Here is a 288,358-nt window from a genome sequence, read left to right on the forward strand (position 1 = left end):
TAAGTTTTCCCATTCAACTATTTAAAAAAATGTTATGAATAAATGAATTTGCCGCACCTACACGAAGAATTAACTCATGCACATAAGTTACCTGTCAGTGGTGCTAGGTAAATTGTTACTGTATTTGGAGCATTTTTTCCATATTTTCTCTTCCAATTTATAAAGCTTTGTAGCTTTCATTTTCTCGTGTAAGTGTGAATTACACAGACAAGTTCTTATCCACAGAAGTGGAAGAATAAACCAACCTTAGTTTTGCCTGGTTTTCATTCACGGCAGGCTATCTACTTAAGTTCAAATAACGACTCAGCTGAGCTATTGTACAGTCTTAAGGCATTTAGTTCTTGTTTCATTGTTTTGTTTTGATACGGAAACAATGTATTAGGATTAAACTAAATCAGTTGAACTTTTACATGATTTCTAATAATTTATCAAAATATTTCACATTTTATATTACTTATAGTATATAAATAAAAGTTTGTCACCAGAGTGAAATGACTCCAGGGTCCCTTCTAGTTGATATCCCATGGACTTAAACTTTGTGACATGTATCAGAACTTAATTCTGTTTATGCTTTAACATCAAAAGCTTCTCCCCCTTTATTATGTGAATCAGAATATTACTATTTATTTTTTTAGAGAAATTTTTAAAGATTTTTGACCTATTTTACTAACATAACCAGATCTTGTATTTTTCAGACTCAAAAGTTTCACTTCTTGGGGTGCCTGGGTGGCTTGGTTGGTTAAGTGGCTGCCTTGGGCTCGGGTCATGATCCCAGGGTCCTGGGATTGAGTCCCGCACTGGGCTCCCAGCTCAGCGGAGGGCCTGCTTCTCCCTCTCCCTCTGTTGTTTCCCCTGCTTGTGCACTTTCTCTCTCTTTCAAATAAATAAATAAAAATCTTAAAAAAAAAAAAAGTTTCACTTCTTTTTAACTACTGCTGAGAAGTCAGAATTTACCAACATCACTTAGCAATCCAAGGAATGTGGTATTTTCTGGAAAAACACCCCATGACATTATTAGGTCAACTCTACCCATAGCTTTTAAACAATGGATCTGAGGGGCGCCTGGGTGGCTCAGTGGGTTAAAGCCTCTGCCTTCAGCTCAGGTCATGATCTCAAGGTCCTTGGATCGAGCCCCGCATCGGGCTCTCTGCTCAGCGGGGAGCCCGCTTCCCTCTCTCTCTCTCTGCCTGCTTGTGATCTCTGTCTCTCTAATAAATAAATAAAATCTTAAAAAAAAAAATAAACGATGGATCTGAGATTTAAACTCAAGGCATTTCTTTTGTATTAAAGCCTTAAACCCATATTCTTAAATTTTCTTAGAAATTTGCCTTAAATGTGTTTCTCCTGAATTGTCTCCAATAACTTGAGAAATCAAACCTGAGTCAGTACATCTGTTCTTAATTAAATATATTCAAACATACAATTTTAATGAAGTACAATTTTAAAGAAGACTTAACTTGTGAAGTCAGATGATACAGACAACTGAAAATATAAGCAGAGGATCACAAATCAAACACCAACAAGAGACTGGCCCAAGGAATGCCAGATATGCAGGGTTTTAATGAAAGCTGAAAAAAGTAAGAATTTTAGGTGTGATAACTGTTACCAAATCATTTACTACCATGACTTTCCTTACTTCAGGCAAAGAGTAAAAATCTTGTCTTCAAGAGAGCCCCAAATAGCTTCTTTCATGGATTCTTACATTAAGTACTAGGTTTATCCTGGTAAAATAAATGTTCATGTTAAAAGCTATTAGGATATTACTCCTAACAAGAATTATCCTGTCAAAATATCATTGTAAAATTTGGAAAGCACAATTACAAGTGTTGCATCCCAAAATATTTTTCCCAGAGAGCTTCTTTTGGAAGGAGGATGGCAACAATTAAAACTAGTCAAAAGCCTGATAATAGAAACTGAAATATTCTTATAAAAGTAACAAACAAGAATACCTACTTATAATTACATTGGCCTATTTGTTTTTATTTCCTAAGGTATTCATGGCAAGGAAAACGAAGTCCTAGACAGAGATTCTTAGATTTTTACTGCACGTAAGCATCACCTAGGTCTCATTCCAAAATGACCAACTAAGAATGGATTGGGAATATGGCCCCAAATCTGCAATATAAAAACAAGACCTCTAATTTATTCTAAGGTAGGTGCCCCATAAAAACCCAAAAAACAAAACAAAACAAAACAAAAAAACCAAAAACCTGAGAAACACTGACTTTTAGACTATTATAAGAGAAAATTAAGAATATTCACAGGGAAGGTAATATTTTATCTTAGAAACCGTTTAAATGATGAAAGAAATTTTGAAAACTACACAAAAAAAGATACTTCATTTAAAGTCCCAAGATCCTTTTATCATGGTTTCAACAAGTAGAATTTTCATAGAATTAAGTTAACAACTAGTAAATAAAACAGATCACAGACTGGAAGATTAGGAATTCCTGACTAAAATCAGTCTTTTAAAATTAAAAAGTATCACCCCAGCACTGAATAAAACTGATAAAATATTATGAAGATATTTTCCCAAACTGCTATAACAAAAATAATACAATAAAAGAATTAAAAGTTATTAAACTCTAGTTCTTTTTGTGTTAAGTTCACAGATTAAGAAAAAGATTACCAAGTTTTTCCATAATTGCCTCCTCTCAGTCCAAGGAGGAGAAGAGTTGGCAAACTAAGTAATTTATAAGGAAAATATTATTTACGAATATAATCATCAGTCTCAAAACAAGATTTGTTTTTTTCTTGAAATTTAGCTAACCATTGCTAAGTGAGAAACTGGGCCCACCCTAAGATAATCCTAAGAGCTTAATTATGGATAAGTCCTAGAATTTTTGGCAATAGGCAGAATCACTTAGTGTTCAGAGGGTCTCTACTATTCACATAAAGCAGAACCAAGTTTTTCCTCAGGTTAAAAAATAAATTTCCCAAGATTACTGAAAAAATTAAATAAAAATCTCCTTGGTATACATAACTCTACTAAGTCAAAGGGCCAAGTTTACAGGAATCTGAATGTTTAACTCTGAAGACAATCTATATTCATTGTGTAATCTCCTTGGTAGGACAGCAGCAAAAATTACTACTCCTATACTCTTCCCAAGTAATGTCTATAAACTATGTCAGTGCATAAGGGCTATAGGTTTCAAGAAAAAATATACTCCTGAAAATGTCACATTTTGAAAATGCAATCATTTAACACTGGACAATTTGGAAAGCAACCTCTTTTACGAGGTAGTTTGTCAATGAAGTATTAAGGAGACAAGGATGCTTTCCAGGAAGCAGACAGAATGTTTCCAGAATCTCAATAAAGTGGAGAGGGTATAGCCTCAGCAGCTCAAGTGACTGGCTTGTGTTAGTGGTACCCAGTGATCTGCAGGCAAACCTACACAAAGAACTTGCTGCAAAGTTGAGAATGGGGCCTTGAACCAAAGAGATCCCACTCTGACATCATTCCCTATTAGTTATAACACGAACAGAAGATAAACACAAAAAATAATTGAAAGGCTAATTTTTAAAACAGTACAATGTTTTTCTTTTCAAGACTATTAGGACATCTTAAAATTAACTACCAAATACAGGTATGAACAAGGAAACATAAGAAACATATCACAATCCCAGTACTTTTGACACTACGTTTGAGTTCCAAACCCCAGTACACATTAATTGTATGAATTCAATTTTTTTTTTATTCAGAACCTGTATCTTTAAGACTGGTATAAACAAAAATAAAATACAAACAAGTTGTTATTAACATAATAGCTGCAGTTATTAACTGCGAGAATACAGTAAAAAGGAGTCATACTAAATGTTAATGTTCTTGCAACAGAATTATCCCAGTCATTTTAGCAAATTCTGGCAAGAAATGATAAATTTGTTTCTTATTAAAAGTACCTAAAGAATTCCCAAGATCGATCAGTTGTACTGCAAGTAGAACAGCAGTTTATTTGAAAGAGCCCTTACCTTTCTCTGACTTTCCTAAAAATTTGCCATTTACAGGTTAGCTACTATTTTCAAAGCAGTTGTTCAAACCAGGGTTTTTGCTGTAAATTCACATCTCAGCTTTATATATAGTAAACTTAACACTCGTTTTCCCTTTCCAGTGGATCACCTATCTAGTGTTGAAGCTAAAACACCTGCATAAAAGCAACAATTTAAAATCCTTCATGTAAATCTTGGTTCTTACTTCTCTTCTACCTCATTTTTATTTTCTTGTATTATTTGTTCTTCCTCCTCATCACCAAAAGTCTGTTCCTGCATGGTGGTAAAGGAGAGAGATCTAGCAGCCACTTCTGCAGCAAGACCAGCGGTGAAGGTAAAATCCGGTGACAGCTGGAGCCGGGCCAGCCTCTGCTTAATGGAGGGCTGTAATAGGTCCCTGGGAGCTGGAAGGGCAGTGGACAGGCTATCTACATCTGCCTGCTGACATTCCTCTTCACTCTCACATTGGTAACACACTCTTTCTTCAGCTCCTTGGAGGAAGGCTTCATTTGCAGAATTGTCTTTATTTTTACCATCTAGAGGGTTTTCAGATAAATACTCAGTCCTACTACTTATTTCATTGTCAGCTGTGGAGGGTTTACTATTTTCCTCTTCAGTATCATTTTTACCAACTGTCCCCATATCTGAATCCACTGATGGTTCTGAATTACTTATGGGTTCCACTGGGTCTACAGGAGACAAGGATTTCAACACAGCTTCAAAGGAAAAAAAAAAAGAAAGAAAGAAAAAAAGAAAGAAAAGTAATAACTAAGGACCCAGCAATGATTTAAACTTTAATTTAAACTCCAGTAATTTTTTCTTATAAAGAACAATAAATAAAAGCTAAATAAAACTTTCTAGTAAAATCTGTATGAATTTATAAATCCAGAACTTTTTAGAAGAGATAGAATGCCTAAGAAATGAAATGAGATGGGGTAATGATGAAGATTTTGAAACACCTCACACGTTCTCTTATTCAAAACATTAAAGCAGTGGTTCTCAAAGTGTGGTCCCAGACCAGCAGCATCAGTCATTACCACAAGGTTACTGGACAGAAATGCACACTTTCGGGCCCCACCCAGACCTACTGAAGGGGGCACTGTGGGTGGGACCACCTGTGTTGACAAGCCCTATGCTTGACTCTGATACACACTGAGGCTTGAGAACCATCTTATGAAAGAATAAGCAGAGTGATTTTTACTGATAATGTGTCAGTTAAAAGGCCTAAAGTCATCCAGATAATAATCACGATCATCAGCACATATATATTTACAAGTTAAAACAGCATGGAAAAAAATATGCACATAATTCAACTTACTTGCCAACCACCTAATAAGACCCTGATGAAAGTAAAGCCATAACTTCTACACATTTTGAAATGTCACAGAAAAATAGAAAACAAAACCTGGATTCAAAATCAACTACTGTACAAAGCATAACACATAAATATCATATCCATACGGCAGAAGTTGTCCTTTCAAGGAAAATGAAGATTTATTTAGCCCCTCTTGATGTTAGTAGGCAGTGGGTTGCTTGCTAGGCAGTCTCTCCTCCCAGTATGAGGGGTTAGTACAATACAATATATTAGGAAGCATGACGGAAGAAAAGAAAGTGCTTCTTGAAGATCTGGCGTTTATTTAAAAAATAATTTGTAAAAGGTGTCCATTTCCAAGAAACAGATCCCTAAGCTGCAGTAACTCCACTAGGGAAGCAGCAACAACAGAAAAAAATGGCCACAGCAGGTTCCAGTGTAGAATATCCCTCTCTAATTCCATTCGGACTTTACCCCTGTAGGCAGAGATGAAAACAACTCTGGAAGATGTACTGAAATTTTTCATGGAAAAAGCATTTTATGGTATCAGCAGCTTTTTACTTATTTCCACAAACAAAATCAGCATTACTGCCCTTTCAAATGTAAACTACCAGAAGCACATACCTGAAAAAAGACACACATTTCTTTCATTATTATATCCTTGCCCATACTGTCAACAGGAGAATTTTAAAGCTATATGGAGAAAACACTAAGCAATAAAAAGGATACAGGTTTATATACAATGCTATTTGCAGTCTTCCCATACACTTTTAGTCAATAAATCTAGTTCTTAAAGAATGCGGCAATTAAATAGGGCAAAATAATCTGTACAACTGCAGGATCAGGTGTTAACCCTGCTGGAACGGAAGTCTCTGGGAGTACGAGGATTTTTGTCTCTTCATCTATGCACTAGGGACACAGGAGTAAACAGTGCCTCAGGAACTACTTGTTGAATGAGTAATTGCTGACTGAACACTGTGGGGGATACTAAAGCCTCCACCGATTGTAATTTCATTACAGAGACAAAAACACTGGATGCATAGAAAACAAGAGTGCCTAAAACACAATCATCTCTGGTTCACGCAGGCCCAGCATATGAACAAACAGGCTGCAGGAATATCTTAACTGCTGCTCCTGGGAGTTCTTAACCCGCTACATATGTCACTGCTCAAGACTTCCTTCCAGTTCCCTCCAGTGTGCCTCCTGCTGTGAGGCTCTGTAGTGGTGGGAGAGGTAGCAGGGAGAGGACGATTCATGGATGAGCAACTGGGAGAAAGGGCAGCTTGGGGAGAAAATAGGATTCTTGATGTAAAGAGATCAACATGCATGCTTTTCTTTTATTAAGGTGTTTTTTTTTTTTTCCTTAAAAGTAAACTCCACCCCCAATGTGGGGCTTGAACTCCTGATCCCAAGATGAAGAGTCGCATGCTCTACTGACTGAGCCAGCTAAGCACCCCAGCATGAATGTTTTTCATGAATAAAAACAATGTTTGTGGAACCACAGTCTAATTAGATAAATATAACCAGAGGAGGATATCTAATTAGAAAGAGTAGAAAATATAATTGGAAATGATGGACTTATTTTGACAGAGAGGCTTGAAACCAGGAATAAAAAGTTGAGATTTAATATGGTAGGAAAGGGAGAACCACCCTAGCTTTTAAAGCTAGAGAGCCACTATCAATGTACTACTGTTTGAGAAAAATCTGGAGGGAGTCTGCAAGGATAGAAGCTAGCTTAGAAGCCATCTTCTAAGGGTAGCTTAGAAGAAAAAGGTATTGAAAACAGAAATCTACTGGGGTGCCAGGCTGGCTCAGTCGGCAGAGCATGAGACTCTTGATCTTGAGGTCATGAGTTTGAGCCCCACATTGGGGGCAGAGTTTACATAATAAAAAAGAAAATGCAAGTCAGTTAAGAGACTATTACAATATATAAGCACAATCTAATAAGGACCTGGGCTATAAAGGGGCCAATGGGAAGGATAAAATCAAGAAATGTGCACCTGGACAAGGGTGAATGGTAGGGCTACTAAGAGAAGAAAGGAGAAACCTGAGGAACATTCCAGATGTACAGGTAATCTATAAACTTCTAGTGAAAAAGAGAACAGGAAAAGAAGGCAGGTGATTTTTTTTTTTAATAGTTTTTTAAAAATAAATATATAATGTATTATTAGCCCCAGGGGTACAGGTCTGTGAAAGGAAGGCAGGTGATTTTGAGGCTCCGCATAAGTACTCTATAAAAGGGGAATCCCACTCTCTCTACTTAAGAGATCTACAGAAGTTAATTCTCAACTAGGAATTAGCTAGTTTGATATTGTTAAGTATTAAGCTTCTCCTCATTCCTTCCCCTATTTCCCATGAACTCCGACTAAAAATAAGAAGAGTGGGAAACTTAATGGAGTTTAATGCTAATTGTCTGTATCGTCGGTATCCAAATAAGGAGACAGTGTGCACAAAAACACCTCCTCTTCTCCCATCTACTGAAGAGCTCAAAACAATTAAGGAACTTTAATGATGTAGCTAACTGGCCTAGGTCTTAATTCATTTGATTCAATGGTGAACACAGAGTTATTAATTTGGGACTTCATTGAGGTATTTATGATATATCAACATGAAGAGAACAGAGTTTAGAATCTCAAATTCACTAAATTTGAAAATACTCTAATTTTTTCAATGCACCGCCCATTCCAAATAAAATTTAGTAAAACATCAAATACCTAATGAAAAAGTATGATTTCAAATTCCCAATTTGACTATATACCTATTCTTTTTTTGATCATATTGATCTGTGTTCACAAGAAAAAGTACTATACTTGCTGACAAATCCCTAAAATTAAAGCTATAAGAATTATATAGCTAAAATAATCCCCTACATTAAAAATAACCTTTTACTCTGATGTCAGCTTACCGTGATCACTAAATAGAAGTTGCTTCCATTTCTGCCTTTCAGCCTCTGATGCTTTAAATCCCAGCACAGATTTTAGTTCTTGGAGTACCCTCTTGGATTCTTCATGCTCACGCTTCTGTCTCTCTCTGTCTTCTTGAGACAAGTAATAAAAATCATCCTTTCTGAAATCACTGTCCATATCTATATCATCTACATAAGCTTCTAATTCCTGAAAATGAATACAAGAAAAAGCACTTTACTCCGAGCAGACAATTTTCTAGTAGCATTCATTAACTTGTACCTACCCATCTCCAAGATTAAAAAATGAAGACTCTTGGCACAGGTCACTAAAGCAAAGGTGGGCAAACAGAGCAAATATATTACTATTACTATAGATAAGCTGAAGTCTTAAAAAAACTTAACAGTTGATACTAAAAGGGATTATGGAAAAGAAAGTTTAATAACTTCAATCATTATTTTTCTGCTCTGATATTCTATAGATCTAGTCAAGATTAAGATTAGTTATTAGCTCTGCAAAACCAATCAAAATTAGAAAGGCTGGTAGTTTGGGGGAGGTGTCAGGTATGTTAAGTCTTTTTGTGGTAGATATCTGTGGTTCTTTCTGACTTCCCAGGGAGTTTGAACCTCATCTTACGGTTCTTCTTAACACTGAGGAACAGACTAGGATCCTTGCTTCCCAGCCTCCTTGCGGTTATAGGTCAGGCAAATAACTTGGGATCCTCTAATCAAATGTACACGGATCATGTCTGACCCAGAAGTTTGTTACAAGGGAAGCAGGCATCTTAAGGAATCTATTCTGGTAAGCATGGTGGCAGGTCAAGTTTCTAGAGATAGAGGTTCTAAAGGGAGTTTTTATTATCCAGTGACAATGTCTGCAGCTAGTGACTGGGCAGTGATGTTGCTGGAAAGGGAGAAGTTCTTTTGAGTGATTCTGGATGTTTATACCAGCCTGGTCCAAACCTACGTGGTCCTCAGAAATATTCTGTCCGTCATGTACTTTTTTAAAAATTTTTTGTTCGCTGGGGCACCTGGTTGGCTCAGTCAGTTCAGCTCAGTCTCCGGGTGGTGAGGCTAAGCTCTATGGGCTCTGTACTTAGTGGGGAGTCTGCTTGGGATACTCTCTTCCTCTGTCCCTCCCCGTGCTTGCGTGCTTTCTCTAGTAATAAAATAAAGTAAAATCAAATCGTCAAAATCCCTTGTGTATTAACAGTAAACAGAATTGGTCTCCTTTTGCAATTAAGAACTGAGTAGACAATATGACCAAAGGAAAAGAAGTTTTCCTTAAGATAAGCAAAAGAAATCTTTGTCAGTATCTAATGAAATCATTAAAAAATTGTTTCCTTAAAGTGAGGTATACTATACATACTGCCAAATGCACAAATCTCAAAGTGCACAGGATTTTTATATATGCGCACAGACTGGTAACCGCTAGTCAACATTTCCAGCATCCCAGAAGGTACCTTTACCAATGCACTAATTCTTAATGTGTTTAATCACCTACGTATCTAAGAAATAGTAAGGTATAAATAACATATAAATTCGCTGGTAGATTCAGTGGATTGAGTTCAAGGCACTAAGAAAAAATGATCTGACATCAGTTCAATACATTGTGTTGTAATTTTAAAGCTCATCAAGAACATAAATTTAACAACTTGGTCAAAAATCATCCATGCCACTTACAGAGAAAGAGAGGCAACCTTTATATGTGAAACTCTTCTATAGGGGGAAAAAAGCCATTTTCACTGTTACCTGCTCCTCAGGGATTGGATCTTTGTCGGCAATGTGTAGAGTAGGCTGCATCAAAGGTACCACAGTACAACGCGGATTTTCACATACTATCTCAGGCTTGCCTTAAAAAGCAACAGGCCACACGGAAATGAGTGAACATCTAACTAAACAATGTTCTTAATAATAATATTTTGCCAATTTCATAGTCCAACTTGTGATTATAACTTCTAATTTATAAAAAAAATTAAGGATGTTAAAGTTAACAGTAATGGCAGCAGATTTATAATTTAAGTTAAATTAAACTCTTGGAGGAGTAACTTTTCTCTCCCTTCTTCATCTCACCATACTATCTGGCACACAACAGGTATTCTATAAATCAATTTCTGTTCGTGGCACAGGAACACTCTCAAGACATGCCACCATTCATCCCCACAAAAAATGAACTTCAATCCTGCACTTCTCTTATATTATTTCTATTCTCAGAAGTTAGAATTGGAAATGAGTTTCATAAGTAATAGCTTGAAAAGATGACCCAGGTGTGAACTTTAATACTTAATATTGGTGTTTGTTTTCTAACCACAGGGTTACTTAGTCTCCTATCTAGTTCTCTGCTTTTCATCATTCTCTCTCTACTTAAAAAGAAGTAGGGTTTAAGCATCTAGATTTTTACCTTTCAAGAGTAACGATAGATAACTGGTTGGGACCAGGGTTGGGGGGAGACTCCTGGCTGTCAAGGGCTGATGTGGACTAAGCACACTTGACTGGACTGGGAAGGACTCTTAGCAGGTCTGCGTCAACAGCAATGTGGCTTAGGGGCCAGCTGATATTGTCAGGCAACTGCTTACATACAAGGGATTGAATAAATAAGTAAAAATTGAAGATAACGAGAGCCAAGTTTCTCATAATCAGAAAAGAGAGGTACAAATAAGGAGAAGGACAGAAGAACTCTGTAGTATTGGGACTGAATTGGAGGTATTGGTGTGAACCCACGGCATGTAACATATATGGACAGACAGATACAGAAATAGATCTGTGTAAATGTACACACATATGTACGTACAAATGTACACACAAATGTACATATGTGTGTACATTTACACAGATCTATTTCACAACCTTGTCTGTTGGGAATTGGTAAAAACAGTAATGCCGCAGTGGCTATGAGCATACTTGGCATTCACATCTTGGTTTCTAAGTACCACTTTCCCACTAAAGGACTGAGGGCTTCTTGGACACATGGCTGATGTTAGGGGTGGGGGCAAGGAAAGTATGAAGATATAAAGAAGTGATCAAAGGAAGAATGATGGTGGCACAAACCATCCTGAATGGGTTCCCTCTGATTAAACTCTGGACAATTTGAGCAACAAAATAATAATACTAACAAATTATGATCTACAAAATAAGAATCCATATATCTATATTGATATAAATAAGTGGAAAGGGGGCTGCTTTGCCTCACAATAGAAGGCTGGCTAATAAGTGTAAAAGGAAAAGTGCAATTAGAAAATTACCATTTGGTAACAATCACAGTATCTAATTCAAACAAGAACTACTAAACTGGTGGATCCCAAAACTAGTGGGTGAAAAAACTTGAAGCTATTTTATTTTATTCACTTGATTATTATATGATCAGAGTCATATAACCACTACTACCACCACAACCAAGATAAAGAACAGCTCCCACACCTCAAAACATTGACTTATGCTGCCTCTTTATAACCTATTCCTCCCTTCATATCCAACGCCTAGAAAACATAGGCTGCTTGTTGTTCCTACGAAATCATACTGTTTTAAGAATGTCATTTAAACGGAATCACAGACTATGTAGTATTTGACTCTGGCTTCTTTTGAGTAACACAATGCATTAGAGATTCCTCCATCGTAATGATGGATCAGTAGCTTATTTCTTTTTTATTGCTTAGTAGTATTCCATGTGGATGGATAGAAGAGCTTATCCATTCATCAGCTGAAGGACACTTGGACTGCTTCTAGTTTTTAGTGATTATGAATAAAACCACTATAAACATTTGTTTATAGGTTAAAGTGAACATTACATTTTTGTATCTCTTGAGTAAATCTCTGAAATGATACTATGGGACATATGGAACATATATGTTCCAATATAGTGGGAATAAACTTATATAACCTCAGAGGATTTTTTTAAATAACATGCTTATATTTAAAACAAGAAAGGCTAAAGCAGAATTAAGAACATAAAAGCTTAATGCCGTGTGTGATCTGGATCTGGGCATATAAGATTACTGTTGGATCAATCAGTGAAATTAGAATGGGATCTGTGGATTCAAGAGCCCTATTGTATCAGTGGTCATGGCCTGATTTTGGTGGTATATTGTAGGTATGTAGGAGAATGTCCATTTTCAAAAATACAAACACAAGATTTAGGGGCAAGGGGTCTCATGTCTGCATCTTATTCTCAAATGGTTCAGAATAATACCACCGAAAGAATTTATAGACAGATACACACAGAGGTAAGGCAAATGTGGTAAAATGTCAACAACTGAGGAATATGGGTAAAGAAAGATAATTTGAACTATTCTCATGATATTTCTGTAGTTCTGAAATAACCTAAAAAGAGCAACAGCTAACTAGAGCACCTGCTTCTTAAAAAAAATCATACATTTTATTCAAAGTTCCATTGCCACGGCCACTATGAGCATTTTAGTGAGAAAGTTTGCAAATGACTTATATCTTAATTTGTATCATTATCACTAACAAGCAAAAGCCACATATGCAGAATATTATGGCCTATCACCTGCCCAATGTTTTGGAGATAGTTTAACAATCATGCTTAAGTGATTAAAATTCAACATTTCAGAGTATGCTAAGGGCAGGAATAAATGGAATGCATCTCTTAACACCCAGTGGACTTCTGAGTGTTTCCACTTAAAGAAAATGTACTCAAGAAACTAATATTACACTGTATGTTAACTAACTGGAATTTAAATAAAAACTTGAAAAGAAAAAGCCTGCCCAAAAAAGCCTTAAAAAGAGGAAAAGCTCTAGACTTAAGTCATATCAAAAAGTTTAACAGGCATAAATGTTTGCATATATTAAAAATCCTTGGCAAATTTACCCTTTGAAGAAAAAAATTACTCGCCATTTCTATTTTAGATGTAAAGGAAATCTATTGGTGATGTATCAGCAATTAGCATGTTAACATTTCCTTTGAAGAAAGTTAACTTTCACTACATACTTATTCACCTTCTTAAACACATTAAAGTATTACAGAACTAGCTGTAAATAAAATAGTGACTAACAAGATGATAAAGCACTGATCATCTTAGGCAGCAATACAATTTCTACACACAAATATGATTTTCAAAAAGGCCCAGGGGACAGACATGGTATTGGTTTATAGCACAAAATTTAAAAATATGCCAAATATTTACAATGAATTAGTGAAATGAGTAAAAACTAATATAAAATCTGGGTCAAATGAAAGCAGTTTTGCGGAAAATTTGAAGACTACCCTTTGCCCAGCGATATAAGGCATTCCAATGTCACCATTAAATACTGGCATTTAACACATCTCAGACGTTGGTATACTATTTCTGACGGCTTGACGTATTCTACCTTAAAAGCAAGCTCAATTTCTGGCCCCTAACTATCAAGGTCATTATTACACTAACTAGAAAAGAGTTTCTGGAAGTTCTAATAATGGAATAATACTATTTAAATCTATCCCTTCATTAAGTTTTTTAAAAAGGAGGTATAGGATCCAGAGAACTTCCAAATCATATTCACTTATTGTTCGCAAAATAAGAGCCAGACTTTATATTCAGTGTCAATTTGTATGTATAAGTTCAGCTTTTCTTTTAGTAAAGTAAAGTTTTGTTAAGTCACTTACATCATAGAGATAAGAAATCCACCTAACAAAATCTTACTGGAGGAGAGTAAGAATGTCTGATAAGTGTGTACAAAGGAAAGCTCTCATTGGTACCTTTTCTATCTGTGTTTCTTCGGAGCAGTCGGTCCACTTGAGAAATGGCCTCTTCCCAGCAATTGTTGCTTGCCTGAACATGGGGCTGAATCAACTTTAACTTCTGTTCTAGGATTTGATAAGATTCTGATACTAGTTCCTGTGTTTCTTTAGTACAAACAAGCTTTTCAAGTTCATCTTCAAGAATTATTACCCTAAGTAATAAAGAAAAACAGAAACAGATTTCTAAAATATTAAATGGAAAATGTCTAATTCACAAGGCCCATTTAAGAAATAAGCTTATAAGATGAAAAGAGTTTTGGAGATGGAAAGGGTGATGGTCGCCAACAATGTCTATGTACCTAATGGCACTGAACTGTATGACAAAAATGGTAAATTTAATGTTACGTGCATTTTACCACAATGTTTTCAAAAGCTCATAAAGGACATCACCTATTTATCCAACAATATTTCTTTTACATATATGAGGCTTTTATGAGCTGAAAAGATAAATGAAGCTCATTTCATCCTTAACAGGAACCATAACTGAATCAGGGAAATTAGGCATATCTATGCAAGCATAACATCATAACATATAAAGTTATAACAACATTTTATTTCCATTTTACAGATGAGGAATTAGGTCCAGGGAGTTGAAACTTGCCTAGAGTTAGACAGCTGGCAAGCTGTAAGTCCGGGCTGAATCTAAGCCCAGGAGTGCAATACCACAGAAAGATACAGACTGTGTTACAAGAATTCAGAAGAGGAGAAAAGTTGCTACCAGCTATGGGTACAGAGAGGGAACAACTAAGGAAGAGGTACTTTTGAGGAAGTACTGAAGGATGGACAAAATGTGAACATGTACAAAAGATAAGGAAGGTCATTCTAAACGGTACATGGGAAAAGGCATTCATGCAGTTTGTTTGGACTGAAGGAAAGGAGAGAGAAACAGAGAGAGAAAGGCAGACTATCATCAGGTTATAGCAAACCCTCTCAACAGAATGTTTCCTACAGACTTTAGTCCATGCTGCTATACTCTGAAACCAGTGAAGATGTGCAGTTAGCGAAAGCACATATATGTCTCAGATACATTATTTTGATAGTGAGCACTCTAGAGGCAGCGAGAACAGTAAAAGTGTTATTCTCTAGTGTACACAACTGGGAAGAACAAGGGACGAGTGAGAAGGAGGAGTGAAACACAAAACAGATGTTTAGATAACACTTTTAAAATTGTGTACAGTGGTGCTATGGAGCAAATCAGATATGGCTTGTGACTGGTATACTCTGTCTGAAAGATGACATATAGGACCATATACAGAATATTCCATTTTTAAACAGGTGACATCCTTCCCATGCAAAGTCCATACCCTCTGCCACGGCACCAAGCCCCTTTTTCATGTCCATCCAGTGTAGCCTCTTTCTTCCCTGAGCCATCTTCCCTTACTCTAATGCATTCTATTAAGTCCTGTGTAGTTCTGATTCTATTGCCAAAAATTAATTTTTAAAAAGATTTTATTTATTTATTTATTTGGAGAGAGACACAGAGACAGTAAGAGTAAGAGAGGGAAAACAAGCAGGGGAAGTGGGACAGGGAGAAGCAAGCTTCCCACCAGGCAGGGAGCCTGATGTGGCGCTTGATCCCAGGACCCTGGGATTATGACCTGAGCTGAAGGCAGTCACTTAATGACTGAGCCACTCAGGCACCCCGAAAAATTCTTTAGAGACTCTGGCTTTGCCTAATACAACATTTCCACTGAAATGTTTTCTCTGACATACACCCAACCTTTGTTGTCCCTTCTAGCAGAGATTGCCTTATCTCCATATTCCCTGTGGGAGACAGGACTGAGTCAGGTTAGCATTCATTTATCTGTTTTCTTAGAACAACTGCTAGAGACCACTGGAACATCCCTGCCTCACAGCTCCTCAATTTCCCCCCATGCCGTAGCTTTTATAGCCGCCTTATATACTGCAGACAGATGGGTAAAAATTTATTTTCTCAAAATGTCTTTCCTATCTTAATTTCTTGTTCATCATATCTTCCTTACTTCACTGAACTAGCCCTTTGATTTTAAGGAGACGTCAAATGCTTTTGACCTGTTTTTGTTGTTTGTTTTTGTTGTTTGTTTTTACAAAACTGAGTTCTGACCTCCCTATTCTACTTCTTGCCTGGTATACAGGGTCAGGTTCATCAACTAAGATCTTATCAATTCATTAAATTCCATGACTTTTCTGATTACCAACACAACAGGAACCCAGCCCATTCATTTGATCCTGTCCTGTAAGTATATGTTACAGAAAAATGTCACTGGAATGACTGGATGCTACATTTGATCAAGGCAGAGTACCAATAACACCATGCAAAGTAAAAAATGAACAAATATGGGGGGCCTGGGTGGCTCAGTTGGTTTAGCAACTGCCTTCGGCTCAAGTCATGATCCCAGAGTTCGGGAATCAAGTCCCGCATCAGGCTCCCAGCTCCATCGGGAGTCTGCTTCTCCCTCTAACCTTCTCCCCTCTCATGCTCTCTCTCAAATAAATAAATATCTCAAAAAAAACCCTTAACAAATACAGTTTATGGACCCTGCCCTTTAATATTCAACTTGGGCCAAAAAGTTTGTCCTCTGGTTGAGAAAATGTCCAAATCTGCTTTAATTTATTTTAAAAAATTGTAATATATATTCTTCAACTGAATATAACAATACCTCATAACTTGCTGTTCCAGTGCTTGCAGATACTTTGCTCAAATTGCAGGGTCCAGTTAAGAGCCCTACTTAAAGAAGAGTTAGTTAAAACAAGCTCAATCTTTGTAAACATCTCCATTTCAGCTCTCAAAGAGAATGAACACCTGCTTTTGACCTATGTTTCTAGGTTTTCTGTTGAAATCAGACAAAGTGAAAACTGTAAATGATTCCCCCAAATTATAGTACCTACAAATCATTCTCCATTCCTCACGCTGTATGTCTCAATTTTGCTGCTGCTTTCTAGCTAAGACATAAGCCAGCAACCACAATGGCACAAGAATGAAGCTTGCTGATCATGGAGACATCTTCTTATTTAGCTTCAAAACTTACTCATTCAGTAACGCTTTCAGATGGAGCTGTAAGCTGCGTACTGCTGTGTGAACGTTATTCAATTCTCTTGACTTCTGCTGAGTTTTCGATAAACGCTGGGGTACTGACTGGTGCTGAGTTTCAAAGTACCGATAAAACTCATAGCTGCGCTTAAGCTCTTCCAAGCAGGCAGAATGAGCATGAGGTAGACCTTGAGTCACATCAGATAAAATACGATGAGGCAAAAGTGCTGGAGTCAGTAAGGGCCCAGGAGGTGAATTAGCTGTAGAAAGTAATAGGGCTAACCGTCTGAAGAACTCTGAACTCTGTGCCACCCAGAGTTGAAACAAAACCTAAAAAGGAAAAGGAACTACATCAATTCAAAAAGAGAATTGGTCAAAATTCAAAACAAACTACAAATTTGTTTATCTTAACTTCTGGTTAAATTTCTTACTTTATCATAAGATATGAATATAGGTGAGCTTGAACTAATCCTGAAGATTAGCCAAGAATGTCAGATCAAATTATGTAGTCATGGCATGTTGGAACTTCTAGTACGAATATAACATGTAACACCAGTATATACTTTTATTTTTTTTTTAAAGATTTTATTTACTTATTTGAAAGACGGAGATCACAAGTAGGCAGAAAGGCAGGCAGAGAGAGAGGAAGGGAAGCAGGTTCCCCACTGAGCAGAGAGCCCGTTGCAGGGCTTGATCCCAGGACCCTGGGATCATGACCTGAGCTGAAGGCAGAGGCTTTAACCCACTGAGCCACCCAGGCGCCCCACCAATATATACTTTAGAACAGTTCTATCCCGGAAAAGAAGTGTTGATAACAAGATACATCTATCAGAAGTGAATATTCCTTGATGAATTACTTGAACATTTTACACAAAGTAGAAAAAAAGAAAGCAGGAATAATGGACCTACAGAAGTCCAAAGAAATGAGTCAGCAATAGATACATCCAGAATTTAGGGTTCAAAATTATACCATTTTCAGCCTATGAAATAGCTAAGAGATAACATAAAAATCAGTCTAGAGTATTATACTTGAAGGTCTGGCATGAGAAACTGCAAAACCCATTCTTGAGATACAAAGAATCAACAGAGGATTTCTCCATATGTAGTCCTGTTCAACATGGGGACTATGAGGACAATATCCCACAAATAAACAAATACATGAGGAAGCAATCTAATATGAGAGTTAGCAGACAACAAAAAGATAATTGAATACTTTGGATAATTCTGATTTCAATTTTTCATAACCATGAAAGTGGACATTACTCAGACTGCTTTAAAAAATGAACTTTAAGTTATACAGACAATGAATTAAGATAATTTAATATAAACCCCTCTTACTACTAACTTATTTTTTTAAATTGAGCAAGGTCAAATTTCTAAACTGCTAAATACACACTGTCTAGGAATTCTTGAATTTATATAAGCAGCTGACCTCACAAGTCTTCTTATTTAACCATTAAATTTTGGGACCACAATGATTTTCTTTAGTCCTTCATTTGATCATTCAGCATATTCTTGGGCACCTAGATGCCGGGCACTGTTTAGGTGCTGATAATACACCAGAATATAAAAGTGAAAAAAATCCCTTTCTTTCTTTCTTTCTTTTTTTTTTTTTTTTAAAAGATTTTATTTATCTCTACAGAGAGAGAGAGAGAGACAGTGAGAGCAGGAACACGAACAGGGGGAGTGGGAGAGGAGGAAGCAGGCTCCCGCCAAACAGGGACCCTGATGCATGGCTGGATCCCAGAACCCTGGGATTATGACCTGAGCCAAAGGCAGACACTTAATGACTGAGTCACCCAGGCGCCCCCAAATATCCCCCCATTTTTAAAAAAAGATTTTATTTATTTATTTGACAGGCAGAGATCACAAGTAGGCAGAGAGGCAGGCAGAGAGTGAGAGAGAGAGGAGGAGGAGGAAGCAGGCTCCCTGCTGAGCAGAGAGCCCGATGCGGGGCTCGATCCCAGGACCCTGGGATCATGACCTGAGCCAAAGGCAGACGCTTAACGAATGAGCCACCCAGGTGCCCCTGAAAGTCCCTTTCTTACTGGAACTTCTATCCAGGTGGCAGGGGGAGTAAAAGATTCTAACAAGTAAAAGTTTCTCGGCTGATGAGTTATGAGAAAAAATACAGCAGAGAAGGGGAATAGTGAATGCATGTTTATGTGTGTATACCTGGGGGGAAGAAAAGGGAGAGGCAGAAGGAGGGAAAGACGGGGTGGCCAGGAATGTTTCTAACCAAGTGTCATCTAGAAGGAACTGAGCCATGGGATTACCATAAGGGAGGAGAATTACAGGGAGCAGGGGGTTCAAGTACAAAGTACTGTAGTGGGAGTATATAGTACTTGGCACATCTGAAGAACAGCAAGGTCAGTGGGGCTGGTATAGTAAGTAAGGGACAGCATGGTAAGCGATGAAGTCCCTGAAATAACTGGCTTTTACTCTAAGAAAAATGGGGAGCCACTGAAGGATTCTCAGCAGAAGAGTTCTATGATCTCAGTCATGCTCCAGTCAGAAGGATACTAAAATAATCCAGCTGGGAGTTAATGATAGCTTATATCACAGTGGTTAGTAGTTAAGAGGTGAGCAGTAGTGAGACTCTGGATATACAAGAACACAGAACCAACAGAATCTCTTGATAGATTGTTTATGAGAGGAAAAGTGTTATCCAAGATGATTCCAGAGTTTTGGACCACAGCAACTGAAAGAATCTAGTTGGCAGAGCTTACCACCACTTTTAAAAAGACTACTTATTCAATCACCGCCATATTCTCTGATTAAACCAAAACTAAGAAATATGCATTTCCCCCCCCATTTGCTGTTTGGATAGGAAAGTGGCTCTGGTTAACCATTGCTTATGGCCAAACAGGAATTTCTGACTTAAAGCATTTTCACAAAATGTGGATTTATTTTTTAAAGCAGGAAATATACTATTTTATAATGATGAAAAAACTAGTTAAAAATGTGAAAAAGGAAAAAGAGAGACAAGGACTCTATACTAAATATTTTATATACATCCCCTTAGGGCACAGTGAGGAGGTAGCTTTTCTTTCCAAAGGTACATCACTTGCTCAGTTTTCCTGACAGAAGATATGTGAACACTAAAATCTAAATCCAAAGGATATTTTCTTTATAGGACACAATGAAAATTACAAAGGAAAACAAAAGGCACTGATATATTTGTAAACCACCTTTCACTACATTTTAAAAAAAAGCTTTAATTAATGTTGCTCTTTAGAGAGAGAAATTTTCTTTAAATTTAACTTACTTTTAACTTAAAATTTCCTTTAAAATTTAACTTACAAGATCCATTTTAAAATTCTTTATCTGGGTACAATGGCAATAATAAAAGGTGGCAAAACATAATTTTTGAACATCACAGAAATTTTCAGTGGTTTATAAACTCCAGAGACATCAAGATAAAGCTTCTTGCAGAGGTTGGTACTCCTGGTAATAACACAACACAATCATTGAGTTTGGTTATAGATTACTTATGTGTCAAGATAAAGCAAAAGTCAAAGAACTAAAGTTAGTCTAATTTGTAAAACAACTTCAGTGAGCAAAAAGGATTTAGCTACAACTAGCATCTTTCACAGAAGTAGAATTACTGATTCAAAGAACATTATTTTTAAGGCTTTTTGTATGTCAAATTGCATTTTTTAAAAAAGAAGATTTTATTTATTTGAGAGAAAGTGAGCATGAGTTGGCGGGGTGGAGTGAGAGGCAGAAGACTCCCCGCTGAGCACGGAGCCCAACACGGGGCTAATCCCGGGACCCCAAGATGATGATCTGAGCTAAAGTCAGATGCTTCACTGACTGAGCAACCCAGGCGCCCCTTTGTTAAATGGCATTCTGAACAACTTTAGGGAACTAAGGGAACCAGTAAGAAAATTATCACAGCAGCCTAGGTAAGAAATGATGAGGGCTACAATGAAGATGGTAGGAAAGGCTATAGAATGGATGGTTTTAAACATTTTCAAGGTCAAACAGACACAAGAATCTACTGACAAACTGGATACAAGGGATAAAAGCTCAGATAAGAAGGCTGGTATCCAGGTTTCTAGTTTAGTAAGTTGTGTGGTGCCACTTATTGATACGGGTTAGAAAGAGGGTAAGAATAAGTCAAGGAAAATTTCAAGTAACAGTAAAGATTAAAAAAAAAAACACCAAAAGAATTAGAACATTTATGTGACTCTGGACATTTTAAAGAAGTAGAGACTGATGCAGTCTCAAAACAAAAATGGATCTTGGTATCTATGCCGTCAACTACACTTGCACCGATTTCATGGTATCAGGTGAAGTTCTGAAGACTAGAAACTAAGAACCATCTAAGTGGAGTTTGCTAAATACTGAAAAAGAATCTAAAGACTCACTATTTAAAACCACTACTAGAATCTCACCAAACACATGGTTTTTGTAACTTGCTTTATTTTGTTTCTTCCATCTTACAATTTTTCTACCACCCATTCCAAAGAATGTACCATAAATCATTATTAATCTTATATTACTGAACTTCTGTTTCCAATATTTGCTGTTTGGGGAATATCATGAACATACTCTGAGTATATTCTGATTACTCAGATAAATCTTTAAGCTTAAGATTACTGAAGAGTACATACCTTTCTGAAGACTGGTATTAACTGCTCAAATGAACGAATTTGTACTATTACTAGTATGGAAGGTCTCTCTGCTCATAGATAATGAATATTATCAACTTTCAATATCCTTGGCAAAATGTCTACTTACTACTAATGAGACCGAAAGTTTTATCATATTTATTGGCCATTTCTATCCCTTCCTTTGTGCAGCCAGTCCATGCACCCGCCCTATCTTGTCTAGGTGTGTACACCACAGTGCTCTTTACTATGTAGAAAGAATTATATCTACTTTTGTTAAAAACCATTGCAATTTTTTTCACTTAGAAGTTTCTTTTTTTTTTAGAAGTTTAATTCTTATATAGTCAAATATATTCTTTTTTTATTTTTTATTTTTATTAACATATATTATTTGCCCCAGGGGTACAGGTCTGTGAATCATCAGGCTTACACACTTCACAGCACTCACCATAGCACGTACCCTCCCCAATGTCCATAACGCAGCCACACTACCCCTACCCCTACCTGCCAGCAACCCTCAGTTTGTTTTGTGAGATTAAGAGTCTCTTATGGTTTGTCTCCCTCCCAATCCCATCTTGTTTCATTTTTTTTTTCCTTCTCTACCCCCACGACCCCCTGCCCTGACTCTCAAAATCCTTACAGCAGAGAGATCATATGATAATTGTCTTTCTCTGATTGGTCAAATACATTCTTTTATGCATATTTTCCAAGGGAAGATATAGATCTTTTAAGTTCTTTATCCAAGTCTGTTAAAACAAGTAGTCATAAAATCACTCATATTTAATGTAACTTCACTTATCTATAAACTCTGACTTAAGGCGAGAAAATCTTATATAAGAATTTTAAGTATTTTTGATATCAAAATATAAATATCTCCTCATTCAATCTTAACGACGCTCTCAACTTTTAAAGACAGCTTCCCCAGCATCAAGAAGGCTACTATGATGATGGTATTCAGCAAACAATAAAAAGGAACAAGTGGACCATTTATGTTCATACAGCACAAGTGCAATCCAAGAGTATCTAGCTTTTGCTCAGCCCTTTCGTTGCACAGATAGAGTACCTTCAAAGCAGGGAGGCTGAAGCCATCTGTAAGGTTATGTGCTTCCTCTTCTGAAATTTGCTCTTCACTAAGTCCCAGGCCCAGCTCCTTAAAAGGCACCACACAGATGTAGTTGGTTACATTGTCACTCTCAGAGTTCAGGGGGTAGGTTAAATTAGGTTAAGGCAATCAACAAAGCCTTTCATTAAAAAATATAAAGGGTACAGTGAAACCATCCAAAATTACCTTTACTAATCTTTATTCTGAACTTTGAGTAGAGGTGATGAATGTCCATTAAAAAAAAAAAATCTTAAAATCTACTATTTTGGGGCATCTGGGTGGCTTAGCAGTTAAGCATCTGCCTTTGGCTCAGGTCATGATCCCAGGGTCCTAGAATCAACATTCACATCAGGCTCTCTGCTCAGCGGGAAGCCAGCTTCTCCCTCTCCCACCCCCTCTGCTTGTGTTCCCTCTCTCGTTCTCTCTCTGTCAAATAAATAAGTAAAATATTTTTTAAAAAATCTATTAACATATCTCAGGTATCTTATAGGATACTTGTGAATAAAGTATCTTTATATCTATCTAAAGAATTAAAAGTTCAACTCTTCACAAGTGCTAAAGTACTAACTTAATTATTTTTGACAAGTACCCTTTGAAACTGTGTTATGTACTTTATCGTATCATGGCTCAGTATACCACAGTAAAGAGATCTCTCTTCCTCCCAGTGTGCACACTGCAGAACATGATTAGCACTAAGCCTGTTCTATCTCAAGTAGTTCGACACAGACTACCGTTCTGTTTCTGCTTTCCTCTTCCTCGGGGGCATCTATCAATTTACTATGAGATTTTATTCCCCCTTCAATCGTTTTTGGTTTTTTTTTTTAATATAAGGGGTAGGGGAGGGACAGAGGGAGAGAGAATCTTAAGTAGGCTCCAAGGCTCGACACCCAGCATGGAGCCTGATGTGGGGCCTGATCTAACCCTAGGATTATGACCTGAGCCGAAATCAAGAGTCAGATGCTGAACCAACTGAGGCACCCACCCCCTTCAACAGTTTTTGTAAACACTTATTTCCATATAATTCTTGATACTGAACTATTTTTGTATTTCCAGCGTACTCTTATCTGCTCATACATAGAATAGTATTTTAATATAGTGCTATAGTCAATCTATATATATTCTATTCAAGTATTTTGTATCTCCATCTGTGAATTTGGCCTAGTTTTAATTCTTTATAATTTGTGTTTTGGCATTGCAATCATAGAAACTTCATAAATAAAATGAAGTAGGAGAGGCTTTCTAGCCTTTTCTATGGTCTAAAATAGTTTTTTGGAAAACTATAAAACCATCTGGGCCTGATAGTTAAAATTTTTTTTATTCATTTCGTTTTTGAACATGTAATATATCCACAGGATCAAAATTCACAAGATATAAAAAGCCCATAAGGTATTAAGAGGTACAGTAAAAACTACTTCCTACCCCTGTCCCTTAATCACATCATTCCCCTAGCCAAAGGTGAAAGCAATCACTGTTATTAGTGTCCCTCAAGATATTTTCGTGCATCTTTATGCAAAATAAAAGCAAATCCAAATATAAACGTGTATGTGTGGATATGTGTATATATGTACAATGAACACACTCATTTATTCCCTATATATATCTCCCACATATATCTATAGTCTTACACACACACACACACACACACACACACACAATCCCTGTTATGCACAAATGGAAGCATAGTGTAAATAGTGCTCTGTACACTTCCTTTTTTTTCAACATGATTTGGATACCATTCCACAGTAGTGCATCAAGAACTTTATCATTTTTTATAGCTGCAAATTTTCCATTGTTTACCTATAACCAGTTGTGTTGTTTTTTAAATGGAGTATTTTTTAATCATATACCTAATCTCTTTTAAATTTTTTAATTCTTCCTAGGTCAGTTTTGAATATTTGTATTTTGATAAGAAATTATCCATTTCCTTCCACATTTTCAAAGTTGCTGTCACAAAGTTGTATGTATTATATTGTTATAATTATTTTAATTTCTTCCATATCTATGGTTACAGCTCTGTTCCGATTACTAATTTTGTATATTTCTCCTCTTTTTACTTTGATCAGACACGTGAGGGCTTATACTTATTGGTCTTTTCAAGGAAATAGTTGTTGCCTTCTTTTTTATTTTAGTTCCCTATGGTTTTTTGTGTGGTAAATATGTTCTGGTCTCTGCCTACCTCTGAATCTTATCCCATACTTCCCAACTTACTCTGCTCTAGTCATGATGGCCGTCTTGCATTATATGCTCCAATCACGCTAAAATAACTCCTGCCACAGATCTTTCCACTCCCTGCTCCATCAGACTGGAACATGATCTTTCTCCTCATTCAAATGTCATTTTAAATGTTAACTCTTTAGGGAGGCCTGATTGTAGGGGACTATGATCCAATCGAAAGCCATAACCCGCCAATCACTCTCTATCCTACTCAGCTGGGGTTTTTTGCTTTGTAACAGATATGCAAAAATCTCATCTGTTCACTTTATATTTATTATCTCATTCACTAGAAGGCAACAGCCATGAGTACAAGGATCTTGTCTGTCTTGTTCACTGCTAGGTTTCTATTATACAAAAAAATGACTGGCACAGGAAACTCATAAATTTGCCATATTGTTAATCTATTCCTTCTCACTCCCTTATCCCTCACTGAACTGTAAGTACGCTGAGGCATGGTCCCTGCCCATGCCTATTCCATGTACCATCATAAACCCAGGGGCTGGCATATTGCTTGGCACCGAGTTTATTCTCAATAAATATTTACTGAATGAGTAACTACTTGAAGTTCACATGCCACACTACCATATCTCTATTTCTTTCAGTATCTTTGCTTCATTCTACTTGAAATGCAGACTATTATTATCCTCAAGGCCAATTCACTGAAAGCATTCTCTGACCCTGCTGGCCAAGTACATTGTCCTGCTATGCTGGAAGGCACCCTGGGCACTTGTATTGTATTATGAATACCAGTTTATCTACTGAATATACTAAAAGTCTTTAAAAGTAGGTTATATAAGTTTTTACTCTATCTTTGTAACACATAGCAGGCAGGTATTTAGGCAGAGGGTTAACTGAATGGAAAAGTTCATGACTAAAATTTCCAAAGTAGTACAATTTGGTACAGTTAGAAAATATATAGAGAGAAAGATTTCAAGTCATTAGTCCTAGAGCTAAGACACAATTTCACCTCTTACTAGTTATGTCACATCAAACAAATCACACAAAGTGGAGAGTTTACTTAGTTTTCCACCTAAAATGGAGACAAGAAGATCTACCTGTAAGGGTATATATAAAGATATATTCAAACACTTCAAGCATTATATTTATCAGTGCTATAGCATCCAAAATACTGAAGTTACATGTAGTATTTTTGCATTCCATTTACTCATAATTTAAATGATCTATAAATCTTAACTGAAATAAAGACCGTATACACCTTTATTTCCTGATTAACAGAACTAATTTCCTGATGTAGTAAAGTGAAGTGACAGACTTACTGCCCTGCAGTCCGAGTGTTTATTATATACAAGACGCTGTCTAAGCACTTCAGATGCACTAACTCATTTGATGTCAACAAAAACACAGTCAGGAAGAGTATTTTGTTACTGCCCTTTTTTTTCCTTTTCTTTTCTTTTTTTTTTGGTCAGAGAGAGGGAGCACAGGCAGACAGAGTGGCAGGCAGAGGCAGAGGGAGAAGCAGGCTTCCTGCTGAGCAAGGAGCCTGATGCGGGATTCGATCCCAGGACGCTGGGATCGTGACCAGAGCCGAAGGCAGCTGCTCAACCAACTGAGCCACCCAGGCATCCCTGTTACTGCCATTTTTAAAATGAATAAAGTAAGGTACAGAAAGTTGAGAAACTTGCTTAAGGTCACCTAGGCAGTAAGTGATACAGCCAAAATTTAAACTTAGCCAATCTGACTTGAGAGCCTCTGTTTATTTGAAAGGGGAAGGATTTCCTGTTACCAGTTTATTTCCACATCGTGACGCAAATTTGCCCAGTCCAGCAGCTTTTAAAAATGTCAGACCTAGGGGCGCCTGGGTGGCTCAGTGGGTTAAGCCGCTGCCTTCGGCTCAGGTCATGATCTCAGGATCCTGGGATCGAGTCCCACATCGGGCTCTCTGCTCAGCAGGGAGCCTGCTTCCTCCTCTCTCTCTCTCTGCCTTGTGATCTCTCTCTGTCAAATAAATAAATAAAATCTTTAAAAAAAAAAAAAAATGTCAGACCTAGCAAAGCCAGATTCTTCTGACTTTATTCTTTGGACCAGTAATGGCAGGGCCTTCAAGTTTTTTCCTTGTTGAAACTGAGCCACATGGGACCAGAAAAACTTTCGTCCTGTCTGTTATTGTTATTCCCCTAGAATGCATTTCCAGTTTTAAAACAGAAATGATGATGGAAACTAGCTTCAAAATAGGCAATCTCAGTTTACACTTAACTTTCACAGGATGCAACTACACTATCTATATCCATGACTCTGGAAGCACATTTATTCATACATTTAGACAGAAAAGGATATTTTTTCAGCATATATAGGGTAGCTAGCCTTGCTGCTTGAAAGTTGGCTCTTACAGTTCTGTAGACAGCTTTCCGAAGACCGATGAGATGCTGACTGGGATGCTGTCCAGCTTTATTAAATGGGCAAGCAGCACTGACCCTGTCAAGCAAACTTGAAAAGTAAAATGTGATACAACTGTACAGGTGTCCTAAAGTTATTGTTTCCTAAATCCACAATTCTATTAAACTTAGAAAAAAAAAATCCTTTTTTTGTGGTTTCTATTAGAAAATGATTGTAAATATCCCAACTCAGGTCTCATAAACAGCCATTTCCCTAATATAGCTATTGCCACCAAAGAAAACACAAATGAAAAATTAAATCTCAAAGAGTAAAGGCTTCTTTTGATATGGGGAAACAATAAATTTTAATCAAAATATAGTAGAAATGGAGGAATACTTATGTAAGACATCGCACTTTTTTGACACACTCTACTTGCTAAAATATACTAAATCAGTTTTCAAAACCTCTATCTATAATAAGTATGAAAGCCTTAATTACAAATATTTTTACATTCTTAATATGCATTTATGTATGTTTATCTTTCATATTTTTGGTCACTTGTACAGAACAATCAAATGCTGTTTAGAAATACATTCTGTACATTCATAAAAGTAGGGTGAAATGACTTACCCACCTGCTGCCACTGGCACTTACCTACTCAAAATGAAGTAGGGGACGCAGAGAGATAACAGGACCAGTGGCCAACAGGGGAATGCAAGTAGAAAGGCAAAGGAAGGGTTACTAGGTAGTAGCGTAGCTACTCTCAAAACTACTCAAGAGGAAGCACACTTCATAGCACTTTCCAAAAGATAAATGGGGAGTACCTATTTGCAACAATGATGTATAATATACCATGCTTTTATGAATGAAACGAAAAATCATTACATATTACACAGCTATTGCATAATAGTTTTTTCACCTAACCAGTAACCTCTCCCAGTAGAAAACAAAATACTGGAATTTATAAGTGTCTCAGACTATAACGACAAATTTGCAAAACAAGACATCTAACTCAAAACTCTTAAAACAGTAAACCAAACTAAAATATATTCAGACATTAAAAATTTATTTAAAAAAAAAGAGGACCATGACTGATAGGCTTATTTTAAATTAATAAAACGAGGCAAAGAAGAATGGTTAAATTCTTTGCTAGAGAGGACAAATTGAGGCAAACAAGAAGACATGTTTTCAGCATACGGCACTATGGTGTGAGTTTCAGTTTACTAATAAATCAGTTTAAAAGATAAAAATATTTCTAAAAAAGTTATGATTCAAGATTCATTATCCCTCATAATTTTTCTCAATCAATTAGCCAGTTAGAAACAAGTAAAACGATTTTTGCCAACATTTCTTTTGCCTGCCTGCATGTCAATGCATAGAAGTCATAATCTAGAAGTCAATCATGTCTAGCTGGCCCATTTTAGCTCTTCATGCCAATTCTATACATAATTCTATAATGTAAGTTGGAAAATGACAAAATGCACAGAAAACCCTTTACATGTCTAAGCATTAATTGGGCACATATCCATTTTGCTTAACAAGTCTTCTAATGAAATACTGTGCAAGTCAAAATGAAAAGGAGCTATTACTTAGTGTTGTTTTTAACTTTTTAAAATCAATATGTTCCAACAAATTAGTATTTGTTATGCTCTACCAAAAAGTGGACTTTAACTACAATATGAAGGGCAAAAATAAACAGAGAACTATTACATTTGAATTGAACAAAAAGAGAAGTTATAAAATCTCTCTCATGGCTTGGGATTGTTTAAACACTGTTCTAGAACGCAACAGAGTGAAGAATGATATGACTATTAGAGATTCTTCCACTTCCCTGTTTCGTGATTGTCCACATACAGCTTTTCCGTCAGGACTGTTTAAGTTATTCTTAATAAGCATGGCAGAGTGAAGAACGAGTTGACTACCCAAGGTTCTTCTGCTCTCCCTTTTCGTGATTTTCCAGATATAAGTAATTAAGAGAAATAATTATTCTTCACCATATACTTGCTCTCTCCCGCCTACAGATTACAAAGGTTATATGAGTTAAATATATGGTTAATTATACTACAGTACAACTCTCATTTGTTAGTGGTTAGCAGGCAGTCTAGTGGAATGGAAACAGCTCTAGAGTCAGGTGGAATGGATCTGAACATTGTACCAGCACAGGTAATTGTATGCTTTTAGTTATATGCAAAATTACTTAGCATAGAACTTGGAACATAAATGGTGCTCAATAAATACAACTACCCTCTTAATAACAGAGTAAATATCCTATAATTCTGGTAGCTTAATATTTAATTAAGACTAGACTAAAGATAAAGATTAAATATTCACCAGACTAGACTGGTGAATATTTAATTTCCTGTGAGAATGTGAAACATCATTATTTGCATGATATTCTTAGAATATTAGTGCCATAATATCTGCTAACATTTACTAAAGAATATTACTAATGCATGGCATAATTTTTCAAAATGAATTCAAGTCCAATACATCTATCATTTAAATTGAGGGAAGAGAGCATCTGGCAGAAAGTAAACAAACATTTGTTGAGTAACTTTGCATGCTAGGTTCAAAGTTAGGCTCTCTCTCTATATTATCTCATAAAATAATCCCGTTTACAGAGAAATAATCATAATTGCCAAAGCTCTTTGGTTTCTCAAAGTAGATAAGTAGAATAATACTACATATTAAATCCAGCACCTAATGTATTTGTTCCTTCACAGTTAAGAGACTTTAGTAAATGCCTAAGAAAAATCTACTTTTTTCTATCAATGCAACACAGAGCTGAAAATAGTTAATAAGTACTCTAATTTATAACTATGTAGTAGAAAAGAATTATTTAAAAAATAAAATGAAAAATGAACTCACAGTGTAAATCCTCTGGAAATGACTTCGGTTTCTTGAATGAGACGTAAAGCTTTTCTCACAAGGTTAGTAAAAGCTCGGCTATTTGTTGCTGTATCTTCTAAATGGACATTGTATTTTTTTAGAGTTACTTGTAGTTTGGCTGTCCTCCATAATCTCAAAGCTCTTACGATCAGAAAAATAAATAGAATCACTCCCCATACCAGCCAGGAAGATGCAATCCACGAAGTGGGAAGCATAATGAGCAAACTAATGAAGGCAAACAGCACTGAGACATCCCTATAACAGAGAAACCAAGAAAATGATACTCATCAGACTAGAGAAAGATGTGTTAGTTAACTTAGGTTTACTAAAATAGATAAAATGCTAGCTTCTTTGTAAAGTGTGACTTAAAAAAAAATGACATTTAAACAAGTAATGTGAAATAGTTTAAAAATATCTAGCAAAAAAACATTGGTGCTTAGGTATTAAAATCTCAGCTAAGTTTAGGTAAAACACATAAGTAATAGGTATCTTCAGAAATGACTTTTTAAAAAAAAGATATGGATTCTTTTAACCTAAAAACAAAGTAGAGTTTAAAATCCAATCTTACAAATCTAAAAGTAAAAATATTTTTTATTAATTTTTAATATTAAAATACATTTTAATATTGTCATGGGTTCTTATCCCAAAGTCAGATACTAATTATTTGTGCAGAAACAAACACCTCAAGAAAATATAAGTATTTTTCCAGTAGAAATAATATATACCCGAGTAATTGTTTCAGTAAAGTCATCTAATTTTATATAATCATTATCATAAATCTGGACTACACATACCACAGCCCATAATATGCACAAACTTTGTACTTCTTACATTGCTTTAAGTAAAAATATATGTGAAAATTTTCTTTCTCTAGGTTAATTACAAATCTACAGAGTAAAATACATCTGTTAAGCAATGATGGCTTTGATAAAAATGTATATAAGAAAGAAGTGACTATAGGGAGATGTGTCTGATGATGTCTAAAAAAAAAAAAAAAATCAACATTACCTGAAGACGGTTATAATCAAATTACAAAGAAATCACATGTAAGAATGCTTCCTAAGAAATATTTACCTGACCTAATTTCTCTTGGAATTCTTTACTTTCATATGATGCTGGTAAAATCAAAGCAAAATCTCATCATATACTTTCATGCATTAATAGCAAAGTCTTAAAGTATTTACAGGCCTCAGAGTTGCCTAATCACATCTGTGCCTAAAGGAAACTTGAGAGTTAAAGCTGTAAAATTCTTAAAACCCTGGTTCCTTCTAGCAGCGCTTTGTTGCCCTTTATTTGTAAAGGGTAAGATGCTTTACTTCATCATGATGCTGAGTGACTACAGATTTGAAAGGCGTATTTTGCTACCTGTTACAATATGAAGCATTTGTCAACGTGACAGGAAAAACAGATAAATTCAGAAATTTGAGGCCACTGTTACGTACCTACCTATATAACTTGAATAATTCAAGTAATGATTTTGTTTACTGAATAAACACATACCTTAATAGGAGAAGACATGAACAGTTCTGTATATACAATCCCTTTTTGCTGTTCTTTCTAAAAACATGTCCTGGAACTTCTGCATTACATCCAAATACTTCAAGTAGTCGAAAAGTTTTAGGACTGAATTGTCATTCTATTCTTTATGGCTTCTCGGTCAACAAAGCAACAATTGACTGTTTATCTCCACGTCCTATCCTATTTTTGATGTTTCTACTATGAGGTTTTTTTTTTTTTTTTAAGATTTTATTTATTTTATAGAGAGAGACACAGTGAGAGAGGGAACACAAGCAGGGGAGTGGAAGAGGAAGACGCAGGCCTCTGGCCAAGCAGGGAGCCAGTATAGAGCTCCATCCCAGGACTTTGGGATCATGACCTGAGCGGAAGGCAGGTGCTTAACGACTGAGCCACTCAGGCGCCCGTACAATGCATTTAAGTTATAATATATTAATTTTAAAGATACATAAAGAACTAAGACTGCATGCACACGTGTATAGATACATGGGTAAGAGAGATCCTTGAGGCACATGTTATACCTGCTTGTTGGATTATTAAACACAGAATTAATTATACTGAATTAAAAATGTCTAACAAGCCGATTTCTTCCAGCTTCACTTTAAATAGTATTTACTTTAGAAAGGTACTTTTTTTTAAACCTCTGGGGTATCATTACATTAATTACAATGTTAAAATGCATGGAAAGTTTATAATATCTTTACAATGGAGAACATCATGATGGATTTCCTCTGCTAATACCATATATGTAAGCAAGAGATAGATGTTTTCAGGACAGTACCAAATATTAGGGGTTGCCAGGGAGCAAAGTGTTGGAAGGTGTCCATTTTCCTGTTGTTGAGGTTGCCCTGCAGACAGGATACTGGGATCAAGTAGCTCAATCAGCTCCACATCCTCTTGTAACAGGACTTCCTGTTGCAGGATGGTATGTAGTGAGTCAAGTCGGAATCCAATATCCTTGCCATTAAAAAACCGGAAGAGAGGAATTATTACATACATAATTTTGTATTAAATGCTAAGCTCCTAATGTGCTAACAAAATTTTGGTTATTTATTTTCAGTATAACATCCAAGAAGAAGATGTAGCAGTTCAAACTATCTTTAGTATAATGGATGGGGTTTTAGTTTCACCGTAAATGTGAAACAATAAAGACTGAGTTGGATGTTACTGAGCCATCAGATGTGAAATACAAATTGTTAATAAAGAAATGTGAAGTAACTAAAAAGACTAATAAACCTGTCTAGTTAAGCCCAATCAATTCGGTTTTTGGAACAGAGCATGGAAACTATAATCCTGTAACCTCAGACGCTGTCCCTGGATACTGGAACAATATAGCCAGAACAGTGAGAATTACATCAGTAGGATCCAGGCCTTCTACAAACGGACATTCGAGTATTAAAAACAAAACACTGAGGAATAGAATACAAAACCACACTAATAAGTGCATAGCACTTTATAGTTTACAAAATGCTTTCACATATACTAGCTCATTTATTCCTTCCTCTTTTCCTTCTATCTATCAAAAAATATTATATACATACACACACACACACACACATACACACCCCAAGAACCATGCTTGAAACCAAGGGCATGAACGATGAGAATAACATACAAGTCTCTACTCTTGAAGAGTTCACAGTTTAATGAAGAAGACTGAAAAGTAAACATTTACAACATAATGTGCAGAGGAGTGCAATGAGGCATACCTGGGTCATTATGAAAATGGCACAGAGGAACCAAAATTTGTAATGAAGTCAGAGAAAGGAAAAGAGGTGATGCCTGAGCTGAGTCTTAAAGTATGAACAAGAACTGACCGGAGGAAACAGCTGGAAGAGAGGGGTAGGAAGAACAAAAGCCTCTTTAGCCCTGCAAGTCATTGCTTTTAGTTTTACACAGAGTATACACGGTAAAAAGATGAGAGATGAGGGGCACCTGGCTGGCTCGGTAGTGGGAGCATGAAACTCTTGATCTCAGGGTTAGAATTTTCAGCCCCATGCTGAGGGTAGAGATTACTTAAACAGATAAATTAAAAAAAAAAAAAAAGGTGAGAGAGGAAGTAGCAATATTACAGTACACGGGGTAACTTTCACAGCAACCCCTATGATGTACATTTTCATACCCCTCTCTGTTCTACAGAGGAGAAAACTAAAGTCCAAAGAGATTAAGTAATTTTCCAGAGAGGAGAAAACTAAAGCCCAAAGAGATTAAGTAATTTTCCAGAATTCTGATTTCAAATCCCAAGTCTCTAGTAATCAATTATACTTCCTTATATAGAGTCTGCTGTATGAGAAAATTTGAAATTTTACTATGCATTAAATTTAAGAACAGAATGATCCTATTTTAAGATAAATAAAGAGAACTTTTAATGGACAAGACCTTTAGATATTAAAGTAAAACCAGCTAGGTCTAGGGTTGGAGGACAATGGGTTTGTTCTTGTAGCCAGTTCATCATTCCCACACAAGCGCCTGCCTGCCCCGCCTAAGCGGATCATAATGGGGACTGAACAGGAATGCAGTGACCTGTATATCCAACCATGAGTGTCCTCCTGATTGTGCATTATATATCACTTTTAATGTTCTTCATTAATACCAGTCCTATATTGATATATTTATTGACTTTTTTCTTCTTCTTTTTTTAAAGAAAGCTCTACACTCAGGGGCACCTGGGTGGATCAGTCGGTTAAACGTCTGCCTTGGGTTTGGGTCATGACCCCAGGGTCCTGGAAGCCCCGCATTGAGCCCTGCATGGGGCTCCCTAGTCAGCCTAGAGTGTGCTTCTCCCTCTGCCCCCAACCTGTGCTCATGTTTGCATACTCTCTTGGAAATAAATAAAATCTTTAAAAATAAGTAAATAGGGTGCCTGGGGGGCTCAGTGGGTTAAAGTCTCTGCCTTCAGCTCAGGTCACGATTCCAGGGTCCTGGGATCGAGCCCCGCATGGGGCTCTCTGCTTGGTGGGGATCTGCTTTCCCCTCTGCCTGCCTCTCTGCCTACTTGTGATCTCTCTCCTTCTGTCAAATGAATAAATTAAAAAAAATCTTTTAAAAATTAAAATAGGTAAATACAATTTAAATAAATAAAATAAAAATAAGTAAATAATAAAGTTAAAAAAAAATCTCTGCCCAATGTGGGGCTTGAACTCACAACCACAAGATCAAGAGTCATATAATCTACCGACTGAGCCAGCTTGGCACCCCTTTATTCCTTTTAATTATCTATTATTTCTTGTCTTTTTGATACCAGCCATTCTGAGAGGTATAAGATTATATCTCACTATGGTTTTTTTTTACTTTTTTTTTTATTTTTTTATTTTTTTTTCCAATTTATTTATTTTCAGAAAAACAGTATTCATTATTTTTTCACCACACCCAGTGCTCCATGCAAGCAGTGCCCTCTATAATACCCACCACCTGGTACCCCAACCTCCCACCCCCCCGCCTCACTGTGGTTTTGATTTGCATTTCTCTGATGATTAAGGATGCTGAGCATCTGTTCATGTGCCTCCTTTCTCTTCTTAGAATTATGATTCAAGGGGCGCCTGGGTGGCTCGGTCAGTTAAGTTTCTGACTCTTGATTTTTGGCTCAGGTCATGATCTCAGGGTCATGAGATTGAGCCCTGCCTTGGGTTCTGTGCTCAGCACAGAGTCTGCTTGGGAGTCTCTCTCTCTCTCTCTCTCTCCCCCTCTACCCTATTACTTTCCCTGCTCTCTCTCTCTCCAAATTTAAAACAAAACAGAAAAAACAAATAAAACCTTAAAAAAACAAAATTCTAACATTTAGACCCAATTAACTGACACTCCACCTCACTTTCATAAACAGAATAGCATAATTCACTTTATACCACTGTTCGGGAGGGGTGGGAAGCAAGGAGGGCAGGATGAAGAACACGGCAGCTTTTCAAGTAATCTTTGAAATAAATCTCCACACACTGGCCTTATTATTTGATTTGGATTCCCCACACAAAGCAGTATTAAAATGTTAAGATTAAAAATAAGTTTTTGTTACAAAAGCCTTAAATTGTACCTTTTATGAGACCTCTACACACCTATATATGGGTAAGTTTAAGGAAGCCTAACTAAAGGAAGGCTAAGGCTATTAGAGAAGGGGAAGGTTATTAATGTAGAATGAGAGATTTCTCTCTTCATAGCCCCATGTATAGTTGCCTAATCAGGAACACACTTTTCTTTTTTGATTTTATTTATTTATTTGAGAGTGACAGCGAGTGAGCACAAGCAAGGGGAAGGGCATGCAGAGGGAGAAGCAGGCTCCCTGCTGAGCAAGGAGCCTGGTGTGGGACTTGATCCCAGGACACTGGGATCATGAGCTGAGCTGAAGACAGACACTTAACGGACTGAGCCATCCAGGCATCCCAGGTACACATTTTCTTTAACATCATCCTTGGCATCAGACCGGTGTATAAAGCTGGGATAATGTTTCCTCAAAACTATTGTGCTTTAAGGCAGTACTAATAGCTTTAGGAATATTTGATTCAAGAATGTGACAAACCGGGGTGGCTGAGTGGCTCAGTTAGTTCAGCCAGTCAGTTAAGCCCTTGGCTCAGGGTCCTGGGTTCGAGCCCTTGTCAGGCTCCCTGCATTGGGCTCCCTGCGCAGCAGGCAACCTGCTTCTCCTTCTGCCTCTCCTCCTGCTTGTGTTCCCTCTCTCTGTCAAATAAATAAGTAAGATCTTTAAAAAAAAATGTGACAAACTAACCATCTATAATTACCCAAACATACAAATAAACTTGAAAGTGACAAGACATTCTAAATAACTAATGCAGTATTACCTAGTAACCTGACTGCTTCTACACAGGAAGAATTTGATCTATATTCTACTCATAATAGCTATAAAATTAAGTCAGATTAAACTGATGAATTAAATTTTTTTAAAGAACAAATTCTAAAGCTTCTTTTATTTGTTTGACAGAGATCACAAGTAGGCAGAGAGAGAGAGAGAGAGAGAGAGAGAGAGGAGGAAGCAGGCTCCCCCTGGCTCATGACCTGAGCCGAAGGCAGAGGCTTTAACCCACTGAGCCACCCAGGGGACCCTAAGAACAAATTCTAAAATTGTATATTTGCAATATGGCAATCAAATTAGTGGAAAAATACACACCTGCTAATATTAAGAAACATCTCGCAATAGCCCTATTTGGACTCTGGTCCAAGTCTCAAATAAATGAAGATATTTAAAAAGGACTAATTCTGGGGCGCCTGAGTGGCTCAGTAGGTTAAGCCTCTGCCTTCCACTCAGGTCACGATCTCAGAGTCCTGGGTTCGAGCTCTGCATGGGACTCCCTGCTCAGTGGGAAGTTTCCTTGTCCCTCTTGCTCTACCCCTCCCCCTCTTCTTATGCTTGTGCACACCCTCTCTCTCTAATAAATAAAATCTTAAAAAAAAAAAAAGGACTAATTCTGATTGACTACATATTAGTAGGTACCATCTGCATGGCTGGGTGCTCTGTGTTAGGAGGTATACCATGTGAGCTCTGACTCACCCTCAAGAAGTCTCAGTGCCAAGATGTCGTTAGTCCCCAGATTTATATCCTGGTTCTACATCTTAAGTTAATAATGTCTCTGTTTCAGTTTCCTCATCTGCAAAGTGAGGATAAAAATAGTACCTACTTCCTAGGGTTGTTGTGAGAATTAAGTAAGTCAATATTTATAAAATTCTAAGTGTCTGGTGCATAGTAAACATTTACATAGTAGATACTATGTAAGTGTAAGCTGTTAATATTGTTAGTACTCATGATATAATTAAAATACAATAAAGAAAAGGACACATGATAGAATACAAAACCTACAAAGCATAGCACGGATAATTATTACTACACTGTTGAATAAAGTAAGAGATCCAATAGGCTGAAGTTTGGGGGAAAGGCCTTGAGGAAGAGCTAGGACTGCCTATTGAAAAGACTGCAATAAAAGAAAAAGTAGAAAGAATTATACTACAGTATAATAGCACAAATACATGCAGAATAGATATGGAATAAAAGAAAAGGAAGACTGAGTTGGCTGATGAAAATATTGGCTAGAAAGGTAGTTTAGGGCTAAATTATGCTGATTCTTTCTGTTGAAGTGACGAACTAGACTTGAATCAATGGGTAAAAGGAATCTTTAAGGATCTAAATGGAATAATGGTATGAGAAGATAACTCAGAAGATTTCTACCTGTATGGAATGAAAGAGTATGAGAAGCACAACTAAAGAATAGAGCGATTTCTGTTTTTACGTCTAGGGATGGAGATGGGAACTATTCAGGTGTCGATATATTTCAATGATCTTATATATTTTTTAACATATTGTGTTGTTTCATAAAGCTGACGAGGACCAAATGAGATAACATGTGTGAAAGCACTTTACAGGCTAACGAGTGCTTAAAAAGTGCTAATACCACTACCATTATAGTTGTTATAAAATAACCTTTTTTTAATCTTTAAGAAGTACTACTTCAATAAGGAATAATGGCAAAGGTTCAGCTATCATGGAGCAACTGCCGTATTTTTATAAAAGGCAAGAGGGACTGGTTGAGTATCTGTATAGCCAACAAAATTTTAAATATGTCGTGGTCAAGGGAAAAGTCAAGCATCTCATTCCAGAAGCCACAGGGTAATTCCTTGTTCCATTACTAGTAAATGACTTCTTTGGCATGTACTTCTTATAGTTCTCTGTAATATACGCACAAAAAGGATGCATATAGAAACTGGTACTTTACAGTGAAACATGTGGCCAGTGACAAAGGACCAAGAATGAAAAGATCAGGACTATGCCAACCACGACTAAACCACAGAAAAATGTATACGGATCCATATACCTTACCACAGTCCTAGTATCACTGAAGAATGAGGATGGCTCCACCTGGATAGAGATGATATTCTACGTAGATGACAAGATACTTCATTGACCTTCTCAACATACCTACAAAGATGAAACCCTGAACAGAGAACTTGCCCATTTGGATTGCTAAAAAAGTAATTTTAGTCAGTCAACACAAAATAATACTCAAGCTAGAGAGGTAGTATGTAACAATGGAGAGCCTAGGCTTTGAAACAGGAGACCTGAGTTCAAATTCTAACTCTATCACTTTCTTGTTGAACATTTTTTTTAACAATTCACTTCATAAGTATTCTTAAACCAAACTGAACTGTCTGAATCTCAGGCTTTCCAATAGGTAAAATGCACGAAACCTTATGGTGTTTGGATTAACAAATCAAAATGTGAAAGCACTTTGTAAACATCTCTTTATAAATGGTAATTTGCAAGAATGATAATCATCATCTTCAGGTCATAGGCCAGCAGAGGATCCTGAAATCTGCTTACTTGTGACTTGATTATTCCTTCTGAGATCCATGAGAACTTCCTAACTTTAATTTTTTAGCTATACTACCTGGATTTTGCATTGCTTAGGATGTACAAAGTTGAAGCACTTCCTCTTGGGGGTCAGAGGTCAAACACCAGATTTATTACTGTAGAGAGAATAGGGTGGGAAAAAAAAGCATGCCTCACAGGAATCAGAAAGACTCTTAATGGTCACAATTCCAAGTCTTTGGGAAATTCTGTGATCATTAGTCTTGGGAGACTACATTTTACATATGAAGTTGCCAGAGAATGATAGATTAATGATAAATACTTTGCTCCTAATGAAAATGGAGAAGATCTCACTAACAGATATATTTCCTTCCTATTGAGAGGAATACTTGTCAATGGAGGAAGAAGACAGCAGGAAATTGGTAACCTAACAGAGGTATCAAAAACTACCAGAATATTCTATTCTAAATGGCTAATAATATCCTGGGAGTCCTAAGAAATACTACTAATAAATTCTAATTCAAATATCCACAATTATTGAAGGATTTTTTTTTTTTTTTAGGTGATACCAACAAACTTTATTAACACTTCCTGAAGCAGGCAGTCTCCTTTCAGAGAACTGCCCACTATTTCTATTTAGAATTAATCACTGCCCAAAACAGTGACAAAACAAATTGTGATTCAATAGATTCTGTCAGTAAACTAGAGCCCTGAAACCTGACAAAAAGAAGTAGAGCAAACACTTACCAGCTTGTGAAGTAAGTCATCTTTCTTATTGTACTGAGAGAAAATCCAACTTTTGATGGTTTCAGCCACTTTTAACAGGATGCCTTGCTGAAGGAGATGAACAACATTGTATAGGATTTACTAAACCACACCCAAACAGCAGAAAAACTCCAAATAACTTATTTCTAATTAATCAGAATTTTTATTAGAAAAAGGGAGGGGAAAAAAAATCATCTAGGTTATATCCATTGTCAATATGTCTCATCCTCCTTAATAATTCCCAGATTTACTTGGATATCAGAAGTACCTGGAGATTTTAGTTAGAAATATTCTGGGGTCCCCAAACTATAGGTTCAGATTAATTTAAAATTAAGTTTGAATGAGACCTGAAAGCAAATTTTCGAAAGAGCACTCAGAAGTTATCCTGATGCAGCCCATTTATTGGGTACAATATATATTAGCTATGTCAAGATGATGATAATATGTACTTCAAAATGAAAACCATAAGATGCTCCAAGTTCTCAAATACTAAGTACATTTCATTCCACAATGCTAAGGTAGAAAGACATTTTAATCAATTTTAGAAAAAGTATCTCATACTGAAATAAAAGTTATATTACTGAATCAACCAAAAATTCAAATTACCTTAATGTTAATAGCCCATTTCCATGCTAGTAAATGGTGTTTACATTCATTGAGTGGTTACTATATCCCGGGTACTGAAAAAGGGTCATAGGAACAATGATGAATACACGTAACTGTTGTTTTCAAGAACTTAGCATAGAAGAGATGGTATAAATAATTACAAACCAATGTAAAGTCTGGGAAAGTGTGGGAAAAGAGGTCAAGAGGTGCTAACACTGAAGCTATGCCCTAACAGATAAGCAGGAATATAACAAAGGAGGGAAGAACATTCTGGGCAAAAGAACAGGATGAAGAAAGGAGACAGCCATGGAAGCATGTCAGTGGCATGGTGGCATAGTCTGGGACATGCTGAGACACAAGGGAAGAAGGGAATGATAATGACCACTGAGAGAGGTTTTAAAGGACTTTGATCTTATATGCCCTAATAGTTTAGACTTTATCTTATAGGCTGTGAGGAGCCACCAAAGACTTTTAAGCAAGGAAATGAAACAATAAAAATCAGCATTTAAGAAAAATAACTGGCTACAGTGCAGAGGCAATACTGGCAGGAAATGACTGTAGCCAAGAAGCCTGATTAGGAGGATATTTAACAGTCCAGCTAAATAATGAAAAAGGCCTCAAGTAGGGTAGCATAAAAAATAGTGATGGTATGAGAAGGTTGGATTTTAGAGACAAAATAAGTTCACTTGATATATCATTTAGTGACCAAATTAACGTGGGAGTCATGGAAGGAATATCTTATTTGTTTTATACAGATGAATCTTGAGTTTCCTGGGGACACAGGTCAGGTGAAAATGTTTAGCAAATGTCTAAAACTCAATGAAGACAGAGAATACACATAAGTGGCCAATGAGGGCAAAAAAGTAGATGAGATCACTCAGAAAAATAGACCAAGCAGAGAAGAGGTCTGATGCTCAAACTTTATGGAAGGAACATTTAAGAATAACCACAGGAAAACGAACTAGAAAAATATACAGAGAATGAATATTCACGACGAGAACCCCAGTAAAAGTACTCAATAAGTACTTCACAATAACATTAAAAAATAAAAGTTAAGGGCGATTAAGGCTAACGACAGTTTGATCACGATCTTATATAAAAACTTTGCTTTCCAAAGAAAATAACTGGTACTTCACTGCTTTAACAGAACTTTGGGGGCAATTATGAAAATATATCCTGGAGAAGGAATTAAATAATACAACAAATCTTTCTAAAATTTAGCTGTCCCAGATTTAGAAAAACTCAATTTTAAGAAAATATAGCTCATACAATTGAAATGTGTACTATGAAAACCAAAGGAACTTTCTAGACATGTGGTAATTTCGAAAAACATTCTCTAGTTATTTCTCAATTTCTGAGGACTAGTAAATCTTAAACTCTCATTTTATTTATTAATAAATTAATAACACTTCTACATGTAAAAACACCTATTATAAATGAAAAGGATTAAATACCTGTAAAACTCAACTTTGAACAATAAAAAACAGCCAATGCCCATATCCTGCTTAAGACTATCCCTTGGCCCATTCTTTCCCTTTGGTTGCCAAGTAATCTCAAATCCAAGTTTTAATCTATAAATAACCTATTAGCTATATCCTTCAGTTTTGCTTTCAAAACTCTTCCCAGGAACATTCACATTTGAAAGGAGCAGAGAAGAAAGAGTTTAAGTCCAGAGGACAACAAACTGGTTCTGATCCACGTAAGCTCTAACTCTCTAATTCCTACCCTATAAGTATCAGTTAAAAAAACATTTCTCTGGTATTTATTCTACTCTTGCAAATGGGCCCAGCTTGGTTACCTCACATTATAGAGATTTTTCTAAGAAGAGGAAAAAAGAGAACTCCTTCCCTCTCTATCACCACAGAGTAAATAACTAATTGAAAATTTTAAAAGCCTCCTCCCAAAAATAATGATGTCTTGTAATAAAATACTGATTAGACTAGAATGTTCAAGAAATGAGGTAATCTGGTTTATTTTTTCTATTAAATTAGAATTCCTTTTGTTAAAACTCAAATGTACTGGAATTTTTTATTTTATTTTATTAAATATGGCTAATAGAACATAAACAAATCTAGTAAATGCATTTTACAGACCCTAAGTAGTGGATATTCTACCAGTATCTTAGCCTCACAGTGTTGTATAGCAACTGAGATATTTACTGCATAAGAGGAAACTGCATATATATAAAGGGCGTCACAAACTGAGGTAAATATACCCACTCCATCACAGATCCTTAAAATTGCTATTGAAATATGTTATCAGTTTGCTTTCTTACAACTTGTGCTCTCTTTCAAAACAATATATAAAGAAAAAAATTCTAATTAATATAGAAGTACTAATGTTTGAGTTCTCATTAAGGTTTGCATGTATTTTTCTGGCTCCCTCCAAACAAGTTCAATATTTAAAGAATTAATATATTTTAATCCTCAATCATATTAATTTCTATTCATTATAGAAATTACTGAGATAGTACCGAACAGCAAGATTTATGTTTATCTAAACAGTTCTGCTCTACTGATGAAATAAAAAATAAAGTCTTAACCAACGTCGGAGAGGACATGAAGGTGCTTATAAGATTTTTGTTGTGTGGTTTTTTTTTCCCTACAAGGGTAAGAATAAAGGCAGTTTAAATAATCAGTGAGGTGAAGAGCAAAAGATTAATCATAGAGAATGAACATGCTTTCTTACTTTTGGCAGGGCTCTGGCAGGAGGCTTTTGTTGTCCTTCTGTCACTGTGCCTTTTTCCAGTTTTGGTGACAGAGAAGAACATATTTCAAAGTCTGTGTGTCCTAGATCCTGTAAGTACTGGTAAAGTGGAGAATTCTGAAAGAGACATATAAAATGAAGCAAATTTCAATTTTGTTACTACTTCAAAAGTTTAGGAGGCCAAACTCAACACCAGACTTCACTATCATGACCAGTATGCATGAATTCTTTAAAGCTTCATCTTTTAAAAAGTGAATTACCTGTCACAATGCCAACTAACATTAAAAAAAAAAAAAAAATCTACAAACAATTCAACAGAGAGACCCAAAAAAGGAAAAACTCTAAACAGATTTTTCTGAGTGGGTACCAACAAGAAAAAATGAATTTAGGAATATAAATAGATTTGTTAAGCAATTTCTTTGCCCAAATATTTGTACTATTAGAGTAGATTTCTTCAAAATAGCCGAGCCTGGCTATAGATAGTTCCTAAGAGGGCCTAAGGTGAAAAGCAGTTATTACTTGAAGCTAAGAATTAAGCAATAATTATACTGTACTAATTATAATTTTATCATGCCATCATATTCATTAACTCATTCCAGCACACGTATGTATTATCTACAACATGCCCAGCACTCTAAACAAACTTAAAACTTCAAGAAATTTACCTAAAATAAGCTGTATCTTACATACAACCTTATGGCAAACAAGAGATTCTATGGGTAATAAAAGCATTAGAACATGGTGGTTAAGAACACAAACTCTGGAGCTAGACTATATGTTCAAATCCCAACTGTGCATCTTACTGGCTGAGTATCCAATGACAGTTTATAATCCTGTGTTTCAGCTGTCTCATCTTAAAATAGGAATAAAAATAAGACCTAGTTCGTAGGGCTCTTATATGGACTAAATATATATAAGCACTTAGAAAAATACCTGTCCCATAGTAATCACTCAATTTACACTTCAACTTTATACAAGCCAGGTGGAAACAGCACAGGTTTTGGAACAAACCGAAAAAACCCCCCAAAAAACAAAAAACCAACCAATCAACCAACAAAAACAAAACAAAAAAAAACCACCCAAAACAAAAAAAACTCCGATCTCATCAGATACATAGGCATCACTGTTAAACGAAAACCTATGGGACAATTTTCTGCATCAACAGTAAGCTTTAATTTTAAATTTTTCAGTCTTCTTTAAAAACAAACCTTGATTCCATTCAATAAAAATATTTAATACTTTAAAAAAGACCTTATGTTAGGTAGTAGAGATAAAATAACAACCACCACCAAAACTATAGTAAACAGCAACACAACTAACATAGTACCATGTGGCAAAAACTTAACTAGCACTCTACTTGCATCGTTGTTGTTTTTTTCCCCCAAGATTTTATTTATTTATTTGACAGAGAGACAGACAGACAGAGCACAAGCGGGGGAGCAGCAAGGGAGAGGGAGAGGCAGGCTCTCCGCTGAGCAGGGAGCCCAGTGCGGGACTCAATCCCAGGACCCTGGAATCATGACTTAAGCAGAGGGCAGACATTTAACCTACTGAGCCACCCAGGCAACCCATGCATCATTTCACTTGAGGTTCACAACAAACCCTAAAAAAGTATTATGATCATTGTTATCATTGTTATTGTTAATTCCCATTTCATAGAAGAGGAAACAGATTCACTCAGATACAGAATGCAGGATAGGTCTGACTCCAAAGCCAATACTCTGAAATATTATATACTATACTATCTAAAATAACACAGTCCCTCCTGTGTCTAGAGAGGAAGACACCAGGGAAACTTCCTTATAGTTTAGTATAGAAACATCAAGTAAATCATTAATTGCAAGATTGTTTTGGATGCTATAGAAACAGAGAAAAGGCAGTTAAATGAGACCAATGTTTTTAAGGGACTATGTCCCTGAGTTTGGGAAAATGAAAAGCAGTGGGAATTTGCTCATACTGGTAGCAATTTGCTGGGTATCAACTTGAGAGAATAAAAAAGATACATAAAATGCCTCCTTTTGTGAAATGTGTAAGCCTGATGATTCACAGATCTGTACCTCTGGGGCAAATATTACATTATATGATAATAAAAATAATTTTAAAAAAACTTTCAAAATTGAAAAAAAATGCCTCCTTTTAAAGCTATGTTTAATGTTCCTTTGAGAAAAATATGCAAAAAATTATAACAAAAGGAGAAGTATGTTTATCTCTCTACCAGACTTAAATCTCTGGTGGCACAAATGGTTAATCTTCGTATCACCCATAATGTATCTTCAAATATTGCCTTGAATTACTCAAGGATTTTCAAAATGAATTGTGAACTCCACCCTGCTCTGTCCCCAGAGTGGCAAAAGAACAAGAATGCTTGTTCGGTTGGGGTGACCTTTTGGAAAGTTTACATACTTAAAAAAAAAAAAAAACCAACAAAGCTTGTTTTTAAGGCCGTAGAACCCTTTCTTCAAGTGAACTCCCATGGGGAAAAACAATAAATAAGATGGATCAAAGTGGAGTTACTCTAATTCCAGGGTTGTCAAAGTTTTTCTGTAAAAGGCCAGGCAGTAAATATTTCACACTTTGCAGGCCATATGGTCTCTATCGTAACTAATCAATCCTGCTGCTGTAGTGCAAAAGCAGCCACAACAATACATAAACCAGTGAGTGTGGTTATGCTCCAATAAAACTTTATTTATGGAAATCCTGAACTTCTTATAATTTTTATGTGTCACAAAGCACCATTCTTTTGATATTTTCCCCAACCATTTAGAAATGTAAAGTCCACTCTTTGTTCACCAGTCACAGAAAAACAGGTGGGGAACAGAGGACAAACGTGGCCCAACAGCTAGTTTGCTGACTCCTGTTCTTTTTTATTTTTATTTTTTGAAGAGTTTATTAATTTATTTGACAGACAGAGATCACAAGTAGGCAGAGAGACAGAGAGAGGGAAGCAGGGTCCCTGCCGAGCAGAGAGCCCAATGCTGGGCTCGATCCCAGGACCCTGGGATCATGACCTGAGCTGAAGGCAGAGGCTTTAACCCACTGAGCCACCCAGGCACCCAACTCCTGTTCTAATTAAAGACTCAGTCGCTATATTGAGGCATATTCTTAATTGCTACCTGTTCTCTGACAAGAGGCTTGGCGGGTGGGGATGGAGTTAAACTTCTTTTCATTCAAATTCTAGTACCTTTCTTACTACACACTTGGCTGATGCTGTGTCAACACTGACCCCAAAGTCCCTTCCTTTTCCAGTTTATGTCACAGCTCACAAAATAACAAAATGGATTATCTGTACATACTTCTAAACGTGATTAAACAGAAGAGAAACAATGAATACTTTGTTCTCCATATATGTTCTGCACATCAACTAAGAGCATTACTCAGTTGGGATCACCATAAGCTGGAACACCTGCTACTTCACATTTTGCAGAAAACAGCAGCATTAATTATTTACCTTGAATAATACCAATAATGTCCAATGGTGTCATCTGATACAGTAATTTCTTCAGTACCTTATTCTGCTTTTTCTACGAATGTTAAACTTTTCATTAACTTATTGGTTGGTTTCACGATGTTCTTGTCAAAGGTGTGACACCCATCTCTTTGAGCTACACAACTATGAATGATGTTTTAGTAGTTCCAGTTTCTTCCCCATCTTTAGTGATAGAATTTAACATTTTCTCCCTAGAAAGAACTGTTTTTACAGTTCTGGGAAATTCTGGCTTGCCAAGGCTATCACTGTGCTTTGTTTCATGGCTTTATGTAACTAAGTATTTGAAAAATTTCAGAGTAGAAAATCTTCAGAGACTGGGGATGAAGGTATTGCAGGTCTGACAGAATGTAATTCCAGTCACCATCATATTTCATATTTGAACTTTCTCTTTTAGACTGCTTCTACAAATCAGACCACTTTCTAACACATATAAACTCAGACTGTATGAACTCTAAAGCTCTTAGTCATTGTTTATGATAGTATCCTGAGTTGTAGCATTTATTTTACTGTTTCATTTCTATGCTTCAATCACTTTTGAGCCAAAATAAACTGTAAAATTTAACCAATGTTAACACACCAATGAAAAACAAAGATTCTTTGCTTAATGAACTGAACATTGGCCAAGATGAACTGATCAAAATAGACCTCATAGCACATAACTGATTTTTAAGAGTGCAAAGGGATTTTTGGTAAAATTATTATTAGTTTAAAAAAAATATTTGGGGGTTAAGATTACTATCACTTTTGGGGCGCCTGGGTGGCTCAGTGGGTTAAGCCGCTGCCTTCGACTCGGGTCATGATCTCAGGGTCCTGGGATAGAGTCCCGCATCGGGCTCTCTGCTCAGCAGGGAGCCTGCTTCTTCCTCTCTCTCTGCCTGCCTCTCTGCCTACTTGTGATCTCTCTCTGTCAAATAAATAAATAAAATCTTAAAAAAAAAAAAAGATTACTATCACTTTTTCTCTGGAACTACCAAATAACCTATGTATTATTTGGCAGATCTTAGAAAATCACAACATGACTAGTGTTTCACAGATTTTTGTGGGTCTAAAAACCTGTTTAAGGTTATAAAAATTATTGAGAGCCTAAAAGAGTTTTTGTGGATGTCTAAATTATATTAGAAATTAAAACTAAAAAAAAATTTTTTTTAAAGATTTTATTTATTTATTTGACAGAGAGAGATTACAAGTAGCCAGAGAGGCAGGCAGAGAGAGAGAGAGGAGGAAGCAGGCTCCCTGCAGAGCAGAGAGCCCGATGCGGGACTCGATCCCAGGACCCCGAGATCATGACCCGAGCCGAAGGCAGCGGCTTAACCCACTGAGCCACCCAGGCGCCCTAAAACTAAAAAATTTTAAAAATATTAATTTACTTAAAATAACAATAAACTCATTATAATACTAATGTAATAATACAAACTTAATGAAAGAATTTGTTTTTCCAAAATGAAAAAAAACGTACTGAGCCAAGTCTCCTTATTATCTGGCTTAATAGGAGATAACTGGATTTTTTTTTTAAAGTTTTATTTATTCATTTGACAGACAGAGATCACAAATAGGCAGAGAGGCAGGCAGAGAGAACGAGAGGAGGAAGCAGGATCCCTGCTGAGCAGAGAGCCCGATGTAGGGCTCAATCCCAGGACTCTGGGATCATGACCTGAGCCGAAGGCAGAGGCTTAACCCCCTGAGCCACTCAGGTGCCCCGATAACTGGATTCTTTTATGCTTCTTCATTCAGTGTATTGCAATTTATTGTTCTGGGTGAAGTATATACAGAATATCAAGCTTTGGGGCATGTGGGTGGCTCAGTTGGTTAAGGGTCTGCCTTGGACTCAGGTCACGATCGCAGGGTCCTGGGATGGTATCCCATTTCCGGCTCCTTGCTCAACAGGGACCTGCTTCTCTCTCTCCCTCTGCCTGCTGCTCCCCTTGCGTGTACTCTCTCTCTGTTTCTCTCACTGTAAAACCTTAAAAAAAAAAAAAAAAAAAAAAAGGAAAGAGAGAAAGAAAGAAAGAGAAAATCAAGCCTTAAACAGGTAAGTAGTTGGGGGCGCCTTGGTAGTTCAGTTGGTTAAGCATCTGACTCGATACCAGCTCAGGTCTTATGATCTTAGGGTGGTGAGTTCAAGCCCCACACTGGGCTTCAAGCCCAGTATGGAGCCTACTTAAACAAACAAAGATATGTGGTTGGAAAAGGAGTATTTTATTTTTTTAAAGATCTTATTTATTTATTTATTTACTTGAGACAGACCGAGATGGAAAGAGCACAAATGGAGGAGAATCAAAGAGAGGAAGAGGCGACTCCCTGCTGAGCAGAGAACCCAACATGGTGCTTGATCCCAGGACCCTGAGATCATGACTTGAGTTGATGGCAAATGCTTAACCGACTGAGCCATCCAGGTGCCCCGGAAAGGGATTTTTTTTCCCCTTAAGATTGTATTTACTTATTTGACAGACAAAGATCACAAGTAGGCAGAGAGACAGGCAGAGAGGGAGAGAGAGAGAAAAGCAGGCTTCCTGCTGAGCAGAGAGCCTGATGCAGGGCTCAATCCCAGGACCCTGGGAACATGACCTGAGCCGAAGGCAGAGGCTTAACCCACTGAGCCACCCAGGCACCCCTGGAAAGGGAGTATTTTAACAGTCTTTCCTGCTAACTGCATTAACAAGAATAGCTATAACGAAACTCGACAAGTGATAGTTTTGAAAAAGTTAATTAAGTATGGAATATAAAACCATACTGATGAGCTTCTCATATTCTATACATAAATGAGAGTGAAAAGGCAAATGTGTTAATATTAAAATATGATCGCCCATTGCAACAGCCCTGACCACTATATTTACAGGTCTGGGGCTATTTAGGCTTATGAACAAATACACTAAAATTTCTGTGTTTCATATAGGGTTTATTATAGGCTGATGGCAGCCTCAGAAAGGGCTTTTTTTGTGGAGGGTAAGGCAGAGTAGGTGATTTTCTATTATAACTTTTTTCCTGAGTTCAAGCAAAACAGAACCACAAATGTTTCAGTTAAGTTGTTTTCTTGAAGAGAAATTATTAGCACTGGACTCAAACTATAATTTTGTTATATTGGAGAATGTTACTGTTGCCAAAAGAAATATGAGAAACCTCAGACACAGCATGTGGGAGCTTCTCCTCAGGAAATCCTTGTGGTTCACTATTCCTGTAAATTTTAGCTGACAGAAAACACACATCATAGCACCAGAAAGAATTTTGCTAAGTGAAAGACAGCCAAGAGTCTCTGGTTGTGCTGAGATTTTTCTGATGGCTGAAACATACTTTTGTAAGAAAAATAAACAAAAACAGACAGGAAACCCCAACATTTTTGCTGAATAAGCACTTCAAGAAAATGACTCATTTAAGTCAGAGACTACCAGCACCTCATGCCCACCCACCCACTGAAGATAACAGATCCCACACCGAAGGATATTTATCAAGCTTGAAACACTCATTTAATGCATTGTTTGCTTTCTACATGATTTGTGGTACTTTCCATAGAAGTGCCGGTACCATATTGCTGGTTTGCCAGTAACATATTGCTGGTCTGCATTTAAAAAGGAAGATACCTCTCTCTCTCTCTCTGCCTGCCTGCCTCTCCGACTGCTTGTGATTTCTCTCTGTCAAATAAAAAAAAAAAAAAAAAAAAAAAAAAAATCTAAAAAGGAAGATAAACTGGTGCCAACATTGAGGTGATGGGTAAAATACTTTCATCATTGTTCTCTCTTCTAAACTGACTTATTTATTTTTTTCTTTTTAGAGAAAGAGCATGCACATGCGTGGGGCAGGGGCAACGGGAGAGAGATTCTTAAGCAGGCTCCACCCTCTATGTCAGCACAGAGTCTGTCATGGGGCTCGATGCACAACCCTGAGATCACGACCTGAGCAAAATCAAGAGTCAGACTCTTGGGGCGCCTGGGTGGCTCAGGTTAAGCGACTGCCTTCCGCCCAGGTCATGATTCTGGAGTCCCGGAATACAGTCCCACACTGGGCTCCCTGCTCAGCAGGAGTCTGCTTCTCCCGATGATCTTTCTCCACACATGCTCTCTCTCTCTCTCTCTCGCAAATAAATAAGTAAAATCTTAAAAAAAAAAAAAAGAGAGAGAGAGAGAGACACTTAATCGACTAAGCCACTCTGGTGGCCCTCTTGTAAACTGCTTTAAACATTACAGAGAAAATAAGTTGTAACCTTCCAGGTTCTAGGCTGGAGAGGGAACAGGCAACATGACAACATGACTGAATTAAGCAACTCATTTACTAATAAATACTGACTGAACTTCTTCTATATGCCAGGCAATATCTAGGCACAGGGAAGAAAACAAAACAAAACAGGTGAGTTCCTCACTAATGTTTCATCATATGATACTTCTGATAGGACCATTGCTTTCAACTACCAAGGAAATATTGAGTCTTCTGCTATGTTTCTGGAAAATCCTCTCTTGGTCCCAGCTTCCTTAAGTACAAAATAAGGGTGCTACAGGTTTCTTAAATTTGTTCAAGTGCTAAAACAAAACTCACAATGTTCTCTGACAAACAAGATAAAAAAGTGATATGCTATATTATAATATTATAGTTTGTGCTAAATCAAATGCTATGTTATCCTATGCAACTAGTCAATGCCAAAATACAGAAATTCTACATAGCAAATTACCCAGTTTCTTCAACAAATAAGTCATATATTAAAGGTGGAGGAAGTGGAGAAAACTGCTTAAGACTAAAGGGACATATCACTCAAATGTGATGTATAGGTTTTGTTTAGATCCTGGGCTGAACAATTATAAGAAGACACTTTTTAAAAAATTTTTTAAAATGTATTTATTTGACAGAGAGATCCCAAGTAAGCAGAGAGGCAGGCAGGCAGAGAGAGAGGAACAAGCAGGCTCCCCGCCGAGCAGAGAGCCTGATGGGGGGCTCCATCCCAGGACCCTGGGATCATGAAGTGAGTGGAAGGCAGAGGCTTTAACCCACTGAGCCACCCAGGCACCCCAAGAAGACATTTCTTAAGATACTCAAAATCCAAATGCAGACTTGCTATTAGGTGATACTATAACTGAACTAATGTGAGTTTGTTCCTTGGTGAGTCACAGACAGGAATTACACCAGGTGAGTTGTCAAACAAAGGAAACTTTATTTGCAGCAAATAAGGAGATCATGGGGAATAGCTTCCAAAGCCTGATGCCCCGAACAAGGGAGAACTGGTTTCTTTTATTTAGGATTAGAATGAATATTTAGATAGGGGTGCCTTGTTACCACTAAAGACAGGCATAAGGCAGGGCATGTGTCTTAAGGAAACATGACTATAGGGATACCTGGGGGACTCAGTCAGTTAAGCATCTACCTTCAGCTTGAGTCGTGATCCCAGAGTCCTGGGATCAAACCCACATGGGGCTCCCTGCTCGGCGGGAAGCTTGATTCTCCCTCTCCCTGCCACTTCCCTGCATGTGCTCTTTCTCTGTGAAATAAATAAATAAAATCTTGAAAGTAAAAAAAAAGGAAACACGCCCATGTATATCTTATGTTCTATAAATGAGGCTTGTGCTCCTTCTTGGATGGAGCTCCTTCTTGGATTAAAGTTTTAGAATTAGAATGAGGTAAAGGTAATTGTTCATCACTCCACACATGGTCCAACTGTGTAGGTGCAAGCTGAGAGTTAAACTGAAACCAGCCTGGGTGATCTGGGCTGTACAGAATTGTTTGTCCAGGCAGTCCATACTGCTTGAGGGGTAGTTTCAGTTTATATCATGGGATGTTATGCCCTTCAGTTCTTTTGCCTGACCTAAAAGATAAGCTTGAAAGAAGTTAAGGAATAATGTGGGACAAAAGTCAGTAGGTAGAAGCAGGGGAGTAGTGAAGGTCAGATCTTAGGGTCTAGCTGGTAAAGTGTTAGGGAATTATTACTAATTTTATTAAATAATTATATGGGAGTTAGCATTTTTTAAAAAAGAGAACATACTGATCTGTTAGAGATGTATAAGGAAGTACTTATAGGTGAAATTAGGTAATGTCTGGGATCTTCTTTCAAAGAGTCCAAGAAAAAAGGTAGGGGTGGAAGAGGAACAGATCAGTTTGGCAAAAAAGTTAACACCTGCTCAAGCTGACGCTGGGTACACGGAACTTTCACTGTATTATTCTTTCTTTTTATGTATAATTTTAAAAGTCCATTGTTAGTTTTAAAAAGTCAGATGCCAGTTAAAAGATCTGTATGCTGAAAACTATAGAACATTGAAAGAAACTGAAGCACAAAGAAATAGAAAAACATTCCATGCTCATGGATTGGAAGAACAAATATTGTTGAATCTCTATACTACCCAAAGCAATCTACGCATTCAATGCAAACTTGATCAAAATAACACTAGCATTGCTCACAGAACTACAACAAATAATCCTAAAATTTGTATGGAACCGGAAAAGACCCCAAAGAGCCAAAGCAATGTTGAAAAAGAAAAGCAAAGCAGGAGGCATCATAATCTTAGGCTTCAAGCTCTATTACAAAGCTGTAATCATCGATACAGTATGGTACAGACACAAAAACAGACACACAGATCAATGGAACAGAATACAGAACCCAGAAATGGACCCACACTATATGGTCAACTAATCTTCAACAAAGGAGGAAAGAATATCGAATGAGGGGTAAAAATAGCCTCTTCAACAAATGGTATTGGGAACACTGGACAGCGAAATGCAGAAAAATGAAACTGGACCACTTTCTTACCCCATACACAAAAATAAACTCAAAATGAATGAAAGACTTAAATGTAAGACAGGAAACCATAAAATCCTAGGGGAGAAAATAGGCAGCAACCTCTCTGACCTTGGCCATAGCAACTTCTTACTTGATACGTCTCTGGAGGCAAGGGAAAAAGCAAAAATGAACTATCAGGACCTCATCAAGATAAAAAGCTTCTGCACAGTGAAGGAAACAGTAAAGGAAACAATTAACCAAACTAAAAGGCAATCAACAGAATGGGAGAAGATATTTGCAAATGACCTAGTGGACAAAGGGAGTATCTAGAATCTATAAAGAACTAATCAAACTCGACATCTAAGAAATACATAGTCCAGTTAAGAAATGGGCAGAAGACATGAACAGACATTTCTCTAGAGAAGACATACAAACGACTAACAGACAGATTGAAAAAAAAAAAAAAAAAGGAACATGACTCAACATCAGGGAAATACAAATCAAAACCATAATGAGATACTATCTCATACTGGCCAGAATGGCTTAAATTAACAACTCAGGAAACAACAGGTATTAGTGAGGATGCAGAGGAAGGGGAACCCTTTTGCACTGCTGGTGGGAATGCAAGCTGGTGCAGCCACTCTGGAAAACAGCATGGAGATTCCTCAAAAAGTTAAAAACAGAACTACCCTATGACCCAGCAATCACACTTCTAGGTCTTTATCCAAAGGATACAAAAATGCTCATCCAAAGGAGCACTTGCATGCCAATGTTTATAGCAGTGCTATCAACAACAGCCAAATTATGGAAAGAGCCCAACTATCCATTGACTGATGAACGGATAAACAAAATATGGTATATACATACAATGGAATATTACTTGGCCATCAAAAAGAATGAAATCTTGTCATTTGCAGTGACATAGATAGAACTAGAAGGTATTATGCTAAGGAAAATTGGTCAGTCAGAGAAGGACAAATATCCTAAGATTTCACTCATATGTGGAATTTAAGAAATAAAACAGGTAAACGAACATAGGGGAAGGGAAGGAGAAATAAAGTAAAAAAAACAGAGGGAGGCAAACCATTAGTCACTTTTTTTTTTAAGATTTTATTTATTTATTTGACAGACAGAGATCACAAGTAGGCAGAGAGACAGAAGGAAGCAGGCTCCCTGCCGAGCAAAGAACCTGATATGGGGCTCCATCCCAGAACTCTGGGAGTCATGACCTGAGCCGAAGGCAGCGGCTTTAACCCACTGAGCCATCCAGGTGCCCCAGCTCACTGGGTTTTTAAAACAACTCTTATGAGGCGCCTGGATGGCTCAGTGGGTTAAGCCTCTACCTTCGGCTCAGGTCATGATCTCAGGGTCCTGGGATCAAGCCCTGCATCGGGGCTCTCTGCTCAGAAGGGGGCCTGCTTCCCTCTCTCTCTCTGTTTGTCTCTCTGCCTACTTGTAATCTCCCTCTCTCTGTCAAATAAATAAACAAATAAATAAAATCTTAAAAAAAAAAAACCCCTCTTATGACACTAGAAAGAAAATATGGCCAACATATGGCAAGACTGATTCCTTTAATTTACACTAAGACTGTATAATCCAATAAAAAATACTAAAAATTGAAAATATGGGCAAAGGATAGAAAAAGGCAGTTCAAAGAAAAAAAAAATACAAATGGAATAATACAAACAAAAACATATTAGACTTTATCCTTGATAGAAGAAGTACAAATTCAAACAAATATGTAATTTTAATCTGGTAGTTGGCAACAGTTAAATTTGATCATGTTTAGTGTTGGCAAGGGTATGAGGAAAAAGATACTTCGTACACTATAAGTGGGAGTATATCTATAAAAATATAAATATATGCATTGACTGAGCAATTCTACTAGCCATCTATTTTATGGATATAATTATAAAAGAATGCTTAAATGTACATTTAAGAATACTGACTACTATAGCCATTGAAGAACCCCACTTACATTATTAAAAAGGTAAAGGATATATTCCTATGGAATTATGCATATATTTGCATATATATGAATAAATCACACTCTAAATGATCTGGAATAAAACTGGTTACAGTGATCAGTGATTACTTCTGGGAAGATAAGAGGAACAGGGGTTAGAAAAGGAGGATTAAGGGCCAGCTAATGCTTTCCCTGTATTATTTAACTTTTTTATAATAAGAATATATTCATGTGTCATTTGTGTGGAAAAAGGTGCTCATCATAAGGCCTGATTTAAAAGGTGTTGAACTGTTAGTTTAGCAAATGACTAGAATGATCCTGTGTTCTTTCCTGTATCAAAAGTAATGATCTAGTCAACTATTACACAGTTTCATTACTTAAAATATCAGTACTACATCAAAGCCATACTATTAGGTCTGATAAAATGCTAACTATTGTCAGACGTCATTTGATCTCTGCGTCTCTATATTAAACACAAGAAGCAATAGGAAGAGGCAGTCAGCTACTAATAGAAGGCGGTAGGAGGCAGGAGGCACTGGCACAAAGACATGAAATTGTATAATGGAAAAGTGACTTAGTTAATGAACACCTCAACTTATAAGAAACCTGTGCTTACCTAGAAGCCTTTGTTTCCATTCCCTTGTTAAAAGAATTCAATTACTTATGGGTAACTTTTCTTTAAAATTTGTATCCATTTTTTATTTCTTCAGAAGAGAAGAAATAAAGTACTATAGAGAAGAGAGAAAGTACTATAATGTTAAGCTAAATATTTTTATAAGTTTCTGCCACATCAAAGGAATCTCTAAAAGATCTTTTATTCAAAACAAAATCTTTAAGGAAAAGATATCTGTAATTAAGGGCATTTGATGGAGAATAGTAGCCTGGAAATGATTATTAGCAATTAAAAATATTTTGATTCTTTTATCTTTGAATATAATTTAAAGCTATAGGTCTAAATGTAATTATCACATATAGAACAGCAATTTCCTGGGAAAATCTAATGAAAAAGGAGGAACTCCTGTAGTTAATTGCTGATTCCCTTATTTCTTCCAGGCTAACTGCAGAATACCACAAAATAAGCTGATGAGGAAGACTGTCATTACCAAATTACACAAGGTAGCTATTTTTTCTATTTTTAATGAAGACTCTTAGTTTTAAAGAGCTAAAACTGTCATAATTAACAAACCCTACAAAATAAATTTCTCCATTACTATTAATTATATTGCCAATATACTGAATTTCTACAGACTTCTCACTTATCTTTAAATCAGTATGCAATCAGAAAGTATAATTTGAAAATAACAACTCACTGCTTCCCCCACTCCCAATCTTAAACCTTGGACAGATAATATCATAAAAAAGTACCTTGCAAGATTAACTATGAAATAACAGGGAATACTTTTGGAGTTGACACATTTCAACATAACTTCTAAGTTACTACACCCAAAGCCTGGAATCCAAGCATTAATTTAATTGTTCCTCAATACGAACAAAGCAAAATCTAATCACAGAAATCAAGAAGATTAAGTAAGCAAAAAGCATCCATAAAAATTGGTCCTACTTATTAAATAAACTACTACTCACGGGCAGCATAGTTTAATTTCTCCAGTTGACCTAGATGAAAAATTTATTGACTTTTGCCCATATTCTTTTGATCCATACACTTCTTTCTTTGATGGTTCCCACTTGTTTCTCCAGAAGAGCTACACTACAAAATGGCCACTGAACTGGAGGGTGTGTCTTCATCATTACTAAGCATTTTCCTATCAGAAGCAGCTCTTTGAAAAAACCTCAACATAATTTCTTCATTGCTACTCAGTCTTACTCAGTGACTTCAGAAGTAATAGAAAAAATAGGGTTTTTTAAATGCCTTTAAAAGATATTACTTAAAACTTGTCTTTAAAATATTTTTACACTAACAGCAGGTAAAACATATACTCATAAATTTTCCCGGCTGCAGGCTTCTAAAATTTTCCTATCAAAATGCGTCCAATTCAATTAATCTTACATGAAACGTTACACACAACAAAAAGTTTTAAAAAGAGTAACTACATTTTTTTCTACACAAAAGCACAAGTGTATTTCAGAACAATAGTATCTAGTCCAAGACAAAACATAACCATAAAAAGAAAGCTGAAGAGATGCAAAGGGAGAAAATTGACTTCCATAGCTCACATGATCAACTGAATATAAAAAGTCACAGTAACTTGGTCTTAACTAAGAGAAAGGAAGACAGCAATGGTTGGTTGAGTGCTCTCTAGTTCTGACACTACCCTTGTATCATCCAATATCTGGTTAATCAATTGTCACATAATGGGCCACTTACTGAATGCAGGGAAGAAGTAAAGGGAGGAAGCAAAACTCATTTTTAACTACTTCAGAAAAAAAAAAATTAGAACCAGGTCAAACACTGGCAATATGTTGTTGTGAGAAGAGCATGCAATAGACATTAACATGAGGTCTGGAAATTACTACATCATGTCCAACCTTATTCTCCTTTCTCCTCATCCCAAATGATAATAATAAAAAGAGTAGAGAAAAATTTTGTGGTTCTTTTAAGAGATAAAGGAGAGATTTTACTTCAAAATGATGCATTCGGTCCTTTCATCAGAAGGGGAGAATCTGTAAGGTAAAGTAAAAAAAAAGAAAAAAAAAAAAAAAGGACAGGACACTTTAATAATAAAGGTTAAAGAGATATGAGATTAAATGGTATGGATTAATCAGCAGACTCCCAACTTTGGGAACTTAGGCAACAATGGTACAGGCCCAGGAAAACTAAAATTAAGTAAGGGTTTCTGATCTAAAAAAGGACTGGAAATGGGCAGAATTTCTTTCCTGTATTTCTTAATTAATGGAAGACTGTAAAGGCTCTCATTTATTCAACTTACGAGATTTGAGAAAAATTTAATACTGAAGCATGATCTGGTTAACCCCTTTATAATAAATAGGACAAATTTTAGAAAAAAATCAAATGATTCATTCAAGATATCCTTGCTAATTAATGTCATTCTCCTGACTACTAGTATAGTCCTCTTTCCCCAACGCTTTTAAAAAATGAAAGCCTTTGGGGCACCTGGCTGGCTCAGTTGGAAGAATATACAACTCTTGATCTCGGGTTGTGAGTTCAAGCCCCACACCAGGTATAGAGATTAAATTCAAAACTTAAAAAAAAGGAAAACCTTTAAGACAATCATAAAAATAACTTAAGCACTGTATATCATAACGAGATAAAGAAAGTTGCATAAATGCAACAGATATAAGTAAAAAAGAGAGAGACCTACTTACTACCTTTTGAATGTTTATATATATTTAAAAAATATTAAAGTCTTTTTCTTTTTGCCCCAAATCTTTTTGTTTCATTGGTTTTATTTTATTTTTTATATTTTTCATTTTTTTAAAGATTTTATTCATTTATTTGACAGACAGATCACAAGTAGGTGGAGAAGCAGACAGAGAGAGAGTGAGAGAGAGAGGAAGCAGGCTCCCCACTGAGCAGAGAGCCCAACACGGGGCTCCATCCCAGGACTCTGGGATCATAACCTGAGCCAAAGGCAGGGGCTTTAACCACTGAGCTACCCAGGTGCCCCTTATTTTATTTTTTTAAATGTTAAAATCCTTATTAGAGCTCTGAGGCTATGTGAAGAAGCCAAAATGGAAGAAACAACATGACCCATACAGAAAAAAATCAAAGACTTATTCCCCAAGAATAATTTTTATAATTCATGTCAAATATACTTACTATTGTACATCTGGTAATAACCTAGCTTTGGCCTTACTGGTTAATCTTTTATGTCAATAGGGTTCTAATTTAATAACTCCATTAATAAGTATTCTTTCTACTACAGATAAAAGCATGAATTTTGCTATGACTCCAATCTATTCAGTAACATAGTATTTTATATAATGCAACTGTGGAGAACTTTATGTACTACAGAAAACGGAAGATACAGTTTAAGTGAAAATAAAATGATATATTACCTTAAATTTTATAATTATTCCAGAAAGCAACTCCATTATCAAAATAGCAAATACTGTCAAAATATATATTCACAGAAAAAAAAACAATTTACTTCCACTAGTCAAATCAATAATGCAAGGAGAAAAGAATCCACAAATGATACTTACAAAAAATGCCTTAACTTTTTTAGAGATGTATAACAACCTCTAAAAATATAAAGCATACTGGAATTAAAATTTTTAAAAATAAAACAATAAAAATATATAAAAATAATATAAAGACAGGAGAATCTCTCGAGAGGATTTTTTTTTTTTTTTTTTTTTAAAGAGAGAGAGAGCAAACACAAGTGAAGGGCAGGGAGAAAACCCTAAGCAGGTTCCAGGCTCAGCATAGAGCCCAAAGCAGGGCCTAATCCCACAACTCTGAGATCATAACCTGAACAGAAATCAAGAGCTGGACGCTCAACCAAGCTACCTGTGGGAGCCCTGAGTGAGAGGATTTTTAAAATTTACTTTTAAATGTGCAAGACTGTGTGAGAGCCATCTCACATTTATCTGGTTGATTTAGTGTGGGGATTGAGATAGGGGAGCTAAACCTGAACATAGTCCCAACAAAGAGTTAACATTTAATACTTTACTAAGAAGTATGAAGGAGGGAAAGAGCTCTATTAGCAAAGTTTAGCTTTCGCGTCATTAACAAAGGAAAAGAGAATGAATCTCAACAACCACCAGAAAGAGTTCAACTACAGGGAGTAAGGTTACTAGCAACAGGAATGTGAAAGAATAAAGGGTCCCTTCAGGCCAACTCTGTAGCCCTATAGGGAATTACAAAGAAATGGTTTAGAGGCACTACAAATAATGCAAACAGGTAGAAATATTTGTCCTTCAGATAAAAAGTTATTTTCAGGTACTCTTCCCTCTGGGAGTGGAAGGATTCAAAATAGGATGAATGACTCAAAGTTTCTGCAATTAATTTATAATGAAAAGATATGAAAGCTACGAAGGGGCAACATCAGAACTTTATAATACCTGCCTAAGGTCAATAGAGATTTCCTACTCTCAAAACATCTTAAAGGTAACATTATGGAATAAAATGATGATACTGGTATTTAAGTATTTATTTGTTTAGTACCCATGTTAGATATGCTGTTCATAATTTTCTAAACTTTGTTCAGCCTGCAAGGTCCAAGTCTGAGGTTACACTGTCCTTTTCACTGGAGCCTCCTGGGGTAGTTGAGCTCCAAGATAATTAAATTAACTTTGAACATATATATATGGAATCTAGCACTGATAAAATGAAGGCAGTCAGATTCTCAGGCAAGGACTGGGACCCAGACCTGGGAATCTCACTCTTCCTTTCCTTTCTTAATTCCTCTACAACACCATCTTTCAGTGTACCCCTAGCTCACCCAGACTATCACAACTCAAATGTGACCTCTGGACCAAAATTATAAAAAAAGATAGTAGGTTGATTAATACTCCAGGAAACTGGTATTAAGTTGATTTCAAATCAAAACACTTAAAAAAAAGAGTTTTAAGCAGGGAAAGAATGTATTTGGAATATTTTGCAAAATTATGGTCGACTTAAAATGTTAAATTTTAATGTTAAGGTAGCATAGGACACTTTGAGTAAGTCTTAAGACATAAATGAGTCTGATTTCTGACTCTGAAAGTCATTATAATAACAGTATTAAAACAAATACACCAAATATATCCAGTCAAATTTTCTTAGGGAAACAGATGTTAGGTCCTATGATGGTTACGATAAACTGAGTTTGTTCAACCTCCATTTTATCTTCCTTCTTTAGTGTGCCTCTTATGTTAAAGAGACAGGAAAACTAAAGGTAAGATTTCCCAAATTATTTTGCAGCTCTAGTGCTAGATATAAACTGGGCTTTTTCTTTTTCTCTTCCTTCCTTCATTTTTTTCCTTTCTTATCTCCTCCTTCCCTCCCTTCCTCCCAGTATGTGTTACCGGTTTTCTGGTCATGCAGAGATAATTACAGTAGAGACAGATAGATTCTGAGTTACAGTCCCACTGCACCAGCTTTGTGGGTTACTGAGAGGCAGCTGTGGTGATGGTCTCCTGATTCTTACGTTGTTGCTTACGATTGTGATCATGTGTTCTCAGATTCAGCTTGATAGACATTGGGTTCCTCATCTTCCACTACCCTCCCGGGCTGATGTCCCAACATCCCCCTGGCCTGTCTTCACCAAGAATCTTATTAGGTCAGCTTAACCAAAACCCCTCAAACCCCAGGGTCTCCTCTTAGAAACGAAGTTCCCACTTGCTGGTGCTATAATTGCAACTGAGCCTGGTTCTACACAAAGGTCTCTTTTCTCCTATTGTGATAGTTGGGATTAAAATCTGTTTTTATTGCTTAAATACTATCTAGCTCTGGTTTTTTTTTTTTTTTTTAAAGATTTTATTTATTTATTTGACAGAGAGAGATCACAAGCAGGCAGAGAGGCAGGCAGAGAGAGAGAGGAGGAAGCAGGCTCCCCGCTGAGCAGAGAGCCCGATGTGGGACTCGATCCCAGGACCCTGAGATCATGACCTGAGCCACCCAGGCGCCCCCTAGCTCTGGTTTTTAATAGTATCTCCCATATATACATGAGGTATACATGTTAACAAACTTGTTTTTTTTCCTTGTTAATGTATCTTTTAGTACCAAGGATCTTAGTCAAGAACTCACAAGGGCAGAAGGAAAATTATTTTTGTTCCCTGCATTCCCTGTTCATAAAATCATTTCTAGAACACAGAGATGAGAAACTGACTCATTTAAAGGTGAGCAGTAAAAGAATTCATGGATTAGGGGCGCCTGGGTGGCTCAGTGGGTTAAGCCGCTCCCTTTGGCTCAGGTCATGATCTCAGGGTCCTGGGATCGAGTCCCGCATCTGGCTCTCTGCTCAGCAGGGAGCCTGCTTCCTCCTCTCTCTCTCTCTGCCTGCCTCTCTGCCTACTTTTGATCTCTCTCTGTCAAATAAATAAGTAAAATCTTAAAAAAAGAATTCATGGATTAAAAGATTCAGTATTGTAAAGACCAGGTGAGTCTCTCCAAATCAAGCTATAGATTCAAAGCAATCCCAGTCAGAATCTCAGTAGGTTCTTTTTCAACTGAAACTGGCAGTCTGTTTCTAAAATTTATTTGGAAATGCAAAGGACCAAAAATAGACAAAGCAACCCCGAAGGAAAATAAAGCTGAAAGGTTTTTCCTACCAGACACTAAAACCCATTATAAAGTTATAGTGATTAAAATAATGTGTTATGGCACAAGAATGGTCAAACTGATCAATGGAAAAGAGAGTATCCAGAAATAAAGCCACACATTCAAGGTATCCTGATCTATTACAAAAGCAACACGGTAGGTAGTTCAGTGGGAGAAAAAATCACCTGCTGAGTACATACAGTTAATGGGACATCCATTCAGGGGAAAAAAAATAATGTTGATCTTTATTTGATCTTCACTTGACCATATAAAAATCAGTTCAGATGGATGACAGATCTAAAGGCAAAAGGTAAAATGAAGCTTTTAAAAAAAGTATCTGTCTAACCTTAAAGTAGGCAAGTATTTCTTTAAAAGCACTAACCAGGGGCGCCTGGGTGGCTCAGTGGGTTAAGCCGCTGCCTTCGGCTCGGGTCATGATCTCAGGGTCCTGGGATCGAGTCCCGCATCGGGCTCTCTGCTCGGCAGGGGCCTGCTTCCCTTCCCCTCTCTCTGCCTGCCTCTCTGCCTACTGTGATCTCTCTCTGTCAAGTAAATAAATAAAATCTTTAAAAAAAAAAAAAAAAAAAAAAAAGCACTAACCACAAAAAGAAAAAGGTTTAATTGGATTATAAGAGTTAAGAGCTTCTGTTCATTAGAAGACACTATTAAGGGGTGCCAGGGTGGCTCAGTGGGTTAAAGGCTCTGCCTTCGGCTGGGGTCATGATCTCAGGGTCCTAGGATCAAGCCCTGCATCTGGCTCTCTGCTCAGCAGGGAGCCTGCTTCCCTTCCTCTCTCTCTGTGGGTCTCTGTCGACTTGTGATCTCTGTCAAAAAAAATCTTAAAAAAAAAAAAAAGAACAGACACTATTAAGAGAGTGCCACATATACTCTGAGATATTTGAGGTATATATATCCAAAGACTCGTATCCAATATATGTAAAGAACTCCTTCAAATAAGTACAAGAGATAGCCCAACTGAAAAATATGCAAAAAACATATACTGGCTTTACAAAAGTGGATTTTACAATGGATGGGTTCATAAGCATATAAAAAGACTCTCAATTTCTTTATCAGGAAAATGCAAATTAAAGGCAAGAGGGCAGACCAGAAGGCTAACAAGAAAGACTAATATTAGCAAGTGGTGGTAAGGATCTAGTGCAACCAGACGTCTTATATACTGCTGGTAGACGAGTATAAACTGGTACAGCTGGGTTGGAATAATATTTGACAAAATCTACAAAAGGTGAATATGTGCATCTCCTATGACTCAGTAATTTTACTTCTAAGTATATACTCAACAGAAACACGTTCAACAAAACGTATATTCTAAGCAGCACTATTCATAATAGTTCCAAATGGGAAACTACCCAAACCATGAACTGTAGAACAGATTGAAAAGTTGTCATACATTCACAGGGAATACTAGGGAGAAATAAAAAATGCTCGCATGACAATACAGATGAACCTAACAAGTCAGCCAAAAAAAGAGCATATACAAATGCAACTGCACAGTGGAGGCAAAACTAAGTTAGTTATTACAAGTCCGAATAATGGTTTTCTCTAAGGTGGGCAGGACTGACAAAGGAAATAAGAGGTAAGTAACTTCTGGTGTGCTCGGTGATGTTGTTTCTTGATTTGGCTATTGATTACATGGGTGTATTCAACATGTTAAAATTTGTCAATCTGCACATTTATAATTTGTATACTTTTCTTATGAATATTATCCCTCAATAAAGATCATATGATAAAAAGCAAATAAACAGCAAATTGGAAATGATTTCCTACAAGTGTAATAAGGTTAAGTAACACATGAAGAACTCATGCAAATCAATTTTTTTTGTTTTTGCAAATCAATAAAGAAATATTTTATTTATTTGTTTGAGAGAAAGAGAGAGATAGAGCAAGTGAGCAAATGAGCAGGGGGAAGAAACGAGAACCTGAAGCCGACTCTGCACTAAGATGGAAATGGGACTCAACCCATAACTGCGAGATCATGATCCCAGCTAAAACCAAGAGTCAGATGCTTAACTGATTGAGCCATCCACGTGCCCCTACAAATTAATTTTTAAGAAGCTGGCATCCAGGGGTGCCTGGATGGTTCAGTTGCTTAAGTGTTGGGACTCTTGATCTGGGCTCAGGTCATGATCTCAGGGTGGTAGATTGAGCTCTCTTGGCTTCAGGCTTCAGGCTCTGCACTGGCAGTGGAGCTTGCCCAAGATTCTCTGTCTCTCCCTCTGCATTGCACCCCCAACCTCACCAAAGAAAAAAATTAAAAAAAAAAAAAAAAGAAGCTAGCGTCTAAGAGGAAAATGAACAAAATACACAAAAAGAACATGCAAAGAAAGAAATAAAAATGGTTCCAATAAATCCACAAAATATGAATTAGAACAATGGAATGATATTTTTCCCTGCCAAATTAGCAAAGATTAAAGGAAACTAAAAAAGCCATTGCTGAGGATTTGGTGAAATTGATATTCTTATTCCTAATGGAAATGTAAGATAGTATAACCTTTTTGTATGAGTCTTTAAAAATTGTCATATCCTTTTGACCCACTAGTTTCACTTATAGAAATTATTCTAAGGAAAAATCAGAGCTGCAGTTAAAGATGGAATCATATCAGTGTTATTACAATGGTGTTTTGAAACAATATAACTGTCCATAATGAAAAAACTGTTATATTAAAATACACACACATGCTGGAATATTATGTTATCAATAATGTTTTCAAAGAGTAATGAAAAAAGACTCATGAAAATTTTAAATGAAAAATACATACAAAATTCTACATGCTATGATACCTTTTGCTTTAAAAAATATCACATGCTAAACATACACTTGCTTTAAAAAAAGTCTGTAAGAACACATAATATTATAATGGTAATGGCAGCCATCATTGATTGGTAGGATAAAGGATGATTTTAATTTAATGGTTTATTTTCTACAATGAAATGTGGTTTTTTGAGCATTACTATTATATTCAGAAATCTAAGAAAAAATAGGGTAAAAACAAAACAAAACAAAACAAAAACATCCGCCTGGCTTTCTTTACCCTAGAAATCTGAGCAACCTAGATTTTTGTCTCCTTCAGCTCCCACCTTCAATATGTAACTGTTTCCTTGATTTTTACCTGTAATTATAAGAATTACCTGTCCAAGCCATCATTCCATTATTTCTTCTCTCATTTCCAAAATTCAGATACTTGTCTTCCCAAATGAGCTCCTCGAATCCAGACTCTTCGTTTTGGTAAAAACGACCTCATCTTCCACTACTTCTACATTCTAGCCACATCAAACCACTTTATATAGCGACCCTCCACGCTCATGCCTCTGAAAAAATCCACGCAAGGTACCTTCACACTTCCTAACCTTGGCATGCTCAGTTCTCTCTCCCGGGAATGCATTTTCTCCATTCGTTCTAATCCGATTCATAGTTACGATGTACCTCCGATATCATTTTCTGGGTGCAGGCTTCTCTGAGACCACACGAACAGAGTGCCGTTTCCACATCAGTCCTCCAGTAACAGTTAATACATATTTCAACATTTATCATTCTGCACTCTTTAATGGCTAGCTTTCCCAGTGTATGGAATAAGCCATTTCTTTTTAAAAAGTTCCTTAAAATCTGGTTGGATGAGTGAATCTAGAGCATACATATATGCAATATATCTACACTGCGTGTGAGCTTTCACCTGTATCGGATAGATAAACGGCAATAAAACACTCGCCTGCCTTTTTTTTTTTTTTCCTTCCTCCCATTCAAGATGGCAGAGAACGTCTTAAAATAGTCCCACACAAAAGCACTCACACCCAGAGCCTCGAGTCAGAGGAACTGGCTACACCTAGCGCAACAGCAAAGGACAAAAGAATTGAACCTAGATGTTGAGATGGCTCGGTCCTAATCACTCAGTAGGTCCCCATACAGATTTTCCAACGTGTTAGAAAACTGGCACCTGCTGCCTTCATTAACGAGGACCACGCCTCGATCGGGAACGGTGACCTGAGCCACTTCTGGATACTGACCCAAAAAATCGAGGATGAAAAAGGGGGAGGCTAAGCAGTACTGAGGAGTATCCAAAATGCACGATTGAGCCCCGCCCCACCCGGGCGTAGAAGCCCCGCGGCATATCCATCTCCCGGGAAGGAACAGGCAGGGCTCCGACCCACCGGCCTAGCAACCGGGGCCCCAGCTGAGAATTCTGGGCGGGCCTGAGGCGGAGATTGCCGCGGCGAGGGTGCCCGGGGCTACACCTGTCAGGAGGCGACCAACACTAGGCCCCGAAATCGCCGAGATTCGGTGACCCAGGCTGGTAAGAGCGTCACCGGATCCCTTCTCCCGGGATCGGCCCTTCGCCTTCCCCCTTGACCTTCTTAAACAAAGGCAATCCACACCCACCGCCATTTTTCCCTTACCTCAAAAACCACCTCTTCGTCAAACTCTGGTGTCATCCTTCTCCGCCATGCCACCCGCCTCAGCACGATGGGAAATGAAGGCGGGAGAACAGGCAGCACCCCGGCTTCTGCTACAGAACGGTCCCTTCTGTTCAGAAAACTACAATTCCCAGAATGCTCGCAAGCTCACGCCCCCTTTTCAGGACCACTTATTGGAACAGAGCATGAGCGTGTGGGCGGGAGGGGCGGAAGCTCGAGCCCACTGATTGGAGGAGCCTGGAGCTTTTGTCCGCCTTTTACGGCCGCGACTAGCAGGGGGCGCCTGAAGCACTGATTTTTTATTTTTTATTTTTTTTTGGAGCTGGAGAGGAGCACGCGCCGGCGGAGCCGCGGTGAGCCTTGCTCGTGCCCGCGCCTGGCCGTCGTCCTCTCAGAGCTCGGCTGGGTGGCGCTCGTGCCCGCCCGCCCGCCGCCTGCGGCTCGCGCCCGGGAGCGCCGCCGGGTCCCCGAAGCCGGTCGCGTCCTTTGTGCGGCGCTCGGGTTGCGCCGCTGGGCAGCGGGACGGAATGCGGGCGCTGCGGAGGCTCTGCTCAAACTCTCGAAACAATGGACTGTAAGAGGAGCATGGACTGAGGGGGGCGAGCGGGGAAGCGAGCTGCGCGGGGAATCATGACTTCTGCCGCGGGTAAGTGACGGCGCTCGCGCTGCCGCTGGAAAGTTTGGAGGGAGCGCTGCTAGTCTTGGGCTCTGGAGCAACTTTCTCCTCACGGGTGCGTTAACGGTGCTCCCCCTACCTTTCCCGAGGGCTGAGCAAACGGGGAGCGGACGGCTTGTGCCTCCGGATTTTCTCGTCCCTTCCTGCGGAGAGGGGCTGGTTGGAAATCGTGTGTCTCTTGGGACCTCCCTTTAAGCGGACACCCGTGTTGGGAGCTCTTTGCGCCAGGTGAATCACGGAATGTGAAGAGGGAGACATTTGCTCGTCCCTCCTAAAGTTTGGGGGACTTCGCATTTGCGTGTGGAAGTAGTTGAGGTTCCCATGTTAAGAAATCAGTTCTTCTAGGAAAGGCAGTGTTCCCGGACGGTTGAACTCAGCCACCGTGCTGAGTCGCTGTGAACCTAGTCTCTACTGGAAACCCTGACCTTTACTAGCGGGAGAACTTTAGACCGTGTGACTCCAGCCCTGGTGGTTTTTCCTCTGTTATCTGAGAAGCAGGGGAGTAGAATTGTCGATGGCAATTTTTTTGCTCCTCTTCACCCAGTTTTTATGGATTTTTTTTTTTTCTCTTTCTACCTGGTTAGTGTAAACGAACCCTTATTTTCTGTCTGCCTTCCGGAGTCCTTTCTCCACCTCCAAATAACAAAGCTTGTAATTTACCTTTGTGTGGAGTTTGAGCAATTCTCGTTGTATTTCTAAACGATCTTAAGAAACAGTTCTTATTTTCCGAAAATAATTAGTAAAGTCATTGCAGATAACTATTAAAATCACTTTATAAGACCATAGGCTAGTTTTTTAAACCAGAACTTAGTAATATATGGAGTATTGTGGGTTTTTTTCTATGTGTTTTTTGGCCATGTTGAAAGAAAAACACGTTTCATTAGAAATTTTATAGAAAAACGATGTAAGGCTTCCCCTCAAACTTAATTCTAGAATCAGCACTTAAGCACAATGAAACTTTCTTTGCTTTTCTTGGCATTTGTTTTAAATTCCTGCAACTTGAAGCTGTCAAACAGCACTCTAAATGTTCTGATTTGTATTATTTCTAAAACAGATATATTGGAGCGTTGCGTTGCTCGATGTAATCAGATTACAACTAACAAGGCGAGAAGTTAGCCAACAGGAATAAGAAAGCAAGGAATGAAGTATTTCGGAAGATGTTGTGGATGTTTCCTTTTTACTGTTACATGTATGTAGAGGAGATATGTTATCATATACCATGGAAGTTAAACTCTCTTTTCCTTACTAAGGGGAGACTTTCTACTTACTTGAGGTGAACTATTTTCATCTTAAATTTCTGTGCCTCACCATTCAATTTTTCTTTATTACTGACCCAATCCAGTTAATTAAAATTTTAAGTGGTCGGATATTTAAAAATCTTTCCGGCCATTTTAGCTTTCCCCTCTTTCCAAGTGTCAAACACATTTAAAATATTCATACCTTAAATGTATCATTTTCAATTCTAGCCCTAACAGTTGATAATGAACAGGTACAGGAACATTTAAGTTGACATTTAGATGTGTGAATCTGATCTAGGGTTCGGTCTGGAAGTTTATGATGCTTTCATTTGACTTACCGGAGAATAATGCAAGCTATTTTTATATTTTATCAACTTTACAATGAAAGAAATCCACAGACATTTTTGTGGTGTTTAAAAGAGGAACACTTCCTGTGTTTAGCTGAGTTAGTTGGTTTTTAGCCTGGCTTGCTGAGAAGCATTAACTACCTTTTTGTTCACCCATCTGTTGAGATTTTTTATAATTCTTTCACATGTCTAAATGGAGAATATGGAAGAAAACTGGGGTTTTATTTCCATTCTTTTCTTACAAAATTATGTGGTCATCATTCTTACAAGCTCTTTATGATGCTTTTTTGGTACAATAATAAAATTCTTTAAAACTTTAGGAATATTATTTGTAGTTGGGGAAGGGGATGTTGAATCTAATCTGTGGTATTTGGGATGGTTGTCTTAATTTTAAAAAATAAGATAGATACTAAAAAAATAAAAAAATAAAAGAAATGTTGTAGAACATTTTGCGTTTTATATATATCCTAAAGGAGAGCTTGCTTTTTTTTTCTGCATTTGTGAGTGAGTAGGCCCATAATAGAGATTTTTAAATTATTCTAGTCAGTTTGTGAAAAAGGAAAGAGATCATCAGTGTATATTTTATATTCTTTAAAACAGATACAGCCTCATTAATGCCTGCGTTTTGCCTTTTGGCTGATCCAGTAGCTAGGAAAGTGTGTACGTGAACCACAGCCATCTGTGTGTAACAGATGACAAGTATGTTTGTAATAGTAAAATGGTACCGGTGCTTTACTTTCTTACCTTATTTTCCCCTGGAGCCAAACAGCTGTGTAAATAAAAAGATTTGCTGCTTTGCTCTACAGCTTTTGGGTCTAAATGTTGATACAGTATTAAAATCCAAAGGTGCTGGGTGCATTTCCAAACATCATGCACTTATTTCAAGAGTGACAGAAACAGGCTGTAATATAATGGCTTTTTATTTTTTGAGTTGTGTTTCTTTCAAAATAGAGCCACTAAATACTACTACTATTACGACTACTACTACTAAGAAAGGATTTTGGATATTGCTGTACCAGTGACTTAAACACTTGCTCTTACTAATAATTAAAAACTTATTCAGTAATCCTGTTGAAGCTGATTCCTGCTAACTTTTCAAAATATTGTTCTAATTTAAATGGATACTGATATTTTTTAAAAGAAATTTCCTGTTACTGAGGCATATTAAAGGGTATGTATATATGGCAGCTTTGTCTATTCCCAGGCCCTGTTTTCAGCATTGAGAATAGAGCAATGTATTAAAATGCCTCTTCTCCTGGAGCTTGCCTTCTAGTGGTGAAGACTGACAAAATTATTCTGAAGAAATATCACATGGGGAAAAGGGACTAAAGAATGTAAGGATTCTCCTGAAGCAAGGATCACATAAGTTATAATCTCAGAATCATATAGGATTTAGAGATCTGTTCCACATCCTCATCTACAAGGAAACTGAGGCAACCAGATCTTTGAGTTATGTTATCTGCTACCTCCAATACACAGTTTAAGAGTAGCAGGCTGAAGTTCACAGTTATTTATTTAATTAAATGAGTATGTGTTGAATGTTAGTTGTATAACGCTATGCTATATTTGTTGGGAATCAACCACAGCTCATATATAGTTACTTGCATTTTTGCAACACTAAGGATAGGGATTTATGACTCTTGGAAGAGGACTCATAATACACATTTAAAGAAGAGTAAAACTGCTACCAAAGATTAAAAAACAATATAACTAAAACGCAAAAATTGATTGGTTAAATGGCTTTTGACAGTACACTAAGATTCAGAAAGTAAAAGATTGATTTGATGAGACTGGGTTTTTGCTTTGGGGTATTTTTTAGTTATGGAAAATACACATAAATTTACCGTCTTTGCCATTTTTAAATGTATAGTTCAGTAGTGTTAAAGACCCTCAAGTTGCCTTGCAACAAATCTCCAGAACTCTTTCCATCTTGCAAAACAAGACTTTTTTTTTTCTTTATAGTTCCTTCAAAAATCCCAGAGGTAGCATGTTTTAAGAATGGTTACGGAAGTCAACATGACAGCTTGTCAGGTTTCATTATCTGGGGTAGGGTGGGAGGTTTGGAAAAGGCCCTGGGCATTCCTACTTTGTCTTAAGACTTAATAGGTCAGGAGTTTAATTTAATAGACTATTATAGCAAGGTTTATCTTCAGCCTTTGAATGGTTTTACAGTTTTTTTTTACGTAAACAAAAATAACATGCTTATTAAATAGTTAACTGAAATTGTATAGCTTTGGGAATTTATATTAATTTATTTTGGAAGTATTTTATTATCTTTATCAGGACATTACACCCAGGAATTGAATGAGAAAGCATGTGTTATCATGTGACCTTGGCTTGGGAAAATTGGTAAAAGGAAATAGAACACCCTATCCTCCCCCACCCCCAACTTTCCTCTAATACCTTACCAAATGTTGTGACTTCTCTTGAAATTTCCTTTGTGGAAAAAAAAAAAAAAATCAATCACTAAATGAAGTAAAAGCCTCTGTATATTCAAATACTTAATGTCCAAAAGATATTTTGAAAAATTGGGGTTTTTTTTTCAGTAAATCAAGTTTTTATTAAGCTTTAAATCCTGTTGAAGAACAAACATGAAGTGTAAGACTGTAAGATAAAATAAAGTATTTTTACTTCAGGTGTCCTTGGGGAAATGTGACTAGGTGATAGTGATAGTATAGGTGGAAAAACTTAAAAGAACTGAAAAAACAAAACAAAACAAAAACAAAACCAAAAACCAGATGTTTGAGTTCTATATAATTTTCATCTTATAGGTCTTTTGTATGAGGCTTTTTGTTAGGTGACTTTAGGCTAGGACCAGGTCTGTACAAAACTAACATAGTATAATCGGTGTTTATTTAAGAAAAATAGGTGTTAAGTGCTTTTGATATAATGTTAGGAAAGGATTGCTACAGTAGAAATTGTCTTTGAAATGCTCTAGAAGAGTGCTTATTAATAAAGGGAACACAGTATATTCACTTGTGGAACTTGAAAGAAGTACGCATGTCCAGGCTGTATGCCCAGAAACTCTGACTGATCAGACATGTAGTTGAACCTATACACATGATTTTTTAAAAAAATAAAGCTCTGTGAGGGATTATAATGAAAATTCCCAGTAATATTCCCCATACAGAGAAATACCAACTTAATAATGAATCAAATAATATAGAGGAACTAGTTTTGTTTGTAAGTTTGGAAAATTTCTGATTTCTGTATTCCTTTTTAGGATAGTTTTGGGGGTGCTAGTGAAGTAGATTCTTGAGAAAAGGCACTTAGACAACTCTGTGGTATATCACTGAGGTAGAAGAATACCACTACTTATTGATATGTAATGTTAAAGGGTTTCATTTCTATATAACTGAGGCAAATTCATTCAGCACTCAGCAGATGAACTAAAGTACTACTTTCTTCTTCTATACCAATGATTTCATTTAGTGTCCACTGAAGATATGGTAATCTGTTCCAAAATGAGAAGAAAACTTTATTGGACTTGCTAAGAAATGTACACTCTACCCAGAGCTTTGTATATTGGAATTGAAGGTCAGTTTAAGGAATTTTCAGGAGTAATGTGGACTCTTCAATGAAATTTAATCTACCTAGTAAAATGCAAGCTCACCATATTATCAAAAAAAGTAAAAATGTTATCAAATTTAATTATTTATCATCTTTTGCTTTGGGGTTTTTTGTTTGTTTTTTAGCATCATATTATTATTTTTTCCTTTCTAGAGATTAAGAAGCCACCAGTGGCCCCTAAGCCAAAGTTTGTGGTAGCAAATAATAAGCCAGCTGCACCTCCTGTTGCACCCAAACCCGATATTGTGATTTCTAGTGTTCCACCGTCAACAAAGAAAACCAAACCAGCAATAGCCCCGAAACCAAAAGTTCTGAAGGGCTCACCTGTTAGAGACATCGGGCAGTCAGCATCAAGGAAAATCATTGTAAACCTGGAAGAGCACAAACAGGAATTACCTGAAAATGCCGACAACTCTGACTGTAAAAATGTAGGGCATCAGAGCAGTAATTATATTTTACCAATGTGTTCCTGCAGTTCTCAGTGTGTCCATAAACTTGGGAATAGAGAGAATTTGTGTGTAAAGCAACTTGTTTTAGAGACCCTGGAAACGCATGAAAACTTAGAATATAGTAAAATTGAGGAGTCCTCTTCAGCCGTAAAAACAAGGAGTAAATGTGATTCTAATGTTGAGAATGTCAAGAGCCAGAGTGAAGTCATTTTAAAGGCAAACATCCTAGAAGAGAAGCTCAAAGATGTTTTAACACAACGAACATCACCTTTTATTTCCCTACCGAAGCACAGATCCACAGACAGCCCAGAAATTAATGATGGCTATAATTCCAACAGACAATTCAGAATTGAGTTTGCAGATTTGTCACCTTCCCTGCCCAGGTTTGAAAAAGTTCCTGATCATCATCACCATTGCCACCTACAGCTTCCTAGTGATGAAACTTATCAGCCTAGCAGTGATCAAAGCAGTACTTGCTTTCATTCATCTGGACAAGAAGCTCTGGAAAATGGTAAAAGGAGTACTTTTTTATCTTCAGATGGAGTTAGTAAGAAATCAGAAGTCAAAGACCTTGGTCCCTTAGAAATTCACTTAGTACCACATACCCCCAAATTTCCAACCCCCAAGCCCAGAAAGACACGGGCTGCTCGTCTGTTACGTCAAAAGTATGTAGATGTGCCTAGTGAAAGTACTGAAGAACCAGAGAATTTAGACAGTGACTCTTCTTGTCTTTTAGAAGCTGGTTTGAAAAACAATAAAATCAGTGTTCTTCATCATAATGTTTTGTGTAACCAGGAACAGGTGGACAAAGTGAAGCCAGGAAATAAAAGTGAATTGAATGTGGACTGCAGTGGTGACAGACAAAATTTAGTCAGTCCACAGAAAGCTGTGTGTCCTGAAACATCTTCCTTTGAAAAAATGGAAACAGATTCTAATTTAAGTTCTGACAGCAAGACAATAGATAGTTCTAGTATGTCACTTGCTATGGACAAAGGGACCAATTTTATAAGGTGCAGTACTTTATCTATGAGCCTGCCAAAGCAGCTCAAATTAACCTGCAATGAACATTTGCCTACTATCTGCAACGTGGGAGTGTCTGCCCCTCAAATACAAAAGGAATCTACAATAAAAGGTGAAAATGCCTCAAGGATTGTCCCCAAAAAACCTCAAAGACACAGCTTGCCTGCTGCAGGAGTGCTTAAAAAGGCTGCCTCAGAGGAGATTGTGGAGAAAAGTTCTTATCCCTCAAATGAAGAAAATAATTCAGAGAAAGGTCTAGAAAGAAATCACCTTCAGCATGTGTGTGCCCAAAACCTCAGTATGTCATCCTCCTCTGATATGCCTAAACGGGCTTCAGAAAAGCCAGTGTGGAAATTACCTCATCCTATTTTACCCTTTTCGGGGAACCCAGAATCCTTAAAGTCTGTCACTACATCATCAAATAGTGAGCTTTCAACCGCCATAACTAAGCCTCGAGCAAAATCATTATCTGCTATGGATGCGGAAAGGTGCACTAAGCCTTGCAAAGACACTCAGAAGAAAAACTCTTTAAAGAAGTTGCTGAACGTGAAACTGTCCATCTGCTTCATGAAAAGTGACTTCCAGAAATTTTGGTCCAAGAATAGCCAGCTTGGAGATGCAACTGCCGGCAGCCTCTCAGGTGGGGAGAGAAAAGGAATTGAAAGTGATTGGCATGGCATGTTGGTAGAAGAGAAGAGAAGTAAACCCATCAAGGCGTATTCTGCAGATAACTACAGCTTGGAATCTCAAAAGAAGAGGAAGAAGTCCCGGGGCCAGACCAGTGCAGCTAATGGACCACGAGCTGAGTCTTTGGATGACCAAATACTCTCCAGGGAGTCATTATCTCAGGCGCCTTGCAAATCTATCACAAGTGGCTGTGCCCCAGAGTATGAAAATGTACGCCATTATGAGGAAATACCAGAGTATGAGAACTTGCCATTTATAATGGCCATAGGGAAAACTCCTGAGTTAGAATGGCAGAATTCCAGAAGCATGGAGGACACTGATGCAAATGTGTATGAGGTAGAAGAGCCATATGAAGCTCCAGATGGCCAGTTGCAACTTGGACCCAGACATCAGCATTCCAGGTAACACTTAGGTGCCAGATGGACACTGTGCTTTTGCATTTATCACTGAAATTAACCTCCCAAGAACCCTGTGAGATGGGGGGAAATCACTTGGTGAGAGAGTGGTTTAGTTAAGCACATATTAAATTACTTCAAACTGCAGTGTTCTTTTATCATAGTCAGTATGGGTATTTTCAATGCAGGCTTGAAGTAGCTGATTTATTTTAGTAGCTGATTCAAAGAATTTGAACCAGTGGTAGTGTAGATAGTACAAAGGAGACCTAGAACAGCAAGGTTGCAGGCCTCCAAAGCACCAACATAGAAGGAATAGCAGGAATCTAGGGGAGGAAATTGGCCAGATCAGTGACGTTTATTTGTTAGGTGTAAGACATCTATGCAGTTTGGGGGTGCCTGGGTGGCTCAGTCAGTTGAGTGTCTGACTCGATCGCAGCTCAGGTCTTAATCTCTGTGTCATGAGTTTGAACTGCACACTGGGCTCTACACTGGGTGTGGAGCCTACTTAAAAAAAAAAAAAGAAAGGAAAGAAAAAGGAATTTGTGGAGTTTGAAATCCATGCATTTGCCTGTGGTGTCCTCGTCAGTTAAAACCTCGAAATTTACAAAATTTCCTACTCTGACGATTAGTTATTTTGCTTTTTGAAAACTAATTGCTGGCTTCATATGGATATAGGAAAAACACAGGAAATGGAAAGCTACTATCTTTTCTTTCTCACTTTTTAATATGTATTTACTACCTCTGGTATCCCTTCTCCAACTTTCTTATTGAAACCTTGACTGTCCTTGATGGTCCAGCTCAGCAACCATTGACTTCATGAAGCTTTTACAGACCTAGTAGGAAGTGTTTATTTCCTATTCTGATCTCCCCATTATGCTGTGGTATCTTTATAGGTTTTATCTCCATTTGTCTTATGGTATAGTTTATACAGTTTGATATTCTGTATTCAGTTTTAAGCTCCACCAAGAGTTTGAGTCCTATCTTTTTTTTAAAGACAATTTTATTTTAATATTCTTAGTTGAAAATGAGTCATATTTTTTATCCCGTATGGGGCCAAATGGGGTTTGGAGGGATGAGTAGGTGTTGGTTGGGTGAAAGAATGAATGAAAAAGAAGGAAAGTAAACACTGCAGAAGCTTTGTTCTCTCTCTGTAGTCTCAAAGAGGGCCTTCGTATTGCATTTAAAGTGTTGTGTGTATAACATAAAGCACATAGGCCCTTTTTGAAGTCTTCATGCTCTTAGGTCATTAAACTCAAAGTAACCTTTGAGTACTTACAGTGGGACTTTTGTAGAAATAGTGACATAGCAGAGGATCAGAAAATTATCAGGTGAATGGAATAAATAAAAATGTCAAGGAAAATTTTATAGTACCAAGTAAAATTGTTCCAATTTCTTTTAGCTTTCAAATGCTCTCCCAGCATGTTTCTTTACTCATCATCTGTGCCCTTCCTCCACTGAACCATAAAATACTTAGCTTCCTTGCCTGACTTTTCTCATAGCTGACTCCATTCTGCTTACAACTGTCTATTCTGAACATTAGTATTTAGGCAGAAGTCTTTTCCTTGGCATAAATATTTTGACAGAGAATTGAAGTTAAGTATCCAGTTTAAAAAAAAAAATGTGTGTTCTCATGCTTGTTCTTGTCTCCATGAGACAGTTTTGTTGGTATTGCCCTGTTTTAATATGTTTTTGTATATTATGTGGGTGTGTATGTGTCTGTGTGTATCTGGGTGAAAGAGGAATTAATTTGGCTTCTTTATGATATATGATTATCCTTAGCTAAGATGGAGTGTTTTTCTTGAAATTGGAGGTTTCGCCCTCCTATTGGCCTTCAGGCTTAAATCCCAAGGATTTGTCATTATTGCTAACACCAGCTGTAAACTTCTGGAATTTGTCCATTTTCTGGTATGTTTCTTCTGCTGTGAGGGCACTGCTGCTCTGGTGCTGCTGGGAAACCAGGTTGGAAGGGGTTAATGTACACAGCCAGCCAGTGCAGCTGGATAGCATTGGTAAGGAGGGTTCTTTCTCAAGGCCACAGGAAACTGAGGGCGGCTTTGGACAGGTTACAGGCTGTGAAGTAGGGCAGCCTGGTAGAGAGTGAGAGAGCTCTGCTTTTGAATTGGCTTTCCATGGAGATTTTTGTCTAGGCCTGGAGCAGGGAGCCAGGCTTGAGTGTCTTGAAGTGTGCCAGCTGAATCCAAAGCCTTCAGTTGTAGGGTCAGACTAACAGCTTTTCCTTGGAGGGTGTACCTTTTTAAAACATTGAATAGATGAAAGAAAGCAAAATCCGAGCCTTCATGAGGAGGATACCTGGACACCTTAAAACAAGGTAAATGAGAAGTGGGACCTGCATTTCAGATGAGCCGATTGGATCCAAATGGACCTCCTGTTTGGCAGTCTGGCTGTTAAAAATATTAAGACCTCTGCCTTGGAGTAATTGATTTAAAGTCCAACGCAGTAGAGGTCTAAAATGATAAGAAAAAACACAGATGAACCCTATTTAAGACTCATCTGCTGAAGTGAATAAAAAAGTGTCTTTAACAGTTTCTCAATCCTCAGGAAAGAGATTCTGGATCTTTCCTAGGGGACTGGTTTACGAGACTTAACTGGTTTTTCAGAGTCCACATACATAACCAACCAGATTCTGGATTAGTAAACAGACATTGCCAGCCCTGGGGTGGCTCATGGGGTCACGTTCTTTAGAGTACAGATGTTTCATGAGTCCAACAGCTTAATATTTGCTAATTCATAACATGTTTATAATTTATCAGGAAATAATTGTATGTAGTCCTCATACAAACAAGATTGTGTTCTAAAAGTTCATGATAATTTGGAACTTAGAGTGTATTGCCTGCCCAAAGATGGAGTTTTGGAAATGTTGGTAGAGGACCCAGGTTAGCATCTACATTATATTAACGATTACTATCCTGGCTTTCCCTTCCCCTTTCCTAGGTGAATTCTTCCTCCCAGTGCATGTTTGTGCTGGGGCAGGATCTTCGCCCAGCCATGGTGGGGTTGAGCACAGTGTCAGAGGAGCAAATCCCCTGGGTCTGAGATGGCAGTGTTTGTGGAAAGGGTGAGGTGACTAATGAAGAATGAGGAAATTGGGGGCTGGGTTTGCTTTGAGAAAGACTGGGAGTGATAAGGAGAAGGGAAGGCTGGGTGGTTGGGATTTAGTGTGCAGTGGATTTTCTTTCCCTCCTTCTTCCTTACTGTTCTATCCCTCTCTTTCCCTCCCCATTCTCCCCTGTGTGATTCTGCTGATTGAGTTTGTGACCTCCTTCAAGAATGAGTAGGAGAAAGCGGAGGAAGGGAGTTGATGGGGGTAACGAGTGGCTCTGGGAAGCCGTCCAGGAAGTTGATGGGGGTAAGGAGTGGCTCTGGGAAGCCCTCCAGCAGGGAAAGGTGAATAGCCAAATCTGAAAGAAGGTAAAAGAGAGTGAAGGGAATTCCTCTGGCCATAGAAACAGTTGCTTTACACGTTCTCAGATAGGTTGCCATTTGCTTACTGCTCGGGGTTCTCAAAAGCAGTTTTGTTGGGAGCAAGATTGTGAGTAACTCAAGCATTCTGGTACCATTTAAGTGTTGTTATGAGCTCTTTTTGCCGAAATGTTTCAAGCATGATTATCCTAAAATACCTAGCTGGCACCTCTCTCTCACTGGCACGCATGTTAATCAGTGCTCATTTACTATTATTATTTAAGAAGTTTGATTTTTGTAGGGAATTTAATAAATGTGAGCCTTTAATATTAAAGAGTTACAGACAAATCAGCAAAATAATAGTGTGCAAATAAGGGGATTTTCCTCTTGAAATTGTAGATTTTTAAATTCTCTAACCAAGAAGAACTTTCCTTGGAACCTTTCTAGGTTTTTCCTCTGTTGTTTTAGTTCTTTTTATAAGCGCTTCAAAGAAAATGAATGATTACTGGATTTTCCTCGGTAACTTGGCAAGCCTTCAGTTTATTTATTCCACAGTCTTGATCATGTGTAAAGCACTTTGCCTTCAGAGCTAAATGGGGGGCGGGGGGGTGGTGGCATTTCCCAGGAGCTTCTGTCCTGTGAGGCAGCAATTATAGGGCAACATGGTTCTGTTGATCCAAGCTCTGTCTGAGTTATACCTCAAGTAAGGTATTAAAGATAACCTCACAGATTTGGTAACACTTGACCCAAGGCTTATAAAACGGACATGATTGAATTTAGCATTTAGGAGGTCATTTTCTAACTTCACTGGTGCTCTGGGGGAGGTGGCTGCATTGCAGACTGAGGATTTCAAAGAGAGGAAATGGAATCAGCCAATGTGGATGGCCGTTTCTTGAAACTTTGCCCAGAAGTCCCCATCACTTGACGGGTTTCGATTTATCTTCAGGTTTTCCTAACGTACCAGGATTCAAAATAAATTTCAGAATAATTTCTTCTTAATTAATCAGTAGATTCTTGTTTCTTTGTTTTCTCTCCATTTTAAACACAAAACTGGGCTGAACAAACTGCCAAATTATAAATCCCCTAAAATCCTGTAATGACTTTTGTGTTGTAAATCATCAGACCCCATCTAGAAGATATCTCTCTTGGGTTGCATTTACCATCTGGTGGTGTTGTTGCATTTTACTATAATGATTAAAGTATAAATGAATAGCCCTACTAAGCATTTTCATCCTGTCATAGCACCGATATTATGCACAGTTAGAGGGTGAAGGTTAGGACTCCTATATCTCAAAAGAAACGCTTTCCTCTGAGTTATTTTCAGCACCAGCTCAGGAAATGTAGAAAATTTGCATGGCTCTTTATCTTTCTTGTGTTGGAATCATAACACACAATTTTGGCAAATCTGTTTGTTTACATACTTACCCTACATTTGGAACTGCAGCTCATTGCGTTAGATTTTACTTCTTGGCAATACGGCTTTTCTTTTTTCCCTTCCAAATTAATTATTAGCAATTAGTGAAACTGCTGCTCTATCACTCTGGTCTCATTTCTTGCCAAAACAGATAAGTGATATTTTATCAAATATATATGCTTTTATGTGGTAGAATGTGACTTTATACTTTTAGAAGTGTATTTTTAGTCAAGAGATAGAACAAATATCCTACATTGTGATTGTGGGTACACACACAAACACACATACACATCCTCTCTTCATAAAAATACATTATTTTGAGATAGCTGATATCTGCACATTTAGAAATGATTGGTTTTCCATTGCTGTTTTTATTGACTTTTTGAATAGTAAAAGTCTAGAATTTTTATAATTTAGCCAAGCATATTATGATTCTGCTTTTGTAAAATTACTGTCAGTTGTATCAGTGAGACAGAAATCGCTTTGCAAAATGAGCTTCTGACCGATTTCCTGGAAAAATGTTCTCAGTATGAACCTTTTGGGAAAGAGCACATGTAGGGAAGGGACAAGGAGGTCCTCATTCTTTTCCTAAGCATTTTTAATTCTTGTAAGGACCTGAGAGGTAAAGACAATCTGATAATCCATCAATCTGTATATAGATGAGCCTACTATTAATAGGATGTTTGGAACTCAAGGCATTTTTGCAGTAGAAGTAATTGTGAGTAAGTCTTGGGTTCCTAGCCAGCACACAAGAACTTACTTAGCTTCTAATATATGAAAAAAATGCGGTGATACTGACAATGCTAAAACAGAGCAATAAAATCAAGTTTTTATAACTTTTAAATGACGGTACCTTCAAGAAGGTAGAGGGGAGTGTGTTGAGGAAAATATTAAGAGGGAAGGAACAGGATGAAGAGGAGGAGAAGGTGAACTTTGGCTCACTATCCCTTCAGGTGGTTCAGGGGAATTCCAAATCTAGGCTCATATTATTATGTAGGGGGTAAGTATGTTTGTATTTCAAGCATTCATAACTAAAGCCTGTGCTTTGTATATTACTTTTGTAAGCTTTCTGTGTCCTTCCAGACGTTTCTTTTAAATGCATCATCTTTTCCTGGAATTGCATAGATTAATTTGGTATTTAGGGAAAATATTTTTTTAAAAAGTAGACATGTTTATATGAGCCTATTAATTTTAATACTTCTTTTGTAACTGTACTGCGAGCAAAGTATAACAAAATGTGCTAAGACTCAAAGAGCAGTTCCAGTTGTAACACATTTAGGTATGGGAAGCTCTAAAGAGATACTTACTGATCTTTTTATTAAATACTGAGTTTAAAAGTTAAGTTCAAGGGAGCCTGCTTCCCTCTCTCTCTCTCTGTCTGCCTCTCCGTCTACTTGTCATCTCTCTGTCAAATAAATAAATAAAATCTTAAAAAAAAATGTTAAGTTCAAGAACTGAACTGCCTAGTTTGTTCTGGGTGGTACAGAAAAACTTTGGATTCATTAGTGGATCTCTGAAAGAAAAAAAAAGTATTTGCAAGTATTGACGTCAGGCAGAGATCATCTGTCTTTGGAGTTAATAAAACTTGGGTTGACCAAATAGAGTATATAGGGGAGTAAAGCGTGATGATAGTATTTCCAGGGAGAACAGCTGTCTTCTGCAGTTTTCTTTTGGATTTCTCAGCCCATGTTTGCATGTATTATAGATCCATTTTGGTTCTGTGTAAGTGTGAACTGGAGTAAGGTTGTATTTGGTGTTATCATATCTTTTATTGAGAAGAAATTGAATCATGGTGATTGTGACTTCAGAAAAAATGGACAACTAAAATGCACCTGGATTAGTGGTCTGAGCCCTAATGTCTGAGGGCCTGTTTACCAGACTCTCTCATTTATCAAAGTATTTTGGTTTTTGCTTCAGGAAAGGTGAAATAATAAACACTGAACAAAGAAAGTTAGTTTCCCCTGAAAGTTTGGATAAAAATAAAAAGGAAAACAAACACGTTTAGCCTTTTTCTGTTTGAAATGATACAACTGCTTATTCTTTAGCTCCTGTGGATTCCATTGAAAACTTTATTTTACTTAGGTCTTATATTTTTTGAAGTTTCTTGGTAACATATTTATGGCAGTTGATATATTTTGGCATATGGTAGTATTACCTAAAACATTAGGAATTAAAGAATAAATTTGATTTTTAATAAATTTAAAATGGCTTGTTCTTTGTTTTCTTCATCTGAAGGACAATTCTGATTTGAACTGTTTGGCAATTATAATTTCAAGTCCAGGAAAGTTGGTAAAACATTTAAAGAGGAATAATTGGTAACTGTTTCTCCTGTCTTTCATTTGGTCTTTAGATGTATCCACAGTCACAAGTCAACAGAAATTTCAAATTTAAATGACTACCTGTTTCACTTCTTAAATTTTCTTTGCATGGTTCCACTGTTAGAGAAGCATGAGGGGAAAGCACAATTCCTCACTAGGGATCACTAACCCTGTTAGGTTGTGGGAAGGACTCAGGACAGGGGAGGGAGGAATGAATAATGAGATTGTTCATTGAGTCCAGATATAACTTACTTGGTGTCAAGTTTGGGTGAGGAAACTTAAATGGGGCCTTTTGGGTAGTTTGAGAAATTTGGAAAGTTAGGTATGCTTTTCAGCTGTTTTAGGTCAGTTGTAGTTATAAAATCAATAAATTTTAGAACTAAAGGAGTCATTACAAATCACCCAGTGCAGCCACCTCATTCACTGATGAAGCCAAGCCCACCAAGACTTGTTTACTTTCCCCACACCACAGAGATGGGAAATGGCAAAACCAAAGGCTCCAACCTGCTGCTTCAAAATACCACATTGTCCCTTCTGATCCTGTTGTGGAAACTTTGCAGAGAAAGTCAGCAAAGTTTAGGAAACTCAAGTGATCTTAGTTGTTGCAAAAAGGTTTAGGTTTGCCTGTGCCTTTTTCTCTTCCGTTGTAACAGATGAACAGGAAAGACAGCTGCATACAGCTTATGAATACAGGGTTATATGAGCATATGAACATAGGATTATATGGCTCCTGTTTTTAAGGTGATTTCAGAGAGATGAGGGTTCAGACTGAGAAACTTTTCAGCCATCGAGTATCTGATGCTACTAACATATGTTAACAGAACTTTCTTTCCTCCACTGACTGCTGATCAATCCAGTTCCCCGCTTCAATAAAGTTTATCAACCAGATAATATCAAAGATAGATGCTGTTAACATCACGTAGCACAGACTCTATGCTAAATGATAATAGCTACTATTTACTCAGTATTTCTGCTATTATGTCAGGCATCATGCTAGGAGCTCTTGTATGTGTTTATTTTAGTCCCTGCTATCCTAGGACGGAAAGTATCTTTTACAGATGAGGAAACTAAGACTTAGTGAGGTTAAGAAATTTGCCTAAGGGCGCAGACTCCAAAATGAGTATGGAACCAAGTGTTCTGATCCTGAGACATACTGATTTTAAATCAGAATGTGTTCATATTGTTCTGTGCTGTAAAGCATTGGTTTTGGATTTTTTTTTTTTTTTAATGTTTGATATTGGTAGAGGTCTGTGAATCTTCTACCCAGGGGACAAAATATTTCTGTCCCATTTGTTCACTGTCTAGAAGGAAAACCCAAGGTCATCTGCAGTGATAAGTATAGATATCACTGAACATTTTCAGAGGTCCCACATTTTTCATGCAAGAAAAGCTCCTTGATTGGAAAAGTTTTTATGGTTAGGAAATTGATGCTTCAGTGTTTGGAAACTAAACTAATCATGCCATCTTTGCATTTAATCAAGTTAGTGGTGGCTGTTATTCAAAGCAAATTAAAATGGTTTCTTTTATTTAGCACCATTTAATGGGGACATCAGTGACACAGAAAGGACTGTGCATGTCTCATATTTTCCCACTGATTTACATGAAAGTTACTTTTTAGCTGTTAACCACTATTTCTTTTTTCATTACCTGTCAAATACTAGACCTCTAAAGCACTGTAGTTTAATAGTCAGTTACTATTTGTGGATCCCCAAAGTAAACAATTTTGTAAGGCTGAAATACCTTTTCTGATAACATCCTATCCTTACCATCTTAATGAAAAAATAGATTTAAACGAATGGAAGGTTTTTCCCCCCAAAGAAGCAGGTGATTCACTAGTTGAATATTGGAAGAGGTAGGATTTCTGCAGTCTTGTGAATTATAAGAGGGCAAGACCTGGAAACTGGGCAAGGGAACACATTCAGTTGGGCTTGTACATTGAGAGAAATTCTTAGCTGAGCTCTGCCTGCATTGTTTCTGGGGCAACTGATCACTGATCCTGTCTACCAAAAGGCTTGCCGATTCCACCTCCAAGGTAACACTGATCACGATGCCTCTTTGTGACTTTTTAATTTGGCATCTGTAGTCATCCTACTTCAGCTCAATTGAATTTGGCTAGTCTTATTTCAAGCAAATAAAGGCAGAAAATCATATTGCAGAAAACATATTTAAATTCCTTCTGTGTACACCTGCTGGGTATTTTAACACCCTGCTTCATAAAATAATTGCAGTGATGATTACAGGCTTTTCTAAAGCAAACCTGATAAGACTTCTGCCTGGGTATTAAAGGTAGATACTTGTGTATGAAAGAACTCAAACTGTATTTCATTTGAAATATCCTATAATTCCGACTTCTAATGAATTTGTAGATTTTTTTCCTCTGAATCCAAATTAAAATCTATCCAGAAATAGCTACACAATGGACATCATTGTGAGGTTGTTTCATTATCAAAGAGCATGTAAGTGTATGCTTGCTTTTTTTTTTTTTTTAAGATTTTTTTTTTTAAGATTTACCTATTTATTTGAGAGGAAGAGAAAAGCACGCAAGAAAGCATGAACAGTGGGAGGGAGAGAGGGAGAATCAGACTCCCCGCTGAGCAGGGAGCCTGATTTGGGGGCCATCCCAGGACCCTGGATCATGACCTGAGCTGAAGGCAGACGCTTAACTCACTGAGCCCTCCCAGGCGCCTTGTATGCTTGCATTTTTAGTCTACGGTAGAGACATATGTTTCACTGCCCCGTATATCACTTGTTTCCTGCCTCTCTGTTTTATGCTAAAACAGGATAGAAAGGGGATAGTGGAGTGCTACTGCTCTGAAGGCTTTTGTTAGAGAAGCCTGCTGAAATCTCATGGCCTCAATCTGCCCGTTTTCCATGACTCTGATGCCCAAAGACTCCCAGCTAATGACAGTTGATTTCAAAGGCGTCTGGTTCCATGTAAACACAGTGACATTTTAAAACTGCTAGCAGGGATTTTTTCAAGTGATTTTATTACCAGTAAGCTAATCAACTTCTTCAGAGATGGTTGTTATTTTAGATTTAGTTTTATACAATTTATATAGAAAATTTTGATAAAATATAGATTTTATTTATTTTTTATTTTTTTAAAGATTTTATTTATTTGGAACGCCTGGGTGGCTCAGTTGGTTGGACGACTGCCTTCGGCTCAGGGCGTGATCCTGGAGTCCCGGGATCGAGTCCCGCATCGGGCTCCCAGCTCCATGGGGAGTCTGCTTCGCTCTCTGACCTTCTCCTCGCTCGTGCTCTCTCTCACTGTCTCTCTCTCTCTCAAATAAATAAATAAAATCTTTAAAAAAAAAAAAAAAGATTTTATTTATTTATTTGACAGAGAGAGTTCACAAGTAGACGAAGAGGCAGGCAGAGAGAGAGATAGAGGGAAGCAGGCTCCTTGCTGAGCAGAGAGCCCGACGCGGGACCCTGAGATCATGACCCAAGCCGAAGGCAGCGGCTTAACCCACTGAGCCACCCAGGCGCCCCTATAGATTTTATTTTTATAGAAATTATTAAACTTAATTCCCCTTAGATAAACCAGAAACCAAATAATTACTTATTATTATGTCCTTCTCTCTCACTGTTCTCAACGTTTGGAAATGGTAGGGAGGGGAATCAGGCAAGAAGTCAGAGAAACTGAGTACAGTTCCTATTGACAAGGGATTTACAATCTGGTTTACTCTTTTTTTTCAACTGAAATCGTTACTGATGTGACTGGATTCATGTGTAGTTGTAAGAAATAGTACAGAGAAAAAAGAGTATCTTTTACCTAGTTTATCCTAATGGTAACATTTTGTAAAACTATAGTAAAATAGCACAACCAGGATATTAACAGTGATACAGTCTGCTAATCTTACTTAGATTTCCCTGTGCTCAGTGTGTATGTATATATTTAGTTCTAGATAATTTTATCACATCGGTTTGTGTATCTACCATGATAGTGAAGATGCTGAACAATTCCATCATCGCAAAGATCCCCCTTGTTATCCCTCTGTAACCATACCTTCCTCCCACCCATCTCACTCCCCAAACCTTGGCAACCAATAATCCATTTCAAATTTTTAGTCATTTCAAGAATGTATATATAATGGGATCATAATTCCTTCAGCGTAATTCCTAGAGATTCATCCAACTTGTTGCTTGCCTCTATAGTTCTTTCCATTTATTGCCAAGGAATATTCCAGTTAAAGGACATCCAATTTGGCTCTTACAAATAAAGCTATAATAAACATTCATGTATAGGTTTTTGTGTGAACATATGTTTTCAGTTCTCTGGAATAAATACCCAAAAGTACAATTATGGGTTATGTGGTAATTGCATGTTTAGTTTTAGGAGATGCTGCCAAACTTATCCAGAGTAGCCGTACCATATTACTTTCCCACCAGCCATGTACAAATAGTTCGGTGTCTCCATATCCTCTTCAGCACTTGGTGTTTGCTACCGTTTTTTTAGCCATCCTGATAGGTGTATAGTGACATCCATTGCATTTGGCATTTTCTTGATGGCTGATGACGTTAAATATATTTTCATGTGTACATTTGCCCATTTTCTAATGAGAATTTTTGGTTTCTTGTTTTTAAAGAATTATCTTGTAATTTGGCATCATTTGGTACCCTGCTCCCTTGAGAATAAAATTCAAACTCTTTACTCTAGTGTGTAAGACTTTGTGTCTGGCCCCAGTTGGCCTTTCTGATCTCATGAGTTTGCCCACCTGTATGAGACGGACCAACATTCCTAAGCACTTTGTTCCCTTTCATAGCTTTATTCTACTATCTGACACACCCTTCCCCCTAGACAGATTATGTCATCCTTCTAGACATAACTCAGATGTCACTTTCTGTGAAAATCCTCCCTTCCAGTGTAGGAAATTTAAGAAAATAATCCTTCCTCCTCCACCTATCCACTGTCCCACTTACCCAGTTCTGTTGTTCTTTCTAACACTTTCTGTTCCCATATATAATCTATTTATTTGCCCATCTGTCTCTCTTACTAAAATACAACCTGTATGAATGAGAAGCATTCAATTCTGCTACATGGCTTTCTCCCCAGTGCCTAGAACAGTGCCTGGCACACAGTAGGCACATAGTAAATATATATTGAAAGACTGAATAAGGAAGTGAATTTGTGAATACTTGTGTTGCCACTCCCACAGCATACTGCCCAGCATATCCTGTTTATTGGTGTTACAAAAGTAATAGCTACCCTCTATTGTATTGATTATATACCAAGCAATACAGCCCACTTCTTTTCTTGGTCTGCTTTTGTACAGCACTGCCTCATCGTTTTTTCATAGCAGTCCGTTAGCTTCATCCTATGACTCCCTTCAAAAAAAGAAACACAAGATAAAAGAAATATAAGAATAAATATTATAAGAGAGTATAAGCATCTTTGTGTCCCTGGCCTCAGCAGATACCTGACATGAAATAGGTGGACACATCTGAGTAAATAGTTGTCGGGTTCTATGTTGCTTTTACTTGTGTGAGGTCAGACTCCAGCTGCATTTTGAATAAACCAGTGTCCCACTGACCAGGCTTTCAGAATGCACAGGAAACATCTGTTAATTTTGGAAAGCAATTACACCGACTTGGAGAATTACTGCTATTTGTTAAAACAGAGCTCCCTTAGAGAAGAGAAATTGAGCTAAAAGACCTCACATGAGTATCTTTATTAGACAGTGAGCGTCCCTCCATGGTATAGAATTGTTAAGCAATCAACATTCCATTCCACTCTTTCCATTGGTCATCTTAGCAAAACTGCAGAAAGAGCCATGGGTCTAAAATTCCCATGCCAATCAAAAGCCATTTTTGACAGTTTCTTAAAGTTGTACAGATCTTAAGGTGCCTATCTTGATGTACTATTCAGAAAATGCAGACAATGACTAAAAAAAAATAAAAATTTTTATGAAACTTTTCTTAAGTGAAGGACCTGTCTTTTATGCCTGACATGTAGTGAGAAAACTGAAAGTTTAAAAAAAAAAAAAATCCTAGCAGTTTGTAGGTACCCTTGGAGTTAGCCAAAATTTACTAAGATGCCCCAAAGTCCTGGTAAAGGCCTTGTGCAATTTTTATATATATGGGGAAACAATTGGAATGATACAGCTACAGAAAATGTGCTTTCTCTTATGGGGTGAATTATTATTTTAGACTCTTTGTTGTTTGCAAATAAAGTGTATTATGAACAGCAGTCTGGAGTAGTTGGATATCCAGATGGGAAAAATATATGAGTCTTGCCTAAAAAAGTTATAAAATCATCTAGAAAAATGTTAACTTAAGAAAACTTCTTACCCTTGTCTTTTAGTTTTCTCACTATATAACAGATAAAATCCCATGTTCTAAGAAGAACAAGTTAAGAAGACAGGTAAAATATAGAATATGCACAAGAATATGCATATTCTATATTTTACCTGTGAAAGCTGCTTAATAGATTACATATTTCCACTTAGTGTATCAAATACTATTTCTAGGTAACAGGTTCTTACGGCATATCAGTTGTCTGCTGAGTACCACAGGTGGGGAAGGATAAAAGGGACTTTTTTTTTAAGATTTTATTTATTTATTTGACAAAGACAGCGACAGAGGGAACACAAGCTGGGGGAGTGAGAGAAGAAGCAGAAGCAGGCTTCCCTCAGTGCAAGGAGCCCAACATAGGGCTTGACCCCAGGACCCTGGGATCATGACTTGAGCTGAAGGCAGCCCGTTAACGACTCAACCACCCAGGCACCCCTAAAAGGAACTTTTAAAATGAGAATTGGTACTAAGGCTTTAGCGAAGAATATAAAATAAAGATCTGAAAGGTAAAAGTTTTCTTGACCGTTAAAGAAATGGGTTTTGGTCTCATCAAACTATATGAACTCTTTATAGAGCAAAATTTAAACACTGTGAAAATAAGCAAATATATTAGCTTTAATAGGTTCAGGAGCTTTTTTGATAGTAAAATTAGTTTAGGTATATATTTATATTTTTTTAATTCTTTTTTAGAATTTTGTATTTAAATTCAATTAGCCAAACTATAGTATATCATTAGTTTCAGATGTTGTGTTCAGTAATTTATCTGCTGTGTATAACACCCAGTGCCCATGACATCATGTGCCCTACTTAATTGGATGATGGGCATTAAGTAGTTCAGATATATTTTTATATCCAGTGGTTACCTGATTACCTGTTGATTGTTGACACTTTTGTATAGTGGGCTAAAATGTAGATCTTAGCCATTTCGTTGAATGTAGCCTTATTAGATTGATTCTCCACAGTAGTAATTCTAAGCATCTTTAATTTTTATTGAGCCCTTCCCACTGTTAAGGAACAATGTATTTGCGTATTTTCAATTGCTCTTCTGCACTGTACAGATTAGTGTCTTTTCCGCCTGCTCATTGAAATCTTGGCTTCAGTAAATACTTCTTCTGGCCTTTCTGCTAATGCCCTGTGGGTAGGTGGATTCCATTATGTTAAAATCAGTGACTGTGAGTAGAGGTGTTGAAGTTTACAGTAGCTTCTACAGGAAGTATACTGAAAATTGTTGCCATAATCCACATGTCAACATGATCTGTTTTTTTGCATTTTGTGGGAGGCTTAGACAGGATGGCTGTCTCCAGTCCAACCTCCCCTTTACCTTTGATCTTTTCCTCCTCTTCTCTTCTCTTCATCCTCCTTCTCCTTTTCTTCTTCTATTAAGATTTTATTTATTTATTTATTTGACACAGAGAGAGAGAGAGAGATGGAACACAGTGGGGGAATAGGAGAGGGAGAAGCAGTCTCCCTGCTGAGCAGGGAGCCCGATGTGGGGCTCGATCCCAGGATCCTGGGGTCATGACTTGAGCTGAAGGCAACCACGTAGCGACTTAGTCATCCAGGTGCCCCTGCTCTTTTCTTCTTAAGTATTAAAAAATAAATAATTAAATATATATATATATATATATATATATATATATATATATGTATATGTACTGTTTATGAGGGATGCTTGGAAGAACTGAGATTACTAAATTTAGGGGGAGGGAGAATGGGGATTTTCAATTCTTTGTATTTTAATTTTTTAATAAAAGTTATATAGAATCCTTTTTTTTTTTCTTTCGAAGTTAAATGTGCAAACAGTGAAAAATAAAATGCTTCTTCCTTTCCCTGTCATTATCCCCCCTCCATTCCAGTTTAGAGAAAAGGTTTTCTGGGGGTTTTGTTTGTTTGCTTGCTTTTTCAATAATGGAAAGTTTTAGAATAAGTGGAAAGTTTAGGGGTAGTTAATCTGTGTTCACAGGAGGCCTTTCTTGGAGGTACTTGAGAAAGGCAGAGGCTGTCCGCACTGTTTCCTTTGAGGCAGGAAGTCTTCCTTGTTTCACCTCAGTGCCTAACACAGAACCTGACTCAGCAGGAGCTAAGTGAAGGGCTAGGGTAATGTGGACACGCGTTACAGATGGAGGAGTTTAGCATGCTTTGTCTTTCTACCTGCTCCTTATCTCTTTCCTCTTTCCCTCTTTTCTTACTGTTTTCTAGCATCTTAACTTCTCCTTACTTCTGCTCCTTTTCTGGTGCCTTTAGCTGGTGGCTCAAAGTAGGGGATCAGGGTTTTGAAGTACTGTCTACTAGACTCTTTCTACTTTAGGATGAAAATCTGAAATTAGAAGAGAAATACAGGTGGGGTGCCTGGGCAGCTCTGTCAGTTAAGGGTCTGCCTTCAGCTCAGGTCTTGATCTCTGGGTCCTGGGTTTGGGCCCCTGCTGGGCTCCCTGCTCAGTGGGGTGTCAGTTTCTCCATCTCCTTTTCTCTGCTCCTTCCCCAGCTCATGCTCTCTCTCTTTCTCTCAAATAAATAACATCTTTTTTTTTTTTTTTTAAAGATTTTTATTTATGTGATAGAGATCACAAGTAGGCAGAGAGGCAGGCAGGGTGGGGTGGGGGTGGGAAGCAGGCTCTCCGCTGAGCCAGAGCTGGATGCGGGGCTTGATCCCACGGCCCTGAGACCATGACCTGAGTCAAAGGCAGAGGCTTAACCCATTGAGCCACCCAGGCGCCCCTAAATAAAATCTTAAAAAAAAAAAAAGAAAGAAAGAAAGAAAGAAAGAAATACCTTGCTTTACATTGCAAAGTAAAGTTTCTATTACCAAAAGAATTAGCAACTTCATTGCATGACTCATGCTTTTTATATCTTTCAGAGATCTTTTTAGTCTTTGTTGTTCTTTTTTACCAAAGAGGGATAAAGCTAGTGTTTAGAAAGGTGCTTTTAAAAGTATCTGGAAGGGTGTCTGGGTGGCTCAGTGATTAAGCCTCTGCCTTCGGCTCCTGTCATGGTCTCAGGGTCCTGGGATCGAGCCCTACATCAGGCGCTCTGCTCAGCAGGGTGCCTGTTTCCTCCTCTCTCTCTCTGCCTGCCTCTCTGCCTACTTGTGATCTCTGTCTGTCAAATAAATAAATAAAATCTTCTTCTTCTTTTTTAAAAAAATATTTTATTTATTTATTTGACAGAGAGAGAGGCAGAGATCCCAAGTAGGGAGAGAGGCTGGCAGAGAGAGCGGGGAAGCAGAATCCCTGCCAAGCAGAGAGCCCGATGCAGGGCTCGATCCCAGGACCCTGAGATCATGACCTGAGCGAAAGGCAGAGACTCAACCCACTGAGCCACCCAGGTGCCCCAATAAATAAAATCTTCTAAAGAAAAGAAAAAGTGTCTTGAGATCTAATGGGACACCTCTAAATTAGGTGGTAACTGAAATTGTTTTGGAAATAGGAGACAGTATGATGATGTAGGTAAAACTTGGTTATTCTGAGCTTCAGGATAGTACTGAACAAGTACAAACTCCCAGAAAGCAGCACTGAAAGACCTGCTGTGAAAGCTTGGCTCAGATGATCTCATCCCAGGAGTTCGTTACTCAGCTGCGTACACTGACGATGAGCTGTTTCACATGACTGATAATGCAGAAGCTTCTTTCTGAAGTCAGTTTTTATACAAGTCTAGACTTTTAAGTATCTAGAATGATAATTTATTATTTTTTTTTAATATTACAGGTGGCACTCTAAATGTGTGAGGAGAGAGAGCATGCATACAAGCAAATAAGCTTCCTATGTATGAGGCATTGTTGTTAGTACATTATTCATTATAAATTCATTGAATCCTCATAAATCCCTTTCAGATAGACACTGTTATTATCCCTATTTTATGGATGAGGAAACTGAGGCAAATTGAGGTTAAGAGCTTATTACCCAGTTTTGCTTAGATAGTAAGTGACAAAGCAAAGATGAAAACAGGCAGCTTTTTGCTCCAAAGCAGATATACTGCTTTTTCCAGGTAAGCTACTAAAGCAAGGGTCGGTAAACTTTTTTGCTAAAGGGTCAGATGGTAAATATTTTAGACTTTACAGGCCATGTGATCTCTGTTGCAGCTCTTCACTTCTGTGGATATAGCATGAAAGCAGCCATAGAAAGTCCAAAAACAAATGTGTTTGGCTATGTTCTAATAAAACTTTATTTGTAGACACTGAAATTTGAGTTTTATGTAATTTCCACACATCACAAAATATTTCTCTTGATTTTTTTCTACTATTCTTGGCTTATGGGCCTTACAAAAAGAAGCAGCAGATTGGACTTGTCTACTCATCCTGTGCTGTTTTTGTGAGATATAAAGATAAAGGTCACTAATTTATTTTTTCTTTTTCTTTTCTTTCTTTCTTTTTTTTTTTTTAAAGATTTTATTTATTTATTTCACAGAGAGAGAGAATGACCACAAATAGGTAGGCAGAGAGAGGGCAGGGGGTGGCTGGGGGGAAGCAGACTCTCTGCTGAGCGGAGAGCCTGATGCGGAGCTTAATCCCAGGACCCTGAGATCATGACCTGGAGCTGAAAGCAGAGGCTTAATCCACTGAGCCACCCAAGCACCCCAAGGTCACTAATTTATCAATTCATTCATGTAGGAAATAGATCAGGTATTGTACTAAATACTGTGGTAACCAGGGGTGAACAAGAACAAAACCTTCCAGTTCCTCTTATCATTAATTCCACTTACGTAATGGACCAGTTTGTTCTCCTCCTTCTCATGTCTGCTTTTAAAAATTTGTCTTTATTTCCTGTCCATTGCATGTACTAGACATGTGCACATTATGTCATTTACTCTTCATAGCCAGTGGCATTATCTCAATTTTATAGTTTAGGGAAGAGGCTAAAGAGCCAGCCATCTGCACACAGCAGGTAAGCAGTAGAGCCTAGATTCAAATGCAAGTCTGTCTTGGGTTTAGGTGTTTTTTTTTCTCTTTGCTAGTGCCTTCTCTCTGCTCTAGAAATGTATGAAACTGTAATGAAATGCTTCTGACCCTTTCTAAAGGGAATCCCTGTATCTCACTTCTTAAACACATTTGTTTTTCCTTCTCTTCCATTTGTTCTGGCTCTAGTTTTCAAAGATGCTATTCAGGTTAGAAATGTTAAGGTGTTTCCCAGGTTTCCCAGTCAAGAAAGCTAAAATTAAACAGGGAGCTCGTTAATCATGTAACTAGTGAAAAGCTATAGTGATGCATGGGAATAAGAGTGGAGGAAGAAAGTCCATGTCCTTCCTGATGCCCTCGCCAGCCTCTCAGTCTTGGAAAAAAGAGACCTGTGTCTCCAGTGTGCTCTGAGAAAGAATGGGTTCTTCATGGCTCTCTGGGATTATAAGTAGAATTGTTCATGTATAGTTTTAAATAATGAAGTAAACTGACGTATAAGAGTGACAATCTAACCTCCCCATCTTGGCTGCTTATGGGCTCCTATCCTCCCCACTGCAGTGGGAAATCCCAATTAAAGGTTGTAGTTCCTGTTAGAAAATGGGAACACTCAAGTAGGCTTGGCTAAAATAAGATCTTAGATGGAAAGCAAATGTCTTTTTTGTTTAATTGCTGGTTTCCTTGTGATTCCCTACTACTTTATTATAGTGGGGTATATATTTAAGATAATATTGAATATTCTGTAACAAGTAATATGTTGTATTTCTGTAACACATAACATTAATACCTCTAACTTGAAAATTGCTTAAGTTTATCATGGCGAACTTTGGAAGTATATGCAAAATATAATAGGTATACAGGAAGCTAACTTGATATCCCTTCAAGGGGATTTATCAGAATAATTCTATTAGAAACTGTCAGTACACCTGCTTTGTACTTAAAGATCCCAGAAAATAGCACCATCTTTTGTGGTTTTAAGTATTTTAAATTAGCAATTAATTAAATTAATAATTAACTTATAGTTTGTTTATAATTTTAAAATAAATATATAACTTAATATTTTATTTATTCATAATATAATTAAATTAATGATGTTTTGATTGTTTCCTATCCACCCTGTCAGTGAGGAAGGGATTCCTGACCATGGGTTATGAGGATTGCCAGACGCATGACATCAGACAGATAAGATTCATGGCAGTTTGTTGGTCACATATATAGCCTAGAGGAGGAGGACATAGCATGCCACACAGGGCCACACCAAGAATGCACTTGGGAACAAAGTGAGTCACCAGGGGCTGTGCCGTGGAAGGCAGACCCTGCAGTAACAAGGGAGTGGGGTGACCTTTGGTTCCCATGGGACAATGTGATTGGCTGGTTTGAATAACTGCACGTGTCAAGGGGCTGAAGTCCTCTACTCAGGTGTAGCCGAAACTGTCCCTGTGATAGACAAGATCGTTTGGCTAGGGCGCCCTGTCTGAGGAACAACAGAGTAGGAAGGGTAACTTGTAGTTAGGCCATTTGACATCCTCTTGGTTTTCCATTGATGTTAAGGCAGAACCCAATAGGTATCATACCATAGTAGTTTCATCATACCATAGTCAGTTTTACCGACTGAGCCAATTCATAGTCAAGAGCATAGCATGGGCAGAGGGAATGATCACATTTTCCAAAGATCTCTCCACCTTGTCAGTGGCTGCTCGAGTTATGATGAAATTAGTGGAAGCAACGTGGCATGTATAATTGACACAAAAATACACGGTCACCCTGTTTAAGAAGAGAGTCATAAGATAAGGTGTTTATGTCCTCATCAATCAGTCTTACTTCCCAGGCGCAGCTTCCAACTGGGTTCCGTACTATAGTGTTAGAACCAGGCAAGGCCAAGGAGAGGGCTTGGGTTTGGATCCCCAGTTCCCACTGTGGATGGATGCTTGCCTTTTCTGCCATGGCTGCCTGCCAAGAGAGAGATTTCTCTCTAACTTGATAAACACCCTAACTTTTGGGGCGTCTGGGAGTTTCAGTGGGTTAAGCCTCTGCCTTTGGCTCAGGTCATGGTCTCAGGGTCCTGGGATGGAGCTCTGCATTGGGCTCTCTCCTCAGCAGGGAGCCTGCTTCCCCTTCTCCCTCTGTGTGCCTTTCTGCCTACTTTGATCTTTCTCTGTGTCAAATAAATATTTATATGCTAATTATGCCTATATGTTAGTTATGGTGATTATCCCAATTCCCCCTGCCTTTATCTGTTTTAGGAAAGCTTCACTCAGCAGGTAAAAAGAAAAGTAACCAACAGAATTTACAGTTTGAACATTAACTAATTCTATAGATTATCTTCATCCAGCCCCTAAAATAATATGATATATGATAAGCCCTCGATATTTATTGAAATAAATGGCATAGCAGTTTTATGTATTTTAAATAGTATAGAGTATATATATGACAATATATGTATAAATGTATTTGTAAATATGCAGCATTTGTGCGTGTGTATGTGTGCACGTGTGCGTATGTGGGTCTAAACATGAAGCACTGTCATGTAGCCATCCCCTCCTCATTATTTCTAGTGTCCTTTACTCAAGAGTTATATATTATACAGTGAGGAGGTGGAGGGAAGAAAGGATGGTGGGTCAACTCTAACTTAAAATTTTTTCATTTTTCCACAAATAAACATCATCTTCACTACAATGACAAAACTGTATTGGAAATGTGCTGTATTTTATTTGGAGGCAGTTCCAAGCTCAAGAGAATGCTTTTCTGTTTGTATTAAGAAAATGATTTCAGTGCACATTTCTTGAAGAATATTTTAAGGAATCATTCTCAAACCCTTCCAAATTTTAAGAAAACAAAACTGCTGGTAATTAAATGTTTGGTATTTATTTTAGCTAGTGCTTGTTTCAGGAGGCTTTTTTTTTTTTTTTTTTAAAGATTTATTTATTTATTTGACACAGAGAGAGAGAGACCACAAGTAGGCAGAAAGGCAGGCCAAGAGAGGGGGGAAGCAGGCTCCCCGCTGAGCAGAGAGCCCCATGTGGGGTTTGATCCCAGGACCCTGAGATCATGACCTGAGCGAAGGCAGAGGCTTAACCTACTGAGCCACCCAGGTGCCACAGGAGGCATTTTTTTTTTTTTTAATTTTTTTTATTTTTTTGTCCACACTCCAACTTTATTCACCAACACAGGAGGCATTTTTTTAAATAGCAATCTATTCCTCTCTAGCTAGGAGCGGCTCATGCTGCAGCTCATACCTGATCAGATGCCTTCCAGCTAAGCTGGAGAGACAAGAGTGCGTACTGGATTGTGATCAGACTTAGGCTCCTCCTGTGTCACTAGGATTGCACCAGGAACCCTGGAGGCCTATTTAGAGGCAAGAAGTTTTCCCACAGCTCAGAATGCTGTGGGAGATGCCTGATAGTATGGTACTGTTCACTGTGGCATAGGCAATAGGTTGTGTGTTTATTACTCAGTGGCCCCTGCAAAATGTTGAATAATCCCTTTACAGACTCTTTTTCTCTTTTTATTTTTGTTTTTTAAAAGATTTATTTATTTATTTGAGAAAGAGAAACAGAAAGAGCAGGAGGAGGAGCATAGGGAGAGGGAGAGAGAGAATCCCAAGCAGACTTCCTGCTGAGCACAGAGCCCCGCGTGTGGGGCTCTTTCCTAGGCTCTTTCCTAGGACCCTGAAATCAAGAGTCCAATGCCCAACCGACTGAGACACCCAGGTACCCCTCTTTTTCCTTTTTTAAAGTCATCAGCTGGCTGGCCAGAAGGTCATTCCTCCCTATCTATTCTCTAGAGGCGTACTGATGATTTTCCTGAACAATCCCCTACCGGCCTTAAGGAAAAGGCGTAGTCTGTGTACCTTTCCCACCTAAAAAGTAGTTAAAGGGGTCAAATAAAGGCAATCTTGAAAACCAGCAAGAATTTGCTACCACAGAAAGGAGTGGCTTCAGAAAAAGGAACCACAGAAAATACCCAGTTTCCCTGGAATGTAAACCAGAGGACTAATAAAAGCTCCTTCTGGGGGACCCTGTCAGGAGGGAATACTAGGCTTCGGTGATGGACTTGAAAAACACGCCCACTTCGTTTTCAAGCTGTAGAAACCCAGTTTGCTAGTTTAAAAGACTTAGTTGTTAACACCTCTAAAATCCATGAACCAAAGAGAAAAATGCTAATTGTGTGCATTTTATGCTGCAAGTTTCTTTCCACTTCCTTTCCTTTTTGTGGTAACAGACTCCTGCTGTGCATTCCCTCATTGTAGTGTTTTTGTTTATTCCTACTCTATGTGATATTAATCAAAATATTTAACTGAAAGAAGTGAATATGTTATATACATATGTGAAATTATTCTTTTTTTACTAAAGCCCAGATAATAAAATTATTAATTTTTAAAATTAAAATAAAGTTTGTCTTAATGGTTTCTCAGAAGATTAAAAACTACTGTATATTTAAAAAACTAATGTATATACCTTTCTTTAAGGGGAAGGATTTCCTCTATTATAGTGTAATATGAACATTTTCCGTCCACAGCTTTACACCTTATTAAAGCAGTCAGTAATATAGAAGATCTATCAGATGAGGTAGAGGGGTCACACTTGAAGAACCTGATTTTTGTTCAGGTCAGATAAGTTTGCTTCACACTCTTTTGGCTTTTATGTTCTATCACCCTGATCCTCTAGCTCTGCAGGTACTTAAAATAATTGCTCAAGACCCCATGTTTGGAAAACCTAAAAACATGCCACGAGTACATGACTTGCTTTATTTGAGAATGAAAATGGCAACGTATACTTACTTCACAGTTGTGCTGGGTTTCCTAAAAGCAGTAGAGAAATAACTCATTTTAGGGGTTGTTCCCATGTAGCACTCAGATAAGAGTGGAAAATGGAGAAAATTCTGTAAGCCCCATATAATTGAAAAGAAGGCCTGAAAACAAGAATAAAAGTGGTTTTCAAATCATTTTTTTTGGATTTGATTCATGGTTTTCATCCTGACACTGGAATCTAAAATTCAGTAAAGGAGCTGAAGTACCTGAGTAAAACATACTCTGGTGAAACTAAATAGAAACACTTTTTTGATGAAAATTGTGAACCAATAGCCTGTAGTTGGCATATAATAATATCTAACTTATGAAAGCTTTTTTTTTTCTTATTTTTCTATGTAATATTCATCCTTAAGTGCTTACCAGTAGTTTTTCCCATTCATTCTGCAATAAATATGAAAGCAGCCAAAGGAAATGCATAATCACCAAGTCATAATGAGACACCATTTGTAAAAGAATTATAACAACATCCTGCGGACTAGCAGGTTCTGTTCAGTTTGGTCCAGGAGTAAAAAGGAAGAGGAAGAGAAAAGATCACAGAAGTGTTCAGATTTACATGTTGTGACTTGAAAAGGAGAAAGAAACTTTGAAGCTGAGGATATTGGAATAAACTTTTTTCTTCCAAGTTTGGAAGGAATTACATGGAACATTCATTGTTTAAGGGGCTCAGAATAAAATGGCAGACGAGAGGAAAAAGGTAACTGGATTCATCAACAACAGGGGACAGGATTCTGTGCTTTCAAAGTGTTTTTCAGTTAGCTCTACTTCTCCTTTTCCTTCCTCTGCTATCCTTGTCCTCCTTCCCCTCCCTTTGCTGGAATTTTCAGTTTACTGGAGGCTCACAAGAATGTTTTGGTGGTGATGTCTGGCTCAGTGCTGTACAGATTTCACTTTCCTGAAGACTCTTAGGGGAGATGGATTAAATAAGTATTTTTAATTACTAATTTAAATTTCTTCTTAGATTTCTTCTAAAAAAGGAATCCTCCTTCATGTAACATCTTAACATGAAAGAGAAATTTGATGTACTTCCAGTGGAGGGAATACTGTCCTTATCGCAAAAACATAAAAAATAATTGATTTTTTAAAAAGTGAAATAATCAGTCTAAATGTGTTGATGCTTGACTGTGGAACTGAAGAACAGCTGTCTAACCTGTGGGCATTTACTTCTGGCATTATTTTCTCTGTCCTTACTCCATTCAGAAACAAATCATCCTTGGAAAGGATGGCCTGGGGAGGTAGAGCCCAGTCCTGACTCTGTCCTGGTTGTGGCTGCAGCTTACTTTCCTTTTACTTCGATTATCAAGTTATGAAATCAGCAGGCAGGAAAGTATAGAGGAAACACTATGTCCTGTTCCTTTAACCCAGAAAGCCTACAGTGCTAGGACATTATCTTCCAGACAGGGGGAAGGAAATGTAAAGAATACAGGAGCCCCCAACATGACTAGCATCAGTAAGGAATCCATATTTCATTATCAGAGATCTATAGATTTGAAAGTTGTTAAGGATTACATGAGAAAAGAGATTAACAATTTTTCTCTGTTGGATCACATAGAGCTGAACATATAAATGTGGTTACTAAATGCCATCTTTCCTGATTTTGCTCCTGAACCCATTATCTTTCCTTAAAATCATATCCCTTGTTAAGATATTTCTATTTCAATTAATATCCCCCTTATTTTGCTGATGACTGTTCATGAAATCTTGAAAGAAGACAGGTTTTTCCCCACCTCTTTACCCTGATGATTTTTTTTTAACCTCTTATATCCAACCCTTCCTCTTAATTCCTCATGTAGCCAACCTCATTTCTGCACTGTTGAAATTACTTCTTAGATCCCCATCCACTTCTGCCTTTGTGCCTGCCTCCATTCAGCCCCCAGTTAGTTCACTAGCATTGGGTTATAGGATTAGTCTTCCTAAAACCTTACTTTGCTCACTTTCCTCCCTTCTAAGCTTCAGAAATCGTAAATGGTCTCTCCTGTTTACCATCCAGATGTATGGGGAGCACCTTTCACTTCAGTTGAATCTTTTGAGATCATCAAGAGGATCTCACTGATGCTAATTAGCAGGGCTGTCCTTTTCCCTTGTTGGGTCAGGGGAGTGGGGCAGAGGCTGTGCCTACTAGGCTGGATTGATGGAAGAGGTGTTATTCTCCGCCTCTTTGGCACTATCAAGAGAGAAGTATGGTAATGACATTCGACTTGGAGTTCTATTAAGGGAATCTTTGAGGTCTACTGGAAGATTTGAGTCTTCTTGTTAAAGGCTTGCAAGATGAGTATGGACTCATCTATTATTTATGTCCTTTGGCAGGTTGGCAACTGACATCCTCTCCAAGCTCTTTTTTTCCATTAATTATGTATAGGAGACCTCTACTACAGCCAAAATGTTTTTTGTTTTCTGAATACAGATATCCATTTCCACACCACTGATTATAATGCCTAGGTTGGCCTTTCTTTAAACCACACACTATCTCAGTGTTACCCCTCCAAACCTTTCTTTGTGATCACTACTGCCATAAATACCATCTGAACTTCTGAAATTTAACACCCTTTGCTTTCCAATATAAATTTTGTTTATTCAGTAAAAATTTACTGAGGGCCTGTTAAGTATCAACTTAACAGGGTATTCAACTAAAAAAGACCCTTTACTTGTTCTTAGGAGTTTACGTTTTAGCTAGGGAAACAAATTTATCAACAGGTACATTGGAAGGAGATGGTGTGGGATTCAGAAGACAGGTAAGCTAATGTGAGATAAGCTGGGAAGGTTTTCTGTAGGAAAGCAATTTTCAGAACTAAACTCGCCCAACATGGGACAACTAGGTGACTCAGTCTGTTAAGCGTCTGCCTTCTGCTCAAGTTATTATCCCAGAGTCCTGGGACTGAGTCTCTCCTCAGGCTCCTTGCACAGTGGGGAGCCTGCTTCTCCCTCTGCCTTCCACGCTCCTGCTTGTGCTCTTTCTTTCTCTCTGACAAATAAATAAATAAAGTCTTAAAAAAAAAACCCTCCCAATATTTTGTGGCGGTTATGTTTTGATCCATATCCTTTTAATATTTAAAGCTTTTTTTTTTTTTTCTTGTTCTGAAACGTTAACTTTTGTAAGTATTTATATACCTAATGGTTTGGCAACTAGCTACTTATTATCTCATCAATAATGGCTTTCCAGATGTTGAACCAAGAAACACCTCTCAGCTCTCTCTTCAGACAGAATAAACCTAATTTCCTCACAGGTGCTACAAGCTGTTACTGATTATCCAAAATTTTTATATTGTTGAGTCTAAAAGAGTGCACTGATTTGAAAAAAAACAGATTACTGGGCTTTTGTTACAACCGGATTGTGATTCAGTGCCTCAGGGTGAGGCCTAAAGTTCTGTATTTCTAAAAAGCTTCTGGTGATACTGAAGCTACTCATAGATTGAACATGTTTTGAGTAACAGGGTTTTAGAGGATGTAAAGAGTCAAAGAATTAATGATAAAAACAAGTTGAGGTAGGTTTTGCTTTACTTAAATGGATGTATCCTATAGTCTCTCTATCCTGTTAACTTTATTTACTCCAGCTAATTTTTTTTTAAAAGATTTTATTTATTTATTTGACAGAGAGAAATCACAAGTAGACGGAGAGGCAGGCAGAGAGAGAGAGAGAGAGAGAGGGAAGCAGGCTCCCTGCTGAGCAGAGAGCCCGATGCGGGACTCGATCCCAGGACCCTGAGATCATGACCCGAGCGGAAGGCAGCGGCTTAAACCACTGAGCCACCCAGGCGCCCTACTCCAGCTAATTTAAACCAACTAATTACCCAAATGAGTTGGACTCCTGTCCCTGCACCCAGAGGCAGTGAGTTTTGCCGATGATCTGACTGGGAAGCTTCCGCTCTCCACCCCCAACTCCACCCTAGGGTGTGAGTCTCCTCCATGTCATGGAGCTATGATCAGGTGCGCACCCACCTACTTGAGGCTGTGATATGATTCCCTAAGGCCCTCCAGCTCCTGAATAGTAAGGAACCCCTGTCTTTGGCAGAGGGAGGTGTTCCTTTTGGCATTCTGCCTTCATCCAACTGGTTTCTCTAACAGTTGAGTTCCAGGAATGGCATCTGAGGCTGTCTGTATCCTACAATGTGTAATCAGGAACTGGCAGAGAATTCATCTTTAGCTTTTAAGATTCCTGTTAGGAATTTTCATAACATGTAGAAGCCATGGCAGTTGAGTGACCTGGCCTTGACCCATAAAGAGACCTGCCAGGGTGAAGTGCAACTGTCTCTTTATTCTCAGTGTTTCCTCCTGACGATTTTCTCTGATTCTTTTACTGACTCTAATGTTCTGCATGTATTCTTGTAAACTGCAGACAGGAAAACAGTTGCTACAGATAATTTGTTCCCGAGTCTTTACAACCAAAGTTAGAATTATTTCTCCCGTCTTCCTGGGGAACTCTGCTATGGAAATCCCCCCCGCCCCCAAGACTGGATTGCAACAATGGCTCTTAGATTGAAGAGATTTGTCTCAGTACAAAGTGGAAAATGTTGATGACGCCAGGCTGGAGAGGCGGAGGTGGTAAATGGCCTAGTACAGTCATTTTCAGACTTCCAACATGTATCCCCTAGGGGCCCTGCACCCCTAGAGTTTCTGATTCAGCAGGTCTGGATCAGAGCCCAAGAATTTTTAACATCCTCATCCCTTCCCTTGTCTTATGATGTGGTTACTTTTATAAAAGGAACTGGGGGTAATCAAGGAGGCTGGGCACATGTTCACAGTAGCCCATGCATCATTCATTACCTCCCAATTCTGGCAGATTTGTTAGTTGCTTTCAAAAAAAAGTAAAACAGACCCAGGGCAACACCACCTCTTCGAATGTTCCTGCGTAGCTAGTGAGTGCCAGTTTGTGGTAACATAGGTTACATCCTTCCGAGGCTTCTTGGTTCATAGGACTAGAGATCTGATCTTTTCAAGGAAGAAGATAGAGAAGCATAGGATTAGGGCAGCTGTGAAAATGAAGTTGGGTTTTTGACAGCTGAGATAGCAAAGGAGAAGGGGAAGTTTGGTTGGTCTGGCTATTTCCATCCTGGTGTTCACATCCCTTAGGTATACCTAGCTTACATCATAGGAATAAGACGGTTGATCTTATGTGGGTTTTGGAGAGTATTCCTTGTTATTAAATGTGACTAAGGCGATATTCTCTACTGAAGCAGTTCTGGAGCATCCCAGGAGGGACACAACGATCTTGATCTTGGTCTTGGTGAACTTCCTTCGGATGAGGAAGAAGACATCAATAGTTCTGACGAAGACGATGTCAGCTCTGACTCTAGTAAAGGGGACCCTGATCTGGGAGACAAACAGGTATATGTTACTATTTAATTGTTTCTACTTCTGTGTTTGTTGGTCTCATAGTATTTAGAAATAATATTTATCAGCATGATAGGCACAAAATCCCTAGTTATTTTTTTTCTTCAAACTTATAAAATATTATCTAATTTAAAATTAGTTTCTGCTATAATGTAGTACCTAAGGTATTATCACATTTCTAAATGCACATCACTTAAAGTTTAGTAATTTTGAGAAATTTATTTTTGGCACTGTCCTTTGGTTTTCCTTTTGATAATGGAAATCCTCTCTAAGGATTGTTCCTTCTATTGCTAGCAATTCTACTTGAAAGAAGGGAATTAGATGCATTTCAGACTTAATGAAATCTTTTTAGAGATAGAAAAAGGCTGCGATTAAAAACATCAGGATTTCCTTTGAAGTATTTGGTACTTGTATTTTCAGTATACATGAAACAAGATTGGCCACATGTTGATAATTATTTAAGATATGTCAGGACATGGAGGTTCATTATATTGTTTCTTTAGTTTGACAAGAATGGTTCACTATGAATATATATTTTTTGAATAAAGGCATCATTACAAAGGTAAAAATAGTATATTATGAATAACCCCACGATGTGTTGAAACATTACAGCAAGACAGAATTTGAAAGGTTCCTCATAGCAAGCCTATGAAACCAGAGAGGAGAAAATCCATGTTTCACCTAACTTCTATGCCATAACTTACCAAGCAGTTGTTTTCTGTTTAATATATTTTAGCTTTTTAAAGTTTATTTCAACTTTATTTTTTTTTTATTTCAACTTTAAATGAATGGTGTAAGTTGTGTAATTGTCTAGTTTTAAATATAGCTCCACCACATACAAGTTGGTTGAGTAACTGCAGGGAAATTATTTAATATCTTTAAGCTAAAGAGCCCCCATTTTATAAAGAAAAGGATTTATTGCAGAAGTATGAGGACTAAATGATTTGGTTTGTGTAAAGCCTTAGAACACTGTTTGGTACATGGTAAAGACTCAGTGATTATTTGTTTATTTCTTGTAAGACTTTATGCTGTAAAGTATTGAATCATAGAGTTGGAAGTAACCACTAGAAATTATTTAGCCTTAAGGTCTCTGAGTGTGTAAAGTACCTAAGCCAGATGAGTGACTGTTCTTAAAGGCCCAGCATATACTTCAGCAGTGTGTGGGTCTTTACTTCGACTATTAAGTAATTCCTCTGGTGTTTTACTGCTATGTGCTATCTCTGATTTGAAATTTTACTTTCCTTGTTGCTGAAGATCACATATATAGATGGTACAAATATTTGTAAAATACTATTTCCCAGATATATACCAGGCATAAAAAGTATGTACTAGACATAAAGCAGTGTTCAAGGATTTTGCTCTCAAACAGCTTACATCCTAATGGGACAAGAGGGGCCATATATTCACTAGAATAGTGAGAACTTCAGATTATTATGTGCTATGAAGGGATAAAAAGAGCAATGTGCTAGAAACTAAGAAGTCTACTTAGTATAAAGCCTCAAAGAAAGTGATATTTGACTGAGGAATATTTGCCTAGAAAGAGCCAAAGCCTGTAGGATTTGGGGAAGAGGCTTCCAGTGGTCTTCCTCTCCAAGGGCCATAATTAAATCAATCTTCACTGTCTTAGCTACAAGTTCTTTTTCCAACAAGTACTGCTTCCTGTTGTTTGGGTCTGTTCATTTCTCTTGTTCAAACCCTTTCTGATTTCTCCCCTTCTTGAAGTATGGCACCAAAAGAGATGTCCACTTTCTATTAGGAGTCTCACTGACATACTGTATAAAGGAACGATTTCTCTCTACCCTTTTGTGTTATGCATCTTCTCAACACATCCTGTCACAACACTGCCTGGTTGACTTATTCGTTTTGTGGTCATTGGAGACTTCCAGAGTTCCTTCCTCTGTGTTTATACCGGCCTTTCCTTTCCTTTTGTTTTTTGTTTTATTTTTTAAGATTTTTTAAGATTTTATTTATTTATTTATTTGACAGACGGATCACAAGGAGGCAGAGAGGCAGGCAGAGGGGGAAGAGGAAGCAGGCCACCTGCTGAGCAGAGAGCCCGATGTGGGGCTCCATCCCAGGACCCTGAGATCATGACCTGAGCCGAAGGCAGAGGCTTAACCCACTGAGCCACCCAGGCGCCCCTCCCTTCTGGTTTTTATGTTATTGGTTTTTGTCTTTAGTTGTGCCACCCACTGCAGTATGTCTCTTAATATTTTTCTGTTTTTATTTTATTTTAAAATATTTGTTTGCGAAAGAGTGAGTGAGAGAGCAGACATGAGCAGGGTGGAGGAGCACAGGGAGAAGCAGACTCCCCACTGAGCAGGGAGCCTGATCTGGGGCTTCATCCCAGGACTCCAGGATCATGACTTGAGCCAAAGGAAAATGCTTAACCGATAGAGCCACCCAGACGCCTCTGTTTTCTGGTTTTTGTTTGTTTATTTGTTTTGTTTTAAAGATTTTACTTACTTTTTTGAGAGAGAGAGAAAGCAGGGGGAGGGGCAGAAGGAGAGGGGGAAGCAGGATCCCTACCGAGCAGGGAACCTGACAGTGGGCTCAACCCCAGGACCCTAGGATCATGACTTGAGCCCAAGGCAGATGCTTAACTGACTGAGCCACCCAGACACTCCTATTTTTCCGTTTTTAAAATGAGATGATTTCTTCAATTAACCATTGACATTTAATATTTTTATATGTGATTCTAATGTATTAATAATTTCCCTCTTTTAGAGCTGTTGGCCCTCCTGACAAACTTACTCTCTGGTCACCTGAGACAGCTGTGGCAATAATTAAAAGAGCTAAGGCTCCCTTTCTAGATGGTTACTGATCCATTTAAGCGTAGCCTGGTGAATGCTTTTCTCCTAAGTAATTTGCTTTCAAAGTGGTTAAGAACAGCGTGGTCTTCAGGTGCCTGGGTGGTTCATCTGTCTTCGGATCGCGTCATGATTTCAGGGTCTTGGGATTGAGCCCATATTGGGCTCCCTGCTCAGTGGGGAGTCTGCCTATTCCTCTCCCTCTGCGCCTCTACCCCACTTGTGCTTGCTCACTGTTTTCCTCTCTCTCTTTCTCAAATAAATAAATCCTTTTTTAAAAAAAGAAGAGGAAGAACAACAACAACAGTCTTTGAGGCTGGATTGCCTGGGTGCTTATCATTTATCAACTCTGTGATCTTGAGCAATTTATTTAACATCTTTGTGCCTTAGCTTCCCCACCTGTAAAAAGACGAGGGAGTAGGGTAGACACTTGTTTTTCTTTTTCCTTTTTTTTTTTTTGACACTTTTTTTATTTTCTAAGATTGTTGTGATGATTAAGGTTATATACTGTTTAAAACAGTTCTGACACAAATTGCTCAACAGATTTTAGCTGTTATTATTGGCATATTTAAAAAGAAGCAAGCAAAATCTTAAGTAACTCTAATCATTCCTTGTTTATCAAAATATAATTTGAAACTTACCTTTTCTTATCTTTGATGAATAAATCGGAAACATGTTTACATGAAAGGTAATACTGTTTTCTCACAAAAATAAGAGATTTGACATCCTAAGACCTGTGCTTCAGTCCTGTCTCTGACACTTACTAGGTATTTGACCTTGATCAAAAAATTATTTTAAGTTGATTACTTTATTTACACCAATCTCATTTCACAATAGATTACAAGTAACAACAAAAAAATGTATGTAATACAAAAAGTCAAAATATGTAGTTAAAGAAATCAAGGGGTTAATAAATTGTGCTGGAGCTATTGAACATCCATGTGCCAAAGAATAAAGTAGATGTCTTACTTTGCTCTTACACAAAAATTAACTCAAATGGATGATAGACTTAAATGTAGGAGCTGAAACTATAAAGCCCTTAGAACAAAATAAAAGAATAACTCTTTATGGCTCTGGGCAGTCAGAGGCTGCATTGATGCAACAAGAAAAGTATAAGTGATGGGAGGGGAAAATAGCCAAATTGGACATTATCAAAATTAAAAACTTTTGTGTTGCATATAGTACCATCAAGAAAATGAAAGGATAACCCACAGAGGAGGAGAAAATATTGGCAAACATCTGTAATGAAGGACTTATATCCTGAATATATAAGGAATTCTTACAAGTCAATCATAATAAAGAAGTAACCCAATTTTTAAAAATGGGTTAAGGGTGCTAAATGAGAAAACTATACAGCGAAGGATACTTTATCCAGCTAGGATGTCATTCAAAATAGAAGGAGTGATTAAAAAGCTTCCAGGACAAACAGAAACTAAAAGACTTTGTGATAATCAAACCATCCCTACAAGAAATATTCAAAGGGGTCCTGTAAGCAAAGAGAGAGCCAAAAAGTAACATAGACCATAAAGGAACAGAGACAATATACAGTGACAGCTTTATAGGCTTTAGAGGCAAAAGCCTCTAAACTTTAGAGACAAAAGAATGATACTTTAGAGTATCATTTAGATACTCTTGAGAGGCAAAAGAATGATACTAAATTCATATCTTTGAATAGTTACCCTGAATGTAAATGGGCTAACTGCCCCAATCAAAAGACACAGGGTATCAGATTGGTTAAAATTCTGCCATCAATATGCTGTCTGCAGGAGACTCATTTTATTTTATTTTATTTATTTATTTTCTTTTAAAGGTTTTATTTATTTATTTGACAGAGATCACAAGTAGGCAGAGAGGCAGGCAGAGAGAGAGAGGAGGAAGCAGGCTCCCTGCTGAGCAGAGAGTCCCATGCGGGGCTCGATCCCAGGACCCTGGGACCATGACCTGAGCCGAAGGCAGAGGCTTTAACCCACTGAGCCACCCAGGCATCCCAGGAGACTCATTTTAGACCCAAAGACACTTCCAGATAGAAAGTGAGGAGGTGGGAAACCATTCATCATGCTAATGGACATCAAAAGAAAGCTGGAGCGGCAATCCTTATACCAGACAAATTAGATTTTATTTATTTGACAGAAATCACAAGTAGGCAGAGAGGCAGGTGGGGCAGTGGGTGGGGGTGGGGGCAAGCAGGCTCTGAGAAGCACAGGGGGAAGCAGACATTGAGCAGAGAGCCCAATGCAGGGCTCAATCCCAGGACCCTGAGATCACAACCTGAGCCAAAGGCAGAGGCTTTAACCCACTGAGCCACCCAGGTGCCCCAGACAAATTAGATTTTAAACCAAAGACTGTAATAAGAGATGAGGAAGAACCCTGTATCATAATTAAAGGATCTGTCCAACAAGAAGATCTAACAATTTTAAATATGCCCCTAACATAGGAGCGGCCAATTAAATAAACTAACTATTAATAACAAAATTAAAGAAACACGTTTACAGTAATACAATAATAGTAGTGGACTTTAACAACCCCCTCACTGCAATGGACAGATTATCTAAGCAGATGATCAACAAGGAAATAAGGGCTTTAAATGACACACTGGACCAGATGGACTTCACAGATATATACAGAACATTTCATCCTAAAGCAACAGAATACACTCTTCTCGAGGGAACATGAAATATTCTCCAGAACAGATCACATTCTGGGTCACAAATCAGGTCTCAACCAGTACCTAAAGATTGGGATCATTACCTGCATACTTTCAGACCACAATGCTTGGGAACTTAATCACAAGAGGAAAATTGTAAAGAACTCACATGGAGGCTAAATAGCATTGTACTAGAGAATGAATTGGTCAACCAGAAAATTAAAGAAGAATTTTAAAAATTCAGGGAAACTTTGGGGCCCTTGGGTGACTCAGTTGGTTGAATGTCTGCCTTTGGTTCAGGTCATGATCTCAGGGGCCTGGGATTGAGCCCTGCGTCAGTCTCCCTGCTCAACAGGAAATCTGCTTCTCCCTCTGCCCCTCCCCTCCACTTGTGCACAGGCTCTCTCTCTCTCAAATAAATAAATAAAATCTTCAAAAAAAATTCATGGAAACATTTTCATGAAAATGAAAACAGTTCAAAATCTTTGGGATGCAGCAAAGGCAGTCCTCAGAAGGATGTATATAGCAATCCAAGCCTTTCTCAATAAACAAGAAAGGTCTCAAATACACAAGCTAACCTTACACCTAAAGGAGTTGGAGAAAGAATAGCAAATAAAGCCTAAACCACACAGGAAAAGAGAAATAATAAAGATTAAAGAGATCCCAACGAAATAGAAACCAGAACAACAGTAGAAAAGATCAACGAAACTGGGAGCTGGTTCTCTGAAAGAACTAATAGGATTGATAAACTCTTGGCTAGACTTATCAAAAAGAAAAGAGAGGGTGCCTGGGTGGCTCAGTGGGTTAAGCCTCTGTCTTCGGCTCAGGTCATGATCTCAGGGTCCTGGGATCAAGTCCCACATCGGGCTCTCTGCTCAGCAGGGAGCCTGCTTCTCTCTCTCTCTCTCTCTCTCTCTCACTCTGCCAGCCTCTCTGCTTACCTGTGATCTCTCTCTGTCAGATAAATAAATAAAATATTTTTTAAAAAAATTAAAAAAAAAAAAAGAAAAGAGAAAGAACCCAAATAAAATCATGAATGAAAGAGGAGAGATCCCAACCAACACTGAAGAAATATGAACAATTTTAAGAACATATTATGAGAAACTATATGCCAATCTGGAAGAATTGGATGCATTCCTAGAGATGTATAAACTACCAAAACTGAAGCAGGAAGAAATAGAAAATCTGAATAGACCCATAACCAGCAATGGAACTGAAGCCATAATAAAAAAAAAAATCTCCCAACTAGAGCCCAGGGCTGGATGGCTCCCCGTGGGAGTTCTACCAAACATTTAAAGAAGGACTAATACCTATTCTTAAACTGTTTTTAAAAACAGAGATAGGGCACCTGGGTGGCTCAGTCTCTAAGCGGCTCCCTTCCACTCAGGTCATGATCCCAGGGTCCTGGGATCAAGGCCCACATCGGGCTCCCTGCTGAGGGGGAAGCCTGCTTTTCCCTCTCCCACTCCCCTGCTTGTGTTCCCTCTCTCTCTGTGTCTCTCCCTGTCAAATAAATAAATAAAGTCTTTAAAAAAATAAAAATAAAAAATAGAGATAGAAGGTAAACTTCAAACTCATTTTATGAGGCGAACATTATCTTGATCCCATAACCAGACAAAGACCCCTCCAAAAAGGGGACTTACAGAACAATATCCCTGTTGAACATGGATGTAAAAATTCTCACCAAGATACTAACCAATAGGATCCAGTAGTACATTAAAAGGATTATTCACCACAACCAAGTGGGATTTATTCCTAGGCTACAAAGGTGGTTCAATATCTTCAAATCAATCAATGGGATATATTACATTAATAAAAGAAAGGACAAGAACCATATGATCTTCTCAATAGATGCAGGAAAAGCGTTTGACAACACACAGCATCCTTTCTTGATTCAGAGTCTTCACAGTGAAGGGATAGAGGGATCATATCTCATATCATATCATAAAAGCCATATATAAAAAGCCCACAATAATAGCATTCTTCATGGGGAAAAACAGAGCTTTTCCCCTCTGGTCAGTGACATGGCAGGGACGTCTAATATTTTCAACATAGTACTAGTTGTCTTAGCCTCAGCAATCAGACAACAAAAAGAAATAAAAAGCATCTGAATCAGCAAAGAATAAGCCAAACTCTCACTCTTCACAGAACATGATACTCTGTGTGGAAAACTGAAAAGATTCCACCCCCAAATTGCTAGAACTCATACAGGAATTCAGTAAAGTGGCAGGGTATAAAATCAATGCACAGAAATCAGTTGCATTTCTATACTCCAACAATTAGACAGAAGAAAGGGAAAGTAAGGAGTTGATCCTATTTAGAGTTGCATCCAAAAACCATAAGATACCTAGGAATAAACCTAACCAAAGACGCAAAGGATCTGTACTCAGAAAATTATAGAACACTCAAGAAAGAAATTGAGGAAGACACAAAGAAATGGGAAAACGTTCCATACTCATGGATTACAAGAGCAAATATTGTTAAGATATTTATGCTACCTAGAGCAACTACACATTCAGTGCAATCCCTATCCAAATTCCATCGGCATTTTTCACAGAGCTGGAATAAGTAATCCTAAAATTTGTATGGAACTGGAAAAGACCCCTATAGCCAAAGGAATGTTGAAAAAGAAAACCAAAGCTGGTGGCATCACAATTCCGGACTTCAAGCTCTTTCACAAAGCTGTCATCATCAAGACAGTATGGTACTGGCACAAAAACAGAGACAATAGATGAATGAAACAAAACAGAACTCAGAAATGGATCCTCAACTGTATGATCAACTGATCTTCAACAGAATAGGAAAGAATGTCTAGTGGAAAAGGGACAGTCTCTTCAACAAATGCTATTGGGAAAATTAGACAGTCACATGCAGAAGAATGAAATTGGACCCTTTTCTTACACCATACACAAAAATAAACTCAAAGTGGATGGAAGACCTAAATGTGAGACAATTCCATCAAAATCCTAGAGGGGAACACAGGCAGCAACCCCTTCAGCCTTGGCTGCAGCAGCTTCTTGCTAAACACACCTCCAAAGGCAACGGAAACAAAAGCAAAAATGAACTATTGGGACTTTATCAAGAAAAAAAGCCTTTGCATAGCAAAGGAAACCTTCGACAAAACCAAAATACAGCTGACAGAATGGGAGAAGATAATTGCAAATGATTTAATCAGATAAAGGGCTAGTATCCAAAATCTTTTCAAACTCAACACCCAAAGAACAAATAATCCCATTAGGTAATGGGCGGCAGAGTGAACAGATTTCCAAAGAAGACATCCAAATGGCCAACAGACACATAAAAAACTGTTCTACATCACTTGGCATTAGAGAAATATAAATCAAACAATGTGATACCACCTCACACCAGTCAGAATGGCTAAAATTAACAAGTCAGGAAACAACAGATGTTGGCGAGAATGTAGAGAAAGGGGAACTCTCTTACACTGTTGGTGAGAATGCAAGCTGGTACAGCCACTCTGGAAAATAGTATGGAGGTTCCTCAAAGATTTAAATATAGAAGTACCCTATGACCCAGTAATTGCACTACTGTTTATTTACCCCAAATATACAAATGGAGTGATCGAGGGGTGCCTGGATGGCTCAGTGGGTTGGGCCTCTGCCTTTGGCTCAGGTCATGATCTCAGGGTTCTGGGATTGAGCCCTGCATCAGGCTCTCTGCTTGGCAGGGAGCCTGCTCCCCCCAACTTCTCTCTGCCTGCCTCTCTGCCTACTTGTGATCTTTGTCAAATAAATAAATAAAATCTTTTTAAAAAATGGAATGATAGAAAGGGGCAGCTGTACCCCAATATTTATAGCAGCAACATTCACAATAGCCAAACTATGGAAAGAGTCCGGATGTCCATTGACAGATGAATGGATGATGAAGATATGGTATATATATACAATGGAACATTATGTACCCCTCAAAATGAAATGGCAGTGACATGGATGGAGCCAAAGGGTATTATGCTAAGTGAAATAAGTCAGTCAGAGAAAGACAATTTTCATGATTTCACTGATACATGGAATTTAAGAAACGAAACAGAGGGTCATAGAGAAAAAGAGGGAAAAAAATAAAGCAAGACGAAACCAGGGAGGGAGATAAATCATAGAGACTCTTGGACATAGGAGAAATCTGAGGGGTGCTGGAGGATGGGCAGAGGGATGGGACAGCTGGGTGATGGACATTGGGAAGGGTATGTGCCATAATGAACACTGAATTATATAAGAGTGATGCTAAGGTATTATATAAGAGTGATGCATCACAGACCTGTACCCCTGAAACCAATAATACGTTATGTGTTAATTAATTGAATTTAAATTTGAAAAGAAAAAATATGGGCTAAAATTAGTCTTTTTTTTTTTTTCAAAGATTTCATTTACTTATTTGACAGACAGAGATCACAAGTAGGCAGAGAGACAGGCAGAGAGAGAGGAGGAAGCAGGCTCTCCATGGACCAGAGAGCCCGATGCGGGGCTCGATCCCAGGACCCCGGGATCATGACCCAATCTGAATGCAGAGGCTTTAACCTACTGAGCCACCCAGGTGCCCCAAATTAGTCATTTTTTCAAAGGAGATAAACAGATGGCCAGGAATATGGAGAAATTGAAACCCCTGTGCATTGCTGGCGAGAATGTAAAATGGTACATACAGCCTCTTTGGAACATAGTCTGGCAGTTCCTCCAAATGTTAAATTTGGAGTTACCATATAACCCAGCAATTCTACTCCTTGTTATATACCCACGTGAAAAAAGCATATGTCCAGAGAAAATCTTAGTGCAAAATGTTCATAGCAGCATTATTCATCATAGCTAAAAAATGGAAGGAACTCAAATGCCCATCAACTGATAAATGGAGCCATCAACTGATGAATGTATAAACAAATGTAGTCTATACGCACAATTATTACAGAGCAGTTTGTAAATGTTCTGATGCATGCTGCAACATGGATGGACCTTAGAAATTGGGTAAGTGAAGGAAGTCAGTCACAAAAGACCGCATGTTGTACGACTCCATTTACATGAAATGCTCAGCATGAGGACATCCATAGAGACAGAAGATAAATGGTTGCAGAAGGTGGACAGAAGGGAGGATAGGGAGTGCCTGCTTATAGGCATGGAGTTTCTTCTGGGGGTAATGAGAATGTTCTAAAGTGAGATTGTGGTGATGATTATATAACCTTGAATATATTGAAAACCATGGACTGTAGAAAGGTGAAAATACATTTTATGGAATATGAGTATTTTAATAAAACTATCAAAATAAAGAATCTTACTATAGGGAAAACAATAAAGCCGAGTGAAAGACTGTACAGAGTAATGCCTATGGTATAGCCCTATATTCATCAACCCAAAGGTCTTTGAAGTAGAAGCTTTAGGAAGAGAGCTTCTTTTATTTTTTCAAAACTTTTTTAAAGACTTTATTTTATTTTAAGATTTATTTATTTGAGAGAGAGAGAGCAAGCACAAGAGGGGTGAGGGGCAGAGGGAGAAACAGGCTCTTCACTGAGCTCCAAGCCCGATACAGGGCTCAATCCCGGGACTCTGGTATCAGGACCTGAGCCAAAGGCAGATGTTTAACTGACCGAGCCACCCAGGCATGCCTAAAGATTTTATTTTTAAGTAATCTCCACATCCAATGTGGGACTTAAACTCACCACACCAAGACCAAGAGTCTCGTTCTCTTCTGACTGAGCCAACCAGGTGTCCCTAGTTGAGACATTTTTAAATAATTTATCCTTAATTTAAATTCAGTTAATTAACATAAAATGTATTATTGGTTTCTGAGGTTAGGGTCAGTGATGCATCAGTCTTATATAATATCTAGTGCTCATTACATCACATGCCCTCCCTAATGTCTATCACCCAGTTATCCTATTCCCTCTCTTCCCTCCCTTCCAGGAACCCTCAGCGTGTTTCCTATGATTGAGTCTCTTATGGTTTGTCTCTCTCTCGCTCTGATTTCATCTTGTTTGATTTTTTACTCTCTTCCCCTATGATCCTCTGTTTCGTTTCTTAAATTCCACATGTAAGTGAGATCATATGATAGTTGTCTTCGTCTCATTGACTTATTTTGCTCAACATAGTGCCCTTGAGTTCCATCCACATCATTATAGATGTCAAGTTTTCATTCTTTTTGATGCCTGAGTAATATTCCATCACATATATACACTGCATCTTCATCCATTCATCTGTCAATGGACATCTAGATTCTTTCCATAGCTTAGCTATTGTGAACATTGCTGGTATAAATATTGGGGTGCAGGTGCCCCTTTGGATCATTGCATTTGTATCTGTGGCTTAAGTACTCAGTAGTGCAATTTTCTGGGTCTTAGGGTGAGAGTGAGAGCTTGTTTTATAACTTCTTTGATCCTCCATTTTTTTTTTAAGATTTTATTTGTTTATTTGACAGACAGAGATCACAAGCAGACAGAGAGGCAGGCAGAGAGAGAGAGAGAGGAAAGCAGGCTCCCTGCCGAGCAGAGAGCCCGATGCAGGACCCAATCCCAGAACCCTGAGATCATGATCTGAGCCGAAGGCAGCGAGCGGCTTAACCCACTGAGCCACCCAGGCGCCCCTGATCCTCCATTTCTTAATTGACACAATGAGACAGTAATCCCCTGGGTAACTCCACAGATCCTACAGGATACATAGTTGTAACATCCCAACTATTAGTTGTAAAAACACTTCTGAAGTCAAGAAAGTTTATGCACATTAGGCACTTGTAATATACTTCTTAGATTGTGTTTGTTTGTTTATTTATTTATTTATTTAATTTATTTGACAGACCGAGATCACAAGTAAGCAGAGAGGCAGGCAGAGAGAGAGAGGAAGGAAAGCAGGCTCGATGCGGGGCTCAAACCCAGGACTCTGGGATCATGACCTGAGCCGAAAACAGAGGCTTTAACACACTGAGCCACCCAGGTGCCCCTTAGATTGTGTTTATGATAGGTTGTATTGGTTTCCTAGAGCTGCTGTTATAAAATACCACTAACTGGGTGGCTTAAAACAACAGAAGTTTATTGTTTCACAGTTCTGGAGGCCAGATGTCTGAATTCAAGGTGTTGACAAGGCCATGTTCCCTCCGAAGCCGATAGGAGAGAATCTTTCTTCTTCCTGGTGGCTTGCCCACAGTTCTCATAGTTCCTGGGCGTATACCTGGCAGGAGCTGGGGTCTCTGCCTCTGTCGTCAGAGTGTCCTCCCTTCATGCATGTCTGCATCTCTTCTCTTCTCAAAAGAACAGCAGTCAGGTTAGGGGCTCATCTTAGTCCCATATGACTTCATCTTAATTTACTAATTTTATCTGCAACAACCCTATTTCCAACAAAAGTCACATTCTGAGGTCCCTGGGGGTTAGGACTTGAGAATATCTTTTGCAGGCCATGAATCACGCCAAAAACAGGTGCCATAGTCCGTGGACATACAATGAGCACGTAGCTCATCATGTTTCAGTGCCGGTAACATTTCCTTATGAAACTGCCAGACTTAGTAGAGGAGAAAAAAAAAAAGGGTATATACCACTGGGCCCTTGTTTTAACTTTGTGAAGAGAGAGCAAACAGATGTTCAAAGAGATACTTCCGCAAAAGTAAACAAACTACCTGGAAAGGGAAGAATATTAATTTTGTACCACACCTGTGTGCCTATTCTTGTCTTTGTACTATGGGAACAGGTATTACACTTAATCTTTAAAAACATGCTAGGATATATATATATATATACATAACATATGTACTATTCTTTTTTTACTGAGGAAAAGGAGTTTTTTTATACAGGTTAAGTAACTTGCCTTGAAGCCCACTGAAGTGGGTTTTTGAACCAAAATATATCTCTGCTCATAACTTGGGATAAGCCAAATAAGCTGAATGATATTGATGGAACATGTTTGAGATGGTAGTAAATAGCCATGGTAATCTCTATTTTTTTCATGTTCCACCTTTTTAGTTTGATGTTTCGGGTTCTTTTAGTGCTTAACAAATGGTTGACGTTGAGATCTTTCATTCTCCTTCATTATGGTTAGAATATTCACCACTGTTCACCTTTCCTGCATATTGACTTCCCTACCTCTTTTCCAAATTTTCTTTGTAAAATAGCTGATGTAATATGTACCCTTATGAAGAGAGGGGTGAAAACCCAAGAACTTTGTTCTAGAGAGGCTAATTATGGTGTTACCTCATTGGGGGAATAATTTAATGATAAAGGTGTTTCTCAGGCAGATCTGGTTGTTCAGCTTTTTGCTTTTTCAATAGAGCCCTTGAGTAGCATAGCAGAGACCTTTTAAGAATTCTGTTAAAAAGTAATGGATAATTTGCGACGACATGGATGGAACTAGAGGGTATCATGCTTAGTGATATAAGTCAATCGGAGAAAGACAACTATCATAAGATCTCCCTGATATGAGGAAGTGGAGATGCAGCATGGGGGGCTAAGGGGGTAGGAGAAGAATAAATGAAACAAGAGGGGATTGGGAGGGAGACAAACCATCAGTGACTCTTAATTTCACAAAACAAACTGAGGGTTGCTGGGGGGAGGGGATTTGGGAGAGGGGGGTGGGCTTATGGACATTGGTGAGGGTATGTGCTATGGTGAGTGCTGGGAAGTGTGTAAACCTGGTGATTCACAGACCCGTACCCCTGGGGATAAAAATATATGTTTATTTAAAAAAAAAGTAATGGATAAATTTCACTGAATTTTACTTGTAGTGAACAAATAGGAATAGACGAGAACACGGTTAAGAATTTACAGAGCTGGGCTATGATCAAGAGATCAGAACATGAAACTGGGTTTCAGATCAAAAGGTTCTGTTTTGGAATTTGTTTGACTTATTTTATGATCTTCATGAGGTAATTTCATTTGTGGCTAATGTTTCAGCTTCCACAGCAGAGTACTTCTGGGAGATGCAGTTATTTAACAGGCAGTCTGCTCTGAAATGTGATGTAATTTAAGTGAGGACTGTCATTAACTGAGAAGTCAAGATGCCAAATATGGCCTCTTGAGGTTTTACATTGCGGTGTATTTTGCCGTCATTGTTTGACTTGGGTCAGAATAAGTCATTTGTTCTTCCAAGTTGAAGATAATACAGAACTTTCATTTTGTTCTGTTTCTTAGTTATCTTTGACTTTCTACTTTGAAAATTATTGTAATTCATTGGATAATTTTCTAGTATTTACTAGCCCTCTTTAGCTCTATAGTTGTCCTGGTTTAAAAGGTAAACTAGACAACCGAATACATAGATTCCTAGAATTTTAGAATCACAGGAGGCCTTAATCATCTAAGCCAATCCCCTACCTTTTTTTTTTTTCCACATTGACCTATTAGTTTGAAATTATATTTTCATGTTACTCAGTACATAGTCAAAAGCAGTGTATTCCATTCTTAGATTCTGAGAAAGTGACAGCCACTCTTGTACACATTCATGCATATCAGTTGCAGTGGACCACACATTGTGCTGTATACGGTAGGTAAGTAAGGTCCTAAACTAGAGGGAATTAAACATGTCAGCAAATAAACACAATCCCCTGGAGTAAAGTTCTGTAAATACTACGTGAATAAGAGAATAACTTGTCCTCTTACAGTGGTGGGGAGAGAATGTCAAGGCAGCCTTTCATAGAGGAGAAAACCTTTGAGTGCTATCTTAAAGGATAAGTTGGAATGTTATAGGCAGAAGCCTTTGAGGAGGGGAGAAATGATAAGGAAGGAAGTCAAAGCAGAAGGAAGGGCATAGAGCGACAGACGTGCAAGGGCAAAGCAGACTTGGAGTTGCAAGGTGATTCCAGCATGGCTGGAGGAGAGACAATACAGTGTTGGGAGCAGGAATGGACTAATGAAGATAACTACACATACTGTGGAGTGTCTTAGATGCACGGCAACGGAAACTTGAGTCTTTTTTGCCCACAGGTGATGGGAGTTGCTAATGGGTTTCAACCTGAGAACTAAGGTATTTGCGTTTTAGAACTATTACTCTGGTGGCAGTGTAGAGACTGGATTGCAGTGGGGTTAAATCTAGAGCCAAGGAAACTACTTAGTTTCCTGCAGTAGTGTAGGCAAGAAATAAGGAGGCAGTATTAAAGGAGAGGTAAGGATCAATGAAGCTTTGAGGAAACATTCAGAAGGATCAATTGTCAGGACTTGATGACTCAGATGTGATCATAGAAGGTGGAGAAGAAAGAGTGCAGGTTTCTAACTTTGATGAGTAAATATCTACAGTATCTAGTATACAGAGACTTGATGACGTGTTTAAGGAGTGACAGAAGGGCATTGGATGAATGCTTTATTCTTTGTAAATCTTTTCCTGAATTACACACCTCTGCCTGTTAGAATCTTTCGCTACTTCAAGATTTCAGCACATTTCATAGTTATATGTATAGTTGTTTATTTGGTATGCTTTCCTTATTCACTTCTTGAAGGCTGGGGATTTTTAAAAATTTATCCTTAAATTCATCTTATGGCAGCCACTCTCCTGCCCCATCCCAGACCTACAGAATCAGAATTTCTAAGACAGTTCAATGGGAATCTGAAATTTTTTTTTTAAGATTTTATTTATTTATTTGACAGAGAGAGATCACAAGTAGGCAGAGAGGCAGGCAGAGAGAGGAGGAAGCAGGCTCCCCGCTGAGCAGAGAGCCCGATGTGGGGCTCGATCCCAGGACCCTGGGATCATGACCTGAGCCGAAAGCAGAGGCTTTAACCCACTGAGCCACCCAGGCGCCCCGGGAATCTGAAATTTAAGAGCAGCTTGGACGTTCTAATAAGTAATGTTTTCACATTTAACTGTAGAGCAATCAATCAGCTGAGGGTAGAGCTGTTTTCTCCTACTAACCTTACTATCAAATGATGGATAGATAAAGAGTTTTAAATTATGGAGTAAGGATAGTGGTCACTCCTTCCTTTTGGAATGATTTCAGAATAATGAGGGTAAGAAATGAAAATTCTGCCTTTAGTGTATTAGAAGACAGCTTAAACTTCCAATCCCAATGTATGAATAAAGGCTCCCATTTCCACCAGCAGTAGATAAAGGTTCCAGTTTCTCCATATCCTCACCAACACCTGCTATTTTCTGATATTTTTTAAGTTTATTTATTTTTTTAGTAATCTAGTACTTCGATATATAGTAATTTAATCATCTCAAATCCTTGACCCCAAGATCAAGAGTTGCATGCTCTTCTGACTGAGTCAGCCAGGCACCCCATTCTGTGGGTATGAAGTGGAATATTACTGTGGTTTTAATGTGCGTTTCCCTGATGACTGATTATATTCTTATATTCTTATACATCTTTTCATGAAGTTATTGGCTATTCTTATATATTTAATGAAATGTCTAGTCACATCTTATGTATACTGGACACAGAACCTGTTTGCAATTATTTTTTTTTACCACCAGGGTTTATCTGAAATTTATTTTCTTTATGGTGTCTTTTTGAGCCTAAAATTTTTAATTATATGAAGTTTAATTTATCGATGTTTTTTTCTTTAATGGATCATGCCTTTGGTGTTATATCTAAAAACTGTTACTCTATTCAGAGTTACAAAGGCTTTCTTCTAGAAGTTTTATAGTTTTAGCTCCTATATTTAAGCCCAGGATACATTTTTTAAATTTTTGTATGTGGTGTCAGTTAGCTTATAAATTCATCTTTTTGCTTATGGATATCTAACCGGTCCACTCATTTTCAACCATTTGTTGAAAAACAAAATCCTTTCTTTTTATTTTTTAAAAATTTTATTTATTTACATGAGAGAGAGAGCATGAGAAGGGGGAGGGTCAGAGGGAGAAGCAGATTGCCTGAGCCGAAGGCAATCGCTTAACCAACTGAGCCACCCAGGCAAACCAAAATCTTTTCTTCCATTGAGTTGCCTTGACAACTTTGTCAAGAATCCAGTGACCGAATTTAAGGGCTTGCTTGTCCCTGTTTTTCCCCATTGATCTACATGTCTGTCTTTATGCCAGTACTCACCATTCCCCCCCCAAAGTTTATAGTCTTAGCTTCTAGAAAGCAAACGCATACTTCATAGTCCCCAGCTCCAGTGCTGCCTCTGAATGCCACCACTCTCTTTCTCACTGACTTGCCATGTCACACCTGAGATACTGAACGTTTGACTCTTAAGATTTTGCAATTATAAGTTCAACACTTTCATTTGACAGATAAGGATTGTCAGGCCCCAAGTTAAAGTCTTTTTGTCTCCTGCTGGAACAGAAGCATGTTACCTGCCCGGGTATAACATTGACTATGGAGTCACCACACACCTCTCTCTAAAGAGGGCCTGGCAGAGGAAGGTCCTGAGGAGATAAAAGGTATTTGGAGTAGAGACTTAATAAGCACAGAGTTATAAAAGGAGGAAAGGCGGGGGTGCCTGGGTGACTTAGTCCGATCAGTTGAACTCCTGATTTCAGCGCAGGTCATGATCTCAGGGTCATGAGATTGAGCCCTGAGTTGGGCTCCACACCCAGCGCAGAGTCTGCTTGAGATTCTCTCTCTCCCTTTCCCTCTGTGCACCACCCCTGCACCCCAAGCTTGCTTGCCTTTGTGTGCTCTCTCTCTCTCAGTTAATAAATAAATAAATCTTTAAAAAGAGAAAAGAAAACAAAAGGGAGATGCCAAAAGTAAAGTACACCTACTTCAAATTTTTGTAGAAAGGTACTGCACATTTTAGGTGGCTTTGCTAGTCAAATGCTTCACCATCTATAGTGTACCTAGGTTTCCTTTTTACTTACTTTTTTTAAAAGATTTGATTTGTTTATTAGAGATCACAGATTGGGGGGTGTAGAGGGAGAGGGAGAAGCAGACTCCCTGCTGAGCAGGAGCTTAGTCCCAGGACACTGGGATCAGGACCTGAGCCAAAGGTAGATGCTTAACCAGCTGAGGCACCCAGACACCCCTATACCTATATTCTTTTAAAACTACTGCTAAGAGTACCTCTTGACCTGTGTGGGACCTCCCATCACTTGAAAATAAGAGTGCTGAGTTAAGGTTTTAGTTCTTTCAGTGATTTAGGTTTTTCTTTTTTGTTTCTTTTAACTTTTTTTTATTTTTATTTTTAAATAATCTCTGCACCCAGTGTAGGGCTCAAACCCATAGCCCTGAGATCAAGAGTCTGATACCCCCTTTTTATATTTTTAACGCATTTCTACTGGCCTTCAATTTTAAAAGATATCCTGTATTTTACAAAATTAAACTTTCTAGCTACAGATGATAAAACTCGTTATGATAGGAAAACAACAATTATCCTTGTGCGTGTGCGTATGCGTGTGTATGTGAGTGGGTGTACATGGTCATGGTTATTAGCACATGACTGATACATGGTCTGAAAGACCACACTGTGCATAGACTGCTTCCTGAGGAATGTGAGCTAGTGAATGGAGCTGAGTATCTTGTACTGTATATTGCTCGGTTGAGCAAAACTTACCCAGTCTGTTGGTCACAGTAATTCAACAACCTATCTTAGAAAAGCAGGATGATAATGGGGATGGAGGTCAAATTCATCTATCTAATTGTTCCTTTAAAGATAAAGTTTAGAAAAATAAAGGATAGAGTTTGGGAGCTAAGGTAAAGGAGCAAGGCAAAATATCCTAGGCTAACTAGACAGCAGTATTAATGCGTTCTGAATGAATAACTGATTGCTCCTTAAAGATTATTTGTGTAAGTCGTTGGTTTCACACCCTACTTTGAATTTTTTTCTTGCATAACAATATTTATATTCTGATGGAAGGGTTAGGATTTTTTTATATTGATTTTAAGTTGTTGTACTAAAATATGAAAACATGTAAGGGATAAGTACACACTGCACGATTAATATTTACTCTTGGAGGGGGAGGGAAACTTTAGCATAATATATAACAATTTGTTTCATGAAATGTTTTAAACCAGGTACTGCAGAATGTTTGGGATTTGTTAAATCTTGAAGGGAGGGGGATGATATATGTGGGTATTTGTTGAGCAATGAATCTTTGTGAGGAGATGCCATGATTACCAGCAGATATTGAAAAGACATTCAGGGTAGTAGAAGAATTCCTAGTTTATATATTGGGAAGAACTCATGTTTATGTGACATCTCTAGGAGCCATTTCTCCTGCAGAATGTGACTTTCCAGTTTTTGAATCATTGGCTTGTGCTCCACCGAGGCTCAGGCTTCTCAGGACAGTCAGTCGAGCAGTACAGTGCTTGTAACAGTCCAACGTGAGATCACCGAATGCTCTGCACTCTTCCTGTATTGTGTTTCAGTAACCGTATCTAGTTCTCCATGTTTCTATTTGAGATGTTATATAGTATAGAATATGTTCTAATCAGAAACCTCTAAGTGTCATAGCTTGAATTTATATCTTACTGGCTCAAAGCTGATTTTCATTATCCTTTTACAAGTTCATGCTTTTTTAATGCACTCTTCTCCACAGAATGAAGATACTGGAATGAAGAGTAAAGTCCATCATATTGCCAAGGAGATCATGAGCTCAGAGAAGGTGTAGGTATTCAGTTCATAATTCGGAAGACCATTTATTTCCCCACTGGCTCATTTAAAACATTTCTTTTATTGTTATCTTTTACAGGTTTGTGGATGTATTAAAACTTTTGCATATTGTGAGTATCTACAAATAACTGTCCTCTTTTGCATTTTTCCTTATGTCAAAAAATTTTTAGCATAACTTTAAATATACTTTATATATATGTGTGTGTGTGTGTGTGTGTGTGTGTGTGTATACACATACTCTTTCTAATATATGGTTAGATGTTTAAATTCATGTATATGTGAATATAGATATTTTCTGAAATGTATGTATCTGTTGTGTGTGTAGTATACCCAGATGATTTCCAAAAAATAGAATCTTTATATCCATATATCCAAAGTTTTCAAACTTCCTGTGTTCATAATAAAGAGTTTTTAGTGATAATATTTCTTGGGCATTTGCAGAAGATGTCTATCAGAATTTTGCACTAGCAATGTATAAAAAATGTCATGATCAGTGTTCAGAACTATTCCCTCTGAATCTGCTCTCAAAAATAGACCTTAAAATAGACATTTTTACAACTAACTTTTTAAAGTTCTGTATTCAATTTTTGTAATTATCAACTTGAACAAACTTGTTGGAAAACAGTTATGATGTGTCTGACAGCATATTCATTTTTCTCATGCATTTTTTTGTACCTGCAAGTTTTTACAAGTTCTAGTATGCATTGGAAGTGAAAGTACTTTTAATCCTACTTTATTCCAGTTATATTTTGGCAAGTTATTAAAATTTAACAAAAGAAGGGTAAGGTAGAGGAAACAATGAAGAAAGAAATTGAAGTGAAAATTTACTTGGATGGTATAATTATTAACATCATCTTAAACTTAATTACTGAGAAATGGTAGGTTCACACCCATTAATATCTCTAAGAGTATCATTTTCAGTTTTCCTTTTAAGTTCAGTGAACTTAAAAGGTAGGGTACATTTAAGGGTGATTCACATTCACTAAATCCAACAGAAACCTGGAACTCTAATTCCTGCATGAAAAATCTCTAGTTTTGGAAACCTTTTTTCTTTCTTTCTTTCCCTTTCTTTCTTTCTTTCTTTCTTTTCTTTTTCTTTCTTTTTTTTTTTAAGATTTTATTTATTTATTCAACACAGGGAGAGATCACAAGTAGGCAGAGAGGCAGGCAGAGAGAGAGGAGGAAGCAGGCTCCCCACTGCACAGAGGGCCCGGATGCAGGGCTCAATCCCAGGACCCTGGGATCACAACCTGAGCTGAAGGCAGAGGCTTAACCCACTGAGCCACCCAGGCGCCCCTGGAAATCTTTTCTAAAACAATTCTTAACATTACTAATTTGTTTTGAGAAATTACTATCATGTGAATAGTTTCTTATGTAACTCTTGACTGTATTGCTTAGTTCTCTTTGTAATTCTTTTTTTTTTTTGAGATTCCAAAACTTTTTTTTTAGTAAGTAAAAAAACTAATAGACATAAAATCAGCAAGGATATACAAGAACTGAATAATACCATTAACCAACTAAAATCCAATTGGCATTTATACAACCCTTCATCAAAAAAAAAAAACCAATAAAATTCTTTTTATAAAACTATATAGAACTTACCCAAGAGAGATCATATCCTACTGCTTTAGCTACAACCCTCAAATTCTGTTACGTTGTATTTTTTTTTACTTTTTTTAGTTCAAAATGTAATTCATTTTTAAAAATTATAGCATGATATTTGATCACCCAAACAGATTTGTTGAGTTTGAAGTATATTGTCATTTCAAATATATAACAACATGATGAATAAATAGCTTTCCAAAATAAACTCTGGTTTGAACTGAATAAATTCCATTTTTTACTGAACCTCTCTATTGTTTAAATAATTGTAGAGTAAAAAGAAAAAAGCTGAACTCCCTTTCTCTGGAAAGCTCAGCCTATCTGTAGGACAAACAAATTGTACTTATTTGACATATTTTCTGATCAACATGTTTAAAAAAGTAAAAAAATTTCCTTTCTAAGGAAGTTTTAAGCGTTCACTTTGTAAGGTCATGGAGGCAAACAATACTATGGAGCCAGAAAAAATCAAATTGGAACTTGAGTGGGGTAGTTCAGCAAATCTTGCATAGAACACGTGTTGTAGATGTCACGATAAACAGCAGAGTCCCAGTCCTCATAGTGCCTATACGCTAGTGTAGTGTTTCTCATAATGTGGTGAGGGACTGGATTTTAAAATTTCCAATCCATGCCGGATCAGATCTTTTGTAAAATAAAATAGAAATGTCATGACCATGTCAAGGTGACATAAAAGTTTCCAGTCCCTTATTCACCCTTCTAACTAATGTCTTTGCAGACCAGTAACAATTTAAGGACCACACTTTAAGAAAGTTGGCAAAAATATCGGTATCTGTCCTGCCTAAGTACATTGTTTCCTTTTTTCTTCCTTCCTTCATTCCTTCCCTCCTTCCTTTCTGTCTTCTTCTTTTTTTTTTAACTTTATTTTTGAGAGGGGGAGAGAGTGCCCACAAGTGAGTGTTGTGGGGAGGGGCAGAGGGAGAGAATCCCTGAGCAGACCACCCTGCTGAGTGGAGAGCCTGTCAGTCACAGGGCTCTATCCCAGGGACCCCTGAGATCATGACCTGAGTTAAAACCAAGAGTCGGACGGTTAACTGACTGAACCACCCAGGCGCCCCAATTCTGTTTCTTTTTTTTTTTTTTTTTAAGATTTTATTTATTTATTTGACAGATACCACAAGTAGGCAGAGAGGCAGGCAGGATGGGGGAAGCAGGCTCCCCATCGAGCAGAGAACCTGATGCAGGACTCGATCCCAGGACCCTGAGATCATGACCTGAGCCAAAGGCAGAGGCCCAACCCTCTGAACCACCCAGGCATCCCATCCAATTCTGTTTCTTTCTTTCTTTTTTTTTTTTTTAAACAAATAAGTTTTTTTTTTTTTTAAAGATTTTATTTATTTATTTGACAGATAGAGATCACAAGTAGGCAGAGAGGCAGGCACAGAGAGAGAGAGGAGGAAGCAGGCTCCCCACAGAGCAGAGAGCCCGATGTGGGGCTCGATCCCAGGACCCTGGGATCATGACCTAAGCTGAAGGCAGAGGCTTTAACCCAGTGAGCCACCCAGGCACCCCTCCAATTCTGTTTCTTAATAGCTGTGTGAATTTCAGAAAATAGTCTGACCCTTTGGCCTAGCTTTCTTCATTTGCAAGATGGAGATACAAATAATGATCTCTCTAGTTGTGAGGAATCCATGAAATAAAGTAAGTGAAGAGGCTGGTGTGGTACACAATATATAGTAGATGCCCAAATTGCCTTTCATTACCTTCTTCATTTTCCCCTGTAGAACATCAGTGAATGGGAAGAATTCATTTTGTTATCAGACAGTAGCCTTTTTATAATTCTGTCCCTTCCAAATGCTTTTTTCCCTCTCCACTAATATTTCATTTTAATGAAGGAAGTTCGGATTCCAGTAGGTAGAGAAGCAATTAAGAGTCTCATTAGTTTACTGGGGTCCCTGGGTAGCTCAGGTGAGGATCTCAGGGTTGTGAGATGGAACCCCACGCTCCGTGCTGGGTGTGGAGCTTGATTAAGATTCTCTCTCTCCAGGGTGCCTAAGTGGCTCAGTGGGTTAAGCCTCTGCCTTCGCTCAGGTCATGATATCAGGGTCCTGGGATCAAGCCCCGCATTCAGGCTCCCTGCAGGGAGCCTGCTTCCCCCTCTCTTTGCCTACTTGTGACCTGTCTCTCTCTGTCAAATAAATAAAAATTTTTTTTTAAAAAATCTCTCCTTCTGTCCCTTCCCCTTCCTTGTCACCTGCACGCACACATGCACGCTCCCTCTCTCTAAAAACAAACCAAAAAAAAAAGCTTCACTAGTTTATTTATTTTATTATTCAAAACTATTTACCTTGCTCTTACCCCTGTATTTTGGAACAAATCATAAACTCTTATATAAGAGTGAACAGAGTGAGGTATTTCCCATATTGTCTCTGATCTGATAGTTCTCATGGATGGCCTTGGCTTCTTCCCAGATGGTGTTGAACAGAGTGAATCATCCAAAACCCACCTTGACTTGGACATTTTCAAAACCTCCTAAACCTTTAATGTAGGAGTGAGATTAGATCATCTGCCAACCTCATGTTAACATCCTGTCTGGTATGTGCAAATGCTAACGCAGCACGGCCCAGCTCTAATGGGAATTTTAACAACAGACCCTTAGCCAGGTGAGAGCCATTACTAGGAGAGACTTGTTAGCAGCCTAATGTGGGTGAAGTCAAAAGAGTCTCTCTTGTTTCATTTTACCACCCCCACCACCCGTTAAAGCTCGTATTTACCCTTCTACTGAAAGGACCCCACAAAGGTATCCCATGGATAGTTTTAATCCTGAACACTGTTGCTATCTGACTTCACATGAATGAGTTCGTGTCTGTGTTATATCCTAGAATATGACTGCTTTAAAATATAAATAATGGGCTTTAGATAATCCAGTAGATTTTTTTTTTTTTTAAATCAACCAAGTATCCAAGTGGCTTGGGAGAAGCTATTGTTTCAGTTATACGTGATTTCCCATGAACAGTTTTCTGTCTTAGAGACTCTGGAATAGCATTAATAGATCTTTCTGTGATGACAGACATGTTCAGTATCTGCACTGTCCAATATGTCCAATAGTTTTAAGCTTTAAATTTGTCACTGTAGCTCACTAACACTTTATATATCACTTTATCACTCTAGCTCACTGACATTTCTTTGTTTAGAATTTGCTAAACTAGGTGATATAGCTCATAGGAAAAAAAAGGTAAAATCTAGACTGAAGAATTTCATCATTTAAGCTATTGTGACACTGAAAGGAAGTGGGCTTGGATGGAGGCATGCAGTTTAAAATCAACTCAAGATTTGAGGAGCCAGTATATTCAGTTAAGGTCTTTGATTTTTCTGCCTGTGTTTGTGAGGGAAAATTGGGCCTGTAGCTGCAAGAGCAAGACTTTACAGTTAGGGTTTTTTGTGATACGTGCTCTGCAATATCTGCCTTGAGCTCCTGGACTTGGAACCTGATTTTTTTTTTTTTTTTTTTTTTTAAGTAATCTCTACATCCAACGTGGGATTCGAACTTTCATCCCCAAGATCAAGAGTCATATGCTTATTGCTGAGCCAGCCAGGCACCCCTGAACTAGATTTTTAAAAAAGGTCCAGTGGTGCACAGTGTCTCTAAATCAATACCCAATATCAGTGTTTCCCTTTTTAAAAGAATAGTGCCATCCCTGTGGCTGCCAAAGCCAGAAAACTAGGATTTGTTCTTTATTTCTCCCTCACTTCTCCAGCCAACCCATCTGCAAACCTACTAATTCTGTTTCCACTTTACTGCCACCAACCGAGGCCAGAATATCATCTCTTACACAGACAACTGTTCCAGCCTCTTCACAGGGACTCCTGTTTCCATTCTCACCCTTTCTACAATCTGTTTCTTAAATGATTTTTTTCCCTTATTTTAAGAGTGATTTTCTTAAAATACATATCAGAGCATGTCATTCCCATGTTTAAAACCCTTTAAATGATTCCCATTGCGTTAAGAGTAAAGTCCACGTTACTCCCCAAGGCTAATAAGTAGAATGGCCTTATGTCCCAGTCTGCTTGTGATAGTCCTGGCTATTGTCTTGGCACAATGATTATTGATAGAGTTCCTTTTCTCTTGTTGGGTCATTAAATTATGGTTCCCTCTACCCAAAAGGTGTTATGTGATTTGGCCTCTTACTAAGATGAGATGCTGGATAAAGAGGGGTTCTCTCTCAGTCACTGACCATGTTCTGGCCATACAGGCCACCTTCCATTTCTTATTTCACTGCTGTTACTTTGGCTCATAGCTTTTGCTAATGCAGTTTCCTGGAATCTTTCTTCTTCATTTTGTTCATAGCTAGTTTTTTCTTTATCCTTCCAATCTGAGCTTAATGCCACCTCCTTAGAGAGGCCTTCTTTGACTGTCCTTTTCTCCTTCACTTTCCATTTGTGTTCTTTTTGGCATTAAATATAATTTGTATATTGTTTATTTACCTGTTTATTTTTGGTCTACTAAAATGTAAGCTAGGTGAGGGCAGGGATAGTATCTCCAGCACCTAGCATCATTCCTGTTCATTGGAAGGCTTTCAGCAAACATTTGTTGAGTGAATGAGTGTGACTGATTGGTGGTTAAGAATTTTGCCTCCGCCACTATGTGCTCTTGGACAAATTAGTCAAGCCTTGGTTTCTTCTGGAAAATGGTAATAATAATAATAATAATAACCACATAAAGTTGGTGTGGTGATGGGGTACTTGGCTGGCTCAGTCAGTGGAATGTGTGATTCTTGATCTTGGGGTTGTGAGTTTGAGTCCCACATTGTGTGTAGAGATTACTTAAAATCTTGGGATGCGTAGGTGGCTCAGTCAGTTAAGCATCTGCCTTTGGCTCAGGTCATAAGTCCCGCATCCAGCTCTCTGCTCAGTGGGGAGCCTGCTTCCTCCTCTCTCTCTGCCTACTTGTGATCTCCATCTGTCGAATAAATAAAATCTTTAAAAAAAGAAAAATTGCTCTTGTTATTCAGAACTTATATATATATATATAAATTATATATAAATTATGTATTTATATATAAATTAAAATGCATACTATTTAATTATGATGTTACCAAATAAACATTTAATCAAATCAGTCAAAATAGTTTGTTCCTGAAATAGACCCTACTAACTTAGACCCTACTAAGTTCTTCCAATGGGAGGTAAGTTCCATGAAGACAGGGATTTTTACGTTCCATTGATTCTTTATCCCAGTAAATTCATAATCTGTTGAATGAATGAGAGACAACTGACAAATAAAATAGTACTTGGTAAAGCTCTAGTTATTTATATTTGTTTTTCCCTGTTGTAGCAGAGGTTGTCCAATCCGGAGGTTGCTATTGTATTGTACTTAATAGGAAATACACCGTGGATACTTAATATAGTTCAGTGCAAGTGATACAATTTTTTGTTGTCTTATTTTCCCTTTGATGGGAGATTGCCTTAATAAACAGCTTTATAAATTTATTTTATGAATGTCCCAAATAGCATGATTTAAAAATATAGATCTATTTTTTACAAGAGAACGATCAGACACTTTGAGGTCTTTTTGGGGGGGGGCAAAAATGGGCTTTAATTAAGTAGTAAAGTAGTAATGAAGCACCTTTGCTCCACTCATTTCTTTAGGTTGGAACACACTTACATTAAAAATTTGAAGGACTCTCACTGAAATCCGTGGAGTTAGAGGCAGAGTTACTTGGATATCTGTGTGTCAGTAACTAGAATATATCTTTTCCTCTTTTTTTTTTTTAATGCATTATAAAAAAGAATAGAAGACTTTCTCACAGAACCTTTCAGTTTTTTCCAATCGTAAAATAACTTTTTCCTGTTCTACTGAATAGACCCTGTCCTTTGAGTCTTGTTAACCATTTAATTATCATTTATTTGTTCTTTAGTGGTAAAGAATGCTTTCTTAGCATCTCTTCACAAGGCTGCCTAACCTTTCCTTTTTTTTTTTAAATATTTTATTTATTTATTTGACAGAGAGAGAGATCACAAGTAGACAGAGAGGCAGGCAGAGAGAGAGAGAGAGGGAAGCAGGCTCCCTGCCGAGCAGAGAGCTTGATGTGGGACTCGATCCCAGGACCCTGAGATCATGACCTGAGCCGAAGGCAGCGGCTTAACCCACTGAGCCACCCAGGCATCCCTAACCTTTCCTTTTTGAGCAGCTTCTTTCATGTGACTGCCCTTCACTGAATGAAGTTCATTGTTAAGAGCCCCTTTGTCTTAACTGCTGAGGTGTTTGTTTTCCCTACTTTGGTTTGGTATTTCCTTCTTGTGATATGCTTCTACTTCAGTGTTCTCTTTCCAAACTTTGAGGGACTTGTGGATTATAAATGACATTCATGCAATCATCATTAACCAGATCTTCTTTAACTTAAATAAATGGCCTTCTACTGAGCACTCTCTGTGTGCCTTGAAACATGCTAAAACTATGTTACATAAATTGTCTATTTTGATCCTCATAACAACCCTATCAAATGGATGTTATTTCTGTTTCTTAAGCGAAGAAAACTAATTGCCAAAAGTCACCCAGTACTAAATGGCAAAGCCAGGCTTTGAATTCGGGTCTCTCTAAGACCTTGCACTTAGTGATTGTTCAGCAATTGATTAAAAATTATTACTTGAAATTTCTAGCATGCTATACAGAAAAGAGTGGTATATTTTGGGGTATATGAGCTTGTTTTCAGAATTCTTTCAGTTGGCTCATGAAACCAGAGAAATTCTAGTTTTTCATCTTCTGAGGAGGAGAATGAGGCTATATATTGGTCACTTAGGATATATCAGGATGATTGCCTGTTAATGTTGTTAAGGGAGATTGAGACTGGAGATAAAGGATGGGTTTTGGTCGTATTTTATACAATTTGAACACGACCAAAGCAGTGATCACCACGCATAATATCACCAGGTCTGAGCATATCAAGAAGGAGGAATTATTTCATTGGTCAGATATTTTAATTTAAAAACACAATCAAATTGTTAATGTTAGGACTTTCTACCCCCTCTACATTTACTTCATAGTTTCATACCCCTTTCTGCATATTTATCAAAGCTCTTTGACTTTTGCAGCTGCTCTGCTTTTGCTTATTAATATGAAGTGCTTCTGCATGCCCTTTATGAAAGCAGGGAGCCCTGCAGAGTTCCCCGTCTGTCCATATGTCCATTTAGTCTTTGTAATCCACTGTGTCATCATAGTGGTTAATAATGCCCTCAGGTCAGGAAGCCCAGTCTGGACAGCTTCATTAAGTCTCTTACTTCTCTTTGGCACCAGAGATGTAAAGCCTGACCCGATGAGTAAGACCATCTGTTTTGTGCTTCACTGCGTTAGATGTTCATACATGACTTTATTTGCATTGATTTTTTTTTTTTTTTTTAATCTGCATTGATTTTTGCTTAGGTCTTGCCAGGCGATCAGAGCTTGTGAGGTTGGTATGTTAATACCTCAAAGGCACTGAGTGTGTTTTAGAAGTTGATCTGGTTCTCATTTGTAGGTTTTCTGGGAATTATTAAGAATAATATTGTGATATGCTTTATAATTCAGGAGCCTCCTGCTATTTCTAAAAATGCCAAGTTGAACACACATTTGGTTACTGTAATCAGAAACCTGAGTGTAGGTGGTTCCGTTTTACATACAGAATCTTTGGTGGGGTTTATGTTGGGAGCATAGGCTGAAGTACATGTGGTTGATTCCAGTAACCTCTATTGCTTGCCTCACATTTTCACACCCCAGTTCCCACCCCCCTTTGATTGTAATTACCCGGCTTTTCCAGTGTGGAAAAGGGTACTCTGGATCTAATTTTTGAAGTGCCAGTCGTGTGGTCTTGCATCCTCACTGATTTAGTCAAGGAGGTGTTGGGAATTTAAATTCTTCTGCCCCAAAATAGTTTTGCCTCTGGTTCTGAAGTGTCATCACACTTTCCCAAATTATCCTGGCTGTTAGCATTTAGAAAAATAACCAGACATATGTTGTAATCATCCTTTTTATTTAAAAAATGCTTTTCTCCTTCTGGTGGCACCAGTTCTGGAGAACGTTGAGGTTCATGAAGAGCTGAAAAGTTAAAGATTCTGTGTGTAGTTCTTGTGAGAATTAGTTACATCTGACACTGGGGCCGTAGTCCATTGCTTTCAGGGGATGATGACCCAAGAGGTGAAGGGATGAGTCTTGGGCCAGAGCTGCTGTGTGCTCTTATGAAGGCCTTGGTGTGAGTTGCATTGGCCTGGGGTAAGGGGTACCCTTTTCTTTTTTCAAAAAGGTACCATGAAGGCTAATCGATGACCGTAATAATGCCTGCTTACAATCTGTAACTTCCTGGGGCGCCTGGCTGCTTCAGTCAGTTAAATGTCCCAACTCCTGGCTTCAGCTCAGGTCATGATCTTGGGTCGTGAGATCAAGCCCTGCACTGGGTGCTGCGATCAGCAGTCTTCTCCAGATTCTTCCCCCCTCCTTCACCCTCTCCCTCTGCTCCTCACCCCTTCCCATGTGTGTGTGCAAGTACTCACGTATGCTCTCTATCTCTAAATAAATAAATAAAATCCTTTAAAAAAAATTTGTAAATTCCTGGGTCCTAGGAATAATTTATAATTGATAGCTAGATAGAAACTGTAAATTCCTATCATCTCTAGTCATTGTTCTTCTTTTGCTCTTTTAATTATTAAATTTCTATTATATTTTGTTGTGCTACTCATAATTTTAACAAGGACAGTATGGACCACTAGTTCATCCAGAGCTACCTGCCATCATCCAGTAATACTGGGAAAAGTGATGCTTTGCCTGATATGTGACAGACGCCTCCAGTTAGAGGCAGCCTTCTCGCTGGTCAGCCCAGTGTGAATTTGGCTGGCTTCTGTTGAATGTTTCTTAAATAAACAAGTTTCCCTTTTGGCAGTGGTGGCAGACATATGGAATGCAAGAGTCTGGCAAAAGCCGTGTCAAATGGGGTCCTTAAACTACTCAGCTGCTAATGGCTACTGTCACTGTTGTGATTGAGGAAATATCTTCCAACTGGAAAATAAAAGTCATCTTGCTGCCAGGGGACAAACATATTCATCATTTATCTACCAGAAGAAAGGGCAGTGGCCATTGCTTTGCTGAACAAGGAATTTTTGCATTTAAGTTATATTAATCATTAAACTGGTCCCAAAGAAAGAAAGTACTATAGAAGATGTTTACCTGTGCTTTGAATACTGTTAGAATTGAGGAAGTTATTTGTAACATGTAAATATATTCTGTAGTTCTGCCTGATGGAAAAATCTAATGACTTTCAAAAGCATTAAGTAGCTCTATATTCTCTTAGTAAATGTGAATGCTAATAGAAACAAGCTGCTCGGAGGTGGAATTTGGCCAATATCCATTTGGTTTCTGGAGATGTTTTGTGCGGTTTTCTGGATTGGAGTTTATGCAAGTTCAAATTCCTATTGTATACTATAGTAATTAACTGTAAAAGTAGTTCTTTAGTTACTAATGTAAATACTAGGTTCCTTTGGGCCATTGTGACTGTTGGACCGATAAAGTTAGTCCCAGATACTGAAGCCCTAGTGAAGGGTTTATTAGCACCTGTTCAGCACAGGAGGATTTGAATTATCTGAAATGACCATCCTTGAGGAAAGGAATCCTTTCATGTACTTTAAAAATTTTACACAAGATTTTTGTCTTTCACAAGAAGCATGAGAATTGCCTATGATTAATATATGTGTGTTGGAAGGGATCAGAGGAGAAATCTGTATTTTTTTGTCTATTTCATTTGCCCATTGAATCCCTGAAGGGAACGTTATTTGAAATAAACATAAAGGAAGATGAAGCCTAGTAGAGAATCTGTTTTACCCAGCCTTTGCTTTAAGGTTTTAATTAAACCTGCTGTTTCTGAGAAGGAACAGTCTCTGTTTTTGAGTCCTTAGGACTTTGGAACAGATTCCACTATTGTTTTACTTATCCCCAGAGGGTGGGCCTCAAGATAGGGTGAAACCAGACAATTAGGATCTCAGACACCACCACCCTTCCCAAGTCCTCTGGGTTGACGGAATGGAATGATGTGGACTTGTCTTAAAACGTGGTATGTAAATAATTTTCTAGGGAAAAGTTGACAGAAGAGAATATACAAGGAGAATATTTTTTATATTGTGGAAACTGTAAATCCTGGTGAATTTACTGAGAAGTCAGTAGGAGGGAGAGGAGAGTTTAAGGTCCACAGTGAAAATATTTTTTTGATTCTGTGTGCCACACATGTTACAAAAAGCGTTAAGTGTGTTACCTGATGATGTGTGATATGCAAGTCTCCAAACCCACTGAACAGATGAGGGAAATGAGGCTAGCCCAAGATACCCTGTAATACTGGATCCAGTATTCTCTAATTATCAAGAATGTGATGGTCTCCTCCATGCGCCTTACCTAGAATGTTCTTGTTGTTGGGAAATAATTACTGAAAGTGAACAAAGGGACTTTCCAGAATAAAATTAAGTAAGATCTCTTGGGGACTCTTAAAATGAATCGACTGTGTTCATATAGCACTATGGGAATAAGTTTAAAGGCAACTAAGAGTTGCAATCCAATTTCCAGATACCCTTTAATATAATTACAAAGTTTGGAGATCAAAAGATTTAAGAGAAATACTATACAGACTGTTTTAAAACCAAATATCTACCCTAGCCACTTTATTGTGGTGGGTTGTTTGTTTTGTTTGTTTTTGTCTAGCTAAGTGGAGACAATGAAGTGGCACTTTCGATTTGTAATTCTACATGGAAAATAGTTTGTGATTTATGTTGTATTAAAGAGAAGCACCGGGGCGGAGGGGACGCTTTGTGTCAATTATATGTCTGTGTATGTTATTTTTCTTCTCTCAACTGTAATAGGATTTCCGAGATGCAGTGGCCCATGCTTCCAGGCAACTTGGGAAACCCGTGATTGAGGACCGGATCCTAAATCAGATCCTGTACTACTTGCCTCAGCTCTATGAGCTCAACCGGGATCTCCTGAAGGAACTGGAGGAAAGGATGTCAAACTGGTAAAAATGGACTGACTAGCTTTCCCAGAGTCCCTCTTTTCAATGAAGGCATAATAGGGGCCCTGCATGTGGCAGAGAGGGGGTGTTCCTTACATTGAGTTGTTTCAATGTATTGAATTTTCTTGACAGCTACCTGTAAATTGGTCTTCCCCCCCAGCCCAAGATTTTATTTATTTGACAGAGAGCAAGCAAGAGAAAGAGAGGGGCTGGGGAGAGAGGGAGGATGGGAGAAGGGCAAAGGAAGAAGCAGACTCCCAGACCTGGGGCTGGATCCCAGGACCCAGAAGCATGACCTGAGTGAAGACAGACATTTAACTGACAGAGCCACCTAGGCCCCCCTAGATTGGTCATTTTAGATGGCCAGAATTCACAACCTTGATGCCCTGAACTCAATTCTAGGAATGTTTAAATTCTTTGGTAATACTGCCTCGAAAACAAGAAGGGTCCATATATTCAGCCAATTTAACTTTTCTGTAGGTGACCTTTGATGATCAAGGTTTTTGAGATTGAGGGAGTTTACTTGATATATTCACACTGAAATGTTTTTAAATGCTTTGTTATCTTTTCTGGAATATCATGAATTTTTCTTTACATTTTGGAAAAGCAACCATTCACTGAGGTAATAGGTTTGTGTGGTTTAGAAAATTTACATGTGTATGATACCATCTAGGCTATAGATTTCCAAACTGGAAAAGACTGGTTAACTGCTTCTTTGGATTATAGAAAGTAAGCAGACACATTGGTGACACCTTTGGAAATATGTAGAAAATTTGTTCTAGGGGTTTTGAACTTCCTGTCCCTGGGGAACCCCAAATGATTAGAGTAACAAAATAATATCACCTACTTTCATGATCAAAATTTCCTTGTAAGTTTTCTTTTCCAGAAAAATATTTCTTGTCTGTTTTGGAAATAGCATGCCTCTGCATGTTGGGAAAATATGTTAGATGAGTAATTAATTCCTAGCTGCAGCCTAAGTGTAAAATAACTCAGGGTTAAGGACTGAGGAATGACTAAAAGGTATTTTTTAAAGTCATGATAGAAATAAAATATAATTACAAAGAATATTCGTATAAATACTTTGTCATTCTTATAAAAATTATCTTTAAAATTACTTAGTTGCCTTTAAAGGATATGCATACTTATGTAAGCAGGTGTTAAAGGAGGTTTAAATTTATTTTTTGCTTGTGCTGAAAATTTTCTCAAGTTTAGATCGATAGATGTTCTGCGGTAAAGTATAAAGCATTCCTTAGAAACAGACTAACTGATGAAAGGGACAGCTAAAACAATAATTATGGGAAAAACTACACTTACTAGCACAAAACTCTTCTTACCCTTGGATAAGATATTTTCTACTAACTAAAATATTTTTCTCTCAGGGGCCTTCAAGTTAAGACATACTCTTTGGTTTTAGTATGCTTTCTAAAATAACTTTTATTTTTATATTGGCTTTTAATAACTGTTGAAATACTTCGTTTCTGCCTTCAACAAGGTTTTGAGTTATCTACGGTGTGCTGGTCAGGGCTCTAAGCTTGGCACGAATATCACGTTGCACAAAATAGATAAGGCTCTTGCCTGCATGGAGTAGACATTTTAGTAAGGGGAGAACCAGAAAAATGGACAAGAAACACTAGATAAAAGCAATTTCTGATCTGGAAAGATGTAAAATAAGATGATGTGCTGGCAAGTGAAGATTGGGTGGCCAAGCAAGGCCCTCTGGAAAGGCAGAGCCCTTTAACGGGACATCTGAATGAAAAGAAGGAGCTGGCCGGGGTTTCCTATTTCCAGGCATGCAAAGCCATTACTAAAAGTGTGCAGAGTGGGAATGAGTCCATATGTCAAAGGACTATAAAGAAGGCCAGTGTGTATGGGGAGGACTGAGAAAGGAGAGAAGTGTGAAATGAGTCAGAAGAGTAGGCAGCAGCAGGACCAATGGAGCTTTGTAAGCCAAGGGAAGGAGTTTGTTTTCCTGCTGAGTCCTGTAGGAGGCTGTTGGAAGTCACATGGTGTAATACACATTTTTAGACTCTCTCACTGCACAGAAGGATGAGATGGTAGAAATGGGGAGACCAGTCAGAGGGTTGGCAAAATCCAAGCAACATGTGATAGTGGCAGTGGGAATGGTGAAGAATAGGCATTTAAGAATAGGAGATGTCTTACAAGAAGAGCAAAGAGGGCACGCCAATGGCTCAGACAGGGGACTCTCACTGGATGCTAGATATGTTCTGGATGCATCTATGACTCTCTCTGTTTTTGCGTATCTCTTCTCTATCTTAGGACTGAACAACATAGAATTGCTGATATCTTTGTAAAGAAGGGACCATATCTAAAAATGTATTCCACGTACATCAAAGAATTTGATAAAAATATAGCTTTGCTGGATGAGCAGTGCAAGAAGAACCCAGCTTTTGCTGCTGTTGTTAGAGATTTTGAGGTATTTTTGCTCCCATATAGTGTTGAATGCTTCTTTCTTTCTTTGTTGTTTTTAAACCTGTAATAATTTGCAGTCATTAAAAACAAAAAAGACATTAAAATATAATCCCTTCAAAGTCAAAGAGGAGATTGAATAAATGAAAAGGTGAGAAAGTGTGTACAAGATTTAATTTTGAAAAATCTATGATTGCATGCTAGAATATGCTGGTAGGTCTCCTTTTTTTTGAATTGTGGGGAAATACACATAAAATAAAACTTAATCATCTTAACCATTTTTTAAGTATATAGTTTGGTAGTGTTAAGTACCTTCACATTGTTTTGCAACCAATCTCTACAGCTCTCTTCATCTTAACATTACAGAACTGAAACTATGGCTAAAACAATGCCTCATTCTCCCCTCCCCCGGCCCTGGTGACCACCATTCTACCTTCTGTCTCTGAATTTGACTACTCTAGGAACATTTCTTATTTTTAACTCAATCATTCCTTTTATTCTTCTAACAACTGATCTACAGTAAAGGATGGGAAATGTAATTTGTTTCCCTTTAGATAAATAACACAGGTTCAGTGTCAAAGTTAAGAAAAATTAATGACATTTTTATAAAAAGCATCTCCTAAAAATTAGTTTTAACTAAAATTTTATTTAAGTCCTTCCCCCAATCTTGGATAAAATGTGAATTATTGTGTATTAATACTCATTTCTCTCTTTTGTAACTTAAAAAAACAAAAAGCAAAAACCAGCGAATTCCAGTCACCTAAAACTAAAGAAGTTTTAGAAGTATTATGATATTCCTGATTCTTACTTTTACATTAAACACATAATTAAACTTAAAATCATTTGTTGTTTTTTCCTGTTTTTTCTTTTCCTCTCCTCTGATGTCTTCATGCTGTTAAGAAAGGAAGTGTGATTTCTATAGCTATGGCAACTGATCATTGACCCAGGTTTTCATCAGCGTCCAGTGCGTTGTTCCGTTGCCTTGGCAGCAAAAGAAAACATAAGATGGGAAAATTAGCTGTCTTGGTTAATGATGCTTGCATGGTAGATGCTTTCTTAAATGCAGTATCATTATAACTTTCTAATTAGTCTGTGTACCAGACCCGAGAGGTACATATTTAGAAAAAGCAGAAATGATCTGAGCAAATCTAAGAAAACCCTTGCCCACGCACCTGAGCTGTGGAGGAAGTACAAGTACAGAACATGTTAGGATGAAGCGATGTTTTCACTCGGCCATTTTGATGCCACCAAACAGTACGGTCTTGTGTCGGAGAATGTCTGCAAAGCCCAGGATTGGGCAGAAGTGTCTGTTTTACATATTAAGGAAAAGAGCTTTAAAGGCGAAATCAAATGTCCTTTTGGTCAAGTCAAAATGGCTCTGAAATCAAGTCTCTCTATAGACTGATTTGGGAGCTGTTTTTTAGAGCCATTCGTCTGAGAAAGAAATTTTACATCCACCCGGCTTACTGGAAATCATGTGCTTAGCAGGGCTGCTTTTCAGGCTATCTTTAATTTCTGCAGTGCTCCCCACTACCACCAGTTGTTATCATGGGTCTACTGACCGTAGGCACTGCTTATTATTTGAAGCCGGTTCCCAGTAGCTTTATGTCTTCTGCCTTATCTTGAGGACCATGCAATTCTTTGGGGTTTGCTTATGCTTGTGAATACATTGGCACATACTTGCCCAAGTGGCCACTTGGTGGCCCAAGTATGGTGGGCCCTCACTGACCTGGAGCACGGGGCTGCAGCCACCCCTGTATATGGGAGTGAGCCGCTGACTCCAGAGACCACACCCCGCCCCCCCTTCTCCCCCCTCACCCCCGCAGGAGAGGTGGGCTAGCTGGTGAGTCCCCTCCTGGAGTTGTTGGCTTTCTAAAGTTTGGTTTCCTGGGCACGTGCATCTGGATCCCTTGCTCCTTAAAAGAACGCTTGTGTTTACTTTGGATATGTTTTCCTTTCAGATGAGCCCACGCTGTGCTAACCTGGCCCTCAAGCACTACCTGCTCAAGCCGGTTCAGCGGATCCCCCAGTACAAGCTGCTGCTGACAGGTGCGCCTCTTCCGCAGTTTGCCAGCTGACCAGCTGATGTTGTTTTCATGAAATTCGCCCTCTCCTAAGAACACCTCTTTCTAACATGCCAATAACTCCTTATCCAATACACACATTTATAGATTGCATATATAACATGTAGTAACATGCATTTATAGATTGATTACAGCTGGAACTGCATTGCTCTTGGTTCTTTGATCGTCCCTGCATGCATTCTCTGCTCTGGGCATTCCTACGTGTACATTGTGCCCTCCCAACCCCCTATCCCTGCATCATTTTACCTGATTAATAGTATCAATCCCAAGAATGTCCTTTCCCAACCACTCCAGAATGAGTTTTAGGGAGTCACTCCCACATATTTGTATAGCAACTGTTGTTGTCCTGGTCACTATTCTCACAAGGTGTAAGGACTGGTTAATGAGCTATGTGCTTAGACTAGTGCTTTGGTCATAGTAAGTTCTAAATCAGTATCAGCTGCTATTATTAGTAGTCATACCCTTATCATCATCATCATTACTCTATTGTCTGTATCTTCTACTAGACTGTAAGCTTCCAGATTACAGGGCCATATCTATCTGGCTTGCTGCTATAATAATGAAAAAATGAAGATGAGGGGAAGGCTATGAGTTGAGTGAAGGCATATACCGTGCTCAGGGATATAGTCATTGGCTCTCCCAAGTCTTCACCATAGCCATGCATATATCACATTATTATTTACATAGATGTAATAACAGACTTATAGAGATAAGTGTTTGGCATCACAGCAAAGCTAGTACAGTTTCACATCACGTCTGGTATCCAACACATGCTACCAGGTCCTTGGAGTATTTGCTGAACTATAGTGGATGTACAGCGAATTAATAGACATACATACAAAAGACAGATCCTTAACCATCTACCTTTGGCTCAGGTCACGATCTTAGCATTCTGGGATTGAGTCCCACATCCGGCTCCTTGCTCAGCAGGGAGTCTGCTTCTCCCTCTGCCTGCTGCTCCCCCTGCTTTACTCTCTCTCTCCTCTCTCTCTGACAAATAAATAAATAAAATCTTTAAAAAAAAAAAAAAGAATTATATCAAAATGGGGCACCTGAGTGGCTCATTCGGTTAAGTGTCTTAACAAGTGTCTCTTGCTTTCAACTCAGGTCATGATCTCAGGGTCAGATTGAGGCCAACGTTGAGCCCTGCTCAGCTCAGACTCTGCTTAAGATTCTCTCTCTCCCTCTGCCCCTTCCCCTGCTCTCTCTCTCGTGCTTTAAAATAAATAAATAAAAAGAATTGTGTCACAATGATTGAGAATATCAAAATGCTATCTCAACTTTAAATTAATCTGTACTAATTTTATCATGTAAATAGATTTTTAGGTACTTGGTTCCTATTTTAGTATATGTGCTGCCGAAGCAAGCACTACTTGGTTCCTATTGGTATTGTTAAAAAATGGTGTGCATTCTCCTTTCTCATAAGCCAAGAACTATGTTGGATTGAGTAGGTGAATGCTAGAAAGAATTCCTTTAGGCAAAGCCTTTCTAGGGTGCCTTTTAAAAGACAAAGTGCTCTTGAAGAAGGCCCAGCTTCAGCATCAGGACCTGACTACCCTAGGTGTTTCAAGTGTTTACTTTGAATTTCTAACTGTGAATTACACAATAGATTTTTCTCTGGAATGACATAAGGCAAATCAAATAATTTGAGGATATCCTGTCCATTTGTACTTTCTTTCCTCTGCTTTTGGCAGAGATTTAGAATACACAGGACAAAAGGAAGCACCGATGCATGTGTTGTGTTTTTGCTAGATAAGTTCAGTGCTGTATCATAAATGAAGCTATCAAATGGCTTAGGCTATTTCTACAGCTGCGGAATGAATACTGTTTTTAGTGGCAAAAGAGTACAGTGGTTTCAAATGAGAGAAGGATGGAGAACTCTGAAATTTTCCTCCCACACTATGACTGATCTAAGTAAAAAGTCACACTTACATTTAATTTAGGATTCATGAAGAGGTTGGTTTTAACTGAGAAATGATGAAGTAGCAAAAGCAAGTTTTAAAAATTTCTTTTTTAAGAGAACTGATTTCATGTCTTTTATGATAGAAACATAACGTAAGCTTGGGGTTGTTTTAGTTTTGGGCTGCCTCTTCTTTAATCCTAAAGCCATTTACCCCTTCTTTAAGTTGGAAAATCTCCATTATTTATTTGTGTTTGGTAGACCTTCTGTGATTGTGGATTTACTGAAGGGTACTGGTGATAAATGGATTGTTCAAGTTACAGAGTCAGGATTGAAGTTAAAGAAAGAACATAGACTTTGTAAAGAAATAACATAGGGGCGCCTGGGTGGCTCAGTGGGTTAAGCCGCTGCCTTCGGCTCAGGTCATGATCTCAGGGTCCTGGATCGAGGCCCGCATCGGGCTCTCTGCTCAGCAGGGAGCCTGCTTCCTCCTTTCTCTCTCTGCCTGCTTGTGATCTCTCTCTGTCAAATAAATAAATAAAATCTTTAAAAAAAAAAAATAATAACATAGACCTCGTGTTCTTCATCCATTGCCTTTTCTTCCATTGATTCAAATTCTTCTTTCCTTTAAGCCTGGCCTGAAATCCCACCTTGCTTTTGAAACCATCTCTCATTACTCCACCAGTCTTCCTTGACCTTTACTATTAGTGCCATGTGACCTAGCAAATATTTACAGTAGCTCCCCCTTATTTGTAGGGATACATCCCAAGACCACCAGTAGATGCCCAAAACCATGGATAGTACCACATGCTGTGCATATTCTTGTTTTTTCCCCCTACGTACATACCTTTGATAGAATTTAATTTATAAGTTATTCACAGTAAGATTAATAACAATAATCACATAAAAATACTATATATATCTACATATATATGTATGTGTGTATGTATATATACATATATATACATATGTATGTATATGATTATTGAATAATTATACTATTATATACACACATATATACATATGTATGTATACTAAAATAAAAATTAAGTGAATGTGCTCTCTCTCTCTCTCTCTCTCTCTCTCTCTCTCTCTCTCTCTCGAAATATCTTATCGTACTATGGTTCCCCCCTTGTGATGATGTGAGATGATAAAATGCCTATGTGATGAGAAGTTAGGTGAGTGACAAGAGGCACTATGTATCCTTAGGCTGCCTTCGACCTTCTGTGACATGTAAGGAGGATCGTTTGTCTCCATTCGCATAGCAGTTAACTTGGTATAACTGAAACCATAGAAAGTGGAATTACAGAGAAGGGGGGACTGCTATATTCAGTGCTTTGTGAATTTGCTCATATTTTTCTAATTTAAATAGTCATTCCCTAATTTGATTATAAACGCCTTGAGGTCCAAGAGTGAGTCTTTACCAACAATTCGTTGCACCCCAATTTATCTGGGTCAGTTTTGGTTACCTTGGAAGCCAATCAGGAAATAATTTTGGCGGCTTTTAAGTTACATTTAAAATATCCCATTAGGGGCACCTGGATGACTCAGTTGGTTAAGTGTCTGCCGTTGGCTCAGGTCATGATTGCGGGGTCCTGGGGTCGAGCCCCACGTCAGGCTCCCTGCTCCTTGGGGAGCCTGCTTCTCCCTCTCCCTCTGCCTGCTGCTCCCCCTGCTTGTGCTCTCTTACTCTCTCTCTCTCTTTCTCTTGCTCTCTCAAATGAATAAATAAAATCTTAAAAAAAAATAAAAACAAATAAACAATGAAACATCCCATTGACCAAAAAGTCTTTAGCCTGAAGGACAACATTGAGATAGGGAATTTCAGAGATGATGTCTTCTTATTCAGAGAGGTTGAAATGTTCTTCCCAAGACTAAACAAAAGGTATTGATTGAAGTGTATGTATGGTCATATAAAACTAAAGACATATGGAGGTTGTGATACTATGGTTTTGTTTTATATTTTTATTTAAAATTCTGATTTTCCAGTACTCATTTTTGTGATGGTCTGATTGCTCCCTACTTTGCAAGATAATTCTACAGTTGCTATCAAGTGCCCTTGGTCTATGCACTTAAATTTTTAGAAGTTGGATTTTAAGTCTCTAAGTTTGTATCTATTTAAACATGATAGTTAACTGGGTCCTCATCTTTGGATAAACACGCTCAGTGTTTTAATCTTCTGAACAGCCTGTGGGATACTTTTCTTTCTTTCCCTTTCTTTTTTCTTTCTTTCTTTCCTTCCCTCCACTTTCTCATCCTAGAATTTGGAGTAATTCCAAGTGCACAGAATATATATGAGCAGAGAGGAACAGCGAGACCATTTGGGGCAACTTTTGACAACTTTGATTTATTAATGAGTTTTAGGCAGACAAGGGGAAGAATCCCTGCCTAACTCAGTGTAGATTTGTGCCTATCTTGGTTTCTTAAGAGGGAAAGATTTGAAAAATGTAGAGATGAAGTATAGATAAACTAGGATAGTTTCTTCTGGAATCCTTTTAGAGAAAGGTGAATGGAAATTCCCAGATACAGGAACCTGCCCCTACTAGTCAGACAACCATCCTATTGTCTTGAGCAATGTTTTTTCCCCAGGACATAATTTGGGCTTCAATTGGAATTCTACTTAGGCTTTCATTAGTAAAAAACACGTCCAGCTAAATCCTGGTAGTACTTTTTTAAGCTCAACCTAAAATAGGATTAAAGAAAATGCATATGTTGATGCTTAAAATGAGAATTTTTTTTTAAGATTTTATTTATTTATTTGACAGAGATCACAAGTAGGCAAAGAGGCAGGCAGAGATAGAGGGGGGAAGCATGCTCCCCGCTGAGCAGAGAACCCAGCATGGGGCTCTATTCCAGGACCCTGAGATCATGATCCGAGCCGGAGACAGCAGCTCAACCCACTCAGCCACCCAGGTGCCCCTAGAATTATCTTTTTAAAGAAGGTAAAATAAAGTAAGTAATTTACTTAAGTAGAAAACCTCATAAATTTTACCTTTATATTGGCCATTCAAGGCAAATGGATCTAGCCAGACCTTGAAATCTGCCCAGGGCCCAGAACCTAGTTCGAATTAGAGTCTTGTGGCAACAACGAAAAAGCAGCAGAAGGAAACAGGTGCTGTTAATGGGAGCAGCATTGATTTCTTAACCTCTGCTTGTGTCCTTCCTCATCACTTCAGTGTTGAGACTGTATTATCCTGACTCTGGGCCTGGCATGGATTCTGGCCCATAACCGGGACTCCACTGAGCTGGAAGGCTTAGGGAATTAAACGGTGTTCCTTTTCACAAGGTTGAGAATCCCCTGAATGTTTGATGGATGAATGGGTCAATAAATTGTTAAGAGTTAAAAACACTCTACCAGTTACTCAGGCACAAAATTGTGGAAAGGACTCTGAAATGCTTCCTTTTCCTCCTTGTTCCTCTGTTATGGTACCCGCCCACAAGTTTTTCCCTGCCTCTACTTCCTGCTCTTTCCATTTCCCTCGTTATGTTCTAGACCCGCCTTTTTAAAGATTTATTTTTTATTTATTTGGCAGACAGAGGTCACAGGCAGGCAGAGAGAGAGAGGAAGGGAAGCAGGCTCCCCGCTGAGCAGAGAGCCCAATGCGGGGCTTGATCCCAGGACCCTGAGACCATGACCTGAGCCAAAGGCAGAGGCCCAACCCACTGAGCCACCCAGGTGCCCCCTAACCCGCCTTTTTAAACTCAAGCCAGATTGTGGCAGTATCTTCCTTCTGGTTTAGCTAACCTTTTTTTTTTTTTTTTTAAGATTTTATTTGACAGGGAGAGTGAGAGAGCACAAGCAGGCAGAGCAGCAGAGGGAGAGGGAGAAGCAGGCTCCCCACTGAACAGGGAGCCCAATGTGGGGCTTGATCCCAGGGCTCTGGGATCATGACCTGAGCCAAAGACAGTCGCTTAACCAACTGAGCCACCCAGGCGCCCTGGTTGTGCTACCTCTTATCACCGCCACCACCCCCATGTAGCCTGGCACATTGTCCCTTCATCGCTTTTCCAAGGACACTAAAAGGAAAAAACATACTCCTTCCGTGTTTCCTTTTTACTCACAAAGCACCATCGTTCTCACAGTACTGAAACCAGATGTTTAGTTTTGTCATCCCACACCAGGCAGTTCTCTTTGACACCAGCAAGGTATCCTACAATTTGATTCAATTCTACCATGATCTACCTGGAAATAGTGTCGGGCTCTAGGGAGTTAAGGGCTCAGTCCCACGACTGCCCCCCTGCAAACTTCATATGCCATTCATAAGTCCCAGTCTGTCCCCTGTAATTTCTGATCAACCAGCTATAAATCTGGGCTCTCCTGATCCCTTCCTTGGGTTTGATAATTTGCTAGAATGGCTCATAGAACTCACAGTAACAGTTACTTGCATTTTCTGGCTCATCACAAAAGGATAGGATGAAGGTTACAAGTGAACATCTAGATGGAAGAGATACATAGGGCAAGGTATATGGAGGAGATCTGGGAGCGTCTCCACCCTCTCTGAACACCAGTCTCCCCGCACCTCCATATGTTCAGCAACCAGAAGCTCTAAACTGTGTACTTGGGACGTTTATGGAGGCTCCATCACATGGTCATGATCCAGCATTAACTCCACTTCTAGTCCTCTCCCCTTCCCGTGGAGTGGAGAATGGGGCTAAAAGTTGCAAGTTTGTAATCATGGCTTGATCTTTCTGGTGACCAGCCCTTACCTGGGAGCGATTCAGGAGCCCACCCAGAGTCGCCTCATTAGAACAAAAGGCATTCCTATCGCCTAAGAAGTTCCCTGAGATTTAGTTCTGTCAGAGCTAGGGTCAAAGGCCAAACGTTAGGACAAAAGGTGCTCCTCCTGCTCTTATCACTTACAAAATTCCAAGGGTTTTAGGAGCTCTACACCAGGAATTGGGAGCAGAGGCCAATATATATTTTTTTCTGTTGTCTCACAGACCTTCTTTTATTCTGCTTATTGGGAAGGTTGAAAACTTACTCTCCCTACCATAATGGGAGATACGTGTCATTTGTCTAAACCCAAAGAATGTACAACACCAAGAGTAAACCGTAATGTAAACCATGGGCTTTGAGGGGGTTGTGTTGTGTTATCCATTATCACAAATATACCACTCTGGTGGGAGATATTGATAGTGGGGAAAGCTGTGCAAATCTTGGGAAGGGGGTATATGGGAAATCTCTATGCCTTCCTCTCAGTTTTGCTGTGAACATAAAATCACTCTAAGAAAAATAAAAGTCTTAATTTACGGGGGTAGGGGGAACCTTATTATTCACTATGAGGGCCATAGGTTATAACCTAGAATTTCCCAAACCTTGTTTTCTTTTGTTCTAGCTGTAGTAGTTTTCTTTCTTTCTTTCTTTCTTTTTTAATAGTTTATTTATTTGACAGCGAGGATGGGTAGGCAGAGTAGCAGGAAGAGAGAGAAGTAGGCTCTCCACTGAATAGAAAGCCTGACACAGGGCTTGATCCCAATATCCTGGGATCATGACCTGAGCCGAAGGCAGACGCTTGACTGATTAAGCCACCCAGGTGCCCCTAATGCAATGTTTTAAATGTAGCTTAAATGTAGTTTTTATAGCACACTGGTGTGGCTCAGTAAGTTAAGCATCTGCCTTCAGCTCAGGTTATGATCCCAGGGTTCTAGGATAGAGGCCCATAACGGGCTCTCTGCTCTGTGGGGGGCTCTGCTTTTCCCTCTCCTTCTGCCTGCTTCTCTCCCTGCTTGTGTGCACACTCTCTTCTCTGTCAAATAAATAAATAAAATCATTTTTTTTTTTAAGTGTTTTTTTTACTCTCTCCTGAAACCTGTCCGCAAGGCCAGATTCTTTCTTTCATTAATCACCACATGGGCTGACCTTGAGCTGGACACCTGTATACACTGGCAAACACCAAAGGTGCTCATGTAGTCGTCCTCTTTAGGGCCACACCCAAGCACTCAAAGTTCCACCAAAGCCTTTTTCCTTCCTCTTCTTAAGTCCTGAAAATTAAACTGATCTCATCACTTGCTTGAGTGAGTATATTTTGAGGATTTGTTTTTATAAGGGTCACCTTTTTTCTTTAAAGGGATCTTTCGTGCCTTTTAAAAAATATATAAGTAGTATAAAAACAGAGTCCTTCTTTATCTTCTGCCATCCAGAGATGACTAGCATAGATCTTTAGATCTTTTTTATCTCTATGTTATAGGCAGGATAAATTTTTTCAACAACAAAAAAACGCTTTTATTTGTGGAAAGTTATACACTGGTGTTGGAAAAAATTGAACCAGTAAGGATCATGTCGAGAAAATAAAATGAAAAACATAATTTAAAAATTCCTCTGAAATATCTTTTCCATTTCTATATTTAGGGGGGAAAACAGTCCTTTGAACTTTGATTAAATTTGGATCAGGTAGTTTTCTTTGATCTTGTTCAAAATATTTATGTTATAAGTGACTAACGACATATTATATTACTTTTCCTGTAATCTTTGCCTTCAGTTTGGGATGGTATTAACTCCCTCTAGGTTTTAGAAATCCAGGATTTCCCATGTTGGTAGAAAATGGGATATTAAAAACATCTGTTAGAGTGTTCTGAAGCTATTAATTTGAGCTGTGAATGGACTAATAAGATTCAAGAAAAGGTCAGAATCATTAGTGTATGACTTTTTAAAAAATCCTTACTGAAAAATGAAACTTGTGCTGTAGTAAGTATTTGTTTTCTAAACCAGAGCTAATTGTCTATAGCAAAAGTCATCCTAACACTTTCCCTAGGGCAGAACTTGGTGGAAGGTAGGGCTGTCCCAAGCCCCAGCCAAGGAATTTCTTTTCTGAAGAACCCAAAGACCCCGATGTAAGCCAGTTCCATCCATGTGACATGGGAGGGTGATGATACTCAGAATTCCCTTTGTTATTAGGTGAGCTCTTGTTTCTGTTGCAATTAATTTTTTCAAATACTTTTTATTTATTTTTGCGAGAGAGGGAGAGAAAGCAAGAGCAAGTAGGCACAAAGGGCGGTAGGGGCAGAAGGGGAAGCAGACTCCCTGCTGATTAATAAATTATATCCATGAAATATTTTGGTGCTTTGGAAATATTTAATACTATGGAAAGACTTTAGGATATAAGCATGTCTTATCTGCCTGATCTATTCAGTTATACCTTTAAAATGTAATCTCACTTTCTCTATAGAACAGAGGTTCTTAACCTTTTTTTTTCTTTTTTCTTTTTTTTTAATTTCTTTTCAGTGTAACAGTATTCATTGTTTTTTGCACCACACCCAGTGTTCCATGCAATCGATGCCCTTTCTAATACCCACTATCTGGTTCCCCCAACTGGTTCTTAACCTTTTTTGTGCCTCGATCCCGTGGCAATCTGGAGAGGCCTATGGATCCCTTAGAATAATTTTTTAAGTAACAGGATAAAATACTTAAGACTAAATGGAAACCAGTTGGCCTGAAATGCAGTTATTAAAATAGTTTGAAAGTATTACATAGTAATACATGGGCTGCTTTAGTAATGTATTAAATTAGAAGATCCGGTGGTGGATCTAAAAACTCCCATGACTTAGATATAGTGGTGATGGTAAACAAATTTTTGAGAAATCTGCAACATCTATAATGTGATATAAAAAAATGTATGCCTTCTCTGGTGGTAAAGTCACTGATATCATTGATGATATGCTGGTTTGTTCCCTACATTCATAATGTAAGGAAATTCTGTATTCCACTTAGAAGTTAGTGAAAATATTATTTTGTGTGTGTGTTTTGCCTATCCGGGGCTGCCGATCCCCAGAATCATACCCATAGGCATGCCTACAAAGCCGTTCTTTTCCCAATTCTCTTTGTACAATTAACTCAGATTCCCTGCATGTAGCTGAATGCCTCTGTTGCTGGGACTTGCCTCGCTAAAGATCTAGCAAGCTGACAGTGTTGCTGAAGAGTTTTCCTCTTAAGTGTTTGTCAGAGTCATGGGCTTGCATCAGGAACTGATGTTTCCACTTGAGGAAACGCTGATATTCAGTCAAATTTGAATTCACTTTGGTGTTTATATTTGCTTTATTCTTCTCTTGTCTGTTCTTTGGGGAGTAAAATAAAATATACTTATCTCCCTAAACCTAAATTTGCTCTTTGTTTACCAACAAAGAGGTGGTAAGAACCAAATATGGATAAGAACTTCCTTAAGTGGGGCTTGACTATGCCAAGACTGAGTCTGACCCAGTCTAAGTGACCTGCTTGGTGATGACCACGTAGTAAATACAATAATAATTGTGTCCTTTCCTGCTAGGATATAGAAGCTTTATGAGAGGGAAACCTTTTCCTGGGATACCCGGGTGGCTCAGTCAGTTACGCCTCAGCCTTCGGCTCAGGTCGTGATCCTCGGGATCAAGTCACACATCAGGCACCTTGTTCAGTGAAGAGTCTGCTTCTCCCTCTGCCTGCTGCTCCCCCTGCTTGTGCATTTGTGCACTCTCTCTCCTTCTGACAAAACAGATAAATAAAACATCAACAATTAAAAATGCATAGTACTATTGATTGAAAAATAATAATTTTTATTCTATTATTAGAATAGGGAGGTGACTTTAAAAACACCCTGTTTATAAGAATCTAATGTATGACAAAGTAGGAAGTGTAAGACGGTAAGAAAGAAAAAAAAGACTGTTTATTGACTAACCTATTAAAATTTGAAAAAGTTAAGATTCATATGTCAGTAGATACACTAAAAATCAAAACTAAATATAAATAGGCAGAGCACAGAGGATTTTTAGGGCAGGGAAAATACTCGGTTTGATAACATCAAGATGAGTATGTCATTTTATCTTTGTCCAGACGTCTAGAATGTACAACCCAACTGTGGACTCTGGGTGATAATGAAATGTCAGAAGAGGGTCTTCAGCTATAGTAAATGTACCATTCTGGTGGAGGATGTTGATAATGGGAGAAGCTGTGCATGTTGGGGGGGCAGGAAGTGTGTGGAAAATCTCTGTTCCTTCCCCCAGTTTTATTGTGAATATGAAACTGCTCTTAAAATAAAAAGTCTTAATTAAAGTGAAAACTAAATATAAAGCAGTAAACTCTAGTAAAAACAGGAAAAATAACAGAGTGTGTTCTTTACTAAAACTCTAAGCATTAAAAAAAAAACAAACTCTAAGGATAGAGAAAGGAAGAGAAATGATTTTCTAAGCCCAGAAAAATAAAGAAATTATAAAGGAAAATATTGATACTTTTCCACTATTCTAAATAATAAAAACATTATAAAGGCTTAAAATACAATCAAAATTAAAAGATAAACATGCATCAGAAAATATATTAGTAGCAAAAATGAAAAAAATTGCTTTTTCACTAAGAATTTTAAAACTCCCATAGATATATGGACTAAACATAGAAACAAACAGTTTCCTCAGAAAATGAATAATAAATACACAGTGTCATCCTCTGAATCATAAATCTCAATTAAACAAGGTTTCAGTTTATTGCTACATCAGCAGTAAAAAAACTACAATACACATAACTGGATCATTTTGGTGAAATTGATATTCTCATTTATTTATAATATTTTAAATTGGTATATCCCTTTAAGGAAGGTTTCTCATGATAAATATTTACCAGTGTTTTTTTTTAATATTTAAATATTTTATTTATTTATTTGGCAGAGGGAGCACAAGTAGGCAAAGGGGCAGGCAGAGGCAGAGGGAGAAGCAGACTCCCTGGGGCTCCATCCCAGGACACTGAGATCATGAGCTGAGCCAAAGGCAGACGCCTAACCAACTAAGCCACCCAGGCACCCCTGCTTATCAGTATTTAAAAAAAAAAAACTTTATTCTCACTGATCAGGAAATAGTCTGAACTCTGGAAATAGACAAATATATTAAGATTCTGATCAGTTTACTTATAATTAAAATGATTACACAGTTCATTATTCAGGCCCAGTAACTTTCAAGAGTGCAGTAGGTATACAGCAGTATCATTATGGGCAAATTGGGATATATGGCCCATCTTATTTATAATAGCCAAAACAAGATAACTTTAAAATGACCTAAAAATCTAATACGGTACCTAAGTAGGGAGTAATATATCCCTATCATGGGATAATGTTTAGCTATTCCTGTGGGGGGGGAAATATGTGGGCTAGAACACTTTAAGTGGGCTATAAAATCCTTCATGTTATTAAAATTAAGTAAAATCAAGAATTTATAAAAACAAGGAAATACTTTTAAATCATAATAGTTATTTTTTATTTTTTTATTTTTATTTTTTTTTTAAAGATTTTATTTATTTATTTGATAGAGAGAGATCACAAGTAGGCAGAGAGGCAGGCAGAGAGAGAGAGGAGGAAGCAGGCTCCCCGCTGAGCAGAGAGCCCCATGCGGGACTCGATCCCAGGACCCTGAGATCATGACCCGAGCCGAAGGCAGCGGCTTAACCCACTGAGCCACCCAGGCGCCCAGTAAATCATAATAGTTTTTTTTTAAAAGATTTTCTTTATTTACTTGACAGAGAGAGAGAGATCACAAGTAGGCAGAGAGGCAGGCAGAGACAGAGGGGGAAGCAGGCTCCCTGCTAAGCAGAGAGCCTGATGCCGTGCATGGCTCTATTCCAAGACCCTGAGATCACAACCAGAGCTGAAGTCAGAGGCTTAACCCATTGAGCCACCCAGGCGCCCCCCATGATAGTTATTTTAGAGAGATGTGCATAGTTTGAGTTTTCTCCATTATTTAGTTTTCCAAATTTCCTATAATACATTTTAAAATTAAAAAAACAAAAAACAAAAAACAAAATGCTTCATAGGGATGCCTGACTGGCTCAGTCAGTTAAGCATCTGCCTTCAGCTTCAGTCATGACTGCAGGGTCCTGGGATCAAGTCCCGTAGTGGGCTCCCTGTGAGGTGGGGAGCCTGCTCCTCCCTCTGCCTCCTGTCCTCCCTGCTTGTGCTCTCTTTTTCTGACAAACAAATAAAATCTTTAAAAAAATATATGCTTCTTAATGTTAATCATTACAGTTTTCCAGTCTGGTCTGCCTTTTTTTTTTTTTTTTTAAGATTTTATTTATTTATTTGACAGACAGAGATCACAAGTAGGCAGAGAGACAGGTAGAGAGAGAGGAAGGGAGGCAGGCTTCCCTGATGAGCAGAGAGCCCGATGCGGGGCTCAATCCCAGGACCCTGGAACCATGACCCAAGCCGAAAGCAGAGGCTTTAACTCACTGAGCCACCCAGGCGCCCCTGCTTTACTTTCTTCTACGTATGAGGATGTTGACACACAGAAATGCTACAGGGCATGACCAAAGTCCCGTGCCGTGGCTAAAGGTAGCTGGATGGTTAAGAATCTGTCCTCTCACTCCCAGTGAGGGCTCTTGACCACTTCCTCAGGCTGCTTTGAAGATGGCAGCAGTGTGTCTTGCAACGTGACACCTGGCCTTTATTTTTGGTGTTTAACATAATCTGTACTTTGTTTCAGAAGTCAGGCTTGTTCTTAGTTGCTTCTTTTAAAATTTGAATCTTTGGCAAAGGAGCTTATTGACTAGACTTACTTTTCTCTGGATCCCATAATTCTGGATGTGTCACTGATCTCATTACATATTGAAGAAGGAAAGAAGAAATGTGGAGAATACAAAGCAAGGCACATCCTCAAATTCAAAACTCTGGACTTTGGAACGTTATTGTCCAGTATGCTCATTTCCTCTGTGCCCTGCCACCAACCGTTTCTCAGCACGCTGTCCAGGAATCTGGCAGACTGTTGTTGAATTAATGTCCCAGAATCCCACAGATGACTCATTTTTAGGAAAGGTTAATGTAGTTCTGAACAGTTTTCTGCTTTAAGTTGAGTATTTTTTGATTAGGTAAGCAGGGTGATAAGACTTACTAAGACCCTACATATATATATATATACATACATGCAACTTAGACCTCTCACAAGATATAGTATTTGCTATGCCTTATTCTTTTACTCTGGGCCTCATATATGACAACAAAGTTAACTTGCATATCTCTTGAGGCACATGCTGTATTTTGCTTAATTTTGTGCTTCTAATGGTGATAATAGGGTTAATTAACTTTTATTAATCAACGATGCCACCTGGTGGCCAGAAAGTACATTTTATGGTGCCCATGCTCGCTGCAGTCAACTGTTTTTTTTCTTTAATATGAATAACCTTAACAGCATTTGAAGCATTTTTTATTAGTGAAGTTTTAAAAAATGCCTAGTTTGGTTTGGCAGAAGCAGGAAAGTCATGGAATACTGTTAAGTCTAATATGGCACATCGAAATGACTACTGTGTTGTCACTGTTTCTCGGGAAACTTATCCAGGATACTAGGTTCTAAATGGTACAAAGTAAGAATTCCCTATGACTCACACAAGCGTGTCTCTTTCTCTGTTCCTGGGTTTCACCTGGGTTATAGCAGTCACTGGGGCAGCTGGTGGTTTCAGTGCTCCTCCCATCTGACTCAGAGGCCGATTGGTCACATTCTTCTCATTCTGCAGTTAAGGCACCGAGTGATTCTGAACTAAGTGAGGTCTTGTCTTCCTGGAAAAGGTGGAAGTTCTCAAAACGATATCCTGTATCAGGGTGCCCTGCCAATAGGGCACCTCCTTGGTTAAAAGCATGATTTTGCAACATGTTAGTGGTGGGTTTTCCACTCAGCCAATTTTGTATTTCCACTCTGTTTCTGAAAGTTCAGGATGGCAGGCAGCAGCTGAACTTGAGCTCAGGGAACGAAAATGAAACTCAGGCTTATCAGGCTCAGCCCCATGATTCTGAGGTCAGTATTTCCTAATACGGACATCTTCCCCAGAGCTCTCTTGGTTTAGGACATCTTCCCCAGAGCTCTCTTGGTTTAGAGAAACATGTCCGTTTGCTTGGGTATACTTCTCTATTAAAGAACAAAAGTCAAAGACAAAGTAGAAACTTGACATGAATCTGATACTTAGGTAAATTTGCTTTCCTTTCCACAGTCTTCACCTGACCAGAAGCTTTAAGGAACATCACTTTTGATCAAGGAGACAGCCTAGATATGAAGAACATGTAAGAGGAGTAGGTTTTTCTCCTTAGCCCTATCACTTGCATAGAAAAGTTAAATATTGGACTCACGGAACATGGCTTATAAATGGATTGCATTCCGAGTGGGGTCAGAGTGAGATTAAGTTTATTTTCCATCTCCAGGTGAAGCGAAGTCATCTAAGTGTAAAGAGGGCATTTTGTTAATTTTTGTGGTTTTCTTATCCATGTGATTGGTAGCATACTGTCCAACTTGAGCATTCAGATTGCTTTAAGAACTGAATTGCTAGTGATGGTCTCTGGCAAGATGGAACTTATTCCATGGTACACAGAAACTCCATGTCCTCATACGCAGTGTCTCTCCAGGGCTTGTTGCCAGTGGTGGATATTTACAGTGTGCATGTCTAGACTCATACAGGTTCTTGTATCACTGTCTCAAAGATGTACAGAGTTTCAACAGTGTGTGTGTGTGTGTGTGTGTGTGTCATCTATTGAGTTTAAATAGCTGACACTAACACCCAAGTTTTCCTTTGTGTCTTTGAGCATGACTTCATCAATCCATGCATGAAATTACACCTGTTCCCTAATACTGCTGAATGGAGATTGATTCTGATAAAAATGCAGTCTCTTGCTGTGCCTTTCCTCTTTTTATTTTCTCAACTCCCACTGGCATTAGGATTGCTTTCAGCCTTTATTGCCTTTGACCCAAACACAATCCTGGTCTAAGAAAATTATTTATATTTTTATCCATTAAGCATTTCTTGTCCCATGTATGCAAAGGCCCTCACTAAGTGCTAAGAATCAGGTATGGGTCCTGCCCATAAGGAGCTTTGAATCTCTTGAGAAAATGCTAGAAGATATAAAGTAACTACTGTGTAATCTATTTTTCAAAGGGAGAGAATATTTCTTTCAAATGGAAAGTTTGATAAGAGGGGAGGAATTTGAGATGAACCTTGAAATACAGGAGTAGAATTTTTATATGCAGAGACAAAGAAAAGGATTCAGTAGAAGAGAACATTAGAGACAAAGACAAAAAGTATGGAGCCAGGGACCACATGGGAAGCATCTAAGGCATTATGCAGAATCAGACTTTGATCAGAACAAAGCGCCTGTGTTAGGTAGTAGAGAAAAAAAATCAGAAAAGTGAGTGGGGATCATGTAGCTGGGGGGGCGGAATTTAAATTCTAGGTAACAGATTCTGTTTGGGGGGTTTTTGTGTGTGTGATTTTTGTTTTTTGGGGTTTTTTGTCAGAATTTGTTTTGAGAGGCAATGGGAAGCCATCCAACATTTCTCAACAGAGAATGAAATACCTTGAGATTCCATGGCATTCCCTTGGTATTAAAGACATGAAATATAACCCAGTGCATTAATTTTTTTCTCTATTGCAAGAATGACTGTATACCATGTAGCTTACTTAAAGACCTTCTTCATCTAGACCAGAGTCTCTCAACTGCAACCCTATTGACATTCTGGGTCAGATAATTCTTTGTTGTAGGCTGTCCTGTGCGTTTGTAGATTACTTAGCAACATCCCTGGCCTGTAGCCACTAGATGCCAGCAGCACCTCCTTTTCCCCAGTTGTGACAATCAGAAATGTCTCCAGACATTTCCAGATGTCCCCTGGTGGGCAAATTCACCCCCATTTGAGAACAACTGCTCTAGACTTATGTATTGTATTCCTCTGCAATTCTCTGATTGTTAGACTCCGAGACTGACAAATCCTTTAGGCACTCGGTCTGCTGATGCTTAGAATTTTGTACTGGACATACTTCTGATTTGAAATTAAGGCATTTCCTCTGTGTTGGACTAAAAGCAGTGAACTGGGCATCAGGAGACCTGGATCTTTAGTCCTGGATCTCTAGTCTCTAGCTCTTGCCACAAAGAGGTTGTGGCTCTGCTGAGACCCTATGCTCAGTAACCCGATTCCTCTTGAAAATGACCAGTGTGACCCCGGCAGTTCTTTCTACCTCTGAGCCTGTGTCCTGATTTCAAATGCATGTCAGGGCTTTATTCTTTCACATTTTTAGAAAGTTAGCACACATTAAACTAACACATATATTAATCAACAAGACTGATTGAAGTATTGAGTAAGAAAGATGAACTGATTTTTTTCCTTAGTGCTTGATTTTACTAAATATCATATTCCTTTCCCTCTTACAGATTATTTGAAAAATCTTTTAGAGGACTCTGGAGATTACAGAGACACTCAAGGTAAATAACCTTCATGTATTAGTTTGTTGCAGAAATTCTTTTATTACAGTTGGCTGGAGGACCCAGCATTGTCTGGAGTGAGGAGGGTTCCTTCTATGCTCAGTCACTCTGTGCCAGTGGTAAATTCACCTTCTCTAGATGTCTGTTGCTTTGAAAAGCAGGGATTGAACCAGTTGATCTGCAAGGTCATTTCAGGCTTAAAAATCATGAGTCTGTGAAGTGGTCAAACTACACAAATCAGGGATACAGTCTAAAATAGCATATTCTGGGACTGTTTAATGCTGGACAATTGCCTTACCACCTTCTACAGAACCCTTAGCACTTAAAGCAGCACTTAAAGGAAAACTTCATTATAATACAAAGGACTCACTGACATTCACAGGTTAATCCACTGTGTAAGTGTGTGTCTTTCTCTTACATATATATACACGCATATACACAGATTAATTCTGTTCAAGATAGCTGTGTTTCTTTCTGTTTATCTCCAAAGTTCCTCTTTCAAATGCTATAGGTATATCCCTGGCTCTAATTTGAAATCCATGCCCACCCCATTAATTTTTTGAATTTTGGTCACACTTCTTGTGCATACTTTTTATTTTCAGATTATGAAACAGAACAGGTGTTTTACCCATTTTGTAAAGATTCTTATTTGCTCTCTTAATCATTTTATTTTTACTTCTCTTACATCTTCTTTTTGCAAGTGTTTCACCTTTATATTTTTTTTTAGAGACAGCATGAGTGGGGGGAGGAGCAGAGGGAGAGGGACAAGCAAACTCTGTGCTGAGAACAGAGCCCAAGTCGGGGCTCAATCCCATGAGCCCGAGATTATAACTGACCCAAAACCAAGAGTCAGTTCACAAAGTAATGCATGTCATCTCCTCAGGCCTAGTAGGCTTCTTTGTGGCATTTGTCCCCTCTTGGGATTAAACTAAGAGAAGGAAGGTAAGCCGTGACCCTCTAAATCATCAGTTTTCATAGTTCTGGTTTCCTATCCCAGGGTACTTCTCTCCCAAGGCAGTTCATACTGGAATGGTCCTTAACTTCTGGGTGAAGTCCTCTCCTTATCCTTGTAAACTTCAACAAGATAATCAAAGCTCAGCACAAAGCAAGCCTGACATTCATACTGTTGATACATAACGTCTATAACATCTCCTTTAGAGTCTTTCTCGGACTCATTTTTTTTCCATGAGTCCTGTTTTTTCCTTGCTGTTGTCCTCATCAGACCTCATTGTCCGTATTTCTACCTACTCAGAGTTAACCTTGCTCCTCCCGTGGCACTTCTCACTGTTGCAAATTCACCATCTTGCCATCTGGAATTGCTTAATGTTGTAGCCACTGGACTAACCTGATGTTTCTACACATTTTAGATGCCCTTGCTGTCGTTATAGAAGTCGCCAACCACGCCAATGACACCATGAAGCAAGGAGTAAGTATCTTGATTTCAGTGGCTGACAGACTGTTGAACCTGGGGGCCCAGGCCTTCATGTGCTACACATTCTCTTTTTGTAGGACAACTTTCAGAAGCTTATGCAGATTCAGTACAGCCTAAATGGACACCATGAAATAGTGCAGCCTGGACGGGTAAGTGTTTTAGACTGCCTTTTGCAAATGTAATGTGATGCACTTAGACACCTTTTATAGCCTTTTTGCATTTCAGTTATGAAAATAGGTTATTGTTGTTACTCTGCACTGTCTCAATCTGGATCAACTAGGTTCATTCTATCCATTCAAAACATTCATGACTTAAGTCACTGTGACAAAAAGTACAATTCAATTAGGAGAATAGCAAGGGACCCCACAGAGTATCTGATTAAATAGAATCATTTTATTGTGTAATACTAACTGACCTCACACAGCTTTAAAGACCACTTCAGTTAAGATCTTGAGTGTAAGAGGGGATTATAAGGGGAGGGAGAAAACTGTATTTTGGTGCTCTTCATAGAGCACAAAAGTGGCCTAGGGAATGAGTTCAGCAAAATTACAAAATGCAATTGTCAGGACATTGGCTATACCTCAGGATCAAGTACACACTCAGTCAGTTACAGTTCAGACCACGTAGTACCCCTGGACTGGATTTATGAATACTGGATTTATGAAACTGCCGGCTTGTCCAACTCCTTCAAAAGTTTAAGAAGAAACCATGACTGTAAAAAGTCACATGGAAATTATGTCCACCCAGCCCTACCTCCAAAAAAAATTCTGGGGAAACAAAGTTGAAAAACAAATTATATGCATATTGTAGTTGTGTTATGATGGGACTAAATGGGCATTTGTTTGGATGAATCAGGTTTTTCTCAAAGAGGGAACTCTGATGAAGCTGTCTCGGAAAGTCATGCAGCCCCGAGTGTTTTTCCTGGTAAGTGACTGTGTGTGTTTCTGAGCCAGAAGAGGGGATAATTGCCTAATGGAAGGAGACATTTGTATATGACAGATGAGCTTAACACATTCGGAGAGATTTAGTGGGATCTTTGGCTGACTATCTTGCTTACTTGCATTTCAAGTAACGGAAACAAAGTCTTTTATGATGTAGAACCAGAAAATTATTTCCTTTTTGAATTCAGTTTATGTCACTTCTCACTTAGAAAAGTTGATTCCATCATTTATTTAGATTGTAATACTTTAGTGGGATTTAGAATTCAGAAAACATATCTGTTACAGAACTTGGAAGGAAAGCACATGTTCTAGAAATTGCCTTTTTAATCTAATAAAGCATTCTGGGTGGTCATAGTTTATATAAGCAGACATAAGTGTTTTTATTCAGAGAAGTGTTTTTATTCAGAGAACTTTTAATAAGAAAGGAATATTTTTCTTTTATTTCAGTGTCTTATCAGTGTCTTGGTAGCTGACATTTTTGCTTTACTTCATTCTATGAAATATTTCTACTTTCAGTTTAACGATGCCCTGCTATATACAACACCAGTGCAGTCTGGGATGTATAAACTGAACAATATGCTCTCATTGGCTGGAATGAAGGTTTGTGTGTCTGTTAGAAGATGTTTCTTTTCTTAACCCAAGTATATTTAAAGCAAAGCCCAAAGATAACTGTCTTTCTTACATACTTGACTTTTCTCTCTCCCTATGTTACTGTTTATATGTTTATTTATTCATTCATTAGTCATTTACTCATACATTCATTTATTCATGAGGTGTTTATTGAGAACTATAAACAAAACATGGTAAGACATTTGGTAAAAAATACAAAGATGAGTTGAATCATGATTGTTTTTGTCTCTCCCCACCCTCTGCCCGCCCAGAAGCTCAGCAACTAGAGTTGGGAAGATAATAAGCCACACATAAATACCTATAAAATAGACAGTAATAAATATCACTGTGAAGGTACAATTAATGTTTGGGGGAGTCCTGGGGCACCTGGGTGGCTCAGTTGGTTAAGCATCCGACTCTTAGTTTCAGCTCAGGTCATGCATGGTCTCAGGGTGGTGACATTGAGCCCAGAGTCAGTCTCCATGCTCAGTGTGGAGTCGGCTTGAGATTCTCTCTCCCTCTCTGCCCTTACCACCCCTCCTCAAATAAAGAAATAAATAAGATCTTTTTAGAAAGAAAAATTGGGGGGTGGCTCAGAAAATAAGGAGTATGCAGCTTTCAGGAGGACCTGGTGGAGGAATTGGTAGCAGCTGGGAAACAGAGAGAATTGAGGAAGTCTTTGGAGGAAGAGCCACAAGCCTTAAAGAATAGGTCACATTTGGCCACACTGAGATGCAGGGAAGGCGCCTTGTTCTAGGTAGAGGGAGTGAGCAACGGGCTGAAGGTGGGAAAGTTGGGCATGTATATATATGTATATACACATACATATATATATATATAGGCATTTAACTCTGGCACACAGAGCAGTTGAAGGAGAGTCATGGTAGATAAAGTTGAGTCTGAAGGTTGATGGTGGCTGACAGCAGCCAAGGCATTAAGCAGCTTCAGGGAAGAGATTTGCAATAGGCTGAATTTGCTGAAACTGTTTTGCTTTCTTTAAGGTCAGAAAACCCACCCAAGAAGCATATCAGAATGAACTAAAGATTGAAAGTGTAGAACGCTCCTTTATCCTCTCAGCCAGGTAAATTTCTGAAATCTGTGTGAACATTTGCCAGGATTACAGGGTCATACATCTCCAGCACTTCCTACATTTGGGTAAACTGCTAGACCTACTTTTTTTTTTCTCCTTCTTTTCAGTCCCCAAACCGTGGAGTTTATTCTTGGTTTACCATGTAGGTAAAATGTCTAATTGCTGATCCAACAATGTGTTTGAAGCGCAGAAATAAAAATATTCTGTGAAGAGAATAATAATGCTGAAAAGTGCCTTGCTGATCTTTTCTTTTTTTTTTTTAGTGAATACTTCAAACCTTTTACAATGGCACCTAATGTTTTTAAAGACACCTAGTGCTTTATAATTCACTAGGAAGTTTTCACATAACATTGAAAGGTCATAACAAACCTATGAGGTAGGTGTCATCTCGTTAAAAATGAGGAAGACTAAGTTAGAGAAAAAGTACATTTCTGTCTTCATGGTACATAGCTGGCAAAATCAGGATACAAAAAGAAACTTTTTACTTTTAAATCTGTTGTTATTTATGATACCACGTTGCCTCAAAATGGAACCTGCAGTGACTTATGTGTAAATCAAAATATATTACCATTACATAAAGGAAGTGCCAAGGAAATCAGAAGCTTTATGACTCATACAGTTACTGGCCACATGGCCAAAGTGAATGTTTGGCAGGACTTGGCTGAAGAGACACCAGCAGCCACAGCATGTTCACTGCTGGATCGGGATAGCAAGTCTGGGCAGCTCTCAAATCTAACCTTTAATATAAAAATAGTAGCAAACACTTACGTAGCATTTACTTTGTGCCAGGCACTATCCAAAGCACTTTCTATGTGTTCATTCATTAAATCTTCATAAAAACCTAATGAGGTGAGTTTGCTAATTTTATACCCATTTAATGGGTTAAAAAAGCCACCCAGCTATTAAGTGTCAGGGCCAGGATTTGAACCCAGGCAGCCTGCTTCCAGCTGTGTCTATACCAGTAAAATCAACCAGAATTTTTAGTAGCAGCTAGAGTCGCAACCGGACCCATTTATTACCTGGGATCAGGCCCAATGCTGAACTTATAATTCATTTTCTCTTTTAATTTCCAAGATAACTAGGAGAGTAGGTGTTGTCTTGATCTTACAGATGAGAAAAAAAAGGCAGGCTCAGGGAAGTTAAATAGATTATACAAGTAATAGACAATGGAGCTCAAATTTTTTTTAAAGATTTTATTTATTTATTTGATAGACAGAGATCACAAGCAAGCAGAGAGGCAGGCAGAGAGAGAGGGGGAAGCAGGCTCCCTGCTGAGCAGAGAGCCCGATGTGGGGCTCGATCCCAGGATCCCGGGATCATGACCTGAGCCAAAGGCAGAGGCTTTAACCCACTGAGCCACCCAGGTGCCCCTGGAGCTCAAATTTTAACCGAGGTATATCTGATGGTGAAAGTGATGCTTTCAGCCATTATAATATTGCCTATTTCCATGGATGTCAAGGACTGAGATCTAAATGTCTGGCTTCCCATAATCAGGACAAGAGCAGTCCCCTGGGTCATTGTCACTCTTCTGAAATGGAATAGCCACTGCTGCCTAACACCAGATCTTGGGAAGAGAAGACAAATAGGGTTTGTTTGAGGTTTGTCGAAACCATCTACCTGCCAAAGCAAGCAGTTTCTGGAGGGTACCTGAAGCATTCTGTAGATTAATTTTTAGAGAGTATGGTAAACTCTTGGTCACCTGGAACTAAGACTCTTTTTTTTTAGTTTGAACAAAAGTACAAGGAACATCAAGTCTGTGTGCATCAGGTTCCTGGCAGATACTTAAGCTTGATTCTTAATATCAAGAAAGTAATTTTTGGGTGCCTGGGTGGCTCAGTTAGTTAGGTGTTTGCGATCCCAGGGTCCTGGGATCAAGCTCCACATCAGGCTCCCTGCTCAGAGGGGGGCCTGCTTTTCCCTCTCTTGCTCTTCCTGCTTGTGCTCTCTCTCTCTGTCCAATAAATAAATAAAATCTAAAAAAAATTTTAGAAAATAAAAAAAAGGAAAGAAAGGAAGTGATTTTCAAATATCCAGAGAGAAAGTATCTATAGGAAAGTCAGGTTTTCAGTTGCACTTAAATATCTTAAGTAAAAATATGCTTTGGTAAAAACAAAATTCCATTTTATTAACAATTAAATAACTGAGGAAATGATGGTAAATCCTCCTTTCTTTGGTTGCCATCCAGGTAAATATGTGGATGTCCAGATCAGCCTCTTAGACCTTAGTAAAGTCATTGGAATTTTATATGTGATGGGAAGCCATCTGAGGGTCTTAAGCTAAAAATTGGTATGATCTTAGGTATATTTTTAGACGAGGACACTGGTTTCTTTATAGAAGATAGACCATCAGAGATTAGAGTAGAAGTTGGGAGACCAGGTAGGAGGCTAGATGATTCTCTCTTGGACTAGAATGGTAAGAAATGGTTGGAATCAGGGAGAGTTAATAGGATTATTGATGGACTGAACTTGGGTTATACAGGAAAAACAAGAAAACTGGAAAGTTCTCGATAAAGGGAGGGGAAGCTGACACATATTGAATACCTCTAGTGTACCATGCTCTTCTTCTGAGGTCCCCCCGCCCCCCCCCCCGCCACAGGGAACGGATACAGTATAATATGTAGGAAGGAGGTGAGAAGGCCTTCTGTGATCTGGGTCCTGTATGCCTCACCAGTCAGATCTCTGTCCATTTTCCCTGTCCGCACCCCCACCAGAGCATGGCATATTCCGCCAGCATGGATCTGCTTGTTCTCCATGCATGCCAGCCTACCTCATTTCCTTCTGCCTTTTGCATAGACAGCTGCCTGTGCCTGGAATTCATCCCTTCGTTCAGTAATATGAAGCGTCTGCTGTAGACCAGGCATCGTGCCAGGCATCAGGATAATGTGGAGAATTAAAAGGGCCCTTCCTTCCCTGACCTTGCATTCTGTTAGGGAAGACATACACTTAGCAAAATGTCAACACAATCAGCTATTATTGTGATTAAGTAGTACACAGGAAAACTACCAGGTGCTATGAGGCTGTAGAACAAGGAACCTTGAACTAACTTTGGTGGAGAAAGGGCAGTCAGGGATAGCTACCTGAAAGACCTGCTGTGTCAGTTGAGTTACAAAAGATAAGCAGGAGTTGGTTAGAAGGCAAAGAGGAAAGAGAAAGGCTGCTGGTCATTGGGAATAATGTGTACAAAGTCCCTGAGGTGGAGAGGGCATAGCAAATTCAAAGAACTGAAAGACCAGAATGGCATGAACATAGAGAATAAAAGGGAAAGCCAAGGTAAGCCTGGAGGGACAGGGGAAAGCTGAGGCAGAACTTGTGGATTTGGGGCTTGAGCCAAAGAGCCGCAGGAAACCACTGAAAGGCTTGTACAAGGGAATGATGTGATTAGTTTGGCCTTTTTAAAAGTTGGTTGCTAGGTGGAAAATGGTTTGGGAGGGGAAGTAAAGGAGATGATTAATCGGACACGGGGTTGAGACCCAGAGGTATTAAAAGCAAGTCTCTGACTGGTACACTGTGCCAGGTAGTGCCGGGCCATTTCCTGTGACGGGAAATGCCAGGAGAGGAGCAGCGTTGGGGGAAGAATCAGGAATTTAGTTTCAGATGTGCATATCAAATATGAGGTGCCTATCAATCATGGAGCCATCAGGGCGCCTGGGTGGCTCAATCGGTTGAGCATCCAGCTCTTGATTTCAGCTCAGGTCTTGATCTCAGGGTCTGAGTTCAAGCCCCAAGTTGGGCTCCAGGCTGGGCATGAAGCCTAAGTTTAAAAAAAAAGAAAAGAAAAAAATGGAGCCATCAGTGAGACAGTGCCTGTAAGGATCTTGAGGTCCGAAGGGAGCCCAGACATGGCATATATTTGGGAGTCATGAGCTTAGAGAAGATAACCAAAGCTGGGAGGCCAGACGCCGGTGCACAGAGACACTACAAGGTTCTCTCTCGAACTCATCAGTTCTTCCAGTCCTAACATACTCATTCCCTGTGCAGAGCTTTCCCTGCTGCCTAAATAACATAATTTACTACTTCTTTGTTTCTTGTCTACCTTACCTTTATTGTATCATGCAGTAGTTACTTGCTTTTGTGTCTCACCTCAATTAGAGATGAGCCCTTACAAGTGGTGTGTTTTGTATGTGCGATTCATGGCTTAGTACCTTGCCCTCAGAAGTCTCTCACTAAATGTAACTCAGATGAATTGAAATGAAGTGGTATGGCCTTTAGACCTCAGAATAGCGTTCCACAGTTATACAAGGAGTAAATAATGTGGCAACATCTAACATGCCAGCAATCCCTGCTACTGGAGGTCTTTTGGAATGCATCCCAATCAATGGGAGAATGGGGCTTATATAATACAAATTTGCTTTCTGGGTAATGCACACATTCCATAAAGAAAAGAATACAGGTTTAACTGTAATTTAAGTGGGTTTAACTGAAGAAGGTGCTGATTCTTCTGCTAACTGTGCTACAAAAGAAGACTTAGCATGTCTCCACTCAATACTGCAGGCAAATGTGTGTGGTCTGTGAGAAATGTGTTATCAAGAGCTGGTAAACATTGTTTTGGCAGATCCCCACACAAGAGAGAGCCAGGAATGATTAAATGAAAGAACAGCATATGTGACATGATTTGCACAGTCAAATCACATTCCACATGCTCCCAGGGCTCCAGAAAAATCAGACGGCAATTCTCAATTAACCATCTGCCTCTCTGCTTTCTTTTAACTCTTCCACCAAAAAGTAGAGGAAGGGGAGAGAGAGGGAGGGACAGTATTATTTTATGAATGTTTACTTGGAAGCTTAAGCCTATATTCTCATAGCATAGTTCAGAGAACGGAGATGAATGACACAGTGGTGAAGGGTTCAATCTTTAGCCACACTTGGGCCTGATACAAGGTCATGTAGCCTGTTGTTTAAAACAAATTTTCCAACATTTCAAATCCTCGGCTTGCTTATCTGTAAATGGTGCTGGTTGGTGATAGTGATGGTATTAGGGAAAGAGGGTGTAAGATCCAATATGTGTTCTGTGGGGTAGCTCTGAGGATGAGTTGTGATGACATTTGCTCTTGATTTCAATTTGCAACGCATTTAGCACAGTTGGCTGACGTGTAGTAACTGTTGAATAAACGGCAGCTAGTTGGGACAGTAATAGTAGAGTGGTAGAGGAAATTGAGGCAGGTTTTATTTGGCTTAGAAAAATAAGAGCTGTTCTATTTTATTTTATTCTTGGTATATAATGATAATTTGAGAAACATACTAGTTTTAAAATTATATTTGTAAAGTGGATTTCTACTTTTTTAATATCCATGTGAGTGCATAGTCTGATTGGCACTTAAGCCATTTAGCAGGAAGGTAAATTTCTGACTATAATTATTGTGGGGAAGGTAGGTGGTTTTTTAGTATCTCCTGACCTGCTCTGAATTCATCAAAATACAAGAAAATGTGCCTGTTCGTACCATTAGGTACGAATTCCATTAGGCATAATGGAATTTTTAATTATAAAAACATTTAAAAGTTCAAGTATTCTTAAAATTAGAGTGAAAAATACAATGAAATTCTATATTCAATCACGCAGACACAAAACTTAACCAAGATTCTGCTACAAATACTTTTTTCTCAATTATTTCAAAACAAATCGCAGATATCAGGTCATTTTACTCCTACATACTTTCCTATGCCTTTCTAAAACAAGTAGACATTTCCTTACAAAATCACATTCCCATTATTATGATAGGTTTTATTTTATTATGAGAGATTATTAAATTCTGTCTACATGCACACAGAAACACACACACTACCTAAAATGTGCCTCTCATTCTTGAGTATTCAAAACTAAATGTGCTGATGCCAACAGTGATTTGGAGTCACCAGCGTTTTTTGGGGGGATGTGTGGTTGTAATAAAGCAGAACCAGAATACTTTATCTGAGCAGGCTTTCTCCCTATTTGGCCCATCTCTGTCTAGATTTGAATCCCATAGTTCCTGATGGCCTGGAGTAGCAGGGTAGCAGGATGGGAGGAATAAGTTGGGGAACCCTATAACAACAATTGCAGGCTCTTTCCCTTGTTAACCACTCCCTAAACATCTGTTTGTGATGCCAAATAGAGGTCTCCTTTACTCCAGTGCCCTTTCTAGAAAATTTTAGTAACATTTAATAATACTAATCTAATAATACTAAAAATAATTAGTATTCCATGTTTAAATTTGGATTTGAAACTTGATTCCTTGGAATATTTTTAAATTCTACTATTATATTTCAGGAAACATCTTGGTTATGTAAATAGCCATAGTAATTCATTGTATGACTAGCTCCTTTTTTTTTTTTTTTAAGATTTTGTTTATTTATTTGACTATGACTAACTCTTAAACTAAGCAAAAAAACTTCCAAATTTAAGAGACTTCACAAGTATACAGCAGTACTTTGGGGGAAGAAAAAAAGCATTGTATTTGCTAAAATGCCATGTGTTCTTTAATGCCTGCTCTGATTATTTGTGCCCGCAAACCTCAGAGCTCCTGCCTGTGACTAGCATTGTTGGGGAGGGTGGTGGAATCTGTTGCCAGGGCAGGAAGAAAAGAAGGAAGAAAAAGGCAAACAATAAAAGCTGACATCTGGTTGATGGAACCTTCTTTTGCCCTCAACAGTTCTGCCACAGAAAGGGATGAATGGCTAGAAGCAATTTCCAGGTCAATAGAAGAGTATGCCAAAAAAAGAATCACATTCTGCCCTAGTAGGAGTCTTGATGAGGTATGGTCTTTTCCTTCTTGGTTTTTGTTTTTTTGTTTTGTTTGTTTGTTTGTTTGTTTCTTCAGTGCATTTCAAGCCGTTTTTTACCCTAAAGAAACTTTCCCCAGGGGTTTAGAAAGGCAACATGTGTTTCACAGAAAGATGTATGTGTGGGTGTAATTTCAGAGCTAACTATCTTGTTAATGTCTAACGACAAGTCTGTGATAACAAGTAGCGCATTCATATTTTTTCAGGTTGTAAAACTTCATTGTAAAAAATGGGGGAAATACAATATAATTTAAGGAAGAAAGTAACCAGCTGTCATTGGCACTACCACAGGCATCTTTTTAAAGTTAATTTTGCAGCAAAGGATTATTAGGATATAGCTAATCTTAATATCCTGAGAACATGACAACTATAATAGCCCACCACATCCTTAATGACACCATCAGCACTGAGCTGCCATTGCGCACCCCCTCCCCAAATAGCTTGATTCTATAGTACTCTATGTGCATGGAGGTAATGAAAAGTCATTCTTCCACAGGCTGACTCAGAAAATAAAGAGGAAGTTAGTCCTCTTGGATCAAAAGCTCCCATCTGGATCCCTGATACTAGAGCCACAATGTGTATGATCTGCACAAGTGAATTTACTCTGACCTGGAGACGACACCACTGTCGGGCCTGTGGGAAGGTGGGAGAAATTGACATCCATCTCCCTTGTGATTTCTTTTTCAAGATTTTATTTATTTATTTGACAGACAGGGATCACAAGTAGGCAGAGAGGCAGGCAGAGAGAGAGGAAGGGAAGCATGTTCTCTGCTGAGCAGAGAGCCTGATGCAGGGCTCAATCCCAGGATGCTGGGATCATGACCTGAGCCAAAGGCAGAGGCTTTAACCCACTGAGCCACCCAGGCACTCCTCCCTTGTGATTTTTAATAGCTCCAGGCTGTACATAGTGAAGAAGCTTATTTCCTCCTATAAATCATGGCGGGGAGAAGAAAAGATACTGAATTGTGGATGATATTTTCTCTAAATACTTAGGCATAGGGCAATCTCTTTAGGGAACTTACCCTTACTTACCAAGATTACTGTAGAATGTCAATAATAGATTGTTTTCATTAAAAAACAACATTGACTAATAATTATTTAAACTACCTTTATCTAGATACTAAGTATTTAATAGAGGTACTTTGAGTGTTGAAATGATCACCAGTGACGTGTCTAGGTCTTCATGACCTCGTTAGTCAAATGATCATCGTAACAATGATGTCAAAGAATTGCTGTGAAGAGTAAACGGAGTCTATTTAGAAGCATTTAGTAGAGGGCCAGATGCTTGGTAGAGGCACAGCAGACGTGGTCGTAGTTACTTAGCGATGGTGATGGGCAATGTCCCTGATGATAAGTACAGCTAACAGAGGGCTTCATGCACATCCTGCACGGTTCTAAACACTTTGCACATGTTAATGCTCTTAGTATTTTATTTTATGGAGTTAGCACTTGGTCCTAGTGTGTGGCCTCTTCATCTTCCGTTGTAGTGTTGTGCGTGAGTTCACCACAGGCCTGAACTCCACAGAGGTATTAGAGAGAGTGACTGAGAAAAGGTTTTGAAAGCCCTCTAGGTAGACAGCTTTATCTACTGTGGCCTACTCGTTGGTTTGATGTGGAGGTTATTCCAAATAAAATAATTCCAATGTGTTTCCAGATTGTATGCCAAGCCTGTTCATCAAATAAATACGGTTTAGATTACCTGAAAAATCAACCAGCAAGAGTATGTGAACATTGTTTCCAAGAACTGCAGAAACTAGGTAATATATAAGTAAAGATCTAACAAATTCCTTTATTCCCAGATGCTTCCAAACGACCTTCTGAAAGAATCATCTCAGGTGCATTAGCGATGTGATTGGTGATAGTCATCTCAAAATGTTAAGAATTTTGCTTTCGTAATTTAATTAAGCTTTCTTAATGCATAGGATACTAATTGTAGAAATATAATTATAGAATGAAATGCTTTAAAACAGTTACAAGGGAACTTTAACTTTAAAGTAATTTTGAAGTTTATAGTTTCCCAACTGTGTGCTTGTTACAAATCATGTTTATCTCTGTGGACATAGACTGACTGGGTGGCCCTTTGTTAACTTATTTCTAATTACTTGGACTGATTTGGTGATATATCTAAATGTCCAGCTTTTCACCAAGTACAAAATATCTGCCTGCTCATTATTTGTAGGTATCCATCCCCACAGTTAAGATGAATGCAGCTAGCAAGACCGCTCAGGTCTATATTTTGGGAAGAGAGTTTTCGTTCGGTTCCTGAACCTATATATAGGATCTGAATTTCAAAAAGGTTGTCCTTCATTTCCACGAAGAATAGCTTTCCGTCACCAAATGAGAATGTCTCAGTGAATAAAGCTAGATGGCATGCTATTTCAGAATCCGTATATTTATAGAGTAATAATAGCTGTTACATACATCGTCGCAGAAGACACATTTATCTAATCCTTCATTGGCCTTTTTGTTCCCCCCTTTGTTCTCTGGGTGTGCAGTATAGGCTGTGAACCTTCAGCACTCATTTTTAAAATCCTCTTTCTTAATCACCCACACCCATTTTTAGTCAATAAATCTTGACTGATTTATCCTCAAAGACCTTCTTAATTTTTTCATCTCAGCCCTATTTTTTAATCTGGACTATACTCATAGTTTCCCAACAGGTTTTCTGCTGCAAATCCTTCCTCCTTTCTACTGCCACATTTTTTTTTCTTCTAAATTCAGTCGGCTCCTGTCATTTCCCAGCCTAAAAGACCTTGGTTTCCCACAGCTTAAACAACAGTCCACATTCCTTAGAACCAGTCTTTTTTCCTTCAGCCTTATTATTCTCCAAATAGATTATCTAATTTCATACCTCTGCTTTTGCTTATGCGGACTTCTCTTCATGGAGTGTCCATCCTCTTCTTTTTGACTTGGCAAATTCCTGTTATACCTTAATGGCCAACTCAAATATCTTACTATCTCCCCAGCTTTCTCTGAATCTCTGCACTCAAAATTGGTGGTTTCCTATCTTGTCTTATGGCCCCTTTTCTAATACTTTGTTTATTATATTATTTTTATTCCATCATATATCTAGGTACTAAATGATGCTGTTAGTGTTGTTTTTTTTTTTAAAGTCAGGAGGGAAATTTATCTAATATATTTAAAATTGATAGTACATTAACATGTTTCATTATTCTAAAGGCACAAAAGGGTCATCCTTTCTCATGGTTTACAACTGAAAAGCATAAAATCATAGAGAATGGAAAGTCTTTCTCCCACTCAACTTTCGGCCATTCATCTTTTTTCCTGGGGGTCTCAGTGTCATCAGTTTCTCAAGTGTCCTTCCATAGATATTTTATGCAACAGTGTTTATCGATCTGAATTAAATTGAATTGCAAAATGCTTACCACTGGCTACATAAGTGCACCTGATTTGTTTTAGATCACCAGCATTCTCCTAAGATTGGATCTCCTGGAAATCACAAATCTCCTTCAAGTGCCTTATCATCAGTCTTACATAGTATTCCATCAGGGAGGAAACAGAAAAAGATCCCAGCTGCTCTCAAAGAAGTAAGTGTTCCCATTAAACTTGCAACCTGATATAAGCTGAATTATTCATATGCATATAATAGACTGTTTTTCTTCCATAAAGGAAGATGTCATTTCCCACTACTATTAAGACATGCATTTTAATAGTAGTGCTAGATGTGGCTGATGTCTCACTCTCTTGCTTGGTCTCCCGTATGACCTGAGTCATTCAGAAAATGGCACTTGAAAGGTTTGGAGAACATTTTAGAGCAATGGTAGCAAGTAAAGATAGTGTAGACATATGTGAATTATTTTTTTAAAGATTTTTATTTATTTGTCAAAGAGAGGGAAAGAGAGAGAGCACATGCAGGAGGAGTTGCAGGCAGAGGGTGAAGCAGGCTCCCCACTGAGGAAGGAGCCCAGTGTAGCACTCAATCTTAGGACCCTGGGATCATGACTTGAGTCAAAGGCACTTAACTAACCAACTGAGCCACCCAGGTGTCTCTACACATTTGAATTTTTTAAATTACTTTGAGAATACCCTATGCCAGAGGGAAGAAGTCTAGAATATTTTAGGTACTTTATTAGCATTTACTAATCTACACCATTTGCTTTTTTAAAGTATTGGTTGGCTATAGACAGCTGCACTGATAGTAAATTATGTTTCATTTCAACTTAAAAGAAAAATGTAAAAAGTTAGGATAGTCTGCACAGTTAAAACTGCCAGTGGCATGATCCACAGGCATCACCAGTACCCTAGTCCATCTCCTCTGATTCAAGGGTTCAGTCAGCCAGTATCGGTTAACACACAGCATTGCCTATCTGGGCCACCTCTGTTTTTTTGTTTTGTTTGTTTTAATTTTTTTTAAAGATTTTATTTATTTATTTGACACAGAGAGAGATCATAAGCACAAGTAGGAGGAGCAGCAGGCAGAGGGAGAAGCAGGCTCCCTGTTGAGCAATGAGCCCGATGTGGGGCTTGATCCCAGGACCCTGGGATCATAACCTGAGCCAAAGTACTGCTTAACCGACTGAGCCACCCAGGCACTCCTGGGCCACCTCCATTTTTTTTAGTTAATTAATTAGTTCTACCAGTTTTGAGGCCAGCAGAGTAGAGTTTTAAATTTTGTTCTTTTACTTGGTTATTCTAGAAGTGTTCTGCAGTGGAAAATGGAAGCAAACAACTCTAAAAAGATCGTGTTCTTTATGTAAAAATGAGTGTATTCCATCATGGCCATTAAAACACTAGTAAATGATCCATATAGCCAGTCTCATGAAATAGTAATAAGAGGACATAAAGTTCTAATTGTCAAGTTTCTTAAACTGGTTGAGCCAATTTAGTACTCTGAACTGTCTCTTCTGTCGCTCAGTTCCTGAATCTAAATTGACTTTCAGAACTTTAAGGTGCTTAACCAATGGAAATAGTTTCAGTTTTCTATAATTGTTCGCCTGTCCATGCTAATGTCACAGTTTATAAATATAATTCTTAAATTTGCTCTTCTTGTCAGTCTAAGCTCCACAGTGCAAGTTAAAAAACTATTTCTAGTCTAGACTAGACCCAGCCTGACTCCAGTCACATTTTGTACATCTTTCCACTCAGCCACACAAACCGACCTTCCACTGTCAAATCCCTACTTCCTGACTGCAGTAGCCATTTCTTCCTTTGCTCCACTGGCTCTCAAGGTGTTCTCCAAAGCAGCAAATCAGCATCACCTGAGAACTTACTAGAAATGGAAATTCCTAGACCCCACCCAAAGTCTACAGAATCAGGAACTTCAGCAAGCATTCTCTGTGATTTGGATATATACTAAATTTTGAGAACCACTGCTTTCTCCTTTGCAACCAAACTGAGAAAAATAATTTAACCGGTTAAGTACTATAAAAGTAAAAGTTTTCTACTTTCCATTAAACTTGATTTTTGTCTTTTTATTTGTAATTGTAATTTGTAACTATTTAAAGGATACAATTCAGGGGTGCCTTGCCAGGTCAGTGGGTAGAGCATGTGACTTTTGATCTCAGGGTCCTAAGTTTGAGCCCCACATTTGGTGTAGAGTTTTCTTTTAAAAATATATAGGGGCTCCAGAATAGCTCAGTTGTTAAGCATCTGTCTTCAGCTCAGGTCATGATCCCAGTATCCTGGAATTGAGCCCCATATCAGGCTCCCTGCTTAGCAGAGAGTCTGCTTCTCCTTCTGCAGCTCCTTTGTGCTTGTGTTCCCTCTCTTGCTATCTCTATCATAGATAAATAAAATCGTAAAAAAATAAATACACGCGCGCACGCGCTTGCGCGCGCACACACACACACACACACACACACACACGAGGGTACCTGGATGACTCAGTTGGTTAAGCATCTACCTCTGGTCATGATCTCAGGGTCCTGGGATAAAGCCCAGCACTGGGGATTCCTCCTCAATGGGGAGTCCACTTCTCCCTCACAACTTGTGCACTTGCTCTCTCCCTCTCAAATAAATAAATAAAATCTTTAAAAAAAAATAAAAATAATAATAAAAGGAATCATATATACATGACCTTTTGTGTCTGGCTATTTTCATTTCTCACAGTATTTTAGAGGTTCACCTAAGCTATAGCATGTGTCAGTACTTGGTTTCTTTTTATTTGTGAATAATTCTCTGTTATATGCATATACCACAATTTATCCATTCATCTGTTGATGGACATCTGAGTTGTTCCTGCCTTTGGGTTTTTATGAATCATGGTGCTATAAACGTCTGAACATATTACCATGTGGACATTTGTCTTAATAGTATATCTAGGAGTATGATTGCCTGGTCATATAATAGTTTAGGTTTAACTTTTTAAGAAATTGGGAAGTTGTGTTTTTATTCCAGTAATGTTCAAGACCTTTTTAGAAACTCCTCATTTTTAGAATTCCATTAAGAGCCTCAGTAGGCTCAGTAATGGCAAGCTATATCACTTGAGTTAGACTTGATTTATGTTTAAAAAAAAAACTGGAAGGGAAGCTTTGTGACTCATGTGATTAAGCTGCTCAAGACCAATTTTATTTTAAAAAGGATAATAGAGGACAGGGGCATCAGGACAGTTAAGCGTCCAACTCTTGATTTCAGCTCAGGTCATGATCTCCAGGTTGTGGGATCAAGCCCCATGTCAGGCTTCTCACCGAAATTCTCTCTCCTGCTCCCTGTGCCCCTCCCCACCGCTTGTGCTCTCAATAAATAAATAAATAAATAAAATATTTTCTGAAAAAAGATAATAGAGGACTATGCATGACTATCCAGTATTGTGACTAATACTCTTTTTCAGTTACTCAACTAAGTTAGGCATATTTCAAAAGAGGAGCATACAGAATATTTTGATCAAGGACAGTAACATGTAACATAATTACATAGTAGTATCTCAATGTAACTACATTTTACGCAAAATCTCATTTGAATGTAAACATTCTAATTTAAAAAAAAACCATTTGTCTTCTATAAGTGTGTCACTTCATACAAATATACTTGGACTTAACAGGTATTTCTAATTTAACATGAGATATTAAATTTTTCACTAGATAATAATATATCATCCTTCTCATAAAATTTGTAAGAAATTAATACAATTGATATATGATTAAAGGTAGACTTTTTTTCTTTTTAAGATTTTATTTATTTATTTGACAGACAGAGATCACAAGTAGGCAGAGAGAGAGGAGGAAGCAGTCTCCCTGCTGAGCAGAAAGCCCAACACGGGGCTTGATCCCAGGACCCTGGGATCATGACCTGAGCCGAAGCCAGAGGCTTTAACTCACTGAGCCACCCAGGCGCACCTAAAGGTCGACTTTTAAAATTCATAGAATCCACCTGAATTTGTTTTCTTTTGCCACGTAGTGAATTACCACAACCTTAGTGGCTTAAAACAACAAACATTTATTATCTCAGGAGTCCAGTCATAGCTTAGCTGGGATCTCTGCAGGACCACAGTCAAGGTGTTGGCCAATGTTGAGTTCTCATCACAAGACTAACTAAGGAGGGGTCCACTTCCAAGCTCACTCAGGTTGTCAGCAGAATTCATTTCCTTTCAGTTATGAAACTGATGGTGCTGGCCTCCTGCTGGCTTTTGCCTGGAGTTTCCCCTCAGTTCCATAGCACACAAGCCTCCCAAGACAACTACTTCTTCAAAGCCAGCACGGGAGAAAGTCTCTAGAGCCCATCTACTAGCAATATGGAGTTTTGTAGAACGTAACATAATCATGGGAGTGATATGCCATCATATCCCCCATATTCTCTTGGTTAGGAGTAAGTCACAGGTCCTCCCCACACACAAGGGGTAGTAGTGTGATTATCAGAGGCAAAGATCCTGGGGAACCACCTTAAAAATCTGTTCACCATTCTTAGCATCTGGCTAAGTCAGTTGGTTGAGCAGCTGACTCTTGATTTCGGCTCAGGTCCTGATCTCAGGGTCCTGGGATAGAACCCTGCATCAGGCTCCCTGCTCAGCAGGGAATCTGAGGATGCTCTTTCTCCCTCTCCCTCTGCCCCACCCCTGCATGCATTCACTCACTCAAGCACACTTTCTCTAAAATAAATAAATTTTAAGAAACAAAAAGTCTGTTCAACATTCTACTAATAACACAATTCCTAAACTTGGCTTTTTAATTCTGTTGTTCTGTGTTAAAAAGAGAGAAATTTCAACTGCCAGTTTATAATCATTGAGAGCTTACTACCTTTTTGCCCAGAGATTAAGACATTTTCATCTTTTTATGAAACAAAATAAGCTTCTCTCAGACAAAATTTGGGGATCAGAAACTAATCCTTAAAATCACCATGAATAATTGAATTTTCCGTTTATTTCTCTGTTAATATCAATAGTTTTGTTTTGGGTGCCTGGGTGGCTCAGTTGGTTAAGTGACTGCCTTCGGCTCAGGTCATGATCCTGGAGTCCCGGGATCGAGGTCCGCATCGGGCTTCCAGCTCTACGGGGAGTCTGCTTCTCCTTCTGACCTTCTCCTCTCTCATGTTCTCTCTCACTCTCTCTCTCTCAAATGGATAAGTAAAATCTTTTAAAAAAAAAAAGTTGGTTTTTTTTTTAAAGATTTTATTTATTTGACAGAGGGAGACACAGTGAGAGAGAGAACATAAGCAGGGGAGTGAGAGGGAGAAGCAGGCTTCCCACTGAGTAGGGAGCCCAATGCAGGGCTCATCCCAAGACCCCAGGATCATGACAGAAGCCGAAGGCAAACGCTTAATGACTAAGCCACCCAGTCACCCCGTTAATAGTGTATATAAGTCCAAAAAATTATTTCAGGAAGAGTTAAAGGTTTAAGTAATTTTCCCTAATATTGCAAAATACGAAGAACAGTAAACAACATATACAGTCCCAAAAATGCAACTTTCAAAAAGCATTTCTGATCTTTAGAATTATTTTTCTTCCTCTGGCATCTCAGAAAATAAGTGACACCACAAAGAAATACATCTATGCAAGCTCAGTTAAACCAGGCAGAATGCTGGAATGGTTTTATGTTTTTTAAGAGAAGTGGTGGGGAAGGGCAGAGAATCTTAAGCAGGCTACACACCCAGTGCAGAGCCCTTGATCATGACCTGAGCCAAAATCAAGAGTTGGATGCTTAACAGACTGAGCCACCCGGGTGCCCCGATATGCTGGAACTGCTTATAAACAGAAGGGTATTTTATGCCCATGGTAATGGCAGTATTCAATTTGTATAGTATAGCAGATTTCGTTTTGGTTTTGGTTTTGTTTTTTTTTTTAATTTTGATTTTTTAAAGATTTTTATTTATTTATTTGATAGACAGAGAGAGATCACAAGTAGGCAGAAAGGCAGGCAGAGAGAGAGGGGGAAGCAGGCCCCCCGCTGAGCAGAGAGCCCGATGTGGGGCTCAATCCCAGGACCCTGAGATCATGACCCGAGCTGAAGGCAGAGGCCTAAACCACTGAGCCACCCAGGCGCCCCTTGGTTTTGTTTCTTAAGGTTTTTTGTTTTTTTTTTTTACTTATTTGAGAGAGAGGGAGAGAGAGCATAAGCAGAGGGAAAGGGAGAAGCAGGCTCTCTGCTGAGGAGGGAGCCCAATATGGGGCTCCATCCCAGGACCCTGGTATCATGACCTGAGCCAAAAGCAGAAGCTTAACTGACTGAGCCACCCAGGTGCCCCATAGTAGCAGGTTTTGAAAATAAACCATTTTATTCTCAAACATTATATTATTATGGTTATTACTCTCAGCACCAGTGATCAAAAGCAATTTGTTACTTTACCTTTTGTTTCTTTGAAAACCATTAAACTGTACATGGGGTTTGCTTATGTAGGTATCAGCAAACACAGAAGATTCTTCCATGAGTGGCTACTTGTACAGATCAAAGGGCAATAAAAAACCTTGGAAACACTTGTGGTTTGTCATAAAAAATAAAGTGCTGTATACATACGCTGCAAGTGAGGTAAGATCTGAAATCTAAAGATGAATAATTGTGGGATCTGGTTTTATAATGCCAAGTAGAAATAATTGCAGTATCTGTTTAATCTATTTATTTTGTGTATTTTTTTGTTTTGCTTTGCTTTTAGAGGGGGAGATATTGCTGTGATTTTTAATGTCAACAGTGTCCTAGAGCTCTTACTCAAAAATGTTAGGAATTTTCTGTAATATTAAAATACAACTTTTTTTGGTGTCATGGGGCTACTAAGAACTTCACTAAAGACAAAGGTTCTTATCCTTTTTTTACCAAGCTCTCTTGGTTGACACTCCCTTAACTATTCCCAGATTATACTGGTCAGGCCTCAATCTTAGATAAGATATTTTGTTTGGGTTATAAACAATGCCTGGCTATTTGCTTTAACATTACCCTTTCAACTGTCTGATCACCCTGTGTTCCAGTAAAATCCTATAAAAAAACCACTGCTCTAGGAGCCAAGCTCTTCCTTAGTGGGACAGGATAAATCACTTACCCAGCTTGATTTCTGCATCCATAAAATGAAAGTAATTACCTATATCACATGGTTATAGGGAAGTATGTGATACTCAATGGATGTGAACACATTGAAGACTATTAAGCACAGTGTCTGACTCATGAGATAGGTCAGCTTAATATTGCTGAATAAATGGGGGTGCTTGGGTGGCTCAGTGGGTTAAAGCCTCTGCCTTCGGCTCAGGTCATGGTCCCAGGGTCCTGAGATCGAGCCCCACATCAGGCTCTTTGCTCGACGGGGAGCCTGCTTGCTCCTCTCTCTCTGCCTATCTCCTCTGCTTATTTGTAATCTCTGTCAAATAAATAAAAATCTTTTAAAAAAAATTGCTGAATAAATGAAAATGAAAAATAAAGAATTGTCATTATTTTATATATGTGTATATGAAATTAAATTATATCTATACAGTTCAAGAGTTTGCAAATCTGAATTTTGTTATCAATTTAATATCCCATCTCCCTTTGTGTCTTTTTGAATTAGGACGTGGCAGCTTTGGAGAGTCAACCTTTACTAGGATTCACTGTTGCTCAAGTCAAAGATGAGAATTCAGAGTCCAGAGTGTTCCAGTTACTACACAAAAACATGTTATTTTATGTGTTCAAAGCAGATGATGCTCACTCAGCTCAGAAGTAAGTAATTTAGACATATTTTTCTTTTACACATGTTTCAAGTTGTCATATGATTGATTTTAAAATAAACTACTTTCATGTGTGGGGACAATTAAGAATTTAAATCAGAGATCCAGATTAGTTAGATTTAACATGTTTCTCAAAGTCTTTAGAACTGTTGTAAGGCCAGGCAAGAGGATCTGGAATATTTTCAGGAGGCAGAGGGGAAAAGAAAATAGGTAGTTCTGTCCAAAATATTTTGTCTATACGTGACCTCTGAGGAAGCAGCATGAAACTGCTCTACTGAAAAGGAAAGGAAGCTGAGGCATTTGACCTCTCCTTCAATGAGGGTAAGGATCATCTCTTAAAACATTCCAGGACTTTGGCAATCCAGCGATTCAATTGTGCCATGGAACAGCAGGAGTTTAAACAGCTGCTTGCTAACTTACTTCTTTGGGAAAAGGGTCAAACACATTAAGAGGCTCCCAGGCTGTTCCCAATAACTGAGTAGAAGGAAATGGATATCATTTTAGATGGTAAAGGCTTTTTTAAACAGTCTCTTCAAAATTCCGATGAGAATATTTATTTTGATGTCATGAGGTTGTTTAACATAGAGAAGCATATCTCTGTGAAATTTAGGTCCTTTGTAAATGAAACAGTGCAATTTACCTTTTCGCCGGATCTTTCATGTGATTTTTATTTGGCCTCACAAGTTACACGATTTTGTTTCCACTGAGCTTAGTGCTCATGTGTTTTCAAAGGCTTAAAATGTGCATGCAGATAAAAAAGAATGCCTTAAGTAAACAAGGCTTATCTTTTCTTAAGGCAATTAGAATTAATGTACCAGAATTATATGTTCCTGAATATTAAATCCGGTACAACGTGACACATACTCTGTAAGATTTTTTTTTCAGTCTATGTTAGGATGTCTAGTGTGTTTTTATTACTGCAAATAATTCTTCTTCAGTTGAACGGAAGACTGTTTAAAATTATGTCACTTAACTATTTTTTCTGTAAAAATTACCTTGGATAAAAGAGTAATTATTCTAATATTCTGTTAGGAATTACATTTCTCCTGATTTTTATCTGTATTCATCATCAAGCTGATAAAAATTAGTTCTTTTGAATATATATTTTTGTTCATATCATTAAGTTGACATGGTAGAAAAATCTTCAATATGATTGAATGTAGTTGAGTGAAGGAAATCTGCTTGCTTGTAATTTAGAATTAATACAGGCTAAATTATAAGTTTCTCTTTGAAGTCACTAATATCATGGAGATGTTTTTACAAATTACAGAATGTTAAAACGTATTAATTTTAATGGAAAGTTTAGCTTTTTAAAAGACATGTATTATAATTTATGCCTTTGCATTTAAATTTTTGAATATTCTGTCCTTGAAATTTGAGCTAAATCTGTTACAGGCTATGTTTACTAATTAAGTTGAGTGGTTTCAAATGTTCATAGTAAGTTCAGAAGCAAGTACAGTGCTAGGGAGGTACAAGAAGTGTCTTCTGAATAATTTCAGCTGTGGGTATTGTCAGATAAAACTTTGAGACTAATGAATTTTGGAAAGACTTCTATGAAACTCTGAAACAATTTTTTTTTTAACGGTTTTATTTATTTATTTGACAGAGAGAGATCACAAGTAGACAGAGAGGCAGGCAGAGAGAGAGAGAGGGAAGCAGGCTCCCTGTTGAGAAAAGAGCCCGATGTGGGACTTGATCCCAGGACCCTGAGATCATGACCTGAGCCAAAGGCAGCGGCTTAACCCACTGAGCCACCCAGGCGCCCTGAAACAATTTTTTTTGATACATTTCATATTGCATGCAAAATTTTGATCAACTGAAGTAGAACAGATGTTAGATTCTCTTTCATTAAAAATATTAGAGCAGGTCTGGACTGTGGATGTCCAGAGAGTTAAGAGAGGAGACAAAGATAAAGCTGGTGTTCCCAAAAGCAGAAAGGGGGTTGAAATAAAAGCCTTGTCAAATGTATTCATTTCCCAAACCAAACATATGGAATCATCAGGACTTCACAGAGCTTTTACATGAAATGGCCCCTTCCTCACACCTCATGTACATAAAAGATGCAATTTTCAGGCCAAATTTTTGGCCATATTACTAAGTAAAGGATGTTTCCATATACGTAGAATCCTAATTTTGTATAGGAAGCTTCTGAAATATACTGCTGGGGAGTGGATCCGTAGGCACAGCTGTGATCTATATTGTCTTAACATTTATTGGAGGATTGCATTTTACAAATCTAACAAATTTCTCTTACCAATAGGTGGATAGAAGCATTTCAGGAAGGCACAATATTGTAGCGATACTGGTTTCATCCCTTCTGTGATTCCAAATGGGTGGAATTTCATCAGAATGGAGTAAATGCAGTACAAAAATTTTATATAAATGAACACTGCCAAGATAAATCCCGCCAAAATCTTCATCAAATATTGTGAATTATTTTGTTAGGTGTAAGGTAATTTTTTTTAATGTTTGTTTTCTCATGTATGTTATTTATTAAAATTTTGATGTTTACTTCATGGTCAGAATTATTTCTGAGACTCACACTGAATTCTGAAGTACCTTAATATTGTATACTGTATTAACTGTTTGTGACACAGATTTCTCAGTGTGTTTTGTAGTGTTACATTGTAACATTCTTACTTGAGGTAAGTCTTTGTAAATAAAAAACACATCAAGGAGCAAATTTCTATACAGTGTTTGGCTTAGAAATTACTATAAAACTGCTGATGAAAAAAGTGTATGTTTTTGAATCAATAAACTTAGATGAGTTTTTGTATCTTTTAATGGAAAAACACACGGCCAACTCCTACCTCAGTAATTGTGAAATGAAATTCCAGTAAATTATCTAGAGTATTTCTGTTGTACCTCTTTTGGCATAAGATAATGTTACATCTTCAAGGAATTAGAACAAAGGGATAGAATATGAAAATTGTCATTGAACTGAGCTATGAGTAGGAAAAAGGATGTTTTCATTTGCAGAGGAACACAAAAGTCTTTATATTAAGTTTAATCCTTTTTTTAAAGCTACCAGTTCAACACAAACATAAATGTATTATTATTTTTAAAAAATACTGCAAGTTTATATTACACAATATCCTTTGCTATTGTAAGTGTTCTGAGCCCAAGTCAGTGGTGGTGTTTGCATCTAAAAAGAATTTCCATTCCCTCTAATATTGTGCTTTAAAAAATGAACTGGAATTACCATACCAAAAAAGCACATATTCTAAGCCAGTGTTAACTGAAATTGTATTCATTTTCTAAAGGTTATTTAATACTACTTTGTGTTATGTCCTCCCTGGTAATTAAAACAAATCCTTTATTTCTTTAACCAGCTGCCAAATGCATCTCATTAGGAAAAATATGTATTCATAATTCTGGTGCACTTACTACTTAATATGTGAACTGTTCTGTACATAAAACTGTTGATGAGTAGAGGAAAAATGAAATTCACACTATGATTATAGTCATTCTTGATGTTTATAATATACATTTATTGACTGAACTTAAGCTAAAATAAATTATCTTAAAAGGCAAGGTCATCCATAGACTATTTCACAAAAGGGCACAAGAATTTTCCTTTCTGCTTTTATATAACGTATTTCCTAATTCAGTGTGATACCATTGCCAAGAGAATTACTGAGTGCCTTTCTGAAGTTGTTTGTGCAGCACCAGAATCTCAGCTAAATCTAGAGTTGGCTGCTGTCATTTTTTTCTGGCTGTTCCTTGCTGTGGGATCATTTTAAACCCTGTTGCACCCTCACCCACAGTCCTCACATCCCATCTCCCCAGTCTTTCTGTCACAGTAGGAAAACTAATACTTCTTTGAAGCTCACTAATTTTAATTAAGAGAGCATAAATAGGGCTTCCATGTTAAAATCCTTGCAGCTTTTAGTGTATCCTTTTTTGGAGACCAAGGTTATACCTTATAATGTGTTTCCTTCTTCTTTGGGTCTAGCATTTTGCAAAGGACAAGTTATTTGGAGTTCTGGCCCCCCTCCTCATGAGCTCTCAGCCTTCTGACTGGAAGGTTTGGCTTAAACCTCATAATCTAAAAAAATACCAGCTAGGCTATTTTGTCTTCCAACAGCTGGCTAAATCAAGAACCATTCATAAATCTAAATAGAAAAAACACTGCACAAACTTCTGTTAATTCTAATTACACATAAAATACATGTATGATTGTACTGGCTATTGGCTTCACCCCATGGGGGGCTTTGAAAATATAAAATACGTATAGCCTTTTGAGAAAGCTATCATATTACCATCCCCCCAAAAAATGTTTTAAATGTGGAATGGTATTACATTTCCTTTTCCCCCTCATCAGTCCTTCATAACTTATTAAAGCTGATCAATTATTTATTTAACTTGGCTCATTTAATGTCAACTGAGAAACCTAACTATGTTTTATTATAAAGCTACTTTAAGAAATGCATCTCTTGATAGCTAACATTTTAGAGGGAAAAAAATGATATTGGGTGCATTTGGTTGGAGGGGGCAGAGGGAGGGGGAGAATCTTAAGCAGGCTCCCTGCTGAGCTCAGGACCGCGCCTCCCCACCCCCCCGCAAGAGGGCACTTGATCTCAGGACGCTGAGATCATGATCTGAGCCAAAATCAAGAGTTGGAAGCTTAACCAACTAAGCCACCCAGGCGCATTCTATGAGAAAGTATACACAGTACCAGGATCTCAAGAATACTTTGTTACACTGATGAATGTGTTCCATCACACCCTTTTCAGGTTTCTCCTTTTATTCATAAGGAGAAGAAAGAAGAGCAGTTGTAAAGCTAAGCAAAAAGGGACTAAAAGTAACCTTGATAAGAAATGCCAGCTTAGGGGAGCCTGGGTGGCTCAATGGGTTAAAGCCTCTGCCTTCGGCTTAGGGTCCCGGGTTTGAGCCTGCTTCGCCCTCTCTCTCTGCCTGCCTCCCTGCCTACATGTGATCTCTCTCTGTCAAATAAATGAAATCTTTAAAAAAAAAAAAAAAAAAGATGCCAGCTTAAACTGGGGGAGGGATGGCATTCTTAGTATGCCCCCCTGCCCCCAATCTAGGTTCCTCCTTAGCTGTGACAGCTGTAAATGTAGAGGATCCATCATGGTCCTAGAAAAATAAGGTTATCTTAGGCATCATCCCGATGTTTCCGAACCTCTCTCCAACCTCTTTTCCCATTCTCTAGTACACCCAGTATGTTCCTATTGTCCTTCGCCCAAGATCCTTAGTTCTCTTTTCAACCAAAAGCTTGATTCTTTGAGTATGTAGTAGTGTTCCTTAAAATAAGATCATCAGAGCAGCTTTAATGTAAAGCAGTAATGAAACAAGTAAGTTTAGAAGAAAACTTTAAAGTGTGGTTTTGTTAAGCAAGGAAAGCCTGCTATTTTGTAATTTAGGTAAAATGTAAATGTTATCACAGCATATGTTGATCTGTCTTGAAGTATGATCGATTTGTACTCCCATTTTTGAAATTTGAGATCCACTATAGTCAAATGTAGTCACTAGGATTTCCAGAGAGGTAAATCCTGTTACTCTTGTAATACCGTACATGCCTTGAAGGTAAATACTCTTTGTTTCTCACAAAATACCTCTCCAGTGTCTTTTAAGAGAAAATAGTTGTTGAAATGCATAGAAGGTGAGGACAGGATTCTTGTCATCTGCAACTCAAACACAGCACCATCACCGCCCCCCCCATGCCCTTGTTATAACTCAGATCTTAGACCTGCTCTTTCCACCATCCTGCAAGGCCATATTTGCAACTACCTGTTGGACATCTGCATGAGTCCTTCTTAAGCATTTTGAACTTTACATGACTTCACTTTCTGTTCCTTCAGATCTGTTTATTTTCCTCTGTAATGAAAAACACCATTGTAGGCTCCAGAATCTGCCTTTGAGTCTCAACAAGACCCTCTGCTATTGCTCTTGTCCCCAGTCCATCTTCATTCCTGTTATTGCACAGAGACTGGCTCAAGTCCTTCTTACCTCTTCTCAATGATTAGAATAACTTTTCTTCTAATTCCATTGCCATCATTGCGTGGTTTCATTTTAAACACTGCCAGAGCTGTCTTATAAAGCATAGCTCTTAGTTTCATCCCTGCTCTTTGCAGCCTACATTGGCTTCCCAGTGGCTTGGCATGGAACACTTTTCCTCAGGTGTCACACACTCCAGCTAAACCGACCCCAACCTTTCTTCTTTGTTCTCATCCTCTTCCCAACCCATTTCTGCCTATGTATTCAAGACTTTTCTTTCTGTGATAGTTGGCCCTAGTCCTTTTCTCTCCTATTCCTCCTCCCTTACTCCTCCAGACCAGAGTTAGTCTTAACTTTCTCTATGTCTCCATAGCCTCTAGCTAGGAAACACACTTTCTTATGGTGCCTATCACATTCTGTCCTTGAGAATCTGAGATGACTCCTCAGTATTTGGCAGACTACCTTGCATGCTATGGACACTTAGTATTTGGTGAATTAAATTACTCCAAATGCATCCCTTCTGTTTGTTTTTTTTTAAGTCCATCCATATACAAATATTCTGGAGCCTGTGCCACATTTAATATTCTCTAAAGGAAAATCTTTTGTTTTAAAATTAACATATAATGTATTGTTTGTTTCAGGGGTACAGGTCTGTGATTCATCAGTCTTAAACAATTCACAACACTCCCCATAGCACATCTCCTCCCCAATGTCTATCCCCCAGTCACCCCATCCCTTCCAACCCCTCTCCCCTCCAGCAACCCTAAGTTTGTTTCCTATAGTTAAGAGTCTTTCATGGTTTTGCTCCCTCTCTGGTTTCATCTTGTTTCATTTTTCTCTCCCTTCCTCTATGATCCTCTGTCTTGTTTCTCAAGTTCCTCATGTCCATGAGATCATATGATAATAGTTTTTCTCTGATTGATTTATTTCGCTTAGCATAATAGCCTCTTGTTCCTTCCATGTCGTTGCAAATGGCAAGATTTCAGGGGTTTTAATGGCTGAGTAGTATTCCATTGTGTATATATATACACCACATCTTCTTTATCCATTCATCTGTTGATATCTAGGCTCTTTCCATAGACTGGCTATTGTGGATGTTGCTTCTATAAACATTGGGGGGTGCACGTGCCTAAAGGAAAATCTTATCTATGACTTTCCCTTTTAAGAAAAGAGATGGTTTCTAGTAGGACTTAATTTTAAGATAAAGGTAGAGGAAATTTTCAAAAAGCCTCAGTATCAAATTCCCTTAGTCGGGGGGATGAAAGGAGGCAACTCTCTTTACTATGAGTTGGTCATAGCATGTTAAGAACCAATCTTGAAATGCTATATTGTTTTTTTAAATGACATGAATTTCTAGAAACATTTTTTACTTAAAGTGGTAACAGTTTGTATCTTATTGTCCATATAGATATAGATCCTTTATAAATACTAGTATTGTAAATAATGTCAATATGTATTATATTTATACAAAATAAATTTACTGTATCTACTTTTGGTATGATGATGTCTTTTAAGTCATATATTTTTCTATATTTAAAGATGAACCACATGAAGGGGTTTTCAGAGAATGAGGCATAAAGCATATTCCCCCTTTTAGGGATCGTTGCATGCCATTTTTCTGTGTCCTGTTGCCTAGTACCAGAGGGAAAGGGCAGAGGAGATGTTCTCCTTCCCAGTGCACCTTTGTTTTTCCTGACTTGGGTTTCTGGCCTGAATCTGGAACTGCTTTTCTAGTGCTGATCAATACTAAGGAAATTTCAAGGACCCCTTATCTTAAAGTCCAAACCACATAGTGCTTTGCACACAGGACTGCTCTTCCAGCCACATCTCTGTGCCACAAGTGGTCACTGTCATAATGTTCATTTCATGAACCTCTTCATTTCATGAATCTTTATAGATCACGAGGCATTGCCTGTATGCTTGGGAATACACCACTGGACAAAAAAGCCAGCCTTCAAGAAGTTTATAGTCTGATAATAATTCTTGCTCCATTTAGCCACTATATGTATTTACCCACAAGAGCTGATAAGTAAATCGTTGCCTTACTGTGGAGGCTTCAGCCCTAGCTTGTTTTATTTAAGGGAATTTTAAATATTTTATTGGGATCCACCCCGACTTGCTAACTCCTCTAATGAACTTTAAGGTAAGAGATCCCTAAAACAGAGCCCAATTTTCCACAAGTTAGAAACCAATCTACCCAAAACTGATGAGGTTATCTACTATTACTCAAATGTGAAACGTCTCAAAACTTCCTTTAACCACCTTTGGCACAAGGGATGCAAAGCGCGCGCGGCTTAAGTCCTTGATAAGGCCGCTCTGGCGGGGCAGTTTCCCTCCCAGCCGATAGGGGGCAGCGGCCCTTCAGAGGCTCGGTTTTCTCATTCCCCCACCCAGGGAACGTCACGACCTCACCTAGAGGGAAGAAGGGAGGGCCACAGAATCCCTACTGCTCTAGTCCCTTGTGCCTCACCCCTGATCCTGGCCAGCTCTGCCTGGGCTCACCCCTCTGCCCTTGCACCTAGTGCCCACCTCAGCTCTAGGGCTCTTGGGCACTGATCTCTCCTGGGGGTGTCTGGGTGGGGCATTACATTAAACTTGTGAGGAGGGAGCCATTCCCTCCTTATGGCTCATTATGTAATTTTCTCTAATGAGAGCTTGTCAGAGAATTTCCCCCTAGATTTCAAAGTGAGCCTTAGTAGCAGAGAAGAGAAGTGGGAAAGGAGACAATCAACCTCTTTGCTGAGGCCCCACAGTCCCTGGTGAGTTTGGAGAGCCCTCGACTGCCCAATATACACCCTGTGACCCCTAGTGCTCCATTTGGGTGCCTTGTCAGGCTGGATGTTTGGCCCTCTCAGGCGTGGGGGTGGGCAGCTGTATTCTTGCTTGGTTTTGTTTTGTTTTTTAAATTAGGGTCCAAGCTGGAGAAATCCAATGGTTAGAGGCTAGGGATAGGCGGTATCTTCTTCTGAGAAAGAGTGACACTCCTGTCCCGACAATTGCCACATTCTGAGTTGCCCCTACAGGAAAAGCTTCCGTCTCGGCGCCACCGTCGCCGCAGCTTCCCCTGCCTTGGAGAGCCGCGCGTCGCGGCCGGGCTCCGGGGGTGCACCGCGGACTTTAGCGTCCGCGAGCCGAGGCCTCCGTCTCTTCCTGAGGTTGCTTATTAACTCACTCTCGTGCCTGCACGAGACGGACGGAGCAGCGCCCTTGACTTGTGCGACAAATAGGGCGAGAGCAGCCGCAGCCTTTGGATCCGTATCTTTTGGGAAAAATGGAACGGCCCGGGGTCCTCACTGGCCTCGGCATGTCTAAACTTCCAGTAGTTCTTTTGTTAAGAAACTCTGCCTGCAACTCCTGCACAGAATCGTTTCCTGAGTTACAAATGTTGCCAAGGTGTCTCATAACCTTCGCTAAGTAGGTCGGCCTGTTTAAACAAACAAATGAAAGAAGAAGCAAAAAGACTGGAAATTAAAGCTTTTCGGGTTTTTGTTCCTCTGGATGTTGTCAGTAGGCCTTCCATTTAGACATTCTTGAATATCGTTGTATGGTTGCATGGTACACGATGATTGTTTTGAAATTTTGCTTGTATGTCTAGTGGGTAGGTAGATCTAGAAGACGGATGTTCCTGTTCTTGTAAGAAAAAAAAAAGGTTGGGGTGGATTGCATATAAATGTAACATTTAATATTCTTTGTAGTAGCATTTCAGTCTTTTAGGAAGAGTTCAGAGAGAGACACAAATCAAAGGCATCAGACATTCCTAAGATATTTTGTTTGTGTTTCTGCCACACAAAGCGTATAATTCCTGCCCTTGGGGAATAGAAAAGACTAAAGAAATATAAATATAGTTACCTTTTTCTGATTTATAGGACCTTCTGCAACTTCTTAAAATCTTTTATGAAAGCCCTGGGGAAATGTATCTTTACAGAAATTTTGCATATGATACTAAAAGTTAACAGACGTCTCTTAGTGAATTCTAGTCAATTGCTTTAGTATACACAATAAATGCTGGACTCACCTCAAAGGATTGGATTTTTTAAAAAATTTGCACTGAGTGTTAAAAGTCAGGTGGAATTTAAGGGAGGGAAGAAGAGCTTAGAATGGTATGTTGAGGCATAAAGAACATCCCAGTTTGACCCTAAGAGAGGCCCCTCTTGGGACCTATAAGAGATAAAATGGGAAGGTGAAGTCAGACTATAAAGAAACTCTGTGTCCACAGTGGCAGGCATGTTTCAGAGGCTTAACAAATATTGAAAAAAATAAAAGGAGAAGGATCGAAATTTCATCCTTTGGCCATTAAAGAGACATTGATGGCTCTGAAGCAAGAGTATAAGGATGTTTCAATGCCGTAAGATACTGTTGCAGTATCAACTGTGCAGACCACTAATGGTTTTGCCTTCTTGGTGCTTCAAATATATACAAAGATGGTTCTTGCCTAATAGGGGCTTTTCATGTGCACAAAGTCATATATATTAAATGTATGTTCTGGATACTCAACAGTAGCTGAAATTTTACCTGAAGGGTTAACTGGAAGACCTTCAAGACTGCGAGAGGTTTTATGAACCCCTTGAAATTCAGCATATATTGTCATTTGTAGTGTGAATGAAGTGAATTTGTGTTTTCTAGTGAGAGAAACCTTAACTACCATCAATTTCAAAGAGATCTTTGACCCACTGTACTGGAAAAAATAGAATCATTCTTTTATGTCATATTTATATATTTTCAAATTTTGCATCCCCCAGAAGGAAATACATTTTGCATCATGACTCAGCACACTGACACAGATTAAACTGAAATAAAGTCTTAATGAGACTATTCTTACCCTCACTATATCTGATGCACTCTTTTCTATTTTCATTAAAAAAAAAAATGACCTACTGAATTAATTTTGCCATCCGTAAGTGGCTCACAACACAAAGTTTGCAAAAAACTGTTTTGGATGACAGCAGCCTACATTCAGTTGATGGTAGTGTGGCTGGTGGAAAAAGGAGCTGTTTCTGATGTCAAGAACACGGACTTAAAATTTTGAATCTGAACGGAAAAAGGACAGCACCAATTATACTCTCTTTTTTCTGTGGAGAAGATAAGTAGAAATGAGATCTTGGCAAATTGAAAAAACTCAGGGCCAAAACTGTAGGACTCTTTTTTGTTTTCTGAATGTTAATTAGCTCTAGAGCAGTAAAGACAGCATTCTCGTGTTTTTTGCTTTGTCCCTCAAGCCAGTGAAAATACTTAACCTTCAACGCCTAACTCATATGTCTCTTGTATAGGGTTTTTCCAGAGCCTCACTCCTAGTGTGGTGGTTCTGAACTCCTTTTGTTCGTTTATTGAGCACTTTGTTCATTTAGCTTTCAGGAAATACCTCTTACCTATAAAGAAACTTAACCATTGGTACAGATATTTTCACTGACATTGAATTTTTACAACTTTTTGAAGTAGATTATATTGAATCCATTTCATTTGTTTCATACATTTAGTAAGTAGTAGAACAAGATTGACTTGAGGTCTAAGACACTACTACCTATATAAACTGACCGTTTCTGTTTTTCTCTTTAGCACTCCTTCCTAGTGTGCTTCATATCTTTTAGCACATGGTAATTTTTAAAAATCTGTTTTCTCATTAAAATATCAGCCCTATAGAACAGAGATCTTTTCTGCCTTGTTCACTGTCAAGTCCCAAAATCTCACAGTGCCTAGTAAATATCTTCCAGTAAATGCTTACTGAACTTAGATGTGAATACTAGGCACTGTTAAATAGTAGAGGTTCATTGAAAACTACAGTTGTTTTCCTTAGAACTCTATTAGAGATGGGTCATCTATGCAAAGGACAGGGTGTTGTAGAAGATACAATAGGCTAAAGATGAGGGAATGCTAACTTTCTGAATACAACTGTACATACCCATTCAAAAAGCAGAAAGGAAAAAATAAGTAGCCTATAACTCTCACCTAGAAAAGTTGCTTCACATTTGAGAATGTTTGTTTTTAGTCCTTGTGTGTTTTGCATAGTTAAAATCGTTTAAATAAAATTTTGTTTCTGGATCTTTGCATTTAGTTTGTCATTAACATTTTCTCTTTGTCATTAAACATTTTCCTCATACATTAACGAAAAAATTTTTTGTACAAATCTTTGTTCTTTGTCTTTGCTAAGATGTCACCTTCTCACAAAGGCCATCTCTGAATTGTTATTTAAAAAAAAAAAAAAGGGCATTTTCTTCCCTGTCCCAAGCATTTTGTCACTAGTCCCTGCTCTAATTTTTTCCATTTCGCTTTTCACCGTTTATTGGTATCATATATTTGTTTGTTGTCTGTCGAACCTCACCAAAGTACAAACTTCACAAGGCAGAGTTTGTTTTAATACTATCTGCTGTATCCCTAACACATAGAAAAATGCCTGGCCCATAGGAAGCACTTAAGAAATATTTGTAAATATTTCTTAGAATAGTGAATAGAATAGTGAATGAATTATTTAGTCGTTAACATTTTTCAGACTCTTCATGCACATTGACACATTAACTTTTCTAAGAAGTTTATAGCAATTTAGACTTCCATCAGTACGTGAAGAATGCTTGTTTTGTCTAATTTTTGGAGTTAAATTTGGTCTTAGAAAACATACTGATCGGGGATACCTGGGTGGCTCACTTGGTTAAGCAGCTGCCTTCGGCTCAGAAAACATACTGATCTGGTGATTCCATGGTCATGGTAGAAGGAGCCGCCATTAGCAAAGACATGGAAGCATGAGAAACATGGTAAATTCAAGGAATTATAAGTAGTGTGTATGGCTAGAATATAAGGTTTAAAAAATGACACCTCAAATCCTTTAGAGAAAGGGAAGGCTTTGAAGATTATTAAGAGGTAAAATAATATTAAATACATATGTTAGAGCAGTCTGGCAGCAAAATATTATAGTTGCAATTAGATGAGTATTACTGGATTTTTAAGTCAAGAAATTTGGAACTAAATTGGTTGTAGGTTGGATTGTCCATGGTCAGTGAAGTCACCTGTGTTGGTGGCAGGAAAGGGACAATACTCAGTGTCAGAATTTTCAGTGAATAATGATTTTAGAGCATAGCTAATGATTTGACAGTGTAAAGTCATTAGAAACTGTCGTATAACTGATTGAAAAGAATCTCAGAGGAAGTGATTTTTGGTGAGGGAGAAAATAAGCCTTGTTTAGAGGCCTGCAACATTAGCACTGTCCTTGAGCTGTGTATATGTATATGTATGGTGGGACTCTAATGATGGCCATCTGGACTGGCATAGTCCATCTTCTGGACCTCTGTGCTGGAAGTCAGTATGCTCCCTGCTTTCTGCCCAGCCACAGTCATCTGTGTTCTTGTGTGTCTTACCGATTTCTGCTTCTTTCTGCTTCCTTATAATTCCGCTGCTTGACTCTGGGGATGTTCATCCACTTATTTATTGAACAAGGATTTATGGAGCCCCCACCATGCACTAGATGCTAGGGATACGGTGATGAAAAACCAACACGGTCCCTGCAGTCCTGGAGTTGGCAGACTTGCCCCTTGTACTTGGGCAGGCAGTACCTGTGATTTTTCCTGTGATTAAGAATCTGTCTCCCTCTCAGTTTTACTCTTGTTTCGTTTTTTCCTCTCTTCCCCTATGATCCTTTGCTGTATTTCTTAAATTCCACATATCAGTGAGATCATATGATTATTACCTTTCTCTGACTGACTTATTTTGCTTAGCATAAATTTAATTTTCTGTAGAAACTGTATCTCTTTACCCTGTTACTGAATTCTGCTTCATGAGCTTCCTCATTTTTTAACTTAAAAGCTGGGAATAGGGGCGCCTGGGTGGCTCAGTGGGTAAAAGCCTCTGCCTTCAGCTTAGGTCATGATCCCAGGGTCCTGGGATCGAGCCCCGCATCAGGCTCTCTGCTCCTCGGGGAGCCTGCTTCCTCCTCTCTCTGCCTGCCTGTCTGCTTACTTGTGATTTCTCTCTGTTAAATAAATAAAATCTTTTAAAAAAAGCTGGGAATAAAATCTGGACTGGTAATCCAAAACTAATTTGACCATTTTCTACAGTCAGTAGTCTCTCTTCATCAGAATAATTCTGTTTATCAATATATCAGGGTAATTGATAACCTCTAATATCTTTTTGTTTCATGAGAAAGTCTAATAGCTTCCAGTCCTTACGACTCCAGGTTTCAAGTTTTTAATGTTGAGGATTAAAAGGCTGCATTGTCCTCACTCCTTATGCCTTTTTACCATCTTAAAACAAAAAAAAATTGGTATGTTTAGAAAAAAGTGCAACAAAATCAATTTATTTTGAGAATTCTCTTTAAACCGTGGAGGTTGTTTAAAACAGTATGGCTATAAAACTAAATTTGTCTTTTACTAAACTCATGGAGCAAGAAATTAGGAGGAGTTTGATCTGGAAGTAGCCAAAAGGAGAATTCTTACAGAATATTTAAAAGGGTTTCTTACCCTTCTTTTTTTGAGGATTTCTCCATCTGACAACAGAAGATTAGAGTCAGTGCTGAAGTAAGCTTTTTGAGTAGCTTAGTGTTCAGTGGACTTTTGATTGAAGAATTCTATCTATCAGTAGTAGAAACAAATTGAAGTGGTCGCCTGCCTCATGATAATTATATCAATAACCATGTCTATGCTAGTCTTCCATCTTTTGGTAAATAGACCTTCCAAAAATGGAAGTTGCCAATCCTACTATCGTTTTAACCTTCCTTTTCCTCTTCCTGGCCTGCGTAGTGATTAATTCCAAAGATAAGCACATAACCTAAGCTGAGTCAATCAGAATCTTTACCAACATTTTAAAATTGTGATTAGAGAAGACTACTTTTCCTTTCCTGGTGCTTTACTAGAAAGTAGAAAATAAGCCACATAGGGAGAATAAGAATAGAGATAATAGGAAAGAAGGAAGAAAGGAAGGGAGGGAGGGAGGAAAAGGAAAGAAGGGAGGGAAGGAAGAAAGAAAACTAGAAAGAGAAACGAAAGAGAGAAAGAAAGAAAATAGAGATAAGGAGATTCCTCACAGCATCATAAGCCCAAGTTCCAGTTTTTGCCAAGGTCAGCTCTGCTTGGATCCTAGCATGTATCCTGTTTTCCCCACCCCCTGCCTTTCTGCTTAAACTAGGCATAGTTGAGCTTTTAGTGACTAAAGCAAAGTGACTAAATCCATTATCATAAATGCCTAATTTTATGCCAAATAACCTATTTCATTCTTACTAATTTTTAGCGTTTCCCCCTTGCTAAAACTTTCATTTATCAGAGTGAATAATACCATCCTCTGGGAATTTCTAAATTTTAGTAAAATGTAATACATTTAGATATGATTTGTAATTTATTTATTGTTTTAGAGTGAGAGAGAGCACAGGAGGAGTTGGGGGGTGGTGGCAGGCAGCGGGGGAGAGAGAATCTTAAGCAGGCTCCATGCCCAGTATGGTGCCAACACCAGCTCCATCTCACAGTCATGAGATCATGACCGGAGCCAAAATCAGGAGTCAGATGCTTAACCAACTGAGCCACCCAGGTACCCCATAATTTGTGATTAGATAGTTAGCCTCCTTTTTGCATATGGAAAAAAATTTTAATGAACAAGATTATATGATGTATTTGAATTATTTTACGGATCTATTTACATATAAATAAGTATTGTATTCCTTGATAGTTTAATGAGAAAAGTAAGTAATAATAAAATTGAGATAATAGATTGGACTTTATATCATTGTGTCTGTGCCTTTCTAGACTTGAATCTTAAGTTAATAAGCTGACAGATAATCTAACAGGCTTTACAGACACATAACAGGCTTTACAAGTAGGAGAAAGTAAGTACTTTGATACTGCAACGTTCACACCATACATATCTATGTGTGGTTGGAGAGGGGTCCAAAGGGCAAAAATTGTTCTTAGTCTGCCTTTCTGGTCAAATCCACTCCCTAATTTCCTCTCATTTCTGTTTCACTCAATGCAAATGAAGTATATGCTCATTGAAGTATATGCTCATTGAAGTATCTCAAAAACTTTCCCTAAGTATTCTTTTTCTAGCCAGTTTGAATTACATGGATCTATAAAACAATATGCGATAAGAGCTCTAGACTACTTCAGTAATGCAGAAGGTTTATATATAAAGAAGTAGAAAGGAGTGCCTGGGTGGCTCAGTCAGTTAAGCATCTGACTCTTGTTTTCAGCTCAGGTCATAATCTCAGAATTGGGAGATTGAGCTCTACATTGGGCTCTGTGCTGGGCATGGAGCCTATTTAAGATATTCAGTACCTCTCCCTGTGCCCCTCTCCCCCTGAAAATAAATAGAAAGAAGTAGAAAATTGATGTGATGTACCACAAAATGGAATCTACCAAATACATGCATGTGTATATTTTTCTGAAGAGGGTGGATAGATTCTCTAAGCTTAGAGTTTGTAACTCCAAAAGTTATGAATTCATTGTCATTTCCTGCTCTTTTCTTCAGAAGCCAAAAAACAAAAAAATCTAATATCCCTAAATTCGGTACTCAGAATACTGTTCCCAAGAATATCAATTTTCAAATCCTGTAGCATTGTATTACCCGTAGCATTGCTGATGACAAAGTACACAATTAGTATGAACCTGGACGTACATGTATACCATGCACATATGTGCATCACACGTAATACCCTCATATTCTTTGGTCTCTTCTTCCAAAATGATATTTGATTTATTGTAATTGTTTGCTCATTTAATAGTACTGAGATTTAAGTTCAGTCCTTTCTATTCATGTACTTTTTAAATAATCAAACATTAATAATATATATAAATGGTTTATCTACTTAATTTTTCATTATGAGGTAGGTTGTCTGGTTCTAATGTGTTGATAACACCATTGATTTTAGGATTTCTGGAAAAGGTTGCTTTAAACTGGGTTTTTGTTTTCTACTTACAATTCATTTTTTATGTGTGGTAATACTTGTAGGTATTGCCACACATAAAAAATTAATTTTAATTTTAAAGAAATTTTAAAGAAACAGATGCTTACTCAGTGAAAAGTAAGTCTGTATTCTGGCCCTTTTCCCAAACTTCCAGTTCTCCCTAGAGGTAGTCACTATAATTATTTTCTTTGGTGTTCTGTCAGGTAGTTTTTCTTCTCTATAGGTAGCATTTTAAAGCTTTCCTTACATATATCATGCGTGTTTCTTAGTAGGTTTGTGCCTAAGTGTTATGGGCTGAATATTCCCCCACTCTCCCAAAATTCATATTGAAGTCCTGGCCCCCCCAGTACCTCAGAGTGTGACTGTATTTGACCGTGATTTAAAGAGGTAATTGAGTTAAAATTAGGTCATTAGGTTAGGCCCCAATCCAATATGACTGTTATCCCTATTAAAAGGGATTACAACACAGGCGCAAACAGAGGGAAGATATGAAGAGACAAAGAGAAGGCAGCCGTCTACAAGCAAAGGAGATAGGTCTCAGAAACCAACCCTTCTGACAGCTTTTCTCAGAGTTCTAGTCTCCAGAATTGTGAGAAAATTTAGATTTTTTAAAGATTTATTTATTTCAGAGAATGCTTGACAGCTCAGGTTGGGAGGGGGGCAGGGAGATGGGGCAGAGGGAATGAATCTCCAGGAGACTCTGAGCTGAGCGTGGTGCTCTCTCACGACTCTGAGATCCCGCCTGAGCAGAAACGGAGAGTCAGTCGCTCAACCAGCTGAGCCACCCCAACGCCCTTGTGAGAAAATTAATTTTTATTGTTTGAATTATCTAGCCAGAAGTAACCTTGTTAGCCTTTGTTATGTCAGCCCCAGCAAACCAATACAGATTTTTGGTACTGGGAAGTAGGGTGCTGCTGTAACAAATGGCTAAAAATTTGGAACTGGGAGACAAATAGAGGCTGGCAGAGTTTTGAGATGCATGCTACAAAAAGCCTAGATTGCCTTGAAGAGATTGTTGGTAGAAAGAGAGATGCCAAAAGCAATTTGGGTGAGGATCCAGAAAGAAAAGAGAACAGTAGAAAAGCTTCTGTTATCTTAGAGATACACAGATAGCTTCATGAACAGAATGTTGATGAAAATAATACACATTAGAGGCACCTGGGTGGTTCACTTAGTTGGACTCTGGTTTCAGCTCAGGTCATGATCTCATGAGTCGTGGGATCAACCCCTGCATGATGCTTTGTGCTTGGTGCTCATCAGGGAACCTGCTCGAAGATTCTCTCCCCCGCCCCTACCCCCACGCATGGGCACGCTCTCTCTCAAGTAATAAATCAATCTTAAAATAATAATAATAAAGGGACACCTGGATGGCTTAGTTGGGCCTGTGACCTATCTTTGAATCTTTCTCCCCTTCCTGGAAGGATAACAAATGTTTGAAACCAAATAGCTCTATTGGCCCATGTAGAAGAATCACACAAGTCCAGTGGTTTTTCTCCAGTTCATCCGATCTATGTCCCCTCGGTCCAAGCTGGCAACATTTCTGCTGTTACAGAATTCTCAGAAATCTTACTGCCTTCCCTGCAGTTCATGGGGGTGGCAGCCCAGAGGACACAGGCCCAGGGAACAGCTCTGTTTCCTCTGTTGGTTCCAGAGAGGATGAAGCCACTGCTTTTCAGTCTAGTCTTTGAAAAGTAAAATTGTTTGGTCTTGAATAATTTTTTTAATAGATCTTTTCAAAATACATAATAGCAGAGAGAATAATTTCATGAACCCCTATATAAACTTCACCAGTTTTCAGTAGTTGTCAGTGCATGGCCAGTCTTGTTTTGTTTATTCCATTCTTCCCCCGCCTACCCCAGCTGGATTATTTTGAAATAAATCTTAGCTATCATGTGTCTTCATTTGTAAATTCTTCAGTAAATATGCTTCATGAGTATAATTGTGAAAAGGCATCTTTTTATTCTGGCAGGACTTTTTGGCAATTAGAACATGGCAACCATAGAAGAAATTGCACATCAAATTATTGAACAACAGATGGGAGAGGTATGTTTGATTTACAGTTCATTTGCAGATCCATCAAACCTATTTAAATCAAATGTATACGGGTGCCCTGGTGGCTCAGTCAGTTAAGTGTCTGCCCTTGGCCCAGGTTATGATACCAGGATCCTAGAATCGAGCCCCACGCCAGGCTCCGTGCTCGATGGGCAACCTGCTTCTTCCTCTCTACTACTTGTGCTCTCGCATGTGCTGTCTCTCTCTCTCAAATAAATAAAATATTTTTTAAAGTAAGTAAAGAGGGGCACCTGGGTGGTTCAGTGGGTTAAAGCCTCTGCCTTTGGCTCAGGTCATGGTTCCAGGGTCTTGGGATCGAGCCCGGCATCAGGCTCTCTGCTCTGCGGGGAACCTGCTCCCCCAACACCCCGCCTGCCTCTTTGCCTACTAGTGATCTCTGCAAGTAAATAAATAAAATCTTAAAAAAAAAAAAAATTAAAGTAAATAAGTCAAATGTATATGCTAGGTTCTGAAGGTACAGAAATAAAAGATACTCTCAACTTTAAGGTAGCTTTAAATCTAGTGGGGAGTAGTTGAATCATCCCACAGTTAGGATACGGTGGGAAGGGCTATAATAGATGACTGTATGAAGTGTTAAGGGAGTGCAGAAGAAAAACAGCTAATGAAGAGACCTGGAAGAATTATGCCCTATTCCTTACTAAGAGGTACCATAATCCAAAGGTTTTCAAAGTGTCATCTAGTGACTCTTTTCAGAGAGTCAGCAAGGTCAAAACCATTTTCATAATAATAATGGTTTTATTTTTTTTTTTTATTTTTCCAGGGGCTATCTGCCATGTAATGATATGGTATGATGAAACATGTCAATATATAAAAGGTGTACATCATTCAGTGGGCCAAAGTGATATTACAAAATCACTGACAAGTGAAGGATTCATTCAAATGGCAGGATAGATCAGTGGATTTTAGTATAGTTTCTGATTTCACATTGCAGCTAGTCTTTAAAAAGCTACCACTTGTCAAGTTTGTGCTGTGAAAGAACTGCCACACAGTGCATGCACCTAAAGCTCTTCTCTAAGAAATAAGTTTGTTAGCCATTAGAATTGTGTTTACTTCACGGTAATATTAGTGATAGAAATAATCCACAGTGAAGTGAAGCCTACAACAGCTTAAGAGTTACATGGTAAAATTTGTTATGAACTGATTCAAATTCACATCTTAAAGGTAAAATGGAAGACTGTTAGGGAAGATGGTGGTGGAGATAACCTATGTAAAATAAGATTGACAGCAGTGAGAAGCACACCCAGAAAAGGAGGACATGCTGGCAACAGGGGTCAACAAATTCAAATTGGCAGCAGTTGTAATCGTTACAGTTCTACTCTAGACAAAAACTGATTAGTAATTCAGAACTTCGTTGAAAATTTTGCATAGAAAAGAATCTTGAAAATAATTTTAGGGAAATTTTTAGGGAAATGGGAAAAAGTTGGAAACAAATCAACTTTGCAATTTTGAATTTGAACCAAGGAATTAAATTAGCGTAATGAGTTTACTCTGTAAAATATTTGCTCAACAACAACAAAAGCCCGCTGTGCTGGGCCAGTTCTCTAATTCATAAATTTGCTCATCCCCAGGCTCCTCCAAGTCAGTAGATAGCAATCCTGTCCTCCCAGTTGCTCAGAGCAAAATTTGGTAGTCATCCTTGCCTTTTTTCTCCTTATATTCTGCATCTAGTCCATCAGCGTATCTTGTCACATATCCCTTCATAAACTGTCCCAAACCCCATCATTCTTCTCTTCTAGCATGGCCACTACCCTGTACCCTGCTGGCATCTCTGCCCATATGTAATTCCCAGATGCTGCCAGTGTGTGAGCAGTAGCATTCTTTCTGGTCTCCCTTAATGCTTCTCTTGAACATCACAGGCTATTCTACGAAACTAAATCTAGAATTACCCTTTTTGAAAAAGATCTTGCCACTCTGCGCTGTGATCTTCCAGTGGATCTTCATTTCACACAGGAGGAAATCCAGATTTTGTAGTGCTTACACAGCCCTATACCATGTGGCTCCTGCTGGTGCTTGGATCCCATCTTTTACCATAACCCCTTCTGCCACATAGCTCTCTTGAAGTGCCTCTTGCTTCACATATGTGAGACACACTCTTCCTGCCCCATGGCCTCTACCTGTATCCCAGGTAGAGGATGAACTTCCTCTAGCTAGCCCTAAGCTTTGGTCTGCTGCGTCACTCAGGTCTGTGCAGAAGCCATCTCCTCATGGCTTTTGTTCCATCAGTGACTGACCAGCTCTACCCGGCTTTAATTTTTCTTTGTAGCACTTGATTCCATCTGAGAATATTATTTGCTTATTTGTTTTTTATCTGCCTTTCCTCACTAAAATAAATGCTTTATGAGAACAAAGGTTTTGTTTTGTTTATTGCTATATTCCAGGACCCAGAACAAACAATGCTTGGCAAATGGAATGCTCCCAGTAAACATTTTTCTAAATGGAAGGTGGGAGGGAAGGGGAAGGAAAGAATCAAAATAGTGAGGTCCAAATGTTTTTATTATTGTACCTTTATTTGCACATTTGTTTTTCTATAGGATGGGATTTTATGGGAGTAGAATTGCTAGTTTAAAAGGTATGTATGTATGTGTTTTGTATTGACTATATATGTAATGGTATGCTTTCCTAGCTTTGTCTGAAGGTAGGAGAAAATGGTGCCCTTAGAGGGAAAAAAAAAAAAAAAGATAAGTTGAATTGATTACTAATTTGACATGATTGTGTTAGATTGTTACCGAGCAGCAAACTGGCCAGAAAATCCAGATCGTGACGGCACTTGATCATAACACACAAGGCAAGCAGTTCATTCTGACAAATCACGATGGCTCTACCCCAAGCAAAGTCATTCTGGCCAGGCAAGATTCCACTCCAGGGAAAGTTTTCCTCACTACTCCAGATGCAGCTGGTGTTAATCAGTTATTTTTTACAACTCCTGATCTATCTGCACAACATCTCCAGGTAAATAACTTCAGAGTGTCTTTTCATTTTACACATGAAAGAATTAAAAAGCGCGTCATAAGTATAAGTGATGTTAAGACTTTATGTCCTACCTAGTCTGTAGGAAAAGTTGCATAAAATTATGTGCTGTGCAGATTATCTGTGGTGACTGCCCTTTCCTATATGCCACGGTACTCTTTCTCACGCACCCTCACATCCATATATTCAGGGGGGAAGGGGTTGTTAGTTTCAGATAATAAGATCCACTCGGGTTAGTTTGTCCAGGAAGGGGTTTCATAAAGGATATAGAGAATTCACAGAATTGTTGGGAAGGCTGAAGATACAGCTCCAGTTCAGGTTTCCAAGAATAACCACTTAGAGGTGCTGCAGAACTAGCTTCTAAGAGACCTGCTGCTTCTGCATGGTTAGGAAACTACCCAATTAAAAGCCTCTTCATGGTAGCAGCACTTTCCAAGACCACGCTGCCTAGGCAACAAGAAGCTGCCAGATCAAGAAGTCAGTATTATGGCTGTGTCTTCGACAGATGTCACCTTGGTTGTCATCTGTATCTTCCTTCATGTAGCAGACCATTTTATCCCCACCATCTGCTTTAACACTAGAAGTCAGTCAGTCGTCTAGATTAACTTCACATCATTTTAATTTTTGCTAGTTAAATATTTTTTTAGCAGTGACAGTGTCTCAGACTTTCCTTGTATTTGATGGCCTTGACAATTTTGAGGTTTACTGGTCAGGTATATTGTAGATGACCCTGCTATGGGATTTTGACTACTGTTTTTCTCATGATTAGACTGGGATTGTTGGTTTTGGTGAGCAGGATCACAGAGGTTAAGTGCCATTTTCATCACATCACATCAAGTGTACTTACTATCATTACGTTTTATAACTGGTGACATTGATCTTCACCACCTGGGTGAAGTAGTATGTATCACATCTCTCCACTGTAAAGTTGTTCTTCTAAAAAAAATTTCTCTGTTTCAAGAAAAAAAGATAATATTGGCAATTTGCCTACTTTATGGATCACCCCCCAGGGCAAAAAAACAGAAACAGGTATAGGATAAAACTCCCCCGGGCCAAGAAGATTGGATTTCTGATCTAGTGACCTAAAGGTTGTGGGCAAGTCCCTTAATATTTCTTCTACCCTTAGGAATAATAGCAGATAAAAGATTAGCACCATTCACAATAGATGCACTATTAAGAAAAAGAGTGATACCTTTCATAGACACTTTCAAAGGACAGCTATTTTTTTTAAGTTTCTGTTAAAAACTAAGTTTTTAAGATAAGAAGAAATTATGCCATTATCACATAGCAAGGGACAGCTATTTTAAGGACTGTTTGAAGTTTTTTAAATCATAATTACTCCTGAAAGCATTCATACCTCTAAGAGATGAAAAAGAGTCCAAGTGGAGGATTGGTGTTGTTTGAAAGCCAGGAGGCTCTATGGTGAATACCAGATCACATTTTGGGGATTGAAGTAATCTCTTCACGTTTCAAAAGATTGGGGGAAAAAATGATTAAAAGGTTAGAAGATAGGGGCACCTGGGTGGCTCAGTGGGTTAAGCCTCTGCCTTCAGCTCAGGTCGTGATCTCGGGGTCCTGGGATCAGGCCCTATGTTGGGCTCCCCGCTCAGTGGAGAGCCTGCTTTCCCCCCTCTCCCTGCCTGCCTCTCTGCCTACTTGTGATTCCTATCTCTGTCAAATAAATAAATATTTAAAAAAAAAAAAAAAGGTTAGAAGATAAAAGAAAAAACTAGTGCTTCTATTAGCTGCAACTAAGTGATCAGCTCTTTATATAATTTAAGAGAGTTTGTAATTTGCCCAAGGCCTCTCCACCCAGTTCCACTAAGCTGCTACTGTATATCAGACTCTATAGCCCAGGCTGTCAATGATTATACCTGATCCAAATCTTAGATAACTCATTGATGGAATATTTATCAATCTTTTCCATAATTATAAGTAAATAACTCAAAAAAATTTTAACTAATCTATTTTTAAAATTCAATTATCTTTCTATGATTTTATAGATTATTTTTCCATGTGGAAAAATTTTGAGCTGTTTAAAGACATGTCATGATAGGGCTGATAATTGCTGCAGTAATTTGATATGTTGAATGAATAATGAATAATAAATGCTTAATAGGTAAGATACATTAAATGCTCATGTATTTGAGTGTTTAATAGTGTTTAATGAGATTGTTATGAAACAAATTTAAAAGGCATTTTTCCTATCTTTTTTCTAATAACATTGAAATTTTTCTTTATATATAAAGAAAATTAATAGTTTAATTGATATATGCATAATAGAGTTCAAAGTCTCAGAATAACTTACAAGAAAGAAAACAATAAATAAGACTGGCTATTCTTTTACATTTTACTTAAAAGCATTATTAACAAATTATTGTTCTGGTTTTTTTGTTTTGGGGGGTTTTCTTTAGCTCTTAACAGATAATTCTTCCCCGGACCAAGGACCAAATAAGGTTTTTGATCTTTGCGTAGTATGTGGAGACAAAGCATCAGGTAACATTTTAAAAATAACCTTCTATGTGTGTTGTGTTGTTAAAATAACTACCACACTACCATGTTTCTTCTTCTCAAAGTAAAAAGAAAAGAGCATGTTGTTTTTATGATTCATATTTGAAGCCTATAAAATTTAACTGATTTTTTCCCCAAAGCTTTTTATTCATCTAAAGTTTTATTTTACTTGAATGCAATTTAATTTGTTCTTCCAATGACATATAAATGCATATTTTGAAGAATTGTGAAAAACAGTAAAAAAAGATTTGCTTATGTATTAGGATGGCAGAGAAGAAGAGGGAGAAAAACTTAAGCAGACTCCACACTGAGCTTGGAGCCCCACACAGGGCTCAGTTTCATGACCCTGAGATCATGATCTGATCCAAAACCAAGAGTCAAGGACTTAACCAACTATGCCACCTAGGTCCCCCAAAGACTTCTGCTTTAAAAATTTTTTTAAGCTTTTATTTATTTATTTGGCAGAGAAATAGAGAACACAAGCAGACAGAGTGACTGGCAGAGGGAGAGGGAGAAGCAGGCTCTCCACTGAGCGGGGAGACCGATGCAGGGCTTGATCCCGGACTCTAGGATCATGACCTGAGCCGATGGCAGCTGCCTAACCAACTGAGCCACCCAGGCACCCTGAATTTTGCTTTTTAAATGTAAACTGAATATGTGGAAATTTTTCTTGAAAATAAAGTCAGTTTTGTCAAATGAATTGCTTAAAAATGGGTTGTGTCCTTATTAATACATAACATTGTTGCTAACTTACCTGCTGAGCCCTGTTGCTAGTCCACGTAAATAGAATTGAGATGGAAAAGCTCTGATTACTCTTTAATGCTGTGCATAGCTGAGCAGCATTTCTCCAAATACTATTACTAGTACTCAGGTTTATGTCATTTTAGTTATGGTCATTGTTATTTTAGGACAGGAAAGCACCCATGTTCACTCATATATAATCTTTAATCTTTTCCATCACTTCATTACAACAATCTCCACTACAGCTTTTCCCAGAGTATGTTCAATTTAATAGATGTTTATCAAAGAAATGGCCTGTGAAGTAGTAGGTTAATCAAAGTGTGACAAATTTCTCCAGAAACTTAAAAAGTGGAATCTACAGTGAAAAGAGATTACTATAGGGGTACCTGAGAGGCTCAGTTGATTAAATGTCTTACCCTTGATTTTAGCTTAGGTCATGATCTATCATCTCACGGTTGTGAGATCGAGCCCCATAGAGGCTCTATACAGAGCGTGTAGCATGCTTAAGATTCTTTCTCTCCTCTTCCCTCTATCCTTCCTCACCCACACCCTCCCCAAAAAAGAGAATACTGTAGCTCAAATACTAATTGATGTATCTTTTTTCAAGCAGAGTTTTCAGAATAAAATATCCTTATATAATGTAAAAGAATTATAATTTATAAGTGATCTCAGAAGTGAAAATAGTTTTTACTTATGGTGTTATGGGTGGTTTTGCTTTTCCTCTTTCCAAAATTTTCCATATCATTGTTAAGGTTACTTTACAGAATTAAAAATTCATACTATTTAATATATTTATCAAAGAATATGGTTGTTTCATTCTCTGCTTAGTAACTCCTAAAAAATGTTTCCATGTCACAGACTCAAAAATCATCTCACTACATATATTGTTGTTACTTAAAGGGAAGAAATGGGCTTATTTCCATTTCTGTTCAAAAATACATGACTTTTGTTTTCTTAAACATCTTGTCTCTAGGGCGTCACTATGGAGCAGTAACCTGTGAAGGCTGCAAAGGATTTTTTAAAAGAAGCATCCGAAAAAATTTAGTTTATTCATGTCGAGGATCAAAGGACTGTATTATCAATAAACACCATCGAAACCGCTGTCAATACTGCAGGTTACAGAGATGTATTGCGTTTGGAATGAGACAAGATTGTATGTATTAGCTTTAAAGGAGAATAAAATTTTAAGAATTCAGCCAACCTCTAGAAATATGTCAGTTAACACAATATGTGAATATGTATGCTTTTTAATTTACAGTATTCCAACTAACGGTTTAAAAATGTGTACATATGGATATATTTTTATTCATTCAACAATATATTTATTGTCCATATGCTATTCATGTATATATGTTTGAACTTGGTTTTTAAAAACACACCTAACTAGATAACAGTTTAGTTTTCTATTAAACTACTAAGGTGATGATAAGTTGGGTAGCTAATATTGATTGAGTTCTCACCATACCTAACTCTTTGTATAGCATAGGAATTAACTTATTTCTTCTCATAGCAAAATAGTGTGCAGTAAGTATGACTCTTAGCTATTTTACATTTGAGTAAACAGATTTAGTAACTTGCCCAAGGTTACATAACTAATAAGTGGCAGAACTCAGATCTGAATCTTGGCAGGTTTTTTTTTTTTTTCCCTCAGAAAATGTGCATTTAACAACTAGACTATCTCCTATGTATCATGAAATAAAATCCTATAAAATAAGTGAAATATACTACCTGTATTTTATAAATGAAGATTATAAACAGTTGAATTACTTCTCAAAAATCTCCCTGCCCTTAACTAAAAAAGATTGAGTTTTTTGTGGCTATTAGTATTATTTTCAGTCTGTCAGATATTATTTTTTTTTTACTCTCACATAGATAGGTAAGAGACTCCTATCTTCAGTTTTTCCTTCTTGATGGTGAGCTTTTAAAAAATAAGAATTTCTCTACATTTCTACCACAGCTGGGTCAGGGAGAGAAAAGAGAACAAGAGATGCAAATTATTATTCCAAAGCAACTTTGTTGAAGTTGGAAATAATTTCTAAAGATGATCTTTAGAGTTCAATTATGATAACTGTCTCCCATGAACAACATTGCTGACTGAATGGTTACATTTATAATTGCCTATACATTCCGCACTGTGATGTAATAGCTTCATGCATTTTTGTAGCTGTTCAGTGTGAAAGAAAACCTATTGAAGTATCACGAGAAAAATCTTCCAACTGTGCCGCTTCAACAGAAAAAATCTACATCCGAAAAGACCTTCGAAGTCCATTAGCTGCAACTCCAACTTTTGTAACAGATAGTGAAACTGCAAGGTATAGTACAAACCAGCAAAACCTAGATTAAGTAGCTGGTCCTTTGTTTTTCTTCCCAGTGAAACTAAGGCTAAAATGTGTACTTGTTTGTTACAGGTCAGCAGGACTGTTAGATTCAGGAATGTTTGTGAATATTCACCAATCTGGAATAAAAACTGAGTCAACTGTGCTGATGACACCAGATAAGGTGTGTTTAGTGCAATTAATTTAAAGCATAAATTTTTTTTAAACTTTTAATATTTTTTCCCTTTTCTTCATCTCCGCCATTACTTTGGTTAGTTGGTCTGGTCTTAAATATTCCCTATTACAAGTTGCTTTTTTAAATGAGCCACTATTTGATAGTGTCAAGTGACAGCTAAAACAGTTTAGTAACAAATTTGATGGCTTTATTCAAGGGAAAACAATCCATAGATCAGGAGAGCACTCTTGCTGAGGGATTTTGGGCAAGAGTGATTTTGAGAAAATGTTAGAAGCAGCAATATGGAAAGGGCCTTACTGACTAGGAGCTTGAAGATTTCCTTGTAAGGCTAGTGGGTCCTGCTTCTTAGGGTAAGGTGAGCTAGTTAAAGCGGAGTTGAGGATTGTGATTGGTGTGTGTTATGTTCCCTTGACAGGTGTTTCCTGTTAAGTGTTTGCTGCCTTGGGTTTAGATTTGTGACCAGGATAGCTTCCATTTTGTGTGTCCTCATATAGGAATAACTATCAGTAGAAATGTTCATTATTGCCCTAGGACAATTATAGCTTCAAAATGAAAGTAACAGACAAAAGTCTTACAGGTTTCTTTTATCTCAAAAGTCCTCAGGAATAGAAATTTATATTAAGTGTGAAATTGCTTTTTTCTTTCTTTTTTTTTTTTTAAAGATTTTTTATTTATTTATTTGACAGATCACAAGTAGGCAGAGAGGCAGGCAGAGAGAGAGAGGAGGAAGCAGGCTCCCTGCTGAGGAGAGAGCCTGATGCGGGGCTTGATCCCAGGACCCTGGGATCATGACTTGAGCCAAAGGCAGAGGCTTTAACCCACTGAGCCACCCAGGTGCCCCCCCCCTTTTTTTAAGATTTTCTTATTTATTTTGGAGAAAGAGAGCATGAGCAGGAGGGGCAGAGGGAGAGAGAATCTCAAGCAGATTCTGTGCTGAGCACAGAGCCTGACTCAGGACTTCATCTTATGACCCTGAGATCACAATCTGGGCCGAAACCAAGAGTCAGATGCTTAACCAACTGCTCCATCCAGGTGCCCCAAGTGCAAAATTCTTAATATTTCTTTTATACTCCCCTACAGATTTTATAGTAACAAAATACTTAAAATATTTCAGGTGAAGAGAAATTCCTAGCACATCTTTTACTCAAAACATTGACTTGAGTCAAGAGTAGGAATAGAATTGCAAGAGCTTTCATTATGTGTCTAAGTTACCTGGTTTCTCTTAAAGGTTGGAGTCTTTGTTTTGAGCAAGGAGTCTCAAGGGAAAAAGGCTTACTTAGATGGAGCATGTGGCATTTATGCAGTGTTCAAAAACCCCTTATGAGAATAAAAATTTCTCCTGAAGATTCATGTCTAGAAACAGATCTTAGGGAGCCTATGAATAGTATTTCTCTCAGCCTGTAATGAAATCTGGTTTTATATAACCTATAAGAAGATTATTCTTCCTGGGACGCCTGGGTGGCTCAGTTGGTTGGACGACTGCCTTCGGCTCAGGGCGTGATCCTGGAGTCCCGGGATCGAGTCCCGCATCAGGCTCCCAGCTCCATGGGGAGTCTGCTTCGCTCTCTGACCTTCTCCTCGCTCGTGCTCTCTCTCACTGTCTCTCTCTCTCAAATAAATAAATAAAATCTTTAAAAAAAAAAAAAGAAGATTATTCTTCCTATTTATGGCTAGATTTATTCTATATTAGTTTTTTTCTTTTTCTTTTTCTTTTTTTTGATATTCTTAAGGGACTCTTCATACATGAGCTCTGGAATCAAATTTCATCTGCCACTTACTAGCTACATAACCTTGGGCAAATTATTTGACCTGTCAGTGCTTCACTTTCCTTCCTCATCTGTAAAATAGGGCAAATAAGAGTTTCAACCATACAGGTTGGGCTTTAGCATTTTGTTATTAAGTGGGGGAGATTTGACTTTTTACCATATATTTTGGAATTAGAAGATTTTGCTTCACCTTGTATACGTGATTCAAGGTTAGGATGGTAGTTAGGACGGCACTGACATACTAACTCCTTTAGGAAGGGAAGACAACTATGTTTTGTTGAGAAATTACTATTTTCCCAGATACTGCTTTTCTATATGTCTTTGTATTAAATTATAATAACAATCTTGTATGGTAAGTTTCTGACAAAGTCTCAAAACTGTCGGGTCACAAGATGCAGTCTTTTTGCATTGCCTAAGAGTCTTCATTGGCAAAAACTTAAAAATCTCGCTAGGTAGGCATGTTATAAAATGGAAGAAAATTGATGTGTTTAAGTTTTAGTTGAAAATTAAAACACTTAAAAATGTTAACTCCTTTTATTCAAGTATACGAAGCCTGGAACAGTGGTTAGAGCATAGGCTTTCTCATCAGACCTGACTTCCCAGTCTTGCCTCCACTGTTTGCTGCAGAATGACAAGAGGTAATTCTTCTTGTCAGTAATAAAGGCATGATGATTCCTATTTCACAGGGTTGTTACAAGGATTAAATAAATTACATATATAAGTAGGAACCAAGTAAGAACTCCACAACTAGTAGGTTTCTCAGTAAATGATCCTCAGATCATTTGTTAATTTGGGAAGCACAAAAATTGTTTCATTCTGTTCACTGAAACTAATTTCACATAAACTGAAGAATTGATAATAACATGAAACATCAAGGAAACCTGTGTTTTTGCTGGATTAAAAGCACTTTAAAACAGAAAAATTAAATTTCATTAAAGGATTCTGTCAGTTGGCCATAGAAGGCAATTGAAGGGATTCTCATTAGGTTAGGATGGAATAATTTGAGTATTTAAACAAGAGTGATTCACTTAAATGTATTAAATATATAAAAATCTATGAATTTAAAGTGGTACTTAAAACTCACTTGTCGCCAGTAGAGGTTGCTAAGGGCACTGACTCATTGCTCTGAAAATTGATAAAGAAAAATCAAGCACCTGTCTGCCTTTCTTACAGAAATTATGTTTCTGGGTAGTCAAAGAGTTAAGGAGAGAGAATACTTTTCACAAAATAATAATAGCTAATTAGTGAATAAAGAATATATACATGATTAACAAAAATGAAAGCTAAAGACAAATGGGAGAATATGCAATGTATAGCAAAAGGCCATTATCATGGGCTCCTGGGTGGCTCAGTTGGTCAGGAATCTGCCTTCAGCTCAGGTCATGATCCTGGGTTCTGGAATTAAGTCCCGTGTCAGGCTCCCTGCTCCCTGAGGAATCTGCTTCTCCCTCTGCCCCTCCCCTGACTCATTCTCGTAATCTCTTTTTCTCTCTGTCAAATAAATAAAATCTTTTTTAAAAATTATCTTAAATATGTAAAGAGATTTTTCACTTACACAGCACCTGGTATTAACACATTTAACACAGTGGCTGATGAAAATTGGCATTCTAAGAATTCTGTTCAGTAATAACATTTACGTTTTTTCCCTCTTTTCAGTAACAATAATTTTAATACATTCTGTACAACGTTATAGTTTGTATAGAGAGTTTTGGAAATTGGCAGAATTTTAAATAAAAAAAGAACTTAAAAGATCATCTAAGATCCTTTTACCAGAGGGAGGGATTGTTGATGTGAATAGATTAATCATTAAGTATACTTTTTGGTTTAATGTAACTTTTATATAAACATTTCCTAGGAAATGTACCTGATGTTTTTAAACTTAACGTTTCCTCAGGAAGTTTTTAAAGGCTCAGAGCTCTTTGATTTTGTTTTCTAGGTTCCATTTATCTTAATTAGAATATTTTAATTTTGTCATTTCATAATCTAGAATTGGATATTTCAGACAAAAAGTTCTCTGATACCCCAATTTGCAGATTTTAATACTTTTTTTTTTTTTTTTTTTTTAAGGCTGAATCATGTCAGGGAGATTTAAGTACATTGGCCAGTGTGGTTACATCATTAGCAAATCTTGGAAAAACTAAAGATCCTTCTCAGAATAGTAGTGAAATGTCTGTGATTGAAAGCTTAAGTAATGGTGATACCTCTTTGTGTGAATTTCATCAAGAAGTGCAGACTAATGGTGATGTTTCAAGGTAAGGTCTGTTTTGATCTTATTAGTATATCTTACAATATTCTTATGGCGAATACTATTTACAGAAGTTTCAGAAAACAAGTATTTCTGTTAGAAAATTTAAAGCACAGTAAGTTTTCACTGAAAAAGCACATTCAGTGTAAAATATTATTCAGCAGGTTACATTCCAATTAATGAGCAATAAATGAATATTACAATATTAGAAATGTAATCATAAAATTTAGGAATTTTTTCTTGCTAAACATGTTATTTTATCTTCTCTGTATTTAGAGTTAAACAACTGCCTTACCCCAGGCAGCCATGTTCATTTTCCCCACCAATTTTTAAATGATGAAAATAGATTTGAAGGACTTAATTGAATCAACTAAGTTACACTTCAGGAAACTTGTATGAGAATTCTGTTTTTTGTTCTCTTGTTATTAATATATGGGATGTAGAAACTGGATCTCTTCTGGCTTTTTTCACACTGTTCATCATCTAAATGTTGAGGAAACTGCATTTAAGAGTCTCAATAAGTACTTTGTTGAACACGAGATTTTAAGGAACTCTAAAAGGCCTCTCTTTGAAAAATATGAGGAGCTAACAGTTATTTGCTAACATTAATTCATTATTTGCCATCCTAATCTCAAGATTCTTAGAGATTAGATGTAGCTGTGTTAACACAAGTTTTAAAATATTTCCTGAATTTTTAAATAAAATTAAAATCTAATCTGTTGTGTAGAATGCAGTGAGGTTGACATAAGTTCTTGCCCTTATTCTTTCTAAATAACTTCTGTATATAAAGTAAATGGGCTGTTAACTTGTAAAAGCATGTTTTGAGACAAAGTGTAAGGGTTTTTCCTCCTGGTAATTACGTAAGTTTTTTTTTTTTTAAAGACTAATTTTCTGATAATAAGTTTTTTTTTTTTAAAAACTGTAATTCTCTGATAATTAATATAATACAGCTTTTCATACTATACATAATTGAAGTTTATTTGTTGCTTTTGGAAGCAGGTATAGGTATCATTGAAATAGAGTAATCAGTGATACACTGAAGTTCTGTATTCTCAATAATTTTTTAGGCCTAAATATTAATTTCAGAATTTTATGTAGGATTTTATTATTTTTTTTTTTTTTTTTGGAGATTGACCAAGCTCACAGCATCTAATGTCTCCTAATAGGGCATTTGACACTCTTGCAAAAGCACTGAATCCTGGAGAGAGCACAGCCTGTCAGAGCTCAGTAGAGGGCATGGAAGGAAGCGTACACCTAATTGCTGGAGACTCGAGCATAAATTACATCGAAAAAGAGGGGCCACTTCTCAGCGACTCACATGTAGCTTTCAGGGTATTTCCATATTTTTTAAATATAATTTTTAATCTTGTAGTATCCATTTTGATTTTAATCTTCCCTTCAGAAATCAAGGTATATTTGTTGTGCTTTTAAAGTCAGAAGTATTCCTGATAGAATTCGAAATAGCAACTGAAACATGCACATCTGGTTGTATAAAGCGATGGCTCAGTAAAGCATCCTGTTTATAAATCATGGTTATGATATCGATTAGTGGTTTTAAGCTTATCAAAGCTAGCTTTTAGAACATTTTAGACATGAGTTTGGGGTGTTGCTGTTAACCCTGAGTATTGACATTCACCATGTTTGTATACACTGGTTTTCTTCAGTCCTTTAGCGTAAGCTAGTATGTGAGACCCAGTTATTCCTACCATAGTGACTATAAAGAATTCCATTTGTTAGTATTGCCCTAATTAGCTAACTCTCAGTATTAAGAATGTAAAAATTATTTAATACGTTTTAACTTCTGGCTTTTAACTTCTTACGCTTTAACCATTTTGGAGAAGGTACATTTGTAGTTTATTTTTTTGTTCCCTTTAAATACATGAATTTATGATGAAAACAATACATGTAGAATATTAGAAAATAACTTTGGCATACAAATAATGTTCAAATACACTGACCATTGAGGCCCTATATTAAGACTCAGATGTTTTGACCCCTCCATTTTAACCACTCTGTATCTTTTCTCTGTCAGCAATGAGTACTCTCAGCAAATCGTATGCAAAGTGATTAAAAATATACAGGAGATTTCAATTAGCAATACACAGCAGTCCTAGAGTACCTGAAGGAAATGATGTATAACTTTACTTTAGATTATAAGTTTTCATGGGTTTCTAATGAAAATATAAACAGTTAACAAATAGTGGTTTGTGTGACTGGTACAAATAACACAAATCTAACATTGACTAAAACTGCATATGATAAAATTTGTATTTGTAAAATTTGACTTGGTAGAAGTAGCCACAGAGAAAACTCAGTGACTTAATAAAGTGCTGTAATTTGATACAGTCAGTAAAACATAACAGTGAAACCAATCTTCATGTAAAATTTTACCAAAGATAACCTGTATGAAAAAAATTAGAAATGTTTTATTTGTACTGTACATGAAAATTTGGGGGGGCTGTAAGAAAAGATAATGGGAATAATCAGTGTCATCCTTAAAAATTATGGTAGGAGCTATGGACAAGGGTTAAGCAAGGCAAAACTGATTTTCCCCATTGCTTTTTTATTCTGAATAAAAGACATGCTTTTGTTGTCTGTCTTTTATTTTCTACCTTTGGATTTAATGGGAATGAAAGGAAAAAGGTAGGAAGAGGACCCACTGCAAGTAAAAAGTGTAGAGTACTTCTATAGAAAGCAGAAGCCATCCTTTTTTAGTTGTTGATGTTGGTCCTCAAAATGTTTGATTTTTTCAAATACTTGTTATGGATGGATGTGTTAGGCAAATTAGAACTTTTTCCCTGTCTCTGGAATAGTCTTTGACCTGCTATTCTCTGGGTGTCCTCAGAATCAGCACTCTGAATTTTCTTGGTCTCCTGACAAAGACAGCTGCTTTCTCTGATGCTTGTTTACAGCCTTTGTGAAATCAAGAGTTTTACTTTTCTCTCACTGCCCAGTTAAGTACTTTCGTAGTTGGCTTTCTCACTGAGGTTTTACAGTCATGAGTTTCAAAACCTGACATCTGTAATCAAAAACTCAGTTTTCTCTTAACAACTGAGCTAAATAGGATTTTGTTCCTATCATACATTTTTACGTACACGGTAGTTTGCAACATGCTTTCATGTGTACATTCTTATATTTGAGCCTTAATCACAGTTGGTTGTGAAAGTTTGGACTTGTATTGTCATTTATACATTGTGAATGAAAAAAGATTTGGAGGTTTTCAGTGTCTTGTTCAAAGCAATGCAAACAGGAGAAATAGTCTAATAATGTGTCTTGGAATTTGGTTCTGGAGAATCTAGGACAATAGAAATATTAAATACTTTTATTAATTTCGGAGTTTCTGGTGTGATTTCATATACTTTATTCTTGATTCTCGTTACTTGATTACATAGATCATCAAGGTGGATAGAATTCCCATTTAGAAATAAATGTATGAGATGGAGGTAGGTGATTTCCAAAACTGTTCTCTCATACATATCATCTCAATATTAAAATGATGCCCTTCTGGTCACCATCTTTGATGTTTGGGACTCGTCATCATTCTCCCCACACCTCACTCCCTTCCATTCCCTATTGAATCCTAACCATTCTTTTGTTTGAATTTCTCCTTTCCTCTTCATTTTTGTCACCATATTTCAAGGCCTTTTAAAATTTCTAACCTAAACTGTTAGAGTAATGTCTTTGCTTCCAGTCTCTTCATCTTGTCTTTTGCCCTGGTAACAGAGTGATGTTTATTAAAAATCAGTCCAGTTATGGGACGCCTGAGTGGCTCAGTTGGTTATGCATCTGCCTTCAGCTCAGGTCCTGGGATCAAACCCTTAGTTAGGCTCCCTGCTTAGTCCTCTTCCTCTCCCCCCGCTCCCCTCTTCATGTGTGTGTGTGCACTCTCTCTCTCAAATACATAAAATCTTTAAAAAAAAAAAAATCCAGTTATGTTACTCTGCTACCGAAAAGCCTTTGTTAGCTTTCTATTGCCCATGTGAGATAAAGTCCATGACCTTTTAGGACCTTACACATTTTGATTCAGTTGACCTTCACTTATCAGAAATGCCATCCCTCTCTTAGCCCTTTCTGCAACTCATTCCATTTCCCTTTTATTCTTCTTTTGAAGCCTTGGCATTTAGCTTAGTACATTACAGTGAAATCCCAGTTGGGGCACCTGGCTGCCTCAGTTGGTAGAGTATGTGACTCTTGATTTGGGGGTTGTGAGTTTGAGTCCCACATTGGTGGTTGAATTTACTTAAAAAAAAGAAAGAGAGATCTCAGGCAGTGTTTGCTGAATTATAATGTGTAATCTAGGGTCACACAACTAATTAATGACATGTTGGAGTAGAATTCACATCTCCTAACTCAAGTCAAATGATTATTTTAAAATCCTATCATTTAGCTTATTATCAGAATTACAGAAAGTGCTAGAAAGGTAATGGTAGACAAATAACTTCAAAAATGGGTAGCCAAGTTTAATTCAAGTCAACACCCTTTTAAAAGTCATCTCAGTAGGGGCACCTGGGTGGCTCGGTGGGTTGGGCCGCTGCCTTCAAGTCAGGTCATGATCTCAGGGTCCTGGGATCGAGTCCCGCATCGGGCTCTATGCTCAGCGGGGATCCTGCTTCCCTCTCTCTCTCTCTCTCTCTCTCTCTGCCAGCCTCTGCCTACCTGTGATCTCTCTCTGTCAAGTAAATAAATAAAATCTTAAAAAAAAAAAAAAAGTCATCTCAGTATATTGGGGCACCTGGGTGTCTCAGTTGGTTAAATATCGAACTCTTGACCTCAACTCAGGTCTTGATCTCGTGGTCATAAGTTTGAACCCCACGTTTGGCTCCATTCTGGGCGTGAAGCCTACTTAAAAAAAAAAAAAGAAAATCTCAATGTGCTGAATATGCAGTTTTTAAAATGTGTGTAATTCAATTTATAAACCTATAAGTCCACAGGTATTTGGGGGAAGCTCTTTAACATCTTTAGTAGAAACTCATCTTCTTTATATAGAGGAAGAAATCATTTTCTTTGCAATCTAAAAGACTTGTTGAATAAATTCTTATTTCTTAAGCCAGCGCTGACTGATTCATGATGCTAGAGGTATATCTTGCTTTAAGAAAATTAAGTATTAAAACAGATAAATTATGAGATATTTCTTCTCTTTGTAATATAACATATAATGAGTTCCTCTAGTATGTATTGCAAATGATTTTAATTTTATGATTAAAGCACAAAGTTTTCAGCATTACCACCACTAGTCTACTAGTCAAGGTACATCTGTATCTTTTAGCCTTTTTGTCTAATTTTTAATACTGTAACTATTTTACTTCTTAAAAGTAACTAAACTATTTGTTTAAACAACTGTTGTTTTGCATCCTACTTACTCCAGCCCCCTAAAACTAGTAATCTCTGGTAATTCCCCTGATCTTTCAGGCTTTTTCCCACTCAACTCCCCTTGGGCAATTCTGAAAAGGTATGATAGTTTTCCCAGTTTGTTTTTCATATACTTACACATGGAAAGAAACAGTTGCATCCTGATAATTATATTTAAGATGTTTAATATCTGCTTGCCTATAGTTCTCTTAAGAATTCTTTTTAAATAGTGGCATTTTAATTTGCTGCCTCCAGTAAACATTCTCAAGCATTTAAAAATTATTCTCAGGGTGCCTGGCTGGCTCACTCATTGGAGTCTGTGACTCTTTTTTTTTTTAATTAAAGATTTTGTTTATTTGACAGAGACACAGCGAGAGAGGGAACACAAGTAGGGGGATAGGAGAGGGAGAAGCAGGCTTCCCGCCAATCAAGGAGTCCAATGCGGGGCTCAAACCCAGGACCCTGGGATCATGACCTGAGCTGAAGGCAGACGCTTGACGACTGAGCCACCCAGGTGCCCCAGAGTGTGCGACTCTTAGGGTTGTGAGTATGAGCCCCCTGTTGGGTGTAAGGATTACTTAAAAATAAAATCTTAAAAAAAATTTTTTTTAAATAAAAAATATTCTCAGGGCACCTGGGTGGCTCAGTAGGTTGAACATCTTTTTGCCTTCGGCTCAGGTCATGATTCTGGAGTCCTGAGTCCCAGCCTCTGCTGGGTAGTCTGCTCAGTGGGGAGTCTGATTCTCCTTCTGCCCCTCAACATCACTTGTGCTCAGTGTCTTTTTCTTTCTCAAATAAATAAATAAAATCTTTAAAAATACATATGTATTCTTCTCATACATGGTATTTCAACTATTAATATCTCTGTTGTTTTATTAGTTGGCACCATTTATAAATAGATAAACCATTTGTGGCTTATAGTGAACAAAGGCAGTTAGTATTTTTTACATTTTTACCTAACATTTCTAGAGAACTTGTATATCATTTTGATCTGTTAGGCATTATAGACCCCCTTTAGAATCTGATTAAAGCTATCCTTTCTCCAGAAAAATACATACGGGTACATCCACCTACTCTCCCCCCTGAAGTGGCTCCTGTGAACTGTGTGATAGATCTCCTTCTGTTCTTTTAAAACAAACACACACACACACACTGTGCCTTTCTCTTTAACATAAATTGGGTCATCTATATACCGTTTCATAGTTTTTCCACTTAGGTGTCTGTAAGGTATTATTTTTTCTATGCCATCACATCTCAGTTTATCTCACCAATTTTAATGCCTACAAAGTACTCTATAGCATAGATTATTTTCCTTAGTGATAGAAATTTAGGGTGGTGTTTCTTATGGATGAAACTATATTTCATTTATCGCAATGAAAGTTCAGTTAACAAGCTTTTCAGAAATGCTTTTAGAAGTGTTTTGATGGGGGCGCCTGGGTGACTCAGTGGGTTAAGGCCTCTGCTTTCAGCTCAGGTCATGATCCCAGGGTCCTGGGATCAAGCCCCACATCAGGCTCTCTGCACGTCAGGGAGCCTGCTTCCTCTCTCTCTCTTTCTCTCTGGCTGCCTCTCTGCCTACTTGTGATCTCTGTCAAATAAATGGATAAAATCTTTAAAAAAAAAAAAAAAAGAAGTGTTTTGATGTGGGATATTTCTTTTCAACCGTTTGAAGCACTTAAAATAACTACCCAAGGTCAGCAGTACAGACTGACAGCCTATGAATATTACAGCCCCAGACAAGTTTTGTTTTACCTGTAGATTAAACAGGGAGATTTTACACAGAACCTGCTCTTTGGAAAATAGAGCAGGCGGTCCGTTGTCCAAATTGCCATATGTTTTCAGTATATGGAATTCGTGTCATAGCTGTGCCCTTTATCTGGGAATATGCACCTCCCAGAGGGCACCAGGAAGCCCACTTCACTCATTATTCTCCTGACCCTGTAAGATTTGAATTTGTTATTCCCAAGAGCCTGTGTGAAAGGAACATTTAACATACAGGATTGCTCTATACACTGAACTTGTTATATACCATTATTGACGAAGGAAGAGAAGAAAGGAAAATAAGCACATTGTTAGACCAAGACAGAACTAACTTCTAAAAACACGACCAAAGTATACCATAACTGATATTTATTAAGTGAGCTTCTGCTTGTCTGAATATTGCTTTGTTAGCAACTATGGTCTACTCATTCTAAATCCTATTTATAGCTGCAATATCCAGTCACTTGGATTATTTCAAGATTGACTTTGGGTGAATATATCAAACTTATATTTGATATGTTTACATTTAACTTTTTCAAAGAAATTATCACTTAGAACTGTCATAAGATGATTTACCTCAGTCCCTGTTCACACTAGCTCACCATGCCTTCTCCTATGCCTGAGTACCTGAATGTGCACTACATTGGGGAGTCTGCCTCCAGACTGCTGTTCTTATCGATGCATTGGGCACTTTCGATTCCTTCCTTCCAGGCTCTAGGGTAAGTGTTTTTGAAGTCCTTGAGTATGAATGTGATTTTATTGCGCAAATGTACACTAAGCAAGAACTTTTATTTTGGATGGATTTGCATTAAAGGAAAAAAATGGTATAACATTATTAAGTTTGTTATTTATATGATAAATTATGGCAGTTAGTATTTTCTTATATTATTTTTATGTAGGAAGAGTATCCGTATTTCATCATTTGACTGAGTCAATAATTCAAATTGAAAATAAGCAGGGGAACTGATAAATCATGGCCAGTGTTTGTAATGGGCTGTCTTTGACCTGAAGATAGGGAGGCTGTAGGTATGTCCTGGGCTTGTTTCCCTCCCCGCCCCACTGTTCCAGTGTTCATCTCAGGCATGTTCATAAGGACTTGAAACTTGCATACAGTGAATGTTTCAAAGTAGAAATAATTGTTTTCCAATCTGTGGTTACAAAAAGTGGGGAAGGGGAAGATAATGTAGACCCCATAGTACCACAATGATCATTTGGATGTACCGCTAAGGACCACATCAGTAATCTGTATTATATCTGCATAACCTACAGTTTGCCAAATTTACTTAGATTGCATTAAAGTAACTGGTATGAAGAGACAGAGAGACCATGGAAAAGGTTAAACCCATAATTAGAAAAGTATTTTCCTAGTTACAGGGCCGTACTCACCAATATGATTTCATAAATAATGTGCCTTCATATCCTATACTTCTGTTCTCCCATTTGCCAAATAGGAATGATAAGTGTCCATCCTTTATTCTTACAGAGTAGTTAATATGACTAAGAAATATCTCCGTCATGACTTTAAAAAGCATACAAAGGGGTGCCTGGGTGGCCCAGTTGGTTAATCATCAGGCTCTTGATCTCAGCTCAGGTCTTGATGTTCAGGGTCATGAGTTCAAGCCCCACATTGGGCTCTGCACGGGCATGGAGCTTGCACGGGCATGGAGCTTCCTTTTAAAAAAAAAAGCACATGTAGAACCCCACTATAATTTAGTGTTGGGTATACCATGCATTAAATCACATACTTAAGTAATATAGTTACATAGATTGAAAGCCTAATATGGAATGGTTAACCTTTAGAACTACTGTTAGCCCTTTCTCTCAAAATAACATTTAGTTTTCAGAATGCCTCCAGTCTGCTGCTTTTAACAAAGAATTAAAATATGACAAATTTACATATTAGCAGTTTATTTTAAAGGATTAAGTTTAGTTAGTTCCCTAAGCTTGTAACTGAAGTACTTTGTGTTGAAAAGTAACCTGGTGATACTTTTTATAATAGGCTATCAACTATTATATTAAAAAAAACAAAAGGAACGATTTTTTAGGGAGTACTTTGAACTCCTTTAATTTATATAATACTATTGATCTTAAGTACTTCTGTTAAATTAAGTATGATTATCCTGTGGAAACATTCTCCAGATGTTAAACCAAAAATAAAACCTGAGATTTCCAATTAGAATACAGTCTTACAGTGGCAGCCACATTTCCCTCTGATTTTGAAATTGAAATTGGTTTTAATACAACAGCCACAGGATTCTTTACAATCAGAATTAACCATTGGTATAGCATGTGAGGCCATTAATCGCTACATAAACTCTTACTTACCGTCCCCATCTAGATTGTAGTTTGAGTTAATCACATGGAAGAAGACTAAGTACTGATGATGGGAAATTCTGTGTGGTAATAAAAGCTATTCTGAGTCTCCTAGAAACTGACATTGGTTGCATTTTTATCCGTAGACACGAAACTTGGGAACAAAGCCCTAATATTGCAGGGAGAAACAAATAAGCAACATTAATCATTTTAGTACTAAAAGTCGAGTTTGTTTTGATTAATTACTGAATGGAGAACAGTAGTTTCAAGAACCGATGGAACAGTGGGTGGTTAATACTGTTTGTCTTGCACAGTCCTCTATGTTTTATAAGGATATTACTTTTCTGTTTAAGATTTGTAGTTTTAAAACATACAGGAATTCAGTTGTTTTTCACTTCTACCTGCATGATTTAGGTGATTACACAGTAGTAGGTTCAGTTACGGCCACTTGGTATGATTTGTCAGCAGTCCTCTCTACCTGGATTCTCATTATATAACCCAAAGTTCCAAACCACCACTATTTGCTACAGGAGACTTTAGTTTTTAAATATTTTAAGAGACCTTCCATAAATTCTAAGCCTGAAAGTTGAATCTTTTAAAATCCCACTGAAATGAAGTAATGTTTATTATAAATGTGGGTTTAAAACAGCTTTATTGCGGCATCTCTATGGCTCAGTGAGTTAAGCCTCTGCCTTCAGCTCAGGTCATGGTCTCAGGGTCCTGGGATCAAGCCCCACATTGAGCTTTCTGCTCAGCAGGGAGCCTGCTTTTCCCTCTTCTCTCTGCCTCTGTGGCTACTTGTGATCTCTCTGTCATATAAATAAATAAATAATCTTTTAAAAAATAAAGTAAAACAAAACCACTTTATTGGGTGCCTGGGTGGCTCAGTTGGTTTGGCGACTGCCTTCGGCTCGAGTCATGATCCCAGGGTCCTGGAATCGAGACCCACGTCGGGCCCCCCCTGCTCTTTGGGGAGCCTGCTTCTCCCCTCCCTCTGCCTACCATTCCCCCTGCTTGTGCTGTCTTTCAAAATAAATAAATAAATAAAATGTTTTGGTTTTTTTTTTTTTTTTTTTTTTTTTTAATTAAAATGGGGGTGCCTGAGTGGCTCAGCTGGTTAAGTGTCTGCCTTAGGCTCAGGTCATGATCCCAGAGTCCTATGATTGAGCCCTACGCAGGGCTCCATGCTTGGCGAGGAGCCTTCTCCCTCTCCCTCTACTGCTCCCCCTGCTTGTGTGCTCTCTCTCTTTCTGTCAAATAAATAAATAAAATCTTTTTTGAAAATTAAAAAAATAAAAATAAAACCAGCTTTATTGCTGTATCATTGACTACTTTTCCCTAAGGACCATCCCTTCTTTTCAAATACATGCTGCTAGTAAAATATAATGCCTTGAGTTTATTTGTGTAGAAGACAAATAGGTTATCCCCACATGTAAATGACTTCAAAAGTCATACTACTTTATCAAAATAAAGAGTATAAACAATGATCTGATCTCTAATTATGAGTACTATGTACATATTTTAATGAACTTAACAATATAGAAGAATAGAGAAAAATACCTATGCCTATTTGTAAAAGAAGTTGACATATTTACTGTTACGCAATTTAATGTCTCTATTAATTACAGTGCCATTGCTTTTAGTGTACCTGACTGATACTTTACCCCATCCAGCTCTTTTTGCTTTTCAAAGGAAGGATATTTAGGGGTGCCTGGGTGGCTCATTGGGTTAAGCCTCTGCCTTCAGCTCAGGTCGTGATCTCAGGGTCCTGGGATCGAGCCCCGCTTTGCATTGGGCTCTCTGCTCAGCAGGGAGCCTGCTTCCCTTCCTGTCTCTCTCTCTCTCTCTCTCTCTCTCTCTCTCTCTCTCTCTGCCTACTTTTGAACTCTGTCCGTCAAATAAATAAATAAAGTCTTCAAAAAAATAAAATCTAATCTACCTATTAGAAAATAGGTAGTATAATGTGATTACAATAATTACTTGATTTTAACAGGAAAAAGTTAATGTCAAACATGCCCTTCTCATCACAAAATATTAGCTATGAAGGGGCGTCTCTCCTGAGAAATTTGACTTTAGCGTTTTACTTGCTAAAATTGTAATGATTTATACAAAGGCATCGATTTTTAACACCTGGGTTCAAATTCTAGATTTATTCATCTGCTAGCTTTGCTACTTAACTAGGCTCTATTTCTACATCTATAAATTAAGAGCAGAAATGCTTTCTTGCTGACGCAGCTGCTTAGCTGAGATAATGAGCATAAATGATCTAATCCAGTGCCTCTGTGAACTAGATTGGCTCTCAGTGCTCATTTTCCTTCTTTCCCTTGGGAACCTTCTCTTTAAAAAGAACTTGCTCCTCTTTAAAAAGAACTTGCTGTTCTCCTTTTGTAATGAACTTCTTAAAAACATTTGAACAGCCTCACTAGCTATACTCCAAGGATATTTGGGGTTTTGTTTTAGATGAAGATGTAAATATAGATCTCTTTCTGTAATTAATCTTCATATTTAGTTCTTCCACTTTTCCTTTGGAAACAAAACAATCTGGTGGCTTATTCCTCAGTTGCCACTTTTCATCATTTTTCCTTTAGGGTACTCAGCAATTTTGGTGTCCCTCATCCTCTGCACAGTTACTCCTTGAACTTTTCTCTGAGTCTCCCACAACAGTGTCAAAGTACTTTCTTCCTGCTAGGTGTAACACAGGCCAGAAAGAGCTTTCATTTTTTTGTCAGTTGGCTCTGTTCATTTTCCTGTCCTATTCACTAATTACCTTGGTTAGCTGTTTCCTCTTTAAAACTTAAGAATCCGAGGGGCGCCTGGGTGGCTCAGTGGGTTAAGCCGCTGCCTTCGGCTCAGGTCATGATCTCGGGGTCCTGGGATCGAGTCCTGCATCGGGCTCCCTGCTCAGCGGGGAGCCTGCTTCCTCCTCTCTCTCTCTGCCTGCCTCTCTGCCTATTTGTGATCTATCTCTGTCAAATAAATAAATAAATAATATTAAAAAACATAAAACTTAAGAATCCGAGGTTAAGGTGAAAACTGAATTACTGTGAACTTTCCCATCACGTTTGCTTTTAACATTTTCTTCCTGTTTATAAAATTTTAAAGTAACACTGAAGTATAAACATATAAAGTGTAACTTCATTCTCCAGAGGAACTAACCCCACTAATTAACAGTTTGATGTCCTACCAGACCTTTTCAGTGCCATATTTTAATAATCCATTATACACTTGCATATCCTATTCTTTGCCTTTCTTTTATACTTAGAAGTATATACTTCTGTAGTAGACTTATATACTTATACTCTTTTATACTTATACTTTCTATTATACTTTTATAGTCCTTATGCCAGCACATGTAAATTTGCTCTCTTCCTAATGGTTGCCTAGTATTCCCTTTTACAGGATCTCTTATTGATTTACTCTTCCTTTATAAGTAGACATTTGAGTTTTTGCTAATTTTCTTTGTTATTCTATCTAGTGCTACAATAAGCACTGTAGCATTGTATATATAATTTGCCTACTTTCTGTATTTCTTTAAAATAGGTTCTTACAAGTGGAATGGCTAAGTCTCAGAGGGTGTATGTTCTAGTTTTTTGATAGATGGATACTCTTAAATTGTCCTCCAAAAAGATGTTAAGCCAGTTAACACCTCAGCAATGCTTGCATGAGACTGAATGCTTATTTTCTCACACCCTCCTCAAAGCTGGATTTTCACTGTCTTTTCCGATGCATGAAAATACTACCTTGATCTCTTTTAGGATGTAAATTTTACATTTTTTAAATATGGAGATTAGATAATATTGGATTTCTTTTCATTTAAACTTCACTTTCATAGATTTTGATTGCCATAGGAAATTGGCAATACCCTAGATATTTTTGTTTTTTAAGTTCTTTCCCATCTTTCTCTACTCAGATGTCAGCCCCTCAGGCCTTCTTTAGCTTTACCTTACCTGATCACTTGCCCCCCCCATTTTTTAATGCATCATCCTCCTTTATAGTAATGTAGAATTTTTATTACTTGAAAGTAATCTAGTGTATATATAGTGTATAAAATATTTGAAATGGTATTTTTTATGTTCACCTTCTGTTTCATGGAGGCAGACTTAATCCATCCTGTTTATTGCTATTTCCCCAGTGCTATGAATAGTGCCTGGCATATACTTGGTGTCATCCCTTGTTCACATAATTCTTATATTCACATCTCATAATAACTTGGAGCAGGGTGTAGGACGTATAGTTTCTCTTCGTTTTATATAGCTAAGCAGCTGAGACATGGGAAGCATATTAGCTAGATTTTATTTTTTTTTTATTTTTATTTTTTTTTAAAGATTTTATTTATTTGCCAGAGAGAAGAGGGAGAGAGAGTGAGCACAGGCAGACAGAATGGCAGGGAGAAGCAGAGGGAGAAGCAAGCTCCCTGCAGAGCAAGGAGCCTGATGTGGGACTCGATCCCAGGACATTGGGATCATGACCTGAGCTGAAGGCAGCTGCTTAACCAACTGAGCCACCCAGGCGTCCCTATTAGCTAGATTTTAAATGGATAATCAGTGGATGATCTAGTTTGTAAAACCCTGTCTGACTTCTAATATTTTTCCTACTCTCATGCTCGAGATTTCTTATTCAGAAGTTCAGGAAGGGACCTTTCTTATTTTCATTACTCCTAGCAAAATCCTCAGTATCTCATTTATAGATATCCCATCTGAAATGTGCTTAAAAAATACACCATTTTGGGACACCTGGGTGACTCAGTTTGTTAAGCCTCTGCCTTTGGCTCAGGTCATAATCTCAAGCTCCTGGGATCCAGCCCTGAGTCCAGCTCCCTGCTCAGTAGGAAGTCTACTCCTCCCTCTCTGTTTGCCCTTCTCCTCTGCTCGTGCTCACTCACTCTCTCTCTAAAATAAATAAATATCTTTTTTTTTAAAGTTGTAAAGTTTATAAAATACATGTTTATATCTGATATGTGTTTATTGTGTTTCATTTTAATAGGCAAGAAAATAGCATATCATTGGTGAAAGCTTATTGGAATGAACTTTTTACTCTTGGTCTTGCCCAGTGTTGGCAAGTGATGAATGTGGCAACTATATTAGCAACATTTGTCAATTGTCTTCACAGTAGCCTGCAGCAGGGTAAGGAGCATCTTACTTATTTCCTTTTCTAGGATATAAGAGGGGACGTGAGTTTTATAAACTATGTTGTCATTAAAGTCAGATAGCTGATTAATGTTTTAGATACCAACAGCCTTTTTACGAGAGTTAATTTTTACATTTTGATGAATATACCCATTAATCACCCCAAAATATTTTCAAGTGAGGGTATAACAAAATTGAAACAATTATATTTTAAGTGTGAGAGGCTGCTTCTCACTAGGCCCTGTGAATGTTTGCATATTTGGACATAAATACCAAAGAATCCAGGGTTAGCTTACATAGAGGCAATCAGATATTTTTAAATGTATACTTCCCACCAATTTTTATACTGCCTTTTTTTCACTATAGTCCTATGAATCCTAACATAGGCTGATTTTTCTTTTTTTTAATCAGTTCATTGGGATATATTTTTTCACTAAATAGAGCAATCTTTACGCTTTTTCCTTTTCTTGATGCCATGGTGATTACAGCTTTAATTGAGGACAGGCAGTTATTAATTTTTAAGTGTTTAATTTTAATTTGGCTTGTGCCTATCCATGAGCATGGGAGAACTGCTTTTTCAGTTTAGGAATAATTTACAAATTGGGAATCATGTTTTATTTCCTTAGCATGTCCCATTTCATGTTGTTTTACATTATTTTAAAAATCATTTTCTTCCACTTGCTGTTTGAGGGCAGAAAAATCACCTTAAAATGTTATCAACAGTAGATCTGCTAGAAGGTAGAACTACATTCCATCTTATTTATGGGCTCCTGGTCTTGATTCATTTCTCATGAATTTGTAATGGGTTATATATAGCCTACTTCACTAAAGCTGTGGTTGACGAATCAGATGTGTTTTAAACATAACACAATAGATTTTAAAAGTTATCATACAACTTTATTATATTCAACTTTTGTTTGGTCTTGGTGGTGGTTTTTTGCTCAATATTTTTATTTTAGTAGTGTTGGTAAGTTTAAAAAATCTACGTGCTTTTGCTCATTTTTTTCAACCAGTTACAAGCTTAAATAGAATCTTGTTAACCAAAATTTGAGTCTTTTGTAGGCCAGTTTTTTAGGAGGTTATCTTTACAGCTTATCTTCTCAAGGATGTATCTTGAAACACATAATTTATTGGGGTTTTTATTTGGTTTTTTTTTTTTTCTATCAGCTTATTTTTTTCTTGAATTGAGCAGTGTCTGAATATCACAGGTTTCATCTTTACATGTGGAGATAATGAATTTTAAACATTTACAGATTGGTTTTATTCAAAGCTAGAAATTAGAAGGAAATATATTAGATAAACATAGTCATACATTTTAGCCAAAAACTAGAAGCTTTCATTTGTTTGTTTTTAATTAAAGATAAAATGTCAACAGAAAGAAGAAAATTGTTGATGGAGCACATCTTTAAACTACAGGAGTTCTGTAACAGCATGGTTAAACTCTGCATTGATGGCTATGAATATGCCTACCTGAAGGCAATAGTCCTCTTCAGTCCAGGTATGGAAACATTTCCTTCTTATTCAAAACAGTGATGGGGCATCTCATACATTGCTGGTGGGAATGTGAAATGATGCACTGAAAGTGGAAACAACCCAAGTGTCCATCAGCAAATGAGTAAACCAAGTGTAATAGCTATACACAGTGGAGTATCAGGCATAAAAAGGCATGAAATTCTGGTACATGCTACACCATGGTGAAAACAGTATCCTAAGTGAAAGAAGCCAGTCACAAAAGACCACATTGTTTTTGTTTTTGTTTTTGTTTTATGTATTTGACAGAGATCACAAGTAGGCAGAGAAGCAGGCAGAAAGAGAGGAGGAAGCAGGCTCCCTGCTGAGCAGAGAGCCTGATGCGGGGCTGGATCTTAGGACCCCGGGATCATGACCTGAGCCGAAGGCAGAGGCTTTCACCCACTGAGCCACCCAGGCCTCCCTCAAAAGGCCACATTTTATATGATTCCATTTATATGACATGTCTGGAATAGGCAAATCTGTGGAAACATAAACTAGGTTAGTGGCTACCAGGGACTAAGGAGGGGGAGCATGGGAAGTGACTGCCAGTGGATGCAGTTTCTCTTGGGGTGACAAAGTGTTCTAAAATTCAGTTGTAGTGATGGTTGCACAGCTGTGAATCTATGAAAAACTATTGAATTATACACTTTATATCAGTGAAATTTATGGATATTAGACATTGATCTAAATATGAAAAGGAAAGTTGAAGAAATTGAAATGACAAAATTATGTTCACATTTGAATCCTTAGGCATATTTTGGTAGGCATCATTAAAAGGCAAATGAAAGGTGAGTATTGGTTTGTTAATGGGTTAAACTTCTAAACATCTTATTAGAGTTATCAACAAATAGAAAAATGTCTCTTATTTTCCTGCCAGTTTCTAGCTTTCACATACAGTAAAATGACAAGTAAGCTTAGTGATCAATTTATGAGTAAGAAAAATCGACTGTTCTTTTAGAGCCTGTATTTTTTATTTTGATATGTATTTCTATTCCTGTGCATCATAGTAAAATTATTTGAGGAGAGCTGCTTCTTAAACTTGGTGATACTAATATGACAGTTAAACCTTTTTTTTTTCTGTTTCTTACGATGTTTCATATAAGTTAATAACATGTATTTCCATTTTAATCACAACCAATTTGTCATCTTCATTTTCTTAAAATTGAAAGAATATAGATGTGATTTAATGTAATTTTATTTTATTAAATAGTCCCAATATTTTCTTTTTATTTTTATTCTCTTTAGAGCAGAGCTTTCCATGTTTTGTTTTGTTTTTTTTTCCATGTTTTTAATATTGCCTAAGCTAGGCATAATTTTATTGAAGTCCTCTTAATAGTCCCATTTTTATGAAATTTTTTTTTTTTAAGATTTTATCTATTTATTTGACAGACAGATCACAATTAGGCAGAGAGGCAGACAGAGAGAGAGAGGAGGAAGCAGGCTTCCCACTGAGCAGAGAGCCAGATGCAGGGCTCGATCCCAGGACCCTGGGATCATGACCTGAGCCGAAGCCAGAGGCTTTAACCCACTGAGCCACCCAGGCGCCCCTTATTTTTGTGAAATTTTATAGTGACTATTAAAATGTTTATATAGATTATTTCATGTTTATGTGAACAGTTTTTCTGGTAGTGATACTGTCTATTCTTTGATAATTGTGGAAGTATCTTTTTGCCTAACAGTGATGGGGAGGTTCTTAATGAAAAAAATAGTGTAGAATATAATCTGCAAAATTTTCACAGGATTAAAAATGCTTTTTTAACTAAGCTAAGTCATTTTATTTTTTGTTCCTGTTGAAGAAGCCAAATGATCAAACTCCCTTCCATGACTTTTGGAAAAGAGAAGAGTATTTATTTTAGTAGAAACAAAATATCTCATTTACTGACATTTTAGAATATGTATATGAGACAGAATAGTTACAAGGGTTAAAGTACATGGGCCCTTGGGTGGCTTAGTCAGTTAAGTGTCTGCCTTCAGCTCAGCTCACGTCATGATCCCGGGGTCCTGGGATAGAGCCCTATATCGGGCTCCCTGCTCAGCTGGGAGTTTGTTTCTCCCTCTGCCCTTTTCCCCACTCATACACTTCTATCTCTCTTTCCCTCTCAAATAAATAAAATCTTTTTTTTTTTTTTTTAAAGACTTTATTTAACAGAGAGACAGAGAGATCACAGGTAGGCAGAGAGAGGTGGGGGAAGAAGGCTCCCCGCTGAGCAGAGAGCCCAACTCGGGGCTCGATCCCAGGACTCTGGGATCATGCCCTGAGCCGAAGGCAGAGGCCCCAACCCACTGAGCCACCCAGGCACCCCCAAATAAATAAAATCTTTTAAAAAATAAAAAAATAATTTTTTAAAAAGGGTTTAAAGTACAGTGTCTGGCATTTAGTAGGTGGGTTACTAAATGTACTTGTCGAGTGAGAGAACCACGCATAGGATAGCGCTTTTTTCCTCTTTGACTGAGTTGTTCTTTCCACCCCCTTCTATCTCATGTCTCTCTGCCTTATTAAATGAGCATTCGGAACTAGGGTAACAATATATTCTTTAATGTTTCAGATCATCCAGGCCTAGAAAATATGGAACAAATTGAGAAATTTCAAGAAAAGGCATATGTGGAATTCCAAGATTATATAACCAAAACATATCCAGATGACACCTACAGGTATCTAAAAGTTAAATACTGCTTAATTAAATCCATCTTAAAAGATTTTGTAAATCATTTCATTATTTCCCATTCCAAGAGTAAATCAGTGTTTTAGTCAGCCTGGACCTTTGAAATAGCTAATCCTGGGGCGCCTGGGTGGCTCAGTGGGTTAAAGTCTCTGCCTTCAGCTCAGGTCATGATCCTAGGGTCCTGGGATTGAGCCCCGCATCTGGCTCTCTGCTCAGCGGCGAGCCTGCTTTTCCCTCTCTCTCTGCCTGCCTCTCTGCCTACTTGTGATTTGTGTCTGTCAAATAAATAAATAAAATCTTTTTTAAAAAAAAGGTTGGAGGCACCTCGGTGGCTCAGTGGGTTAAAGCCTCTGCTTACGGCTCAGGTCATGATCCCAGAGTCTTGGGATCGAGCCCCGCATTGGGCTCTCTGCTCAGCAGGGAGCCTGCTTTCCTTCCTCTCTCTTTGCCTGCCTCTCTGCCTGCTTGTGTCAAATAAATAAATAAATCTTTTTTTTAAAAAAAGGTGACTTAATCCTGTTTTCAGTTGGTCACAAGTGTTAGGATACAAGGCCTTAGAATACAAGAGGGATACAGACACCAAGCTTTTCAGAAAGTTGTTTTTTGTTGTTATTGTTTATTTTGTTATGATTGTTCTCAGTGTTTTAAAGTTTCAAAAAATGTTTTATACCTCATTGTACAAACAAATATACTATTTAAATTTTTCCTCCTTCTTGGCATATAGCTGTTGGCTGACCTCTGTTCCAGTAGGTTCCAGGTACTTTGATTGATCTCTGAAGCTCTCCCAGTTTCTTACGTTCTGATTTATTTAAAAATAATAAATTATCTTTGGATGGCAGTTTTCAACGTATACCTTATGAAGGGTATGGTTTTGCCTTTAAGATCCTCAGTAGTACAGAAACTGGCAGGAATCGTTTCATTAATCTTTACCACAACAGAGAGACAAGGAGTAAGTGGCTAACATGCATTCACATAGGTAGAGGGGTAGTTGAGTCAAGATTTAAACCCAGTGTTTCCTGATTCTATATTCTGTTCCTCTCTTCCCGGTAATAACTATTGCCTGTTTGACCATTTCCATTTGTTCTTTGATCACGATTGAGCCCCCTGTGTACTAATAACACAAAACATTGCTGCTCCTAAAACCTCAACTAAATCTCTAAGCCATTCTTAAATGTAAATTTGATATGTGTTTCAGTAACTTAGTTCCATGGTGGGGTGCCAGAGTGGCTCAGTTGGTTGAGCGTCCAACTCTTGATTTCAGCTCAGATCGTGATCCTCAGGGTAGTGGGATGGGTCTTTGTTGGGCTCCAAGCTCAGTGGGGAGTCTTGAGATTCTCTCTCTCTCTCTTTCCCCCTCTCCGCCCCCAACCTGCACTTGTGTGCACATGCGCTCTCTCTAAAATAAATAAATCTTTTTTAAAAATAAATAAATAACTTAGTGGTTTCATGGTCCATACGGCCAAGTGGAGACAACACAGTGTAGCAGTTAAGAGCAAAGCTTTCCTATGAAGTCTGCCAGGCTCCATTTATTTCCAGATGATTGTTGTATCCTCTAAGGCTTAAGAGTACTTGAGTTTTTTAGTAACTTCTGAAAATTAGATCTTTATTAAAGTAGACCACAACCAATATACATGCAGAAATTACTCCTATTTTTCCACTAAATCTCTTTTGGATTTACACCCTTGTTTTTCCTTCCCCTTTTTAGGTTGTCTAGACTACTACTCAGATTGCCTGCTTTGAGACTGATGAATGCTACCATCACTGAAGAATTGTTTTTCAAAGGTCTCATTGGCAATGTACGAATTGACAGTGTCATCCCACATATTTTAAAAATGGAGCCTGCAGATTATAACTCACAGATCATCGGTCACAGCATTTGAAGACTGTGTCATTAGTATAAACTTACTGTTGTTTCCCAGAACACAAGAAGACACCAAATTGAACTCATTGCTTCCAGGGTATTGGGAAATTTTGATTTTAAAGAGTAACCAAAAACCCAAAGTGTTTTTATTTTAACTTCTTAAGAATTTTTGATGTGACTGGGCAGGTGACAGGAATTAGAATTTCCCTTCCTGTCTTATTTAAGTGAATAAGAAATACTATGAATTTATTCTTGGTTAGGATGACACCCTAAGCTATCACTTCTTGGCATCTAAACTAAGATCACTCGTTATATTTTATCTTATAAAACAAATAAATTGGTCTTTTTTTTTCCGGAATTGTGTTCTATTCATGTTTTTCATTATGAACTAGTACAGACACTTAATCTTCAGAAATCCTTAAGGAGGATTTCCCGGCATTTCTTCCATAATATAATCTGTTTTAATTACCATGTAAAAGATTATTTTATGCTCAATGGTATAATGATAACATTAAAACCATAGGAAATAATAATTGAAAACATATATATATTTTTTGCCTTTTGTAAATACTATGGCACCTTTAGCATATACCACTCTCATTGCTGGCAATGAGACATAAGCCTGTGTGATTTCAAGACTTATTTTTAGTGTTGTATATTATTAGTTACAAGCACTTTTTATTTATGTATGTAGCAGAAGATTGTTTTTGAGAATGAGATAGGGTTCATGTTTTAATAATTTTGGTTTACTGCTGTGTTTTAAAAGTTGTAGAGCCTGAGCCCATAATGTTTCAGTATTTTAAAATACATATTGTTGCTCTTCCATTCCACAAAAAGCTTTGGACTTCTCTCCCTCTTTTCTGATCTGCATTAGAACTTCCTGACCCTTCAATGAGTTTTAGCCCTTTTCTTTGAGGTCGTTGGAAATAAGCAATTTGTTAAATAATGGATTTATCATAGCCAGTCTGTGTTTTCAAGGTGAGTTAAACAATCATTTTAAAGCAAATTGATAATTTTTAAAATTTAAAGTTTTTTTTTTAATATGTAAAGGAATATGCACTGATGTCTCACTGTAAGGGGGAAGAGGTGTTTTAACAGTAGTATACATCAGCCTGCAGCCTTGTTTCCACAGCAGAACCATTTTAGACTCCTTGGATGCCTTCCACAATAATGTTTTCCTTAGCAAACCTGAGACTGTTAAATCTTTCTTTGCTCTGATTGTCATGATGAATTATTTTGGTATGTCTGTGTGTTGTTTTAAAAAAAAATTGGAGATTTTATTGCACTCAGAGTACACTTTTTATAAAGATTTTTGCATTAGAAAAGCTTAATTTAGGGTAGGGTGTGGATTTTACTAATTGCTACTTTAATAGTAAATCAGAAGTTTAAAGTACCAACTTAGAGTCTTTACCAACTTATTAAGGGAAACTTTTTCCCTATTGAAAATGTGATTTTTTTCAACAGGTTTATTTATAACTATCAACTGGAAAAAACTACATTTTACAAAATAATTAAAATGGAAAAATCAGTAGGTTTATATCTTTATAAACCCAATGAAATAAGCCAAGGATTCAGGAAAATAATTCTTTAAAATAATGTACTAATGGTTAATTAAGATACATGTTCCTTTCAGGTATTTTTCCTGATTAAATTTGTGGTTATATTTGGAAGTGTTTTTAAAGCTATATTAAAATGTGACTTACACTAAAAATGTCCATTTATTTGATTTCAGAGTCCTGTTTGTTCAGTATTTGGTCATCCCTTTGTTCTATTGTTATGAAATCTCTAACAGGATTTATTAACTAGAAAGGGAAATGCATGGAAAACATTTCCATACCAATATTTTGGGATTATTTACAATTCAGTTTGAAGAATTTCTGCTAAAACTGCAGACTGACTATTAATTTATTTTCTGTCTCCTGAAATTTCAGTAAAATAACAGGAAAGTATAACCACACAATGATAAATGAAAGAGGAAACAAGAAATCAAAGGGTAAGAGAATTCAGTAAGTTCTTGGAAAAACAAAATTCAGGTAGAGAAAGACTAACTGACTTATTAGCAGAGCCAGAACCCAGGACACTCTGAGTGCCTGCAAAAGGCAGTTAGTTCAGTGAGAGAGGCAGTATCCCCAGAAAAGATGCTCACTACTGGGGAGAACTGGTGCTTGTATTCAGAGATGATGCTTGAGATGTTTAAGAAAATGAATAAAAATGGTTGCAAGTGTGTGTACAAAATCATTCAATTACCTTTTCCTGCCCTTTCTTAAGGTGGCTGACCACTTTTTGTCCTTCTGCCTTTTTGATCAGAAGGCCAGAGGTTAATTCTCTTGAGCAGCAGAACTGGAAGGTCAGACTTAACAGGGCACCAGAAATAACAGAAAGCCTGGGTTAGATGTGCATAGGGTTGAAAATACGGGCTAAGTGAAAATCTGCATTCTCAGTGTGGGCTCGGTAATCATGTTCGAACGATGCTGGCCATGGGTATAAGCTTCTTGGCCAGGGTTTTTTTTCTTTAGAGAAATTAATTGGCCTTAAGAAAAGATGTCCAGATAATCACTTTTCATTGTATCTTGGTGAAAAGCCTGCTTGTCACTTTATCATTCTTCAGAGAAGCCCACTAATTTCACGTCATAGAAGTATACATGGGGTTTCTGTTCAACTCTTTATTGCCTACTATTAAATATGAACTTAAAACCAAGATCACCGGGGCGCCTGGGTGGCTCAGTGGGTTAAGCCGCTGCCTTCAGCTCAGGTCATGATCGCAGGGTCCTGGGATCAAGCCCCGCGTCGGGCTCTCTGCTCAGCCGGGAGCCTGCTTCCTTCTCTCTCTCTCTGCCTGCCTCTCTGCCTGCTTGTGATCTCTCTCTGTCAAATAAATAAATAAAATCTAAAAAAAAAAAACCCAAGATCACCAGATAATTGAGGAAAATCTCCAATTCATAAGAGATCAGACTTTGTTAGGGCTGAGAGGAGACAAATATAATTCAGGGATCAGAAAAATATCCACCCCCAAAGGTAATTAACATTTTGAAAGAAAGCAGACCTTGTATCCATTAAATGAGAACAGGATGCTTTGGGGATTTTTTTTGTTTCAGTTTTTTAGTTAAATTCTAGTTAGTTAACATACAGTATTGGTTTCAGGAGTAGAATTCAGTGGTCCATCACTTACATACAGCACTCAGTGCTCATCACAAGTGCCCTCCTTAATACCCATCCCCCATCCAGTCTCTCTCCCATCCAACCCCCTCTATCAACCCTCAGTTTGTTCTCTACCATTAAGAGTCTCTTATGCTTTGTTTCCCTCTTTTCCCCCCTCCCATATGATCATCTGTTTTGTTTCTTAAATTCCACATATGAGTGAGGTGATATGGTATTTATCTTTCTCTGGCTGACTTACTTCACTTTAGCATAATACACTAGCTCCATACATGTCATTACAAGTGCCAAGATTTCATTCTTTTTGATGATCTTCTTTATCCATTCATCAGTCGATGGACATTTGGGCTCTTCCCATAGTTTGCCTATTGTTGATAATGACACTATAAACATTGGAGTGCCTGTACCCCTTCAAATCTGTGTTTTTGTATCCTTTGGGTAAATACAAAGTAGCGCCAATTGCCAGATCGTGGCTTAGTTCTATTTTTAACTTTTGAGGACACTCCATACTGTTTGCCAGAGCGGCTGCACCAGTTTGCATTCCTACCAACAGTGTAAGAGGGTTCCTCTTTTTCTACATCCTCACCAACACCTCTTGTTTCCTCTGTTTCTTTAAGCCATTCTGACGGGTGTGAGATCCTATATCACGATTTTGATTTGTATTTCCCTGATGATGAGTGATGTTGAGCATTTTTTCATGTGTCTGTTAACCATCTGGATGTCTTCTGTCCATTTCTTAACTGGATTATTTGTTTTTTGGGTGTTGAGTTTGATAAGGTCTTTATAAATTTTGGATACTAACCCTTTATCAGATATTTTATTTGTAAATATCTTCTCTCATTCCATAGGCTGCCTTTTAGTATTGTTGATTGTTTACTTCGCTGTGCAGAAACTTTTTATCTTGAAGTCCCAGCATTATTATTTTTGTTTCTTGCCTCTGGCAACATGTCTTGTAAGAAGTTAGTTACTTTGGTGCTCTTCTAGGATTTTGATTGTTTCCTGTCTCGTATTTAGGTCTTTTATCCATTTTGAATTTATTTTTGATAGTATGGTTTAAGAAAGTGGTCAGTTTCATTCTTCTGCATGTTGCTGCCCAGTTTTCCCAACACCATTTGTGGAAGAGAGATTCTTTTTCCATTGGATATTCTTTCCTGCTCTGTCAAAGATTAGTCGACCTTATAGGAGGCTTTCAAAAGGGATATTGGGAGCAAGGAATGGTCCTTGGAAATTAAAAATATTAGCCAAACTGTATGGTCATCAGTGCTTACTCCTATGGGAATAAGGAAGATGAGGAGGAGGAGGAACAGGGGGAGGAAAAGGACAGAATGGGGAAGTGGGAGAACTGAGGGAGGAGAAAGTACTTTTAAATATTCCCTTTTTATTACTTTGCCACTGCTTCTATGGCAAATCATATTTTGATAGCCTAAAAATGGCCATTTTATTATTGTCAGATCCTTTTTTTTTTAAGATTTTATTTATTTATTTGACAGAGAGAGATCACAAGTAGACAGAGAGGCAGGCAGAGAGAGAGAGGGAAGCAGGCTCCCTGCTGAGCAGAGAGCCCGATGCGGGACTCGATCCCAGGACCCTGAGATCACGACCTGAGCCGAAGGCAGCAGCTTAACCCACTGAGCCACCCAGGCACCCCTGTCAGATCCTTTCTTATGGGAGAGGGATTATTTATGATGTTTAGGTTTAGAATAAAATATGGGCCAAATGTCAGTTTTGCTGTGTGCCTTATCTGCATTGTCCTGCCAGGATATCTTTCTGTAGAATCACAGTAAATGGAACCATTTTGTATTGTGTGTTGTATTTTATGGGGTTTGCAAAACTTATTTTGAAGGGGGAAAAAAAAAATAAAGAAAACATAGTTCCTAATAGGAAAGAATAATGTTAGCCACAGCAATTTATTAGAAGGGTTGGAAGTTGTTGAAGAACTCCCCCTGAGAACATAACCAGAAGGTAAAGAAATAAAGAAGAAAAAATAAAATTAAAAAATTAAATCAGGAGTTCTAACATTTTAATAGCTGGAGTTTAAGAGAACAGAAAAGACTTGAGGTAAGGAAATTATTAAATAATGCAAGAAAAGTTACATAAAAGGACATGTGTCTCTAGGTTGAAAGGAGCCACTCTTTTTTTTTAAAGATTTATTTATTTATTTGAGAGAGAGCCCACATGGAGTGGTGGGAGGGGCAGAGGGAAAGAAAGAATCTCAAGCAGACTCCCCACTGAGTGTGGAGCCCCACGCGGGGCTGGATCCCAGGACTCCGAGACCAAGACCAGAGCCACCCAGGCACCCCAACGATCCACACTTTATTTTTTTTTTAAGATTTTATTTATTTATTTGACAGAGAGAGATCACAAGTAGGCAGAGAGGCAGGTAGAGAGAGAGGAGGAAGCAGGCTCCCTGCCGAGCAGAGAGCCCAATGCGGGGCTTGATCCCAGGACCATGAGATCATGACCTGAGCCAAAGGCAGATGCTTAACTGACTGAGCCACCCAGGCATCCCCAGAAGTTGGCACACTTTTTGGTAAAGGGCAGGAGGTAATTTTTTTTCTTTTTACTTTTGGGCCATCCAATGTCTGTGGCAACTACTCAACTCCGCTGTTGTGGTGCAAAGGAGCTATAAGGACAGTACATAACAATGGGCCTGGCTGTGGTCTGGTAGAACATATACAAAAGCAGGTAATGGACTGAACTTGACCCTAGGGACATAGTTTCCTGGTCTCTAATTTAAGACCTCAAGACTGTCTCAGATTAAGCTCACCCGTATATGAGCTCACAAAATTATTAAACTCACAAAGAAGCCACTTGAATGAGTCTGAATTAAAAAACACATAAAAAGACTCTGAAAGACAGTATGAGGTACAGAAATTGTCACATCCAGATTATTAAGGTATATAATAGTTTTTAAGAAAAAAATGGAATCAAAAAGTAATAAGAAATAGGAACAGCAGAAAAGATGAAATTTTAAGAACAAACCAAAACAACATTCAGAAATAAAAAACTTAACTAAAAAAATTTTTTTAAAGATTTTACTTATTTTAAAGACAGTGGACAGGCAGAGGGAAAGGGGAAGCAGACTCCCTCCTGAGCGCAGAGCCAAACACAGAACTGATCCCCAGGACCCCGAGATCCCAGTCAGATGCTTAACCGACTGAGCCACCAGGCACCCCAAAAAACTTAATGAAATTTTAAAAATCTCTCCATGGTGGAAGATATGCTGACAACACATACATTTAATTCTAACTCCCTCCTTAAATGTCATTAAAACAGTCAAAAAATTATCTCAAAGAAAAAAATGAGAAATACATGAAAGCTACAAAGTTCTAGAAGCTGGAAAACACATAAGGTGAGTGATGGTCATCTTAGCAAACGTGAGAAAGTTGACTTAGCCTGCAGTGGGAGAAGCTGAGGATAAGCCTGACTGGCACCGCAGATCCTCCAGAATGCTCTCGGATTACAACACCTGCTTTGGAAGGGGATATAAAGGGACTTAAGTCTGTTAAGGAGGCAGGTATGTACTAGAATGATAAAATTTGAAAGTCTGGGGATACCAAGTATAGAGTACATGGAACAGGATGTGTGTTGAAGATGGGAGTGTCTATTGATAACAACCATGTCCCAAAAGTAATTTTACATTACATAGTAAATATAATGTACACAAATCTGTTTTATCCTAGAAAAACTCTTGTACATGTGCCAGGAGGCATACAGAATGTTCATGTCAGCACTGTAAGAGAAAAAAAAGTCTCTCCAAATACCCATTGACAGGAGAATGAATAAATAAATTACAGTGTAGTCACCCAATGAGAAGTATTACGTAATACCAACGAATCCCAGAAGTCATGTATGAAAAAGCAAGCCCAAAAATATTTGATCTGTTTGCTGAAAACAGGTAAATATAATACATTGTCGGGAGGTACTTAGGGATGTGGTGAAGTCAACTTAAAAGCAAGGGAGGGGTGCCTGGCTGGTTCCATCAGAAGAGCACGGGACTCTTGTCAGGGTCATGAATTCAAGCCTCATGTCTAGTGTAGAGATCACTTAGGTAAAAAAAATTTTTTTGGAAAAAATAAAAAGCAAGGGAATTATAAGTAATTCAGACCTCTAGTTACTGCTGGAAGAATAAGAAGAAAACACAAACAGGGAGGGACATAGAAGGGGCTTTCAACGTATTAACAGTATTCTATTTGTTATAAATTCTCTTGCTTTGTATCAAAGCACTCAGTGGTTTAAAACTACATTTGTTATGCTCATGAATCCACAATGAGAATAGAGCTTGGCATGGCATGGACAGCTTTTTTGCACCAAGCAGCTCAGGGTGGGGCGGGGGTGGGGGAGGCAGAGGTTTGGAATTTTTGGAATCTCACAACATCTGGAGGTTGATAGTGGCTGTTTGCTGTGCAGAAGTGGCAAACATCTGGGAGACCATGAAGACCAGAAATACTGCAGCCATTCTTTTTTTTTTTTTTTTTAAGATTTTATTTATTTATTTATTTGACAGATCACAAGTAGGCAGAGAGGCAGGCAGAGAGAGAGAAGGAAGCTGGCTCCCCGCTGAGCAGAGAGCCCGATGCAGGACTCGATTTCAGGATCTTGAAATCATGACCTGAGCTGAAGGCAGAGGCTTAACCCACTGAGCCACCCAGGCGCCCCTACTGCAGCCATTCTTGAGAAAGGATGTATCTCAGCAGCCTCTGGAAAATCCCAATGTAGAGAAGAGTTTACCTTGACAAGATTTCCTGATGGGTATTTGTGTAATGAAGTTGTAAATTGACACAAGGAATTGTAAGACGTTAAAACAATTGTAACATTTTGGACTAAAGGATACATTACAAAATAAATTTTGTTTCTTGGCCCTTCAAACTTATATGGGCTGAAAGAAGGCTAAGAAAACTACTCAGCTACAGACATGGGCTCCTTTTGTGAGAAACAAAGGGTAATTTCCATGTGGCTATCGGGATGGTTGTTGAGAGAGAGAGACAAAGACAAAGACAGATGGAAGACAGTGTTCTAACCTAGCCTCAGTGTCTTTGTCCATTGGGCTGCTATACAAAACACCACAGACTGCTACAGAAAGTAAAGATGGGTGGAAATTAAGATGAACATACTAACGCTTCCACAAGCCTTGGCTTGAAACTCAACAATTTTTTCTCTTCCTCATTCTGGAAGCCTCCTCCTTCCCTTGTTTTTCCGTAGAATCCTTTGTTCCAGGAACTCAGTATCTATATTGACATCTTTGCTGACCTCAGTGTATACTTAGTAATGAGAGTCAGGTGGCCAGCACTGGCAATGGTCACAAGACCACCTTGGGAAGACATGACTAAATGTGGCTGTCAGCATGGACCAGATTCCTCTCAAAACCACCCAGGGGGTCCCTGAATGGCTCAGTTGGTCTGCTCATATCCCAGGGTCGGGCCTGTTCCTCCCCCCCACCCCCACCCCCGCTTGTGCTCTCTCACTCTCTCTGTCAAATAAATAAACAAAATCTTTAAAAACGGGGGCCTGGGTGGCTCAGTCCCTTAAGCATCTGCCTTCAGCTCAGGTCATGATCCTGGGGTCCTGGGATCGAGCCCCACATTGGGCTCCCTGCTCAGTGGGAAGCCTGTTTCTCCCTCTCCCACTCCCACTGCTTGTGTTCCCTCTCTTGCTCTGTCTCTCTCTGTCAAATAAATAAAATAAAATCTTTTTAAAAAATCTTTAAAAACGAAACCCCCGAAACCTCCCAGATCCTATAATTTTCCTATAAAACCCTTCAGCCTTTTACCCTGGGCAGGTCTGCAGTTTCAAAGGCATTAGACTGCTGCGGCCTCCTTTACCCAGCTAAGAAAACAAGCATTCTCTTCGTCTCCAAGTTCTGTCTTCATGTTAAGCTTTGGCTCTGGAGCACAGAGGTTGGTTTTTGACAACAGGTGGCTTATAGACAACAAACATTTATTTCTCATGGTTCTGGAAGCTGAAAGTCCAAGATCAGGGTGCCAGTGTGATCAAGTTCTGGTGACTTCTTGACTGTGAGTTGCAGGCTGCTCATTTCTGCAGCGTCCTCAGATGATGGAAAGAGCTAAGGATCTCTCTGGATCCTCTTTTAGAGGCACTAATCCCATTCACCAAGGTGCCACCCTTATAGTAGGTTGGGGCTTTGGGAGCTGCTTAAGTCATATCACCTTTGAGGATTAGGATTTCAATGTGAATTTGGGGGAGGGAGGACACATTCAGACCATAGCACTGAGAAATCAACATCATTGGGGCGTATGGGGCCTCAGTCATCTAAGCACCCATCTCTTGATTTCGGTTCAGGTCATGATCTCAGGGTCCTGGGATCCCTGATCCCCACATCAGGCTCTGCGTTCATCGGAGAGTCTGCTTGAGATTCTCTCTCTCCCTCCCTCTCTTTGCCCTCCCCCCTGCTGTCATGCAATCATGCTCTTTCTCTCTCTAAAATAATAATCTTAAAAAAGAAAGAAAAAAAGAAAGAAACCAAGCATCATTGCTTCTTCATTGAGATACACATAAAGGCCTCTCAAATTTAGAGAAAGATAAAGTATACTTATTTTAAAGATTTATTTATTTGAGAGAGAGTGCACATGTGTGCAAGGGGAGGGAAGGGCAGAGGGAGAGAATCTTCAAGCAGACTCCTGGCAGAGCACAGAATCCAAGTTGGGGCTTAGACCCAATTCATGAGATCATGACCTGAGTGAAAACCAAGAGCTGAAGGCTTAACCCACTGAGCCACCCAGATGCCCCTAAACTATACTTCTTGATGGGAGAGTGGCAAAATTCTGGAACAGTGTAGGCAACCAGAATTTTTTTGTGGCCATTTTTGGAAAACAATCTGTCACAGATAGTATTCTCTTAGGCTCAGCTGTAGACTCTTAAGATTAACTATATACATATGTATATATATGTATATAATATATACTTATATATATTTATACATGCATTTATATATATACTTATTTCACAATATTTGATAGAAAATAATCCTTAAATGGAAAAAATTAGATGGTCTTAGACCCTCAGATTGCCACAGCTCCTTGTATCTAGAACCTTCAGAGGTTGTAAGCACAAATTGGCCCTGAAATAGGTATGCACAAGAAAAATCAGTAAACTGTTATTAGGAGAATGAAACATGAGTGTGTGTGGGGGGGAGGTGTTGTTAAAGAGCTAAATCCTCCTCTCTATGTTGGGAAGTCAGATAATACCTAATTTTTTTTTTTAATTCTAGAAATAAGGATGTAAGCTAGGATTATGTTAGTGAATACCAAAATAAGCAGCTCAAGGGTTGAAACAATTCCCCGACTGATTTGGGGAGTTGGAAATCAGATCAGGAAGCAGACCTATGCGATTCTTTCAACCAGGTATGTATACTCAGTGTATTATATTTTTAAAAAGAAAAAAAAGGAAGAGCTAAATAAGTTAGATTGCTAAAGACAGAATTAAGATTTCTGGCAATATTTTTGTTCACATGAAGACAGTATTATCTGAATGGAATCTGCATGTGCCTTTAGGTTTCTTTGGCTCTGTAATAATAATACTAATATCAAGTTAGTGACAAAAACCAGAACCTGGTACTATGACAAAAGAGCAACCAGAGCACCTCACTCATGCTCTTTCTCACTGTCTCTCTCTCTCAAATAAATAAATAAAATCTTAAAAAAAAAAAAAAGAATCCTTGAAATCAAAGAGAATAATGTTGAAATGGAAAAAAAAAATCTCTCAAGACCGTATGGACTGTACCCTCATGGGGAACAAATGAGTAGACAGATACATGAAGGTAAAGTGGCTCAGAATGTAAAATGCAAAGGTATAAGTGGAAAATATGCAGGTAAAATTTAAAAATGCAGAAGATAAATTCAGAAGGACAAATGTTCACCTAATATCCAGATTCCAGACATGGAGAGGGGGAAATTATCAAAAGAACAATTTCTACAAATAACAAAGATACATCTCCAAATTTAAAGATGGTGTTGAATTCCAACAAGGATCAATGAGAAAAAGACCAAGATAAGTCCAAACGAAGTTTCAGAACTTTAAAAACAGAGAAACCTGAGAAACAAGTTTCTTACAAAGGAATAAATCTAGTTGACCCTTGAACAACACAGGTTTGAACTGCATGGGTCCACTTAAATCCCGGTTTGTTTGTTTTTTTTTACAATACAGTACTGTAAATTTATTTTCCTTATGATTTTCTTAACATTTTCTTTTCTCTAGCTCAGTTCATTGTAAGAATAAAGTATATAATACATGCAACATACAAAACTTGTGTTAACTGGCTGTTTATGTCATCGGTAAGGCTTCTGGTAAACAGGTTATTCGTAGTAAAGTTTTCAGGGAGTCCAAAGTTATACGTGGATTTTCAACTGCATTGGGTGTGGTCAGTGCCTCTAACCCCTGTGTTGGTCCAAGGTCAACTGCATTAGATTGGCAGAAAGATTTTTATCAACGATATTAGATATTAGAGGGTAATGGAGCAATATATTCCATGTCATAGAATTCGTTTGAGTTTAGAATTCTATGTCCTTGCAAATGATCAGTCAAGAGGGAAATTTAAAAAAAAAAAAAAAGTGGGGGGGGATTTATTTCCTACACACATCTTAAAAAAAAAAGAAAAAGCCTCAAGAAGGTACTCTACCAAAACAAATACAAACAAAACAGAAACAAGTGAACAAATGACAGAAATCAAAGAAAGAATAATATGCAGAATCCAAGACTCATTCATATAGAAGCATGAATAATAATATCTGTTCATCAGGTCTAAAGACAATTGATTAAAATTGTAACAGGAAATCAAAGAAGTCTGAAAAATTTATTCAAGAAGACATATGCTTCTTCTATTATTAAGAAGTAATTTATTCAACTAATGTTTCTGGAGTACTTATAATTATACCAGGCACTGGATTAGTATTTTATGTACCTTCTCCTATTTAATCCTCACAACGGTTCCATAATGTAGGTAATATTATTAACCACATTTTACAAATGAGTAAACTGAGGCTAAGCAACTTGCCCAATATAGCTATTAAGTGACAGAGCTGAGATTTGAACGGGAAAAAATCCTAGGGAGGGGCTTAAAGAAATGCTGGTAGCAGGTCTAGAGCAGAAAACACAGGATATGCTGGGGATCCATCCAAAAGATTGAAAAACAATCTGGAAGAGATATCTGTACTCCCATGTTTATTGCAGCATTATTTACATTAGCCAAGAGGTAGAAGCAACCTAAAATGTCTGAAATGTCCACCAAAAGATGAATGGATGAAGAAAATGTGACATATACATACAATAGAATATTAGCCTTTAAAAAGAAGGAAATCCTGTCATACGCCATAACATGGATGAAACTTAAGGACATTTTGCTAAGTAAAATAAGCTAGTTTTTGCTAGTGCAAAAAGACAAGTACTACATGATTCCACTTAGAGCAACTAACTGAAGTAACCAGCCTTAGAAACAGAAACTAGAATGTGGTTGCTGGGGGTTGGAGACAGGGGGAAAGGGGAGTTGCTCAGTGCATATAGGGTTTCAGTTTTGCAAGATGAAAAGGTTCTAGACATCTGGTGTATAACAATGCGTGTATAGCTAACATTACTATACACTTAAGAATGGTTAGGATAGTACATTTTATGTTGTGTGTTTTGCTACAAAAGAAAAAAAAAGATGCTAGGGAACCAACTTGTAATTTTGAGTACTTAAATAAAAGAGAGAACCAAGCACCTATCCTGCCTTTCCTGTATGCAGTAGATCAGGAACCAGATAGGTGAAGGGACGTGTCTCTTTATAAAAGAATTGTGGCTAATGAAGAAAAAATGCATTTATTTAGGCAATGCTCACCAATGTCTGCTAAAAATTACAAAAAGTGAAACAGACACTATGTATACTTCCTGATGGAAAGATATCAGCACCTATAAAATATACCTAACAACGTAAAAAATAAACACAAATCTGGTCAAGCACCTAAGTGTAATTACAAATACACAGGAAATACAGGGGATAGAGGAATACAGGGACATGATCAACAAAATCCAGGCTGTGGAACACTCTACAGGAGAAACTGCCAGTTTTTCGTCAAATAAACAAGAAACAAAAAACCAAACAAGAAAAGCTTTAAAGCATACTATGTAAAATAAAATAGCCGCTGGAAAATTAGAAATAATATTCATTTAATATCCATTATAACTTAAAAATTTTAAGTAACATGCACGATTTAGATTTCTAATACATTTTTAAGTGTTTAAATTTTGAATTTTAACTTTGCAACTAAATCCTTGAGAGCAGATATTAACCTTATACTTTTCTATACACCCTCCTCGCTCTCCTACCTACACAGCACTAGTATATGTCCTCGTGTCGAATATATTCGATATCATTTGTGCTAAATATTGAATTTGTTAATGGTATCTTTTTTCTAAAGAATTTTGGCACTGGAAAGGATTTTGGAAGCAGTCTGAGCCAATCATTTTAGATGACGACACTGAGGTCCCTCAAGGAGCAACCTCCACGTATAGAAGCCTAGTCTCGGTGAGCTCTCCACCACACGCCCCGCACTCCAAAACTAAAAACTCTAAAATTTAGTTTTATGCATGCCTTCGCTTCCCAGGGAAACTAGCTGAGGGCTTCCCCACAAACCGTAAATAGCCGCGCAGGCGCGCTCCAGCGCCGCGCAGGCGTAGAGGCACCTTCGCCTACAGCGTTCGCGGGCACTACGGGGAACTTTTTTGGTCGGTACCGTCTGGCAGAGTATGCGCTTCCTCCCGGTGCGTTTTGAGCGCCGCACCCGGGAGGCTGGGCCTACCGGACAAGATGGAGCTCTTGCAGGTCCTGAGGCGGGGGCTGCAGCAGGTCACCGGCCACGGCGGCCTCCGTGGCTATCTACGGGTTTTCTTCAGGTAGGCGGCCAGAGCCAAGCTCTTGACCTCTTGGACTATACTTGAGTTAGCTGGTTTCTTGGAAGGAGTCCCGGGCTTGGGTCCCTTGGAGAATTCGCAGCTCTTGTCAAGGACAATCTGCCCCATCTCTGCCCTGCTTCCCCAGGCCGAAGTGTGGGTGCAGGAGTCTCCCTGAGACAGGATCAGAGCCCGCTGTAGAGACTGTAAGAGTGGAGGGCTTGTGGGCTGCACCCCTGCCCGGCTTCCTGGAGAGTCGTGCGCTTTGCCTAACACTCTGACCTTGGGAAACTTTCTACCTTCTCTGGCCTTCAGTTTCCTCCTCTGTCCATTGAGGCTTTGGCCGAGATGATAGTGATGGTCCCCGCTCGTCCTGACATTCATGCAGTTGGGGGAGCAGCCTCGTGCGCGGGAACCCAGAATCGAGTCAAAGCCCTGCAGACAGGAGAATCATTTTAAGATGATATCCTTTGGCTTCGGTTTTTGCTAACTCCAGTGCCTCATGGTCTTGGAGGAATAAGAGAAAAGTCGTCTTGTAATTTGAAGATATTGCATCAATATATTTAGTGTAATTTTAAGCCTTTCCTTTGAGTCGATCTTTCTACGTGTCTACATGGTGCTGGGGGCAACATGAGCAGGGATTCTGGAGCTCTTCTTACCTGAAAGCCGATTCTTCAGCAGTGGGTGGCTTGATCCTGGAGATGAAGGCTGGAAGTGTACAACTAGGGGACCATCCCCTCTCATTTTACTCGTTGATGCAGCAGCCTTTGTTTCTGAAAGTTGTTATACTCACTGTATTAAGTTTGTGCTTTGAACAAAGAGCCATTGTAAAGTCTCTCTCTCTCTCTTTTTTTTGGATATTCACAGGGCAAATGATGTGAGGGTTGGTACCTTAGTAGGGGAAGACAAATATGGAAACAAATACTATGAAGACAACAAACAGTTTTTTGGTGAGTACAGTATTTTTTGATACAAATATCAAGAGTGAAGATTGAGACTTGGCTTTTGTGGGTTTTTTTTTTTTTTTTTAAGCTTTTATTATTTATTTGACAGAGAGAGAGATCACAAGTAGGCAGAGAGGCAGGCAAAGAGAGGGAGGGGGAATCAGGCTTCCCACCCAGCAGAGAGCCCGATGCGGGTTTCTATCCCAGGACCCCGAGATCATGACCTGAGCTAGAGGTAGAGGCTTAACCCACTGAGCCACCCTGGCACACCGTTGTTTTTTGTTTGTTTGTTTGTTTGTTTGTTTTAATTTTTTTAAAAGATTTTATTTATTTATTTGACAGATAGATCACAAGTAGGCAGAGAGAGGAAGGGAAGCAAGCTCCCTGCTGAGCAGAGAGCCCGATGCGGGGCTCGATCCCAGGACCCTGGGACCATGACCTGAGCTGAAAGCAGAGGCTTTAACCCACTGAGCCACCCAGGTGCCCCTGTTAGTTTATTTTTAAAAGATTTTTAATTTTGTTTATTTGATCAAGAGAGAGAGAGCTGCAGGGGAGGAGCAGAGGGAGAGAGAGAAGCAGACTCTCCATCTGGGCGCTCTGGGATCGTGACCTACACAGGCACCCTGAGACTTGATTTGACTCTGCTTTCCATAATGTACAAAGAGCTTCTTTAATGACTGTAACCAACATACATTTTTTTAAAATTCCATGTGATTATGTTATGTATATTGTTTGTAAATGGAAATATTTTTACCTAAAACTTATGGGCCATTTTTCCATAGTAGTAAGTTGGATGTATCTACAGCATTCTTTGTTTGAATTTGTTTGTAGTTTTTTTTTTTTTTTAATTTAAAAAATCAGCATTCTTTTTAAAAGTACACAATATTCCAGTGTATGAAAGAATCATTCTTTTTCAAGTACTTCACTACTGATAAATACTTAGATTGCCTTCAGCCTTATGCTATTAGAAACAGTGCTGCAGTGACTTGCTTGTAACTACATCCAAATCATTTGTTTAAATATTGTAAGAATAAAATTCCTGAAAGTAGATTTGCTGAGTCTAAGGATGTACCCTTAAAATTTTGGTATATGTATATTGTGAGATTGTTAAGTCTCATCTCTATCATCATAGCCTATTCTGTGAAACCTTTTCCAAGGTGTTTTCATCTGCCTTCACATTGCCCTGCCGAGCTGGATTATAGTTTACTTCTAGTTCCTTATTCTCAAGATTGATTTCTTGAGTAGAAGAAGCAAATCTGGAATTTTTTTTTCCCTGCAAAAAGCTTTATTGTTTCCATTTGGTCTAGGCCTTGGGAGAAGTCTCTGGTATGGTTAAGAAGCCACCTTGGGGCTGCACAGAGAGACTCAGGCAGATATCTCAACACCAGGGAGATGCCAGAGGGGTCCCTCAAAGGCACCTGGGCTCCAGAGGATCCTAATTGTGCTTGAAAAATCTGTATTTCCTTTAATAGATAAGGTCGTATTTAAATAGCATTAGTTGATGTTTGTTGATTATGTGTTTACCTAGGAAAAGTCTTTTTTTTTTTTTTTTAAGGTTTTGTTTATTTATTTAACAGAGAGACAGAGATCACAAGTAGGCAGAGGCAGGTAGAGAGAGAGGGGGAAGCAGGCTTCCTGCTGAGCAGAGAGCCTGATGCAGGGCTCGACCCCAGGACCCTGGGATGATGACCTGAGCCGAAGGCAGAGGCTTAACCCACTGAGCCACCCAGGCGCCCCAGAAAACTCTTTTATAAAGAGTGCCTGGGTGGCTCAGTCAGTTAAGTCTCTACCTTCAGCTCAGGTCATGATCCCAGGGGATCGAGCCTTGAATCCAGCTTCCTGCTCTGTGGGGAGCCTACTTCTCCCTCTCCCTCTGCTCGCCACTTCCCCGTTTGTGTTCTCTCATGCCTGTGCATGCTCTCTATCATATAAATAAAATCTTTAAAAAAAAGAAAACTCTATAAAGTAAATGCAGATTACTTTTTGTTTATTCAAATAAAATGTGTTTATTCAAACAAATTGATTTTGTTAAAATCAATTATAAGATGAATTTAGTATTTTCTGTTTGGGGGTAGGGGTTGTAAGGAAGAGGTGAAAGGAATTAACATTTATATACTTTTTTGCCCAATGCTAAACTAGATGTATATGTATGATGATTAATTTTCATAGCACCTGAAGATGTAGGTGTAATCATCTACTTTTTTTTTTTTTTTGAAGATTTTATTTTTTTAAGTAATCTCTACAGCTAGCATGGGGCTTGAACTTACAACCCTGAGATCAAGAGTCTCATGCTTTACTGATTGAGCCAGCCGGCGCCTCTATATTCATCCAATTTTAATAGAAAAACTGAGGCTTATAAAACTTGCCTAAAATCCATTCATATTATGTGACAAAGTCTGATTAGAATCCACGTCTTTGGGGTGCCTGGATGGCTCAGTTGTTAAGCATCTGCCTTTGGCTCAGGTCATGATCCCAGGGTCCTGGGATTGAGCCCTGCTTCGGGCTCCCTGCTCAGCGGGAAGCTTGCTTCTCCCTCTCCCACTTCCCTTGCTTGTGTTCCCTTTCTCGCTGTCTCTCTCTCTGTCAAGTAGATGAATGAAATCTTAAAAAAAAAAAAAAAGAATCCAAGTCTCTGCTCAACTTAAGGACCAATGGTAACAGTTGTGTAAGTTGTAGTTAGGCCCCCAACTATTCCATAGCAATTTGTTAAATAGCAAATACTGCCATGCTAGTTTGATGACATGAACTGACTTACTAATCTAACCATTGTTTATGTTTGCTTATGATCACCGGCTTCCAAAAGGATCTCTGGTGGTCATTTAAAAAATCCATATGGAAACACATAATTTGAGTATGACTGCTGTGAATACATTTCTCCTGTCCCCCATCTCAGGAAAAGCAGTTTCTCCTGAATACCCTGCGCAGCTCGGAACACATTCCCCTACTCTCCTCTGCTCCCTTGGCAGAAGGATAGGGGAGAAGCAAGAGTTCTCCACTGTGGGAAATAACTGAGCCCCACCCACATAATGGGTCTCGGTCTCATTGTAGTGATTTTGCTCTTGTAGCTGCCAGGCTATTGATAAAAGCTTGCCATACACTTCCTGAGGCATGCCTCTACCAATTTACCCAGGGTGCTATTCCTTTAACTTTTCTCTTATGTAAGAGCACATAAAAGTCTTTTTTTTAATAAAAACTAGTTGTCTTCTTTGACATTATACAATTATGTTTAGTTTTTGTTTTGTTTTGTTTTGTAAAGGTTGTCTTTATTTCCTCACATCTTTATAAATGTTGATCTTTCCACCCAGGCCGTCACCGATGGGTTATATACACTACTGAAATGAATGGCAAAAACACTTTTTGGGATGTGGATGGAAGCATGGTGCCCCCTGAATGGTAAACTAGTCAACAATTTCTTTTATTTGGCTTGGCAGTATTTGTTTCATGACACAAATATTTATTGACTATCTATTTATAAACCAGTTAGTGGTGTTCTGAAAGTGTCTGACCCAGGTATGGTGAATGTGTACTAAATAACCCTAAAACTTTGTGTCTTAAAGCAGTGAGTATTTATCTCTCAGTTTTTATGGGTCAGGAGTTCAGGCAGTATATAGTCAGCTTATCTCCGCTCCACAGAGTCAGTAGAAGACTCAGAAGCTGGAATGCGGAATCACCTGAAGACTTGTTCATTCAGTATCTGGCGGTTGGTGTTGGCTGTCAGCTGGGGGCATCGCTGGGGCATTGGATTGGAACCCCCTCAGGTAGCTGGGCTTCCTCAGGCAAGTTCTGAAGAGAGAGCACTTGGCAAAAGCCCTGTTGCCTTTACTGACTTAGTCTTGGAAATCATCCAGTATCATTTCTGCATCTCAGTGGTTGAGGCAGTTAGAAAATGGTGCCTAAGCTTAATGAAAGAGAACAGAGACCCTATCTCTTGATGGAGGCAAGTCAATATCACATTATATGTTGGCATGTATAATGGTATGGCTGTCTTTGGGGAAAAACAGTATGCCACATTATCACCTGGCTATGGGTGAAGGGAAAAGGAAAAAGAATTCTGACTCTGAATATTTGGCAATGTGACTTCATGCATGTTCCTTAATCTTTCTGGGGTTTAGTTTTCTCCTCTAAAATGAGAGCCCTCAAATTCCTTAGGTCTCTAGAAACTAATTTTGTAATATACCTGTTTTGACATTGAATTCTAAATGCTCTTACTTGAATTATCAAATTTTATATAAAATATTTCAAAGCAGAGTGCTCAAATCTTTTTCATAGACACAGTTAAACTGGGTACCTGTTGCCATCAGTCTAGAAATTTTCACCAAAAGCTAGAATTAAGTAGATTAGGTTAACTGTGACATTTTGTTTTAGTTGAATTTGAGCATCAGAAAGAGTTTCAGGCTCTCTTGAGTAGAAACTGGAATTATCTCATTATCTCAGAGTATTCATTTTATTTCTGCAGACTCCATTAGAAATCCAGGCATGTAACATAAGTGGGTGAAGTTCAGCATGAGACAGTTGGGAATAGTGGGGACTGTAAAGGGCTGAAAAGCACGTGCTCTGTTAAAGAGGGCAGCAGTGCTGTTCATCACCCCTAGTTCCATCAGCTGAGAATTCAACCAGTGGTTTCTAAATACGATTTTTCAAGAGAAAGTGGAAATGTGTATTTCATTGGGACTTTTGTTTGTCTGTTTAAGATTTTTAATTTATTTTTGCGAGAGAGAGTGTGTGTGCTCACAAGCATGAGCCAGGGGAGGAGGAGCAGAGGCAGAGGGAGAAGCAGGCTCCCCGCTGAGCAAGGAGCCTGATGCAGGACTGGATCCCAGGACCCTGGGATCATGACCTGAGCTGAAGGAAAGACGTTTCACCAACTGAGCCATCCAGGCGCCCCACAAAGGAAAAGTTCTTACAGGAAATTAAAAGTGCTACTCCAGTGAACACAAGCACGGTAAGAAAGTGCCGATGTGGAGAAAGTTTCAGTATTCTGGCTAGAAAAGCAAACCAGTTACAACATGCTAAGCCAAAGCCTAATCCAGAGCAAGGCCCTAACTCTGTCTAATTCTATGAAGGCTAAGGGAGGTGAGGAAGCTGTGGAAGAAAAGTGAAGCTAGCAGAGTTTGGCTCATGAAGTTTAAGGAGAGAAGCCATCTCCATAACATCGAAGTGCAAGGTGAAGCAGCAGGTACTGATGGAGAAGCTGCAGCGAGTTCTCCAGAAGACCTAGCTAAGGTAATTAGTGACGGTGACTACAGATGTTCCGTGTACACGGAACAGCCTTCTGTTGGAAGAATATGCCATCAAGGACTTTCATAGCTAGAGAGAGGTTAATACCTGGCTTTGAAGCTTCAGAGGATAGGCTGGCTCTTTTATTACAGGCTAAGCCGCTGGTGATTTTTCAGTTGAACCCTGTATTCACCCACAGTTCAGAAAATCCCGTGGCCCTTAAGTCTGATAAATCTACCTGTGTTCTATCAGTAGAACAACAAAGCCTAAAGGACAACACATGGTTTACTGAATATTTTAAGCCCACTTTGAGACCGACTGCTCAGGAAAAAAAAGATTACTTTCAAAATACTACTGTTTACTGTTTACTGCACTTGCTCACCCAGGAGGTCTGGTGGAGATGGACAGTGAGGTTCATGTTGTTTCATGCCTGCTGACATGGCATCTGTTCTCCAGCCTGCAGATCAAGGAGCAAGTTTGATTTTCAGGTCTCTTTTGAGAAATATATTGTGTAAGGCTGTAGCTGCCACAGGTAGTGATTATTCTGATGGATCTGGGCAAAGTAGATTGAAAACCTTCCCGAAAGGAGTCACCATTCCAGATGCTATTGAAAGCATTTGTGATGTTATGGGAAGAGTTCAAAGTATCAACATGAACAGGAGTTCGGAAGAAGTTGATTCCCGCTTATTGCTCATGGATGATTTTGAGGGTTCAAGACTTCAGTGGGTAAAGTAACAATGGAGCTAAATGTAGAAATAGCAACAACTAGACTGAGAAGTGGAGCCCGAAGATGCGTCTGGATTGCTGCAGTCTCGTAATGAAGCTTGAACAGTTGGGAGGAGTTGCTTCTTATGGATGAGCACATAAAGTAGGGTTTTTTGTTTTTTTAAAGATTTTATTTATCTACTTGATAGGGAGAGAGCACAAGCAGGGAGAACAGTAGAGGGAGAAAGTAGAGGGAGAGGGAGAAGCAAGCTCCCTGCTGGGCAGGGAGCCCAATGCAGGCTCAGTCCCAGGACCCTGAGATCATGACCCTAGCCGAAGGCAGACAGCTAACCATCTGAGCCATCCAGGCGCCCCATAAAGTAGTCTCTTGTAGAATCTACTCCTGGTGGAGATGCTGTGAAGATTGTTGACAACAAAGGATTTAGAATATTAGATAAACTTGGTTGATAAAGCAGTGGCAGGTTTGAGAGGATTGACTCCACAATTTTGGAAAAGTTTTACTCTGACTAAATGCGGTCAAACAGCATTGCATGCTATGGAGAAATTGTTCATGAAAGGAAGAGTTCATCAGTGCGGCAGACTTCATTATTGTCTGATTTTAAGAAATTCCCACAGCCACCTCACCACCCTGGTCAGTCAGCAGGTGTCAACCTCAAGGCAAGGCCCTCTACCAGCCAAAAGATTAAAACTCCCTAAAAGCTCAAAACAAAACAAAACTTTCCTAAAAGCTCAGATGATGGTTAGTATTTTTAGCAATAGAGTATTTTTTTTTTTTTAAGATTTTATTTATTTATTTGACAGAGAGAGATCACAAGCAGGCAGAGAGGCAGGCAGAGAGAGAGGAGGAAGCAGGCTCCCGGCTGAGCAGAGAGCCCGATGCGGGCCTTGATCCCAGGACCCTGACATCATGACCTGAGCCGAAGGCAGTGGCTTAACCCACTGAGCCACCCAGGCACCCCGTAATAGAGTATTTTTAAATCAAGTCATACGTTGGGGTTTTGTTTCTAGACACACTGCTATTGCACATGTAATAGACTATAGTAGAGTATAAACATAACTTTGACATGTACTGAAAAACCACAAAACTCATTTGACTTGCTTTATTGAGTATTTGCTTTACTGTGTTAGTCTGAAACCAAACCTGTGATTTCTCTGAGGTATTTCTGTATTGGATTATATCTTTATAATAAAACTCAGTGGCTCTTAACGTGAGAAAGCAGCAGTGATGTTACATTTGAGGCTGGATTTTGTGCTCTTTTTATTTGTTTTTTAAGATTTATTTACTTAGGGACATCTGGGTGGCTCAATCAGTTAAGCGTCAGCCTTCGGCTCAGGTCATGCTATCAGGGTTCTGAAATCAAGTCCCACATCAGGCTCCTTGCTCAGCAGGGAGCATGCTTCTCCCTCTGCCTCTTGTTCCCCCTGCTTGTGCTGTCTCTTTCCAACAAGTAAATAAATAAAATCTTTAAAATACACACACAGACACATAGACACACATATATACACACTCGCCCTACATTGGAAGCAAATACTAAAAAATGATTATGTGTGAGAGAGAGAGAGAAGGAACATGCACATGTGTGGGGGGAGGGGCAGAGGTAGAGGGAAAGAGAGAGGCTCAAGCAGACTCCCTTCTAAGCAGGGACCCCAGCTCTGTACGGTGACTCTGAAGTCATGACCTGAGCCAAAGTTAAAGAGTCAGATGCTTAACCTACCGAGCCACCCAGGCGCCCCTGGGCTCTTTTTAGTGGGCAGTAGTAATAGCCTGTGATTTTGTGGTTCTGTTAAGGTCTGAAGGGCTGTGATTTTAGGTCAAGAGCTGTCTACTTTCTCTGAAGGGGCATTTTCTATGTCAGGGGCACTATTTGAGTCCCAGGTCTCAAAGTGGAATTTGGTTTTAGGAGGCAAGGTGTCCTACTTACTTGTTTAGTTGATTATTTTGGGGGTGGTGTTGGTCCTGGGAGGATGCAGAAGGCCTGTGGCCTGTCTTGTTCAGATCTTAAATGGATTGAGATCTGTCACCTTCAAAGCACTCAAGGTTTACATCGGTGCTCATATACTGTGTTTTGGGAGACTGGCAAGGGGGGACTGATTTAAATTATGTGATGAAACACATTTAAAATGATAAAGTAGTAAAAAAAAAATGAAAAGATAAAAGTACTAAAATCAACCAAGAAAGTTCTTTTGTATGATCTGAGATCACACAAAAAAGAAGGTTCAAAGCTGTAGAAGATAACATCTCTCCAGCAGGAGCCTGAGGGCAGTTGAGGATATAGAGCTGAATTTCTTTGTGGAGAGGATCCTCCGAAGGGCTGAGTACCTTTGATGACCCTTGCTTGTAAGGGGAGTTTAAAGTCTTATGATGTAGGGAGAAGTGCTGTTGGACAAGTTTAGCTGTTTGTTTCTCAGATCCCCCCCTTTGCTGAGTGTAATACACTGTGGAATTCTAAATTTCTGGATTCTTACTACCTTTGATCTATGAGAAAATTTGAAGTTGGGTTGATTCATCTTTAGAGAGCCAGGTATTATCTTATATATAAAGTAGTGAATAACAAACACAGTTTATCATCGTTATTCATTCAAATAACTATTGCATGCTTACCAGGTGCCAAGAACTATTGTAGGCACTGGGAATACAACAGTAATACAACAAAGTTCTTGCTCCCATTGCGGGGAAGGCAGGAAAACAAAAGGGTTCTATATATGTCAGGCAGTGATAAATGCAAGGAAGAAAACATGAAGCTGGTGTTCATAAAGGGGTAAAGCACAATGGGAAGGTCCGGTGCTGTTTTATTTGGAGGTTAGGGAAGGCTTCTTTGAGAAACTGACATTAGAAGAGAGGAGGGAGAGAGCCAGAGAAGTGCTGTGGGGGGGGGGGGGTGGCTCTGGAGAGCTCCAGGCAGCAGGAACCACAGGGCAAAAGCCTGTGTGTTGAGATTTATTTGCTTGTACTCAAAGAACAGCAATATGGCTAGTTTGGCTGGAATTGAACAAGTGAAAGGAAGACTTTAGGTAATGAGATGGGAAAACTAGCTAGAGCCTAGATATGTAGATGTGGGGAGCCACGGTTTTCTGGCTTTTTATCTAAGTTTCTTTGAAAGTCACTGGAAGGTAAAGTAGGATGTGATCTGTTTTACAATTTTTTAAAATTGGGAACAGTCCTAAACTTTCTGAGAAGTTACAAGTATCTGAATCATTTCAAAATAAGTTGCCAAAGGGATGACCTGAATACTCACGTGTGTGATTCCTACAAACAAGGATATTCCCCATAACCACAGTTTACCCATCAAAGGCAGAACATTAACAGTTGATATGACTACTATCTAATCTTCAGACCCCATTCCATTTTCATCACTTTGCCAACAAGGTCTCTGATAGCCAGAGGATATAATCGTGCATTTCATATGGATCTCATTTCTCTCTCGTCTCACTCTAGATTTGTTCCTTAGCTTTTCTTTGATTTTCATGATCTTTATACTTTTGAAATTTGCAGACCAGTTATGTCGTAGAAAGGCCTTCAGTGTGGGTCTGTCAGTCTAGTCTCATGGCTACATTCAGGCTTTGTATCTGCAGCAGGAATATCACAGAAGCCATGTCATGTTCTTGTTGCATTCTGTTAGGTGGCACCCTATATTTGTCGTATTAGTGATGATAAGTTCTCTCACTTGAGTAATTCAGGGTGGTTTTTCCTTTCTAAAGTTTTGGTGGTTCTGCCAGGTTTTTCCTTTCTAAAGTTTTTCCTTTGCAATTAATTAGCATTTTGTGTAGAGGTACTTTGAAGTTATATAAGTATCCTATTACTCATCCCATTATATAAGTCTACTCATTTATTTATGTCGACATGAACTCCCCTCCTAATAGTCGGTTATAGGGGCACCTGGTTGCTCAGTTGGTTAAGCATCTGCCTTCGGCTCAGGTCATGATCCCGGGGTCCTGAGATGGAGACCTGCGTCGAGTTCCCCACTCAGTAGGAAGCCTGCTTCTCCCTCTCCCTTTATCTCTCCAGCCTGCTTGTGTTCTCTCTCTCTCGTTTGCTCTTGGTCTCTCTCTTTCTGTCTCAAATAAATAAATAATAATATAAATAATGTATAATATAAATATAAATAATAAACAATAAAAATAAATATATAATATAAATAATAAAATCTTTAAAAATAATAATACTGGGTTACTATATTTGTTCCATTTATTTATTCATTCATTTATTCATTCGTTTTTCCACTCCACTTATTTTGCTTATCGCCATATCCCCTCTCCTCTGGAAACCATCAGTTTTCAGTATTTATGGGTCTATTTCTGCTTTTTATTTTATTTTTAAGATTTTATTTATTTGACAGACAGAGATCACAAGTAGGCAGAGAGAGAGGGGGGAGCAGGCTCCTTGCTGAGCAGAGAGCCCAATGCGGGGTTTGATCCCAGGCCTCTGGGATCATGACATGAGCCAAAGGCAGAGGCTTTAACCCACTGAGCCACCCAGGCGCCCCTGGTTTGTTTTTTATATGTTTTGTATGTTTGTTTTACGTAAAATCATATATTTTTCATTCTCAGTGTGACTTATTTCACATAGCACAATACCTTCTGGTCCATCCATGTGTCACAGATGATAAGATCACATTCTTGTTTATGACTGAGTAATATTCCACTGTATATGTACACCACTTCTTCTTTATCCATTCATCTATGGGTGGGCACTTAAGTTGTTTCCATGTCTTGTCTATGGTAAACAATGCTGCAATTAACATAGGGGTGCATATATTTATTTGAATTAGTGTTTTCATTTTCTTTGGGTAAATATGCAGTAGTGGGATTACTTGATCATATGGTAATTCTAATTTTAATTTTTTGAGGAAACTCCAGTCTGTTTTTTGCTGCAGTTGCACCAGTTTCATTCCCACCAACAGTGCACAAGGATTCCTTTTTCTCTGCCTCACCAACACTTGTTATTTCTCATCCTTTTGTTGCCAGCCATTCTGACAGCTATAAGGTGATGTCTCATTGTGGTTTTGATTTGCATTTCCCTGATGATTAGTGATGTTGGATATCTTTTCCTGTATTTGTTGACCGTCTGCATGTCTTTGGAAAAATATCAGTTCAGGTCCTCTGCCCATTTTTTTCAAAAGACTTTTCTTATTTATTTGTGACAGAGAGAGATCACAAGCAGAGAGGAGGGGCAGAAGGAGAAGCAGACTTCCCACTGAGCAGACAGGGAGCCTGACTCAGGGCTCTGTCCCAGGACACTGGGATCATGACCTAAGCTGAAGGCAGATGCTTAACCGACTGAGCCACCCAGGCGCCCTCTCTGCCCATTTTTTTTTCTTTTTGAGATTTTATTTATGAATTTGAAAGAAAGAAAGAGCATGAACAGGGGGAGAGAGAGAAGCAGACTCCCTGCTGAGCTGGGAGCCCAACATGAGGCTCAGTCCCAGGCCTCCGAGATCATGTCCCAAACAAAAGGCAGTCACTTAACTGACTGAGCCACCCAGGTGCCCCTGCCCATTTTTTAATCAGATCGTTTGGGGTCTTTTGGTATTGAGTTATATACATTCTTTTTTTTTTTTTAAGATTTTATTTATTTATTTGACAGAGATCACAAGTAGGCAGAGAGGCAGGCAGAGAAAGAGGGGGAAGCGGGCTCCCCGCTGAGCAGAGAGCCCAATGCGGGACTCGATCCCAGGACCCTGGGATCATGACTTGAGCTGAAGGCAGAGGCTTTAACCCACTGAGCCACCCAGGTGCTCTGAGTTGTATACATTCTCTATATATTTTGAATATTAATCCCTTATTGGATATGTCATTTACAAATACATTCTTCCATTCTCTAGGTCACCTTTTTGTTTTCTTGATGGTTTCATTGGCTGTGCAAAAAACTTCATTTTGGTGTAGTCCTAATAGTTTAATTTTGCTTTTGTTTCCCTTGTCTTAAGGGACATGTCCATAAATATGTTGCTAAGGGCAATGTCCAAGCGATTACTGCCTATGATTTACATTTTTAAAGCATCTCTGCCGTTGCTGTGAAGAATGAGGAAAGGGGCAGTGTGGAAACAGGCTTATCACTTAGGAAGCTGTTGTATGTAGTTGTCTGGGCAGGAGCTGTTGGAGGCTGGACTAAGGTTAAGGTGCTAGTGATGCAGCTTTGAGTTTTGGGGTACTAGTTATCCATTACTGTATAACAGATTATCCCAAATTTAGCTTAAAACAATAAACAGTATCTCACAATTTCTGTGCTTAAGGAACTGAGTGCCACTTAGCTAGATGTATCTGGTTTAGGATTTTTCACAAAGCTACACTCAGGATACCATTTGGGGCTGCAGTCCCCTCATGGTTTGATTTTGGTCAAATTCATTCACATGGCTGTTGGCAGACCTCCAGGATTTGCTCCTGTGCTCACTCTTGTGGGCCTCTCCACAAGGCCATCTCTGGATATGGCTTCCTGAGAGCCAGTAACGAGATCAGCTGAGATGAAAGCCACAGCCTTCTGTGTATGAGTAGTTTTCTTTTCTTTTCTTTTTCTAAAATTTATTTATTTTAGAGAGAGAGCAGAGGGAGGGGCAGAACCGCCTGAGCTACCCAGGTGCTGTTTTGTTTTGTTTTGTTAATTGAGGTGTAGTTAACACAGTATACGTTAGGCCCAGCTTTTCTAAAACCTGATCTCAGAAGTGACATTCTACAGTTACGCTATATTTTAGTTATTAGAAGTGAGTCAGTAAATGCAGCCCATACTCATGGAGAGAGGATGAAAGGGGAAAAAACCTTCAGTCTTTTCCTTCCTCATAGGGAGAAACCCTGTTCTTCCCTACCGTGTGTTTCTCTTGTGAGTCTCCTTGTACTACTTGTACAAAACTCTTCACTTCTGACACTTCTGGTCACCAAATGTGTTGAGATTTCACCTCACAATAAGTAAGTCTCTGACACCAGCTGGGCGTCCTACAGTTTAACCCATTTTTGACACTGTCGACCCTGGAGATGGCATCAGATCCCATAGGTGAGGTTCGCTTCCCACAAGACCATGCTCCTCTACCTCGTGTTCAGCCGGTACTCTAACTTAGTGTCTGCTATTTTTTTGTTGTTGTTACAGTACCTTTATTTTCTTATCGAAGTTCTATTCTCTTACAGGTTCAGCAGTGAGATTTTAAATTTCTTTTTCAGGAGTTTATATTAGCTTAACTTGATTGAACAGAATACTCAGTTGTTGGTAGATTACAAATAACTGTTTTATACCACTTTTGACTATCCTCAATTTTATCTTTGTTTTAAATTAGCTAATTGCCACCATCTATATCGTAATGCATAAAAATCTTTATTTTTTTATTTTATTTTTAAAAGATTTTATTTATTTATTTGACAGACAGAGATCGCAAGTAGGCAGAGAGGCAGGCAGAGAGAGAGAGAAAGGAGGAAGCAAGCTCCCCGCTGAGCAGAGAGCCTGATGATGTGGGGCTCGATCCAAAGACCCTGAGATCAAAAATCCTTTAAATCAAGTTAAAACAAACAAATATGGTTTGCCTAGATTTTTCTCTACCGTTTGTATACTCTTTACCCACTTGGTGGCACCTTATGTTCATTTCTAAGTAACGTCTTCTCTCCGTTAGTGTAGTGCCGCCAGTATCTCCTGGTATATTGATTTTTCTTACTAAGACTAATGGTTAAATTACTGAAGTAATACATAAATACATTCTTTTAAAAATAATAGCATATGTTGAAAATTTCCCTTTTTTAACAGAAAATAATTTTGTTCTTGAAGATTTTTGCTGTGCCATGGTGGAATGAAATGTTTCCTGCTTCTGAGAATACCTTTTCCTTATGGTCAGCTTTTTTTCAGTTACCATCTGATGTTCTGGATGCCTTTTGTGGAAAAGTGGGGTACAAGTTGGGATGGCTTGGGGGTAGGAATCAAGGCTGCTTCGGAGGTTTTGAGTTTGAGAGGTTGGGTAGATGGTAGTACCATTCATTGAGATGGGAAGACAGGGGGAAGGGTCGGATGGGCAGTGGAGGGTTGCAGTCAGAAGCCTCTTTTTTGGATGTAGTAAGTTTGAGATAACCATCAGAGAATAAATATGTCTAGTGGACATATAAGTCTGGAGTTTAGGACAAGGTCAGGCTAGCAAAGAAGAATGAGCAGTAGCTAGACCAGAGTAGCATTTCAGCCAAGGTAAGAAGGCCAGCCACACTGAGTGATGTTGCTGAGTGATGACATAGGATAAGGATGGAGAAGTGTCCCTTTGATTCGGCAATATGAAATTCAGAATGTGAGAGATCATGGGGTGTTGGTTCAGTGGTTGAGCATCTGACTCTTAATTTTGGCTCAGGTCATGATCTCAGAGTATGGGATGGAGCCCCTGGCTCCACACTGAGCATCTGCTTGAGGATTCTCTCCTCCCATCTGCTCCTCCCACTGCCCACATATGCCTCTCTATCTCACTCTTGCTCTCAAATAAGTAAATAAATAAATAAAAGAATGTGAGAGGTCAGGGGTGCCTGGGTTGCTTACTTGGTTGAGTATCTGACTCTTCATCTCCATTTGTCTTGATTTTAGGATTGTGGGTTCAAGAAAAAATCTGAGGGATCGGAAAAGTTTAAAGAATTTGGCAGGGAGCAGGGATAATCTACATAGCCCCCTGTGAGACAACCGCTGTCAATGTTGGGCATATTTCCTTTAGTCCTTTTAAATAATTTTTTAATGTAATGGCTCATAATCATTCAAAGTTTTTTTCCCGGCAATTTTCCATGTTCTTAAAACAATCAGTGCAATCACTGTTAATTTTTTTCTAATTATAAAAATATACAGTTGTTGTAGAAAACCTGGAAAATCCAGAAATAAATGAGGTAGAAACAAAAATTCTGATTCCTTGGGCGCTTATATAAACATCTGCCTTCTGCTCAGGTCATGACCTGAGGTTCCCCGGATTGAGCTTGGAGTCGGGCCCCCTGCTCAGCAGGCAGTCTGCTTCTCCTTTACCCTCTGCCCCTCCCCCCTGCTCTTACTCTCTCTTTTCTCTCTCTCTTTTTTTTTTAAAGACTTTCTTTATTTGACAGACAGAGATCACACGTAGGCAGAGAGGCAGGCAGAGACAGAGAGAGGAGGAAGCAGGCTCTCCGCTGACCCGAGAGCCCAGTGCGGGGCTTGATTCCAGGACCCTGGGATCATGACCTGAGCCGAAGGCAGAGGCTTTAATCCACTGAGCCATCCAGGCACCCCTCTCTCTTTCTCTGAAACAAATAAGATCTTTTAAAAACCCATAAAACTCTTAATTCCTTGGCCCAGAAATAAGCACTGTTAATATTTCATTCATTGATTGAATATTTGAGGGTTTGCTTTTGAATAGGGGAGGAATAATTTGAAAGGATCACAGTGTATCTAATATATTAATCGTATTCTCTTTAGAAGAAGTTTTGTTATTATAAATAACTAGATATAGATATGTATATGTAAATATATATATATATAGACACATATATATCTTTATTATACATAACATTTTGTTTGCCGTTCCCCTCTTCTCACTTAATAAGTCACAGACTTTTGGGGTGCCTGGGTGGCTCAGTGGGTTAAAGCCTCTGCCTTCGACTCAGGTCATGATCCTGGGGTCCTGGGATTGAGTCCCGCATTGGGCTCTCTGCTCAGCAGGGAGCCTGCTTCTCTGTCTCTCTCTGTCTGCCTCTCTGCCTACTTGTCATCTCCGTCTGTCAAATAAATAAATAAAATCTTTAAAAAAAAAAAAAAAAGTCACAGACGTTCCCCCATTTCACTAAATATTCTGCTTGTCAGTTTGAGGTTTTTAGTGTCTGAGAGGCTTTTGATGTATAAAGGATTAATGGAAATTTGGGTTTAAAATTAATATGCTGTTTATTACAGCTGAAATTTTTATTATCACAATTTTTTAGTTTTTGCTTTAATTTCAGTTAGTTAACACGCAGTGTTATGTTAGTTTCAGGTGTACAATATAGTGATTCAACACTTGCATACATCCCCGGGTGTGCACTACAAGTGCACTCCTTGATCTCCATCACCTATTTTGCCCATCCCCACATCTCCCCTCTGGGAATCATCAGATTGTTCTCTATCTCTATTATTAAGAGTTACAGCTGCAGGGACTCCTGGGTGGCTCAGTCGGTTAAATGTCTGCCTTTGGATCAGGTCATGATCCCAGAGTCCTGGGATCGAGTCCCACATCGGGCTCCTTCCTCAGTGGGGAGCCTGCTTCTCCCTCTGCCTCCTGCTCCCCCTGCTTGTGCACGCACACATACCGTCTCTCTCTCTCTGACAAATACATAAATAAAATCTCAAAAAAAGAAAGTTACAGCTGCAATTTTCAAAACCTAGTTGTTCTTTAAGTCTTGAGGTCCAATTTATAAATAGGATAACAAGGTTTGTAAATTGAACATTTTTGCATTAAAATAACAATTATTTTCTCTTATGTGATGAATGTTTGATAAATTCTAATGGAAAGGATTAAAATCTCCTAAACAATTGTCTCCATTTGCAGTTTTTGTTAATTATATCCTTTTCAACATTTTAGGTCACATTTATAAATACAGTGTATTTTATTTTTTTCAATATCTTCAAATGTCCAACATAGATAGATGAACAGACCTATCAGGCAGAGAATGTTTCTAAGCTTTTCGATGACTCATGTTTAGCCAAGCCAGACGCTGAAGGGCCATCCTCACAAGTCTCCCTAATACCCAGTCTGTCAGCAGGTTCTTTGTGCTTGATTGCTGAATAGGTCCTACCTCGGATCATGATCTTTATCACTATTTCTCTGGTCCAAGTTACTGTTCTCTCTCTCCTGAAACAACTTTTTTTTTCTTAGCTATTTGCTTGTTTGTTTATTGAGAGAAGGAGAGAATCCTTTTTTTTTTTTTTTTAATCACAGTTTCTTTTTCTTTTTCTTTTTAAGATTTTATTTATCTTTATTTGAAAGACAGAGATCACAAGCAGACAGAGAAGCAGGCAGAGAGAGGAAGGGAAGCAGGCTCCCTGCTGGACTCTGGGATCATGACCTGAGCTGAAGGCAGAGGCTTTAACCCACTGAGCCACCCAGGTGCCCCGAAAGAGAGAATCTTAAGCAGGCTCGACCTTATGACCCTGAGATTATGACCTGAGCTGAAACTTTATCCTTTAATCTCATTTGCAGAGTTTTAAGACATAGAAATTTCAGTTTTTATGTAATAGAATTACACTTTTTTTTCTTTATGGCTTTTTGCTTTTAATGTTAATCTTAGAAATTGTTCTTCACATTTTATAAATACCACTCTGTGAATATAAATATTCACTCACATTGTATCTGAGCAGCATTAATCTGTCTGGAATCTGTTTTTTTTTTTTTTTTTAAAGATTTTATATATTTATTTGACAGAGAGAAATCACAAGTAGACGGAGAGGCAGGCAGAGAGAGAGAGAGGGAAGCAGACTCTCTGCCGAGCAGAGAGTGCGATGCAGGACTCGATCCCAGGACCCTGAGATCATGACCCGAGCCGAAGGCAGCGGCTTAACCCACTGAGCCACCCAGGTGCCCTGGAATCTGTTTTGATACATGGTTTAGGAAATCTAACTTGATTTTTTCCCAACAGTATTAATCATTCTAGCATAATTTGTTGAGAAATATTTAGTTTCCCCAATAATTTGATATGCCAGGATCACCTTATATATACTTTCATCTGTTTGGGGAATTTTATTCTGCAGTATTATCATACTTGTTTTTTTAACTAGCTTTTATACTGATCTAATATTTGAGCCTTTAATGTCTAGTAATGCCAGCCTTTCCTGATAGTGGTGAGCTTTCAAAATTTTCTTGGGTAGACTTTCAGCTGATCCTTAGAATTATAATTGCCAAACCCTATTGGGACTTTGCTTCATATTGCATTAATTAAAAATAACACAGTTACTGAGCCAGCGAGATTTGAGTTAACTGTCTTGTAACGAACTATTTTTTTTTAAAGATTTTATTTATTTGACAGATCACAAGTAGGCAGAGAGGCAGGCAGAGAGAGAGAGAGAAGAGGAAGCAGGCTCCCTGCTGAGCAGAGAGCCCGATGGATTCAGGGCTTGATCCCCTGAGATCATGACCCAAGCCAAAGGCAGAGGCTTTAATCCACTAAGCCACCCAGGTGCCCCTATTTTTGTGGTTTTTTTAAGTGTAAAACTTACCATCCCTATCCTGGGGTTAGATGGATCTCAGGATTTTGGTAGATACTTAGATCCCATCATAATCCTAATCCAGTTTCATCTCTTGATTATAATTTTTTGACCAAAATGTTCTTTTCATCCATTGAGAAGTTGTGTTCAGGCCTCAGCTTTGTGCCATATGTGCTGTGGAATCTTGGGAAAGTCATTTCAATTCTGTTTGCTCAGTTTTAAAACATGAAGTACCAGGAGGGAGACAAACCATAAGGGACTCTTTTTTTTTTTAAAGATTTTATTTATTTATTTGACAGAGAGAAATCACAAGTAGGCAGAGAGGCAGGCAGAGAGAGAGAGGGAAGCAGGCTCCCTGCTGAGCAGAGAGCCCAATGTGGGACTCGATCCCAGGACCCTGAGATCATGACCTGAGCCGAAGGCAGCGGCTTAACCCACTGAGCCACCCAGGCGCCCCGAGGGACTCTTAATCTCACAAAACAAACTGAGGGTTGCTGGGGGGTATGGGGGTAGGGAGAGGGTGGTGGGGTTATGGACATTGGGGAGGGTATGTGCTATGGTGAGTGCTGTGAAGTGTGTAAACCTGGCGATTCACAGACCTGTACCCCTGGGGATAAAAATACATTATATGTTTATAAAAAATAAATAAATAAAAATGAATTTTAAAAAATGATTACTGATAAAAAAAATGAAGTACCTACATTAGTATTAAATAAGTGACTGAATGGTGTTTATGGGCATATTTCATAAACTAAAGTGGGAGAGAGTAATCATTTTAGTGTGATGTGTATTTTTACCTCAAAAAAATCACATTTTTCTTTAGTCTTTCATATATTTTTAAACATAATTTTATTTTTTAAGTAACCTCTACACCAACATGGGGCTCGAACTCACAACCCTGAGATAGTTTTGTGCTCCACCAACTCAGCCAGCCAGATGCCCCTCATATCCATTTTTAGAAAAAAATGAAAAAAAAAACTTTGGAATTTTTTTTTTTTTAAAGATTTTATTTATTCATTTGACAGACAAAGATCACAAGTAGGCAGAGAGAGAGGAAGGGAAGCAGGCTCCCCGCTGAGCAGAGAAGCCCGACGCGGGGCTCGATCCCAGGACCCTGGGATCACGACCTGAGCCGAAGGCAGAGGCTTTAACCCACTGAGCCACCCAGGCACCCCCAAAACTTTAGAATTTTTATGTCCAGTGATGTTAAGTGAAAACATCTGAGAGACACCTAGGTGACTTAGTCAGTTAAGCACTTGCCTTTGGCTGAGGACGTGATCCCCAGGGCCTGGGATCGAGCTCCACATCATGCTCCATGCTCAGCAGAGGGTCTTTTTCTCCTTTTCTCTCTCCCTCTGCCTCTCCCCCTGCTCATGCTCACACTGTCTCTCTCTCTCGAATAAATAAGTAAAATCTTAAAAAAGAAAGAAAAGAGAAAAGGAAGAAAGAAGGAAAGAAAACAAACATCTGAAACGTGAACATTATGGTCAGAAGCCAGCCTTGATTCTCAAAATTAATAATGTATATTATCCAAGGAGAAGTAAGATTCAAAACTGCGTAGATTTTTGTTACTGTTATTTTATTTCTGGGAATTTTCTGAAAGGGAAAATTAAACTTTCTTTGTTGTCAGTAACATTTTTTAATTAAGTGAATCTTCATCTGAAAAATACTATTTTAAAATTATAATGCCATTTTTACTTGAATAGGAGCAATTGTAGCTCCAATTAAATAACAGTAGCTAAACCAAAAAGAGATAAATCAAATTACATTAGAGAAGAAAACATGTACAGATATGCCATAGTTGCAGGTTCAGGACCTGGCTGCTGTGAGCTGAGTCAAACCTGCAGGTGTCTCCAGAGCCTGGGCCCTCAGTGCCTGACCCTCATTCCTGGAAGGACTGATGTTCCAAGGGATCCCTTGACACTTCCGGGCCTCCATGGGCCGCAGGTGGAGCAACCAGAGTAAAAGGACCACTTGGGAAAGGCTGGAAGTTGGACTCCCATTGGCCAACATTTGCCAGTTGTGACCGTTTTCTTTTCTTAGCTTCTTGAGTTTTCTGTCCATCAACACAGCTGCCATATAGCTTTCTTGGGCTCTTTTCCCACGGAAGAGGATCTCCTTTTTACAGTAGGAAGTATTTCTCTCCAGTTCTTTGCACATATCTTCCCTCATCTTCTGGTAGAGGTTGTGAATCTGGTATGTGGAGTTCGTGTTTCCACACATGTTGGGAAGTTTCTTCTTTATTTCCAGGTGGTGTATTTCCTGCTCAGATCATTGTCCCCGAAGTTGCATGACATGTTCTTAATGTAATTTGAAGCTTCACCTGCTGAATCTCACTTTCAAGCTGTGAATTTTCACACTGCAAAGATGCTTCCTCCATTTGGAAGCTTGTTTGTCCTGTAAGCTCTTCAGTCCTTTGCTTTTCTTCCCCCAGTTTTCTGGTTATTTCTTGATTTTCCTTTTGAGAACTTTAAAGGCTCCATTGAAGTCCGCGTCATCAGTGATACACTTCAGATCACCTCCATCCAGGAGACAAGGTCGTTACCGTTTTCTGCCTCACTGTTTGGTCAGCTTCCCAGTTCATGTGATCCCAGTGTGATGTCTAAGGGGACAAGGCAAGGGGATGGTCCTCAGCAGGTGTCCAGCCGTGGATGCTGAGTGGCTGACTTTGTCTTTCAGTTCCTGTCCCATTCGTGCATCCAGCGCTCCAGCCCTTCTTCCTCCTGATCCTTTCCCTGGACTCTGCTTCCGTCTCACAGTTTCTTGGTGGAGCAGGTCCGGACTTCCTCAAAAATGAGTATTTTCATTCAAATCATCCATTATTTTCCTCTGCTCTTCATATTACCATCATGAGAATAAATTATTGCTTATTCATTCCTTGACTTTTGCCTGTAGCCTTGCTGAATAAACATTTTCAGGGGCACCTGGGTGGCTCAGTCAGTTAAGCGTCTGCCTTTGGCTTGAGTCGTGGTCCAGGGTCCTGGAATCAAGCCCCATGTTAGCCTCCCTATTCAGTGGGGAGTCTGCTTCTCTCTCTCTCTCTGCCCCTCCCCCTGCTCGTGCTCTCTTTGACTATCTCTCTCAAATAAAAAAATAAAATCTTTTTTTAAAAGTTCAGATTTTATATATCATGGCAAAAAATATGTTTAGTTTTCTTGAGCATTTTCTGTTTCTCCATGAGATCTTCAGTCCCTCACTTAAATAACTGAACAGATATATGTAAGATTTGATCTCTGATTCCTTAAGTATCATTTTAATCTTCAAGAGTCTTGACAGCAATTGACAGCAAAATTTTGAATAAATTTTTCTGTTACTTTATTAAAATAAATTGCTTAAGCTGCCTCGACAAGGTAAAAGTTAAATATCTCTGCTGTGCCTTAAACTTACGTAAAGCTCCTTCGTGTGAGTATCAGCCTTGGTTTTGACAACGAATCCCTCCTTTGAGCGGCTAGTGGAGCCTGTCTCACTGCCGTCATCTCAGAGGTTCAAAGCTCATGTTCATCGTCACAGTTTATTGGTTCAGGTCACTTTCAGTAATCCTGTTTCTGCCGGAGAATATGAGAGAGACGCCAGTCCACTGTGTGCAGACGTCTTCATTCTTTATTTTGTTAGCTGATCATGATGTTCTTTTTCTTTAGACACAAATACAGCAACAACAGCAACAGTATCCTTGGTTTGGGCCAGTTTCCCAGCTATATCTATCAATTACTGCTAGCGAATATTCTTATACTTAAATAGCATCATAAACTTTTCTCATTAGCTTTAGTCTTAGTTATTTTATTGAGAGTTCCTCCATTTCCCTTTCATCTAGAGCTGGTAAGTCCAGGGTTTTTTTTGTTGTTGTTGTTGTTGTTGTTTTTGGATTTTTTTCCCTTGAAGCCACATTTCTCTGTGTGCTCCCTCCCCTCACGCCCTTTTCCCATAACAGCATCCTGTCTCATGAGCTCCCAGCCTTGGGTGATCTGCTGTGAATTCTGTTTCCTGTCCCATATAAATTGGTGTGGCTTCCTATTCAGCTCTATTCTTTGTCCATTGCCCTTTAGTCCTTCTTTCTCTGCCGTTAGCAGAAGCAGCATTGGTCTCTTTCCTTTCTATACCCATGTACCCAGCTTCCTTTGAAATTAAATTGTTAAACACTCAAAACTGAAATACTTGGGAACTTTAGGCTGTGATTTAATGTTTTAATATAACAAGTTGTATGTTCTGTAAGATTCAGTCATAAGCTTGAATTTAAGGTGCTAGCAGAGACCGTTTCTTCAGCAGGAGCCTGGTTGGGTTTTAAGCTAGAGCTTCACCCGCAGAGCAGCCTCTAGTGTCCGTCAGCAACACTGGATGCGGCAGTTCTGAAATCCCTCCTTACATCTACAGTTAGGACACTTACTTTAATCAATAGTAGCATGTGTTAATTGGCAGCATTTTTGTCTTAGAGATACATAAAATAATGTATATCTTAAAAACGCTAGTGTCCTCAAGATACAGTAACAATAAAAGCAGTAGCTAACATTGTTGAGTACCTAGTGTGCCCAGGAATTTTTCTAGGTACATTTAATCCTTATGCCATCCTTCGGAAGTCAGGATGCTCAGATGAAAAAGCTAAGACGCCTGGGTGGCTCAGTGGCTTAAGCCTCTGCTTTCAGCTCAGGTCATGATCTCAGGGTCCTGGGATTGAGCCCCACATCAGGCTCTCTGCTCAGCGGGGAACGTGCTTCCCCCTCTCTTTCTCTGCTTGCCTCTCTGCCTACTTGTGATCTCTCTCTCTGTCAAATAAATAAAATCTTTTAAAAAGAAGAAAGAAGAAAGAAAAAGAAAAAGTTAAGACAAAGCAGTTCAGCTTGAAGCTGAGATTTGAGCTCAAGCCACAGAGTAGCCGCAGAGGCGCCCGCTTTGCCTTCCTCCCACCCCACTACTCTGCCTCTTGTAACTGTCTCTTTTCCTCTTTAAGGCATCGTTGGCTTCACTGTATGACTGATGATCCTCCAACAACAAAACCACCTGTTGCTCGTAAATTCATCTGGACAAACCATAAGTTCAATGTGAGCGGCACTCCAGAACAGTATGTACCTTATTCTACCACTAGAAAGAAGATTCAAGAGTGGGTCCCGCCTTCAACACCTTATAAGTAAAGACACTGGAGAACAGATCGAACATGTGAAATACGGGCTGTCCATGTAATTGCACTTTTCCTGGTTACTGTTCACTTGATTAAAATTGTTTGATTAAACAGTGTCTTTTGTGCCTTTTTGCCCTTTCTTTTGTTGTCGGTGAGCTGCTTGAATGGAAGCTGACAAACAAGGGTCATTCAAGTAGACTTCTGTTGGGTGGTGCCGGGTTTACAGCTGCCCCGCCTCTCACCCCCCCGCCCCGCCCCGCTGTAGTCACGTGATGTCTGTGCTCCACGACCAGGTGATTGGAGGGGAAGACCTAAGGAAGGCCTAAAGCTGAGCTGAGCCGGCAGATTTTCTTGTGGAAATCTGCAACGCAAATAGAGGGACAGAGAGGCTAGTGTCCCCAGAGCTGGATGGCTTTATGGTAGCTCTCTGAGGAGGAGGTTATCAGAGATTTCTTATTTCCCGAGTTTTGGTCCTTTTGCAGTTTATTTGGACCCGTGAACTATCCCAGAAGCCATTCCTATATATTCTTATTTCCTTAAGCTAACTAGGGTCATTGATTTTGTTGTTGTGATGTTGCCTGCAAACAAAAGAACTTTAGTATCCAGGTTGGTTCCAGAGAATGGGTTGTAGGCAAAAGCCCTTCAGAGAAATGTGGGATCTCCAGAACTGGGTATCTGGGCAGGATGAAAGACAGTGCAACACCCCCTCTGAATTCTGGGTGGAAAGCTAGTGGCTTCAGTAATCAGAAAGCCAATCAGGTTATATTGCCTCTAGTCCCCAGTTTCCATGAGCCCCCAAGAAGATGGCCTTTGTTTTTTGTTTTTTGGGTTTTTTACATTTTTTTAAAATTTCTTTTCAGAGTAACAGTATTCATTGTTTTTGCACCACACTCAGTGCCCCATGCAATCCGTGCCCTCCTTAATGCCCACCACCTGGCTCCCCCAACCTCCTACCCCCCACCCCTTCAGAACCCTCAGGTTGTTTTTCAGAGTTATGGACTCTTAAAATCTCATGGTTCACCTCCCCTTCCAATTTCCCTCCACTCCCTTCTCTTCTCCATCTCCCCATGTCTTCCATGTTATTTGTTATGCTCCACAAATAAGTGAAACCATATGATAATTGACTCTGCTTGACTTATTTCCCTCAGCATAATCTCTTCCAGTCCCGTCCACATTGCTACAAAAGTTGGGTATTCATCCTTTCTGATGGAGGCATAATACTCCATAGTGTATATGGACCATATCTTCCTTATCCATTCGTCCGTTGAAGGGCATCTTGGTTCTTTCCACAGTTTGGCAACCGTGGCCATTGCTGCTATAAACATTGGGGTACAGATGGCCCTTCTTTTCACTACATCTGTATCTTTACCCCAAAGATACAGAAGATGGCCTTTGGATACTTGTTAGCAGGCCCCATAGAACAACTTAATGGTGATGGGGAAAAATGCTGGGATTATGGAACCAGATGGTTGCTTTCAAGAGCCCTGGATAACTTACAGGAAAAAATGAACTTCAATTCCCAAATCTCACCTCAAGACATGGAGTAAAACTCAGGGCATCTATATAACTTTGCTAACCTCTTCACATTTCTTAGATGAGAATTAAGAGAGCGAACTGACTATTAGTATAAGGGACATCTGGAAGCTAGTATATCAATGACTACACATTAGGGTTACCTGGGGTGTTTTGTTTGTTTGTTTGTTTGTTTGTTTGTTTGTTTTCCCCAATTTATTTATGTTTGTTTGTTTTTAATAAAGAGGTCCAAGTTACTAAGTATCTCTGAGGTAGGATCCCAGCACAATGTTTTTTAAAGCTCTCCACTCTGTTCCCTGCCGGATGAATTCATCTGCAGCCAAGGTTGTGAACTACTGAGCTAAAGAAAGCAAGACACCAAACATTGTTCTGAAACATTCTCGATCATAAGACACAGAGAAGTTTGCTCATGGCCTCGCTGCTGTGTCTCCCTTATTAGCTGGATTAGGTTAAATTTGGTGCCCTCAGGAGATAACTGTATTCATTGTGTTCTGGTGGACAGCTTGTTGATTGATTAACGAAGAGCAGAACCGAGCCGCTGCTAGACTGGGGTTTCCTACGCTCTGTCCATCCACTACTTCACTAACTTTCCTGTCGGGGCCCAAAATTGCTTTCTAATGACATTAGGAAGAGATCACCCTTGTGAGCATTTATAAGTTCTGTCCTGGCTGCTACACTTTTGGGGTCAGACATGCTGGAGGTTTACCTGTTAGAAGAAAATGGGGAGGGAGAGGGTAGAAAGAGGTGAGCATTAGGAAATGGTGTGAGCTGCAGCAATCTCTGGCTGTGGCTAAGTCATCTTAGGGCCCTTAGGAATGAGAGCACCGGGCATCTAGCTTAGGTCTTAACCTGATTTTCTTTTAAGATTATTTATTTGAGAGAGAGTGAGAGAAAGCATGAGCAGGGTGGGGCAGGGGTGCAGAGGGAGAGGGATCTTGACATGGGACTCGATCCTAGGACCCTAAAATGACTTGAGCCAAAGGCAGACACTTTAACTGAGCCACCCAGGCACCACCACCTCCCCCCCCAACTTTGTGTGTGTGTGTGTGTGTGTGTGTGTGTGTGTAAACTAGGCAATGAGCACTTGAATCAAGCTATAAGATCACAGTTTCTCTCTTAACTCCTGGACCTGAGCGAATTCTCAGGACCAGAACTCTTGACTTGGGGCTGTGCTCTAATAGTAGGTATATGTACTATGAATCTTCTAACCAGCTACTTCTTCAGGTGATGTATACTTGGAATAGAGAAATCTCTACAGTTTCCAGGATCAGTGAATATTTGCTCCAAGTTAGTACCAACTTTATGGGAGACTGAGAACCCTCCGGCCCACTGCTCAGAATAGAGACTGGGGGAGGCCGATGGGCCCCTCATCTCACTGGAACATGGACTCTTCTCCTTTCAGCCCATCCTATGGTTTATTTCCTCAGTCTTTCAGTGTTGATGGGATGGACATCCTTTGCACAACCTCCCCGTTAAGTTCTGCCCTGAACAGTAAGTGTTCTGTGGTGAAAGGCTAAGGAGAAGCCGCTATAGTGTTCCTTCCCTAACAGAATAATACGTGAAAAAGAAGTATCTGTTTGGGGGTAATTACCAAGGTTAGTACAACCATCAACAGGTAGAAAGATACATGGACCATTGCTGTCAGACCTCCAAACTAACAGTGTACTTTTATTTGACCAGTGAGATTGCTAGGTTTTGGAGAACGACCGTGGACTCTACAGTAAAACTAATCTTGGGAATCCAAACCGTAGCTGCTGTTCCTGAAATGGTCTCTTTGTTGGAGCAGCTTAATGCAGCCTATGGCGTTTGAGAGGTAAATATTGGTCTGACCACTACATTTTTATCCACTTAGGATTGTACGGTCCATCAGCAGCAGTTTCCTTTTTTTTTTTTTTAAGATTTATTAATTGATTGATTGATTTGACAGACAGAGATCACAAGTAGGCAGAGAGGCAGGCAGAGAGAGGGGGAAGCAGGCTCCCTGGCCTCGCAGAGAACCCGATGCGGGGCTCTATCCCAGGACCCTGGTAATCACGACCTGAGCTTTAACCCACTGAGCCACCCGGGTGCCCCAGGGTTTCCTTTTTTTTTTTTTTTTTTTTTTAAGGTTTTATTTTTTATTTATTTGAGAGAGAGAATGAGAGAGAGCATGAGAGGGGAGAAGGTCAGAGAGAGAAGTGGACTCCCCATGGAGCTGGGAGCCCGATGCGGGACTCGATCCCGGGACTCCGGGATCATGACCTGAGCCGAAGGCAGTCGTCCAACCAACTGAGCCACCCAGGCATCCCCCAGGGTTTCATTTTAATGGCAGGGACAGAGATAGCTTTCTCAGCCTGTCCCACAGATGTCTGCTCCGGCTGCTTGCTACACAAGGACACGGAATGCCTCACTGAACCATAGGATGTTATAGCAGGCTACTGTGTTGATGCGGAGCGGGAAACACCAGATACCCTAATGCCTTGGTAAGACACATAGATGCCAAAAGATGAATCTGAGTGTCACAGCAATATAGGGACTTGACTCCTTGGTGACATTCTCAGGAATTCAGTAGTCCAGCACTTACTGAGATAGCCCCTCCAGGGTTAAGGACAGATAGCTACAACTAAGAAAGGCATGGCACTTTGTGGTGCCCTGGATTTTAGAGATAGCATATATCACACAGGTGTCTTGTACTTATTTATTTACCAGGTGACCTGAAAACCTGGCAGTGCAGAAATCATCTCTCTCGGTGGCCCAGGTTCTAGTCCAAGCAGCTCTGTTTAGCTCTCACAGTATCTGGATGATCAGGAGGCTTACTGAAGTCAGAAACAAGTCTGTCCACAGAGTCACAATGGAAGCCCAGAGGATACTGGAGCAAGGCCGTGACCCCCTTCAGGAAGTTGACTGTTTTCCCTTTGAAAAACAGCTTCCATTTGCTCTGTGTGTTGGAGAAAATGGGACACCGTGTATTGTCAGATCCACCAACTCATAGAGTTGGCCATTTCCGATAGCACTGTGTCCCCTCGTAGGTGGTGAGAGAGCAGGGCATGATGGCCCGTCCAGCGGGAGCAGATTTCCCCCCACTCTGTCCTTCAAACCACTCTGTTCCCACACCCTGCTTCTCCCAGTCTGTCCCCTCGCTCCTGTGGAGGGCTGTCCGCTAATTAAGTGAGAATGCGGAAAGACAAGCCTGGCTTATGGGTGTTGCTGAGCAATATTCACCACCCGCGGCAAGCACGCGTTCATGCACCACAGCCCCTGTTAGCAGTTACCTTGAAGGACAGCAGAAGCAAATCTCAGTAGGCAGGTTTTCAAGCAATGCCTTTTTTCGGGTACTCTGATTTGAAGGAAACATGATCTGACTCCAGCTCTATAACCAATCACTGGCGGGCGCCTGGGTGGCTCAGTGGGTTAAGCCGCTGCCTTCGGCTCAGGTCATGATCTCAGGGTCCTGGGATCGAGTCCCGCATCGGGCTCTCTGCTCAGCAGAGGGCCTGCTTCCCTTCCCCTCTCTCTGCCTGCCTCTCTGCCTACTGTGATCTCTCTGTCAAATAGATAAATAAAATCTTTAAAAAAAAAAAAAAAACAATCACTGGCTATGGTCAAAGACTCGAAAAGAGCAACATTGAAAATTGGCGTGACCAGACCCCAGGATGGCTCAGGAGGTTGAGCGTCCGACAGTCGGTTTCGGCTCAGGTCGTGATCTTGGTGGTGAGATCGAGTCCAGCATGAGCTCTGCCCTCAGTGGGGAGTTTGCTTGGGATTCTCTGCCTCTCCTTTTGCCCCTCCCCCCCCACTCTTGCTGTGCTCTCTCAAAAAAAAAAAAAAATCTTAAAAAAACAAAAGGAGGGATACCTGGGTAGCTCAGTCAGTTGAGTGTCCGGCTCTTGGTTTTGGCTCAGGTCATGATCTCAGGGCCATGAGATCGAGCCCTGCATCGGGCTCCCCACTCAGCAGGGAGTCTGCTTGAGATTCTCTCTCTCTCTTCTTCTGTCCCTCCCTGGTGCGCTCCCTCTCTCTCTCTCTCTCTCTCTCTCTTTCAAATAAATTAAAAAAAAAAATTGTGTGAACATTTTGGGACAAGCTTTGCAAATGAATCTTGTGGATTAGACCTAAAATCCAAGATTAGAGCAAAGCAGCTAGTGCTTATAGGGGATCATCTCCTGAGCAGAAATCCTTGTCTCAGTGTTGGCTTCTGGGGAAAGCCAACACAAAACACACATCTAAGACCAGCAGCCTCGTGGCAGCAAGTTCATTTCATTGGACTTCTTCCATTTTGGGGGGAGCTTGATTCATTTCCAAGGAAATGGGCACTTATTCTAAATGAGGATCTGCTTTCCTTGCCTGTTACACCTTGGCCAACACTAACATCCTTGGGCTTAGAATACCTTCTGTCTCATCATGAGAGTGCCCCTAGGCAAGAAATTCACTTTACAGAAGAGAGAGGAGAAAGTGAACCACTGTCTGTGGGAGTCCCTGCTTGTGTTCATCTCTTTCTCAGACATCCTCTGTCTCATTTCTCCCTCTATCACCCACTGTATGTCTGTCACACCCAGCCTTTCTGTTCTTTAAAGACCCAGATTCATTCTTGTCTCAGGGCCTTTGCACTTGCTGTTTCTTCTGCGTGGAATAGTAATATCTTTGTATTGCTTCCCCCTTTGTGTCTTTGATGTCTCAGTTCACTTTTATCACCTCAGCATGATGTTCTGTGTCCACCTAATTTAATAGTAGCTCCCTTGAAACCTCCTACTAGTTTCCAATTTTATTTACATAAATTTCTTCGCTTTACTTTCTTCATAGTATTTACTGTTCCTTTTTGAGAAAAAGCATGAAAAAAATGACTCCAGTAAAGAATTGTTCAGTATTTCCTGAACACCTGCCATCCACCTGCTAAAGCCCTATGATGCTGTCGTAAGGAAGTAAACCAGTACCAACCAGATTTCATAGTGTTGCTGCAGGTGAGATAGGAACTGGAGTTAAGTAGCAGCAGCCCTGACCAGCAAATTCTGAAGTTTCAGGAAGCAAAAGCCCTCAGGGGGAATAACATTGAAGCATGCAAATAGTTATGAATAGGAAACTGAAAAAGTTTCATTGAGCAATTAAAAAAATTTTTTTTAATTTTATTTATTTGACAGAGAGATCACAGGTAGGCAGAGAGGCAGGTAGAGTGAGAGGGGGAAGTAGGCTCCCCGCCCAGCAGAAAGCCCAACCCTTGGCTAGATCCCAAAACCCCGAGATCATGTCCTGAGCCGAAGACAGAGGCCTTAACCCACTGAGCCACCCAGGCGCCCCTCATCGAGCAATTTTTAAGAGAGAAAAGAAAAAAGTAGTACACTAATCGCCACGATGTTGCGCTACATGTCCCAAAACACTGGTTATTACTTGAAGGGTCAGTAGTCGCGTATGTGATCAGCTTGCAAGGGCCTCGAGTCCCGCTTCACTGCTTTAAATCATGCTCCTCCACATGGAGTAACCCCATCTATGACATTCTCCTCAAAAGCAAGTTAATTCATACTCTGGTGCCCACTGTCCACGAGTATGAAATGCGGCTGAGTCGTGAGCGCACTGGGCTCTGGGAAGGTGACCTCTACGACTTAAGCAGATGACGGAATGACAGAACTGGACTCCTCGTGGTGGCTTGTTTAACAAACCTACTGGGATAGAACTGGGCTCTGAAAAGTCGTTTCGCAGGCTGACGTCTGGGCTTGAGCCATACTCCCCGTCCCCTAGCGAGGGGGAAACCCAAGCGCCACCGCGGGGCGCGGTCCATGTACGCGCATCCCGCATCCGCGGCGTCCCCTGCGTTGTGCAGCGTGTCAGTTGTGGGTCACTCACCAGGATGTGTCACAGAGACAGTCGAGTTCCTGGAAAGCCTGTGTCTAGACATCTGCTGTTTGTGCTTGCCCAGCGTTGCTTTTCCTTTCTTCTATCGGAGAATCCCGATTTCTCTCCGGGACCATCCTTCCCCTTCTTTTTGTCTATATGGATCAGCGGATTTTTAACCCTAGTTCTCTAGTTCTCAGAATATGGTATCCCACTGGCCTCAGTGATTGGTTCCAGAAAAAAATAAGTGACTCAAGACATGCCAATGAAACTCAAATACAGAACAGTAGTTGGAAATACTGGAAAATAGAATTTTTCATTTGGTAGAGCTGGAGTTTGGAGGCTGTGTGTCCAGTGGGGATGGGGGGAAGTCCACTAAAGGAAAGCAGCCTGACAGGAAAGTTGGCATAAAGGACAGTGAGGCCAAGACAAGGAATAAGGCCGATTCCTGATGACAGCATTCAGCATCTGGCTCCAGAGGTGCCTGAATCTAGAACTCACGTAGACTTCTCAGTTACGTGAACAAATACATTTCCCTGCTGTTTTTTTCCTGAATCTAGATTGACTTGGGGTTCTTTCCCTTGTAACTGAATGTCCTCATGATATAACATCCTTATGACTTTATGACTTCTCTCTATAGTAATGAAATTCATCATTGTTATGCACTATCTTTCTTATTATATAAAATCTTGATTGGGACATCTGGGTAGCTCAGTCGGTTAAGCGGCTGCCTTCGGCTCAGGTCATGATCCTAGGGTCCCAGGACCAAGCCTGCTCCCCCCGCTTGTGCCCTCTCTCTCTCTATCAAATAAATAAATAAAATCTTAATTATTAAATCTTAATCTTTATAAATAAAATTATTAATTTTCTGATTCATAAATGTGGTATGATAGACTGATGGTGCATGTTAGGTTTTATTACTGTCAACTAATAAATAGCTATATTTAAAATTTTTTATGTCTGTGCTGAGATGGATACATCCATTCCATGAAGCCTCTGTATATGCATTTGAGGATATGTCCAGGTCTTTATTTTTTTTTTTTAAATTTTATTTATTTATTTGACAGAGAGAAATCACAAGTAGATGGAGAGGCAGGCAGAGAGAGAGAGAGGGAAGCAGACTCCCTGCTGAGCAGAGAGCCCGATGCAGGACTTGATCCCAGGACCCTGAGATCATGACCTGAGCCGAAGGCAGCGGCTTAACCCACTGAGCCACCCAGGCGCCCCTGTCCAGGTCTTTAAAATTCTGCTATGTGATGGATGATTCCAGCTGGAGAGGCCTGTGGATTTGCAGAGTCAGCGGCATGTGGCCTGGTATTGGAACTTTAAGCTGCAGTAAAATTGCTAAAAAAAAATGGACACTTTTATGTTGCAGTTTTAGGTGATTTATAATACTTTTTTCCAAAGCAGTAGAAGGGGATGAAAAATTATGTGCCAGAAACTCTGTGGCCTAATTTGAAATTTAAATTAAATTTCCACGAAAAATTATTTTCTCATTTATGAAAAGCTATCTCTTTGCAGGTAGGATTAATAAATGTAAAATGTTAATGTTAAAAAATTACTCATAGAAGAAGCAGTTGGCTGTAGAAAGACCATCCACACAAAATATATGTATACCACAAGTATCATCTAATCAAATAGATCAATATTCAACAAGGGCTAAGAGAGGATGCCCATGGGGGAGGGTATTGGTCATTAGAATTGGGGAGGCATCTATATGCCTTCGGGGCATGCCTTGGGGAGCCTTGCTCAGGTCATGATCCCAGGGTCCTGGGATCGAGCCCCAGGTCTGGCTCCTTGGTTAGCGGGACTCTGCTCTCCTTCTCCTCCCTGCTTGTGCTCTCTCTCACTATCTCTTGTCATGATCTGTCTCTCTCTCAAATAAATAAATAAAATCTTTTTAAAAAGTGCCATCAATAACAGGACACTTAATAATACACATGTTAAAGAATCTGTCGTTAGACTTCAGTAAATCGTAGTTTCGAAGTTCAATGGCTCAATACGATTATCAAGGACTCTGAATTCTCCCATCTCTCCACTCTCCCATCCTCAATATGGTGATTTATTCTCTTAATTTGGCTCCTTTCATAGTCCTAAAATGGCTACCACAATTCTGTGCATCACACTCAGATGACAACAGCCAGAGCCTGGAAACAGAGGATGCCCCTGTCTTATATCCTTTCTGAAAGAACAAAAATCCCACCAGAAACTTCTAGCAGTCTGTTGGCCAGAACTGCATCTCTTGTCTATGTCAAAGCCAGTCATTTGACAAGGTTCATAAGATGACCAAGTCTGATTTATTTATCAACAGTCATCTCCAGAGCCCAGACAAGGACTCAATCTTGTTGAAAGACACAAAAGGCAAACAAAATTAAGGTTCTGTTAGCAAAGGCTGGAGGAAAACTCTCGACTAGCATTAATGATATCTGTCATGGAGACTCCTAATCTGAGCTTGATGATGCCAACTGACTCTAGTGGTGTCGTGATTAACATTCCCCAGTGGAGAAAAGTGGCCTTGTCCGCTGGGGAAAATACAATCCTACTGAGACTTTGTCCAAAAATATACAACTCTTTGGACAAATCTCTTTTTATTTTGAATTATGTACTTATATGTGACTTCAGATGACCTCCTTCACTTATGTAGGCTTTACCAGGGAAGCTCAAAAAAGGCTGTTGCCTTTGGAGACGGCTCGCCCTGCAGATTGACCTGGATTTTTTGGTTTGAGAATTGAGATGGTCATTAGTATTTGTCATGTAACTATGTTTGCTGCAGCTCCCTTGCTGTCCTCATACTTTAAATTAAAACCCTTAACTAATTTTCCATTGTTGAAGAAGAGCTACGATCTTCTCACATTTTCACTCACTGTCCCTTAGAGCACAGTTTCTCCCTGACTTTTGACTGAGTAATTGCTGCCTTGTCTTCATTTCTTGTTGGTGTGTTGGCTCATTGAGTTTGATGTTGAGATTTCGTTTAGGGTCCTCGAATTAGCCGCTCATTTTGCACACTGCAAATTGTGTCAACTCTGGTTTTAAAGAACATTTTGGAATCTAAGAAATTCTTTGCCCAACTTTGTAGCATATTTATACAATTTACGATTCAATGATTATTTCAGAACGCTCGATTGTTAGACTCTTATTTTATTAACAAACACCCTGCAGTTTCGTTCTTCTCTCCAGCATTCCTTAGTGAGGGAAGCAGTGTGCTAGACTGGAAAGGCAATTCCTTCTAGAGTGACCACCTAGAGGGTACTAGCCATGGAGCTTCAAACAATTAACAACTTCTAAGAACTCAGTTTCTTCATCTATAACATGTGACTAATAAAACCCTTCTCATGGAGTTGTTAGGCAAAGCATCTGATACATGGTAGTCATTAATATTATCATGATACCTTAATTTTTTTGGAAATTTTAATTTTATTTGGTTTTAAACCACTTTATTGAGGTATGATTGACATGTACAAAGCTGTACATACTTATTGTATACAACTCAATGAACTTGGCAATAAGTATACAGCCATGAAACCATCATCACCATCAAGGCCATAAATAAATCCATCCCCTCCCAACTCTTTCTTTATTATTATTATCATTTTTTGTGATAATAATGCTTAACATAAGATCTACTTTCAGGGGCACCTGGGAGGCTCAGTCGTTTAGGCGTCTGCCCTGGGCTCAAGTCATGATCTCAGGGTCCTGGGATTGAGCCCCACATCAGGCTCTCTGCACAGGAAGTCTGCTTCTCCCTCCGCCTACCTCTCACTCTTTCTCTCTGACAAATAAAAATAAAAATCTTTAAAAAAAAAGTCTACTCTCACAACGAATGTTAAGGATGCAATATAACATTGTTAGCCATAGGCTCTGTGCTATGTAGTGGATCTCTAGAGGACATACCTTAATTATTTTGATTGGTTCATAGGCCAAAAATCCAAAAATCTAAAACAAAAAGTTTTAGAATAACAAAAAACAAAAAACAAAAGTTTTAGAATAGGGGCACCTAGGTGGTTCAGTTGGTTAATTGTCTGCCTTCAGCTCAGGTCATGATCCCAGAGTCCCAGGATCAAGTCCCACATTGGACTCCCTGCCCGACGGGGCGTCTGCTTCTCCTTCTGCCCCTCCCCCTGCTCTCATGCTCTTTCTCACTCTCTCTTTCTCTCAAAAAAATAAATAAAATCTTAAAAAATTTTTTTTGGAATAATGATAATTTAGTTTACTGATTTATAGTTCTTAAAAACACGATCAATTCTAGGCCTTTTTACTATTATTTATTTTAAATAAATAGAATCAAATAAATACTAGTTCAACTAAACCTTATAATAGATGTCAGTATAGGTTCCTATACAGTACACTTACCATGATGAACACTAAGTAATGTTTAGAATTATTGAATCGCTATATTGTCTACCTGAAATTAATATCACACTATGCTAACTATGCTGGAATTAAAATTAAAAACTTAATACAAATATGGCTCAATATACAAGAATGACTTAGAGATTTTTTTTCAAAGATTTTATTTATTTGACAGACAGAGATCACAAGTAGCCAGAGAGGCAGGCAGAGAAAGGAGGAAGCAGGCTCCCCGCTGAGCAGAGAGCCCGATGTGGGGCTCGATCCCAGGACCCTGAGATCATGACCTGAGCCGAAGGCAGAGGCTTAATCCTCTGAGCCACCCAGGCCCCCCATGACTTAAAAATATTTTTAAAAGTTACTTTATGGAGGCAGCTGGGTGGCTCAGTTGGTTAAGCATCTGACTCTTGATTTTGGCTCAGGTGATGATCTCAGGGTCATGAGATCAAGCCCCATGTGGGGCTCCACACTCAGCATGGAGTCTGCTTGAGATGCTCTCTCCTTCTACCCCTCCCCAGCATCCCCGCTCCCCTACCCCTACTTGTGCATGCACATGTGCTCATGTGCCCTCTCTCTGTCTCAAAATAAATAACATCTCTAAAAAATAGTTATTTCATGCAATATTCCTTTAAGTTTTAATAAAAATTTAACTTTGAATTATTATTATTAAAATTATTATTTACAACCTTGAATTATTATATTAATTAATATTATTATATTAATTTTGAATATATTATTATTATAAAATATTTTATGCATTTGAGAGAGTGCATGAGTGGGGGGAGAGGCAGAGGGAGAGAAAGAGGCAGACTCACCACTGAGTGCGGAGCCCCGACATGGAGATCCATCCCAGGACCCTGAGATCATGACCTGAGTTGAAGTCAGACACTTAATCAACTAAGCCACCCAGGCGCCCCTTGAATTATTATTTTATTGATTAAAAGATCCTTAATAAATATAACATATTTGGAAACAAAGCTAAAAATATAACTATGATATTAGGTTTTATCTTTATAGTACCTTCCTTTAATTTATGGGAAATTTACATTTTATGTTTTCAGTAATGTATAGCTAATGTCCCACCTCCTGTGGGGGCTAATTAAATGATTTAGGGAGAGCAAACCAAATTCATAGTACATTCCAGACAGCTTCGATTCTGTAATGTTTTGCCTTTGCCAAGACAGCTTAGGCCAGCTACAGAGAGTAGCAGGTTATGAAAATGACTTTCATCTCTATTTCAATAAATGTGGGGGACATTTATTCTTTGTCTGCTCAGCACCAGTTTTTTTCTCTTTGACAATAGCCTCCCCTTGCTTTGAGGACCGTCTCCTTCCCGTCCCAGTCCTGCTAACTAGAGTACCCCACCTTCTATCCTCATACTGAAAGTAAGCACGTGACTGAGACCTGGATAATCTGAGGACCATCCTCCCGGCTCCAGTTGGTGGCTCACAGATAGATGTGGGACCCATACCAGGCTGACCAAATCCTTCCCTGGGATTTTTTCTAGCAGAGAAAGTACTCTCTCTGAGCAGGACCACAAAACTGTATACAGCTCCAGGGTTGTAGGTAGCTGTGTTTTTAGACTCAAGAAAAAAGCCATAGAAAAGGTAACACTCATAGAAAAGCCGAGAGAGGGGTGCCTGGGTGGCTCAGTGGGTTAAGCCTCTGCCTTTGGCCCAGGTCATGATCTCAGGGTCCTGGGATGGAGCCCTGCATCAGGCTCTCTGCTTGGCGGGGAGCCTGCTTCCTCCCACCTCTCTCTGCCTGCCTCTCTGCCTACTTGTGATCTCTGTGGGTCAAATAAATAAATAAAATGGTGATTTTAAAAAAAAAGAAAAGAGGGGCGCCTGGGTGGCTCAGTGGGTTAAGCCGCTGCCTTCGGCTCAGGTCATGATCTCAGGGTCCTGAGATCGAGCCCCACATCGGACTCTCTGCTCAGCAGGGAGCCTGCTTCCCTCTATCTCTCTCTGCCTGCCTCTCTGCCTACTTGTGATCTCTCTGTCAAATAAATAAATAAAATCTTAAAAAAAAAAAAAAGAAAAGAAAAGCTGAGAGAAATAGATACACTGTGTGTATAATGGAATATTACCCAGCCATAGAAAAAAATGAAATCTTACCAGTTGCAACAATATGGATACACAAAGAGGATATTTTGCTAAGTGAAATAAGTCAGACAGAAGGAAGACAAGATGTTTTAACTTATAAGGGGAATCTAAAAAACAAACAAACAAAATGAAACAGAAGGAGACAGAAAGAGACTCTTAGATACAGGAAACAAACTGTTGGTTACTTGAGGGGGTGGGGTTAGGGGGCTGGCGAAATAGGTGAAGGGGATTGAGAAGTACAGACTTTCACTTATGAAATAAATAAGTCATAGAAATGTGATGTACAGCCTAAGGAATATAGTCAATAATTTGTAAATGACTTTGCATGGTGACAGGTGGTAACGACTCATGGCGGGGAATCATTTCATGGTGTATAAAAATACTGAATCATGGAGCACCTGGGTGGCTCAGTCGGTTGAGCATCGACTCCCGGTTTTGGCTCTGATCATGATCTCACCGTTCGTGGGACTGAGCCTCCAGTGGGGCTCCGTGCTCAGCAGGTAGTCTGTTTGGGATTCTCTCTCCCTCTCCCTCTGCCTCATACTCATTCGCCCTCTTTCTCCAAAATAAATAAATAAATCTTTAAAATAAATACTGAATTCCTCATATACACCAGAACTGAACAGGATATTGTATGTCAATTATACTTCAATATTTTTTATACTTTAATTTAAAAAAACTATTAAAAAAAAAAAAGAGGGGTGCCTGGGCAGCTTAGTCGGTTAAGCATCTGCCTTCAGCTCAGGTCATGATCCCAGGGTCCTGGGACTGAGCCCCACGTAGGGCTCCCTGCTCAGTGGGGAGCCTGCTTCTCTCTGCTTTCTCCTGCTCACGCTCTCTCTCTCTCTCTCTCTCAAATAAGTAAAATCTTAAAAAAAGAAAGGAAGGAAAGAAGGAAGGAAGAAAAGAAGGGAAAGAGGGAGGAAAGAAGGAAGGAATGAAAAAGGAAAGAAAGAAAAGAAAAGGAGTGCCAGGTGTGTGAAGTCCCTGGTGCCTAACCATGGCGAGTCCTGGAGAGCTGTCTGATTCCCAGATGTCTTCTTTTGATTTTATGACTTCCTCCTTCCCACAAGTCCCCTTTTTGCTCAAGTGAATTTCAAGGTGAATTTCTTTTATCGACAGTAAAAACAGCCCTGCCAAATGCAGTAGGATGTTAGTAGTCCTCTGTGGCACTTGGCTAACAATCGTGCTCTCCAAACTCATAAAGAGGATTAGTAATTTTTACTCTTGTGAGATATGATCATTAGTGACTTATTTAATACTGTGTGGCTTTAAAGGAATAAATGTCATTTGTAATTAGATTAAAGAGATTTATTTGACAGCCTTCAGTTTTCTACAGATGAAATGCCTTTCTCCAGCTCCAAACCTGGACTTGGTTTGAACATTGTTATTTCGGGTCATTTTAGCCCAACTCAGTCTTTTGCTCTTGCTTTATCTGTCCAGCACCCTGACAAAAGGTCAGCTTACAACCCGCACTTGGGTCTGGCAGTCATCACCTAGGTCATGTTACTTCTGACCTTGTTTCTGGGGATCTTTTGCTTCTACTCATGGAGCTTGTGTCACTTGACGTTGATTTCTTTTCGGCCGTTGCTAGGATACGCCATCAGCATCCATTTCTCCTTTAGAATCACAGCCAACTCCAGCTTCTCCTGACTTGTCAGTGTTGCAAAAGCAGAGGCAATGTCAGAAGATTCCTATTCGGGTTTTGTGAGTCCTTCAAATGTCGCTGGGGCCTCGGGGAGGGTAGGTGCTAGCTATTCGACTCAAACGTCGGGTAGGGTCTTCTGCGCCTTTATTTTAGCTAAAATTGATCCAAACTCTCCCTGCTCTTTTCACATTTGAAGAAAGCCCAATAATCTTTCCAAAGATTCCGGGAGAGATACGGTTCATGTTCTTACAGATTAAGGTCTGGCTCCAGATTCCCATTTCTGTTGAACTCATATATTCAGAATTAGGGCATTTGGTAGAATTCATAGTCTAATATTTGCTCTCCATTGCTAGTCTGCGTCAACACAAATAGGAAACTCAGACCCTTCTCATACTTAACATCAAAAATTACGATAGATATTTTGTGCCTAGCAACCTTTAAAAAGAGAATTTGGGGATGATCAATGGTCTTCTTTTGAAAAAGATTATCAATCTCAAAATTAATATTGATATAATATGCCCTCCTCCACTCTGCTGTGTTGCTTTGCTTCTCCTCTCTTCCCTCTCTTTCCTGTTCCCCTGCTCTGTAAGAAGGGGGAAAAAAATAAAGGAAAAGGAGTTCTCATTTACATAATATGGAGCAATTCAGCTTTCATCTATCGTATGTGCCTTAGCATATCTAAGGCTTTTCCTTTGTCCTAACAGTGTACAAGAGCCCAGGTTATTGAAGAGTATGTATGGGTTCGTTCTGCCTCACACCAGCGTTCTGGGGGTTGCTGGGCTAAGTGCTCAGTAAAGCTCTGTGCTAAGTGTTCTCTGTGTATATCTCATTCAGTTCTCAAAACCCTGCTGTGAGACAGATACGTTCACGCTGCCCTCCCATATGAGGAGACACAGGCATAGAGAGGGAAGTGGTTGTGCCCAGGGACACTCAGCTAGTTGATTTTGAATTCAAGTTCCAGTGTAGTCTAGCAACCACTAGAAAGAACCCCAAGCCAGGTGATTTGAACACGATGGCCTCCTGGAGCTGCCCAGAGCCCTGGACGGCCCACCTTTGAACGACTTGCAGGTTTTCCACAAAATAGAACATCAAGTCTCTGTCTTAAGCTATATTATTTTTCATTTCTTTTACTAGCAGCTGAACAGAATTTCTAACCTATTTCTAACTTAGAATCCCTAACAGAATTCCTAACCTATACTGGGGTTAAAAAAATAAACTAGTTGTCAATATTTAAAAACTGGGGGATTACACAGAATAATCTAGATTTCTGCTTTCTCTTGTAAAGTCAACCTATCATCATGGGGCCTGTATTACCTTGGCAACAATCTGCCACAGATGAACAACTGGTGGATAACTCATTTATGTTACTTAACAGGCTTTCTCACTTTGTGTCCCCCAGTCCAGCAGGTTGGTGAGCGGAAAGGAGAGGTATTGGGGGACTGAGACAGAAGACTGATGTGTCCATCTCCTTCCCTACTTGGGAAAAGCCCTATGATGGGACATCTACATTTCTAGACCGTGTAGTTTGTCAAGAGGGAGTTTCTTTGTCTCTTTGCTCAGAATTCAAGAAGAGAGAGGTGACCTCTAACATATCTGGAGCTTGGTGGCTGCAATGATGGTGGCCCCTAATGAGGGCTACGTAGGGGGGCCAGTGCTGGAGAAGGTGGTGGAAGCAGTGGACAGTGTCTGAAACCCTAGCATGGGTGGCCAAGGAGCCCCTGAGGTCCAGCAGTGGTAGCATTCCCTCCAATACCAAATGTGCCCCACCGGGGGGGACTGGAAGGATCTGGGAATCAGGAGATGAAAAATTCTAGAAGGGGTGGAAGGGGAAGGGGACTGACTCCTTCCTAAAGTATGAGATTCTGGACTCCTGAGACGTCATTCCTTGGAACAAGAAAACTTCACCTCCGGACCTAGAAACACTAAAATGCCCCAAGTGGCTGGGACTGGAACTATTCTGCTATAATGGGGATCTCATTTGGATGAGAACTGAATCCAAGTAAGGGAACAGCCAGTCAGCATCGGGATTCCCCAGAGTTTCCTGTGCCGCTCTAATTGGTGCTGTGTTTATTCAATCACTCATTTATACATGTATGTATGCATTTCTTGCCCTGCCTCATTCCATGGAGGATTTGTGGCTGCTTACAAAAAGAATACTGAAAATTTTCAAGAATAAAATATAAGTACAATTAGAGATTTACAGATGTAGTGGGTATAACTTTTTTAATTTTTTATTTATTTGACAGAGAGAGAGATCACAAGTAGGCAGAGAGGCAGGTAGAGGGAGGGGGGAAGCAGGCTCCCACATTGGGCAGAGAGCCCAATGTGGGGCTCAATCCCAGGACCCTGAGATCATGACCTGAGCCGGAGACAGAGACTTAACCCACTGAGCCACCCAGGTGCCTTGTGCTGGGTATAATTTTTTAACTAAAAATGACTCTGCTGTGTTTTTCTTATTACAAAAGTAATAAATGCATCTTGTAGAAAATTTAGACAAAATAAGCAAGAAGAAAAAGATTCAAAAAGAATATTCATAAAAATTTTTAAAATTTAAATAATAAAGGAAAAGAATATTTATGATCCCACCACCTGGAGAAAACCACTAGAAACACCTTACAGGATAGCTTCTCATTTTTTTCTGTGCAAAAATGTAAATATATTAATGTTTTATAAAAGTGTGATTATAACCTCCATGTTGTTTTTTAACTTTTATTTTTATTCAACAATATATTGTGAGCATTAAGCAAACATATTTCATCTACAGCATCCTTTTAAATGAATGAATAGAATTCCATTGTGGAGATATATCATAATTTATTTAAACAGTTACCTGATTCCCAGGCAACCTTTGAAATTTACTGCTACATTCTAACATCCTGGTTGGAAACTTTTATTTCAGATAAATATGTTGGCTCTCTCAGTCTGCCGGACCCCTGGCATGAATCAGGGACAAGTA

General features: G+C 38.6%; 4 protein-coding genes across 11 annotated transcripts; 3 read left to right on the forward strand and 1 right to left on the reverse strand.

Moving 5' to 3' along the window:
* Positions 1–1,540: 1,540 nt before the first annotated feature.
* Positions 1,541–66,872, reverse strand: VEZT (vezatin, adherens junctions transmembrane protein). Of its 4 annotated transcripts, none has more exons than XM_044228853.1 (12): positions 66,715–66,872; positions 42,978–43,112; positions 39,666–39,752; positions 32,397–32,572; positions 30,080–30,355; positions 27,173–27,322; positions 22,625–22,772; positions 16,944–17,275; positions 13,894–14,087; positions 9,954–10,054; positions 8,205–8,412; positions 1,541–4,703 (listed from the first exon to the last, which is right to left on the reverse strand). In XM_044228853.1, exons 1-12 carry the CDS (start codon positions 66,748–66,750, stop codon positions 4,189–4,191), a joined length of 2,358 nt encoding a protein of 785 aa, XP_044084788.1. In that variant the 5' UTR covers positions 66,751–66,872; the 3' UTR covers positions 1,541–4,188. The 4 variants fall into 4 exon arrangements, with proteins under 4 accessions (XP_044084788.1, XP_044084787.1, XP_044084790.1 ...); XM_044228852.1 differs by having other exon boundaries at positions 27,173–27,310; positions 66,715–66,864; XM_044228854.1 differs by lacking the exon at positions 1,541–4,703 and adding an exon at positions 5,600–5,775 and having other exon boundaries at positions 66,715–66,864.
* A 334-nt stretch (positions 66,873–67,206) lies between these two features.
* Positions 67,207–182,250, forward strand: FGD6 (FYVE, RhoGEF and PH domain containing 6). Of its 4 annotated transcripts, none has more exons than XM_044228814.1 (21): positions 67,207–67,378; positions 72,717–75,120; positions 103,430–103,580; positions 123,428–123,495; positions 123,581–123,611; positions 135,928–136,079; positions 138,354–138,510; positions 140,465–140,552; positions 157,616–157,666; positions 159,034–159,092; positions 159,176–159,247; positions 159,954–160,022; positions 160,556–160,639; positions 161,650–161,729; positions 168,361–168,463; positions 168,987–169,133; positions 170,145–170,247; positions 171,911–172,038; positions 178,279–178,407; positions 179,411–179,559; positions 181,828–182,250. In XM_044228814.1, the coding sequence occupies exons 1-21, from the start codon at positions 67,363–67,365 to the stop codon at positions 181,862–181,864; spliced, it is 4,278 nt and encodes a 1,425-aa protein (XP_044084749.1). In that variant the 5' UTR covers positions 67,207–67,362; the 3' UTR covers positions 181,865–182,250. The 4 variants fall into 4 exon arrangements, with proteins under 4 accessions (XP_044084749.1, XP_044084750.1, XP_044084751.1 ...); XM_044228815.1 differs by having other exon boundaries at positions 103,433–103,580; XM_044228816.1 differs by lacking the exon at positions 178,279–178,407.
* A 16,113-nt stretch (positions 182,251–198,363) lies between these two features.
* Positions 198,364–232,155, forward strand: NR2C1 (nuclear receptor subfamily 2 group C member 1). Of its 2 annotated transcripts, none has more exons than XM_044226664.1 (13): positions 198,364–198,441; positions 201,190–201,420; positions 203,853–203,934; positions 205,664–205,843; positions 206,855–207,002; positions 207,099–207,189; positions 211,035–211,219; positions 212,379–212,544; positions 218,920–219,041; positions 225,619–225,758; positions 227,122–227,259; positions 229,820–229,925; positions 231,642–232,155. In XM_044226664.1, the coding sequence occupies exons 1-13, from the start codon at positions 198,388–198,390 to the stop codon at positions 231,814–231,816; spliced, it is 1,818 nt and encodes a 605-aa protein (XP_044082599.1). In that variant the 5' UTR covers positions 198,364–198,387; the 3' UTR covers positions 231,817–232,155. The 2 variants fall into 2 exon arrangements, with proteins under 2 accessions (XP_044082599.1, XP_044082600.1); XM_044226665.1 differs by having other exon boundaries at positions 227,137–227,259.
* Positions 232,156–245,633: 13,478 nt separating this feature from the next.
* On the forward strand, positions 245,634–270,083 carry NDUFA12 (NADH:ubiquinone oxidoreductase subunit A12). The gene is made up of 4 exons (XM_044227652.1): positions 245,634–245,837; positions 246,702–246,784; positions 250,084–250,171; positions 269,800–270,083. Exons 1-4 carry the CDS (start codon positions 245,752–245,754, stop codon positions 269,978–269,980), a joined length of 438 nt encoding a protein of 145 aa, XP_044083587.1. The 5' UTR covers positions 245,634–245,751; the 3' UTR covers positions 269,981–270,083.
* The last annotated feature ends 18,275 nt before the right edge of the window (positions 270,084–288,358 follow it).

The sequence above is a fragment of the Neovison vison genome, chromosome 12 (assembly GCF_020171115.1).
Source record: "Neovison vison isolate M4711 chromosome 12, ASM_NN_V1, whole genome shotgun sequence".
Taxonomy (NCBI): Eukaryota; Metazoa; Chordata; class Mammalia; order Carnivora; family Mustelidae; genus Neogale; species Neogale vison.

Bases quoted from the DNA above. Each gene is read 5' to 3' on its own strand.
- VEZT (XM_044228853.1), bottom strand. From the start codon at position 66,750: ATGACACCAGAGTTTGACGAAGAGGTGGTTTTTGAG. The intron at 27,323-30,079 runs GTGAGTTCATTT...TTACTTTTCAAG, and splicing joins ATTTCCAGAGGATTTACACT to TTTGCTTGACAGGGTCAGTG. The intron at 8,413-9,953 runs GTAACAGTGAAA...ATTCATTTTCAG, and splicing joins ATCCAATCCCTGAGGAGCAG to GAATTAGAAGCTTATGTAGA.
- FGD6 (XM_044228814.1), top strand. The intron at 75,121-103,429 runs GTAACACTTAGG...TCTCTACTGAAG, and splicing joins CCCAGACATCAGCATTCCAG to CAGTTCTGGAGCATCCCAGG. The intron at 103,581-123,427 runs GTATATGTTACT...TCTTCTCCACAG, and splicing joins CTGATCTGGGAGACAAACAG to AATGAAGATACTGGAATGAA.
- NR2C1 (XM_044226664.1), top strand. From the start codon at position 198,388: ATGGCAACCATAGAAGAAATTGCACATCAAATTATTGAACAACAGATG. The intron at 203,935-205,663 runs GTAACATTTTAA...TCTTGTCTCTAG, and splicing joins ATGTGGAGACAAAGCATCAG to GGCGTCACTATGGAGCAGTA. The intron at 219,042-225,618 runs GTAAGTGTTTTT...TCATTTTAATAG, and splicing joins CCTTCCTTCCAGGCTCTAGG to GCAAGAAAATAGCATATCAT.
- NDUFA12 (XM_044227652.1), top strand. From the start codon at position 245,752: ATGGAGCTCTTGCAGGTCCTGAGGCGGGGGCTGCAGCAGGTCACCGGC. The intron at 245,838-246,701 runs GTAGGCGGCCAG...GGATATTCACAG, and splicing joins TATCTACGGGTTTTCTTCAG to GGCAAATGATGTGAGGGTTG. The intron at 246,785-250,083 runs GTGAGTACAGTA...CTTTCCACCCAG, and splicing joins AGACAACAAACAGTTTTTTG to GCCGTCACCGATGGGTTATA.